Below are 286,148 nucleotides of genomic sequence, written 5' to 3'. Positions count from 1 at the left end.
CAATTTATCATAACCGCCCCATAAATAGTGTAAATTCATGCCAGCAAATAATGATACGTTACAGAATTACAAATCCTACTTCAATCATATAAACTTTTGCCAATATCTCATATCCATATAAACAGTCTGTCACGCGCGCTTCTTGGCATAAAGAGTATTGAATTCCAACTCCTGTCTTCGATTAATGATTTGAACAGGCTGCTAAATCGAAAATTTTATTTTCAACTTTATTTTCAAAAAAGGCAGTCTTATATAGGGTTGATATATACAAATTGTCAGACCCATATTACAAGCCAACATATAGATCAGTTTAGATGAAAGTTGACCGTCACTGGTTTGCAATATGTATATATACGAGATTTTATTTTGATGGCTTTTGTATTAATATAGTGCAACCTACCAAAACGGAGTTAACACATGTACTTATACAGACAAACACACCAAAACAACGTATGTGTATAGAGTCAAGTTGTAAACTTATACTACTTAAAAAGGGTTATCTTGAAATCAAAAGTTAATTTGTTTATCTTCTTCTAACGAGAACAAGTTAAGCGGCCCATGAGTTACTACACTTTTCCCGCCCTCATAAAAAGATTGGAGGGGATTATCAGGATCCGGCACCACTCTCATGTTTTGCACAATTCCCACTTTCAAGATGAAAATCTGCATTCTGACAATGTGATCTCGAAGACAGCGACGAGGGCCAACAGAAAACGGGACCACGTGATTTAATTTCATGAATTTTCCGTCACGGACGAGAAATCTCTCAAATCGTAATTTATTTGGATTTTCAAAATACTGCGAGTCACGATTAGCTGACATAATTCGGGCAAACCTAAGCTGAAGTATATTTAAAGAACGTAAATTAACTTCATGCTATTTTTTTTATTTCAATTAAGCTATCTAGTTTGATCAATGTACAAACAATGTGCATGTACTTGGAGCATGACAATTCTAGTTTGAACATGCATTCAATTGTACTTTAAACATTCATTTACGACTAACTTGTATAAAACAGTATTCTGCGACTAGACACCCAATTTCTTTTTTTTGCGAGGATAAATTGTAACACAATTTGGAATATCCTGGAGTTATCCTAGCACAAACTCAGGACAAAAGTAAAGTAGTAATTAATAGCAAAACTATTTAGCGATGATTAAATGATTGTTGGATTAGAAGAAAAAATTTCGATGAAATGCAATTTAACATGTTTATTGATTATGTGCCAGCTAATGCCAAAAATGACTAGATACTTCCATTTCTACTATTCTTGTGAATAAATTGTAATACAATTTAAATAGGAGGTATACTGACACAAAATCAAAACAAAAGTAAAAGAGTTATTAAAAGCTAACGTATTTCGCGATGATTGAATGAATCATAAATTTAAAAAAAAAAATTTTGATGATTATGTGTCAGCTTATTGCCAAAATGCCTAGACACTTCAAGTTCTATTATTCTTCTGAATAAATTCTAATACAATTTGAAAAGGAGGTATCATAAGTCTGACACAAACTCAAAACAAATGTGAAGAATATATTAATATCAAAACCCTTTTGCGATGATTAATTGAGTATTGTATTAAAAAAAAAACATTTTCCAATGAGATGCAATTTAACATGTTTATTAATGACGTGCCAGCTAACGCCAAAATGATAGGCACTTCCATTCCTATTATTCGTGTGAATAAATTGTAATACAATTTGAAATGGAGGTATCCTGAGTCTGACACAAACTCAAAACAAAAGTAAAGGCGATATTAATAGCAAAACTATTTCGCCATGATTAAATGAGAATTGAATTAAAAAAAAATAATTTCCGATGAGATGCAATTTAACATGTTTATTAATGATGTGCTAGATTATTGCCACATTGACTCGAAATATGAAATTAATTTCCATGATGAATCCATGGTGGATTTTTTAAATTTGATTGCCGTGGTTACATTTACATACAAAATTTATCCTACCTAATTTATCATTTTTTAATCGTTCATAATAACCCAAAGTTCACGCCAAATGGAACAGACAATACAGATACATATTTGTTTTCATTTTCTGCAAATGTACCGCTGGATTTCACCCCATAAACGGAACCTATCCAACGGTAAGGAGACCATGAGGACCCGATGAAAAATTATTGCGTCTTTTCAGAATGTAGCAGAAAAATTAGAGAGTTAAAATCCTAATGAAAATACTTGCAAAAATGAGGCCTAAAACCCAGAACATGCTTTATTTGTCATTCTGAAAAGCAATTCAATCACATTCTCAAGCGAAAAAACAAAATTAATAAAACATTGAGGGTCAGAAAGAATAGATATATTCTTGGATCGAATGGGAAGGTTTCGGGTCTTTTTGTAATAAATAATACCAAAATAAAAATTTTCTATAATCCCATCAATATAAGTTGCATAATCGCTGCTGTAAACCCATAACATAATTTAGTCTTCTGTCTTTCAGGAAATGTTCCAGCATCTTATACATATATATCACCTGGAAGGCTATTATGCAAAATAATATAAGTTTTGAAATTAACGGAAATGAAGAAATCAATATTCTATATGTATATTTTACGCATAGTGATTCGTAGATTTTTAATTCAGCTGATGAATTTCAAAACTTCTTGGGCAATGGCCAAGTGGGTAGAGCAGTTGTTATCAACCATTTTGGTAAAGTACCCCAATGACACTTAATAGTGTATAACGATTCAACCTCCGACTCAACTATATTACCAGTAATGGAGAAGTCAATGCAAAACGGATAAATCCCGTAACTTTAAGAAAAACTTATAATGCATTATTGTGGCTTTGCATGTACAGTCATAAATTTTAAATTTTGGATTTAGTATGGGAAAACTGAGTCCGATAAATGTGTACCAATTCACGAACTCAGGTGCAAAGATAAAGTTCAAGGGAGTATCTCAGCATAGTGATTTCATACGATAGGTAAGCAGTTACAATTCTCTTGGAAGACATCAGGCGCCAACGCCAGGCGTTGGACATTTTAACTAGCTACATATATAGTTTGCGATATCACTCCTCGACAAATAAAACGGCGCTATTAGTTTGGTAGTCGATCCCATTTAACAACTGTTCATTAATATAAATTCACTTCAGATTTTAACTCAAAACATCAAAAGCATTGTATCATCAAACTTATAATATCTTGAAGTCGCTCAACAGGTATTTTTGTTTTGCAGTAATACTGGAGGTATAAACTAATTCCTGACCAGCTCGGAAATCGAATTCTCCAAATACTCATCAAATAATGAAAATGGATTCTACGATAATATTCTTTTCATTTCATCAATTACATAGTAATCACAATCACATTGAAGTCGCTAAACGTCTTTTTCGGTGTGCAGTACTACTGGAGCTATAAACTATTTACTGATAAGCTCTGAAATCGAATTCTCCAAATACTCATCAAATATCAGAAATGGATTGTACCATAATATTATTTTCATTTCATCAATCACATTGTAATATTCAAACAACTGTCACGCGCAATTATGAAACGGAAGTATTGACAGAATAAACGGAAATATTGACAGAGTATTATATTGAATATTACAGCATGTATGATGCCAAGTTCACACGAACAAAATCCATCAATCAAGGGAATGTTTGAAGGAGCGGCTCCTTTCTTATACGAAAATAATTTTTTCAGAAATTTCTTCTGCTACCCTATCATAAGTCATAATGACTTGAAAGTTAGGAATCTAAACCGAATACAGTATTCATATAATGATTTTCAATATTCAGAACGTCAAAACATATTTCGTACCGCTATGTAATGGGGCAAATAACCAATTTTACCTAAAGTGTGGGTCTTCATTGCTGGGGAGTTTTTCACAGATTACAAATTTGAAAATTGTTATATCAACTCGAATTTCAAATATACTCGTAATAATACACAAAAAAAAGTTCATTTGAAACAAATCCAGAGCAAAGAAAAACTTTTAATTGTCTTAACAGACTTCCAAGCATCTTGGATCATTGAAACTTTTCCCATACACAAACAGAAATATAATTGTTGTAAAATATTTTTTTTTTGTAGCGGTAATCAGGAAAATTACGAGTTCTTTTTTTTTCGAGTCACCCTATGCTTGAAGGACATAATATGAATCAATGAGGCAAAATAAACGTAATTTAAAAATGAAGGGTATAAATTTAAGAATCATGAAATAATGTGTAAATCAATTTCACAGAGTTTAACTATAATGTGATGGAAGCAAGGTGAACTAAACATTTGTGATGTTAATGCAACGTATAGTCAGCTTCGTTCAAAAACGACCTCAAACTCAAAATATGGAGGCGGTCGAGCAATTCTGAACAAAAAAGTGTTCTCCTCAAATTATAAAATGCAGCAAAAATTTTGTTCTACTATCGGCTCTCATGGAAATTTAAAAAAAGTAATATCACTCTAGCGACACCCCTCAATATTTTGGTAATATAACTTATGAACTGATGGGATCATTATTATCGAATAAAAACGTTATTTGTCAAGAACATCACCACGACAAGAATAATTCAAATAAAGATGTATATGTAGACTTCGTGTAAATAAAAATAAGGAATATTAATTATGTAATTAAGGGATTATAATTAATTACATTTATGAAGAACAACAGATCATGTAACATTTTGGTATGTGTCAAATCATATTAATACACCATAGAGATACATCAGACTCGTACGGTGTCAAGCGTTTTTGTAGCATTGTAATTTCAACAATGCGTATTGTATATTGCGCACATAAGGGGTAAACAAATGTTAAATAATAAGCATTAATATATTTTTATTTAGTAGAGTGAATAATACGATGTAAAGTCAACTTTTCGTGATGCGTTTTATTTTTTCGTTTCATTTTAAAACTCCATGTACCACGTACAAAGACACAACCAATTCCAAAGGAAATCAATCATAGAATAAAATTAATTAAAATAAAAATTTCGAAAGGGACTTCAATGAATTACCGTTTCGTAGAACTGAGAATCATTTATTTTTATTTTTTTGTGCTGAATCATAATAATATTCTTTAGGGATACGCCATACTGGAATTGGCGTATAGTTTATACATATAGTTTAACATATAGTTTATATGTTAATTTTGATAATATTCATCTCTTATTTCAATTAAGTCTGAACATGCCGGTTAGCGAACGAGCCAAACTTTGCCCGATATTTCACTTACTATTTCTATATATTATTAATCTCCAACACATATATGCACTTAAAGACCCACACAAAGCATCAATATGATACTGGAGATGTGAGACTCAGGAAATTAAGACAAAAATTCAACAATGCAGAAGTTTAATAAGATAAAAAGAAAATGAATTTTAACCAGCTTTTAATATTTGCAGATTTTGGTTCCTCTGAAATTTGAAATGGGAATTCATCACACATTAGATAATAAATTGAAATTAGTATCTCAGGTTATATTAACAAATACCAGGAACGGACCCCTTTTTACTAAATAGATCACTGGTCATGGGTCACAGATTTGGCTAATACCTATATGGGTTTTATTTATAACGTTACTTTCTCCCGAGCGTTATGGGTAAAATTCACGTAGTCCTCAATCTAATCATTTCTGGATAGTTCTCGTGTGGAAGTCGCTAGTCAAGTCGAGTACCGGATAATTCGAGTCTCAGATCAAGCACGTCGCATTATGCGTAACAACTTCAACACTTCAAGTTCCACACAGCGTATTGTAAAATGCAGTTCGTGTCGCGCGTTGTTGCATTGGCGGGAACGGCTGGTTCGAAATGTCAGCAGGGACACAACGTCAAAAGAAAAAACGAAAAAACATCCGTTCAAAGTCTATATTATGAAAAGCTACATGCAAAATAATGAAAAATAATACAGTTGAAGGGATAAAGATTGAGGGCCAATTTAATTTAATACTAAACCCCCTTAAATATGTACTTTACTAAATTAATCCCATCTAAGGTTTTTTATGACTCGAATCGCCGCAATAGTTTACGACAAGTGTTCAGTCCTTCTCAAACTTGTTTTGCCTGCCGCACACTAATAAAATGAAATCAATTTTGCTTCACACTTTTAAAAAATATAGTTAACTGTAAAAAAGTTAATTATGCAAATGTTAATTCGATGGGTGTGACTGTTTTGAGGAACAAATAAGAATAAAACGAGGTTCCGCTGTTGCCAAGAACACCAGCATTTCATCGTCAATTCTGAGAAGTGGCTCACTTTTTTGCTTTTAATTTCTGTCAAAGCCGAACATTCGTGTTAACAGAGCCATGAAGATGTAAATGGCAAGGTTAATTTGATGGCTTCCGCAACGATGATTGAATGGGACTTATAACCAGACAGCCAAAACTCGTCTAAAGTTGCTCCTCTGGTAGCATATCTAAGCGCGCAAATCGACATGGTGGAAAGTGAACGTCCTGATTACAAATACATTATAACATAACAATCCAATACGATTTTAACGTAACATTCCCATTTACTACTTTTATAAGACAAACGCAATAATATTATCAGTTATCCAATAAATATTGCTAACGCAAGACCCATAAGCTTGCTCGTTGTATGCATGTGTAATACAAATAGATTATTTTCTGAAATTCCAAAAAGATCCGCAGAACATTTAAGAATCTCTCGCGGCAGACTAATTTGCAACGGCATATAGTACGCTGAATTGAATGTTTTCAAATCACACAATTAAAAGTTGAAAATTTGGTTATAGGAGTTACTTGAAACAAGGCTGTCACGGAATAAGGTATTTTAACTCTAACTTGATTATCACAAATGTTTATAATTTGGCATACGAATTTTGATTCAGTTTGCAGCTTAAAGCGCGCCTTTTTATGCTAAAAATGTATGCTCACACTTCTAAGATATAAACACAAATGGAAAACTCCGAAAGTTCCAAAAGTTAAGTCAACGTTCAAAAACGACTTCAAATTGTGGAGTCTCATATGTTGCCACACAATTTCCACAAATATAAAAAGATGGGAGCGGCTTCTCAGGGTCAGGAACTACTTTCAACTTTTGCACTATCTCTGTTAGAATAATGAATATTTCCATTTTTGCCAGCTGTTGTCCTAGGTAACCTCTTTGGCCGACTGAAAACGGGATCACGTGATTTGATTTGATGAATTTTCCGTCACCGTCGAGAAATCTTCCTGGTCGAAATTCTTCTGGGTTTTCAAAGTGTTCTGGGTCAAAATGAACAGCCCATAGATTTGGATGAACCTGAATGAAAATGAAGATTTATTCAGCGCGTCAACGTACTATTGAAATATGAGTGATATTTGTTATATAATATAACTTCCAAATATTGCTAGATGCTATGTTAGATATAAATAAGGTAAGCGCATTATGAAAATTGATCACTTTATGCATTTCAAATTACCAACGCCTACCGTGATATTTTTCGGGATAGAATATCCGTGTAATACCGCCTCTTCGTTCGTTTTATGAAATATGCTCAGATGCACCAAAGTACTAAGCGTCATTAGTTATTGTATGAGAGCTCTAGTGTAAGACATTTCTCCTCGATATTTCATACTAGGTATTTCGTCTTCTCCTAATATAATATCAAAATTGAATTATAATTTTTGGAAAATTGTCGTGATCACCAGAGTGGAATGAATGGAAATATACCGAACATGTCCATATTTGCTTTTTGACCTTTGAATGTTTATAAGTACAAAATTACTTTAGAAACCATTAGTATAACCCCAACTTGCAAGTTTTCAGTCATTCATTATTTAAAAAAAGAAAGAATCAAATGTTCGATAACAAAAAAAAACATTTATGAACTATAAACATTCTTCTCTTCGCCTATTTTGAACTTTTTTCCATACCTTACGGGCACTACGCGTACTTTGTTCATTCAGTCGTTAAAGAATTTTTAGCCCGTGTTAACGCCAAATTCCGCTTAATTTCCGATTTGGTATAATTTGCGTGGATTATAATATGTGCATAAACAAGTATTATAACACTAATAAAGAACTAAAGATTATCAGTACTACTGAACCAAATACAAAGCAAAATCCACCCATGTGAGTAATTTTTTGTATACTCTTAAGACTTCACTCAATGTTTCATAAGTTTCTTTAGCCATTTCTCCTGGCATTTCAAAAAATGGGCAAGCGCAAGTAATGCCCAAGATGAAGTACTGTTGGATGTGAGTGATCCGCGTCGAAAAGATCAACAACGTATTGAATTAATTGTTGTTTCTGAATGAAAAATACCAAAACCGGTTTTATGATGTAATAGTTAGAAGTATAATCATATTTTATTATTCAGACACGAAGTGGGCCTATGGTTTGTTTAGCTAAATTACTGCTGTTGTTGATGTTGTTGTGAAAAAATTTCTTTTCTATGTCGCTAGAAGGATACTACTTATTCTTTCTTGGTGGTTTATCATGATCAGCTTTGAGTAAATATTCCTAAAAAAGTATGATACAAATATCAACTAACATTAAAAGCTGGATCATCTTTTGAACCTTTCTTTATTTCAAGAAGAAATGCATCAATAAAGTCCCGGATGTTGTTTTCATCAAAGGGTATTTCGTGTTCTTCCACGAAATCGTGTAAGTATTATGTAAAATTAAAAAAATATTGAAATACAAGAGGGGGGTGAGGGCACGTAACATGATATGCGACGCTTTAACCGATTTAACAGCTAGGCCATAGGGCCTCTCAAAAATAGGGAAATCCGAAAATTTTTATCAATTTCGATCTGAATTAGCGTCGTTTTAAACTAATTCACACCAATAACATTAATACCATTAATAACATTGCTTGACAAATGTCAAGCAAAACTTCAAAACATAACCAACTCAGTATAGATTATTACATTTTATTACTGGAGAGTTTACCCGGCCTAAAATGGAAAAAAATAAACAAAATTTTAAACACAAATCAATTGTTAAGGATTCAAGATTTTGTTTCTGTAACATTATGTCTGACCAATTTTGGACTTATGTAGTAACTCCGCAGAAACTCAATAGATAGCGCATTTAATGGTTGAAGAAAAATTGATATTGCGTATTGCGTCTATTAGCATAGACTTTTGATAGAAGACAACAAACTGACATATTAAATGCTTGCATTGTTAATAGATTGCACTGCATGGAAATGCAATTAACGAGATTGATCAATTTTTAAACTTTGATTTCCGCATTTTGTCGTGATCTGTAGTCAAGGTCTTGCTTGACGAGTGGCGTACAAAACATGACGCAAAGTGCCAGTTATATAAATTGCATCGATTTGAAAATGATTTGTCAGACCTTTGTGAGGGTGGTGAAAACCACTTATATTTAAATGAGAAATGACAAGATATACTCCTTCTTAATGGGCTGTATATATTTCTAGCATCGTGCTTGTTCATATAATGGTATCACAAATTTTTTTTTCAACACCCGGCCAGGCTTGGTGGTGGTAAAATTGTAAACAATAATATAACGTAAAATTCATCGGAAATTCCATTGAAACGACTCACATTGGCTTATTTACGTTTCCTTACGCGTTTTATCGTTGAAAAAAGTAACATATGTTGCATCAGGAAGCCTTGGTGCAGTAATAATTAGGGTGTGACGTCATTAAAAATGCCAACTGAGGTAGGAGTTGAAGTCGTAATACAAATGTGAATTTCAAAGTAACTATTTAGTCATGATACTGGTTGCGATGGGGATTTTGTTGTAAAATAGCAGAAGAAATCGTTGGAATGAAAATTAATTAGTTACAAAAATTTATGATTAGAGGAGTGGTTTTTAAAGTTATATAGCCGAATAGAACTCTAGAATACGCTTGTAAAAAGCCATGAGTGGATTTTAAGGGTCTGATAGTTGATAGAAAAACAACACTCGAAAGTGACCCATGCAAAATGACCCATAGGAAAAAAGGTGAAGAAGAGTTAAGGTTTCTACTATTACTTCTTCTACTTTTTATTATTTACTGCGAGATTTAATCACGGGTTTCATTGGCCTGGAGCAATAATGTCTTTTCGCGCCTCTCATCAACATGAAAAACGAAATTTAATTTTCTTTTTTCATCTGTTTGTACAAATATTATACTACTGATGAGATTACTATTTACGTCAGGCACTGTACTCGATTATTAATGTTCTTTTTTGTTTTATTATTACTAGTGTATAAAACTTATGCATGAATGCATAACAACACTTGCAAAGTATCCAAAGATTGTAGTAGTTTTATGCATAAAGAGAGAGAGAGGAATATACATTTCAAAAATAGGCAAAGGAAGGCATTCAACAAAAAAGATTGGTAATATTGTATATCGTATGTGATGTTTTTGCAAGATGAGAAAAGAAGCAAATTTTTGTGATATTTCAAAATATATATCACCATGAAAGCTGTCTGTATTATCGGAAATGATCTTCACAACATTTCTGAACGGTGGAAAAAATCTTAATATTGAGAAAAACAATACAATGTGAATGAGAAATCATTTCTAAAATATTATACCATTTGAAAATTTCGATATTAAATTTGGGACTTGGAGGTTTCCTATATTTTTGCAAAGAGCCTTGTCCGCAATAGTTGATCAATTAAACGTTTTAGCATATAACAAAATGTTTGAAATGTATATATAATACCAGTAAGAATCGATTTATACTGGAGGTCCATGTGGTATGGATAACAACTTAACATTTGTTTAGATTTTATTACCAATTTAATAAATTTTGTCATTCCGGAAACCAAATTAGAATCTAAATCTGTAACAAATTTTAGTCCAGTTTAGTTCATTCTTTATATCGGAGTTTAATAAACTATTTCCATAGGATGGATTGTATATTTGTACTTTGTGGCATTTTTACTAAAATTTTACTATATAATAAATAAGTAGGCAAATTAATTCAGCATGGTACAATGAAAATACAATACATATGACGAATTGAACAAAATAAAAAAACTTTGTCAAAACTTCAAAATATTTTTAATACAAAAGACCTAAAACTAAAACACGGTCAAGTCGACATCATTTTTGTCATCGATACATGCCAAGTCAGAGACCTAATAATTAATACAAAAAATACAAAAATATCACCAAGATGAACACAATACAGTAGATGTTGAATAGAATTTATTCGTTTCAAAACTACAAAAAACTTACAATTTCGAAATAATTTCGATTATATGAAGGAATTTTTTATCGTCGTATTCAAATCTCGATCCCAACACTACTCGAGATATAATATTTGATGCTGCAAAAGTAAGTTTCCTCTAAAAATAAATAATAATAAGAGTTAAGTTTGAGTATCATAAGTCATTTAGTTTAGTGTGAAAACATTTTTTTTATAAAATGCATATTCATCCCGGGAGGTAGAAATGGTAATATGACGGCACAATCATGCATTAGGATAGTTAACCAGTTATTTGTGGCAGATTTGCGGACTTGGTAGTGGGGGAAGGCCATGACCGACCAGCGTTTACACGTCATTTCATGCAAGGAGATTCAAACACTCATAGGAGCCCGGAGCTTCGTAGATTGTATTAGCCTAAAGTTTAATATAAAGCTCAAATAATTCACTAGACAAATAGTATTCAATACCACAAAGGAAGTTACATGAATCACAGAGTCCATTACTATTGTATCCTATCTAATAATTCAAACACGTTATATTTCCACTGACAAAATATTTGATAAACATGCAACTAATTTGCAACTAATGAGCATGGACTTACAAAATTTAATAGGTAAATGTATATAAACTGGGAGAAGGCCACCTTGGAAACTTGGTGACTCCACGTTTGTTCAGACATTTTTTATTACAGTTTTATTACACATCACTATACTATATCATAATTGTCTCACATCAATATTGGCGCCATAATCGTTAAAAATGACCCAATATTCCCGTCCAATTTGAACAGACATAACAGATCCATATTTTTCTTTCAATTGAAGCAAAGATTCTGCGGCGTTGGTTTTCAAGGAGGGAATGTATCCTATTAAAGGCAGGCCATGATGACGTGGTGGAAATTTTTTTTTTTTTTTTAATAAATAGCAGAGTAGACATGTTAAAATCCAAACGATAAAATTTGGATAGTCAATTCTTTGAACCCACAACATATTTGGGTACATTGTTTAGAAAAAATTCTGCATCTACTCCGTATTACCTGCGAATCACTTATGCAAGAAATTATTATTTAATAAAATTAACGAAAAGAAGGAAATCAGAAATGTATATATAGATTGCATTACATTGTTCCTTAGTATGAATCCACAACAAATATATACTCAAAACGTTGAATCAACATCATCTAAGAATATCCACAGATCTCGGAACAGATCTTTTTTTTTTTGCATTATTCCGGCAACAATAAACTTTTCTTTGACTAGATCTGAAAAACCCAAAGCTAACAACAATCTCTAAATGGTCTACTCATTAACATTAATTTTCAGTTTTCAATTTTTTTTTTAATTTTACTTGAACGCCAAATTGAAACGTTCAATTCAAGGCAACATTCTATGACTTTTAAACATTTGCAACTTCAACATTTTTCAGATAAACTCTATTCAATACTATTGCCAATGTCTCGTAACCATATAAATTATGACACGGGCGCGCCACACGACCTGAAAATTATTGCATTCGAACCATTGTCATTGCATTACTTTGTAAGAATTAGTAATAATTGGAGCAGACTGTTCAATTAAAAAGGACAGTTTCAACTCATATTTACAGGGTTACTTTATAAACAAATGTAAAGTTGTGTATCTTCTTTCGAAAAGAACCTCAAAGTTATGTGGCTAATAAGTTACCATACTATTCAGACCCTCACAAAAAGGGGCAAGATGGCACAAAAAATGTCAGGCTTAGTCACCACTCTCAACTTCCGTCCAATTCCTGTTAATTTGCATTCTTGCAATCTGTTCTCCAATACAGCGATGAGGGCCCGACAGGAAACGGGATCACTTAATTTGATTGGATGAATTTTACGTCACCGTCGAGAAATCTCTTATGATTTCCAAATGATGCTATTTGTGATTGGTGGGCCATAAGTTAATTAATTAAGGCAGACCTGAAATGCAGTGTGTTCAATTATGGCATAACTAACGCTTAAAACCCTTTATTTCCGCTGGTCAGAATTGAATTTTCTATACCCCTTTTATAATATGACATAAATAGTTAACCAAACACGCTAGTACATTTCCCAATATCTCTTTAAAAAGCTTATTTTTTCTTCACACTCAAACCAGACCAATTTACGTAGCGCAAACGCGTCCGACCATACGCCAGTAAGAAGAGAGAAATTTCAAAATTTTTGAGAAAAAGTTTCTCTCTTTTAACGCTCTGGTCAACACGTGATCGATATGCGAGAGAAAGAGCTCTCATTCGGACGAGTTTTACGTCACCTTCAAAACAAGAGTAGGCTTTTGAAGTGAAGTGATATTCGTTTTATCGAAGAGTATTTGATCGCGTGCTGTCTGGTATCTTTTTTTGTTTATAATTAACCGGAGAACGTTGCTCGCGCGTTCAAAATACCTCGTTTTCAACTAACAACAGATTCTGTGTTTATTTTTGGGCTTCGAAATACTCATACAAATAAAATTTACGTCGCAGTAAAATAAAAATTATACATAAAAAAATATGATGACGTCACCGTGGTTAAGAACACTCGGATTATGCATGGATTATAATTGGATGCCTAAAATGATTACATTTGTTAGTGCCGACAAAATTGAAATACTTTAGACATAGCATGAGCCTGAAAATAACATATAACTGACAAATCATAACCAAAATTAATAAATTTCCTAAGATCCTGGAGTTTAGGAGAAAAGGGGATCTAAGGCTGAAAATCTTATTTCACTTCAGTTCAGGTTCATGTAAAGTTTCTCGATATGCCTCAGTGACTGACCAGTGGTGAAGATTTAGAGTATTTAATATTTATGTCCGAGAAAATAGTAAAAAGATAAAAAAAAATTCAATTCATTTAACCGAACTTAAGAAATTAGGACCACCAAAGTATTAAACATTGTTAAATATTTTTCAAAATCTTGAACAATATAATATAACTTGAAAATTAAAAAAAATCTCTGTGTTTATGATGTGAAAACAACTTTAACCTAATTCATCTTAAACATTCAATAGAATATAATGATTGTAATCAAAAATTGGTAAATGGTATTGATTGTTTCGATGACATACACTAAGTACATACTACATAGCTTCAAAAAAAAATCAGCGTTTTGATAGTTTATGTTTATTAACAAATATCGAATGACGAAAGTTCAGTTGAATACGATCAGGAAAATGAATACGTGAAAATTCCCTATTCGTTCATTTTATGGAATACACCAAAACGGACCAGGGTTTTTGGCCTCATCAGTTCTTGTGTGAAAGCGTAAGTGAACGGCCTTTCATCTCGATGTTTTATTGATGGAATTTCGTCTTCGACTGTTTAAATGAACAAAAACTAATTAACATAATATGAAACTAACTCAATATAAATGGACATCAAACCACTAGCAAAAATTTGTGCGATAAAGTCGGGCATAAGAAGAATTGTTAAATTTTCTACTCGACAAACTCAACGGATATTCTAAGATATGATCGAAATCCTAAATTACCACAGAATAAAAATCAAGAGTAATAGAAATTCAAAATTGAGAGAATATTAGAAAATATATTTGACTATTTAGTTATTGAAAACCGTACATAGCTACGGTTTGTTAAGTGAGATTGCTGCTGCTGTTGATATTGTTCTTTTTGTTACAAAAAAAATCTGTAATTATTTCAACTATTCAGTTTTAGTAATAAGAGATGAGAACGTCCCCAGAAATGATTTCATGACAGTATGATGAAGTTTTACTTCTACATTAAGAATTTTTTACCTTATTCTCGAATAAGCCACAAACAGATCTTCAAACAGAAATTAATAAATATTTGTTTAAATTTATTGAATGTTTTTGTATATTACATGTATTTTGCTTCTAAACATTTTTGATGGTATGCATGTTATACTAGGATGACGTAGCATGGGTAAAAATACCTATATATACTATACTTTAGAAAAATATTTATGTTAGGTACCGCAAGACTCTTGAATCGCTTGAAATAGGTATACATATAGTTTACATTACATGGAACGTAAAAAATTGTGATTGCTTCACATATTAATTATTTTTCTGACTTATTGTTTTGAAAATTTCCTCCGCTATTTTTTCTTGGAATTCTGAATGGTGAGCAAAACATAGCATAGCCCAACTCATAGTGCTGCTGGCAGTAGATGAACCAACTTCAAAAAGATCTCGCACGAAATGGACGAATTGCAATTTCTGAATAAAATGAAATATATTTAGAAATTTTATATACAAAAACATAACTTTGAGCCTTTCCGATTTTCTGAATAACTATTTTTATTTTTGACTAAAGATGAAGCCAAACCGTTTAATCACAATTATCGTGATATCAATTTTAGACGATTGTCTCTCACGATTACATATTTTGCAAATTTATAGGGAGACTATCAATAAAAATTTGGAAGTGGACTCAGAATGTCAATTGACTATTGCTGGGGAGACTCGAGTTCTCGATTCAATTCGATTAAGATTCGAGTTCCCAGTTATGAAAGACTCGAAGTAACTTATCTCAGTGACAAACTCGGTTATGGTCTTAACTCGAGACTTAGATAGACCTTATTAACTCGAGACCTCAGATAGGCCCGATTACTTTTGCGACCCCGGGATTGGGAAATTCTAATCATCACCGACGATGACAATCAAACATCTGTCTTACTTCAAATTCAGCAAATTACGTTTTCCAGTTACTTGTTAGACGTTTTGACATCGGGGCGTAATGCTGAATCTAAAGTTAATCCCGGACGGGACATAACCGGTGGAATATCAATTATTAATACTGTATTTCCAAGAATACTAAAAATGAGTTATTTTGCATATTATTTCATCAAAGGAAGTTGAAAACTGCTTGGACGACTTAATAAGAAACCATGCCCTCGTAGCGCACTCTAAATCAATCATGTTGTTGGTTTCAAACCACTCCAATAATAGAAAACTAATTTTATACCAAAGTGTAGAAATAGAAATGAATATGTATAACCCATCATAATTTTTCTTTCCGAGGAAATTAATTTGACAACACCACTGAATGGAGGAATGAATGCTCAACAAAAACAACACCAAAGAACCCAATATATCACTTATTGTGGATTTATAAATATAATAATTATTTAATAAAATAATCAGGCCTTCATTTTTCGTTTATACAGAAGGGCGAATTTATTTTAGAGCAAAACTTCCGCCTCGGCAGAAGTTGAGTTATGCTCATTTTGGGGAAATATCGTTCTGATGTATTTTTGGAGAATATCATTCTCGACGACGTTAAATTAGCCAGCTATATTCCAGAGCAGTGGTTCCCAAACTTTTTTTTTCGCTACCATAATTTTTATAAAATCAAAGCCTACAGATACTCGCGACCCCACAACTAAAAACGTTCAGCAACTTCAAAAATTAGTATATAAGTTTAATTACAACGTACCTGTTTAACGACTGAAAATAGACGTTGGCGGCGGTGAACATTGGCTCAAAAAAATATACGAACGAGTTCGGCAATGCGTCGGAAAAATGGGGAATTTTCAGAAGATTTGACAACACATGACATTTTATGAAAACCACGGTGTAATAATCTCTTAGATCAGAATTATACCGGTTCTTTGGCGAAACATAGATGTACTTGATAAAATGTGGTAGATTGCAAGGACGCGTACCATATTCGGAAATAGTAAGACTGTTTCTAAATATATATTAATTCAAAATCTTATTTAGTAGGCTATATTCCAATAGCGTGTTTGTTATTTTTAGTCCTATATTAACATATTACAGATTGCTCCATTTTTAATTCGAAAGTAAAACATAGCATGAATGTAAAATAGGAAAAAGCGTGTACGGAATCACATCTTTTAAGTGGCTTTATTATGCTAGAACTTGTTGTGGTTTTGTGTTTGACTACTCGGAACGCTTCGAAATTTTGTGTGAAACGTCTAAATACGTAATATTGCAATACGAAAATTTCCACTTTTATGTTGAGGCGGTGTGGACAAAACACGTAGCCTACTAGTCGAATTAACAAAGCGCCTGCGCAACTGATCGAAACCTATATGAAGGGTAATAATTATTCGGTCAAGACCCCGCCTGTCAATCAATACCATCCTTATCAAACATCTGATTAAGGTCCAATCGCCCAATAAAGCAACTTCGCTCTGTATTTTCGAAAGACAAAATCACAAACCAACATAATTTCACGCAATCTGGCAAAAATCCGATTCGCGTACCATCGGGTCAACTACTCATTGGGATGTAATATGATCAAAAAAGCTATAAAAAAGGGAAATGATATTGGCGTTCGTATACCATTGTTACTCAATTACATTGAATAATACCGGTACCTGCCGACCAGCTGGAAAGATATCGCGCAACTTTACCGAGCAATTTTGGCGCCGTTTTGACAATAAATGGTTGAGTTATTGCTGAAGGAAGGAAATCGTAAGTGAGGCACTTTTATGGTACCTGCCGACCAGAACCAACTTCACTTCCCAACTTTCAAATCCTTGTCACCTATGTGCGCATGTTTGAAAAAAATTAGGCGACCCCGGAAAATCTTCACCCGATCCCATCGGGAGTCGCGACCCACAGTTTGGGAACCGCTGTTCTAGAGCATAATCATATGACCGCAAGGAGCTTTATTTGTATGTATTGTATTGTCTAAACCAGGGGTCGCCAAACTTTTTTGATCGCGGGCCGGGTATGACTCAAACAGTGTTGAGACGGGCCGGTTGATTATTTTTGTCAATGCAATACAATAAATTTACAAAAGTTGGGAAATCCATTCAATTTATTCAACAATAATATATATTCTACATTTCTGAAGACTTTAATATTAAATTCTATCTATATCGCAGAATATAGATCGAGAACATCCCAGGAAAACAAATATACAAGATTTCTATATCTAGACAATTATCGTGAGTTTAGCTGTTATCAAAACGTAGCTGCCATGAATTATGAATGTTACAAATTCCGCTTTTTTGCGCCAAAAATGTACGCATCACGTTTGCTATGTACCGTTACGTCGTGTTGGAATGGAATTCCGCTCATAAAAACGACTACGAACTGCGTGCTTTTGCTTGGAATTTCATGAAATTTTAACATAATTTAGATAAAATAAACAACTATTATCTGGATTTGATTTTTTTTTGTAGCGCATAAATTTCCTAACATTCGACGCAGTTATACGTAGTGCAAATTAATGATAGTATACCGACGATCGCCCGTAATTACGCCTTCGACAACGAACTCACAAAATGCAAGCTATCTTTCTCTTATTGAAGTATGATTGTGACGACGCAGTGACATAATTTTTGGATGACGTGGCAAGGTATGTCTAGAATATGCAAATTGTAACACCTCGCCCACAAGAAGTACCTTTGTCAGTATACGGTTCTTTATCTACTGAAATGGCTAAGCAATTGTTCAAGTAATTGAAACAACAAAAACGACATGAAAAAGAATTCTGGTTATACGTAGTGCAAAATGATGATATTGATTTTATGGACACCAATAAATTTATATGGACGTGTGTATTTCTTTCCTAACTTGATACTTACCAATTTTTAGGAAGTTGTACAATCAGAGCATCGTTAATTATTACCCACAATGAACCACTGTCAAACGATCATGCACTTCAGCGTTTATTTGAGACCATCTTTCGGCGGTGTCAATGACCGTTGCCAAAATAAAATCCTGAAATAGTCTCAATATTTCAAAAATGGGATGCACATGGAAAGACTAGTGATTGGTATTTGTTCTTTTTTCATATTTATTAGAGTTCTTATCAAAAAAGTGATACAAATATTATAACAAAAAGTGACCTGACGGGCGGTACTGAAATTCCGATATCTCCGTTATTTCTTGACCGTTTATTATAAACTTGGTATTGTTTTCTATTTTCACTCAGATCTATCCTATGCCGCAGTTTTTATTTAAATCGGATGAACCTCAATTTTTTGGAAATATACTTACATGAATATCCGCATTTAGACAGTACAAAAGTTATTGTGACTTGTGAAATTTGTGGAGTACGCGAGAGTACAGTTACAGTACTGTTAGCGCAAAATGCACATTGGACGTTTATTTTAGCACAAAAAACGTAAACTGTTTCGTAGAAAGCACGCGCCACGAATGTACAAGTACATCTTTCGCAGAAAACGTTGTGTACCGGTAGAGAATTTTAGCCTATTTTGTCACAGCTATATTTTTAGACTAATTTATCATTACTACTATTAAAACTACAACTCCTAAGGAGGCAAATGATAATTGACTTATTTGATTCATAAGTAAATTTACGATACGCAACCAAAAACTAACGAATAGCATTCAAAGTCGCGAAAACGAAATATTGTTTACAACCACGACTGAAAATATGTCAAGTTGACAAAAGTGTCTGAGCGGATGCGAAAATGCCTATTATTACGTCACTTTTTTTTTGCAACTTGCTGATCGGCCAATGTTACGAAATAAACAAGGAAGACGATGATCGGGAAAATCTCCCTTTGAAAAACATGTAGCCATTTTTGCGTGTTATTGCAGGCCGGATAAAATGACGTCGCGGGCCGGATCCGGCGCGCGGACCGAAATTTGGTAACCCCTGGTCTAAACCAATAGAAAACACTTGAGTGAACTTCCTCAACTTAGAATGACAAACTAGTTAATTGCACACAGCACTGAGTCCCTCGCTCTCACAAATAAGCAAAATAAATACCCACTGGGCGTTGGAAATATATTCCTGTATTTCAGATGGTTCCATACATCTGGACAGTTCATTACGACCCTAAATATTCTGAAAATCCGAGAGAATATCGACCTGAAAGATTTCTCGACAGTGACGAAAAATGCTGCAGATCAAATCACGTGATTCTGTTTTCGATCGGCTTCGACATTGCATGGGTAAACTTGCAAGCTATTAGTATTTCTAATGGGAATTATACAAAAGGTAAAAGTGATGCCAGATCCTGTCAAGCCACTTCCTTCATTCTATGACGGTTATATTGTATGGTACCATACGATTCACCTCAGTTTGTTGTTGTTTTTGAACGAGGATAAAGTGTTTATCTTTGTAAATAAAAAACATTTCAGCTTTTTATATGTGGAAGAAATAGCATATAAATAACGAGACTTAGTTAGGAATTTATTTCTCAAAAAGAAATTTGGAAAAACGGTTGAAATATAGTGCGGCATATTGATAGGCTATTCGGGTAAATTTCATTTTGTTCTGATTTTATTAATCAAAAAATATTCGAATCGATCAAAGTAACATGTTCTCACTATTGACTAACAAATATACCTATGTATTTAAACTTTGGCTGCTTAGAGTTAAACAACAATATTCACAAAATACTATAACTAAGTGTGAACCAAATATAATCTTAATATAGACGTAATAGCGTCACATCATTATAATCAATACGTCAAAAAATCAACGTAGTGAAATATGCCAGCGATAAATATCATAATATACATCGTTACTCGGCGCGTAAATAACTGCAACGTCACGCGTCTGGTGATATCATTTTCATGAAATCAAATCACGTGATCCCGTTTTTTTGTTGGTCCTTTGTAAGGATGAATATTTTCATGTTGATAGTGGGAATTGTGCTAAAGTTGAGAGTGGTGCCGGATCCTGGTAATCCACTCAAATCTTTTGATGAGGGTAGTAATAGTGTTGTTACTTATGAGCCACCCAACTCTGAAGGCATTTTAAACAAATTAACTTTTGGATATAAAGTAACCCCTTTTAGTTAATATTTGTTTACAACTTGACTCTTCTACACATAAGATGTTGTATTCGTCTGTATGTGTACATGTGCTGACTCCGTTTGAATAAGCAGCATTATATTAATACAGACACTACCAAAATAAAATCTCGCATATAGACATATAATTTGCAAACATGTGACGGCCAACTTTCATCTAAACTGATCTATATGTTGGCTTGAAATATTGGTGGCAGACGTTTCATATATCATCAACATTTTAAAAGTCTGTCTTTTTTAAACTTATTTTAATTATTAATCAAAGACAGGAGTTGGAATTCAATATTTTTAGGCCGCGGAGCGAGCGCGTCAGACAGTTTATATATATGGTTATGAGACATTGGCAAAAGTGGTTTGATTGAAATTAGATTTGCAACGCTGTAAATTAATAAATTGATAAACAAATGATAAATTAAAAATAAATTATTTTGAACCTAACCATTATATAACGTGACAGGAGTAGTTCCTTCCATCAGACAATTACATGATTAATGTGTTTGGTGAATGTGAAATTGGCTACATGCTGCCTTAATGAATACAATAACCTTTCAATATTGAATTTGGACTGCCGTCGCATTGCTAAAAGGTCAAAAGAATATTAGTATCATAGGGGATTCAACTTTTGGCCTTTAGAGAGTATCCGGAAGAGGATTCATAGCGAATGTTTCATAACTAGTTAAAAATAAACCAAATTTAACTTAAACATTTGATGAAATGTGATGACGTTGGAATAAAATTTTGGTGAAAATTATGTTACAAAATTTTTCATAATTTCAAACAGTTTTTAATATTTTCTAATATATATAATGGAAGAACATACACCATGAGTATTCATTGCAGCTTAAGGAAGATGAATTCAAGTATTATACTTATATTTTATGTTAGGGTTTGCACGAACTGATGGGCAGTTCGTCACGACTCTGAATATTTTGTAAATCCGGACGAAATTCGACCTAAAAGATATCCCGTCCGTGGCGATCGGACTATTTTTTATGTATAGTACTATAAATTGTTTAGAACATTAAGATTTAAAAAAAAATGAATTATAGAATTAATCATCTTCTGTGTTTTCAAAATCTGCAACTATAGTATTTTAGAAAGGGTATTTATGTAAATAGGAGATATAGTATTGATTAAAGATCTAGTATTGACACGCTATTAAATATGTATATGTTTTAACAAGTCAAAGAGGAAGTAGATATGTAATTAATGAGGAATACTTGTGAGAAATGTCGGCAATGTTACCGAATAGTTTTATCTTTGCGAAAAACCCACTGATATTATATTTCCGATAGCTGGAAAAATATTTAATGTTTCGTTAATGATTTCCTTCTATCTATCTTTCAGATATACTATTATTATTATTCAACCTTTTAAATTTTGCAGATATTAATCATCTACTCTAAAAACAAAGGAATTTCTGAAAAGTAGTAAGACAAGATGTGGATTGAAATATTTGATTATACAAATTTTTTAGCTGGCCTAACAGCCTTGATATTTTGGTTTTATTTGCAAAGAAAACCCAAAAACTTTCCTCCTGGTCCCCGAGGTCTGCCGATTGTTGGATACATTCCGTTCATATCAAAGAATCCCGCAAAAACTTTCTTGAAATTGAAAGAGAAATTCGGATCAGTTGTCTCTGTTCAATTTGGACAAGAAGATTGGGTCATTCTAAATGATTATGACACCATTAGCGAGGTTCGCTAGGAATGTTTTAAATGTAGTATTATTCAATAAAAGATGAAATAGGGTCGTAGCCGTAGTTGTTTTGTAATTTTTCTAGGTAATTCTAATTTTGAAATTTAAAAATAAGGACGATATGAGGTTCATGTCAATATCAACATTGCCAATTACCTTAAAATGCATATTATTGCAAACTTATTTGTTATTTTTGTATACGGCCTATCTATACCTATTTTAGTTCAATCAAGACTTTGTATAGAAACTGTTAGGTTAATAGCTACTGTAGTTTGGAAAGAACAAAATCTAGCCCACCACACATGCACATTTACGAAAATTATATTTAACAAATAGTTACATGTATTTTTCAGGCATTTGTTAAACAAGGACAAAAGTTTTCCGGGCGGCCCTACAATCTTTATTTCGATCTGATAACCAAAGGCGGCGGGTTCTTGACATTGGATTATGGATCAACATGGAAAGCTTTGAGCCAATTTGGCCATGCCACATTGAAAGAGTAAAATTTCATATCTAATTTTCTATGCTGAAAAAGTATTCAATTTTATGAAATATACGCAAAATTGTATTTTCTTAATTGGATGCTTTTATACCCATTTACTTCGAAGAAAGCTTTACACAATATGCCACTACCAAATAAGTTCAACTATATTATGGTAAAACTTGGATCTTTCACGATTGATATCGTCTACGCAAACGTTGGTGACGTGGATTTCATTCATTAGGCGCTCATGAAACGAGAACCGGTTAATTAAAAAACACTTTTCATTTAAATAAGAAATAAACTCTTAATGAGTGAAACGGTTTAAGCTACAGCTGATCATCTGGTCGATAGACATATACATATAGCATGTTTACACATAAGAGTAATTGTTAAATGTTTTATAGTTTTTTGTCATTATGTTGCACTCGTTTATTTGTTTAGTTTTTACTAATTTAATAGTTGTAGGTATTTTTTATGCATTTTTTCAGAATGGGCATGGGCAAGAAAAGTATGGAAACAAATGTTATTGAAGAATTGAAATTCTTGATTGAGAGTTTGACATCGAGCAACGGAGAGAGCATTCGCGTAAGGGTATTTAATACTTTGACATCTTAAAAGCTATGATACAATCGTTGGAACATAATTTGTATTTTACCAACGCGCACTTAGCCATATTTGTGTATAGCGGTGTCACGTGACCCTAAAAACGATTGGGCACAAAGTGAACCAATAGATTGTTGTTTTGTCTTAATGTTGTTGTTGGGTTATAATTGGGGTTGTATAATAAACTTTGATGTTTAATTCAATTCATGACAACACTTGCTATTTTAATAATCATTCCAGAAAACTCGGTTTTCGACTACCGTGAAAATTTTATTGATGTGGCGCCTTTGATGCCATAGTATTTTAGCATTGTTATTTTGATTCTTCAGATCAAATTGAATCTCGCGGTATCCAATATGGTGTGTCGGATAGTGTTGGGTTCGAGACTTGAATACCACGAAAGCAAATTTAAGCATATGATCGAAATGTTTATGAAACAGTAAGTTTATATCTTACTAACTGATCTTTTTCTGTTGTTGTATATATTTGATTTATAAAAACCCTTTTTATACGCTGGTTCAAATCGTCGTTTTATACCCCTTTTTCAATATGACAAAAATAGTTACCCAAACACGCCAGTACATTAAAATTTTGAAAAACCACGGGTAGCTCATACGTATTCAAGTCGTCAAAAGAAGTTAAATTTGTTCCATCTCATAGGACGTCTATGGACAAAACAATATTGAATTTTTGCGGTTAAAAAAACCTTTTTGAATATCAAATTACATGGCGTAGCCAGGAATTGTCAAGAGGGGGGGGGGGGTATTTTCAGATAGCTTGATAGACAAAAGCGTTTCAAGCTATAAGTGTGTTAATACAAAAAATGCTTTTTCACATTTTAAAACCAACCCTTTGTTTACCCCACTCGTTGAATGACTATATATTAATTAATTTTACAATTTCGTAATCTTCATTCTACGAGTTTAAGGTACTAGAGAAAATTTATTTGACTGATTACAAATTTATATTTGGGTTTGAAAATATTTAGGTATGTTTGTTTAATTAAAAAAAACTTACCATTCGATTACTAACTTTAATCAACCATTATATTAACAAATCCTGAGTAGGGTCCAAATCCGTTGCAAAACATCCGATAAATTCCGTTCTTCAATGAATTAGTTTCACTGAAAAGTTAACCACTGACTAACAAATTTTATCTCAATTAGTGGCTGTTTCATTTTATTTTGTTTAAAGATCTGAAGCCACTTCTTATTCACATATGTTATTTGCTGTTTCAATGGCTCCCTTTTTACGTTTTATCCCTCCGTTCAGCAATGTTGTGAAAGTTACATCTGACGAAGCCGAGTGTCTTATGGGTAAAATATGTTAATATTTCTCCTTTTTTTTTCATCCATGGTTTTATATTTATAGGTTGGAATGGAACATATATTTGAACCAAATCAAGAGTTCTGCTGTACCATAACACAAATGTATTTCGTAACATTCCGTCCGTTTATTGTAAACTGCTTGTCTGAGGAAGTCTGACTTTGGTTAGACGAAACGTTACAAAAATACATTTGTGTCAGGGTGCAGCAGGACTTCAGATTTTGCTGGGGACACTGAGGATATCGTTTAGCCTTACGCTCTTACAGTAATAAATGCACCAGGCAAAACGGCAAAACATTTATCGCAGCGACAAGAGTAAAACAAATAATGTATTTTTATCAATGTCCATGAGTGCCTTTTCAAACATGAACTGTCTGATTGGAATTTTATGCTTGATGTGGATAAATTTGAGTGTTGACAGGGCTACACTAAATGGCTTGTCCGGGCTGTGCCCACGTGTGTACTTTTTTTTATTTCAAAATTTTCTGCTAGCTCTAATAGATTTGTTATTTGTGTGCGATGACGTCATCATAATCAAAAATTGCTCTCCTTGTGGCGGTTTCACCTTGGAATAATCGATCTTGTGGTCCGACAAAGTCGTGAACATTCCGTACCGGTAGGCTACTGTGACAGACTGTTTTTTTTTTCTTATACCTATTTATTTATCCCACAAGTAAAGAAAGCAAGGGAAAATATTAATCTCATATTTTTAGCATATCCACGTGAATTTGTAGAAGAACACGAATCTAACTTTGACGACTTAGACATCCGGGACTTTATTGACGCTTTTCTGAATGAAATGAAGAAACGAGAAAAAGATGATGATGCTTTTAATGTAAAATATCCTATTTCTCCAACTCCCATAGGCTAGTTTAATATGATTTATATAATTTATTCCAGTCGGCTAAAACGGTAAGAACATGTTTCTATTCATATTTTTATTTTTCATGCAGAAATCGGAACTCATCAGATACGTTCGTGATCTTTTCCATGCTGGATCAGTCACAACAAGCGCAACGTTGACTTGGGCTTTGCTGGCTCTGGTCTGCTACCCAATATGCCATGAAAAAATCGAAGGCGAAGTATTGGCAACCTTGGGTAATTTTATATTGTTGATAATGTTACTTAGTGATACATTCTCTTGTTTAACTAAGATTTTTATAGTAGTCGATAGTATATGTCACGAATAGCAAGAATTCAAAAGCACACAGCAAAAACTTAATTTGCCGTGCAGTTCTAAAATGGGTGTTTGTTGTAGAAACTCCGAAAACCAAATGACTTTGAATTTCTTCATTTATTTGTTTTCATGAGAAAAATTTTCTAATCGTTAATCACCCTCATTCGAGTGCACTGGGCAGTAAAAGCGCAACTCACAGAGTGTGTACTGTGACTGTAAACTTTTTTTTTAATTACTATGTGTTCTACAATGGAAATAAAAATTACGTGGCCTGTATGTTAAAACTTAGATTTCACTCAAAATTCATACTATTACGATTTGACAATGAGAAATTAGCTTTTGACATAACTCTACGAGCAACATAGTTTTTTAAATATTAAGTCGAAAACAAGATTTTAATACAATGAAACAATAATTTATATTAACATACAAATCATTTTAATAACATTATTGTATATATATTGTATATTGTATATATTATTGTACTGAATGGCTGACTAATGCGCGAATCTTCCTTTTATATCGAGTACTGATCTTTCTTTTTAACTTAGTTTCATTGATTTGTGATTCAATTTTGAACATTCATAACTTTTTTGTTTTCTAACAGGTGAGGATGGTGTTCCTTCAATGAAGCATAGAGATAAAATGCCTTACACCTGTGCTTTCATACAAGAACTAATTAGACATAAAACTATGGCGCCTTTAGGTGTATTCCATAAAAACAACGAAGAAGCCAATATCTATGGATACACTATTCCGATAAATACAACGGTAAGTAATTCCCATGGATTGTTCAATATTTTTAGATCGTGAGAATGCTCAATAACAACAGTGAACAACCCAATATATCATGTATTCTAGATTTTATCTATAATAATAAAATCAATTGGGTTTACTTCGTTTGTTTATTCCGTCGGATGTATTTGTTTTATAGCAAAACGAGGCCTCAGGCAGAAGTTGAGTTATGCTGATTTTGGGAAATATCTTCTAGATGCGTTCTTGGAGAAACAGATTTGCGACGATTTTGACCTAGTCAGCTATTCTAGAGCATAATTATTACAACCAAATGAAGCTATGGGTGCGCAAGGAGATATATTTATATTGTATTGTCTAATCTAATTGAAAACACTTTAAGCGGGCCTATAATCTCTCGTCAACTTAGAACTACTTAGAATTACATTCAGTCCCTCGCTCTTACTATTAAGCAAGATAATCAAAATAGCTACCCATTTGGCGTTGGAAATGTATTTTTGTATTTCAGATTGTTCCAAACATCTGGGCAGTTCATAACGACCCGAAATATTTTGAAAATCCGAGAGAATTTCGACCTGAGAGATTTCTCGACCGTGACGAAAAATTCTGCAGTTCAAGGCATGTCATCCCTTTCTCGATCGGCCTTCGACATTGCATGGGAGAACAACTTGCACGAATGGAGCTATTTGTATTTCTAACGGGAATTATACAAAAGTTAAAAGTGTTTCCAGATCCTGTCAAACCACTTCCTTCATTCTATGAGGGTATATATTGTATGGGCACATACGAACCACCTCAGTTTAATGTTGTTTTTGAACGACGATAATGTTTTTTCTTTCGTAAATGAAAACAATCACCTTTTCACATCAGGGAGATATAGCATATAAATAACGTGATCTAGTTATGAATTTATTTGTCAAACAAAATGATGATTTGGAAAAACAGTTGAAATATTGTGTGGCATAGTTATAAGCTAATTGGATTTGTGATCAAGTGCAAGTCATATTTCCTATTTTAAAATCAATCAAATACTCATTAAAATACCAATCAACACAAAGCATTGCTGTCATGGTTTAATAAAATAGGCAATGCAACACCGGAATGATTCCTATTCCTTCTAGAAAGTACCCAGGTACTCGTAGACTCTTGTATTAACTGTGAATGTAGGAAAGGTAAAACTGACGGATTAAATAAATTGTCAAAAATATATTACCAAATGGTTTCTATCAGATGACTATTACATGGACATAATATTCAAATTTAATTTTATATATCCAGTGAAAGCAAGATATTATATTGCTGTTTAGAAATTATGAAATAACAAAATTCAATAAATTTTCTAATTAATTATAACTGTATGTTAAAAATAATCATCATACCATAATCAGCATAATCATTCCATAGTTTTTTACTGTTATAATCGGTGTCACATACCATGTTCTTTTTTTTGGTGTTTTGTAATTTCGATATACGACTTTTGTGGTACAGGTATTGTTCAAAATGAGTGTGAGATTCTCAATATGTTACACTTGTTTAGTTTAATCCAGTGATTACTATATATTTTGTTAAATTCCTAACTTCGCTTTTTTGGAACACTTCATTATATCCAAGTACACAAGGAAATTCGCCCCGGTTGAATCATTTGAGAAATTCTACAATTTTTAGAAGCAATTTACAGTGAAAATCGATGTCTGACTTATTTTCAACAATAAGTTAAGAAGAATACTTGTTTCTAATGTTTAAACTTGATTATTTTAAATAAACTTCAATACCACGGAAGGATAAGAATATTTTTATGGAATTTCGGTGGGATCGCCGAACTAACTATTAGAAACTACTAGAGTTTCTTGATTTGGTTAGTATTTTTGAGTAAATTGGCCCCACTGCTCTTATGAGTATGTCAACGGCATGTATGCACCGGCATCGGTAATTCTCACCCTAAAACCTTTTAGTGTGATTAGCTTTAATTAGCTTACTTGCTGCAAGGCGAGATTGCCTATATTGTAGATTTCTGAATCATTATTCAAACCATATTTTGCAAGTTTTGTTTGACTTCATTGCCAAAACTATTTATAGTTTGACATATGAAACTAGAATTAATTCGGTTTGCAGCATATAAAAAGATGGAAACGGATTGTTTAGAGTCAGGAACTATTTTCAACTTTTGCAATATACCTGTTAGAATAATGAATATTTCCATTTTGACCAACTGTGGTCCTAGGCCATTTCAAAGTGTTTCAAAGGGTCAAAATGCGCCACCCAAAGATTTGGACAAATTTGAAGAATCATAAATATTTATTTGACGCCTAAACAAATAATTAACAAATAAGTGTTATTTATTATTACATTTAACGTCAAACTCTTTCTACTATATTAACTATTTCCAGACGTTTTGCTCAGTGTAGAAGCGAGAAACGCATTATAAAAATTTATCACTCAAGATTATTCAAATTAACAAAGCCTACCGTGATATTTTTCGGGATAGAATATCCAAACAAAATTGCCTCTTCGTTCGTTTCATGGAAAACACTCAGTGGTACCAATGTTCGGTGCCTCATTAGTTCTTGTACAAAAGCGCAAGTGTAATGCATCTCCGCCCGATGATTCATACTAGGTACTCCATCTTCCCCTATCATAAGATAACAATGAAATTGTAATTTTTGAAAACCAACATAATCAGCATTCATTGTTTATCTTTAACAACACAGTGAAATGAAGGATACTATACCGTACATATCCATATTTGCCTTTTTACGTCCGGAGAATTACAAAAATACTAGAAACAATTAGTACAAACACTATGCAAATTTTAAATAATTCAGACGTTTTACATTTGAAAGTTGTGAAGTGCAAGAACAAATACATTTTTGAACTATAAACATTTCTCCGTATGAATTTAGTCTCAGTTTTCCTAAACTAGTAATTTTCAATATTATTCGTTCAGTTTATGCCTTCGCCTATTCATAACTCTTTATTCCTACCTCGCGATGCACTATGTACTGGCCGTACATTACTTAATCAATCGGTAATGAATCGTTAGCTCGTGGTATAAAAGTATTATAATATTATTGAAGAAATAAGGTTTATTAGTAATTCCAATCCAAATAATATTACTCATTACCCAATGGTTCGAAAATTTCTTCAGCTATTGCATTTTTGAAAATGAGCAAGCGCAAGTAATGCCCAAGATAAAGTATTACTGGTTGATGATCCAGCATCGAACAGATCCAGTATGTATTGAATTAACTGTAGTTTCTAAAAATAAAAAAATAAAAACCGATGTTATGATTTATTAGCGATTATGATAGTCTTTCTTTTTCAAAAATGAAATGGAATCAGTTTGCTAAATTGCTGTTGTTGTTTTGCTGTTGTTGATGGTGTCAAAAATCGTTTTTTACTTATGTAATTTTATTTTTGCAATTTGTTGAGTTTTAAACAATGAAAGTTTAGGTTTAATAATAGAAGATTGATTTTATACCAAAAAATAAAATTAAAAAGAAATTGTCTCACCCATCATAAATTTTCTTTCCGAGAAAATTTATTTGACAACACCACTAAATGGAGTAATAAACCACAATGATTAAAGCCAAGGTTTTGGCCTCATTGAAATCTTAGGAACTGTATAATGTAAATAAAATATAAAAAAGGAAACGATCTCTTGCAATTGCAATCAAAAAATATTTTATTCTACATTTTTATATGCATTTTACTTTAAATTTCTATTAAGCTGTCAGGATCAAGAGTCGAAGGAGATTTTTAAATTTGTTAAAGCCACATAGGGGAATCATAGAGTCTTAGAAAATTTTATAAATTTCCAAACATAAACTAACGATTTTCGAAATTTATCTATCATATAAAGAAATCTTTAGTTGTCGTAATCCAACCTTGAACACAGCTAATATTGTTTGACACAGCAAGGAGAAGTTTTATCAAAAATTCAAAAGGAAGTAGGGATAAAAATAATGGTCAACAATAATTTTAATATTCTAGAAAGTTTTTTAGATCACTAGAAACTTATTCGATAGTGGTGATAAAAATTTCAAAAACTTCTCATTTTAACTGTAAGATTGTGATAAGCTTTATAAAAGGCTGAATACTCTGCGTTGCTCAATTGTCAATTAATATTTATTTCTGAGCTGAGGAAAGCCGATAAGGCAATCGAATGATATATCGAATCATTATATGTCTATAGGTAAATTCAATTTTTTTCATTTTCAAATTATTTATTTAGTTTAATACATGTGCGGTATAAATATTTTGCATTACATCTGTAAATATTATGTAAATACAAATACGACGTTCACGTGTCCATTTGTTAGAAACTTATAAAGGCTTTTAGAAATAATGAATTAGACCGCCGTTTCACCGCAATATTGAAAATTAGACATTTCATTAGCATCTGGTATAGCTTGCTAGATTGTTTGGAGTCTTGTTCAGTTAAAAGTTATGAAATAATTACCTCAATAACTATATTACCCTAATTCGCCTCATTTTTATTTTAAAGTGTCATCCCTGGTTGTTACACATTGTGGCGATATAATCTCGTGGGGAAATCAACAGATGGGAGTTGGAACCAAATTGGATAAAACATACTATAGTGAAATTATAGCATCAGACAATCATTCATTGTCCATGAAGAAATGATTATATAAAGTGAAGTTTATATATAGAATAAAACAAATTGTTTGAAAGTATGTTATGTTTCTCCCCTGCAAATCTTGGGAGTTCTTTGTTGTTAGATTTTTAATCAAAAAATGATTTTCTTCTTTGATTTTTTCTTTCATGCCTTTCTTGCCTACACCATATCTTCTAGAAGGATATAACTATTAAAAACACTTTTGCATATGTCTTGCCAAACCTGGGGAATCAGAGAATATGTACATTCAACCTCGACTTCCCAATCTGATTGAAAATAAGTTTGTCCATTTATATGTGTTCCAATGTTTGCATTTGAACTCTTTGTTTGCTTTGTTGTTGTTGTGTTCGTTTTGAAGTCTTTTTATTTGAGTTTCATTATTTTATGTTGATTCCTTGTGGTTGCCGGGTTCCTAGTTTGTTGATCCAAAAGTGTTCTTCGTTTTTCCTGCATAACTCCCAGATGTTTGCGGACATAAAATACACGATAAACTACCCGATTAAAAAAGGATTGGATTTGAATTTTCGCGACTCTGGGATTTGTCAACTTTGAGTTATTTTTTCAAAACTAACTGCCACGTAAGATTATTTTTGAGTCATCGCTGTTGGAAATCCCGGTGAGTACATTTCATTATGGCGCAAAGTAATCAATCCAAGACCGACACGAGCATATTTGAAATTTCTTGCTTTATTAGTTTAATGTGACCCGCTATTGCGTAATGACTAAAAATATACATTTTAAAGCATTATTATTCATAGAAGCCGCGGCCATAAAAAATGCGAGGCATTGTGTCCGATCATATATTATTTCAATTCGTAATTCCTGATAAACGGTAAAATTGGTAAAGACAACCTAATACAATTTGTGCCGTAGGCACACCAAATTTTGCGACTAACAAAGTCTAAAATACATGTTATTATTGTCGAGGGCCTTCAAATACATAACTCGGGGTGTTTCCTTTCGGATTAATGTTAGCATTTTACAAGCTGTTTTCCAATAAAAAAAAATGAATTGTGGATTCACTTCTTTATTATCTTTAGTATCTCGTCGTCGTACCTCGTTTTTCACAATAAACTCACAATACTATGGGAGAACCGAGAAGTAATTAACATCGTACTCGTAAACGAGACATGTATATGTTGATGGAAATTTGTATTTATTTAGGGAGAATAAATACCAACGTGAAAAGGTTTACGGCCTAATGTCACTTGCCCATGTCTCGTCAGCATAGAAACTGTGTTACGGTCGAGCTTCAGTTTAAAGATGAATGAATTCAAATTTATGTCAATGTTCCACTTGGGATATTAAATATTGCAAGCCATTGAATCTAAAAGGCATACTTTATTAATGATGATATACGCAACCCCTACTAACAATATTCCATGCCTACATATAGTTTAAACGCCGTTACTGCCACCGTCAAAATTTTTTATAACATTTATGAATTCATCTCATCAATAAACAAAATATCAAATCTCTAAAAGAAAAAAAAAGTTCGCTAATTAATTAATATTTTTGTTTTTTAAAGATGAAATATTTTACAGTTGGAATAACAAAATATTCAATTAGGAAAAAAGTCAGGGAAAGCGTGATGATTATAAACAAAGGAGCAATGCGCTGCTGTGGTTGCTTAAATACTATAGTGTCCTAGAAGCTAAACTGACATGTATGCGGGGATTACTATGTTGATTTGTGTCCGTGGCAATGTTTGAATAAAGTTCCTAACCAAAATACGCAATCTTAAAAATTTACCAAATGAAAAAGCGATTGCTTTGATAACAGTCGTTAACGATAGAAACCATCATGAAAAAATTGAACATATTGCAATTTTGGTGACATTATTTGTTTCACAATTTAAAATAGAACATTTGACTTCTTTACTGATAATTAAAATAGTTTTTCAGTACAATAAAAAAAAAATGCTAAAATATTGACAATTGTCCGAGAGAATGTAAATTGTGTTCAGTGTATGAATAATCTAAATGAGAAAAAAAATTTAAATTACGAAATGCTAACATAAGAGTAAACCATTTGCGATAAATAATTTTTAAATAAAAGAAAATAAATTTTAATTATATGTCAAAATTAAATGAACGATACTGATATCTGACAAAGAATATAGTAACAATCACAAAATATACATTTGTACTTATTTAATTGATTCGATATAACATGGCGCCCAACAGAATTTATTGAAAAAATTTATGAATCATTCTTATTTGTTTTGTAAAAATTATAATATAAAAAAACAAAAATAACAATTTTAAATATAGCCTTCAGTATAAGTTTCGATTTGTAACAATTTTTCTTGCTTTAAAATATATTTTCTAATAGTACCATTTTAATTTTGAGCGACGCGGAGATAAGATGGCCCCAAATTGTTTTGTAACCAGTGTGGTGCAACATGCTAAAATTATAAATTATTATGTCAAACGTCACGCTGCGGTTAGCAGGTCAACTGGTTAGTTTTAGCCTGTTAACGGTTAAAGTGTTTTCCCTGAAATTCCCAGCACTGCTATGTATAGATCAATTTATACGCTGATGTCGAGACAGTTTAAAACAATATTTATCACATTTATTATCTGTCAATACTTCCGTTTCGTAATTGCGCGTGACAGTTGTTTAAATATTACTATGTGATTGATGAAATTAAAATCATATTATTGTACTATCCATTTTTTATGTTTGATGAGTATTCGGAAAAATGGAATTCAGAGCTGGTCAGGAATTAATGATTAGTGATTCGTTATTTTGTATGTAAATGTTGCCACGGCATTATAACTAAAAAAATCCATCATGGAAATTAACAAACATGTTAGATTGCATCTCATCAAAATGCTCACATACAAAATTTTCATCATATTGAACAGTTTTTAATTTTTTCTAATATATATATAATAGAAGAACATACACCATGAGTATTCATTGCAGCTCAAGGAAGATGAATTCAAGTATTATACTTATATCTTATTTTAGGTTTGCACGAACTGATGGGCAGTTCATCACGACTCTGAATATTTTGTAAATCACGACGCAATCGACCTTAAATGTATCTCGTCCGTGACTATTTTTATGTATAGTACTATAAATGGTTATCAAACATTAAGGTTTAGAAGGAAAATGGTTTATAGAATAAATCATATTCTATGTATCTTAAAATCTAGAACAAAAGTATTTTGTGAAGGGAATTTATATAAATAGGAGATCTAGTATTGATTAAAGACACTCTAAGAGTTATGTAAAATTTTGACCAATGGATAGAGAAAGTAGATATATAATTAATGAGTCAATATAATTAATGAGTCAATACTTGTGAGAAATGTCGGGGGTCACAGAACTGCTTTTATCTTAACAAAAAAGCCACTGATATTAGATTTTAGATAGCTAGAAAAATATCTATTGTTTCGCTAATGATTTTCTCCTATCTATCTTTCAGATATACTATTATAAATATCCCACCTTAAAAATTTTAGTCATTCTAATAACAAAATTATATTTCTGAAAAGTAGTAAGACAAAATGTGGATTAAAATATTTGAATATACAAATGTTTTAGCTGGCCTAACGGTCTTCATATTTTGGTTTTATTTGCAAAGAAAACCCAAAAGCTTTCCTCCTGGTCCTCGAGGTCTGCCGCTCGTCGGTTACATTCCGTTCATGGCTAACAACCCCGCAAAAACTTTTATGAAATTGAAAGAGAAATACGGATCAGTTGTCTCTGTTCAATTTGGACAAGAAGATTGGGTCATTCTAAATGATTATGACACCATTAACGAGGTTCGCTAGAAATGTTTTCAATGTAGTATTATTCAATAAAAGATGGAATAAGATCGTAGCCGTAGTTGTTTTATAATTTTCCTAGGCAATTCTAAATTTTAATCTTAAAAATAAGCACGTTATGAGGTTCATGTCAATAACAACATTGCCATTAATTATAAAATGTCTATTAATGCAAACCGATCTTTCTTTTTTTTATGAGGCGTATTTATACGTATTTCACTTCAATCAAGACTTTGTACTGCAACTGTTAGATAAATAGCTACTCTAGTTTGGAGAGAACAAAATCTAGCCCACTACACGCGCACATTTACGCAAATTATATTTAACAAATAGTTACAAATGTATTCTTCAGGCATTTGTAAAACAAGGACAAAAGTTTTCCGGGAGGCCCTACAATCTTTATTTCGAGCTGATAACCAAAGGCCGCGAGTTCTTGACAATGGATTATGGACCAACATGGAAATCTTTGAGCAAAATTGGCCATGCCACATTGAAAGAGTACTATTTTATATCAAATTTTATATGCCGAAAACAAGTATTCAATTTTTATAAAATATATGCAAAATTGTATTATCCTAATTTAATGCTTTTATACTCATTTACTCTAAAGAAGGCTTTGCACAACATGTCACTACTAAATAAGAATCTACTATATTGTGGGAAGACCAGGTTTTTTCACGATTGACATCGTCTATGCAAATTATTAAACCGTGGATGACGTGGTTCTCATTCAATAAACGCTCATGAAATGGATGATTTTCTTTATATAAGGAGTGTAACGGTTTAAAATGTTAGAAGATAAATTAAAGCTTCGCTTACCACCTGGTCGAGTGTTATATACATATTGCATCTTACACGTAAAAATAATTGTAAAATCTTCAGCAGTTTTGTGTCATTATGAAACACTTGTTTTATTTGTTTAGTATTAACTAATTTGGTAGTTTTTTTTCTGAATTTTTTCAGAATGGGCGTGGGCAAGAAAAATATGGAAACAAGAGCTGTTGAAGAAACGAGATTCTTGATTGAGAGTTTGACATCGAGCAACGGAGAGAGCATTCGTGTAATAATATATAATACTTCGACACCCTAAAATCTATGATACAAATCTTTATAACATTATTTGTATTTTACCAACGCGCACTTTCTCATATTTTCATTTTAAATTAATTCAAGACAACACTTTCTTATATAATATAGGAACATTCTTTGGGTGATCATTTCGGAAAACTCGGTTCTCTGCTACCGCTAATATTTTACCGCACCGGTACCGATGCAAAGCCTCTGATTCGATAGTATTTTAGCATTTCTATATTGTTTCTTTAGATGAAATTGAATCTCGCGTTATCCAATATGGTTTGTCGGATAGTGTTGGGTTCCAGGTTCGATTATCACGAATACAAATTCAGGCATATTGTCGAGATAATTATGAAACAGTAAGTTTATATCTAAGTATATATTCTTTCCTGCTTATTGTAGGTATTTCAGGTAGGGTTGTATATTTTCTTCATTAATATTTCATGTAGGCATGACCACGTGCATAAGAAATCAATGTAACTAATTCATAGTCTTGTCCATTAGACACAATTTTCCGTCCCATCCCATCCAATAGCATATTATGCTTGTTCTCTATCACCCCATCGAACATCCCATTAAAATGACAATTCCATGCTCAATATTGGTAACTAATTTTAAATAATAATAAAAAAGGTAGTTGTATATATTTAATTATTAATTAATGCAAAATTTGAAAAACCAAGGGTAGCTCATACGTAATCAGGTTTTTATCGGAATTGAAATCTGTGCCAGCTAGTATCCCGTCTATGGACAAAACTATATGTGATTTTAATGGTTAAACAAGCGTTTTTAAGTACCAAAAAAAAGTGGCGAACCCAGTAATTTCCAAGGTTTTCAAGATTTATAATTTCCAAGTTAGATTGTAACAGCTAGCGTGTGTTTTCAGATGTATTTAGGTCCTAAATTGCGTTTCAATTGCAAATGGGTAATTTCTGATACAGAAAAATGCTATTTTTACATTTCAAAGGAGGGGGGGGGGGGTCAGACCGCGATACTCCCCTGACGAACGACTTGAGACTTGAAGACACAATATTTTGAAAAAAATGCATTTTTACTTCAAAAACTGTCCAGAAACTGTTCGTTTTCTACATTGAAGTTTATTCCCGCATTTTGATGTATCCAAAGTCTCAACCAGTTTTGCTTTGTTACCACGATTATTGTTCCCTGAATGGTGCCATGATTCGTATCATGAATTTTACTTTAAATGTTTGTCGATGGATGACTACATAATTGAACGAATTCGTAACCTCTAATCTGCGAGTTTAAGGTACTGGAGAAAAAATAATTGGCTGAGCACAAATTTGTATTTGAGTTTGAAACTATTCACGTATGTATGTTCAAAAAATAGCTTGCCATTAGATTACTAACGTTAATCAAACCATTACATTAGAACAATCACGAGTGCGAACCGAATCCGATGTAAAACATTAAATAAATCCCAATCTTCAATGAATTAGTCTCAATGTAAACCTAAGTAATAATTCACAAATTCTATCTCACTTGAGGGTTATTTAATTTTATTTTATTTAAAGGTCTGGAGTCAACTCTCATACACATATGTTATTTGCTGTTTCCATAGCACCCTTTTTGCGTTTTATCCCTCCGTTCAGCAAATTTGTGAAAATTACATCTGACGAAACAGAGTGTCTTATGGGTAAGATTTTTTGATAATTTTTAAGTTCATACTAATATGAAATGTATGTGACTCTTTTTTTCCGTATGACGAATATATTCGTACTACCATCCTTGGTCATAATAGTTATTTTTGGACTATATTACGTTTATGTTCATGTTTTGTGAATTATTCCCGCACTAACTAAAATCATTTTAGGCATTCAACTATGATCCGTGCTTGATCCGTCAACATTTTTTTTTTGTAAATTTTTTATTTTACTACTAAGTGATTTTTATTTGTGTAGGTATTTCAAAGCTTAGAGATACACGAAAGTATTTGTCATTACTTCAAAGATAAGTCATTTGAACGAGCGGGAAACAATTTCGCGCACATAATAAACAAACAAAGATTCCAGACAACTATCGTGAACATGCTCTCACATATCTTAAAGATCTCTAGTTTGAATTGAAACATATATTTGAATCAATTCAAGAGTCCTGCTGCACACTAACACAAATGTATTTCTGTAACATGTTTTTCCGTTTATTGTAAACTGCTTGTCTGAGAAAGTCTGACTTTGGTCAGACGGAACGTTACAGAAATACATTTGTGTTAGTGTGCAGCAAGACTCTTGAATTAAATAGAATAGTCATATGATTTATTGCTTCAGCATTCTTGCAGTATACGCATACAGATCAAATAGCATGAAGGCATAGAGAGGTTAGTCCCGCGCACCCCAACTCAAAGTCCTTTTTGAACATTTCATATTTCATGAAGTAGAACATAGTGAATAAATTGAACAAAACTATGTTGCAATTTAGCGGAGTAAGCAAGAGAAGAGAATGCGGCTATTGCGGATCCTTACACTCTTGCAGTAATAAAAGCACTGGAAGAATCGGCGAAATATTTAATGGGACGACAATAGAAAAAAATTATGTAATTTTATCCATGTGAACGCCCTTTTCGAACATAAACTGTATGATTAGGATTTTATGCTTGATGGGGACAAATATGAGTGTGGACAAGGGCCACGGTAAATAGATTGGCGGGCCGGGTTGTGACAGGCGGGCAGCCCGTTGTAGAGCCCTAAACCAAATGTCAATATCAAGTGGCTCCAATCGGGTAGCCAAACATTGAACAAACAAGATTTTGCTAAAACTATAAAGAATTGCTTCTTCCATTTCAGCGAAGGCTTGTAACAGAATTTGCCCAGGGTCGTCGTAAAAGTTGGGGCGGGGCATTAAATAATGCATCGTGCAAGAAATGTTTTCTACTGGACGTTAATTTATCGGAATTGCGTTATGCAAATATAATACCAATTACATATATAATTCAGTTTCTTGTCAGTTTTTGTTAGCAAAAGACTCATTTTTATCGTTTTTTTTTTGTGTTCGGTGACTTCACCAAAATCAAGTATTTCGCTTCCTGTGACGGCTGCGCCTTCGCATTAGAGGTCTTATGGTCCGACGAAGTCGTGATTAATGAGTACCGGTTGGCTACTGTGACAGACTGTATACCCTTACTATTGCGCGTCCATATATTTGAGCATCGTTTTCTTGTTATTTATATTATACATATTTATTGATTCCACAAGTAAATACTGCAAAGAAAAATAGTATTCTATTTTTAGCATATCTACGTGATTTTGTAGAAGAACACGAATCTAACTTTGATGATTCAGACATCCGGGACTTTATCGATGCTTTTATGAATGAAATGAAGAAACGAGGAAAAGATGATGATGCTTTCAACGTAAAAAATTGTATTGCTCCGACTCCCACAGCCCTGTTTTATATGAATTATATAATTTATTCTAGCTAAAACGGCAATAACAAGTTTTTGTTTATATTTTTATTTTTTTTGCAGAAAATTCCACTCATTAGATACGTTCGTGACCTTATCCATGCTGGATCAGTTATACCCAGCGTTACGTTGACTTGGGCTTTGCTCGCTCTGGTCTGCTACCCGAAATGCCAAGAAAAAATAGCAGCGGAAGTATTCGCAACCTTGGGTAATTTGATATTGTTGATAATGTTACTTAGTGATACAGTCTTTTGATTAACTAAGCTTTTATATTAGTCGATAGTTTATGTCATGAATAACAAGAGATCTAAAGCACACAGGAGGAAGTTAAATTGTCGTGATGTTATAAATGGATGTTTGTTGTAGAAACTCCGAAAACAAAATTACTTTGGTCTTTTTCGTTTATTTTTTTAATTAGAAGTTTTCATGAAGCATTATCAAGCGCACTCATTCGGGTGCACTGGGCAGTAAACTAAAGGCGCGCAACTCCCAGGGTGTGTACGGTGGATTACATTATTATTTTTTTATTACTTTGTGTTCTACAATAGTAAATATAAAAGACGTAACCTATGGGTTATGACTTGGATTGCACTCAAAACACAGAAATAAGCTTTGTGCATCAGTACATAACATACCAATTTGACAAGGAAAAATTAGGTTTTGACATGACGCTATGCGGTACTTGGTTGTTTAATATTAATTTGAAGACAAGGTGTACAAATTTTTAATTACAAGGAAACTAATGTAATTCCTATTGTCATACATATCATTTCTATAACCTCACTGAAAAGGAATTGTATATAAGATTCGTTTTGCTGAATTACCGTTGTCGCTGTTGTTGTCGTTAAAAAAATTCCAATGGTAAAACATTTATATTCGTCCTGCTTTACCGCCTTTTGGAGGGTTTCCGTACAAATAATATCAATATCATTCAATAGGTGAAACTTGAACATTCCCATTTTTTCTACTTCTAATAGGTGAGGACGGTGTTCCTTCAATGGATCATAGAGATAAAATGCCTTACACCTGTGCCTTTATACAAGAACTAATTAGACATAAAATTTTGGCGCCTTTAAGTATATTCCATAGGAACAACGAAGAAGCGAATATCAATGGATACACTATCCCGATAAATACAACGGTACGTATTTACCATGGATTGATGACTATTTAAGATTTTTAGAATGCTCAACAAATACAAAACTAAACAACCCAATATTAGAACATAATTATGTATTTTAGACTTTATTCTTCATTGTTTGTTTATACAGTAAGACGTATTTATTTTATAGCAAAACGCCGCCTCAGGCAGAAGTTGAGTTATGCTCATTTTGGGGAATTTTCTTTAGAGGAATTATTAGAGAAACCCATTCTCGACGACGTTAAATCAGCCATCTATATTCTAGAGCTGAACATGGGCAAACTACGGGCCAAATTCGGCCTGCTGGGTATCAATCACGCCCGCCTGATGCTGACACAACCACACTAAAACCAAATTTTGTTGTTTTAGCTAAATATTAGTTCGATTACGATTAAATTTTGTTTTTGCACGAGGCTTATTGCTTTCCACTTTTGTTTTTGCAACACTGAAGTTATTATACCTAAATATAAAATTTTACGTCACACTTACATGGCCCGCCAGTCTAGGTGGGCAAAATTTTTGGCCCCCAGGTCCAACAACCTGACCCACTCTTGTTCTACAGCATAATTATTATCGGAGATACAGGAGCGCAAAAACCTATATTTATACTGTATTGTTTAATCCAGTGGTTTCCAACCTTTTTTGGCTCGCGACCCCTTTTGATGGTTTACAAATATCCACGAACACCTGCCTCACTTTCTATACTATCAATAAAATAGGCGGTAAAAGGAGGCGAGGTTCTTACCACTTCATGACAGCTGCTGCCACGAACGTAGCGATGGCAGCTCTTGTCGTGGTTATGGCGCTTTACAGGTATATTCACAAAGTCGTGTACCAGATTTCAGTGCATCATGCGGAATTATATCTACTTAAACCAGAAACCTAACCCCAAACTTATCAAAACTGTATCCATAAGAAAAATGTTTCAACCCAACCCATATTTATTGCCATCAGGACAGCCCTGCCATTGAAGCCGACATGCCATGTCAGCCGCGTTTAGTTTTCAATTTGCTGCGTGGTAACGACATCTCGCCATTGATTTGTACAGCTAAAAAGTCAGTCGCCTTGGGTTTGGCCATAGCGGCCATAGTTTCAAAATCCCGCCATTGCTTCGAAGCCCGCGTGGTTTCCGCATTGTGACGCGCGGAATAGCAGACGAGTTCGTGTGACGGCACAATGGTTAACATGCCATTGACACCTCGCGCCGCTTGCTTGGTTTCCAAGCAATAAGCGGCATTCTGGGGTCTCACGACAGCTAGTGAAAATCTCTCGGAGGCAGACGAGAGACCATTCCAGACTTCTTCGCGTTATATTGCCAATATTTAACTGAAGTTTTGTATTGTTTTCTACTGTTTTGTCAGACCTTCGCGACCCCCCTGGAGGTCGCGACACCCAGGTTGGGAACCACTGGTTTAATTCAATTGAAAACACTTTTATCGGGCCTGGAATCTTTCGTCAACTTGTAACGACAAAAATAGTTAATCACACTGCAGTCAGTCGCTCGCTCTCACAATTGAACTGGATAAGCAAAATCGATACCCATCGAGCGTTGAAAATATGTTTCTGTATTTCAGATTGTTCCAAACATTTGGGCAGTTCATAACGACCCCAAATACTTTGAGAATCCGAGAGAATTTCGACCTGAGAGATTTCTCGACCGCGACGGAAAATTCTGCAGATCATATCACGTGATTCCGTTTTCGATCGGCCTTCGACGTTGTATGGGAGAACCACTTGCAAGGATGACGCTATTTGTATTTCTAACGGGAATTATACAAAAGTTGCAAGTGTTGCCAGATCCTGTCAAGCCCCTTCCTCCATTCGATGGCGATGTAAATCCTATTATCACATACGAGCCACCTCAGTTCGATGTTGTTTTTGAACGACGATAAAGTGTTTTTTGTTTATAAATGAAAAAAATCAGCTTTTTATATGTGGGGTAAATAGCATATAAATAACGTGACCTAGTTATGAATTTATTTCTCAAAAACAATAATAATTTGGAAAAACAGTTGAAATATAGTGCGCATATTTATAGGCTAATTGGGTTTGTGATTAAGTGCAAGTCATATTTCCTCTTTTAAAATCAATCAAATACTCTTTAAAATAGCAATCAAAACATAGCAATTGATGTCATGGTTCAATAAAATGGACAAGCAATGCAAAACCGGAATGAGTTATATTTCTTCCAGATGGAATAGCTCAGGTACTCGTAGCCTTGTGTAGCCTTGAACACAGCGCGTTTCACTTGGATGATAAGACTAATATGTAAGAAGTTGGCATTATTTTAAATTTTGAAATTGTTTCTGTTCGACGTGAAAACACTTCAGAGAACAGATCCTCAGTTTTTTAGGTCAGGTTGTTGAACAAGTTGCCGCATTCAAGATTTTGCAGCGACTAAAAAAGGATCGTTAACTACATACGAGAACAATGTAATAGCAATATAATTTTTTGGATTATCATTACAAAAGTGTTTAGTGGAATATAAACTATAGAATAATTAATCTTTTGGCCAAAACAAAGGAAAATTAACATAGATGGTGTCCTGGTGGAGCATTAACGGTTATTGGTACAAATACTATTGAAGAACTCGTGAATTGGTCACCATCAATGAACTAGCTTTGGATTTTATAACAATATTTTACTATATTCAAGCAGCTTATGTCGTTGAAGTACAGCACACTTATAAAAATGGAACCAATTAAAGTCCTGATTATTTCTACAAAACTTATACATTTACTAAATTACTTGTACACTTGAAATTATGTTTGTGTGTGATTGTGGCTAAATAGTTCAGTATTCTAAGACTCTTTGCACAAAAAATAGGGTGTCTGTGATGGTACTAAATGGTTCTGTGTTTCGGGTTACCAGTTTAAATAAGTTAATGTACGAATATTGAGAATCTATTAGTATTTTTTTGTGTCGTACGAAAGATAGGTAAGAAAGTTCTAGATGTAATTGGATATACGACTATATGATGGGTGACTAAATGTAATTAAAATTAAGATTATGGGCACTTGAGAACAATGAGGAAGTAAACCAATATTTAAACGTAAATCAATGCTTAGTTTGGTGAGGACCAATTTTAAATTTAAATAAGATAAAAGTTATTGCTGAATTTTGATCTTAAATAACGTTGAAATATAATAATAATTATTAATAATAAATGAATGAATGAACCATCTATTCGAAATATGCTAGATGGTTCACTATATAATACATTTGAAATTTACATAAGAATGGCTCGTCTAACAGGTGACAGAATGAGAGAGGTGAAAATATTTTTGTTATTTTTGGACGTTTCGAGAGACCCCTATCAACATGGGTTTGAGTTTACAGTCCTCCAGTAACATCTAGTGCAGAGGGTTGCCAAGTTTTTTTCATGGCGACTCCAAAAACAACTTTCAAGTCTCCAGTGCGACCCCAGGTAAATAAATATATTTTTGATGGAACTTTGGAGCTTCTCTCATTGGACATATGAGATTGTATTGAGTAAAATAAGCTAAAACCAAAAAGTGATGTCACAATATTCACCTATATTTTCTATAGCATAAGCATAGAGCGATGCCCATGGGCCTGTTTTACAGTAAGCCATGGTACGAACTGCAAAATTTAACATGGTATGTCAAATCTCAGATGTTTTGTACATCCTTCCTCTGCCATAACTCAACGACCCCGCCGCCCTAATGACCTGTTTGCAACCCTAACTATTTATCACTCCGACCCATTTTGGGGTCGCGACCCCTGGTTTGGGAACCGCTGATTTAGCGTATAGTACTCAAAAAGACCTTTCCAATGATATATAATTATTGATGTATTGGGTGAATCTTGGGGGTCGTATGACATGAATAAAAATAGGTATACAAAGTTGGACCGGAATGGACGTCTGAAGCAGGAGTATTTGGCTAGTTTAGTTTTATTTTATGGCTCCGGTAGTACTGCGTAAAAGAAACGAGCTGTTTTGCACTTTCAGAAAGTTATAAGTTTGATGGTTCAATGTTTTTCAGGTCTTGAGTAAAACTCTAGAAAGTAACTACCCAGGTTCTCGTAGAATCTTGTATTAACTGTGAATGTAGGAAAGGTAAAACTGACGGTATAAACAATTTGAACAGATATTACCAAATGTTTTCTGTCAGATGACTATATATGGAAATAATATTCAAATTTTATTTTATATATCAAGTGAAAGCAAGATATTAGATTGGTATTTAGAAATTATGAAATAACAAAATTAAATAAATTTCCTAATTAATTATCACTGTATATGAAACATAATCATCATACCATAATCATTGTTTTTTACTGTTATAATCGGTGTCACATACCATGTTCTTTTTTTGTGTTTTGTAATTTCGATAAACGACTTTTGTGATACAGGTATTGTTCAAAATGAGTGTGAGATTCTCAATGTATTACACTTTTTTAGTTTAATCCAGTGATTACTATCTTTTCGTTAAATTCCTAACTTCGCTTTTTTGGAACACTTCATTATATCCAAGTACACAAGGGAATTCGCCGCGGTCGAATCATTTGGAAAATTCTACAATTTGTAGAAGTAATCTACAAAGAAAATCGATGTCTGACTTATTTTCAACAATAAGTTAAGAATTATACTTGTTTCTAATGTTTAAACTTGCATATTTTAAATATACTTCAATACCACGGAAGAATAAGAATATTTTTATGGAATTTCGGTGGGATCGCCGAACTAACTACTAGAAACTACTAGAGTTTCTTGCTTCGGTTAGTATGTTTGAGTAAATTAGCCCCACTGCTCTTATGAGTATGTCAACGGCATGTATGCACCGGCATCGGTAATTCTCACCCTAAAATCTTATTAGTGAGATTAGCTTTAATTAGATTACTTGCTGCAAAGCGAGATTGCCTATATTGTAGATTTCTGAATCATTATTCAAACCATATTTTGCATGACTTGAATCGCGGAAATAGTTTGCAACAAGTGTTGCATTTAATTGAAAGTTTTGAAAATCACACAATCAAAACTTAAAAGTTTTAGGTAATGTGGCTGCTTAAAAAGTGTCTGTCATGAAATATGGTAAGTTTTGTTTGACTTCATTGCCAAAACTATTTATAGTTTGACATATGAAACTAGAATTAATTCGGTTGGCATCATTAAACCGAAAAAATAAGCTAAAAAACTATGTTACCCAATTTATGATATAGGAATAAATTGAGTCTTCCAAAAGTTCTAAAGTTAAGTTAACGTTGCTCAAAAATGACATCAAATTTTGGAGGCTCGTATGTTGCTATGCAATTCCCACCGATATAAAAATATGGAAACGGATTTTTTAGAGTCAGGAACTATTTACAACTTTTGCAATATTCCTGTTAGGATAATGAATATTTCCATTTTGACCAACTGTGGTCCTAGGCCTTTTCAAAGTGTTTCAAAGGGTCAAAATGCGCCGCCCAAAGATTTGGACAAATTTGAAGAATCATAAATATTTATTTGACGCTTAAACAAATAATTAACAAATAAGTGTTATTTATTATTACATTTAACGTCAAACTATTTCTACTATATTAACTATTTCCAGACGTTTTGCTCAGTGTAGAAGCGAGAAACGCATTATAAAAATTTATCACTCAAGATTATTCAAATTAACAAAGCCTACCGTGATAGAATATCCAAACAAAATTGCCTCTTCGTTCGTTTCATGGAAAACACTCAGTGGTACCAATGTTCGGTGCCTCATTAGTTCTTGTACAAAAGCGCAAGTGTAATGCATCTCCGCCCGATGATTCATACTAGGTACTCCATCTTCCCCTATCATAAGATAACAATGAAATTGTAATTTTTGAAAACCAACATAATCAGCATTCATTGTTTATCTTTAACAACACAGTGAAATGAAGGATACTATACCGTACATATCCATATTTGCCTTTTTACGTCCGGAGAATTACAAAAATACTTAGAAACAATTGGTAACAACACAATGCAAATTTCAAATAATTCTGACGTTTTACATTTGAAAGTTGTAAAGTGCAGGAACAAAAACATTTTTGAACTATAAACATTTCTACGTATGAATTTAGTCTCAGTTTTCATAAACCAGTAATTTTTAATATTATTCGTTCAATTCATGCCTTCGCATATTAATAACTCTTTATTCCTACCTCGCGATGCACTATGCACTGGCCGTACATTACTTAATCAATCGGTAATGGATCGTTAGCTCGTGGTATAAAAGTATTATAATATTATTGAAGAAATAAGGTTTATTAGTAATTCCAATCCAAATAATATTTCTCATTTCCCAATGGTTCGAAAATTTCTTCAGCAATTGCATTTTTAAAAATGAGCAAGCGCAAGTAATGCCCAAGATAAAGTATTACTGGTTGATGATCCAGCATCGAACATATCCAGTATGTATTGAGTTAAATGTAGTTTCTAAAAAAAAAAAATAAAACCGATGTTATGATTTATTAGCGATTATGATCGTCTTTCTTTTTCAAAAATGAAATGGAATCAGTTTGTTAAATTGCTGTTGTTGTTTTGCTGATGGTGTAAAAAATCGTTTTTTACTTATGTAATTTTATTTTTGCAATTTGTCGAGTTTTAAACAATGAAAGTTTAGGTTTAATAATAGAAGATTAACTTTATACCAAAAAATAAAATTAAAAAGAAATTGTCTCACCCATCATAATTTTTCTTTCCGAGAAAATTTATTTGACAACACCACTAAATGGAGTAATAAACCACAATATCGGTGCTAGCGTGATTAAAGCCAAGGTTTTGGCCTCATAGAAATCTTAGGAACTGTATAATGTAAAAAAATATAAAAAAAAAAAAAACGTTCTTTTGCAATTGCAATCAAAAAATATTTTATCCTACATTTTTATATGCATTTTACTTTAAATTTCTATTAAGCTGTCAGGGTCAAGAGTCGAAGGAGATTTTCAAATTTGTTGAAGCCACATAGGGGAATCATAGAGTCTTAGAAAATTTTATAAATTCCCAAACATAAACTAACAATTTTCGAGGTTTATCGATCATCTAAAGAAGTCTTTGGTTGTCGTAATCCAACCTTAAACACAGCTAATATTGTTTGACACAGCAAGGAGAAGTTTTATCTAAAAATCAAAAGGAAGTAGGGATAAAAATAATGGTCAACAATAATTTTAATATTCTAGATACTTTTTTAGATCACTAGAAACATAATCGATAGTGATGATAAAAATTTCAAAAACTTCTCATTTTAACTGTAAGATTGTGATAAGCTTTATAAAAGGCTGAATACTCTGCGTTGCTCAATTGTCAATTGATATTTATTCCGGAGAAGAGGAAAGCCGATAAGGCAATCGAATGATATAATGAATCATTATATGTCTATAGGTAAATTCAATTTTTTTCATTTTTAAAATATTTATTTAGTTTAATACATGTGCGGTATAAATATTTTGCATTACATCTGTAAATATTATGTAAATACAAATACGACGTTCACGTGTCCATTTGTTAGAAACTTATAAAGGCTTTTAGAAATAATAAATTAGACCGCCGTTTCACCGCAATATTGAAAAATAGGCATTTCATTAGCATCTTGTATAGCTTGCTAGATTGTATGGAGTCTTGTTCAGTTAAAAGTTATGAAATAATTATCTCAATAACTATATTACCCTAATTCGCCTCATTTTTATTTTAAAGTGTCATCCCTGGTTGTTACACATTGTGGCGATATAATCTCGTGGGGAAATCAACAGATGGGAGTTGGAACCAAATTGGATAAAACATACTATAGTGAAATTATAGCATCAGACAATCATTCATTGTCCATGAAGAAATGATTATATAAAGTGAAGTTTATATATAGAATAAAACAAATTGTTTGAAAGTATGTTATGTTTCACCCCTGCAAATCTTGGGAGTTCTTTGTTGTTAGATTTTTGATCAACAAATGAGATTCTTATTTAATTGTTTTCTTTCATGCCTTTCTGGCCTACACCATATCTTATAGAAGAATATAATTAATAAAAACAATGTTGCATATGTCTTGCCAAAGCTGAGGAATTAGAGAATATGTACATTCAACTTCGACTTCCCAATCTGATTAAAAATAACATAATCTCTTTCCATGAAATATCAAGTATATTTATTAGCTTTTGTTAGATCATAGTCTTCAGATAAACACGATAAGGCAGCAAATAATAAAGATCAGTAATTAGTTGAAAATTGAAGGATCAAAATTACAGAAATACATTATACATTGGTCGATTAGATCTATCTCTACTGTGCCGATTCAGAAATTGATACTGGGGGTTTCCAGGTTTGTCCATTTATATGTGTTCCAATGTTTGCATTTGAACTTTTTGTTTGCTTTGTTGTTGTTTGTGTTTGTTTTGAAGTCTTTTTATTTGAGTTTCAGTATTTTATGTTGATTCCTTGTGGTTGCCGGGTTTCTAGTTTGTTGATCAAAAAGTTGTCTTTGTTTTTCGTGTATAACTCAGAGATGTCTGCTGACATAAAATACACGATAATCTACCCGGTTAACAAAGGATTTGGTTTGAATTTTCGCGATTCTGGGATTTGTCAACTTTGAGCTATTCTTTCAAAATTAACTGCCACGTAAGATAATTTTAAATGGAAAAAATTAATTGTGGATTCACACATTCTTTAGTATCTCGTCGTCGTACCTCGTTTTTCACAATAAACTCACAATTCCATGAGTGAACCGAAAAGTAATTACCATCGTACTCGTAAACAAAACATGTATATGTTGATGGAACCTTGTATTTACTTAGGGAGAATAAATACCAAGGTGACGAGGTTTACGGCCTAATATCACTTGCCCATGTCTCGTCACCATAGAAACTGTGTTACGGTCGAGCTTCAGTTTAAAGATGAATGAATTCAAATTTATGTCAATGTTCCACTTGGGATATTAAATATGGCAAGCCATTGAATCTAAAAGGCAAACTTTATTAATGATGATATACGCAACCCCTACTAACAATATTCCATGCCTACATATAGTTTAGACGCCGTTGCTGCCACCGTCTAAATTTTTTATATATTTGTGAATTCATCTCATCAATAAACAAAATATTAAATCTCTAAAAGAAAAAAAAAGTTCGCTAATATATTAATATTTTTGTTTTTTAAAGATGAAATATTTTACAGTTGGAATAACAAAATATTCAATTAGGAAAAAAGTCAGGGAAAGCGTGATGATTATAAACAAAGGAGCAATGCGCTGCAGTGGTTGCTTAAATACTATGGTGTCCTAGAAGCTAAACTGACATGTATGCGGGGATTAATATGTTGATTTGTGTCCGTGGCAATGTTTGAAAAAAGTTCCTAACCAAAATACGCAATCTTAAAAGAAACCATTATAAACAAAATCGAACATATCGCAATTTTGGTGACTCTATTCGTTTCACAATTTAAAATAGAGTATTTGACTTCTTTACTGATGATTAAAATAGTATTCCAGTACAATCAAAAAAAATTGCTAAAGTATAGAGAATTTTTTGAGAAAATGTAAATTGTGTTCAGTATATGAATAATCTAAATAAAAAAAATTTAAATTACGAAATGCTAACCTAAGAGTAAACCATTTGAGATAAATGATTTTTTAGAAAATGAAAATAAATTATAATTTTATGTCAAAATCTAATTGAACGACACTGATATCTGACAAAGAATATAATAGCAATCACAAATCCTACAATCGTATACTTATTCAATCCATTCGATATAACATGGTGCCCAACAGAATTTATTGAAAGAATTCATAGATCATGCTTATTTATTTTGTAAAATTTATGATTTAAAAAAACCAAAATAACAATTTTAAATATAGCATTCAATATAAGTTTCGATTTGTAACAATTTTTCTTGCTTTAAAATATATTTTCTAATTGTAATATTTTAATTTAGAGCGACGCGGAGATAAGATCGCACCAAATTGCTCTGTAACCATTGTGGCGTAACACGCTAAAATTATAAATTATTATGTCAAACGTTACGCTGCGGTTAACAGGTCAACTGGTTAATTTTAGCCGGTTAACTGTTAAATGTTTTCCCTGAAATTCCCAACACTGCTATATATAGATCAGTTTATACGTTGATGTCGAGACAGTTTAAAACAATATTTATCACATTTCTTATTGTGCTATATTAATCAATATAATAATCTGTCAATACTACCGTTTCATAATTGCGCGTGACAGTTGTTTAAATATTACAATGTGGTTGATGAAATGCGGCAATGCGACCGATTTTGTAAAGTTTATGTACATTGAACTATATATATATATATTCCAAGCGATCCAGAAGCCTTTCTGAACCGGTCATAAGTATTTGTCTAAAGAAGTTTAGAACTTTTCTCAGACTACACGTTACAAAATAAATTTCTATACGTAAATTACCAAGAATAGGTATTTTTAATCCTTGCTAAGTCATCCTAGCATAACATGAATGCCATCGAGTCATAAAATTAATAAAACTGAAAAGTTTGAATAGAGATGAAAAAAACAATTCTTTTGAACGTTGATAAAAAATTAGGACAACCATAGTATTATGGAAAGTATTGTAGTAGTAGTATTGTAACTGCCGTCGCATTGCTAAAATGTCAGAAAGAAAAGTATATTAGTATACATTGGGGATTCAATTTTTGGCGTCTGGAGAGTATCCGGAAAAGGTTTTATAGCCGATTTAACCTAATTTAACTTAAACATTTGATGAAATGTGATGATTTTGGAGTAAGATTTTGGTGGAAATTACGATGCAAAATTTTTCATCATATTGAACAGTTTTTAATTTTTTCTAATATAGCCTATATATATAATAGAAGAACATACGCCATGAGTATTCTTTGCAGCTTAAGGAAGATGAATTCAAGTATTATACTTTTATTTTATTTTAGGTTTGCGCGAACTGATGGGAAGTTCATCACGATTCTGAATATTTTGTACATCACGTCATTATATTCATTACGTCAAAAAATCCACGTAGTGAAATATGCCAGCATTAAATATTATATTAATATACGTCGTTACTCGGCGCGTAAATAACTGCAACGTCACGCGTCTGGTGATATTATTTTCATGAAATCAAATCACGTGATCCTGTTTTTTGTTGTTCCTCGTCGATGTTTTCGAAAAAAAAACGTAAAGATGAATATTTTCATGTTGATAGTGGAAATTGTGCTTAAGTTTAGAGTGGTGTTGGATCCTGGGAATCCACTCCAATCTTTTTATGAGGGTAGTAATAGAGTTGTTACTTATGAGCCATCTAACTTTTAAGGCCTTTTTTAACGAATTAAATTTTGGATATAAAGTAACCCTTTTTAGTTACTATTTGTTTACAACTTGACTCTTCTACACATAAGTTCTATTCATTTGTATGTGTACGTGTGCTGACTCCGTTTAAATAAGCTGCATTATATTAATACAAACACTACCAAAATAAAATATCGCATATAGACATATAATTTGCAAACGTGTGACGGCCAACTTTCATCTAAACTGATCTATATGTTGGCTTGGAATATTGGTGGCAGACGTTTCATATATCAACATTATAAAAGTCTGCCTTTTTTAAATTTATTTGACATATTATTCAAAGACAGGAGTTGGAATTTGATATTTTTAGGCTTCGGAGCGCGCGCGTCAGACAGTTTACATGATTATGAGACATTGGCAAAAGTTGTTTGATTGAAATTAGATTTGCAATGTAAAAAATTAATTATTTGATAAACAAATGATCAATTGAAAATACAATATTTTGAACCCAACCATCATTTAACGTGACAGGAGTAGTTCCTTCCATCAGACAATTACATGATTAATGTGTCTGGTGAATGTGAAATTGGCTACATGCTGTCTTAATGAATACAATAATTTTTCAATATTGAATTTGGACAGCCGTCACATTGCTAAAAGGTCAGAAAGAAAAGAATATTAGTATACATTAGGGATTCAATTTTTCGCCTTCCGGGAGTATCCGGAAGAGATTTATAACGTACTTTTTTGAGCTAGCTAAAAATAAACCTAATTTAATTCAAACATTTGATGAAATGTGATGATTATGAAAAAAAATTTTGGTGAAAATCATGTTACAAAATTTTTGATCATTCCAAACAGTTTCTAATGTTTTCCAATATATATAATGGAAGAACATACACATTAGTATTCATTGCAGCTTAAGGTAGATGAATTTAAGTATTATACTTTATTTTAATTTAGGTTTGCACGAACTGATGGGCACTTGGGCAAAAAATATTTTATATTATATTTTTATATGCATTTTACTTCAAATTTTTATTAAGCTGTCAGAGTCAAGAGTCGAAGGAGATTTTTAAATTTGTTAAAGCCATATAAGGGAAACAAAGAGTCTTAGAAAAATTTATAAATTTCCAAACATAAACTAACAATTTTCGAAGTATATCGATCATATAAAGAAGTCTTTGGTTGTCGTAATCAAACCTTGAACCGAAAACAACACAGCTAATATTGTTTGACACTACAAGGAGAAGTTTTATATGAAATTAAACAAAAAAGTAAAGTAAAAATATTGTCCAACAATAATTTTAATATTCATGTTATTTTTTTAGATCGCTAGGAACTTAATCGATAGTGGTGATAAAAATTTTGATAACTTCTCCTTCGATGTTATGTTTCTTCCCTGCAAATCTTGGGAGTTCTTTGTTGTTAGATTTTCAATCAACAATGAGTTTCTTCTTTGATTTTTTCTTTCATGTCTTTCTTGCCTACACCATATCTTATAGAAGAATATAACTATTGAAAACACCTTTGCATATGTCTTGCCAAACCTGGGGAATCAGAGAATATGTACATTCAACTTCGACTCCCTAATCTGATTTAAAATAACATAATCTCTTTCCATGAAATATCAAGTATATTTATGAGCTTTCGTTAGATCATAGTCTTCAGAAAAAAACGATAAGGCTGCAAATAATAAAGATCAGTATTTAGTTGAAAATGGAAGGATCAAAATTACAGAAATACATTATACATTGGTCGTTAGAGTCTATCTCTACTGTGTCAATTCAAAAATTGATACTGGGGGGTTTCCAAGTTTGTCCATTTGTATGTGTTCCAATGTTTGCATTTGAACTTTTTGTTTGTTGTGGTTTGTGTTTGTTTTGAAGTCTTTCTTTTGTTTTGTGCTTTATTAGTTTAATGTGACCCGCTGATGCGTAATGACTAAAAATATACATTTTAAAGCATTATTATTCATAAAAGCCGCGGCCATAAAAAATGCGAGGCATTGTGTACGATCATATATTATTTCAATTCGTAATTCCTGTTAAACGGTAAAATTGGTAAAGAGAACCTAACACAATTTGTGCAGTAGCCACACCAAATTTTGCGACTAACAAAGTCTAAAATACATGTTATTATTGTCGAGGGTCTTCAAATACATAACTCGTGGTGTTTCCTTTCGGATTAATTTTAGCATTTTACAATGCTGTTTTCCAATAAAAAAAAAATGAATTGTGGATTCACTTCTTTATTATCTTTAGTATCTCGTCGTCGTACCTCGTTTTTCACAATAAACTCACAATTCCATGGGAGAACCGAGAAGTAATTAACATCGTACTCGTAAACAAGACATGTATATGTTGATGGAAATTTGTATTTATTTAGGGAGAATAAATACCAACGTGAAAAGGTTTACGGCCTAATGTCACTTGCCCATGTCTCGTCACCATAGAAACTGTGTTACGGTCGAGCTTCAGTTTAAAAATGAATGAATTCAAATTTATGTCAACGTTCCACGTGGGATATTAATTATAGCAAGCCATTGAATCTAATAGACATCCTTTATTAATGATGATATACGCCACCCCTACCAACAATATTCCATTCCTACATATAGTTTAGACGCTGTTGCTGCCACCGTCTAAATTTATTTATAACATTTATGAATTCATCTCATCAATCAACAAAATATTAAAATTACATATTAAAAGAAAAAAAGTTTGCTAATTAATTAATATTTTTTTTTTCAAGTTGAAATATTTTACGGTTGGAATAGCAAAATATTCAATTAGGAAAAAAGTCACAGAGGAAGCGTGTTGAATATAAACAAAGGAGCAATGCGGTGCAGTGGTTGCTTAAATACGTATTATATAAATAATAATAATATATAAATAAGTATTATAAATATATTTTATTTTAGGTTTGCACAAACTGATGGGAAGTTCATCACGACTCTGAATATTTTGTAAATCACGATTAATTTCGACCTAAATGCATCTCGTCCGTGACTATTTTTATGTATAGTACTATACATGGTTAAGGACATTAGGATTTAAAAAAAAAGACTTCATAAAATGAATCATCTTCTATGTATCTTAAAATATAAAACTATAGTATTTTGGGAAGGGAATTTATATAAATAGGTGATCTAGTATTGATTAAAGACACTCTAAGAATTATGTAAAAGTTTGACCAATGGAAAGAAAAAGTAGATATATAATTTATTCGTCAATATTAGATTTTAGATAGCTAGAAAAATATTTATCGTTTTGCTAATGATTTTTCTTCTATCTATCTTCAGATATACTATTATAAATATCCCACATTATAAATTTTGCAGATTTTATTCATTCTAATAACAAAATTATATTACTGAAAAGTAGAAAGACAAGATGTGGATTGAAATATTTGAATATACAAATGTTTTAGCTGGCCTAACGGTCTTCATATTTTGGTTTTATTTGCAAAGAAAACCCAAAAACTTTCCTCCTGGTCCTCGAGGTCTGCCGCTCGTCGGTTACATTCCGTTCATGGCAAAGAATCCCGCAAAAACTTTTATGAAATTGAAAGAGAAATTCGGATCAGTTGTCTCTGTTCAATTTGGACAAGAAGATTGGGTCATTCTAAATGATTTTGACACCATTAACGAGGTTCGTTAGAAATGTTTTGAAAGTAGTATTATTCAATAAAAGATGAAATAGGGTCGTAGCCGTAGTTGTTTTGTAATTTTTCTAGGTAATTCTAATTTTTAATTCTAAAAATAAGCACGTTATGAGGTTTATGTCAATAACAACATTGCCATTAATTATAAAATATCAACTAATGCAAACCGATCTGTTTTTTTATGAGGCGTATTTATACATATTTCACTTCTATCAAGACTTTGTACAGCAGCTGTTAGGTAAATAGCTACTCTAGTTTGGAGAGAGAAAAATCTAGCCTACCACACACGCACATTTTCGCAAATTTCATTTAACAAAGAGTTACAAATGTATTCTTCAGGCATTTGTAAAACAAGGACACAAGTTTTCCGGGCGGCCCTACAATCTTTATTTCGAGCTGATAACCGAAGGCCGCGGGTTCTTTACAATGGATTATGGACCAACATGGAAAGCTTTGAGCAAATTTGGCCATGCCACATTGAAAGAGTAATATTTTATATCAAATTTTCTATGCCGAAAACAATTATTCAATTTTTATTAAATATATGCAAAATTGTATTATCTTAATTTAATGCTTTTATACCCATTTACTCTAAAGAAGGCTTCGCACAACATGTCACTACTAAATAAGAATCTACTATATTGTGGAAAGACCAGGTTTTTTCACGATTGACATCGTCTATGCAAATTATTACAACGTGGGTGACGTGGTTTTCATTCAGTAAACGCTTAGGAAACGAATGATTTGAAAGACACATTCTTTATATAAGCAATAAATTCTAAAGGAGTGAAACGGTTTAAAATGTGAAAAGATAAATTAAAGTTTCGCTTATCACCTGGTCGAGTGGTATATACATATTGCATCTTACACATAAGAATAATTGTAAAATCTTCAGCAGTTTTATGTCATTATGATACACTTTTATTTGTTTAATATTAACTAATTTGGCAGTTTTTTTTCTGAATTATTTCAGTATGGGCGTGGGCAAGAAAAATATAGAAACAGGAGCTGTTGAAGAAACGAGATTCTTGATTGAGAGTTTGACATCGAGCAACGGAGAGAGCATTCGTGTAATAATATATAATACTTCGACACCCTAAAAGCTATGATACAAATCTTTAGAACAATATGTATTTGTATTTTACCAACGCGCACTTTTTCATATTTTTGTATCGCAGTATCTTGTAACCTTGAAAATGATTGGGCGCAATGTGGATCAATAGATTGTTGTTGTTGTTCATATTAATGTTGGGTTATAACAATTTTTCTGATACCCATGGATTCCCATATTTGACTCAAAACTTCGATGCTATTTTTTAATTCATGACAACACTTTCTTATATAATATAGGAACATTCTTTGGGTGATCATTTCGGAAAACTTGGTGATCTGCTACCGCTAATATTTTACCGCACCGTTACCGATGCAAAGCCTCTGATTCCATGGTATTTTAGCATTTCTATATTGTTTCTTTAGATGAAATTGAATCTCGCGTTATCCAATATGGTTTGTCGGATAGTGTTGGGTTCCAGGTTCGATTATCACGAACACAAATTCAGGCATATTGTCGAGATGTTTATGAAACAGTAAGTATATATCTTAGTATATGCTTATTCCTGCTTATTGTCTTCAGGTAGGGTTGTATATTTTTTTCATTAATATTTCATCTAAGCAGGACCACGTGCATAAGAACCCAATGTAACTAATTTATAGTCTTGTCCATGGGAAACATTTTTCCGTCCCATCTCTGCCAATAGCATATTATGATTGTTCCCTCTCACCCCATCGAACATCCCATTAAAATGACAATTCCATGGCCAATCTTGGTCACTAATTTTAAATAAGTAAAAGGTAGTTGCATATATTTAATTATTAATTAATGCAAAATTTGACAAACCAAGGGTAGCTCATACGTAATCAAGTTTTTACCGGAAATGAAATCTGTGCCAGCTAGTAGTCCGTCTATGGACAAAATTATATGTGATTTTAATGGTTAAACAAGCGTTCTTAAACCGGCGTACCCAAGAATTTCCAAGGTTTTTAAGATTTCTAATTTTTCTAATTTCCAAATTAGATTGTAACAGCTAGCGTGTGTTTTCATATGTAATTAGGTCCTAAAAAGCGTTTCAAGCTATATGAAAAATTTCTGATACAGAAAAATGCTTTTTTACATTTCAAAGGGGGGGGGGGTTGAGACTTGAATACACAATATTTTGAAAAAAATGCATTTTTGCTTCAAAAACTGTCTAGAAACTGTTTGTTTCTATATTGAAGTATATTACCGCATTTTGATGTATCCAAAGTCTCACCAGTTTTGCATTGTTAACACGAATATTATTTTCTGAATGATTTGTATCATGGATTTTACTTTAAATGTTTGTCGATTAATGACTACATAATTGAACGAATTCGTAACTTCTAATCTGCGAGTTTAAGGTACTGGTGAAAAAATAATTGGCTGAGCACAAATTTGTATTTGAGTTTGAAACTATTTACGTATGTATGTTTAAAAAATCCTGCCATTAAGATTACTAACGTTAATCAAACCATTGTATTAGAAAAATCTCGAGTGCGAATCGAATCCGATGTAAAATATTAAAAAAATCCCGATCTTCAATGAATTAGTCTCAATGTAAAGCTAAGTAATGATTCACAAATTCTATCTCACTTAGGGGTTATTTCTTTTTTTTTTATTTAAAGGTCTCGAGTCACTTCTCATTCACATATGCTATTTGCTGTTTCCTTGGCTCCCTTTTTGCGTTTTATCCCTCCGTTCAGCAATGTTGTGAAAATTACATCTGACCAAGCAGAGTGTCTTATGGGTGAGATTTTTTGAAGTTTGTAACGATATGAAATTTATGGGTTTAATGTTTTTCTAGTTTGAATTGAAACATATACTTGAACCAATTCAATAGGTCCTGCTGCACACTAACACAAATATATTTCTGTAACGTTTTATCTAATTATTGTAAACTTTTTGTCTTAAAGTCTGACTTTGGGCAGACGGAACGTTACAGAAATACATTCGTGTTAGTGTGCAGCAAGAATCTTGAATTGAGTAGAATAGTCATATTATTAAATGTTACAGCATCCTTGCAGTATACTCAAACAGATCCAATAGCATAAAAACTTATAGGGTGGAATGAAAATTAGTCTCGCGCACCCCAACTCAAAGTCATTTTCGAACATTTCAGATTTAATAAAGTAGAATATAGTAAATAAATTGTTTTACAAAACTATGTTGAAATCTAGCAAAGAAAGCAAGAGGAGAGAATTCGGCTATTGCGGATCCTTAAATTCTTGCAGTAATAAATGCACAGGAAGAATAGGAGGAATATTTAATGGGGCGACAATAAAAAAAAAATTATCTATTTTCATGTACGTTAACGCCGTTATGAACATAAACTGTCTGATTAGGATTTTATGCTTAATGGGGAAAAATACGGGTGTTGACCACGGTAAATAGATTGGCGGGCCGGGTTGTGACGGGCGGGCAGCCCGTTGCAGAGCCCTAAACCAATTGTCAACATCAAGTGGCTCCAATCGGGTTGCCAAACATTGAACAAACAAGATTCTGCTAAACCTATAAAGAATTGCTTCTTCCATTTCAGCGGAAGCTTGTACCGGAATTTGCCCAGGGTCGTCGTAAAAGTTGGGCGGGGCATTAAACAATGGCTCGTGCAAGGAATGTTTTCTACTGGACGTTAATTTATCGGAATTGCGTTATGCAAAAATAATACCAATTACATATATAATACAGTTTCCTGTTAGTTCTTGTTAGCAAAAGACGCATTTTTATCGTTTTTTTGTGTGTGTTTGATGACGTCACTAAAATCAAGTATTTTGCTTCCTGTGACGGCTTCGCCTTCGCATCAGAAGTCCTATGGTCCAACGAAGTCATGATTAATGGGTCCTGGTTGGCTACTGTGACAGACTTAGTACCCTTACTATTGCGTGTCCATATATTTGAGCATCGTTTTCTTGTTATTTATATTATACTTATTTATTGATTCCACCAGTAAATAAAGCAAAGAAAAATAGTATTCTATTTTTAGCATATCTACGTGATTTTGTAGAAGAACACGAATCTAACTTTGATGATTCAGACATCCGGGACTTTATCGATGCTTTTCTGAATGAAATGAAGAAACAAGGAAAAGATGATGATGCTTTCAACGTAAAAATTGTATTGCTCCGAATCCCACAGCCCTGTTTTATATGAATTATATAATTTTTTCTAGCCAGCTAAAACGGCAATAACAAGTTTTTCTTCATATTTTTATTATTCTTGCAGAAAATTCAACTCATTAGATACGTTCGTGACCTTCTCCATGCGGGAACAGTTACAACTAGCGTTACCTTGACTTGGGCTTTGCTCGCTCTGGTCTGCTACCCGAAATGCCAAGAAAAAATAGTAAACGAAGTATTCGCAACTTTGGGTAATTTGATATTGTTGATAATGTTACTTAGTGATACAGTATTTTGATTAACTAAGCTTTCATAGTAGTCGATAATATATGTCATGAATAACAAGAGATCTTAAGCACACAGGAAAAAGTTAAATTGCCGTGATGTTATAAAATGAATGTTTGTTGTAGAAACTCCGAAAACAAAATTACTTTGGTCTTTTTAATTTATTTTTTTAATTAGAAGTTTTCCTGGAGCATTATCAAGCGCACTCATGCGGGTGCACTGGGCAGTAAACGAATTAGCGCAACTCACAGGGTGTGTACGGTGGATAAATTATATATATATATATTTTTTGATTACTTTGTGTTCTACAATAGTAAATATAAAAGACGTAACCTATAGGTTAGGACTTGGATTTCACTCAAAACACAGAAACAAGCTTTGTGCATCAGTACATACCATACCGATTTGACAAGGAAAAATTAGGTTTTGACATGACGCTACGCGATACTTAGTTGTTTAATATTAATTTAAAGACAAGGTGTACAAATTTTTAATTACAAGGAAACTAATATAATTCATATTGTCATACATATCATTTCTATAACCTCATTGAAAAGGAATTGTATATAAGATTCGTTTTGCTGAATTACTGTTGTCGCTGTTGTTGTCGTTAAAAAAATTCCAATGGTAAGACATTTGTATTCATCTTGCTTTACCGCCTTTGTCACGTGTTTCCGAACAAATAATATCAATACCATTCAATAGGTGAAACTTGAACATTCCCAATTTTTTCTTCTAACAGGTGAAGACGGTGTTCCTTCAATGGATCACAGAGATAAAATGCCTTACACCTGTGCTTTTATACAAGAACTAATTAGACATAAAATTTTGGCGCCTTTAAGTATATACCATAGGAACAACGAAGAAGCGAATATCAATGGATACACTATCCCGATAAATACAACGGTACGTATTTACCGTGGATTGATAATATTTTAGATTTTTAGAATGCTCAACAAATACAAAACTAAACAACCCAATGATAATACATAGTTATGTATTTTAGACTTTATTCTTCATTGTTAGTTTATACAGTAGGATTTTATAGCAAAACGTCGCCTTTGGCGGAAGTTGAGTTAATCTCATTTTGGGAAATTTTCTTTAGAAGTGTTTTTGGAGAAACCCATTCTCGACGACGTTAAATTAGCCATCTATATTCTAGAGCTGAACATAGGCAAACTACGGGCCAAATTCGGCCTGCTGGGTATCAATCACGCCCGCCTGATGCTGACAAAACCACACTAAAACCAAATTTTGTTGTTTTAGCTAAATATTAGTTCGATTACGATTAAATTTTTTTTTGCACAAGGCTTATTGCTTTCCACTTTTGTTTTTGCAACACTGAAGTTAAATATACCTAAATATAAAATTTTACGTCACACTTACATGGCCCGCCAGTCTAGGTGGGCAAAATTTTTGACCACCAGGTCCAAAATCCTGACCCACTCCTGTTCTACAGCATAATTATTATCGGAGATACAGGAGCGCAAGAACCTATATTTGTACTGTATTGTTTAATCCGGTGGTTCCCAACCTTTTTTGGCTCGCTACCTCCTTTGGTGGTTTACAAATATCGACGACCCCCTGCCTCACTTCCTATACTTATCAATAAAATAAGCGGAAAAAGGAGGCGAGGTTCTTACCACTTCATGACAGCTGCTGCCACGAACGTAGCGATGGCAGCTCTTGTCGTGGTTATGGCGCTTTTACCTGTATATTCACAAAGTCGTGTACCAGATTTCAGTGCATCATGCTGAATTATATCTACTTCTACCTATATCTATCTATATCTACTCTACCTGAAACCTAACACCAAACCCATCAAAACTGTATTCATAAGAAAAAATGTTCCAACCCAACCCATATTTATTGCCACCAGGGACAGCCCTGCCATTGCAGCCGAAATGCCATGGATACGGCAGCAAAATTTCAGCCGCCTTCGGTTTTCAATTTGCTGCCGTGGTAACGACATCTCGCCATTGATTTGTACAGCTAAAAAGTCAGTCGCCTTGGGTTTGGCCATAGCGGCCATGGTTTCAAAATCCCGCCATTGCTTCGAAGCCCGCGTGTTTCCGCATTGTGACGCGCGGAAATGCAGACGAGTTCGTGTGACGTCACAATGGTTAACATGCCATTAACACCTCGCGCCACTTGCTTGGTTTCCAAGCAATAACCGAATTCTGGGGTCTCACGACAGCTAGTGAAAATCTCTCGGAGGCAGACGAGAAACCATTCCAGACTTCGTCGCGTTATATTGCCAATATTTAACTAAAGTTTTGTATTGTTTTCTACTGTTTTGTCAGACCTTCGCGAATTCTCTGGAGGTCGCGACCCCCAGGTTGGGAACCACTGGTTTAATCCAATTGGAAACGCCTTTAGCGGGTCTGGAATCTTTCGTCAACTTGTAACGACAAAATATTTAATCACACTGCAGTCAGTCGCACGCTCTCACAATTGAACTAGATAAGCAAAATCGAAACCCATCGATCGTTGAAAATATGTTTCTGTATTTCAGATTGTTCCAAACATTTGGGCAGTTCATAACGACCCCAAATACTTTGAGAATCCGAGAGAATTTCGACCTGAGAGATTTCTCGACCACGACGGAAAATTCTGCAGATCATATCACGTGATTCCGTTTTCGATCGGCCTTCGACGTTGTATGGGAGAACCACTTGCAAGGATGACGCTATTTGTATTTCTAACGGGAATTATACAAAAGTTAAAAGTGTTGCCAGATCCTGTCAAGCCCCTTCCTCCATTCGATGGCGATGTAAATTTTATTATCTCATACGAGCCACCTCAGTTCGATGTTGTTTTTGAACGACGATAAAGTGTTTTTTGTTTATAAATGAAATATAAATATCGTGATCTAGTTATGAATTTATATCTCAAAAACAATAATAATTTGGAAAAACAGTTGAAATATTGTGCGCATATTTATAGGCTAATTGGTTTGTGATTGAGTGCAAGTCATATTTCCTCTTTTAAAATCAATCAAATACTCTTTAAAATAACAATCAAAACATAGCAATTGATGTCATGGTTTAATAAAATGGACAAGCAATGCAAAACAGGAATGGTTTATATTTCTTCCAGATGTAATAGCTCAGATACTCGTAGCCTTGTGTATTATTCGATGAACACAGCGCGTTTCCCTTGGATGATAAGATTAATATGTAAGAAGTTGGCATTATTTTAAATTTTGAAATATTTTCTTTTCGAGGTGAAAACACTTCAGAGTACAGATACTCAGTTTTTTAGGTCAGGTTTTTGAACAAGTTGCCGCATTCAAGATTTTGCAGCGACTAAAAAAACATCGTTAGCTACATACGAAACCAATGTAATAGCAATTATTAATCGTATAAGCAATAATTTTTTCGATTATAATTACAAAAGTGTTTAGTGGAATATAAACTATAGAATAATTAATCTTTTGGCCATAACAAAGGGGAAATTAACATATGATGGTGTCCTGGTGGAGCATTGAGGGTTATTGGTACAAATACTATTGGAGAACTCGCGAATTCGTTACCCTCAATGAACTAGCTTTCGATTTTATAACGTTATTTTACTATATTGAAGCAGCTTATGTCGTTGAAGTACAGTACACTTACAAAAAAAGGAACCAATAAAAGTTCTGATTACTTCTACAAAACTTATACATTCACTGAATTACTTATACGCTTGAAATTATGTTTTTGTATGATTGTGGCCAAATAGTTCAGTATTCTAAGAAGCTTTGCACAAAAAATATGGTGTCTGTGATGTTACTAAATGGTTCTGTGTTTTGTGTTACCTGTTAATATAAGTTAATGTACGAATATTGAGAATCTATTAGTATTTTTTTGTGTCGTACGAAAGATAGGTAAGAAAGTTCTAGATGTAATTGGATATAAAACTAAATGTCAACTCCTTATAATCTATCTAATTAAAGAGTCCAGCTGCACACTAACACAAATTTATTTCTGTAACGTTCCGTCCGACCAGAGTCAGACTTCCTCAGACAAGCAGTTTACAACAATGGCAAGAAATAAATTTGATAAATAAATTTGAAATCTCAAATCAAGTATGACGTAACAATGCATAAACATTTAATTTGCATTTAGCCGTAGAAGTAATGATGGAAAAATTAGAACCACAAATATCAGTGAGGCTCATTTAGATGTGATTCAAAAAATTATTATTGCTTTCACGAAAATGTTGGGTAACTAAATGTAATTAAAATTAAGATTATGGGCACTTAGAGAACAATGAAGAAGTAAACCAACATTTAAACGTGAATCAATGCTTAGTTTGGTGAGGACCAATTTTAAATTAAAATAAGATAAAAGTTATTGCAGAATTTCGATCTTAAATAGCGTTGAAATAAGTTAATAATTCATATTAATAAACGAATGAATGAACCATCTACTCGAAATATGCTGAATTGCATATCATATGCTACACAACATAAATGAAGTGGGCTTTTCACAACTTCAGGAAGATATGATAATAACGAGTCGTTTTATCACAGCTGCCTTACAGAGAAAAAGTAAGTTTACATAAGCGTTTTATTGATCAAATACTCAATGTCACACGATTATATGCTTTTATGATTCATAATAAAGGTTTTATTATGACTCACAAAGGCTTTCTATGCGATAACGAACAAACAAACAACAGAACGATCGACCAATCATAGCCTGGCCTGAATCGATGCGGTGACTTTTCCAAGAAAAATTCTTCTATCACGCACGAATGACTGGCGTTATCGGCACAGTCTTGGAATTGAAAAAGAGAAAACCATTACGCAGTCAACTGTATGGTCACATTTGAGCTTTACATAAGAATGGCTCGTCCAACAGCTGACAGAATGAGAGAGGTGAAAATATTTTTGTTATTTTTTGACGTTTCGAGAGACCTCATCAACACGGGTTTGAGTTTACGGTCATCTAGTAACATCTAGCGCAGGGCTTCCCAAGCTTTTTTCAGGACGACCCCAAAGACAACTTTCAAGTGTCCAGTGCGACTCCGGGTCAATGAATATGTTTTTCATGGAACTTGGAGCTTCTCTCATTGGACATATGAGATTATATTAAGTAAAATAAGCTGAATCCAAACACCTATGTCACAATATTCAACTATATTTTCTATAGCATAAGCATGGAGCGATGCATATGGGCCTGTTTTACACTAAGCCATGGTACAAACTGCTAAATTTAACATGACATGTCAAATCTCGGATGTTTTGTACATCCATCCTCTGCCATAACTCAGCGACCCCGGCGCCCCCATGACCTGTTTGCGACCCTACCTATTTATCACTCGGACCCAATTTGGGGTCGCGACCCCTGGTTTGGGAACCCCTGATCTAGCGTATAATACTCAAAAAGACCTTTCCAATGATATATAATTATTGATATATTGGGTGAGTCTTGGGGGTCGTATGACATGAATAAAAATAGGTATAAAAAGTTGAGCTGGATTGGTCGTCTGAAGCTGGAGTATTTGGCTAGTTTAGTTTTATTTTATGGCTCCGGTAGTACTGCGTAAAAGAAACAAGCTGTTTTGCGATTTCAGAATTTTATAAGTTTGATGGTTCAATGTTTTTCATGCCTTGAGTAAAACTTGAATTGGATTCATATTAATAAACAGTTGGTAAATCGGATTTAATACCAAGCAAATTCGGTTTTATTTTTTCGAGGGTGATATCGCAGACTATATATCGCTGCTAGTTTTAATATCCAGCTCTTGGCGTTTTTCCAAATACATTGTAGCTTCTTACACATTGATAGAAATTACCCAATTGAGCCAAGATACTCAACTTGAACGTTGTACTTTGTAATTCGGAAGAGTCAGCTTTGTAAATTGGTACACGATTTTTTGGACAAAGATGTACCCTATTTATTTCGTAAAATCAAAAATTTAAGAAATTCATGACTGTACGAGCAAAGCCGCAATAATGCACAATATATTTTTATTCCCGAGATTTATTCGGTTCTCCGTGTATTGTAGTTGAGCCGGAGAATGAATTAAACTCCTAATTCTCATTTGTAACTCTAACAGTAAATTCGACACTCGGATTTTAGGCCTCAATTACGCAACTTTTTTAGTTGGATTGCAACAATCTTATTATTATACTACATTCTGAAAAGCTCCAAAATTTTTCCACCGGGTCCTCGTGGTCTCCCTATCGTTGGATACGTTCCGTTTATGGAGAGAATTCCAGCGGTACATTTGCAGAAAATGAAGAATAAATATGGATCTGTAATGTCTGTTTATTTTGGACGTGGATTTTGGGTTATTTTGAACAATTACAAAACAATAATTTTATTGTCGTTGTATGCAAACAGGTAAGAGACTTGTTAATTTAAAATTATTATTGACTGACGTAGAAACGCATAATATAACGCTCACATAGACGAGCTACACCGCAACGCTGCACATTATAGTTGACAATTTTGGAGTAACGCAGAAATATATTCTGATGACAAAACATTTAGTTACGAACAGTTTGATTTTTCTGCAAGATATCATTAAGAACATGAATTCACATTTGACGAGCATCACCTCCGAGACTTCACTAATGCATTTCTCAAAGAAATAAAGAATGGCCAAAATAATGATTCTAGTTTTAACGTGATATTGTTGTTAAATTTTCGAAATAACAATCATAATGTCAAACCGAAGTCGTTGTTTGCCATTTTATTATTTTGTCCAAGCAATTTTCACTACCCACGGAAACAATATGCAAAATATTCGTTTTTCCTGTTCTTAGAAATATTATATGGTCTACCATCGGCTATGCCCGTCCAAAAATAACTCTAAATGTAACATTACGCTCCGATGTCAAGACTTTTATAACAAGTAAGTGACAAACGTGACTGAGATAAGTCACCTAGCTTTGCTTTATTGAAAAAAATTCTGGAAAATCAGAAATCGGAAAAAGCTCATAATCATACTTTTGTATCTGAAATTTCAAATTTTTTTCAATTTTATTCAGAAAATTGAACTCGGTCATTTCATACGAGATCTTTTTCAAGCTGGATTAGCTACTACCAGCAGCACTATTAGTTGGGCTATGCTATGTTTTGGTCACTATCCAGAATTCCGAGAAAAAATAGCAGAGGAAATTTCAGAAACAATAGATCAGACATATAATTCAGCCAATTATTGGGTGAAGACATCCCAATTTTGCACAGTTAACATAATGTAAATCATATATTTATCTGTCAAGCGATTGAAGAGTCTTCCTGTATCCATCATAGATGTATTTCTAAAAAAGTTCAAAACTTTTTCACCCTTGCGCATGTCATCAAAAACAATTAGACGTAGAATAAGTGTTACTATACGGTTGTTCAATCAAATTAAACAAATAGTTCGTAATTCCAGTTTGAAGTGCTGTGTTTGGCTTATGCGGGATTGAATATAATAAATACTTACTCCAAAGGTAAATTTAAAAATCCTACTGGCATGAAATCTTCTATGGAGACGTTCTCATATTCTATTACCAAAACTGAATAGGTTATATATATGGAAAATACAAATCCCATAGATAATACCGTTTACAGTAGCAGCAATCTCATTAAACGTACTGTAGTTTTGTACGGTTTAACTGACGTTCAATCTTAATCAAATTTAATTTAAATTTTTTCTCAACTAATAATCTTTCGCCTTAAAATGTTTGTTACTTGATGATAAATAAAGATACTCTTCTATTGCTCTTTTGTTTTTATGTACTTTTATTTTAGAATTTTAATCATAGCTTAGATTGTCTCTTGTTAAATTTTGTCGAGTGGGCGTTTAACAAGCTGTTGGCGTTCGTCAATTGCACAAACGTTTGCTAGAATTTTGATATACATTTATATTTAAATACTTTATCGTTCTATTTATTATTTTTTGTTTCTTAAACAGGTGAAGATGGAATTCTATCAATGAAACATCGAGATGAAATGCCGTTCACTTGTGCTTTTATATAAGAACTGATGAGGCACAGTACTCTGGCACCTTTAAGCGGATTACGTAAAACGAACGAAGAAGCAATTTTAGATGGATATAACGTTTCGAAAAATACAACTGTAAGTTTCAGTACACTTGTTGCAGAAGCATTTGCAAATGTGTGAATTCACGAATTCGCTATCACGTAATTGGTATCATGATTGTCTATAACTGAACCGCATCAATTCTGGCGTCATCCGATATATGTAATGTTAAACGTAAATTATCACTGCGTCAATTGAATTTCTGTCGAAATTTTAGATTACATTTATTATATTCTATCTAATGTTTTAAAAAAATTAGGTTAAGGTATTTTTACATAATAAAGATCAAGTTTATTTTTGAAGAAATTTTCATGTCATAATATATTATTCAAGGTTTTGGAAAGTGTTTGGCAAATTTTCAATAATGGTGATATGAATTTTGACATTAGGTCAATTAGGTTGAATTTTTTTACCTATTTTAATTTTCGTTTAGACATTAATTAAATATATCAAATCTTCACCATCGGTATTCGTCTAAGCAAACACACTTTATTTTTTCAGTTTTATGCAATTTGAACAAACACGGTTAAGCAAAGTCATCAGATATACTGAGAAACTATACATGAACCGCCGAAGTACAAAGAGTTATTCAGACGTAATTGATAGCCTAGGATTCCACATTAACTGTACCATAATTAAATGAACTTCATTTCAGGTTTGCACGAACTTATGGGCAGTTCATCACGATTCTGATTATTTTAAAAACCCCGACGGTTTTCGACCTGAGAGATTTCTCGACAGTGACGGTAAATTCATCCACTTAAATCACGTGATAGCGTTTTCTGTCGGCTCTCGTCGCTGTATTAGAGAAAAGCTTGCAAGGATGCCAATTTTCTAGTTGATAGCAGGAATTGTACAGAAGTTGAGAGTTGTGCTGGATCCTGACAATCCATCTCCCATCTTTTTACAAGGGTCGAAACAGTTTTGTAACCTATGAGCTTCCTAATTTTGAGGGACTTTTTTAAAGAACGTGAACATTTTTACTTTCGGAATGAAGTAACATAAATAAATATAAATTTATGTAGATGTGTCCTGAACCCGTTTCAATTTTTTTTTCAAACAGTAACAACCATCGCGTTGTAAATTTTGATCCAAACTTATTTATATGTAGACATGGAATATTAGTTGGCGTTGCATATATCAACATTTTATAAGGCTGTTTTTTTTTTAAAAAAAATTGAAACTGTAAATTCCGAATAAACCTTCTGCTCTAATTATTATTAACTATAACAAAGTGATGCAGTGACAATAATTAGGATTCAATGATCTTCATGGCGTGAAGAGCGCTCGTGACAGAATTTATATGCTTATATTAGCAATAGTATTCCATAGAGTGTACTTGGATAATTTTGAGGTTGCAAATGTTTAAAAAGCCAAACAATGTTGCCTTGAATTGAATGTTTTAATTTAAAGTTCAAGTAAATTGGGAAGAATCGAAATCAAAGTTTGGAACTCGGGCAATACTTATCTCAACAGGAGCCGCACCTCTAAACAATTTCAAGAATTGTGCATCTTGTTTGTGTCTTGGCAACATGCGGCAATAATCAATATAATACTCTGTCATACCTAACTTGATCTGTTGTCGCTTTGCTGAGCGTTAAAGTTACACAAGCATGACTACGCGGTTGAGAATTAAATTTATTGTACAATTTTATGGATTCATGAAATGAATGTTGATGAGTATTCAGGTTCAGTATGAGATTGTTGTTAGCTTTGGGTGTTTCAGATCTAGTCAAAGAAAAGTTTGTATTACGCTAAAAATGCAAAAAAAAGACATGATCTGTTCGGAGACTAGTGGATAATAAATAAATTTATTTTGATTTTTATAATATAGGAGTGGGAATTTTTTTTCCTGTGGAATAGGAGATGCCAAATCAGCGTCGCAGTTATTTAGGGTTTTAATAAAAAACGTCATTACAGAACGTGTCATTCTAAATAGGAATTTGGTCCCGAGACTCCAGGTTGCGCCACTGCGAAACGTGTAATGTTCCCGTCACATACATCAATTTGCCGATCACTGTTTTACATGATAATATTTAAACATTTGTCATTTGCAACAATGCGAGGGAAGTCAAAGTGTCTGAGTATTATATTGATTAAAAGGTATGTTGTCAAGTTCACATTTTTCTGTTGCGTAAAATATTAAATCCTGGTCCGATGCCAACATTTTGAATGTTTCGTCATATTAATTTAACTGTGTTCATCGTAACTCGCCATTGCGTCGACTGGGGGGGGGGGGGGGGGGATAAAACATGACTACTACTCTAAAAACCTACGGCAATCTGCGGACATAAAATACACGATGAACTACCCGATTGAAAATTGATTAGATTTGAATTTTTGCGACCCTGGTATTTGCCAACTTTGAGTTATTTATTCAAAACCGACTGCCATGTAAAATTATTTTTGAGTTATGGCTGTTAAAAAATACCAGGGTATGCGTTTAAATCCCCGTGAGTACAAGTCAAAATTGCGCAAAGTAATCAATCCACGACCAATACGAGCATATTCAAGATTTCTTGCTTTATTCGTTCAATGTAACCCGCTGTTGCGTGATGACTAAAAATATGCATTAAAAGCATTATTACTCATAAATGCCGCGGCCATAAAAATGTAAGGCATTGTGTCCGATCATATATTATTTCGATTCGTATTTCCTGATAAACGGTAAAACTGGTAAAGAAAATCTAACACAATTTGTGCCGTCGGCACACCTAATTTTGCGACTAACAAAGTCTAAAATACATTTTATTATTGTCGAGGGCCTTCAAATACAAAACTCGTGGTGTTGCCATTCGGATTAGTTTTAGTATTTACAATGCTGTTTTCCAATAAAAAAAAAATAGATTGTGGATTCACCTCTTTATTATCTTCAGTATCTCGTCGTCGTACCTCGTTTTTCAAAATAAACTCACAATTTCATGGGAGAACGGAAAAGTAATTAACATCGGCATATGTTGATGGAAACTTGTGAATATTTAGGGAGAATAAATACCGACGTGAAGGTGTTTACGGCCTGATGTCACTTACCCATGTCTCGTCACCATATAAACTGTGACGGTCTCAGTTCAAAGATGAATGAATTCAAATTTATGTCATTGTTCCACTTGGGATATTAAATATAGCAAGCCATTGAATCTAAAATGCATCCTCTATTAATGATGATATACGCAATCCCGACCAACAACATTCCATGCCTACATATAGTTTAGACGTTGTTGCTGCTACCGTCTAAATGTATTTATACCATTTATGAATTCATCTCATCGAGTAACAGAATATTAAATCTCTAAAAAAACAAAAAACGTTCGCTAATTAATAATATTTTTTGAATGAAATATTTCACAGCAAAATATTCAATTAGGAAAAAAGCCAGGGAAAGCGGGATGATCATAAACAAAAGAGCAATGCGCTGCAGTGGTTGCTTAAATACTATGTTGTCCTAGAAGATAAACTGGCATGTATGCGGGGATTACTATGTTAATTTGTGTCCGTGGCAATGTTCGAATAAAGTTCCCTGATCAAATATAATTTAAAAATTGATCAAATGAAAAAAGCGATTGCTCTGATAACAGTCGTTAAAGATAAAATTATAAAAAAATTAAAACATACCACAATTTTAGTGACATTATTTGTTTCACAATTTAAAATAGAGCATTTGACCTCTTTACTGTTTTTTTTGAGAGAATTTTTGAGAGAATGTAAATTGTGTTCAGTATATGAATAATCTGAATAAAAAAAATCTAAATTACGAATTTTAACTTAAGAGTAAATACTTTGAGATAAATAACTTGTTAAAAGTGGAAATAAAATTTAATTTTATGTCAGAATCCAATTGAAAGACACTGATATCTGATAAAGAAATATAATAGTAATCACAAATTCTACATTCGTACTTATTTAATCGATTCGATATAACATGGCTCCCAACTGAATTTATTGAAAAATTCATGAATTATGCTTATTTATTTTGTAAAATTTATGATTTAAGAAAAATAAAAATTTTAAATATAGCATTTAAGATAAGTTTCGATTTGTAACAGTTTTTCTTGCTTTAAAATATATTTTCTAATAGTTATTTTTTATTTTGAGCGAACCGGAGATAAGATCGCCCCAAATTGCTTTGTAACCATTGATGCGTAACAAGCTGAAATTATAAATTATGATGTCAAACGTCACGCTGCGGTTAACAGGTTAACCGATTAATTTTATCCGGTTAACGGTTAAAGTGTTTTTCTTGAAATTCCCAGCCCAACTATATATAGATCAGTTTATTCGCTGATGTCGACACAGTTTAAAGCAGTGGTCGGCAAACTTTGATAAATACCAGAGTCGCAAATATTCAAATCTGATTCATTTTTAATCGAGTTGTTTATCATGTATTTTATGTAAGCAGATTGCCGTAGGTTTCTAGAGTAGTAGTCATTTTTATCCCATTTTTATCCCCTCCCCCCTTAAGTCGACGCAGTGGCGAGTTACGATGAACACAGTTAAATTATTATGACGAAACATTTAAAATGCTAGCATCGGACCTGGATTTAATATTTTACGCAACAAAAAAATGTGAACTTGGCAACATACCTGCTAATCAATATAATACTCAAATACTTTGACTTCCGTCGCATTGTTGCGTATGACAAATGTGAACTTGGCAACATACCTATCAATCAATATAATACTCAGACACTTTGACTTTGACTTCTGTCGCATTGTTGCGTATGACAAATGTGAACTTGGCAACATACCTATTAATCAATATAATACTCAGACACTTGACACGCGTATGACAAATGTTTAAATATTATCATGTAAATCAGTGGTCGGCAAACTTTATGTACTTGCGGGCCGCATATAAACATTTCCTGTAGCGTACGGGTCGCATTAATTTCTGCTTGCGAACAATCGCCACATTAAATTAAAATTATCCGCACCCGCACTTTTTATTGCTGTGTTACAATGAGACGTTTATGTTGCCCTTTCCAAACAATACATTGTTTTTATTTACTTGATGGTTTTTCTGTACCAAGACCAAGGAGTTGAAATTAAATGACAATCTTGTTGCCACGCAGTACGTCGTTCAAATGACAATCTGACAAGCGAATACGAAATTTATTGTGAGATTACGAGATCATACACCATGAGTATTCATTGCAGCTTAAGAAAGATGAATTCGAGTATTAAACTTACATTTTATTTTAAGTTTGCCCGAATTGATCAGCAGTTCGTCACAACTCTGAATATTTTGAAAATCCGGACGAATTTTGTCCTAAAAGATATCCCGTCCGTGACGATCGAACTATTTTCTATGTATAGCATCTTAAAATCTGCAACTATAGTATTTTACAAAGGGTATTTATTTAAATAGGAGATCTAGTATTGATTAAAGACAATCCAAGAGTTATGTAAAAGTTTGACCAAGTGAAAGAGAAAGTAGATATATAATTAATGAGTCAATACTTGTGTGAATTGTATGACGGTCACAGAACTACTTATATCTTAGCAAACACGCCACTGATATTAGATTTTAGTTAGTTAGAAAAATATTTATTGTTTCGCTAATAATTTTCTCCTATCTATATTTCAGTTATACTATTATAAATATCCCACCTTATAAATTTTGCAGATTTCAATTATTATAATAACAAAATTATATTACTGAAAAGTAGTAAGACAAGATGTGGATTGAAATATTTGAATATATAAATGTTTTGGCTGGCCTGACAGTCTTGATATTTTGGTTTTATGTGCAAAGAAAACCCAAAAGCTTTCCTCCTGGTCCTCGAGGTCTGCCGCTCGTTGGTTACATTCCGTTCATTTCAAGGAACCCCGCAGAAACTTTCATGAAATTGAAAGAGAAATACGGATCAGTTGTCTCTGTTCAATTTGGACAACAAGATTGGGTTATTCTTAATGATTATGACACCATTAACGAGGTTCGTTAGAAATGTTTTCAATGTAGTATTATTCAATAAAAAATGAAATAGCGTCGTAGCCGTAGTTGATTTGTATTTTTCTAGGCAATTCTAATTTTGAATTTTTAAAATAAGGACGTCATGAGGTTCATGTCAGTAACAACATTGCCAATTATCTCAAAATGAATATTAATGCAAACATATCTTTTTTTTTTCTTATGATGCGTATTTATACGAATTTTACATCAATCAAGACTTTGTACAGCAATTGTTAGGTAAATAGTTTGGAGAGAGAAAAATCTAGCCTACCACACACGCACATTTACGCAAATCATATTCACTAAATAATTTAATGTATTCTTCAGGCATTTGTAAAACAAGGACAAAAGTTTTCCGGGCGGCCATACAATCTTTATTTCGAGCTGATAACCAAAGGCCGCGGGTTCTTGACAATGGATTATGGATCAACATGGAAAGCTTTAACCAAATTTGGCCATGCCACATTAAAAGAGTAATATTTTATATCAAATTTCTATGCCGAAAAAAGTATTCAGTTTTTATAAAATATATTTAAAATTGTATTATCTTAATTTGATACTTTTATACCCATTTACGCCAAAGATGGCTTTGCCCAATAGTCCGCTATACTAAATAAGGATCTACTTACTATATTAAGACTAGGATCTTTCACGATTGATTTCGTCTGCGCCAGTGGTCGGCAACCACTGGGCCGCGGCCCATCGCCGGTCCGCGGAAAGGTTACAGCCAGTCCGCATAAAGGTGACACAAAAAAGTTCACGGCCGTAATAAAATCTCTACAATCTAACCACAAACATACGACTAAAAATCAGCACCCAGCAGCAAACCAGACAAACACAACGCATTTGAGCAGCATGTGTGACTTCACAAACAATTGAAATGTCAGTATGTCGTGATATTGCTGGGTCAATTGTTTCCACTACGCCCGTATAAGAATGTTTCTCATCAGTCCGTATAAGACAGTGGTTCTCAAACTTTTCAATCCGCGCCCTTTTTTTATTATTTTGTCGTGTCCCGCGCCCCACCTCAAATAATAACTAGCTGACAATAAGCTACAAATAAGAAATAGTAAGGCGAAAGTATGTTTTATTCAAAAATCACGTTGAAAATACGTGAATGGAACGTAAACATCCTTTATAAAGAAATGTAGATATCCGAAATGAGGCGGACAAGATGGAATCTAACAAATTTTTTTTTCATTTCTAAATAGCTTCACGCCCCCTCAAATAATGGTCTACGCCTCCCTTGTGGGGCGCGCCCCACTGTTTAAGAACCACTGGTATAAGATATCTCCAACAAAATATTTCTCGCTAAGAACGTAACTACTACGAGCTACTTGCTCATAGCTAACCGGTCACACCTAGTCCGTGCTAATTCTATACTTCAGAATCCGGATAATTATAAAGCTAGCACATCGGAAAAAAAAATAATTTTGGCAAAAAAAACATTAATCAATACGAATACTATAGAGTCAGAAGGTTCACAGGCATTGTTACCTTTCCCGAAATCTTATTAACGTGAGGCCTGGTTTCCAATATTGATAACTACATATCGAAGTAGTCTGGATGCAATAAACACGTTACGTGTGTCAAGGTAGACCATAGCTCCAATATGGGAACAGTTAATGGCCAGCAAACAAATAGAGAGATCGCATTAAATAGCATCAATTTCGTTTTTTAGTATATTTTCAACATAAATTTCCTAATGCGTATCATTTATTGCATAGGCTTAGTCCGTTTGTATGGAGGTGGTCCGCCACAATTTTGGTCAGGCTTTACCGGTCCGTCACTTCAAAAAGGTTGCCGATCACTCGTCTACGCAAATTAATACACCCTGGGTGACGAGGTTTTCATGTAATAGGCGCTCATGAAATAAGAACTGGATGATTTAAAAAACACTTTTCTTTATATAAGCAATGAGCTCCAAATGAGTGAAACGATTTAAAATGATAAACGATAAGTTAAAGCTTCGGCTGATCACTGGTCGAGTGCTATTTACATATAGCATCTTACACATAAGAATAATTGTGAAATCATAAGCAGTTTTGTGTCATTATGAAACACTTGTTTTATTTGTTTAGTATTAACTAATTTGGTAGTTTTTTCTTCTGAATTTTTCATTTTTTTAGTATGGGTATGGGCAAGAAAGAAATGGAAACAAGTGCTGTTGAAGAATCGAGATTCTTGATTGAGAGTTTGACATCGAGCAACGGAGAGAGCATTCGTGTAAAAATTTTTAATACTTGCCGTATATTTGTATAGTCGTATTTTGTAACCTTGACAACAATTGGACACAAAGTGGATCAATAGATTGTTGTTGTTGTTGTTGTTGTTGTTGTCGTATTGTTGTTGTTGGGTTATAACAATTTTCCTGAGACCCATGAATTCCCATATTTTACTCAAAACTTTGATGTTTATTTTAATTCATGACAATACTTTCTTATATAATATATGAACATTTTTCGGGTGTTCATTTCGGAAAACTCTTTACCCTACTGCCGCTAAAATTTTATTATACTGGAACCGATGCAACGCCTTTGATTTCCTAGTATTTGAGCATTGTTACATTGTTTCTTTAGATGAAATTGAATCTCGCGTTATCCAATATGGTTTGTCGGATAGTATTGGGTTCCAGGTTCGATTATCACGAAAACAAATTGAGGAATATTGTCAAGATGTTTATGAAACAGTAAGTTTATATCTTAATATATGCTCTTTCTTGCTTACTGTCTTCAGGTAGGGTTGTATATTTTTTCATTCTTATTTCATCAAAGCATTACCACGTGCATAAGAAATCAAGGTAACGAATTTATAGCCTTGTCCATGAGACATATTTTTTCGTCCCATCCCATTTCAATAGCAAGTTATGCCTGTTCCCTCTTACCCCATCGGACTTTCCATTAAAATGACAATTCCATGGCCAATGCTGGTAACTAATTTTAAATAATAAAAAAAGGTAAGTTGTATATATTTAAATTATTTTAATGTAAAATTTGACGAACCAAGGGTAGCTAATACGTAATCAAATTAATTTTTATAAGAAATGAAATCTGTGCCATCTAGTAGGCCGTCTATGGACAAAACTATATGTAATTTTAATGGGTAAACAAACGTTTGTAAGTACCAAATAAGATTGGCAAATCCAGGAATTTCATAAGGTTTCAAAGATTTCTAATTTCCAAGTTAGATCGTAAAAGATAGCAATACCGGGAAACGTGTGTTTTCAGATGTAATTAGGTCCTGAATTGCGTTTCAAGCTATATGGAAAATTTCTCATACGGAAAAATGCTTTTTTTACATTCCAAAGGAGGGGGGGGTCCGACCGGCAAACTACCCCTCTGGGTACGCCCTTGCCAAACGACTTGAAACTTGAAGACAAAATATTCCAAAAAAAAAAAAATTCACCAAAGACTGTCCAGAAACTGTTTGTTTCTACATTAAAGTATGATACCGCATTTTGATGTATTAAAAGTCTCACCAGTTTTGCATTGTTACCACGATTATTGTTCCCTGAATTCCTTTGAATTTTTGTCAATGGATGACCGCTTAATAATAGAACAAAACCGTAACCTCTAATCTGGGAGTTTAAGATACTGGAGAAAAAATATTTGGCTGGGCACAAATTTATATTTGAGTTTGAAACTATTTACGTATGTATGTTTAAAAAAAAAAGCTTGCCATTAGATTACTGACATTAATCAAACCATTGCATTAGAATAATCACGAGTGCGGACCGAATCCGATGTAAAACATTTAATAAATCCCGATCTTCGATGAATTAGTCTCGATGTAAAGCGAGGCACTGACTCACAAATTCTATCTCATTTAGTGGCTGTTTCATTTTTTTTTATTTAAAGGTCTCAAGTCACTTCCCATTCACATATGTTATTTGCTGTTTACATCGCTCCCTTTTTACGTTTTATCCCTCCGTTCAGCAAATTTGTGAAAATTACATCTGACGAAACAGAGTGTCTTATGGGTAAGATTTTTTGATATTTTTCAAGTTCACACTATTATGAAATGTATGTGTTAAATATTTCTAGTTTGAATTGAAACATATATTTGAACCTTTTCAAGAGTCCTCACTTACACAAATGTATTTCCGTAACGTTTTGTCCGTTTATTGTGAACTTTTGTCTGAGGAAGTCTGACTTTGGGCAGACGGAACGTTACAGAAATACATTTGTGTTAGTGTGCAGCAGGACTCTTGAATTGGATAGAATAGTCATATTAATAAATGCTACAGCATCCTTGCAGTATACTCATACAGATACAATAGCATAAAGGCATAGAGGAAGGAAAGGGAGTTAGTCTCGCGCAACCCAACGCAAATATATATTTGAACATTTCATATTTCATAAAGTAGAACATAGTGAGTAAATTGTTGTACAAAACTATGTTGAAATGTTTTTCACTGGACGTTAATTTATCGGAATTGCGTTATGCAAATATAATACCAATTACAAATATAATACAGTTTTCTGTCAGTTCTTGTTAGCAAAGACGCATTTTCATCGTTTTTTTTGTGTTCGATGACGTAAACAAAATCAAGTATTTCGCTTCCTGTGACGGCTTCGCCTTCGCATCAGAGGTCTTATGGTCCGACGAAGTCGTGATTAATGGGTACCGGTTGGCTACTGTGACAGACTGTATACCCTTACTATTGCGTGTCCCTATATTTGAGCATCGTTCTCTTGTTATTATTCACAATATACTTATTTATTGAACCTACAAGTAAATACAGCAAAGAAAAATAGTATTCTATTTTTAGCCTATCTACGTGATTTTGTAGAAGAACACGAATGTAACTTTGAGGATTCACACATCCGGGACTTTATTGATGCTTTTCTGAATGAAATGAAGAAACGAGGAAAAGATGATGATGCTTTCAACGTAAAAAAATTTATTGCTCCAACTCCCACAACCCTGTTTTGTATGAATTATATAATTCATTCTAGTCAGCTAAAACGGCAATAACAAGTTTTTATTTATATTTTTATTTTTCATGCAAGAAATATCAACTCATTAGATACGTTCGTGACCTTCTCCATGCGGGATCAGTTACAACCAGCGTTACGTTGATTTGGGCTTTGCTCGCTCTGGTCTGCTACCCAAAATGCCAAGAAAAAATAGCAGACGAAGTATTCGCAACCTTGGGTAATTTGATATTGTTGATAATGTTACTTAGTGATACAGTCTCTAGATTAACTAAGCTTTTATAATAGTCGATAGTTTATGTCATGAATAAAAAGAGATCTAAAGCACACAGGAAGAAGTTAAATTGCCGTGATGTTATATTATGGATGTTTGTTGTAGAAACTCCGAAAACAAAATTACTTTAGTCTTTTTCATTTATTTTTTTAATTAGAAGTTTTCCTGAAGCATTATCAAGCGCACTTATTCGGGTGCACTGTGCAGTAAACGAATGAGCGCGCAACGTCATAGAGTCCGTCACGTTTTTCCGTACAAACAATATCAATATCAATCAATAGGTGAAATTTAAACATTCCCATTTTTTCGTCTTCTAACAGGTGAGGACGGTGTTCCCTCAATGGATCATAGAGATAAAATGCCTTACACCTGTGCCTTTATACAGGAACTAATTAGACATAAAATTTTGGCGCCTTTAAGTATATTCCATATGAACAACGAAGAAGCGAGTATCAATGGCTACACTATCCCGATAAATACAACGGTACGTATTTACCATGAATTGATCAATATTTTAAGATGATTAGAATGCTCAACAAATACAAAACTAAACCACCAAATAATAATACATAATAATGTATTTTACACGTTATTCTTCATTGTTTGTTTATACAGTAAGATGTATTTAGGATGTAGGATGTAAAACCAAATTTTGTTGTTTTAGATAAATATTAGTTCGAGAAATTTGTTAAAATCATGATTAAATTTCGTTTTTGCACGAGGCTTATTGCTTTCCACTTTTGTTTTTGCAACACTGAAGATATTATTCCTAAAATATAAAATTTTACGTCAGTGACCCACCCCTGTTCTAGAGCATAATTATTATCGGGGCTACTACTTTTTACTGTATTGTTTGATCCAATTGAAAACACTTTTAGCGGGCCTGGAATCTTTCGTCAACTTCTAACGACAAAATAGATAATTACACACTGCAGTCAGTCGCTCGCTCTCAAAATTGAAAAAGATAAGCAAAATCGAAACCCATCGAGCGTTTAAAATATGTTTCTGTATTTCAGATTGTTCCGAACATCTGGGCAGTTCATAACGACCCCAAATACTTTGAAAATCCGAGAGAATTTCGTCCTGAGAGATTTCTCGACCGCGACGGAAAATTCTGCAAATCAAATCACGTGATTCCGTTTTCGATCGGCCTTCGACGTTGTATGGGAGAACCACTTGCAAGAATGGCGCTATTTGTATTTCTAACGGGAATTATACAAAAGTTGAAAGTGTTGCCAGATCCTGTCAAGCCCCTTCCTTCATTCGATGGCGATGTAAAATTTATTATCACATACGAGCCACCTCAGTTCGATGTTGTTTTTGAACGACGATAAAGTGTTTTTGTTTATAAATGAAAAAATTCAGCTTCTATATATGTGGGGTAAAAAGCATATAAATAACGTGACCTAGTTATGAATTTATTTCTCAAAAACAATAATAATTTGGAAAAACAGTTGAAATATTGTGCGCATATTTATAGGCTAATTGGGTTTGTGAACAAGTGCAAGTCATATTTCCTATTTTAAAATCAATCAAATTCCTATTAAAATACCAATCAAAACATAGCATTTCATGTCATGGTTTAATAAAATGGGCAAGCAATTCAAAACAGGAATGATTTATATTTCTTCCAGATGGGATAGCTCAGGTACTCGTAGCCTTGTGTATTATTCGATGACCACAGCGCGTTTCACTTGGATGATAAGACTAATATGTAAGAAGTTGGCATTATTTTAAATGTTTAAATCTTTTCTGTTCGACGTGAAAACACTTCAGAGAACAGATACTCAGTTTTTTAGATCAGGTTGTTGAACAAGTTGTCGCATTCAAGATTTTAATTACAAAAGAGTTTAGTGGAATATAAACTATAGAAAAATTAATCTTTTGGCCATAACAAAGGGGAAATTAACATATGATGGTGTCCTGGTGGAGCATTGACGGTTATTGGTACAAATAGTCAAATACTATTGGAGAACTCGCGAATTCGTTACCCTCAATGAACTAGCTTTCAATTTTATAACGTTATTTCACTATATTTAATCAGCTTATCTCGTTGAAGAACAGTACACTTACAAAAAATAGAACCAATAAAAGTCCTGATTACTTCTACAAAACTTATACATTTACTAAATTATTTATACACTTGAACACATTATGTTTGTGTATGATTGTGGCCAAATAGTTCAGTATTCTAAGAAGCTTTGCACAAAAACATGGTGTCTGTGATGTTACTAAATGGTTCTGTGTTTTGTGTTACCTGTTGATATAAGTTAATGTACGAATATTGAGAATCTATTAGTATTTTTTTGTGTCGTACGAAAGATAGGTAAGAAAGTTCTAGATGTAATTGGATATAAGACTAAATGTCAACTACTTATAATCTATCCAATTAAAGAGTCCAGCTGCACACTAACACAAATTTATTTCTGTAACGTTCCGTCCGACCAGAGTCAGACTTCCTCAGACAAGCAGTTTACAACAATGGCAAAAAATAAATTTGATAAATAAATTTGAAATCTCAAATCAAGTATGACGTAACAATGCTTAAACATTTAATTTGCATTTAGCCGTAGAAGTAATGATGGAAAAATTAGAACCACAAATATCAGTGAGGCTCATTTAGATGTGATTCGAAAAATTATTATTGCATTTACGAAAATGATGCTTAACTAAATGTAATTAAAATTTAAGAGCACTTAGAGAACAATGAAGAAGTAAACCAACATTTAAACGTAAATCAATGCTCAGTTTGGCGAGGACCAATTTTAAATTAAAATAAGATAAAAGTTATGCTGAATTTTGATCTTAAATTGCGTTGAAGTATGATAATAATTCATAATAATAAATGAATGAATGAACCATCTACTCGAAATATGCTGGATGGTTCATTCATTAATTTACATTTTATTGTCCTATTACTTGGTCAAATTCATCCTAATAAAAGCGAATAGAATGTAATATATCTTTTTATTCATTTTGATATTATTACCCTCCGAATATATGAATCAATCAAAATAGCGTGACTTCACTATTGACGACTAAATTTAAATATGCATTCGGACTTTAGCCGCTCATAGCTAGACAACAATATTCACAAAATACTATATCTAAGTGTAACCGAAAAATAATCTTAATATGGACGTAATAGCGTTACGTCATTATAATCAACGCGTCATAAGCTCCACATAGTTAAATATGCCGGCGACAAATATTACATCGATAATACGTCACTGCCCGACTCGTAAAATACTGCAACGTCACTCGTCTCGTGATATCATTTTGAGCTCTGCCTTTACCGGTATCGCTATAAATATGGGTGAGTGACCACACGAACGCCAGTACGATTAACAACATCTCGAGTATTTCTTATTTGTTTATGACGGCGATATGCTCTGCGCAGCTTGAGAAAATTTATATCGTATCAAACTTTACTTAGCAGCTGATGGTCCGAGTTATATTTTGAGATGAATTCGTGGATTGAGTGATTGTGGAATTTATGTATCTCTAATTTAAGTGAATTTTGTAATCGTGGTGAAAATTGTATCACCGCACTTAGCAGTAGCCGATTTCACAGAGCATTGTTAGGTGTAGTAAAATAAAAACCTTGTGTAAAAAATGAAAGGTATCCATTGTAATGGAGAAAATATTAATTTGTCTTCATTTGTATTGGTTAGATACACATAAGCGAAACAATTTATATACAACACCGTTGATATCAGGAAATAGACATGTCGTGGACTGATTGCTGTGACTGCACAACATCTATATTTGGCGTAGCTGTGATTGCTTTATGCTGGTATTTTTTCAAGAGACCGAAGAACTTTCCACCAGGCCCACACGGACTTCCTTTAGTTGGTTACGCTCCGTTTTTCAACAACAACATGGCAGATGATTTCATGGAAATGAAGAAAAAATATGGCTCTGTTATGTCTGTGCAAATGGGACGTGAAGATTGGGTGATTTTGAATGACTACGACACCATAAACGAGGTAAGAAAAGCTTTGGCCTGGTTGCTTTCGCAGTTAGAAATATTATTCAAGTTCTCATTGTGTACAATGGTATCATATATGGCTCATCATATCGCTATACATGCAACAGCTTTAGAAAGTTACGCATATTCAGAAAATTTGGCCATTTCAGCCAAGAAGTGTCTCAATATTACATATTAATAATTGGGTTTCTTACATAGTATAAAAATTACACAAGGCAAGCACATAAGACAAAAAAAAAATCACTTTTTAAAACCTCGAATAGGCTACGGTTTAAAGCAGGAGACAGCGGGAAAACTCGTAAACATGAAATCATATGAAATACTTTATTTTCGAAGATGTAGGACCTGAAGTTATTTATCACCATATATATATGAAGTTTTCTAGCTTCTGGCACTTCAGTGACCAATCGTTACCGCCCGTCCGTGGCCATGCGTGATCTTGCTTCGAGTAAAATCACCAAAAATTGAGATTCAAAATGGAAACCAACCTACCCGCTTCTGAAAAAATAATAAGATTTCGACAAATTGGTAGACAGCTTCGATTAGAGAGTTTATAATCAGAAATGGAATTTTTATCTGTGTGCTTCAATTAATTTAACATACTGTATGTTATTAGTAATGATTGCTGAACGATATATTTTTTCCTTGAGCATTTCTTACTTCAAGGCGTTAGTAAAACAAGGAGAAAAGTTTTCTGGCCGGCCAAGCAACTTTCTATTTGATCTAGTTGCAAAAGGCCGAGGCGTCGCTGTTGTTGATTATGGACAAACATGGAAAACTCTGAGAAAATTCGGCCTAATGACATTACGAGGGTAATTACAGTTTTTTTGTTTGCAGTAAAGTATTCTTATATTTTCAAAGAATTTCTAAACGCTTGTGAGATAATTATTGGCGTGTGTGAGGATTTTTCAATGAATGAATTGCTTGGGACGTTTTGTATACTTAATGCGTTTGAGATTTTGTACAAAATTTTGACGTCATCTGTCGCCATTGTACGTCTGGACTTCGGAGAGTTGATTAATACGACTACGACTTCAGAAAAAACAAGCAAATCTCCGACTCCCGAACCCGACTTCTTTGCCTTCATTGGCATACGAAATGTCCACAAGATTGCAAATAAAACCGCAAACTCAATGCAAGACCGCACCCCCATATGTATAAATTTTATTTAATATCAAAAATTCACTCACGTTTTTTTGTTTAGATTTGGCGTTGGTAAGAAAGGAATGGAAGAAAATGTCATCGAGGAAACTCCACTTCTGATCGAAAAATTGACATCGACGGACAAGCAGTCTTTACATGTATGTATATTTTCTTATTGAAATGAACTGTTTATGAATTGTAAACTGAAAGCTCACTTTTTGCCGCCGACTCAAATAATTCAGAAAGCTTTCTACTGAAATTATTTTTTAGAATTGAAAGAAACTGTTTTTTTTTATTATTTTATTTTCAATCTAAGGGTCCAGATTTTGTGGGCGCGTTAATTCGTTGTTAAATCATTGTATTTAACTATGTTAACACCGCAGATTACAAATATTGGGTTTAAATCTCACGGCCGTCACATTAGCTATGGATTATTTAATTGCATATTAATTGTCAATCCGGGAAAGTTTCCTCCATTGCATATAAATGGCCGATACATGACCCGCACTGATAGAATAGTTGACCCATTTTTTACGTCGGGTTCCGTATGATGATCACGTAAGCCGGAATGCCATTTGACAAACTTCGACTTACGAAAATGGATTCGTAGCGCGAGAAGAAGCTTAAGAAATAGCTTATGAGATTAACGTGTCTGTGAATTTGCTAGCACCGTACGCGCACTCACTGCGAAAAAGATTCGTCTCAGTGCAAAGTTACGAATATCTCCAATTCAAATCTCATGCCCCATAACCTTTTCATAAAAAACAGTGGCCCAATGTACAGAATTTTGTCCGGTGTTGGAGAAGTATAAAATGTCGTATAAAAATGTTTTTATCTGACTTTTTAGAAGCTTTAAAATACAGTGTCCACAGAAAACCAGAACATTTGTCACACGAAGAATAACTTTTGCCAAGTTTTTTTTATGTTGTTATCCACTCATACATGCTTGAAATGTCCCCCGTGCACTTCAGAAAGTGTTTTACCTCGAAATCCAAGCTCGTGCCGCGTTTGAGAGTTAAAACATGTTCTGAACTTTAAATTTTCTGCTTTTCTAGTCTGTATCTGCAATTCAATACATTTTGTTTCTGATATCAGGTCGACAACAAACGTTTCCAATTGTGATTGTAATCGCTGAAGATATTCTTTATGGATTATTGCAATGCATGCTTAGTCGGCATTTAATTTTCTCTCGTATTTAGCATAAATAAAAAATTCTTTATTATATAAAATCCTATATTATATTATACAGTTGAAACTTACGTTGGGAATATCTAACATCATCTGTCGAATAACCGTTGGGACGAGATTTGAATATACTGACAAGAGGTTCCTACGGCTGATTGAGATCTTAAGAAGTTTGTGAGTTTATTTTAATATTTATTATAGAAGTTTACCACCTTTCCCCACCGGAAATTTCCTTCAAACAGTAAATATTACTTTTTATATGATGTAGTATTTCTAATATTCTCAATAGGAAAAGTACTTTTTATATATAGTAAGGAATTGAATGTAACAAAAAATAGGCGAAGAAAGAAATTTAACGAGAAATGTTGAGAACCAATGAGCTAGCATATAATTTTTGATTTAGAATCTTGAATTTGACAGAATAATAGGCTATTCCCATATAGATAGGCATGAGTTGATGCCCGTGTTATTCGGATTTGGCGTTTGAAATTAAACGTCGAGTTCGAGTTGAGTCGTTTTGCTCAAATGACTGGAGTCACAAAATGGGCCTCGAGTTCGATTCTAGCCGAGTCAATGTCTTCAGTCTTGTTGGTGAATTCCGAGTTTTTAGTTTAAATACCTTTAATAATTATTTCTTTTTCATTTAATCGATAAAATTATGGCATTATAATTTTAATTTTCATTCCCAGCTTTGCTGACAACGCTGATGCAAAGATGTTGGGTCTGATAGCGGCTGCTCCTATCGTTAGATTTGTTCCACCATTTAGCGGATCAATGAAACGTGCTCAGAAAGAAATTGATGATTTTATCGGTATGGTTATTTAAAATTCCATTCAAGTAATTAGTCTTTGAGTTCCATGTCCTACAAACGGTGCTTCCTATGGTTATTTTAAATTCCATTCAAGTAATTAGTCTAAGTTAGTTCTACAAACGGTGCTTCCGAAATTTGTGAACCAAGATGGTGGACACCGGAACGTGGTATGTGTACCAGGTTATGGTGAGGCCATAATTTCAGGTACAAATTCTACGGGTGTCACTTGGCTAGTCCCAGAACTTGTAGTAGAACTAAAATAAGGAAAATTGAGATAAAATTATGACCTAACCCCAACCCGGTACATATACTATGTTCCGTTGTATGCCATCTTGGTTTACATACTTCGGGAGTACTCTACAAACGGTATCTATCACAAAGAGTCATTCTCTATATATTTAAATTTTGAAAACTGTTTTACGATCTCTATTCTCGCCATTTGCTTGAAACATCGCCATGTACAATGAGGCACTGATATTTCACGATACGTAAGGAGCTAATCCATTTGGAAGAATCAAACTTTTTCCGATTTGGCTTGCCTACCCAATTTATTACACCCTAGGTGAGTAAGGGGAATGTGATATAAATCGAGGTATGTCCTTTGAAATGCTAACACAGTATATTTAACGTTTTAATTGCTATAAGTGAAAATAAAACTGGAATTTTCATGATAATTTTTTTCTGTCAACGAATACCTCCGCGCCTCCAAATTTCTTAACTGCAAATTGACTCGATTCAAAGTTATTTTGAAATTCGTTACATGCAAGTTCAGCTTGACATCAGAGAATAAATGAATGTATAAAAATTAAAACATAATCCGGCTTATTTGGATCATATTCTGAAGATCTTAAAACTTTTCTTGTGAAGCGTTCTTTTGGGTAGAATCGTATACAAAAGGAAATTCAATTAACATTTAATTTTTGCTCTTTTTCGTAAAAGTAATTAAGGCATGTATAGGTTCTGTTTTTTTAGTCATCGTGTAAATCTTTCAATATAACTACCGTTGTGACAATTCATCAACCTCAATTTCTAAGTTCTTTCATTTTTGTTAGAAATTTTTCGCACTATCATTGAGGAACACGAATCAGAATTCGACGAAAATGATACTCGAGATTTCATTGACGCTTTTCTCAAAGAGATGAAATCTAAAGGCAAGAAAGATCCATGTTTCAACGTAAGTTTAAACATTAATACAAATGTAAGAAGTAAGAATGCGAACAATGGTCTTAAAGCGGAAGATATGTAATGGTATAGTTGCAATTAACTTATGACGATAAGAACTATATATTAGGTATTGCGCAAAACAAAAATGACAGTAAATAGCGGTTGACAACTTGATAGTGTCATTAGGTTTTGACAATGCACAGTTTTGTATATATTCCCGTGACGTTTATCGTTAAAACTGTTGTTTCTGATCTTGCTATAAAAAATCAAAAAAGGTTTCGCGCGTTAAAACCTATGAATAGCTACAAAAGGGAATATTACCGAACTCCATACCAATACAACCGTAAAACAATGTCGTTGGCTGTGTGTTGTTCGACAAACCCTTTTTATTAGAATTTACTTTCCTCGTGCTTTGTTCAAATGCTACTTGACAGCTCAAGCTTTAAACAACAATGACGGAGAATAATTAGTCTTATAAGAAGTATACAAAGTAAATAGCACGAGTACTTCCACGCGCCAGCAATCCAGCAACTTTATAGGTCAATAGCAAATATATTAAACCGTTATTATATAGGACCTACACATATAATTTGTATCTTTATATGGAATGTCGGTCAATTTATAACCATCCTTTACAAACCTCTTAATAACGTCATGTACGGTACTCCACTTTTCTTAAAACAAACACTCAAATGACAGAGCTTGTCTGTTTTTTGTTTATAATATAATACGTTAAGTTGTAAATTTTCAAATTATTCTAATTGTGAATTGTGTCCTTGATAATTTAAAATGAGTAAGATGCTTGTTTCCACCAACGAGAGCTAATCATGTTGAACACTTCATCCTACATTAGATTTCCTTGTCAAAAACTGTTTATAATTTACTACTTGTTTATATTTAGAAACTTCAACTCATTCAATACATCAGAGATTTATTTGAAGCTGGAACCGGAACAACAAGCAGCACTTTGTGTTGGGCGATTCTGTGCTTCGCACATTACCCAGAATGTCAAGAAAAAATTGCGAGAGAAATTGAGAAAACCTTAGGTAAAAGATACTACTAAATGTAACACAATATAGTTCAGTAAAAATTATCATTTTAGTATACGGTATACCTACAATATTTGAAGCAAAGTTGCGCTATGAATGGCCCGTTTTAAATTATTATATAATGGTTAAAACGTAGATTTCAAATCCCATTTCCATCTCTTCTCCAAGGGTTTAATTAATTAGTGTATGCAATGCCTAACCGCAAATATTCTGATATTTTCGAAATATAGGAGCTAATTACATTATCAAATAATATTAAAGCTTTTTATCTACAAGTGGTCTTTCTCTCTCTCTCTATATATATATGCGTAAGGTAACTTCACCTTCAATTTAACAGGTGAAGATGGAATACCTACAATGAAACATCGAGATGAAATGCCATACACTTGTGCTTTCATACAAGAACTAATGAGACATAGAACCCTACTACCACTAAGTGTATTCCACAAAACAAACGAGGAAGCGACACTGAATGGATACACTATTCCTAAAAATACCACGGTAAGTGTTACAGAATTTTTATCGATGTTTGCTCAAAACAACGCTACTAACTCTTTAAGTTAAAGTTGAACTTTTGAAAATTGGTTAGGGAATGAAAAACCGGGAAGAGTACACCCTTACAATTTCATGCCATGACAGTGGCTGGTTCTAAAGAAGGAAACGGGCGAATAAGCGTCGTTTAAAATCTATTCACGCGCCAGCTGTTATATTCATTTATTCTTTTGACCAAATGTCAGTTGCAAATGGAAGGTAGTGAATCAAAAGTGTTAGGTTGACACGTAGTGCAATATTTAAATCCCATATCGATATTAACCAGGAAGTTATTAAATATCATGTAACAAGTTAGAATCGCATTCTGTTCGTTAATTTTGTACCGCTCATACAGGAGGATATACGAGCACTAATATGAATAGGCTCGTTCGTTTAGTATCCAGTGTTATAAAGTATAAATTTTTTGTTTACTTTAGATCTGCCCGAACATCTGGTCTGTTCACTTCGATGCAAATATTTTTGAAAATCCGACAGAATTTCGACCTGAGAGATTTCTCGACCGTGACGGAAAATTCGTTAAATCGAATCACGTGATCCCGTTCTCCGTTGGACCTCGACACTGCCTGGGGGAACAGCTTGCCAGGATGGAAGTGTTTATCTTTCTAACCGGAATTGTACAGAAGCTGAGAGTTGTACCTAACCCAGACAAACCCCTCCCTCCCTTTGACGTCGGTGGATTTAACATCTTAACTTACGAGGCGCCAGACTTTGACGTGATTTTTGAGAAACGTTAATTAGTTTGAGGAAATCTCAACAAATTTCCATATTATTTCATAATTTTTTTCATCATAACTGGAAATTCCTTGTAACATTTTAATAAATATAAGGTGTATTATCTGGAGTGTAATTTATATGACGACATCAAACTGCAGTCCCAGACAGAATCATATGTCCAATCCCAACTCGAGAAACGGACATGATCAAAATGAGAAACTGCTCGTTCAAAATAATTGTTAGCCGAAAGCGTATGCAAACTTTTTTCAACTTCAAAAGTTCGGATCTCCAATGAATCGAAATTTCATATTGCTGTAGTCCATTAATTCTATGCTAAATGCAAACAAAGGAATACATCAAGATTTGGTTTGAATTTCTGTATGATGAAAATATCTTAAAGCTATCAAAACGATATAACTGACTACCAAATCATTAAGTATAGTTCAAATTTTCCGACAGCCGCCTTCTATGAATTTTTGCTGAATGCAAGTCAAATGTTACATTAATACTTTTGAAAATCCACAGAAATTTCTGTTTTTTAAAAAATACATATACCCGATTAAATTTAACACTATAACTTTCAAAATTTCATAACTATCAAAAAAATGATTTAATCTATAAATCGCCTAATACTACTCAAGTTAAAGAAGAAAATAATTTTACATCTTAGAAATGACACTGACAGCTGTACATCAACTTTGACGGCATCAACGTCTGAGGGTGTCAGTGCAGTTGTGGTAATTATCGAGGAAATAACTGTATTTTTACACAATATTCTCCCTGTCAGTCTATTATGCAAAGTAATTTCAGGAAACACTCATAAACGTCAAAATTTGAACATACGCACATCCGTAAAGATTAATAAATATTGTGATTAAATATTATGAATTGCTTATCCCACACTTATGCAATTTCAATGTCGGGTATTGATTGAAAATTTCCCCGCATGTGAGGGCAATTCAGGTTTAAGGTTTCAACCTTTAAGCATTGCATTCAATTATGTCCAACTTTTATAAAATTTATTAGAATGCAAGAAAGTATTACCATCAGTATGCAAAATGCAAAGATTCGCATTACAATTTTAAATATAGCCACGATTTACTTATGTAACGTATAATAAAAATAAATCTTTTTTATTGGCATTGGCCTTTTACGAATACAGGCATCGTTTTTGTGCAAAAAAAACATTCATATTAAATTTATTGAATCGAGGAGTACCACGTCCCCGTATTAAATTATTACGATCTACTTATGTAACGTACAATCAGAGTATATCTTTTTCATTGACATTGGCTTTTCACGATTATAGTCAGCGGTTCTTGTAAAAATACATACATCATAGGTTGATGGATAGGATAGTACCACGTCTCATATTAAAAATCACATATATTTGCTGTAAATCATAGATTTGTCATTCACGTTGGCCTTTTCGCGATTTTAGACATTAGTCCTTGAAAAAATACTTCTTCCTACTGTAGCACAATATGGGATGGTTCTTGAAATAAATTAGATATACAATTATAACCACCGTAAGGCAAAAATAATCTTAATTACGCAGTGTATCACCTAGAAAGAATTCAAAAGAGATTTATTTAAACAGGTTAAAAGTTGAGGACAGTATTGGCGTTTCGTGTAAGGTGGGATCGATAAATGACTCCAAATCGAAGCATAGATAGAATCAAATTTGTCTAATATTCTCTGTATATTTAGAAATAATTGAAAAATATATCAAAATTGATTGAAGACAGATTAAAACAAAGTGCAAACCTTAGACCAATATTGTTGTTTCAGGATTCGAAAATTACGGGTGTATTTAAAGTGGAATTCTGATGTGTAACATGGAATGTAAAAAATACTGTACGGCTGTTTGTTTTAAATTTTACCAAATTATTATCTCAGCACGAGAACCAACAAAATATCTTCACATAGTCTTCAGAAGCCGTCGAAGGTTTGAAGCATATCTCACAAGTTTACGATCTCTCGGCATTTTCAATATTATGAAAGCCCACGGCTATTTTTCGAATAAATTAAAAAAATAAGTTTTTTTTTCATTTAGGAAAATTACTGTCAAATAATTAGTTTAATATGGAATTCAAAAATTCACTTTTTTTGCAAACTATGAGTATGTTTAAAATTCGATAAACTCGCATGTATTAAAGTAAAAGTTAGACCTCATAGAATTAGGCTAAAATAGATTGATCACTTTTTTTCCTCTTTCGGTATATTCTAATTATGCAACAAGAAAGGTATTATCTTCCTTGAACCTTTTTTTGAAATTTTGTCTGCCTATTCAACACTGGAGCCTATTGAATATTCAACAAAAACAAAGATTGAAGAGTTTACATTCAAATTGTGCAATCATACACATTAGATAAACTTTCTGTAATTTTATAGTTTCATTCATTTAATTTTTACTTTTAGATAAATCATGGTTTGGATAACTTTCTTCGATTATACAACGGTTATTTTTGCATTATTTGCTTTTGCTTTATGCTGGTACATATTCAAGAGACCGAAAAACTTTCCGCCAGGTCCACACGGGCTTCCTTTAGTTGGTTACGCCCCGTTTTTGAACAACAATATGGCGGATGATTTCATGAAAATGAAAACAAAATATGGCTCCGTTATGTCTGTGCAAATTGGCCTCTGGGATTGTGTGATTCTAAATGATTACGATGCAATTTATGAGGTGAGAATTTGTAACATTATTATGTCATAATACTATTAAGTTAATTTTTTTTTATCATATCAAAATCAATATGTCTTCATTCTCCTCGCAGGCATGCAAATCCCACATTCGAACATGGGAGATCTTGTAATTCAAAGAGCTAAACCATACAAAAGTTATTTAGTAATGAAAAGTATAAAGTGCGATGGCCCCGGGAAATCCCGTGTTACATCGAAATTTGCTATATTAACATTGTGAACATTGTTTCCTTAATTTCACTACCTCGTGCCTCTATATGGGAACAAACTCATTAAATATATATTTTTCAATTCTGATATTTTTATTATATTCACGTTACCAATTTATATTTTATGAGTGAACACCTGAGTTCCCATTCTGCTAATGATGGAATAAACATTAATTATGCGGCCCTCGTGACAAATTTATCATTTTAAGGCATTGGTAAAGCAAGGCAAAAAGTTTTCCGGTCGTCCGAACAACGTTTTGTTTGATTTGATTACACAAGGCTGCGGTATCGTATTTATCGACTATGGTCAATTATGGGGATCTTCAAGAAGGTTTGGATCGAGAGCACTGAAAGGGTGATTCTTATTTTGTATTTAACATAATGTATATATATACATTTCATAATCAGCTGCTTGCCTAAATTAATGTTTCTTTTAACTGTGAGTCCCTATACGCCTATGTGGAAAAAGAAAAAATTTTAAGATAGTGGCAAACTATGATTTATCACTTTTGAACTTGAAATCATCAAATCAATCTGAATTAACTCTGACAAATATTTTTAACGTGCTGTCCTAAGATTTATGATCACTTTTTCATATTGTGTAAAAATTTTTGCTTGTCACAAGATCACATTAAAATTATGTAACTTATCTTAGCAATGTATCGTGACGTAACCCAAGCAAAACGTGTTAACTTGGTGTAACCAAAGACAATTCTTGGAACACAAAATTTTCAAGGCCATTCAATTTCTAAATTCCACTGTTTTTTCTGTTCATAGATTCGGCGTTGGTAAAAAAGAGATGGAAAGAAATGTAAGGGAAGAAACTTTCTTTTTAATTGAGAGTCTAACGAGGAAAGAAGACAGGCGCAGTTTGCTTGTATGTATAAGACGTTTTTAGTGGCGGATACGGCGGATTATAGGATTTAAGTGTTTGACTTAAAAGATTGGGTCGCCCGAAGTATTTTAGAAAATTAAATTTTAATACTTACAAATGTTTCCAAAAACTTTTTTAACAACTCTATTATTCTTGATGATAATAATCAGAATTGCCAATCAATTAACGACGTTGGAATAGAGAAATTAAATAAAAAACTACTACGATCGGCCCATTCTCATTGAAATAAGTATTTTCATCATGTATATTTTTTTGAATTTTTCTAATATTTTCTGGGAAAAACATCTGCTTACAACTTTTATATATTATACAGTTGAAACTAACATCGGCAACCTCGAATATCATTTGTAGATTAGTTCTCGGGACAAGATTTGATGATAATGACAAGAGAATTATGCGAATGACTGAGCTCTTACACGATTTGTAAGTTTTTTACAGTATTCATTGCGTAATGATTTGACTTATTGAACAACAAATCATTGTTTTGCCTAATTCAGGCAGTAGATGTTGTTAGAAAAAAATGAACTGATCGGTTTTAAATTTTCGAAAAATTTAGGATGAAAGAGATTAGAACCTATTCCTTTTACTTTCTTATCTCCAATGAGTCATACATTACTCGATTATTGACAATTTTTGTTGTTTTATTTTAATCGGAAAAGAACTACTTTTATTACGTGTGGGTTGTCTACAGAGCATTTCATTAAATTTGGTGCTCTCAAAACGTTAAGGTACAGAAATGGAAAGTTCTTTTTTATGAATTTGGGCCTTGCTCTCTTGTTGAATAATTTGAATTTATTTCCATTTTATGGATTCTTTAAATTCCATCCTCTTTCATTAACGCAACCATTAACCTATTTGGAAGCGAGGTTAATTCAATAAATATTCAATTTCATGCATTTTTGAAATATGACTTAACCCTATTGGTGTTTAAAATATTTAGAATGACACATTGAATATGATTTTTATGAATAAAATAATTTGCAAAAATTCCTAATGACGCCGAGGCACTGTTATTATTTGCACTTACTAGAAATTGGGTTCGTTCCGACGTGTAAAAAATGAAAATTAGAAAAAAAGTTACCAGTCAAAATAAAAATACTGGACAAAATTTAAAATTGAATAAATTAAAATTTAATAAATACCGATTCAATTTTGTGATTAAAGTTCACTGATAAACATATTGCTGACGACTTAACGAATGGAATATGGAAGAATACAAGATACTAGCCGATTATATAATGTAGAAAACCACGAGAAGTTACGGAATAAAACTAATTATAAAGATACCGTATATATTTTCAGTTTTGCAGTCACTACAGATTCAAAACTCTGCGGCCTGGTAGCGATTGCTTCGTTTCTCCGATTCATTCCTCCATTCAGCGGATCTATAAAACGTGCTTGGGATGATACCGTCGAATTTTCTGGTAGGATTTTGTTAAAGTTTATACGACGTTATTTCACTTCTATATTTTCGATCAAGGCTCTTTAAAAGCAGTGATGATGGAACAAAAACTCATCCTACTCTGGTGAAGTGAATAATTCCACGCAAGATTTTTATTCACCCATTCACACAGTATTGATTTTTTCGTTTTAAATGTATGGCAATTGTTTTCATTTGTACAAGCCTTGTTAAATGAAACGAAATGTTCCTTATCGCTCAAAGCGGTTTTCTTCATCGTATTTACATAAATTTGCCTTTCCTGGCAATCTTGGGATTGGACTTGATCGGCGATCTTAACACAGTTAATTCTAAAGCTTAATCGCTGAGCCATTGGACCACGCCAAATTTACCAAGAAGGCCCGATAATTCCCCCAAAATTTGGCTGTTTCATTATAATTAAAAGTGAGTACTTTATTCCAACTTGCCTGAGCTATGCCGCCTCCGCTTTTTCACTCTCGTGCGCGAATCTTTTCAGCAAAGCTCGCTTGATGACATAAGTACTTACCGTACCGGTACGTACTGGTACCAATATGCTGGGATTTGAGTTTCGATTTGAATTTAAAGTTTTCCAATCTTTAGATACCTGACTTCAGTGAACCGGTAGTGTGGTTAGTCATTAGACTTTCATGTCCATATGTTCGAGCATTTTATTCATGCTATCTTTTAGAATATATACGTGACATTATTGACGAAAAAGCATTAAATTTCAATAACAACGATATCAGAAATGTCAGTGATGAATATGTTGGAGAAAGGATATCTAATAGGCCGAATGATCTTGCACTTAATGTGAGTTTAATTTAGAAAGGATCTTCACGTTCTCGTCATTAAATAGATTTAAAAAGATCAAAATATTTTCTATACATACATATGTCCGTTTTATTACTTACAAGTCAATTTATTAAAATAAACTTAAAAAAATTTTGAAATGGAACGAATCCATTCTGGGTTTGTTCATTTGTACATTGTCCATATATTGTTTTTGAGCTTGTTCTGTTGTTTGTTTGCATTCAAATTAGAACTTTTTTTTAGTTTCGTTCATTCACGTTGAATCCTTTCAAAGTTTTGCAAAATAGGAATATGAATTAGAAAATAAACCAAGATAAAGCACCTAAATACAGTTCAAAACACATAATCCTTATTCTCTTGTATTAGTACCTTTGCTTCATGTCTATCTTGTTTTTAATTTAAAAACAGCAGATCATACAGCTGATTCGAGATTTATTCGAAGCTGGGACGGGAACTACAACCAATTCGTTATATTGGGCAATACTTTGCTTTGCACATTACACTGAATGCCAAGATAAAATCGCGGAGGAAATTGAGAGAACTGTTGGTGCGGAACTGTAATTGAGGCTAAACACAATATCTTTCTATAAAAACATTGTACAGTTTACAGTGAATTCACGTGATTGGAAGGGTTCACTTATGTTATCGTCGACAGCGTCGTGTAAAAATCGTATAGCATAATCGCCCAATCACTAATGAAAAATGCCAACTACTGGCTAAAATTAAATACAAACCTAATTTTGTAAATTGTTTCACTTTTAACTGTATTTAAGAATTATTTAAAATAGAATCGAAAAATGATGAAAAAGTCTTAAAAAATTAAAGTGATAGTTTATTTGTACCAGCCAGAAAGGACAAACAAAAAATACGGAAACACAAAATGAATATTAAATATAATATAATGAATGGATTTATAATATGCTACAACTTCTTTATCGTTCAATTTTAACTTCGAAAACTTCAAATATATATTTTAATTGAGCAGGCGAAGACGGAGTACCCACTATGAAACATCGAGATGAAATGCCTTATACTTGCGCTTTCATACAAGAACTAATGAGACATAGGACATTGTTGCCTTTGAGTGTATTTCACAAGACGATTGAAGAAGCGACACTAAACGGATATACTATCCAGAAAAACGCCACGGTCAGTTTACCCAACAATTGAAATTAAATGGCCCATTAGTGGTGTGATAAATTCACAAACACACCCATAATAGGAATTTAAAAGAAAGAATTTTACCATGAAAAAACTTACCAAACATTTCAAAACTGCATTTGTATTTAAATTTCAAATCTATATTTTGCTTTCAGGTCTTCCCAAATATATGGTCGGTTCACTTTGATCCAAAATATTTTGAAAATCCGAGAGAATTTCGACCTGAGCGATTTCTCGACAACGATGGCAAATTCATCAAATCAACTCATGTGATACCGTTCTGCATTGGACCTCGACATTGCCTGGGCGAACAGCTGGCCAGAATGGAAATGTTCATCTTCCTAACAGGAATTGTACAAAAACTGAAAGTTGTACCTGACCAATGTTTACCTGTCCCTCCTTTCGACGTCGGTAGATTTAATATTCTAGCATACGAGGCTCGAGACTTTGATGTGATTTTTGAGAGACGTTAAATTTTTAATATAGCAACTTTTGAGATATTATTTTCTTGTACATATGAAGCCTATTTTAGCCCGTGTTTCCTCATCTCTAACCAGACTTTATTCATAGTATATTATATTTATACAAGTCGATAATTTGTTTTTCTATTAATAAATTAATTTATCGTTAATCAATAATTCCTACATCGCTAACTTGGAGAGGTTTAAATAAACAAATCAATTTTAATTAAATAGCGCACAAAGACAAAATATACATATATGAGATAGGATTAGTCGTAAGTTCTCAAAGTGCTCCATACAGAACTTCAGGGCTCCGTGAGAGAAACCTAGGAACTCCGCGAGCTATTCGATTACTTATCAAATTAATGACTTGGCTAATTTTGTAACTGTCCAAAGAAGCAAGACCATCATTGAGAAATATCATCATAACATTTGACAATAGTAGCATCGAAATATGGCAACGAGGCAGAAATTAAAATATGACATTATCTATAAGCAGTAGCACAGCCATGATTTTTAAAAAGGAGGAGGGTTCAAAATCGGAAGTTTACCTGCAACATCCTTTGCATATAGATCATTCGTTTAAACTTTGACAGTGAATAACGACTTTTCTGTTGCGTAAAACATTCAATTCATGGCGGACGAGAGCATTTAATATGTCTTGCATAATAATTTAATAGTTTACATCGTTTCTCAGATACGATTATTGAAATGAAAGATTACTATTCTAAAATAAGGGCTAAACTGCCAACTATAAATGGATTGGAATCGTATTTTGTAATCTTGGGATTTGTCAAATTTGAGTTGTTCCTTCAGCACTCAAGAATATTTTGAAGCAAGATATGGCCCCGCAAAAATACCAAGGTGGCGTTAAAATCTCAATGAGTACAATATACAATTGCGCAATCCGTGACCGATGCGGGCATATTTAAAATGCCTTGTTCATTATCTCAATTGTGTTCTGAATAAACGTTTAAAAACTATTTTCGCGTTAGCCGCAATATATGCTGATTTAGCATAATGTTAGTTGCGAAATTGTGGATTTAGTAAATCAAAAGGGTTGTGTTAGCATGTAATTCAATATTTAAACCTATCGTCGATATAAACCAGGAAATTATTAAATATCATGTAACAAGTTTGAATCGCATTCTAGCGGTTAGTTTGAATTTCTCCCCGCTCATACAGGAAGAAATGCGAGTACTAATATGAATAGGCTCCCTCGTTTTGTATTCAGTGTTATGTCGTAAGAACATTTTATTTACTTTAGGTATGTCCAAACATCTGATATTTTCAAAATCTTTTTAAAAATCCGAGAGAATTTCGATCTGAGAGATTTCTCGACCGTGACGGAAAATTCATTAAATCAAACCACGAAAAGAAAAGAAAAAAAAAAGAAGAAAATAATTTTACGCTTTTAGGAATTGGCAGTGACAGCTGTACATCAGCTTTGACGGCAACAACGTCTGAGGGTGTCAGGGCACTTGTGGTAGTTATCCAGGTAATAACTGTATTTTCACATAATATTCGCCTTATCAGTCTATTGTGAAAAGTATTTTTAGTAAACACTCACAAAAATCGAAATTTGAACGCACGCACATTGCTGACTTGTGCTGACTTGTGCTTTGCTGGCTCTGGTCTGCTACCCAAAATGCCAAGACAAAAAGTTGGAGAAGTATTCACAACCTTGGGTAATTTGATATTGTTGATAATGTTACTTAGTGATACATTCTCTTGTTTAATTAGGATTTTTATAGTAGTCAATAGATTATGCCATAAATAACAAGAACTTTAATGAACACATACAAAACTTAGATTGCCATGAAATTTTAAAATGGGTGTTTGTTGTAGAGACTCCGAAAACAACACAGTACTTTTGTCTTCATTTATTTTGTTTAATTGGAATATTTTCTTAGAGCATTACCAAGCTCACTCCTTCTTGTGCACTGGCAGTAAACAATTGAGTGCGCAGCTCACGGGGTGTGTACGGTGACTAAAAACTATTATTTTATTGTTACGATTACTATGTGTTCAACAATAGTAAAAAAAAATGGGTAGCCTGTATGGTAAGACTTCACTCAAAATACAGAAGAAATCTTTGTGCATCAATACAATCTATAACGGTTTTACAATTAGAAATCGGTTTTTGACATGACGCTACGCGCTACTTAGTTGTTTGATATCAATTGGAAGACGAGATGTACAAGTTTTTTATTAAAAGGAAACTTATGTAATTCCTATTAACATACAAATCTTTTTGATAACCTTATTGGAAAGGAATTGTATATATGATTCGTTTTGCTGAATTATCGTTGTCATTACTTATAATTTTATTGATATCGCTATAAAAATTCATAAGTGAACAGACTTTATTTCGTCCTGCTTTACCGCCCCACCCGCGCTTGTCCGTATCAATACCAATTTCAATAGGTGAAAAAAAAAAACTACTGACTGCCTGAACAATGCGCGAATCTTTATATTTATGAAGTATTGATCTCTCATTTCAACTTGGTTTTAGTAATCAGTGATTTCATCTTTAACATTCCCAACTTTAAGCGAAATAGACACCCATTGAGCGTTGAAAATATATTGCTGTATTTCAGATTTTTCCAAACATTTGGCAGTTCATTACGACCTTTTATGACCTTTGACCGATGCTGCCAACTATATTTTTGTGCTCTTTGAGGGGACGCTCGTTGCGGAGAACAGTGCGTCAGTTTTATACTTACCTTGTTTAAATAGCTTGTTTAAATAGCTCGCTGTGTGTTAGCGTTTTTCAACAGTCTTTTTCTCACTCATGGATTGGATACATGCTAGCTTGTATATCTGTTATGCATTTGAGCTGCTTCGTTACACAGTAGGCCACTTCCACATAATACAGACGGAGCTACTTCAAAAGTGGGGTCTCGTGTAGTTTCTTACGAGACTGTACCTAATCTAGTACACTCCCGGTGCAACATTGGCACTTAAAGAAGCAACAGCTCAAACTTGCGAATGAAATACAAAACCGGCGCGTCCCTCCAAAGTAAGATAAAGGTAATGTCTGGCAGCAGCCGCCACGCTCTGATGGTTCGTATGAAAGCTGGTAATAGACCTCAGTCATTAAAAACCCATCTTACGCGCAAAAAGGAAAGTGATGTAAACAAAACTATTTTAACAACAGCTCTTATGGGGAATGTGATCACCAGAGCAGAAATTTTCATTTTTTTTTAATTTTCTAGATATCTTCCATTGTATACGTGTGCAGTTTTGAGGATAGAATATTTTTTACACATTTTCTGATATTTATATCATGATAAACATGGCCAAAATCTTTGATAATCGTTCAATGAAATTTTAATGTGCGCGGTGTTTCCGATGACGTCAATCTCCGACCATTTTCTAATTTCTTTTAGGCAATTTAGCATTAGAGGTTGAAAAAGCACCTACCTTGTCGGTGTATTCAGCAGGCGGTGCGTCATTTTGGCTCGTTTCTGTTGTTTCATCAGGTTGCACTTCATTCTCGTTCTGTTGTTAGGAGTCTTTTCGCAGGGTTTTTCTTCTATGTGGAGGCATGTTCCATCCGGTTACAAGGTTGGTGAGAACTGGATAGTGATGCTTTCATTGTTGACATTCATTTAGCATGTGGGCCTGTGCTTTGCAGTACTTACAGACAGCCTCGCACTGGCAACCGCTGTATACATGGACGGTGTTAAGGCACTTCCCACATGTTGAAATGTATAAATCACGTGGCAGGAAAGTTTTACAGCTGACGCCATTCACTACCACGTATTCTGGCAGACGATATTTGTTTATGGCGGCGATATGCTCTGCGGCAACTCGAGCAAATTCGTATCGTATCAAACTTTACTTAGCGCCCGATGGTTCGAGTTATATTTTGAGATGAATTCATGGATATAGTGATTGTGGAATTTGATTTCTAATAAGTTTAGTATTGTGGTTAGTTATTGTATAATTATGTTCTTATCAATATTACCCTATAACAGTAGAACAGAATTTTCGTTCAGCCGTTTTGTTTCGGGTTGAATCATTTTTAAAACGTTAGCAGCCGAGCTATTGAATAGTTAGGTGATGGGTGGAAATACTTTTTCGCAAAAGCTTACTTGTGTCAAAGTCCTTATGGGAAATTAGATTTAATATATATTATCAGAGCTACGATAGATATAAATTTTTGAAAAATTGTTTAAATGTAGATTTTTCGACAAGAAACAAAACCGGAAACTTTAGCTTCACAAACGTGCCATGAATTGTGTAATCGTGGAGAAAATTGTATCCCCTCAATTAGCAATATCCGCTTATACAGATCCTTGTAAGGAGTAAAAACGTACAAAATCTTGTTGTAAAAATGATATTAATTGTATTTGAGAAGGTATTTTATTTCATTTGTATTCCTTAGATTACACGTAAGCGAAACAATTTTTAAACAACACCTTCGATATCAGGAAATGAACATGTCGTGGACTGATTGCTGTGATTGCACTACAGCTATATTTTGCGTAGCTGTGATTGCTTTATGTTGGTATATTTTCAAGAGACCGGAGAACTTTCCGCCAGGTCCACACGGGCTGCCTTTAGTTGGCTACGCTCCGTTTATCAAGAACAACATGGCAGATGATTTCATGAAAATGAAGAAAAAATATGGCTCTGTTATGTCTGTGCAAATGGGTCGTGAAGATTGGGTGGTTTTGAATGACTACGACACCATAAACGAGGTACGAAAAGTGGTGGCTTGGTTGCTTTTGCAGATAAACCTATTATTCAAATCCACACTGTTAATATTGATCGATCAAGCTCATCATCTCGCTACATGTGCAACAGATTTCGAATGTTACGCATAGTTAGGGGATTTTTCCATTCCAGCCAGCCAAGAAATATTTAAATATTCTCTAAAATTAATTACAAAAACACATAACAAAAATCCAGTTTTTAAAACGTCAAAAACGGTTTATTTTTATTTATCATCATAACCATATATATGTAATTTTTGTTAGCTCCTACCTCTTCAGTGACGCCCGTTCGCGGCCATGCACGATCTTGCTTTAAGTAAAATATCTCAAATTTGATATTCGAAAGATAAAAGGGAACCAACTTCTACACTTCTGAAAAAAAAAACTCCGACAAATTGGTAGACAGCTTCGATCGGAGAGTTTATAATCAGAAATGGAATTTTTATCTGTGTGCTTTAATTTAACATACTGTATGTTATTAATAATAATTGCTGAACGATATATGGGCATTTCTTACTTTAAGGCGTTAGTGAAACAAGGAGAAAAGTTTTCTGGCCGACCAAGCAACTTTCTATTTGAACTAGTTGCACAAGGACGAGGCATCGCTGTTGTTGATTATGGACAAACATGGAAAACTCTAAGAAAATTCGGCCTCAAGACACTGCGAGGGTAACTAAAGTTTTTTGTTTGCAGCCAAGTAATTTTTATATTTTCAAATAACTTCAAAACGCTTGTGAGATAAAAATTGGCTCATGTGAGGGTTTTTCAATGAATAAACTGCTGGGAACGTTTTGTAAACTTAATGCGCTTGAGTTTTTGGACACAATTTTGACGTCTTTTGTCGCCATTTTACATCTGGTCTTCGGAGAGTTTAAAAATACGACTACGACTTCAGAAAAGACATGCTAATATCCGACTCCCGAATCCGACATACGTCATCGTTGGCATACGTCATAGTTGGCATAAGGAATGTCCAAGAGATTATAATCTGCGAATAAAACGCAAGCTCACTGCAAGACCGCACCCCTATAAGTTTGAATTAAATAATTTTCTTTTGAAATCAAAATTATCTATTCACTCGCGTTTCTTTTTAGATTTGGCGTTGGTAAGAAGGGAATGGAGGAAAATGTCATCGAGGAAACTCCACTTTTGATCGAAAAATTGACATCGATGGACAAGCAATCTTTACATGTATGTATCTTTTCTTTTTGAAATGAACTGGTTATAAATTTCAAACTGTTTTATTACTGAAATAAACTGTTTATTAATTTTAAACTGAAGGCTCAGGTTTTGCTGGCACGTTAATTAGTTGTTAACTGTGATTACATGGCAGCTTACAAATATTGGGTTTAAATATCATGGCCGTCACATTAGCTAGGAATTAATAATTGGGTGGGCAATGTAAAACCGGAAAAGTCCCTCCACTGCATGCTGTAGTTTTTCATCATAAACAATGCCCCATGCACATAGCTTTGTCCGATGACGAATGAGTATAGAAAGTCGTATAAAAGTCTTTGTATCTCAAAATTCATATTTTTTAGAAGCTTTAAAATATATGCAATTCAATACATTTTGTTTGTGATATCAGGCCGACAACAAATGTTTCCAATTGTGATTGTAATCGCTGAAGATATTCTTTATGGATTATTGCAATGCATGCGTAGTCGTCATTTAATTTTCTCTCGTATTTAGCATAAATAAAAATTTCTTTATTATATACAATCCCACATTATATACAGTTGAAACTTATGTTGGGAATATCTAACATCATCTGTCGAATAACCATTGGGGCCAGATTTGAATATACTGACAAGAGGTTCCTACGGCTGATTGAGATCTTAGGAAGTTTGTAAGTTTATTCTAATTTCTAATATATATGTTAGACCAACGTTTCCCGACCGAAAATGAATTCTATCCAAAGGGGAAATATTACTTTATATTTGCTGTAGTTTCATTAATATCCTTAGGGAATAAGAAAGTACTTTATATGGATAGGAAAGAATAAATAGTTACAAAATATAGGCGAAGGAAGAAATTTAACGAGAAATGTTCACAACCACTGGGCTAGCAAATAATTTTTGATTTCAGAATCTTGAATTTTACAGAATAATATTCTATTCTCATATAGATAGGCATGTGTTGCTTCCCGTGTTATTCGGTCTCGGAGATCGGAATGAAACTTCGAGTTCGATTTGAGATGTTTCGTTCAAATTACGAGAGTCACAAAATGATTTCGACTCTAGTCAATGACTCGAGTGTCCCATCACTGTTGGTGACTTCAAATTTCTAAGTTTAAATACTCATAACGATGTTTTTCATTTTCATCACTCGTTAAAAATATTTGCACTAAAATTTTTAACTTTTATTCACAGCTTTGGCGATAACTCCGATGCAAAGATGTTGGGTCTGATAGTGGCTGCTCCCATGGTTAGATTTGTTCCACCATTTAGCGGATCAATGAAACGAGTTTTGAAAGAAATCGATGATTTCATCGGTATGGTTATTTTAAATTCAATTCAGGTAATTCGTCTGGTTTATCATGTTCTACAAACAGTATCTATCACAAAGCGTCCTTCTCTATTTTTTTATCCTTTGGAAATTGTTTCAAACGATGTCTACTCTCGCCTTTCGCGCCAAACATGGCCATGTACAATAAGACACTGATATTTCACGATATGTAAGGAGCTATTTATTATTCATTTCAAATAACCAAAATTTTTCCGATTCGGCGGTATACCTATCCAATTTATTACCAATTAATAAGAAGTATATAAGACATTCATAGGTTCTGTTTTATTGTTTTTTTTTTAGTCATCGTGTGAATCTTACAATATAATTTATGCTTTGACAATCCATTCATCCCATTTTCTAAGTTGTTCTCTTCTTGTTTAGAAATTTTTCGCACCATCATTGAGGAACACGAATCAGAGTTTGACGAAAATGATACTCGAGATTTCATTGACGCTTTCCTCAAAGAGATGAAATCTAAAGGCAAGAACGATCCATGCTTCAACGTAAGTTTAAAAATTCATGCAAAAGTAAGAAGTAAGAACGCGAACAATCTTCTTATAACGGAAATATAGGTATAGTTGGAATTAACTCATGACGATAAGAACTATATACTAGATATTGCGCAAGACAAAAATGTCAGTAAATAGCGGTTGACAATTTGATTATGAAACTAGTTTTGAAACTAGATTTATAGCCAAGTTTAAGGGAATTCTTCAAGACTTTGGAAGGTAATTGTTAGTCTAAGTATTTTGATGTATGTTCAATGTATGAAAAGTTTATTCTTCTGTCGGATTTATTGGTCAATGCACGGATTTGTAGGAATTTCCGTGACTAAATCCAACGTTTATCCTTAAACTGTTGTCTAATCATACTATAAAACAAAATCGAAAAGACTTCGCATTGAACACCTGTAAGAATAGTCCAAAAATGCGTAGTGACAAACGGCAATATTACTATATCCCACACCAATACATAATGTCGTTGGCTGTGTGTTGCTCGACAAGTCCATTTTTATTTGAATTTACTTTTCTCCTACTTTGTTCAAATGCTACTTGACAGTTTTAGCTTAAAAGCAACAATGCCGGAGACCGAATAAAATTCAATATTATCAGCAGTAGACAAAATAAATAATGACTTAGCACGAGTATTTCCAAACGTCAGCAATTCTTTCGCTATTGGCTAAGTGGATCATTTACACTAACCGCCTTCTTGCGTGACACTTATACATTTGTACGACCTAGCATGATGTAAAGGTGATATAGGGCTAAACGCAAGTTTCTTGCGAGTAGATCAACCATTACTAGTTAAATAGTTGCTCGATAGGAATAGGGTATGTATGGGAGGTCATATTTTGCCATGTGAATGAGCCCATACTTATTGACTTTTATATCGTGATGATGACATGGTTACACATTCAGTGGTGTATCAAGCCAATACAGATATATTTTATATGTATGCACTTCTTCTGTTCATGAGTTAAGATGACCGACTAGGTCAATAGCAAATACATCAATCCGGAATTATATGAAACCTTTATTTTCATATGAAATGTCGTACAATTTATAACCGTCCCTTGCAAACCGTTTAAATGGAATTATGCTCAATATTCAGATCTACTTAAAACCAACACTTAAATGAATGAGCTTGTCAATATTTTGTTTGTAATATAATAAGTTGTAAATTCACAAATTAGTTTAGTTGTGAATTGTGTCCTTGATAGTTTAAAATGAATAAGATGCTTGTTACGACCAACGAGAGCTAATAATGTTGAACACTTCACCCTACATCAGATTTCCTTGTCAAATACTATTTATAGTTAAATACTTGTTTATATTTAGAAACTTCAACTTCTTCACTACATCAGGGATTTATTTGAAGCTGGAACCGGAACTACAAGCAGCACTTTATGCTGGGCGATTCTTTGCTTTGCACATTACCCAGAATGTCAAGAAAAAATTGCAAAAGAAATTGAGATAACTTTAGGTAAGGAATAATACCAAATGTAACACAATATGGTATGGTTAAAATTCTCATTCAAGTATATGATATGCTTCCAATATTGGAACACAGTTGCACTATGAATGGCCCGTATCAATATATTATATTGTGTTTAGAACGTGGGTTTCCCATCTCTTTACCAAGGGTTCAATTAACTTGGTATGCAATGCTTAACCGCATTACCATTACGATATTTCCGAAATATAGTTGGTAATTACATCATCAAATAATATTGTAGCTTTTTAACTAGGAGTGACCTCTCATTCAGAGAATAATATATATATATATATGAATAAGCGAAATTCCCCTTTCATTTAACAGGCGAAGATGGTATACCGTCAATGAAACATCAAGATGAAATGCCTTATACTTGTGCTTTCATACAAGAACTAATGAGACATAGAACATTGGTGCCTCTAGGTGTATTTCATAAGACGAACGAGGAAGCGACACTGAATGGATACACTATTCCTAAAAATACCACGGTAAGTGTTACAGAATTTGTTTCGAAGTTTGCTCAAAGCAACGTTACAAACCCTTTGAGTTGAAGTGAAACATGTAATAATTTGGGTAGTCAATGAAAAACCGGGAAGGCTCCATCCTTACAAATCCATACTATGACAGTGGCTGATTTGACAGAAGAAAAGGCGTGACTAAGCGTCGTATAAAATCTATTGACTCGCCAGCAGTTATATGCAGATTTATCCTTTCGACCAAATGTTAGTTGCGAAATTGAGTGTAGTTAATCAAAAAAGTTATGCTGGCATGTAATTCAATATTTTTAAGCTATGTCAATATTGAACAGGAAATTATCAAATATCATGTAACAAGTTTAAATCGCATTCTAGCAAATACTTTAAATTCATTTTCGCTTATACTGGAAGAAATACATGTACTAATAGGCACGGTCGTTTGTATCCAGTGTAATGTAGTAAAACCATTTTGTTTACTTTAGGTCTGCCCGAACATCTGGTCTGTTCACTTCGATCCAAATCTTTTTGAAAATCCGAGAGTATTTCGGCCTGAGAGATTTCTCGACCGTGACGGAAAATTTGTTAAATCAAATCACGTGATACCGTTCTCCATTGGACCTCGATACTGCCTGGGCGAACAGCTGGCTAGGATGGAAGTTTTTATCTTTCTGACAGGAATTGTACAGAAACTGAGAGTTGTACTTAACCCAGACAAACCAGTCCCTCCTTTCGACGTCGGTGTATTTAATATCTTATCATATGAGGCCCCAAACTTTGACGTGATTTTTGAAAAACGTTGATTACTAAAGACATATCAACGAACTTACATATAATTTTTAAAAAAATTTTCCTTATAATTAGAAACGTTTTGTAAAATTATAATAAATATAAGGTGTATGTCCTCGAGTTGTTATTGATTTGACAACTTAAAATTGCCGTCGCAGAACTGTACTAGAATCACTGGTCCAAACCCAACTTGGGAAACGGACATGATCAATAAGAGAAACTGCTCGTTTAAATTAATTGTCAGGCGAAAGCATTGGCAAACTTTCAACTTCAAAGGTTCGAATCGCGAATGAATCGGGTTTGCATATTGCTGTTGTCCATTAGTTTAATGCTACATGTAAAAAAAATGAATACATTAATATTTGGTTTGAATTTCTGTGTCATAAAATAACTTAAATTTATCGTAACGCTAGAACTAACTACCAAATCATTTGTTATAGTTCAAATTTTCCGACAGCTGCCTTCCATATTATTTTTGCTGAATGCAATCCAAATGCTACAATAATACTTTTGAAAATCCCTAGAAATTTCTGTTTTTTGAGAAATACATATACCCAACTAAATTTAATGCTATAACTTTAAAAATTGTATAGCTATCAAAGGAATAATTTAATCTATATGGCCCTAAACTAGAACACGTAATAACGTAGTAATAATACGCTTTGCGAGAGTTGATGGTAGCGCTATTTAAATTTGACTTTATCTATCGTGAATAAAGTTCAGATCACATGTGACAGCTGTACATCAGCTGTGACGTCAACAACGTCTAGGGATGTCCTGGCACTTGTGGTACTTATTTGACAACTCCAGTATTTGAATATAATATTCACCGTGTCAGTCTAATGTGACAATTGTTTTTAGGAAACACCTATAAAAATCAAAATTTGCACACACGCACATTCGTGAATGTGAATATTTTGTGAATTCTTTTTTTGGATTGCTTATATCATACTTATGCGAGATCCTGCATTGATTAAAAATCCTTCCACACGCTAGGGCAAACAAATTCAACCTAATGTGATGTTTAAACTTTCAGCTTTGCATTCAATAAAGTTCAACTTTTGTAAAAAGTTTATAAGGATGAAAGTAGTTATTACAATCAGTATGCAAAACGAATATATTCGCATTACAAATTTGAATATATAGCTGCAATCTATTGATGTAAGATGCAATAAAAATATTTACTTGTCACTGTCCTCCGTCTTTCACGATTACAGGCATCGGTTATTTCAAAAAATGCATGCATCATAAATTGATTGAATCGGGGAGTACCACGTCCCCGTATTAAAAATCATATATATTTGTCGTACTTCGTTTCAACGATAGTTTTAGAAAATATAATTGCGAGCTGAAACAATCTAAACTGATGTTTTATAAAGTTGCTGAATTGAATGAAAAGACAGGCCTTGATAATAATGTTGCTTATTTTTGTAGCATACATATGGAGTGGTTTTATAAATAAAATAAAGAAACCGTATTATCTACCATACGGCATCAAATACCCTTAACCATGGAATTTATCTTCAAGATAGGGATTTATAGGGTTTTAAGGGGTTTATATAAACAGGTTAAAATTGCTAAATCTAGAGGACAAAATTGGCGTTTCGTGTAAGATAGGATCTATAAATGACTTTAAATCTAAGCACAAATAGAATCAAATTTTCCAACCATTCACTCCATAGTATAGAAAGAATTGAAAAACATTTCAAGATTTATAAAAGGCAGATTTAAATAAATTCAAACCTTAGGCCAATCTTCTTGTTTCAATATAGATATGATATGATTCGAGAAATGACACCAATTCTAAGATTGGATTTTTCTAAACGTTCCGTGCTATTTTGGTAGAATTCAGAGATATGTAAAAAAAATTACGGCTTTTTGTTTTATATGAATATTACCAAATTCTTAGTCCAGCACGAGAACCAACTAATTTTCTTTACCTAGTCTTCAAATTTTAACAAATTTTAAAAAAATATTTTCTTACAAAATATGAAATTCAAAAAATTAAAAAGAATATTCAATCTAATAAGAATCAGATAAAAATTAAGAATCGAATTATGCAATTATCCGCACTGAGTAAATTATATAGTTTATATTTAGGGTGATAAAGAACCAAAATAATTCGTTTTCTTTTTACGTTTAAAAAATAAATCATGGCTTCGATAACTTCCTGCGATTATATAACGGCTATTTTCGCTTCAGTTGCTTTTGCTTTATGCTGGTATATTTTCAAAAAACCGAAAAACTTTTCGCCAGGTCCACACGGACTTCCTTTAGTTGGTTACGCTCCGTTTTTAAACAACAACATGGCAGATGATTTTATAAAAATGAAGAGAAAATACGACTCCGTTATATTTGTGCGAATAGACAAAGAGATTGGTTGATTTTAAATAATTACGACACAATTTATGAGGTGAGAATACCCCCGATAAATGGAACCATTACAATTATTTTTCTCCAAATCATTTCACGTGATTTTCTTTGCTAGAAGCAAACAAAACTCTTATTCAACTAAATTAGACGGCGATCAGTGAAATGAAAAAAGCTATGAAAGTCATATTTATACATATATATCAATAACAGTGGCCAAAAAATATCGATTGAATTACAAAGTTAAAACAGATAAAAGTAATACGATTTGGGAAAGAGTATAATACCCACCATAAATCATACATTCTCGTTACTTTGGTACTCATTCTTGTTAGACATTTCATGCAAATTGAATTGCTCATAAATATTCTTCGGTAAAGCCCTAGTGAAAAAAAGTTATCATTAATTAAGGCATTCGTGAAGCAAGGCCGAAAGATTTCTGGTCGTCCAAACAACTTTTTATTCGACTTGCTCACACAAGACTGCGGTATCATTTACCGACTATGGTAAGTTATGGAAATCTTCTAGAAGATTTGGATCGAGAGCACTGAAAGGGTGATTAATATTTTGTGTTCAACATAGATATATTTCAGGATCAGCTGCTTGCCTAAAATATAAGTTTTCGTATAACTGTGAGTCCTTCTATGATAAAAAATAATTTCACGTGGACAGGGAAATTTCACTTATGTCTTTCGAAATTAAAATTATAAAATTATCTAACTAATTATAATTACCTGTGAAATATAATTATGACGTGTTGTATAGGATATTTATATATGTAAAAAAGCAAACGCAATTTTCGTATGGATTCAATTTGCATATATCATATAACTCGATATTTATGACAGAAAGAAAACGTGTCGTGAGGTTGAAAAGTTGGGGAATCTCAGAGTTAATCTGACCTTTCCTAATCTAAGTGAAACGTGTTAACTTGGCTTGGCATAATTTGGCTATATTTGTATTGATCTGCGTATTGAAACATGATTTATAAAGGTTTGCTATCTTTTGCTGTCAGACCAAAGACAACTCGAACACATATTTTTAAAAACCAGTCAATTTCTAACTTCTTATATTTTAAATGTCTTCAAATTTTACAATACGTTCCATCATTTTCTATACGGTTTATAGATTTGGCGCTTGTAAAAAAAGGGATTGAAATAAATATAAATGAAGAAACTTCCTTTTTGATTGAAAGTCTGTCGAGGAAAGAGGACAGGCGCAGTTTGCATGTATGAATGAGACGTTTTTATAGTTGGTTTTGTTATTTAATCGGATCTAAGGTTTCGACTTCAAAGATTGAGATTCTTGACGGTGATCTATATTTTGGTGTTTAAAAATATTTCCATAAAAATTTAAAAGAAATCTTATAGTCTTGGGGATATTGGGCAGCATTACCAAACAATTACTGACATTGGAATAGGGAAGTTAAAATACAATTACTTGATACTAAATCGCTATATTTCTGCTCAAATAAGTATTTCCTTTGTGTTTATTTTCTAAATTTTTGTGAAATTTTTGGCAATACATCATCTTAGACGTTTTGTTCAATACGCAGTTGAAACTAACATCGGCAACATCGAATATCATCTGTCGATTGGTGTTTGGTTTGATGATAATAACAAGAGATTTCTGTGTAAGACTGAGCTGTTACATGATTTGTATAGGTTTGATACCTTATTCATTGCGTAATAATCAAATTGTTGAACAACAAGTGTACCTACAGATTGTTACAGAATGTTTTTTTGTAATTATATTACTCCGTATAGCTTGTGATATTAGCGTTTAAGTAATAAAACAAGTTGACAACTTTTGAATATATGTGCACGAAGGACAATTAATTAACGTGAACACCATTGTAACAAATGTCTTATGTAGGTGAATTATAAATTCAGACAAATATAGCGTGAAATATCGGTACCCCTAGGACTCGGAGAATATATCAAAAATAGGTGCGATCACGTCACACATTGATCATTACCACTCCACTCTCTTTGAGTACTAAAAATTGAATTTATTTGTCTATTTGTTGCGTACAAAATTCAAGATCACACTCAGAACGAAAATCCCCAAAAATAACCCAAAAAAAAATTAGCGAACTATTCAAAGGTGCGAGACATGATCAATAACTATCGGCATTTGTATTACAGTTTCAAAAGTATTATTTGCGTTCAGGTCTGGCTAAATATCTGGTCTGTTGAACTCTGTTCACTTCGATCCAAAATATTTTGAAAATCTGAGAGAATTTCGACCTGAGAGATTCCGCGACCGTGACGGAATATTCTTAAAATCAAATCACGTGATCCCATTCTCCGTTGGACCTCGACACTGCCTGGGCGAACAGTTGGCCAGGATGGAAGTTTTTATCTTCTTGACAGGAATTATACAGAAACTGAGAGTCGTACCTAACCCAGACAAACCCGTGCCTCCTTTCGACGTCCGAAATGTCGGATTTTTTAACGAGGCGTTTCTACACACTCGCCTCAGAAACATGCCATCCAATGTTACGTTCAAAGCTGGTGATACATGATATACCAGTGGGAAGCGGTTTAGTATCGTATGCAACAAATTAGTTTCAACACTAAGTCTAAACGACTTAGTTGTGAGCAGTAATAGGTCAACTTTTAACCATGATTACAACGGCTTTAGGTCGGGTTTTCCGATTTTCAAAATTCCAAACATAGAAATTTTGTAATGTATAAATAAATTTCAATCCGTCGTATTGACAACTTTGAATATCATTAAATTTCGTTGTTTAAACTAGCTCAAAAGAGAAACTTTGCATTTGATCTTTACATCGATATTACTTATTGCTTCCGGGCAATGCGGTTTTGCCGATAAAATTACTGAGCACAAAATAAACAATGACTTAATAAATCTCTTTTATAAATTTGGCAATTTATTTGGCAAATCCAAAGTAATTCAAGTTAATCTCCCTAATTAAGACCTTACCTTTTTATTTGGTATGCTTTATCATAATATTTTAAACCTAATACTGACAAATATATCACTAAAAATATTTTAAAATAGGGTAATCGAAAATGCCAATGAATACATTTAATAAAAATCCAATTACGTTGAAAAGCGAGTAAAATTATGAAAATTGTTAGAATACGAAACAAATTTGAGGATTAACAAAGAGACACAATTATAAATCTTTTCGCTCGGATGTAGTAATGAGTCAGTTAGCACGTTCAATTTGTTTTGTTATTAATTCTTGCGTCACAAATAAACGAAAAACACATGATTTAATATTAGCATAAATGAGTTGAACTTTATTTAGCTGAGCAAGCATAGCTTAAGACAGACGAAACTGTACAAAAATAATATTTGTCAGCCCGAAGCAAGAATCTGTAAATAAGTCGAAGAAAATACTTTATGTAAATAAATCTTAATTTAAAATGTAATATATAAGACCGTTTCCCGGAATTGAAGTTGCATTCGAATTCCCGTGATTCGTTCATTACGTCTGATTGGCATATAATTTTCACGATATTTGAGAACAGTTGAATTACGTCAAAAAGATTGATTTTGAGTACGCTTTCACGTAAAGGAACAAATCGATTAGTAATATGTTTGACAGGTAAGAGCTGGTACCTGATAATGCTAATTAATACCAATATTCTTCCGCAATTTAGGAATGAATCGAAAAAAGAAAATATACCTCTATAACTGATTGATATGCAACAACAGAGAATTAATTTTATTTATTTTTTCTCAGAATGACCAAATTTATCGTGTTAATATTTGAACTAAAATTGAAACTTAACATTATTAGAATTTTTATCGGAGTGTATAATTTCGTTACTCCTTTGTTAGGTCTGTTTTTGTCGGGATTGCATAGAGTAACCACATCTCACTATAACGAATTCAGAACTTTACTTCTATCAACTACAACGTTTTGGACGTAATCATAATTTGTTTTTGATTTTCCGCGACCGTTTTTATACTTTCACGCTGATGAATGCCCCCGGAGATTAAATAATTTCTGTTAAATAATTAGATACTGTTTTGTAGCACATGGAACGTTTTAGTTTTAGCATATACTATCAATTTAATGGGGATAAAAACGAGGTTGACCATTGACCCCCTCCACAATCCCAGTACTGTTCAAAATATGTATTCCAATGTTACCACTTATATGCAAATGATCTTACAGGGAATGGTCAATTTTCGTTTTCCTTCTATGTTTGAAAATTATCATTGCATCGGAAGAAGGCTCAGGTGGGAACATTTTACCCATTTTTCTTTTTTCTCTAATTTTCGTGATAAAATATCACCAAATATGGTACCTCAAATTTGAATATTGACTTCTCGGTTCCCTTCGTGGGCATCTGCTCTACGAACATTAGTTTATTCACTTCAAATAAGGCTTTTTAAAAACGATCACTTAAAATTATATGACTATGGATCTATCTTTAAAAATTTTCCAGTCAGCGTACGCCTGACGAGAAGTATTTAAATTGTATTAATGAATGCATACCGCCAAATTAGGGATTATTTCACAGAATCCACTCTTGTATATCACGTGATAAAATTTTCAATGGGGCACATTCATGTTACATGTTATAAGCCTCGTTCAAAGTTTTCGCAACAGTCTCGAATTTCCGTCCTGAGCGTTTGTCTGGTGCATACTAATATATTTGTACCACTGCATAATTTAATCAAATATTCAAATGATCATTCGAGGTTTTACCAAATCTCGTTTTACTTTAGCGTGAGGTCTGCCGCACTTTAGCATGAAATCTACCTCGCGTTAGCACTTTAGAGTGAGGACTACCGCTGTATTAGTCATCCCTCATGAACATCACACATTTCCATACATTTATTTTTATGTCAAACACTTTATTTGTTGCACCTGGGCAGGCTACATATGGCGGTAGACTTCACGCTAAAGTAGCATCGAATTTCTTTTGTGTCTTGTTTTTCGTAATTTTTGTACTATGGAGTTCAAATTGAATTATCTATCTTATCTACTTTAAACCGTGGTCACGTTTTTCGCCATGCAAATATAGATGAGACAAAAAGTTTATCACTCAACAAATCTCAAATTTTCAGTCATTTTAAATTGTTGACTTTATAACTTTATTTTAGAGCAATGTTCGGACAAACCAAAAGTTTGTGAATCATATGCAATGATTGATAAGGATTTTTGCGATGACAAAAATTTGGAAAAATTTGTCCGTGAAAATTGTCAGAAGTACTGCAACAAATGTACTAAAGGTACTTTCATAATCATATTAGTTTTTCACATGTTTGAAAATGTAACAACAAATTTCATGGACTAGTATGAGTTTTGCATGTAAGAAGTATGAAAATATGCACGTGATTACATGTATATGTAATCTTTAGTTGCACGTTGAACAAAATCTAATTTTTGTCGACTTTACAATATCAAACTGTATGTTTCGTTATAATTTCTGTCTAAAATATACAGTGATAAATTAGTGAAAATATTGGCATTATGTCCCCTTTCATGGTGATAAAAGATGAATGTTTATTGGTACCTTCATATATTGCACGCTTCGAATATATTGTATAAAATTTAACTGCAATTAACTATTCACCTATTAACGATCAACCACACAATTATATTAATAATTCACATTTTTATACTAAATATATAATGTATCTTTTTATCTAACAGAGAATATTCCAAAAGTTGAATGCAAAAAGAATGAATTACGTAGATATAAAGATTTGGGTTGCTGCAACGCAATTTCTGGTAAGTCGGTAGTACATTTCATCGCTTCTGGGAAACTGATTTAGTATTAGCGTAATGTAATGGCCATATATGCGTGTAGCATTGTTAGCCATTCCATTCTCTCCCTCGAACTTTCGATGTCGATCAACAAATATAGAGAAAATAGCCATGGCGAGTTAACCCTAGGCCAACTAATAAAAGTACATGTTGCACGCATTGCAAGCGGACATTTCGTTAGAGATTGAATAACAAATGCAAATAAAGTGTTTATGCGTAGTGAGGGAGAAATGGAGAGCTTATAAGTAGGACGAGGGAGGTATGCATTCAAAAAGGCTGAAAAACACTATTATAGACAATAATATTTTAAAACTCAGCTATTTATATGATTACTTTCTTCCATTGACTGAATTATAATGATTTGATTCCCTTCAATCGAGTATATTAATTTTAGGGTTCGAGTTAGACTGGGCCCACCATTACCAAAGATAAAGTCAGTTCAAGTGGAAGTATGAATTATATCGTTAGATTTCCGTTAGATATTTTAATAAACGTATATAGAGATAATTCTGCTCAATTGAGTTTGCGACCGAGCAAGTAGTATCATATTTTTTCATACGAGGTTGGAAAGGTTTAACTTTTCCTTTTTCGGAATATGGAGAGCCCATACCCTGCAAATGAAATTCAAGAACCACAGAGTTTTACTTATCAAATTTAATATCAAATGTTATCATTTCAGGTGAACAACATTGCGGGCGTGATTCCTGGTCTCAGTCGCGAGGTATACCAGTGAACAGACCTTGGCCGTGGCAGGTTTGCTTTCGTTTTTACTTGTCGCAAAGTTAAAACAAATAAATCGAATTTGTTGAGCTATGTTGTTTCAACTAGTTTTACGTACTACAGTGATTTTGGTATATGATGTCGCATTCGTCTAGGAGAATAATTTTGTCTCTAGGGCTTTTAATTGAATACTACTTTATTTTACTCTATTGATTTTAGCCATATGCGAAACCAAGCCTCAGATGTGCATACCACGATCGATTTATCCAAAATTTAACTGTGACTGCCGCTCTTCAGTTCGCAATAAATATGGAAACTTGAAATCAGACCCCAAATTCTAATTAACCCTGATCAGGATACACAGAAATATTATATGTGTAATGCTTTGCAGGTTATATTTTTGGTGGATCCTAATACGTTTTGCGCAGGTGCACTGTTAACTAAAAATTGGATCATAACAGCTGGAGAATGTTACAAGTAAGAAAATAAATAACTACTTGAGAAAGGTTTTAGCATATTCAATCTGTTTCTATAAAGCGCGATAGAAATTATGAGAAAGTTATATCAAAAATATAAAAAATTTTAACTGTCATCTGTCACTTAAATACCTGATTTTTTACGCTGGGCTAACAATTGAAAAAGTTTTGATTTTTTCTTGCCATGAAACTAATAAAAGAAAATTTGATCAATCTGACGAAACAAATTTATAACAATTGGCATAGTTTTTGATGCATTGATAAAATATAATACGAGGGTGATATTATTTGGAAAATAACTTGAAACATATTGCATGGTTCAATATTTTATTTTCCATCACTTGCATGATATAAAAATCAGAATTTACTTTCTGTAATATTGATTTGTAAATTGGTAAAATATCTTTTCTATTTTAGAGGCTATACTAATGAAAGCGGGGTCACTGTATTTGCTGGACCTCGCCATTTCGATAATATAAATCCAGGTACCGCGCAAATAAGACCAGGAAAAAGGGTGAGCTATTTATTACTAGAATACGTGGAATAGAAGCCTTTATTTAATGAAGTAATGTTCTTTAGCGTGGTGCCTTTTTTGTGAAAGTATTTTGCAGTTTTTGTGGTAACAAGCAATATGGAATGTTATAAGTTGAGAAAACGCAAAATCTCAATGTACCATCTATTTCAATGTATTATTCATCCAATTATAGTTAGACAAATATAAGCGGTATTTCCGAAGTATGTGAACCAATATGGCGGACACCGGAACGTAGAATGTGTACCAGGTTAGGGTTAGGCAATAATTTCATTCCAATTTTCCTTATTTTAGTTCTATTACGAGTTCGGGCTAAGTGACTCCCGTAATATTTGTACTTGAAATTATGGCCCGACCTTAACCTGGTACACATATTGCGTTCTTTTGTCCGCCATCCTGGTTCCCATACTCTAGGAGTATCGTATAAGCTTCATAATTCACTCGGACTGAAAAGAAAAAACTGGTGAAATATAGATTTTAATGAAATGTGTTCCCACTTTTACCATGTACAAAGCCTGGCAACTAAACATAGAATCCATATTTGATATGTATAAACTTGCAAAAGTAGCATCAATTTTCATATGAGTAATAAGCTTATCTACTTTTTAATGTACATTTGTCTGACTATAATATAATACTTTATTGTTTAGCACATACTATCTGATGGAACATATTCAAAGAGTATTACAAATATGCTTGCCCTGACACATATAAACTCAGTTGAGATTGAAAAACATAGAGTGCCTGTTTTCCCAATCTGTCTTCCAAATGGAGAAAAACCAGAAACCGGAATGAAGTGTTTTTTCACGGGATGGGGAGTGGGTGAGTAGAGTTTAAAACTTTATACAGACTTACTAATGATGAAAAAACAAAATTTTAAAAGAGCCACAAAATGACCATTATTAAAAGTCACTATCGAATCGTAAGCAGCAGAGTTTGCCACTTTTTGACAAGCCTTCTGCGTTTTTGCTTCTAAAACGAAGTATTGGTTTTCTATCTCCTTTTCTTACCTGAACTAATATAAACGGTCGAGGATGTATCGGATTCCACATGTATACATAAATATAAAAATAATATCAATCATTCTCTTATGAGAAACTACTTTTTTGAGAATTTTAATTACGGATTAGTGTGCTAAATATTGCATTTTGAAAGTGTCACTCGATAGCCATAACCTGCTTACGATGGCTGTTTCAACGATACCAGTATATAGAATACTTCATATGCTCGTATTCACTTGTGAGTTTCACTTGTGGGGAGGGGGAGGGGAGTAAAATATCCTAGAAGTAATTCTATTACAACTGAGAGTTGGCGTGCAAAGACGGAATTTGGAAATGAACTGAAAAAGTCACGTGGTGAATTCCAATACGGTTTTACCTATTTCAACACCTGCTGTCCAATTTTAGGTTCGGAATCGTCAATTTTGAAAGAGGTTGACCTGACGATAATGAATCAACAAAACTGTATTACTGCATTTGGAGATGATTTTGCATTCAATCAAACAAATATGTTATGTGGATCTACAAATCAGAACATCTCCGATGCCTGCAAAGGTAAGATTGGCCGTTGGAGATCTAGATAATTACAAACATTTCTGTATCATGAGAATAAAATCTTTGCTACTCAGCAATTATACAATACAACCCTGCAAAACTTGGAATTTTATCAATATACAACAGGATTTTGCTGTTAAGGTAAATGTTGTTGTCGGAATATTTCTTTTATCCAAAAATCGATTTGAATTTTCAGTGATTGAAGATGGTTGGAGCGGCTTTAGGGCAATTAATTTCATATTTCATTTTCGGAATCGATTGGTCATGATATTCCACCTCAAATTTAGCTATTGTACAGTTAATTTATTCCGTCATACTTGTCTAACAATATTTTAGCAACCTGTGTGCTCAACTAAGATCTTACCTATTCCGGCAAGAATGTTTCGTGTTTATATATTTGAGAATGATTTTGATACTTGTGAATGCTTTTTCTCAATAATTCTGTCAAATATTATATTTTCATTTACTATCCCAAACATAATCAAGTATTCACTTTAAACTGTAAAACATTTCCTATGACACCTTTTGTTGTATAGTCAATACAGGTGGACCCCTGGTTTGTCAGCGTTGTGACACATGTCAGTGGTATTTGGCTGGAATTCATATATACAAAAGCGGATGCTTTGAAAATCAATACTATGCTGCTTTCGCTGATATTCAATATTTTGAAGATTGGATTTCCGAGTCAATATCTACTTCGCTGAACAAAACCGGTTCTTGTGTAAAACCTTGTAAGTTACTTTACTTTAAACCGTACGCACATTTGGACTTGGACTCTTTTAATCGCCGTCTCCTCATTGGGCTTCATTCCACCAAAAAGTTTTGAAATCCGCCGATTTAGAGCAGGGGTGTGCAACCTTTAGTACAGAAGGTCCAAACACAAATAACTGGGTAAAACCGCGGTCCGCACATTTATTTAACGTATGCTTTCTAGTAGTTGCAGACACGAAAATTTTGATAATTATTCTTATAACATCCGTTGTTCGCTTCCCACAAGCTGGCTGTTGGGGCATTGTAACGATATATGCATATATAATAAAGTGAACTCAGTTATAGGCTTTAAAAGACAAGAGAATTTAAATTACTCCCACATACCAGATTAAACTCGCAGGCCGCCCATCATTTAAATTTGGCACTTCTTAGCGGGCTGCACAATTATTCCTTCTGCGCCGCATTTGGCCCGTGAGCCGCAGGTTGCGCACTCATGATTTAGAGATAGACTATTGATGCTAACTGTTCACAGTAAAAATTACAACCTAGTTAATAGTATAATTAGTTGATTAATACTGAAAATTAATCTATAACTACTTTTTGTTCATCTTTCAGTTTTAGGTAAATTTAGCGAATGGTCCGAATGCTCAGTATCATGTGGGGGTGGAGTAAGGTTCAGAGAAAGGAAATGTATCAATGGAAGGATAGGACAGGAGGAGTGTCCAACAGATCAATCTGTTGAACTAGGGGTATGTATATATATGCTAAAGCTGTTCCTAACAATTAGTGATGAACAAAATGAACGACCGATATCGAAAGCCTTTTCTATATAGAGACTGAATCAGAAAATTTCAACTAATAATTATATGTGCGAATCTGTAACATTTATAGTAGTTGAGAGTAAATGCAGGTTCCGCCCAAACTTCGTCAATTTGTGATGCTAAACTTAGGACAACGTTGTAATTTTGTTGGTTGTACAGCCTTTTTTTCTGTTGATAACGGATTATGCGGAGTGGTGGATTTAGAATTCTAAGAACGGGTTCTTATTTGCATCGAACTCACTACAGAATCTCTCATTTAAGAAAATAAATATACTACAATAACATACCAAGCTTTACATAAATTAATGTTATAACTTTTGAAATGACAAATACAACGCTCTCTGTCCGGTGCAGTGGGCTTATAAGTAAACCATTCCCCTGCGGTTGTCTAACTAATTAAACAAAACAACACGGGATCGCGGAATTGCACGACATTCTAAGAACTGAATAGGGGATGGGCAAATTACAGCCCGCGATGGACATGCATTGAGATAATAAATCAATTACATTATATTGTCAGAATATTGAGTGAATGCATCCATAAGTAATGCAACTTCGTAATCCATTATTTGACAAGAAAGCAATGCTGATGAACTAGCTGTTGTAGATAAACTGTTTTTATTCATAAATTTTCCTCCTAAATTTTGAGCTTCCGCCCCAACACCCAAGTATATTATCTGTAATTGGCCCACTCAAAGTATTTATCCACTTTTTAACCAACCACTCTGATCATTACCCAGAAATGCAATGTAAATCGTAGTTGTGCTTTTTTCACCGATTGGTCACCCTGGGGAGAGTGTAGCCAAACATGTGGGAAAGGAGAACAAAAATCAGCAAGAACATGTAAGCATGGAGAAGTCGGTGACAATGGATGTATTGGAGAAACAGAAAGAACGCAAGAATGTGTTGAGGCGGAGTGCGCAGGTATTTATTTGATTAAGTATATATATAGTTAAGTTAAATAACTTTAAACGTTTAAAAATTCCATTTGTTCATATCGATATACCATGCTGTTATTATAGGCTCTATGCTGTGAAGACTATCATTGCGAGTATTGCACGTTACGCACAGTTTTGTTGCTTTGGTGATAAGAGCTACAGATATGGCATTTTGGTGCTACTGTACGCCACATGTAGCCTAACCTGAGGTCTAACGCGGAATAATAATACAACGGTAGACCTCATGCTAAAGTGCTAACGGTAGGTACATCTCAGGTTAAAGTGCAATGAACCACACGCTAAAAATAGCAACGAAATTTTGATGAACTTTCTAAATCGTTGCTGTTGTTCATGTTGTTGTTGTTGTTGTTGTTGTACTTAAACACCTGCCAATCAATTTCACCAGCAAGCGGGGGCGCAACCTCTTTTATTATTTTCTATTTATCATTTGTTTATATAAAATTGCAGGTTGGGGTGAATTCAACGAATGGACTAAATGCTCGCAAACATGCGGACATGGATCGCGTATTAGAGCTAGGAAATGTATAAATGGAAAGATTGGTCAGGACGGCTGTCCACCCCGACAAGCTGTTGAACTTGAAGTAGGTATTAATAACATAAGACAATATCCAATGATTTAATAAACGAGAATATCGGTCGGAGACCTAAGACTTAAGGATCGAAGGTTAGGGAATCCACCAAAAGAGCTCTTACTCCATAGTGACACCGTGTGTCCCATCACTAATTAATTATTAACTCGCTAATTATACGACATAATTTATCGAACTTCTGAACCGAGCTATGATAAATGCACATGTAAAATTTGGAGCAGATTCAACCTCGCTTTCGTGAGATATCGTGTGTATCAAACAGACAGACAAACAAACAAACAAACAAACAGACAAATACATTGATACTTATCGATCTTAAGGTCGATAAGTAATAACTCAGCTTCAACATCCAGCAATTTTGCTCAAGTTATCGTGAATACATTTATTTTTCTATCCATGACTGCAAATTTATCATTCATCAGTTCACAACCATACTATAACCGATTGAATAAAATAAAGCTGATATTTATTTAAATAATTTTCTGAAATTGTCATCCGTATTACAGAGTTGCTTTGAACCAAAATGTCCTACATTTACTGAATGGTCACTCTGGGGAAAATGTAGCCGAACATGCGGGGAAGGAGAGCAAATATCAACACGAACATGTAAGCATGGAAAAATCGGCGAAAACGGATGCATAGGAGAAAGGCAAAAAACGCAGGAATGTCTACAGGCGGAGTGTGGTGGTATAAATAGAATTCAATATATTTGAAGTCATCCGAAGTTTAAATTTGTTCAATTATTGGTACTCCAGAAGTATGCGTACCAGCTTAGGGTTTAGTTATAATCTTATTCCAATTTTTATTGTTGTTGTTCTATTACGAGCTCGGGGACTGTCAGTGATAGCCAAGTGAATACTCCGCTGCCCAGAGATTTCCTTCTAAATAAACAAATTGATGTAAAATAAACGAACAAAATCAGTTACCTCCATATTGGTACTCGTACTTCAAGAGCTGAATTTTAGTATAACGTGGTGTTTTAGTTATTCTCTTTGGTAACGCATCGTACATATATTTTGACCCTAAGATATTGGACATAGATATAATATTCTATGCATTATTGCTAATCCCGGTGCTGTGTCCCATGTGGTTATAATGTTGTTATTGTGATTGTTAGGCCAAAGTAAATCTTATGGATTTAATTGCTTTCAAATCAATTTCAAAATTTTATAAGTCACAGATGTGGATGTCTTTTAGGAAATAATGTTATTATAAATTTTCCAGTAATACTGGTATTTCCTTTTATTTTGTAAACTTGTCGTTTTCCTATTATTCTTCCTATTATTAATCGTTTGTTCCAATAAAATGTCAGGTTGGACTGAGTTTAATGAATGGTCTGAATGCTCTAAAACATGTGGAGCTGGAAGCCGTGTCAGAAAAAGGGAATGTATAAATGGAAAACTTGGAGATAGAGATTGTCCACATCCTTTAGCATTTAAATATCAAGTAAGTCTTGTATGATTATGTACATCTACAATTTATTAGGAAAAAATATTTGCGAAGGTAAACATTAGCTTACAAAAATGTGTAATATTTTTAACTCATGAATGCAAATTGTCTTGGGTATATGCACATTAGCAGGGGTGGGCACGGTTAGACTCGCGGGCCATGTAAGTGTGACGTGAAAGTAAAATTTTATGAACAATATTTACAGTGTTACAAAAGCAAAAGGGTAAAACATTGAGTCTCGTGCCCAAACTAAATTTAATCCCAATCTCAACAAATTCCTTGAGCTATTTTGTTGTTGAAACATCAAAATTTAATTTGATTGTGGCAGCATCAGGCAGGCCAGATTGAACTACCCAACGGGCCGGATTTCGCCCGCGGGTCGTAGTTTGGCCATGTCTGTTCTTTAGACTCAATCTAGTTGGATATAAAAAGCTCTAATGTTTTTTATAAATTTTTAAATATTAATATATCTATAAAATAACTAAGGAACATTACAATAATATTTGAATAAACTAAATTGATTAACTGCCCGCCAGGACTGCAATATTAAAAAGTGTCCAGTTTTCGCTGAATGGTCACCTTGGGGAGAATGTAGCCAAACGTGCGGCGCAGGAGTGTCAAAAGCAATTAGAACTTGTAATCATGGAAAAATCGGGGACGAAGGATGTATTGGAGAAACAGAGAGAACTATGGAATGTCTTGAGACAGAATGCGCAAGTATTTAATATTTTCAATTTGTAAAGTCTTTGAACGTTGAACCATTTATCATTGATTTAGTTATCATAGTACTTACTATTGCTATATAGCCTAATTATTGCTCACAGATATTCGGCACAGATATATATTTTTAAATTATCTTATCTAACTACCGCGATTTCTTATGCAGTTTTTGTGTAATTTGTATTGTTAGTTCAAAATAATGCTTATAGATTTGATTGAAACGCATTTAAACAATTTCACACGCCGCATATGTAAATAAATTCAGAATGATATTTTCATAAATTTTTCAAGGATACTGGAGAGTAATCTGTCCTTATTTTGTTGAATTGAAAAATCCAAGTGCAATTTGAGTCTGCCAAATCTCGCCACAGATCGCCTAGAAATAGTGTAACGTTATGTTATTATTTGTTTTGGTAATCTATTTATTATTTATCACTTGCTTATATAATATTCCAGGTTGGGGTGAATACAATGAATGGTCTGAATGCTCCCTCACATGTGGAAGGGGAAGGCGGGTAAGAAGCAGGGAATGTACAAATGGAGAAATTGGAGATGCAGGTTGTCCGCCTGATCAAGAGAATGAGTTGGGAGTAAGCAGCAATACTTTTATTCATATGAGTGAAAAACGTTTTCAATTTGTATTACATTGTATTGGAATTTTGAAATTCTAGGCTCGAACTCTCAGTAACGGTATAGAACAATTTAGTATGAGCTTTGAAGTCATTTTGTTACTCCAGTAGTATGTGTACCAGGTTAGGGTTAGGCCATAATTTTATTTCAATTTACCTTATTTTAGATTTATAACGAGTTTGTGAACTGTCTGAGTTACCAAATTGAATATACACCCGCCAATAGGTTTCAGTTCGTTAACACAAATTGAGGTGAAGTTGGCGAACAAAAATAGTTATCTCTTTATCGGTACACAGATTTTTGGAGTGCCGCAATTTTATCTTTTCTCACTAACATTGTCTCCTTTAAAGGAATGCAATAAACAAAATTGTCCTACTTTCACTGAATGGTCTCCATGGGGTGAATGCAGTCAATTATGTGGGAAAGGCGAACAAAAAGCGATACGAACATGTAACCATGGACAGATGGGTGACGATGGATGCACTGGACCGACAGAAAAAACTCGAGATTGTTTAATAAAAGATTGCGAATGTGAGTCAAAACATTGATTTGTTGTTGTACGACACTGTCACACATTTTCCCTGTAACACATTTTCTCACAAATATCTTCTACCGACAAGCAGTTTGCAATGGTCATTGTTGAAAATAGTTTAATTATCAATTATCATTACCGTAAACTTACTATGTGAAAAAGTCGTTCGTCACATTTACCCAGGGTTTTCAAAAGGGGACGAATTTACTACATGGGGGTAAATTTCCCAAATTAATTTGCCCTGGGAGTGAATTTTACTTGGGTATAAATATAACCCTTGGTGCATGCTTTTAGCTGTAGTTATGAACTCAACGAAATTAATTTAGTTCATATACACCCACAATTCTATATTAAAATTCCATCTTCCAAAGTCCTTGTCACACCTTGATTCATAATAGACATTTGTGGAAGAGAAAATATATAAAAATAAATGCCAAAATCACTATCAAAATATTTAAAATTGTAATTGAGAGAATAAAGATGAAAAAACTCCAACGTGACAGAATTATTTTTTTGAGACGTTTAATGAATTACTCTACTGACTACAAAATATTCATTGTGTAAGATTATTTTTCGAATGTAGAAAAATAAAATAGGTTATTGAAGCAAAAATTGTTCAGAGTTCGCTAAAAACAATTTGAATGTAATGAACAAAAATAGTTTATCTTTTCAAGAATTAACTCTTGATTATCCTTTTAATATCAGCTAATATGTGTCTCCAAGAATGGATGGAGGACAAGAAATGTTTGTCTATCGATAGAAATAGATGTAGTGACAACGAGGTTTCTCAGACATGTCCGAATACATGCTGTACGGGTAAGAACAAAAAGTTGCGGTACTCGAATATTTGCAGTACAATAAGTTGCAGTACTTACAATATTTAACCTACACTTGAATACTACTGAATTAATAGTATCCAAATATAGTTTGAATTGAAGACTATCTATTAGTTCAAGACAAAATTAGCCAAAAATTGAAATTTGCAAACAGGGGTGTAAAAATAGGAACTTAAGGGCGATACTGATATCGCTCTACTTCCAAGTGATAATTACTAATAGATTCTTTAAAATCAGGTCAGAATAAATTTCCCGAGCACATCACTACGTTGTTAAAATGGTTATTTAATACAATTGATACTTCTGAATTGGACTACATATCAAATTATTTTTTATAACGTAAAGAATTTTTCGGGTGTAGTAGAACTGGTATGATAGTCAAAATACTTTTGAATTATATATATGTATCATGCTCAAGTTATTCTAAACTTTTGTACTCTTTTTTCCAGTTCTAGATTTCATACCATGCATTGATGATCCTAAATATTTGGACTACTGCAACTATTATAAGAGTTTATGTACTGATTCATCACAATCGTCTATTATGTTAGCTTATTGTAAGAAAACTTGTGGATATTGCAGCTTTGAATCGGACAAGAAATGAAAAAATGAAGATATGCGACTCAATATTAAAATCGTACTGATTTAAAAAAAACTATTCTGAATTTCTGATTTGAAATTGCTTGTGAATGAATAAAAATTAAACTCTCTTAGATCAGACACTTTGTTCATTCATTTTCTGTGAATATGTACAAATAATAAAATGAAATAGTATGAAAAAAAGTAAGTTCTGAGACCATTTCGAAAAGTTTTTTGAGCAACGTTTGGCTTAGCCTGCTTGAGTTATTTTAAAACAATTCAATTTTTTTTTAATCTTTTTATTGTATTTTTGTTTATACATCGAGGAAATGCTAAATATTTTAGGCAGAGAAAGGTCGTTTTTTCTTGCTGACTCACTATCATAATTTATCACAATTATTGAACAGCATAATCGAATAGTAATAGTAAGGGACCATTCACATCTGTTCACACCACTGCGTTGACGCACCTTCAAATCTTGTTTGTTTAACTTAATTGTGCGTTGCTGCGTTAACGCATCATTTTCACGCACTGCGTCAACGCAACGAATTCTCGAGGACACATTCTTTTGCGTTGACGCGCTGCGTTAGACGAGATTTGAGTTTTATTCAGGTGCTTTTTTCTGTGGTTTGGCGATGACTTTAAGCAAAAATCGCCGATTGGGTTTACTGTTGTGGTTGAGAAAACGGCAGGATAAAAAAAAAAGATGGAAAATAAGAAGGTGGTGGGTGCATCCTGTTTTGCAGAGATGAGAAACTAGAGGTAGTTACCGCTTACCGGTACCGATGCAGTACCGGTACTGTCTGTACCGGTACGCGCACGGTACACTGGTACGGCAGCACTCTGCAGCCCTGGCATTAGTGCCGGCACCGTTATGCCTGTGTCATGCCGTATTTGCAGTGGTTTGTAACCAAAATGAAATTGCTACTTGCATGGTTATAGGTTTATCTGTTATGATAACAATGCAGGTGCCCTGTACTATAATTACAAAAAAACATATAACATTGTGCTCCCGGCTATTGTTGATGCTTGGTAAATATTAAACCTAGTTTTGTATCACTCTAGTTAGTATTTATAAAATGAATTTTGTTACTTACCACTCGTGGTTGCTTTATATGAATGAATAAATTGAAAACACATTATCTTCCATTATGATTGTGTGGATTCTACATAGGCATTCAATCCAAACAGTGCCATCAAAAACCCAATGAAATTCATATTTTTCAGTTATAAATTCCTTACAGTGGACATTGGCGCTTACGGAAGAGCAAGTGATGGGGGAATATTTGCAAACTCCTGGTTTGGGCATCGCCTGCAGAATGAAACCTTGAGTCTACCCTCACTAAGTTGGGTTATTTAAGCTAATACTTCGCTTAGACTTAATGACTGTTGATGTTTTTTTCTATAACGGAACAGGCTTTAATTTTCCTTTACACCCAGTTAATATCCAGTTTGATCTGCTTTATTAATAATGTAAAACAGGCTGATCATTTTAACAGCCTATTAATAACCCATAACAATAAAGCTTGTTTATGCAGAAAAACCTCCTACCTATACCCTAATTTTGCATTTCCGTCTAACTGGGTGGGGCATATCTATTTTCAGGCCATTGCCATTAACGAATGGGGCAACCGTTACCTTTGTTTTCCTTGGTGATGAAGCGCTTCCACTGAAAGAATATTTGATGAGACCATTTCCTGACAATGGTCTTTCGCAAGAGAAGAAATTATCGCTTATCACGCGCAAGACGAATGGCGGAAAGCACATTTGGAATATTAGCCAATCAGTAGAGAGTTTATCACCGACCAATACCTTTGAAGCCCAGCAATATTGACTCTGTTATAAAAGCAACATGCTGCCTCCACAATTTTTTGAAGATGTGAGAGTGGTCACTCAACTGCTGCATGACATACCCGGAAGTCGTGGCCTTGCAACACAGAACGCTCGCTCGGTTCGCAACTACTTTTCGGGGGAAGGTGCTGTGCCCTGGCAGGGGCACCATTGCTGGTCTTTGAATTTATGTATGGACGATTAATGAAATAGAGAGGTGTCACAAGTCTTATACGCTAGTAGTACAATTAGTTCAAACAAATGTTTTCAAATATTTTTATATTTCCCCAAATTCAATATTATACAATAGCTCGTAGATTCTAACTTTCGCCAGTTGAAACCGTTGTACTGGTAGCCTGCACAGAGTATCTAACGGGCTTATTGCAAACTTTTCAGCATCAACACTTTCTGTATGTAAATAAAGGCATGATTATTACATTGAAAATCTTTTGTGTGACACAAAAAGGTTTAAGGGCCTTAGAATTAAATACCTTTGTTGACAACACTCATTATAGTTTCTTCAAGGTCCGGTTGTTTTGTAAATGGACCTTTACCAGATGCTGATGCCATCCAACTGGTGTCCAACTAGGTCTTCGGCTTCGCCATTTATTTGCATGTTATCTGCATCTTCAAGCACCACGAGGGTGACGTCTTCGTCAACATTTGAAGACGTTCTTTGAAACAAAGGAAGTTTCATTCCGTAGGCTAGAGATTAGCAATATTGTTGCATCTGTTGCATAAACAAATAATACATATGTTCTAAAGTCAACTTGTTCATCCAAGAACTTCAGCATCTCCATAAACTTCCACGTCCTGTATCCCCGCGCTGCTGCCCCACTCCTCGTAGCCACTATTTATTTCCTTTCGCTTCTCTTTTCTAAATCTATCCTTCGTTGCCTCCATCTGGTCTTACACTCTGTCACTGCAAAACACGTAAGTTTAGTCTGCGGATAGTTTTGCATCGTTCATTTACATAATTTTCCTTTTATATACCGGTACTGTATATTAACTGCTTACAATTCTTATCACTGACTCATTTAAAAATAAAGGAATAACTCAATTTTCGAATCTCCTGTGAATAGTTCACAAAAGTCGACTATCTCGAATGTAGCTAGCTAAGTTGTAATTTTCCATATCGCTCAAATCACGACAGCCGGTCGAATCTTTGACTCGATTTCTGCATGGCTACTCAAATTCTTACCGCTTCTTCCCAGTGCCTCTGCTACCTCTTCCCACGCCTTTCCTTTTGCAACTGCATCTCTGTAAGATGCTGCTCTTACAGCATAAAGACACCCCCGTGCACGAACCTCAATTATAAACTGCTCTAAATCAATTTTTTCTCAATCTGTAATAATCATTTTAACGTTAAATTAGTAGCGTATTGAAAAATAATAACTCGTACTAGTGTATTATACAACAACATTATACATTCGCCAAAAAGTCTCAAATTTCCGATCAAAATAACAGTGTGTCTTACCAACCCACTGCAGTTACTCAGTGCCTATGGAGTTGCTGAACTAGCGGGAGTACTACACCCGGAAAGTATGATCTTTTGACTCAAAATGCGTTGACGCATTGCAGTGTGAACAAGTTCAACGCAAGAAAACTAACGCAACGAATTGCGTTGGTGTGAACGGGCCCTAACGAAGTATGTCTGATAATTGAGAGAAGGCCAAAACTTTGCGGTTTCATACCGCCAAATCGACATTTGTGTAAATATTAAACTCGCAGGCAATCTATGCTTATATAAATTGTTTCACATTAGTCGAAGTAGATGATATTTAGCATATATGGGCAGAAAATTGCATCGATTTACCGAAATACAACTGACCTAAGCAATTTGAACTGAAATTTGTCTCAAAAACTTCAAATTAGAATAACAAATCCAGTTCATTTCACACCGCTGTCGGTAAGGCAGTTAATGGGCAATAAGCACCAAATGTTATCGAAAGGATGCCGGACTGGTTCGGCGTAATGTCATATGATGGTGCAATGTTTGTAAAAAAAAAGATTACAAAAGAAACCGGGTTTTCGCGGGTGATCGCCACATCTCGAGTAGTCGATCGCGTCTGATGTTGGGTGAATTTAAGAACATACCCCTAAATATTGATTTGAACCAGTTTCATGCAGCGCCTATTTTTTGAAGCATGAATAATACAGTATTGTAAACTATATAAGCAGAATATGATATACACTTACAGTATTTGAGTTTGGTAAAGTTACATAAAGCATACCATTACGTAACAAACGATTTCATTAAGAATGAGCACACCGAGTCGAGCTTTATGGCAGCGGTAGAATTTTTGTATGTATGTGTGTAGGTATCTGCACATTCAATTCTCCATTCGTTTACGGGTATGATCTTATTGAACACGTAGTGGACATAAAGTCGTTTCAAAATTTTTTTGTTATTGTTATTATTATTTGTCTCCATCAACACGTTTTGAAGAAATCGCTTTTCTCTTCGAATACTGGACCAATTGCTTTGAAATTTTCAGTGGTTAAAGATAAAAATTTTCTCCAAAAGGCTATTACTTTTTTGTTGTTGCTATGACGTCATCAAAATTTTGTGAAACCACGTGTCCATATATTTGAGCATAGCTCTCTTGTTACCGATCAATCGATCGCGAGCAACATTGAAGATTCTAGTCGATCGCGTTCGAAAGCAGGTATGCCATCCCTGATATAAAGAGACTCAATTTATACATAAACATTGCGTTCAATATTAAGAATCTTACCGCAAAATATTTCACTTTCTGTATTTAATTTCAAAGTATACAATTCTCTGTCTAAGCTATCGACATCACAATAGCTGACAAATATTGTAATGATGATAATGTCTTTCAGACATGCAATGACGTTGTTTGAAAGTAGAATCAATACACTACAAATTTATATGTTAATAGTGTTGTAATATAAATATAAATTCTTCCCAGAACGGGTAAAATAGCGTATAAATCTTACTTAGCACATTTCAATATTTACTAACTCAATAATATAATATAATTTTGCTACCTGAATAAAAATATTAGCTAATGCAGTATGCTGTATATGTTGCGTTGTGTAGCTAGGTTTTGAATATAAAAATCGATTGTTACCGCAAGTAAAGAAAAGTAAGGTATCATTTGTAGGAATAGGAGGCGCATTTTGCTCTAAATCTGCATATTATGCCGCATGCAAATTTAATCGTGAATGAAATCGTGGGATGTAGTACTTTTTGGAGTAATTTTCGAATATATAAAAATTGGATAAAATTATTTGAAGTATTTGTATTCTTCGAAAATATATTTTACTGTCATTAATGTATGCAAAATAACGCAATTAGTTTCTTTCTAATTGAACGTTATGTTGACAATTACAAATGTAATTATTCTTTGATTAGTAGATTATACTCATGCCTTTATATTTCGGCTGCACGTAACTATGAACAATGTTATAAGTATTTTGGTTCTTGTTATTATAAAGATGAAAAAGAACATTTTCTTTTTGACATGGTTATTTGATGTATGGATCGAGTTTGACATATTGCTTCCTATATTTTTTACGGATATATCCATAAAATCCATAAACAATGTAAGCTTTATTGCAGGAAGTAATTGGCGTTGATTAATCGTATGAAATAAGTTTGCATACTATTTTGTAAATCATAGCTTTCAGTGTTGAAAGAAGCGCTAGAGTTAATAACCAATTAACTAGTATTTTAAATGGGTTTTTATAAATTGAAAAAATAATATAAGAATAATTTTCATAACTTCAGAACATGAATTTATTTGTTTATAGACCTCATTAAACAATTTAGTTGCACTTCATGACCCTCGCTAGTACCCTTGACCTTTTTTCCACACATATCCCACAGGTATCCCAGCTGTTAAAAACGTTTAGCACTTGTATAACACTTGTCTCCCTTTGCTGACATTTTTCTAACCTGTTCTACTCTTCTGATTTGTATATATATATATATTGTGGAACAAATTTCAAAAGTAAGCCGATGAAAATAATACTTTGACAGATGTTCGGAGTATTCATACACAATTAGATTTGTATAATTCCAAAAAGTAAGAAAGATACGATAAAATGTGCAACGTGTGGGAAAAGTATGGAACAAAAAGAACAGATGTGGCGCAAGTGGGACACAAAATAATCTATTATCATATCTGATAAAATTCCAAATAAAAGCGCACTGCTTTGATAGCAAATTAAATTGATTTCATTCATTTTAAAATTACTGATCCAAAATTCGAGCTTCTTTCAGTATTCTAATTCTGCAGTGTATTTGTTGGCTGGTGCGTTTTACCAGAAAATCAGTTTTAGCTATATCACCTTCAATCGCGCTGCATTTGTAAACAATTCAATTTTTTTTTCATCTTTTCACGGTATTTTTGTTCTTAGTCAAAGGAAAAATAAAAATATCTTTTTTTATATTGAGCGTTACAGCAGTCACTAATATGCACGGGTATGTTCACACTGTTGCTCTGAAAAAGGCTCTGGAGAATCAGTCAATGATATGTAGAAATTTACTATGTCCACATTTTTGCTCCGAAAAATGCTCGAAACAATAATGTATATATGTATATATAATATGTGGACTGTTTTAAATCTCCTCATTTCGTCAAAAAGCAAAACCAATGGTCTCCAGAATGGAATAAAAATCGATAATATATTCTATAGAATCTGATTTGAGTGATATCAGAGCTAACTATGTTAATTTTAAACTTAAACTTATATTATATAAACATGTATATATATAATATACCGTATATGTATATGTATTTCTGGTTAATATTTTTGAATTTACAATTTGATAAATATCTGCAATTACACAAACACAATTAAGTTATCACCAATCCAGACCAGAGTATCAAGACAAAATGGCAAATGAGGAAATTTGGAAAATGAAATGAATAAAAAAAAATATTAAAATGAATTATGAAGAGAAAGCTGTTTATAGCTTGTTTTCCAATCAAAATTGTAAGCTATGTTAACCGAGTATTTGAATAAAGAGTGGGAAATGTTCAAAAATCACAATTATTTATTTTTCTTATTTTCTTTAAATAATTTCCCCAAAGTTTCTCTCTGAGGTTGAAGCCAACAAGATCAAAAATTTAATTCTAATTTTCTTATTGAACAAACCATTATAATAATATAATTCACAACTAAACTACCCAAACCTAATCTGGACTTTAGGTGGAAAAGGAATAAAAAAGAAGATAGAATTTTGTTGGAAAAAATCATAAAATGATGTATTTTGAGTCATTGAGAAGGCATAAAAGTTTAATCATCAAGAATAATTTAGTATCGATAATCATATACACAACTGTCCAGCGATTTGAATCTCTCTTCAGAAAATGCTTCAAATTATCAAGAAATAACGTTAAAATTATTAAAATTTAGAAATAGCCTTCTGAGATCATAATAAGTTGAGTGATAATTTTTTAATTGGTAATTCATGATTGACCAGACAGATTGATCCATCAGTATCAAAGGAGGTGATATATTGCAAGTCTGTGGTACGTTTAATAAAAACGAAACTTTTCGAACCTTCTTTTATTCCGTAATATACGAATATTTACAGCACAGCTGCAAGTTCATTAGACATTGTAAGTTTCGTATGCTGCTTCCACTTGTGTTTGAACTATTGTTGTGGGTAATGGTTGTAAGTACCCATCAGTTACTTGCAGCACATTTGTTTATTGTGTTTGAAGAGCTGTGTTGTTGCATGCAGTTGAATTCTATGATTATTCAAAAAAAAAATTGAATTAATAACTTCAAAAACAATATGGTTCAAATTTAAAATATTGGTAGTGATAAAAAATCAGCTTAATAAAACTTGAGATATGAAATGAATTCCAATTTCATCCATTGATTAGGATTCGTATAAGCAAACATTCTAAAATAGCTTAATGATGCTAAAAATTCTAAACCATATAACAAATTGTATTACAAAACTTTGATGGATAGAATAGAGACCTAGTGGCTCTTCTTATTTATATATTTTTAGAGTTCTAAAGCATTAAAATATATCACATCTCTGGTAAAAACTATTCAATAATTATGAAAGTTAACAAACAAGATTGTGACATTTCTTCAGCTTAAAATTACTACAAATGGAAGTAAAAATAAAAAAGGAGCTCACGGTGATATGATTTTGCATACGATTGTAGTAATGACTTGGTTGACAATAATAACCATTTCAATTTTAAATTGAGGATTCTTAGTACTGTACCTCTTTTCTGAATAGTATCGTAATTATATTTCTTTTCTTCTGCCCTTTTTTTCATATTTTTCATATTGTTGTTCATTTTGCATATAATCCCGATACAAATTATCAGGAAGATCGCAGGGATAAGAAAACCAATCAAAAAACTGACGATGTTGAATTCGAACAAAATTTTTTTCCAAAAAAATCATTAATCTTTGGTACAAATTTAAATATTGCAAATATTTTGAACATCAGTAACGAATTTCTGGTTTATATGCAAAAAATGTTGTTGACCAGATGATGTTGATAAATTGGCAAATTTACAATAGCTAGTCGCATGATCCTTTCCCTAATAGAAAAGGTTTAAAAAAACGTTTAAGAATATTAAATAAACATTGGATCTGTCATTATTTTTTACCTTGAAGTTCACAATGATCTTTGGCGTAGCGTCTCGGTTTGAAGTTTCTCGTCACTTCAGTAAATTCATAAACAAGGTTTTGATTTGAATTTTATGTAGTTCCAATGAAAAAAGTGTCTAATTTTTCTGACCATTTAATTAAGTCCTGAATAACGTAACGCGGCTTTAGGTGAATTTTGGGACAAAGTGGGTATTTCCTTAACATATTTATAACATATTATTACATATACATATATTTATGCTTTTCAAAAATTTTTCGATCAAAGGTTAGAAAATAACTAAGATTTTTAAAGCAGAATATTTTACACAATTTATTCTATCCTGCCTAACAAACAAAATAAATTTTCCAACTTGCAATCCTATACAATTTAGATTATGCATCAACGACTCGTTGTAACTGATAATGGAGTAAAGAAATTCACCTTTTTGAACTGGACATTATATAACAAATTTCTAGTGCACATTTCAATTTATAAATCAATACCAACAAAATTGAACAAAGAAAACAATATTTTGTAATTAAAGAATATATAATTTAATCATTGTCACGCTAATAAACGAATTGCGTAAGTCATTTTTAGCAGTTTTGAGAAAAACGTAAGAAACTTCCTAATGATTTTGTTATGCAATTGAGAGTCAATTTGCAACTTCACTATACGAGGTGTGGCTAAAAAGAAACGAGACTGACGTCACAGATTGCGCAACACGATTAACCATTGGTAATCAACACTTTTACAGTGTGGTGTAATATGTGTTCTTTGTTCAACAGCTTTTTTGACACAATATCGCAATTATTTTTGCTCTTTAGGAGCCATAGGTGAATGTGATTAATTGCTTGTTGAAAAAAAAATTGCCGTGCGAGATCTGATTGAGTTTTTTGGCGATAGGGGGTTCAATTGCAGAATGACGATTGAGCAATGAATTAACATTAAATTTTGTGTCAAACTTGGAAAAATGCATGTCAACTGGGCAACATTTAATCGTTGAGCTTTCTGCTCCTCAGTCAACAGCCTTGGCACCATTTTGGCACTCACCTTTCACAAGCCAAAAGTGTCAACCAAACTGGTGCGAACCGTTTTTTTTTTGTCTTTTCCAACTTCGCAATGACGCGAATTGTTGAGCGACGGTCGCTGCGAATCAACTGCCTTTCACAACTGAACTCACAACTGATACCTTTTCGATGTTGGTATCAGTTGTGGAAGTGCAAGGCCTTCCTGACTACGAATCACCCTCCACATCCTCCCTGCATCCCACAAATCGCTTGTGCCATTCAAAAACTCTTGTTCTGGACATGGAAGAATCTCCATAAACATCACACAATTTCTTCAAAGTCGCAGTCGCCGTTTTTCCAAGTTTGACACAAAATTTAATGTTAATTCATTGCTCAATCGTCATTCTGCAATTGAACCCTCTATCGCCAAAAAACTCAATCAGATCTCGCACGGCAATTATTTTTTCAACAAGCAATTAATCACATTCACCTATGGCTCCTAAAGAGCAAAAATAATTGCGATATTGTGTCAAAAAAGCTGTTGAACAAAGAACACATATTACACCACACTGTAAAAGTGTTGATTACCAATGGTTAATCGTGTTGCGCAATCTGTGACGTCAGTCTCGTTTCTTTTTAGCCACACCTCGTATGCACCAGTCCTGAAAACTAAACATTCCAAAAACGAATGTAATTCTCAGTATGTACAATGTCTAATCCCCAAAATAGCTAATCAGTTTCACTTAAATCATTTTTTATGTTTAAAAATATATATTTCATCAATATAACACGTTCTGCACACCCACCGAAATAGGACTAAGATTAAATATAAAGAATAAAACAGCAATGCACCCAATATAAAAGCCAACCAAGGTAAATTTGACTCGGACAGTGAATATCACAAGTGTACGTCTTCCTATACTGTAGTAAAAATTCAAATTAATACGAGCTAAGCTAGAATCCGAGATGCAAAAACTCGAAAATACTTCGCCTAGGTTATTTTGCCTCTGTGACGTCACAATAGTACTGCGGTAACAAGGATAATTGATTATGACGAAACAATTGCACAAATGTGCATGACATACTAATTCTCCATTTTTATGGGTTTCGGAATTCCTAAAATAAAATCTGAGTTAACAGATAAGTGCGCAGCATTACATAAATACCTATTTTATAAAAAACTCAAAATCGCCAAAAATGACTTAGACAATTCGATTATTAGCGTGACGATATATATCTACCTGTCGCGTTTGCATCTGTTACTGCTTCATTTGATCATTTCAATGTAATTTCCGAACTCCGTTTATAGTATATTTGATCACCGGATGGTGCTGAAGTCACAACAGAAGCTCTGTGAAAAATTGACTTCTTTATATGAAATGATAAACTTTATGATACTTTACCGTGAATTCTTTAAAAATCTAAAAATAAATATGGAAATTGAGTTTTTTTTTTCATTTTTTAATGGTGTGTTTTTGCCAATCATTTATATTTTCCATTGTATTTTACTAGAAGTTTTTGCAGATAACTTACGTTCTATTTATTCATATTTTATTTTTATATATTCTATTCACGATGAAATATATTAAACATGTCAAAAAAATTTGTTGATTAGCCATGAAAATTAACACGAAAAATTTATCGCCAGAGGTACTTTTTATCGTTGAACAGGTTCCGGCTTGTCGATTGCAATTTTTTCTTGTTACACACGCAGTAACCCGGCATAAAAAAATTATGTCAGAATTCAACTAAAGCAACATAAGAAGTTATCTTTGCCCGGTTGTGTGATGCTGAGAAAATTATTTTTGATGAATATATCTTCCACCTCCTGATATAATAGGAACATGCAAGGAAGAGGGTTTGTATTATGGTTACCTTTTAAAATTGGATTATAATTAAAAAAAAAATCAGGACATTTTAGAGATAGATCATTATTGCTTACTTTGATTTGATAGGTTTTGGTAGGAGACAAACCGGTTAGTGTGGATGATTGCTTTTCATATTTCGGTGAATTCACCCATATTGTTGATCCTGCTGCGAATGGACTCACTTCAATTCTTTAAAACAGAAGTGACATAAAACAGAACATGATATGGATGATCAAATATATCGGAATGGAAATTGCAAGTCGGTAACAATACGGTAAAGTCTGACTAAGCACGAATTATTGTGGAAAATATCGACTAAAATGCGGGAAAATGCAGGCATGCAGATAATTAATTAAAAAATAAATGAATTAAAATAAAAGCAAAGTTTTGGATAAATTAAGCGCTGAACAAGAATTGGTAGCACGATGTTAATCATCACATGTTCTTAACTAATTGTCGCAGTTTCTTGGATGGAATTATTATAGTAATGTATGGATACCCGTATAGTTGACATTGAAATATTCGAGAGGAATTGTTTGTAACAAATTCAAACACAGTATTTGTACAATGGTGCAATAATATGACAACGTAAACCGTGTAGCTCCAGTCATCTTATAAAGTATCAATGGCTTGTTCATAGTCTTGAAACATAAATACTATTAATAAAAATTGTTAAAATTTTATCATATATATATTTTCTTTACTCAAGGTAGATTATTTCGCTACAAGACTACTTTTTTATTTTCTCAAATTTAAACAAGTTGAAGGTAGATTGATATTTCAGCCAAAATTCATTTCACGAATATTGCGCCGACACACGGCATTTCGTCAGACCTGTTCGCCATATTTTTCAACAAAGCCATGTTCACTGCCCAGCCGTGGCCTGCGTGTAATTTTCAATATTGATTGAAGCATCTCATCGTTGAGGTATATAACATATGTCAGTGTCAGTCACACAGGATAATGCTGCTGCTGTTAGTCATTGTCCGTATGTGTTCATATAATAGATCACTGCTGTCTGTTTTTCTTTCAATTCATCGTACCTTCCAATGTATCTGTTGTAGTTTTCCATGTTTGACCAATTCCAATTTGCAACCAAAGATATTTGCATTCTGAACATCCAACGTTGCTGATCCTGTTTGTATGGTTTGATAGACTGTACTTAATGTTGGAATAAATACTTTGGTAGATCCTTTATACCATTTAACTTGTGTTGCATTGCGGCAGTCAGTCACGTCTTTTACGTTTTGTATTCCTAAATCAGGCCCATGAAATCCTGTTTAAAATTTGCAATCCATAAATGGCATAAAAACGAAACGTCTATGAACGTCTTGGATAGATGATAATATCAATGTAAGTACAAATGCTGTATTTTTATAAAACAAATGATTGCTGACAAACAAAACTGTGTACCGAGAGTTTTATTATTGTATTCTAAATAATATTTTTCATTTGGATACACTTCGAAACAACAAAAAAATATATTTTTTTCATTTTTTTCCCTGAAAATGTTATTTCCAAAAATCGGGTTTTGTGAGTGATTATCACATAACAGTTTCATTTGGTAAGCTGCATTTTTCAATGTTTTTGAAATATTGAAATCTGGGTAACAAGTATTTTTATTAAACAACAAAATTGACGATTTTCCTTTAGGCGCTCATTTAAACAAAAAAAATCAAAGGCTATGAAAAGTCAAATTCACATGGTGTTTATATATCAGCTCATCTGACTTACGTTAATGTTTCTAATTTGAAAACACACTTTGACATGATGAGTGCATACGTGCATAAGTAATTTGTTATGCATTACTTAATCATATTCTAGCTACCATATACTTCAGTGAATAATATTTATAAGTGGGACATTGGAATATGTTTTCTTCATTACCTACGTATCGGTTTCATTTGTTTTCCAAGAACAAACTTTTCTGTATACATGCATTTTCTTCTGTCATTTCAAGTTATATGTTTTCGTCTTTGCTTCGAGTAAGCTTTCATCGTAACAACTTTTGCATACTATTAGATTGAATAAACTTAATGACAAATGTCAATTCCTCATTAAACAAATGGATGGATTATACAATTCGTTGTTCAAATTATCGCTACCAATTACACTAATATAAGAATTCAAATTTACTTTTTTGGCAAATGTAATAAAAGTATTTTTCACAAGATGACGCAGTCCACTGATACGTTTCTTTGCCAACTGTCAAACAGTCTTCGTTAGAAAGCCAGTTGTTGGGTATCAAAACATTCAACGAACTAAACCTGATACAACAGACACTTAGTAAACTCTGTTTTATGAATTATCAGAGTAATTTTTGTACATGCAATCAATTTTTAAATTTAGTAAAACAAATGGTATAGCCTAGAATTTAGGCAGTACACCTCAATTTTAAATATTTAATGGCCAAAGAATAAATCTTGATAAATTGATTAATTTTAGTGAAATAACCATACAAAAATATTTAACATTTGCTAGTCAATAGGTTTACATTGCTCACAGATACAATAACGAAACCGGTTAATCCCAGACAATTAACTCTTGTTTTGGGTAAAAGTCTGTTAACACGAGTAACGAGTAAAGTCGAGTCGTGAGTCACCCGTGTTTCGAGTTATGTCCAAGCCCGAAGTCGAGTAAATCTCTAAGGTATATGTAATTGGTGGTTAGATTTATTAATTAGATTACTCGAGTAATTCCGAACTATTGATGAATGGTGACTCAAATCCAAATTGGGTCAATTCTCTTCAGCACTGATATAGCTTCTCCAGAACTGAAATAGCGTTGATGTAATAGATCACTGATAAAAACTAAGAGCGCTGTTCTCATTTTTTTAATTGCGCAAGATAACTTAAACTAATGAACAAACCAGTTTTGATATCCCGTTTCTCCTTCCAATATTAAATCCGTACCATCGTGCCATTCCCATCTTCCTTTATTAGCTAAGTCGTTTCCACCGATATAAAGCCCGTTTCATTCTCTTTTATGATAAGAATATAATATTCCTAAAACTCGGGATTGTAATGAATCGTGTATAAGTAATATCAATGAAAATATCAGAAAACACTTTTTTGAACAGTCGAGTATGGGGTAAAAACCGCTATTCGAAAAGAAATCAGAAATAGTTAATAAATATATATTTAGATGTATATTGTAATTCGAAACATTACTTTTACTCCTCAATTTATTATAGGATATTGATCAGGCTATTCTGCGTGCCATGAGGTATATTTATAACATATACCAACGGTGCAAACCGCCGCTCGCCGGAGTTTTGTTGTTGCTCTTCCCGCTGGCTATAATATTGTATTATCCAAATTCAACCAAGAGAAACCGTATCGAAGCATTTTTTTTAAATTCATTAAGCGATTGAAAAGTATATACTTTGCAATATTGTTAATATACGTTTGTGTGAAGTTTTTTTTTTCAGTCCACGGTATTCTAATATTATTAATTTCAAAAATTATGAAACTCTCACATATTTCTGACTTGCTCCATGCAGCTCTTGTACTAATAAATTTTGCCCACCCCTGACATTATGAAAACAAAATAATTTGGGGACCATAGTGATTTTGTTAGGTTTCTGTTTTTACAAAATTCATAAGATAATTAAAAAAATATAAATACAATATTTAAATAAATTAATAAAATTCAATTTTATTTTCATCAACTCATTCGAATGCTGAGTTAATAGCTTTCGTTATTCCTGGATTATCAACCTTAGCAAAGTAACCTCCCAATTCCTCACAGGGATATTTCGCTTCGATGAAAGTTCCACGTAGTTTAATTAAAGAAAAGCAGTTCAAACCCATCAACACATCTTTCCTTCTCAGAATCTGAAAATTCGAAACAGTTGTCAATTGCTTTTGAAATAGTTTTACATATTCATTTTAAAAGGTATTCGGCAACAATTTAGCACGGCAGTGCAAAAACTAATTAAATACAATAAAAAGTAGCTATTTAGCTACATTTCCTGATTGGGACATTCATACAATGTCTTGCAGATTAAAATAAAAATTTCCTGACTTCCTGTCATTGTCTGTATTTAAAAATAATCACTATTACCTTAGATAGAAAAGTGTTGCTAACACAGAAAAAGACAAATCAGAATTTTATCGCTTTTTTAGTTGAATAATGGACCAAATACTTTGAAAATTTCAGTGTTATTTCCTCGGTAGACAGCTCTCAAATATTTCTGTGATTTTTTGGGATTTATTTTTTGTGTGCTATGTCGTCATCAAACTTTCCGTACCCTGTGGCGCTTCCACGATCGCAAATCAGCAAATCTCGTTCTTAACGTAACTTGGAAGTTTTTATTGGGGAACGGTTGACTGTGGTACCTAAACTAGTAATAATGAATTGAATTGGGTCAGTTGCTATTTTTATTCACGTTGAAATTGAATCATGATGAATTATTCATCGTCAAAGCACCTGGAAAACCTATGACAGTCTCAGCACCGTTACCGGTACCATTGGTGGTCGTGTTGTCTCTGATGAATTGCCCGTGTGGTCGAGTTGTCATCCTCTCGATACGGATACTGGTTAATTACCGCATGCGATTTTCGAGAAATTGATGCTAAAATATTTAGTTTTGCTCTCTGTGTTCACATATTTGAGCATAGCTCTCCTATTTTACATTCAGATAAGATCTATCAAAACAAGCTTTCGCTCATCTCCGCAGTTATAAATTATATGAAAAGTGGGGAATAGGCATAATAGAGTCAAAAAGATGATTGATGAACTTCTTACATAACCGAAACAAATTATCATACAGTAAAATTCTATAATATCGATGAACCAATGTCCTAATCCTATTTTTAAAGTCCAAATATTTGGTCGATACACAACGACACGCAATATTTTGTAAATCTGAGAGAATTCCAACAAAAACAAAGATTTATAGACCGCGAAGGAAATTTCATTAAATAAAATCGCGTCATTCCTTACTCTGCCAGTCTTCGAAAATGTTGAGAAACAACCAGCGAGTTATTAGACACAAAATGTAAATATGAATCGTTTTTATTTTTATTATTATTTTGTTTTGTTAGAATTGTTTTTCTTGTTGTTATGCACAAATTGCATTTCTTTTCAACAACTAGATCAATTTCTTTGAAATTTTCATTTTTGAAAGATTTATGTTATGCTAGGAGGCAATTACTTTTATTTATTTAAAAAATTTCTGCGGACTATGTGTTATTCATATTTTTGGTTTGACATGATGTCATCAAAATTTAAAATTGCATCTCGTGCCTGTTTTATGTTCACGTTAGCAATGGCGGCCATGCGCGAAAACTGCGGTACCCGAAATTTACTGTGACAGATTGCATAACCGTAATACTTCATTTTGAATTTTGTGTCAATATATTTAAGCATTGTGCTCTTTTTTCTTTTCTTGCGTTGTATTGTGCAATAGTTTAGAGTAAAGCCTGTCTCAGATAAGCCTTTGAAAATACCTATTTCCCCGAAAACTAGATCTAGCCTTAAAATGAAACCTAGCCTGAATTTTAAAAATGATTTTAATATAAGACCTTTTTTTATTTTTGGAAAACACGGTATTTGTCAATGTGACGCTATTCAACGTGCCACACGAGCCTCACATAATTAAAGGCCATTTTAAAAGTCGACACAATTGAATATTAATTCTTGCATTTGACCTAAATATCGCAAAAAATACAAATATTGTATACTTTATTTGATAATTGTGGCTATTATATACATCGCTAAATTGTGGGCTTTCTTACACTATATATTTTACCTCAAATCTTTCCAAATTGAATGAATTGCCGTAAAAACGGTTTAATTAATTTGGTTGGAATTTTTCGTGGATTGGAAAGGCGATGAGAATTCTGAATATCTGACAAATTCTAATCTATCAGATTCTTTCATGTCACTCGTGCCTGCCAATTCCAACTGAGGGCGCCAGAATAGATACGTCATACCGTTTATAGAGTCCACGATTTCTGAACTACTTTATAAGCAGGGAAATGTTCCGAAATTCGAGACAATCCTGAATGCCTGTACCTAAATTTCAGCTCAAAGCCCTATGAGAGTTACACCTATATTAATAAATTACAATAATTGTGACCAATGCAATATTATTTATTATATTTACACAAATTATTACACAAAAAAGGAATAGCCATAATTTACAAAATAAGAGCCTATTTGCAAATATTCAATGCAATAATATATTTTCTCCGTATTTTATTGCCCTATATTTAAACAATCACCAAAAAAACAAGAAAAACTATTATTTAAACCAAGCTTCGTCATTATGATAATAGTGGGACATTGGAGAAATGTTCTCAATCATTTAGTAGAATTAATATATTTCGTCTGAGCTAGGACATTTGCCAATAAATAAATAGGCATGTTAAATAACTTTACTTTTATGTTTTTATATTTTAGGGGACATTGCAAGACAAAAAAATTATATTGTCGCCTTTCATTTTACCGAGCTCAGTTCTATTTTAACGATGCAGCTGGGTTGCAAAATTCAAATTTTTGGTTACAAAAAAATAAGAAAGAAAAAGAATAATTTGAATACGTAGTAGAAAAAGATGAAGTTATGATAATATAAATAACCATATAAACTATAACAGTTAGAATAGTTAGACGGTTATATAATTGAAGCATTGTTATTGTTGTTCTTACGGCAGATTGAGGAATAATAAAAATAGGCTTTTTCATATTAATGTTTTATGTTAAACAACTATAAATCTAACAACTATATTTGGTTAAGGGGATTGGCAGAGAGACCCTGCAGCCTCATTATGTGCTGCATAATTTAACAGTCCTTCTTCAGCTTCGGGATTTTTATCAAATGTAACCACTATGTTTGTATTTTCAGAAACTTTTACAGGATAATTTTCGGGCCATTCAAGGGCGAGATTGTGACTGGTGTTTCCATAAGTAAGCTTTATTTGATCATTCTGTAAAAAAATTAATTTGTAAATAATTTTTTTTGTTTTAAATTTTTTGGTGTTCGGTTGCAACATTGTGTACGCTCAACGTACCAAACAAAGGCTTTTTTATTACTTCTCGTGAGATTTACAGAGAATATTCTTTTACACGTTTGTTTGCCTAATCAGCTTATGGTGTCTCCCAAAATCAGGTTCATGCATATGGACATATTACCTGGCTAACGATTGCAATATATGTATAAAATAAATAGTGGTCGTGGTTTCTTCATATTTTAATCTTTTTATTTGTCTCTTTGTAAATCTTCTGATATTTCTAATGGACATATATTATTTTATTTCTCACTTCATACGTCATTCCAGTCCAAAGATGTATGTTAACTTGGTCATGATTTGGAAGTATGTTTTGGAGTACATATTGTTTAGTTTCATTATAGTGAAGTTCATCATAAATATTTGCCAAATGCATTCCATTATTCTCGCAAAGCCCTTTTCCTGCTGCAAACGCAATGTTTGACGAAAGAATCACTCGAAACCTTTTTTCTTTGTAGGTAAAATAACAATCTGAATGAAAGTATAAACCGTAGTGAATCAAATTTTATAAATTAATGAAAAAATGAATAAAATCAATTGTAACTAGTATACTAATATCAGGCCCAAAAGTTTTGTTTTTGTTTCTATGTTTTAAGCTTGAAAAAATTGGTTAGGTATCTGCCAAATGAAGAGGCCCAAGATTTTTTAAATCTCACCCAACACAGCCGTTTGTCATATATATAGTATGGTTATGCTTAGTCCAATTCTAAAAGGTATTATTGGTATTTTACAGTTTATGTTCTATAGTAGAGTCATATATTTCACGAAAAAGGGATGACTGTTCTATAAATAGCATCGATTTCAAAATCACCAGTCAGACATCTAAAATCGGTGACGTGACTCAGACGGGATATGAAATACAATTACCTCCCTTATAATGGCTTAGTATTGGTTTATCATGTATTTTCATTCATACATTCCATCCATGGCTTAGTGATGTTTTGACAAATATGATTTCGACTGCACCATACTTGGTGTGGGTATAGAGAATTTTCAACGGTGAAAAAAACGTAAAATTAATGGCAATTTAGACGCGTAACGGCGCGCATTAGGATGTTTACGTCTTTCTACGCGCATTTCCGTCGAAAAAAGTAACATTTTTTGCATTGAGGGTGGCCTGTGCAGTTATATTTAGAGGTGTGACGTGATCAAAATTGTCAATTGAAGCGTTGAACTTGATAATTCTGTAAATACAATCATGAATTTTAGAGTAACCATTTTTGCTATAATAGTGGTTTTGGTGTTGTTCTGTTGGAAAATAACACGAGAAAATGTTGAAATAACAATTAATTAATTACAAATAATTATTAACCCTCTACTAGACACTAAATCTCGCAAGTTCAAGATTGTTCAATAGAAATTTTGAAATTTTTGTTATAAAAAAAAATATTATTAGAGGAGTGTGTTTTAAACATACATTGCTGAATAGAACTCCAGCACACGCTATTAAAAAGTCATGAGTGAAGCTTTAGGGCTTAATGGTTGAAAAACAATATTTTAAAAATAACCCATGTAAAATGGCCCCGAGCGACCGGTTGGCAAGGGATTTATCAGTAAACTCGAAACTCATATAGAACATAGGCGTGGTACATATTACATACAAGATAATTCAGAACCATAACAAACACAATGCATGAAATTGCTAACCTGGTAACGTTGTAAGGTTAACTGTGGTTTGGGTTGAATCAGTTGATGTTTCCATAGTTGATGTTCCCCGGGATAGAGTGGTCGTGACAAATTTTTCAGTTGTTATAGGGAAAGTCATAACACTAGAGTTTGTTTGTTTGTAGGCTTTGGTTAAAGGTTTAGTAGAGTGAGCAGTGGATTGACGGTGTCGTTTGGTTGTCGTCTTGATTGGAGCATTTGTTGGAGTGACCAATCTCTTAGTCACATGTGGTTTTATCAATGTAGATTGAACGTTCACCTCACTTTGTAACAAGTTCGGATACTTCTTCAAAAGAGAAGTGAACTTTTCTTCGAGTTGCATTTTCAAATCTCAAAAATAATAATTTATTTTGGTTTTTAAGCTCAAATATGAAAAGCAGGAGAATGGGACTAGCATAAAAATAGAGGTAAAGTTAAAGTTAAAGCTCAATTCACAGACAACAAATCAAATTGAAGATTTCAACATTTCTAATGTATACAACTTTTGATTTTGTGAGAAAATAGATACCCAATTTTGAATTTACAATCCTAGATAGTTAGAGAGGTGATAATACAAGAATGGCTAATTCAATAAATATCAAACATACAAACAACACGAAAAATAGTCAGCGGTGCTGCAGCATTATTTTTCCAATTAATTAATTTTAATTTTTATGATATATTGGTAAATTTTTTGTTCATTGCGTTAGTTTTGAGAAACGTTAACAGTTGTCCATGTAAATAAAAATTAATGAAACAAAACCATACAGAGCTAGATAGCCTACATATACCACACATATTTTACTGTTTTATTATCTTCGAAATGTAAACAGCACAAAAGAACGAAACAGTAATTAAAGTTTTATAGCTCACCAACTTTGCTTTCAAACTGAAATAAAAGGTTTCAAATGTTGAATGTTGATAAATTGTTCAAATACTTGAATAATAATACATTCACCACTTTTTCAGTATGAAGTTATGTTTAAAGAGAGCAGCCTAAATATTTATATATTGGTAATACTAAGCTGTTTTAAGTGACTAGTATTGTTCAATTTTCAATTCAATTTTTGTTGATAAATGAATAATTTAAACGAGCTGTAGCTATCGATGTGTAACGAATTGATCTTTACATTCCTATAAGTAAACTAAGTTTGTTTTAGTTTGTTGCAAACAAATTAACAACTTAACAAATTAGATATCAGTATTTACCACAATTTCGAACTCTGCACTATGCCCGTCGCATGACTCATCCAAATTGGTTACGGCTGTGAAAACAATAATAATTTGTCAACACAAGGTAGTTTTATCAGTACACTAACTATATCAGTGGTTCTCAACCGCCGGTCCGCGGACCGGTGCCGGTCCGCGGCAACCTTGCTCCCGGTCCGCCAAATATATTCCAATATTAATATATTATAAGCAAATGGCAAAATACAGAGTATTGACGGCATGTCCGTTAATTTTGTGATTTTTTAATTCTTAATAATTCGTCTTAAGTTATTCGTCTAACTGTTATTAGAGTCTCAGACTCTAACAACCAAACTTGGTGAGCTGTCCTTTGCCCATTTCAAGTCCTGAACGGCTGTATGTTCGTTGATTCTATGTCCTCATAACGGCGACTAGCGTCATAACGGAGGAGTTTGATAGCACATATATATCGTGTTTCCCCGAAAATAAGACGGGGGATGTCTTATATTTTTATTTATCAAAAACAAAATTCAAAAGTAGAGAATTACGAGAATTTCAAAATATATATATCAAAATATGAAAACCGATATCCATTTACCAATAAATACCACGTTTTTATTCAAAACAACTGCGAAACATAGTTTATCAATCACTTAAAACGTGTAGGAGATATTTCTTGCTATCGACTAGGTCAAAAACAAAATCTCGCGTTATTGACTAGGTCTTATTTTTAGGAGAGGGTTTATATTAAAATCATTTTTAAAATTCAAAATTTTAGAAATACTCTTATTTTCATGGTATGTCTCATTTTCGGGGAAACACTGTAGTACGGTAACTGATCGAGAACTTCGCAGTTCGCACGTTTTGTAATTTGACAGTAGGCTTGTAATTTAGCGAGGTTTGATGGTAAAACGGAAGCAAACAAACAACAAAGTATTATTCAGTTCTTTCAAAAGGAATCCATCGGTGAAAACCAAGTTAGTGGTGTTGACAGGAAGAAGAAGATACTGCTAATTCAACATTACAACATACCCCGAAACGACCTTGCAGCAAAATTGATATGGATCTCGCGGAAACAAGCAAAAAACGAAGGAAATATTTTATTGGGCACTATGATAAGTATTTGGAGCTAAGTTTCACTATTGCTCCCGGCAGCAAAAAAGTACCTATGTGCCTATAGTCTGCGTCAAAATTCTTTCAAACGACGCAATGAAACCCGCAAAGCTAACGGAATCGCGTGGAAGTCAACGCTTTACTTTGCCTTGCAGAAAGTTCATTAGAACCACCAACACGTATAATAACAAAAAGACAGCAGCGAATAATTTGCATTAAAATTATGCAAAAGTTATAAGCGGTTCAGATTATTATCTTGAAACTCACCCACATATGTCCAATGAAGTAGAAATAGTACAAAGAAGATGAATGTACCCATTCGTACTCTCTCTGGCTTAAAAAACGGCCTAGATCTGTCGTTTGCAGCGCGAAGCCCCAATGCTGTACTGACGAAGTAAAAACCAATGCACAAATGACTTTTTACCATACCCATCAGAACTAATAAACGACAGGATGCGTCAGAGAGTTCTTTGAACTAAATGCCTACGCGTGTTTTCAATCGATTCACATTAAAGCCGGGGATAATGGTACGACAAATATTGTGAGATTTTATTAGTGAATGCATGGCCTAACTTGACCAAGGAAATGCGTGTGCTATCAATGAATCATTAGTAATTTCCTCATGTGGTGCACAACATTATGGATGCTTCCGAAGTTAACAGGTTGACATTTGACACCAAAAGCATTTATTTTGAATATATGAATGCGTCACTGTTAACTGTCATGTTAACAATGTCCAACTTTACATAATACTTCATTTATACAAAATATAATCATGGTATAGCAATCATTACTTTACATTTTCAATGAAATGATTACCGATAAAATCGTGAAAGTAATCGAAGCTAATTATTATGTTATAGCTAAGTATTTCCCCCGGTGCTCTGTTAGGCTTAGAAGAAGAATGGCTTGGATTATGGATGAATTATATACAAAAGAAAGTTGCACCTACGTGTAATTAATTAATAGGTAGATAGAAAAACACTACTACCAGAATATTTGAATCGGGTCATGTTTCCATACGATATCAAAACGTAATATCAAAACGAATTATTACAAGGCTATTTTCTCCATCACAAATGAATCAGAATGTAGTCAATTAATAAAAAACTAGATTATTTTAAATATTCAATTTCTGATAGTGCACTTAATTTTTTTCCCCGTTATTTCATTTCTCATGAAATTAATAAACTAAAGATTTCCATAACTAAATTTGAATGCAGTACCGAACATATTTTTGTATTATTGAAGTATGATTGAAAAAGGTTCGGATTCCCTAAACCCAATGAGCCTACACATATTAAACTCAAACATCAATTTACCAAATGCTACATTATCGCAACCTATACCTCTAGAGCAGAGGTCGGCAACCTACGGCCCGCGGGATAACGTAATCCGCAACGCTTCACTGATTTACAGCGACAAAACGACGGTTTTGACGATGAATTAATTTAATATTCCACGCTCGAGAAATTGATTATATTCTTTACGTAACAGAAGTAATCGTAAGATTGTGGATGTGTAGATTAAATTATATTATAATCTAACAATTTAGTGAACAGCTAGCTACTCGTTTAACGAGCCTAAAAATTAATTATAACTACAGAAATAGCAACACGCAAAAAAGTTAATGATGAGTGCATAGGTTTTGATGGCCCAAAAAAGATTGGAATAGAGTTTCTTGAGATGCAATGCAAGGAGGAAATATAATCTATATTTTATTCTAGAAATATATCATTGCCTGATTTTTGTATCTTCTTGAAGGAAATCTCTATCCAAATTTTACCATTGATGCGAAATGTCACATCGATGTTTGGAAGTACCGAACAATTATATTCGAAAATGAATTTTACTAAGAACAATCTGGGAACTCGGATGAGGGATGCGTACTTAGAACATTATCTAATATTGGCTTCATCCAGTGTGCCGCCTGATGTTGAAAAGCAATCAAGCGCGATGCAACAACATGTGTAAAATGTGTATTGAATTCATCCAAACATGAACCAATATGTGCTGGCACCCTACAGGTAAAACTTGAAAAAAACAATGTCAAAAATTTATCTTTCCTTGACGAAAAAACTGAATTAGTTACCCCACGACTTATTAAAAGGGTAATCACAACAATTTATCAATGATTAACTTCACAATTGAGGCATTCTTGATTTAGGATTATTAAGTTTATTAAGTTGATTTAATTTGTTTTACAAGGAAATAATGGAAAATCTATGTAAACAAAAGTGTAAAAAGGGCAGTTAATAACAAAAGAAGCAAAGAGTAAAAATGATAACAGTAAAAATACCACTACCTTTCAATTAAAAAAAAGAAGGCAATACTTTTTCATTATTACAGATAATCTGTTCTAAAATTTAGCAGTAAATAGTTGGAGTGTTCATAACTATGGTGGCCATTTGATTTCTAAGTCAAAACAGTATAATCTCAAGGCACAGTCAGAATTCATGGTGTTGATATACCTATCTGAACAAAGGTGTTTTTGAATGTTTGCTTAAAGATTAAGTCTGTTTGTTAACCCTACAATCTTTAAAGTACGGTCAATTTGTCTAAAAACATTTGTGAAAATCGGTCTATGTTTGTCGTTTGCAGCGTGATTTCGCAATGCTGTATTGACAAAGTATGTACCAAAGAACCCTTTTTTCATACCTATTAGAATTATTAAGCGACAGAATGCGTCAGAGAGTTCTTTGAACTAAATGCCTATGTGTGTGGTTTTATTTGTTCCACATTAAAGCCAGGGATAATATTACGATAAATATTGTTAACTTTTAATAGTAAATGCATGGCCTAACGTGATCAAGAAAATGTGTATGCAATCAATGCATGAATAGTAATTTCCTCATGTGGTGCACAAAATTTAATGTTTCCGAAGATAACAGGTTGACATTTGACACTAAAAGCATTTATTCTGAATATGTGAATGCGTCAATTTTACCCGTTAGATTGATGATTCGATGAGCAGTCATCACCAGGAGGCTATTTTCACCATTTCAAATAAATCAGAAATTAGCCAACGAATGAAAAACCGAGTTCTTTTGAATATTCAATTTTTAATACTGCACTTTATTTTTCTCTCCGTTTATTACATCTTTTGAAAATTTATACAATATGAAGGAACTATTTGACTAAGCAGGAACATGGATATAGTTACGTTTCTCGTGAAATTGATAACCTAATAATTTTCATAACCAAATTTCAATTTTGCACAGAACACAGTTTGTACAAGTATGATCAGAGAAATGTCCAAATTACCAAAACCTCATTAGCTTACAAATAGAAAACTCAAACATAATCTTACCAAACTCTACTTTATCACATCTCATACCTATAAAAGCATGTTGAGACGGTACGCAGGTAGACTCGCGCAAAATCTGTATCTTTTAATAAATTCATCTTAACACAGACAATTGCAGCACCTTGCACGTAAAATTTAAAAAAACGTTGTCGAAAAATGACTTAAAAAGTCTTAAAGATCAAACTGAATTAGGTACTCCACGACTTTTTAAAAATACCCACAACTTTTACACCAATGTTTAATTCTAAAATTGAAACGAGACTTGATTTAAGTTTATATTTGGTTTACAAATATAGAACACATAAAGGAAACGATCGAAAAGTTATGTAAACCATAGTGTAGAAAGTGCAATTCTAAACAAAAGATGAAAAGTTTAAAATTATTAAAAAATTATGGTAATTGCAAAAAATACTTTGAATTCGTATTTGGAATCCTTATATTGAAAGTCTTAATACGAAGGATGTTCATCAGCATATGTACAACAGTTTTTAGGTGGTTCCAACCACAGCGTATACTAAACTAAGAGTACAGGATACCACAAGATATTCAAACTAAATAGGTCAATACCGCTAAAGATACAGATTTATCTCAATCATGTGGTTGATATTAACACTATTATATATGTATACTATCACTTTGAGATTTTAATTTCAGAAATTTTATTTTAAATCCATATTTAAAGTACAAGATTGTTCGCTTCTTATCATTTTTTAAATCTACTTGTTTGAGAAAGTCAGACAACTTAACAGAAATACCTTAGTGTTAGTATGCAGCAGTCTATAATTATATATGTTTAAACAGTATATCGAAATAGAATGTTGTGAGTTGCACAAGAGCTTTTTGCAGTCTGTGGAATGTAGAATAATCCTTTCAAGACATTGCACACAGAGACCCGTACCACGATTGAGAAGCTTCATAGTTCATAAGTCCTTGTGTAGTCGAGGATGAATCTGATTCAACGCGGATAACTATGTGTAACCTTAAATCAGTGTCTCGGGGAAAACCAGGGTACCATAGTACAGCAGGTATCGAAATTGTCTCGCGAGAATCAAGAAACACCTGATTGTCCTGTAAAAACAATGAAAAGGGGAGATTTTGAAACTCATCATGTGATTTTTCACATATATCCAATAAAATCAAGAGAAACAATAATTTATACGAGAAATTGACTGTTTTGGAATATTTTGGAAATACCATTTATATGACAAATAAAATAGATTGGAAAAATAATTACTATCTGGGTGGAGTCGATTACGCTTCAATTACATAATTTTAAATAATACTAATATGGGCATAATGCGCTAACTGCTATATTATTTGCGTCAATTTTTATTTATGGCAATTAGTCAAATTTTTTTTGCAATATATCCAATTGCGTGTATATGACACATGATACGAATACTCGTAATGAAACATAGTTTGAATTAGTTCAATTAGCTAAATTGTTAGTTCCATGCATTTTAACAATTTTTAAATAGAATATAATTTTCCATTGCATTGATAACATTTTCGATTCAATATTTGATCAATACAAATACCCAAAATGGATTTTCTCATCCAATTTTAAAAAACTTAAATAAATCACGTAGTAGAATATTCTCTTGCCTCATATTTCATTCCTGTCCACAAATAAATATAGTCCATTTTCTGAGGAGACAAAATTGTTTGTCGTATGTAACTGACAATCATGTCGTAGTGATCAGCACTGTAGATGTTTGCCATAGTCCAATTTTCAACTTGACATAACTCCACGGCCTTTTGAAAGTCTCCGAGTTTAACGATCGCACTGTAGCATGTGTTGTTGTATATGACTTCACATTCATCTTAAATAAAATATGATGAAATACATTTAGGTACGGTCTGCCAAACGAAGAAGACCAAGTTTTTGTTTTAAATCTGATTATTATCTGTAAAAACGAATCTCATATAGAGCAAAGGCGTGGTACATATTACATACAACTTCAGCCTGCAAAGGTGAGATTTAAAACAAGCACAATGAATGACATTGCTAACCTGATAAAGTTGTAAGGTTAACTGTGGTTTCGGTTGAATCTGGTTATGTTTCCATAGTCGATGTTCCCATGGATGCAGTGGTCGTGTCAATAATATATCCAGTTGTTATAGGGAAAGTCATAACGCCAGAGGTTGTTTCGTTGTAGGCTTTAGTTGAAGGTTTAGTAGAGTGAGTATTTGCAGTGGATTGACGGGGTAGCTTGGTTGTCGCTTTGAATGGAGCAGAGGTTGTTTTGTTGTAGGTCGATTTGAATGGAGCAGAGATTGTTTTGTTGTAGGTCGCTTTGAATGGAGCAGAGGTTGTTTGGTTGTAGGTCGCTTTGAATGTGGCAATGGTTGTTTGGTTGTAGGTCGCTTTGAATGGAGCGGTGGTTGATTTGTTGTAAGTCGCTTTGAATGGAGCGGAGGTTGATTTGTTATAGTTCGCTTTGAATGGGGCGGGGGTTGTTTTGTTGTAGTTCGCTTTGAATGGAGCGGAGGTTGATTTGTTTAAGGTCGCTTTGAATAGAGCATAGGTTGTTTTGTTGTATGCCGCTTTGAATGGAGCAGTGGTTGTTTTGTTGTAGGTCGCTTTAAAGGGAGCAGAGGTTGTTTTGTTGTAAGTCGCTTTGAATGAAGCAGTGGTTGTTTTATTGTAGTTCGCTTCTAATGGAGCAGAGGTTGTTTTGTTGTAGGTCGCTTTGAATGGAGCAGAGGTTGTTTTGTTGTAAGTCGCTTTGAATGAAGCAGTGGTTGTTTTATTGTAGTTCGCTTCTAATGGAGCAGAGGTTGTTTTGTTGTAAGTCGCTTTGAATGGAGCAGAGGTTGTTTTGTTGTAGGTCGCTTTAAAGGGAGCAGAGGTTGTTTTGTTGTAAGTCGCTTTGAATGAAGCAGTGGTTGTTTTATTGTAGTTCGCTTCTAATGGAGCAGAGGTTGTTTTGTTGTAAGTCGCTTTGAATGGAGCAGAGGTTGTTTTGTTGTAGGTCGCTTTAAAGGGAGCAGAGGTTGTTTTGTTGTAAGTCGCTTTGAATGAAGCAGTGGTTGTTTTATTGTAGTTCGCTTCTAATGGAGCAGAGGTTGTTTTGTTGTAGGTCGCTTTGAATGGAGCAGAGGTTGTTTTGTTGTAAGTCGCTTTGAATGAAGCAGTGGTTGTTTTATTGTAGTTCGCTTCTAATGGAGCAGAGGTTGTTTTGTTGTAAGTCGCTTTAAAGGGAGCAGAGGTTGTTTTGTTGTAAGTCGCTTTGAATGAAGCAGTGGTTGTTTTATTGTAGTTCGCTTCTAATGGAGCAGAGGTTGTTTTGTTGTAGGTCGCTTTAAAGGGAGCAGAGGTTGTTTTGTTGTAAGTCGCTTTGAATGAAGCAGTGGTTGTTTTATTGTAGTTCGCTTCTAATGGAGCAGAGGTTGTTTTGTTGTAGGTCGCTTTAAAGGGAGCAGAGGTTGTTTTGTTGTAAGTCGCTTTGAATGAAGCAGTGGTTGTTTTATTGTAGTTCGCTTCTAATGGAGCTGAGGTTGTTTTGTTGTAAGTCGCTTTGAATGGAGCAGAGGTTGTTTTGTTGTAGGTCGCTTTAAAGGGAGCAGAGGTTGTTTTGTTGTAAGTCGCTTTGAATGAAGCAGTGGTTGTTTTATTGTAGTTCGCTTCTAATGGAGCAGAGGTTGTTTTGTTGTAGGTCGCTTTGAATGGAGCAGAGGTTGTTTTGTTGTAAGTCGCTTTGAATGAAGCAGTGGTTGTTTTATTGTAGTTCGCTTCTAATGGAGCAGAGGTTGTTTTGTTGTAGGTCGCTTTGAATGGAGCAGAGGTTGTTTCGTTGTAAGTCGCTTTGAATGAAGCAGTGGTTGTTTTATTGTAGTTCGCTTCTAATGGAGAAGAGGTTGTTTTGTTGTAGGTCGCTTTGAATGGAGCAGAGTTGTTTTGTTGTAAGTCGCTTTGAATGAAGCAGTGGTTGTTTTATTGTAGTTCGCTTCTAATGGAGCCGAGGTTGTTTTGTTGTAGGTCGCTTTGAATGGAGCAGAGGTTGTTTTGTTGTAAGTCGCTTTGAATGAAGCAGTGGTTGTTTTGTTGTAAGTCGCTTTGAATGAAGCAGTGGTTGTTTTATTGTAGTTCGCTTCTAATGGAGCAGAGGTTGTTTTGTTGTAGGTCGCTTTGAATGGAGCAGAGGTTGTTTTGTTGTAAGTCGCTTTGAATGAAGCAGTGGTTGTTTTATTGTAGTTCGCTTCTAATGGAGCAGAGGTTGTTTTGTTGTAGGTCGCTTTGAATGAAGCAGTGGTTGTTTTATTGTAGTTCGCTTCTAATGGAGCAGAGGTTGTTTTGTTGTAGGTCGCTTTGAATGGAGCAGAGGTTGTTTTGTTGTAAGTCGCTTTGAATGAAGCAGTGGTTGTTTTATTGTAGTTCGCTTCTAATGGAGCAGAGGTTGTTTTGTTGTAGGTCGCTTTGAATGGAGCAGAGGTTGTTTTGTTGTAAGTCGCTTTGAATGAAGCAGTGGTTGTTTTATTGTAGTTCGCTTCTAATGGAGCAGAGGTTGTTTTGTTGTAAGTCGCTTTGAATGGAGCAGAGGTTGTTTTGTTGTAGGTCGCTTTGAATGGAACAGAGGTTGTTTTGTTATAAGTCGCTTCTAATGGAGCAGAGGTTGTTTTGTTGTAGGTCGCTTTGAATGGAGCAGAGGTTGTTTTGTTGTAAGTCGCTTTGAATGGAGCGGAGGTTGATTTGTTGTAGGTCGCTTTGAATGGAGCAGAGGTTGTTTTGTTGTAAGTCGCTTTGAATGGAGCGGAGGTTGATTTATTGTAGATCGCTTCTAATGGAGCAGAGGTTGTTTTGTTGTAAGTCGCTTTGAATGGAGCAGAGGTTGATTTATTGTACGTCGCTTTGAATGGATGAGTGGTTGTTTTATTGTAGTTCGCTTCTAATGGAGCAGAGGTTGTTTTGTTGTAGGTCGCTTTGAATGGAGCAGAGGTTGTTTTGTTGTAAGTCGCTTTGAATGAAGCAGTGGTTGTTTTATTGTAGTTCGCTTCTAATGGAGCAGAGGTTGTTTTGTTGTAGGTCGCTTTGAATGGAGCAGAGGTTGTTTCGTTGTAAGTCGCTTTGAATGAAGCAGTGGTTGTTTTATTGTAGTTCGCTTCTAATGGAGCAGAGGTTGTTTTGTTGTAGGTCGCTTTGAATGGAGCAGAGTTGTTTTGTTGTAAGTCGCTTTGAATGAAGCAGTGGTTGTTTTATTGTAGTTCGCTTCTAATGGAGCCGAGGTTGTTTTGTTGTAGGTCGCTTTGAATGGAGCAGAGGTTGTTTTGTTGTAAGTCGCTTTGAATGAAGCAGTGGTTGTTTTGTTGTAAGTCGCTTTGAATGAAGCAGTGGTTGTTTTATTGTAGTTCGCTTCTAATGGAGCAGAGGTTGTTTTGTTGTAGGTCGCTTTGAATGGAGCAGAGGTTGTTTTGTTGTAGGTCGCTTTGAATGAAGCAGTGGTTGTTTTATTGTAGTTCGCTTCTAATGGAGCAGAGGTTGTTTTGTTGTAGGTCGCTTTGAATGGAGCAGAGGTTGTTTTGTTGTAAGTCGCTTTGAATGAAGCAGTGGTTGTTTTATTGTAGTTCGCTTCTAATGGAGCAGAGGTTGTTTTGTTGTAGGTCGCTTTGAATGGAGCAGAGGTTGTTTTGTTGTAAGTCGCTTTGAATGAAGCAGTGGTTGTTTTATTGTAGTTCGCTTCTAATGGAGCAGAGGTTGTTTTGTTGTAGGACGCTTTGAATGGAGCAGAGGTTGTTTTGTTGTAGGACGCTTTGAATGGAACAGAGGTTGTTTTGTTATAAGTCGCTTCTAATGGAGCAGAGGTTGTTTTGTTGTAAGTCGCTTTGAATGGAGCGGAGGTTGATTTGTTGTAAGTCGCTTTGAATGGAGCAGAGGTTGTTTTGTTGTAGGTCGCTTTGAATGGAGCAGAGGTTGTTTTGTTGTAAGTCGCTTTGAATGGAGCGGAGGTTGATTTATTATAGTTTGCTTCTAATGGAGCAGAGGTTGTTTTGTTGTAAGTCGCTTTGAATGGAGCGGAGGTTGATTTATTGTTGATCGCTTCTAATGGAGCAGAGGTTGTTTTGTTGTAAGTCGCTTTGAATGGAGCAGAGGTTGTTTTATTGTAGTTCGCTTCTAATGGAGCAGAGGTTGTTTTGTTGTAAGTCGCTTTGAATGGAGCGGAGGTTGATTTGTTGTAAGTCGCTTTGAATGGAGCAAGGTTGTTTTGTTGTAGGTCGCTTTGAATGGAGCAGAGGTTGTTTTGTTGTAAGTCGCTTTGAATGAAGCAGTGGTTGTTTTATTGTAGTTCGCTTCTAATGGAGCAGAGGTTGTTTTGTTGTAAGTCGCTTTGAATGGAGCGGAGGTTGATTTGTTGTAAGTCGCTTTGAATGGAGCAGAGGTTGTTTTGTTGTAGGTCGCTTTGAATGGGGCAGAGGTTGTTTTGTTGTAAGTCGCTTTGAATGAAGCAGTGGTTGTTTTATTGTAGTTCGCTTCTAATGGAGCAGAGGTTGTTTTGTTGTAAGTCGCTTTGAATGGAGCGGAGGTTGATTTGTTGTAAGTCGCTTTGAATGGAGCAGAGGTTGTTTTGTTGTAGGTCGCTTTGAATGGAGCAGAGGTTGTTTTGTTGTAAGTCGCTTTGAATGAAGCAGTGGTTGTTTTATTGTAGTTCGCTTCTAATGGAGCAGAGGTTGTTTTGTTGTAGGTCACTTTGAATGGAGCGGAGGTTGATTTGTTGTAAGTCGCTTTGAATGGATGAGTGGTTGTTTTGTTGTAGGTTTTAGTTGGAGGTTTAGTAAGGTGAGTATTTGTAGTGGATTGACGGGGGCGCTTGGTTGTCGCTTCGAATATAGTGTTTGTTGAAAATTTTGGAAATGTTTTGACAGATTTCTTTGTCGCATGTTTTTTTTTTAATGTTGCTTGTATGTTGACTTCACTTTTTAACAAGTCCGGATGCTTCGCCAAAAGTGACGTGGATTTTTTTCCAGTTGCCTTCTCAAATCTGAAAACACAAATATTCTAATTTATATGTTCAAATTTTAAATTTCTAAAGAAAACGTGCGATAATAAGAAATACAATTGGAAATTCTTCAAATTTATTTTAGCAGAGGTTAAGCTAAAATGACAGACAACAAATTAAATTCATTATCGCATAATATCCACAGATTACAACTCCTGATTTTGTAAGGGAATAGTTACTAAGATTTAAATGCTCAGGCCTGGATAGTTATGTTTATCATTCACTGTATTATAATATGTACGTAGATATAAGGAAGACATATTTTAACAATTATCAAACACACAAACACCATTAAATCCCGCTACATATGTTAACCAGCGGTGCTACAACAAGTGTGTTCCTTACACTTATCAAACACTTTATACATATCTTTCATTGTCTCAATTTTAAATTCTCCAATTGTATAAATGTTAGTTTTAAAATAAATTATGTTGTGGTTGTTTATGGGTGGACTGAAATAAAAAATAAAATCAGAAAAGTACCATACCGAGATGATTATCACAGTTTTTTTAATGTTTTATATATCTTTGAGCAGAAAACATTAGTTATAATAGAATATCTCACCATGTTCGCTTTTAAACTGAAAATAAAAGGTTTTTAATATTTAATGTTGATGAATCTTTGAAGTACCTAAAACATAGAACATTAGCCAAATCGCCTGAAGGAAGTTATGTTCGGAGAGACCAGCTCTAAATTCTTATATATTGTAATAACCAAGCAATTTTATTTGTCTAGACTCTAGAGGTTTTAATTCATTTTTTATAGTTTTCTGTGTGTAACGAATTTTATTTCACTCTTCTATATTTGAACTTAGTTTGTTTTAGTTTATTGCTCCAATTTTGATGTTAAATAAATTAAATATAAGTATTCACCACAATTTCGAACTCTGCACTTTGCCCGTCACATGACTCATCCAACTGGTTTGCGGCTGTGAATACAGTAATAATTTGTCAACGAAAAGTAGTTTTATAAGTACACTATATAACGTAAACAATTTTATTACGTATTGATTGTAGTAGCAACTAGAAATTCAATATTATATCTTTAAGTGCATTCTTTCGCCACATACGATTTAATTTCATTTAAACAAAAAATATATTTAATATAAAATCTGCAGCACATTAACCTTAAGACGATGGTGCCAACAAAAATTAATACCTAAAATGTTATAAAATAAAATATATGTTTTAATTAAATTACTCAATCCTAAAAACGATTATTTGTATTCGGTTACATGATGTTTTCCACGCCTCAACTCCGCACAAAGTTTTCGATAAACAGCTTCTAATATGAACATGGCTATTTTGTTTATAAACACCTTCCTTTTAGCTGTTCGCCATTCAAATTGCCACGATAACAAGAGGAACCAATAATAACATAACTAACAGACATTGGATTTATATTAATATCCGGAATTTTGATCAACTCAAAATTGGCATTCAATTGGATCTTGCCTACATTTTAAAACTTGAAAGATAATTTTCATGCAAATATGCTAATTTCATTAGCGGTTCAAATTATAATTTTGTAACTCACCCAAATATGTCCAATGAAATAGAAACAGTACAAAAATGGTGAAGGTTGTACCCATTTCTACTATTCCTGGCTTAAAAATACGGCCTAAATATGTCGTTTGTAGCGTGATGCCCTAATGCTGTACTGAATAAGTAGAACCCAATGCACAAATGCCCATTAAGCGACTGGATACGTCAGAGTTTTCATCGAACTAAATGCCTATGTGTGTGTTATCATTTGCACCGCATTAAAGCCAGGGATAATATTACTACGAATATTGTGACTTTTAATAGTACATATATGGCCTAATTTGACCTATGGAATGCGTATACAAGCAATGAATCAATGGTAGTTTCATTATGTGGTGCCCAAAATTTAACTAATGTTAATAGGTTGACATTTTACACTAAAAGATTTTATTTTGAATATATGAATGCGTCACTGTTATCTGCCAGGTTAAATATATCTTATGTATATAATACTACATTTATGCAAAATTAATTAATTACATCTATTACTTTACATTTTCAATGAAATGAATATCGATAAAATCGTGAATGTAATCGGTGGCTAATTATCCTGTTTTTGCAAACTTTTTCCTCCGATTGTCTGTAACGATTAGAAGAAGAATGGATTGGATTATGGATGAATAATATGCAAATGAAATGTTGCATTTACGTGTAATTATGTAATAGCTGGATAAAACTATACCGCTACAAAAACCATTGAATCGGGCTTTGTTTCCATCCGCTTCGAGTTTTTTTTCTCATGAAATTAATAACCTAATAATTTTCATGACCAAATTTAAATGATGCACTCAACAGATTTTTGTACAAGTATGATAGAAGCAATGTCCAGTTTACCTAAACCTCATTAGCTTACAAATAGAAAACTCAAAATTACCAAACGCTACATTATAACTTCTTATACCTTTTGTTGCATGCTGAGACGAGACTCAGGTAGACTCATGCAAAAAACTGTGTATTTTATTATTCTCTCAACACAGATCAATATATGCTAGCACCCTAAACATAAAAAAAACCGTACTCCAGGACCTATTAAAATGTCACCACAACTGTTACACCAATGTTGAATTCTAAAAGTCAAACGAGTCTTGATTTAGGAATATATTTGTTTTTCAAATATAGAACAAAGGAAATATTTGAATAGACATGTAAACAGAAGTGTAGAAAGTGCAATTCTAAACAAAAGATGAAAAGAGTAAAAATGATAGCAGTAAAAATATTATTACCTTGTGAAAAAAATAAGCAATAATTTTTCATTATTACGAATAATTTGTTGTAAAATTTAGCAGTCAATAATTTGAATTTTTGACTTTTATTTCAGTGTTCAAAGACATGACAGCCATTCAATTTCTAAGTCAAAACAGTATAATCTCAAAGGAACATAAAAACCACGTGCACAAACAGAGTTGATGATGTTGGTATATTTATTTGAAACAAAGTTGTTTTTGAATACTTGCTTGAAGTGTGAGTCTGTTTGTTAATCCTACAATCTTATAGGTACGATCAATTTGTCACAAAACAAATGTAAAAAACGCTATACACTTCTCGTTCGCTGCGTGATGTCCCAGGATGTACTGACAAAGTAGAAACCAATGCACAAATGACTTTTTATCATACCTATCAGAACTATTAGGCGACAAGATGAGTCAAAGGATTCTTCGAACTAAATGCCTATGTGAGTGGTTTCATTTGTCACATTAAAGCCGGGGATAATTTTAAGATAAATATAGTGAACTTTTATTAGTAAATGCATGGCCTAACCTGATCAAGAAAATTTGTATGCAATCAGTGCATCAATAGTAATTTCCTCAAGTGGTGCACAACGTTTAATGTTTCCGAAGTCAACCGGTTGACATTTGACACTAAAAACATTTATTTTAAATATAGGAATGCTTTAAATGTTACCAGTTTGGTTAACAATATCCAGAGTAATTGTATTACTATATTTATCAGAACTTTGATTCGGGTCCTGTTACCATTAGTTGAATATCAAAATCGAAATATTCAATGAGCAGTCATTACAAGGTTATTTTCTTTATTACAGTAATTACAGTAAACTTAATTTTCCTCGAATATTTAATTTTTAATATTGCACTTTATTTTTCCCTCCGTTTATTACATCTTTTAAAATGTATACAATGTGGAGGAACTATTTGCCTAAGCAGTAACATTGGTATAGTTAAGTTCCCCATTAAATCAATAACCTAATATTTTTAATGACCAAATTTAAATGATGCACTCAACACAATTCTGTACAAGTATGATGGAGGCAATGTCCAAATTACCTAAACCTCATTAGCTACAAATAGAAAACTCAAACATAAATTCACCAAACGCCACATAATGACAGGTTGAATTTCAAAATTGAAACGAGTCTTCATTTAAGTTTTGCTTTACATACATAGAATACGTATAGGAAATAACTGAAAAGCTATTTGAACAAAATGGTAGAAAGTGCAATTAAAAACAAAAGAAGAAAAGAGTGAAACTAATAGCAGTAAAAAATACCATTAACTTTTAAAATGTTTTTAGCAATACTTTTTGAAGCAATACTTTTTTATTATTACAAATAATTCGTTATAAAATTCAGCATTCAGTAGTTGGAATTTTCGAATTTTTTGTCGGTGTTCAGAGCTATGTGGGTCATTTGATTTCTAGATCAAAACATATAATGAGCATGGGCACAGTCAGAATTCATAGTATTAATAGTTTTATTTGAGACAAATGTGTTTTCTGATTGGTTGCTAAGATTAAGTTTGTTAAGCCCTAAAAGCTCCAAATTACCGTAAAATTATTCTCTCAGTAATTAGTCGTTTTTCATTAACATTTGTTAATATTTTTACGTTTATTATTTCTGTAAAATCATTACAACCATATCTTAAGTTTATATAAGTTACAATTCCAAGTACAGAACGTTTCGATGAAATTTATTTGCGCTCCGACTTTTTAACAAAAATTAATAATTTAAGAGTGTTCGATTTCATGCAAGTTCACATACATCATTTAAATTAAAAGTTTATCTGAAGCAACCATAAAAAGTAAAAATTAACATTAGAAATTTTATAAATTCAAAAAATATATTTATTGCATTTGAATAATACTTTGGATTCATAACTGGAATCCTCAAATCTCACTACGTATGCTCGTCGACATAAGTACAATCATTTTTAGACGATTCCACCAACAGAAACTAAACTAAAAGTACCGAATAATATAAGATATGCATACTAAAAAATTAAATATGAATGCCTTTAAAGATTTAGAGGTTTGTCTTTATCATGTGGTTGTTAACAATATTATATCCAAATTGTATACAATCTCTTTAAGATTTTAATTTCAAGTTTATTTATCTCTACATTTAAACTACAGGATTGTGAATTTCTTGTCATTTTTGAAGTCTAATTGTCTGAAGAAGTCTGACAATCTCACAGAAATACATTTGAGTTAAAATGCAGCATTAAATATGCATAGACAGTATATCAAAACGGATTGTTGTGTTAACACATGAGCTCTTAGCAGTTTGTGGAATGTAGAATAAACCTTTCAAGGCATTACACACAAAGCCCCGTACCAGGGTTGAGAAGCTTCATAGTTCATAAGTCCCTGTCTAATCGAATCTGAATCTGATACAATGCGAATAACTATGTGCGAGCTTAAAGCAGTGTCTTGAGGAAAAGAAGGGTACCATATTTCAGCAGGTAAAGAAATTGTCTCGCCAGAATCAAGATACACTTGATTGTTCTGTAAAAAACAACAAAGAAGAGGTTTTCAAACTTCTTATTTGAATTTTCACATATTCACATAAATCAAGGAAAGCAATAATTTATACGGGAAATTTACTGTTTTGCAATATTTTAAATGCACTAATTATATTATGTAGATTGGCAAAATTATTACTATGTGGGTGAAATGAAAGTAGCTCAAATTACAGATTTTTGACTAACAAGATAAAATTGGCATAATGAGATAATTGCTATATTTTTTGCGTTGTTTTCTTAATGACAATTAGTCGAACTTTATTTTATCATTATATCCAATTATATGTATATTACGCATGATACGAATAGTCGTAATGGAACAAAGTTATTAGGCTTTAAATTAGTACACCTTGACTAGCTTATTTTTAGTTTATCGCATTTAACAAGTTTCAAATAGAATATAATTTCCCATTGCATAAATTAACATTTTTGATTCAATATTTAGTCAATACAAATACCCAAAACGGATTTTCTCCTCCTGTTTTTATATCGAGTAAATTCTATCACAAAGTAAAAAAAGTTCACTTACTTTATATTCCATTCCTGTCCACAAGTAAATATACTCCATATTCCAAAAAGGCAAAATTGTTTGTCGTATGTAGTTGACAATCATGTCATAGTGATCAGCACTGTAGATGTTTGCCATAGTCCAATTTTCAGCTTGGCATAACTCCACAGCCTTTTGGAAGTCTCCAAGCCTAAGGATCGCAATGTAGCAAGTGTTGTTGTATATGGCTCCACATATATCTTAAATCAAATATGAGGAAATACAATTTAATACTGTCTGCCAAACGAAAGAAGAAGTTTTTTTTTTAAATCGCATTAGTTTCTGTAAACACAAATCTCATATAGAGCAAAGGCATGGTGCATATTACATACAACTTCAGCCTGCAAAGGTGAGTTACATAACAAACACAATGCATAGAATAGCTAACCTGGTAAAGTTGTGAGAATAACTGTGGTTTCGGTTGAATCAGTTAGTGTTTCCATAGTTGATGCAGCAGTGGAGATAAAGTTTCTAGTTGTTATAGGGAAAGTCGTAACACTGGAGGTTGTTTTGTTGTAGGCTTCAGTTAAAGGTTTAATAGAGTGAGTATTTGCGGTAGATTGGCAGGGTCGTTTGTTTGTCGCATTGAATGAAGCATTTGTTGAAAAATTTGGTAATGTTGTGAAAGATGTCTTTGTCGCATGTGGGTTTCTTAATGTTGCTTGAATGTTGACTTCACTTTGAAACAAGTTTGGATACTTCCTCAAAAGTGACGTGAACTTTTCCTCCAGTTGCCTTTTCAAATCTGAAAACACAGTAATAGTGATTTAGATTTTTAAATTTTCAAAGAAGTAAGTGCGAGAATAAGAAATAGAATTAGAACTTCTTCATATTTATTTTAGCAGAGATAAAGCTAAGGTGACAGACAACAAATTAAATTCAAGATCACATTGTATTAACAGCTTACAACTCCTGATTTGGTGATCACTTTATACATATCTCTCATTGACTCAATTTACAATCCTCCAAATAAATAAATGTTAGTTTTAAATACTTTATGTTGAAGTGTGTGTGAATTGTAATGAAAAAAAAATAGGAAAGTACCATACCGAGCTAAATATCAAAATTTTTCACTGTTTTATTTATCTTTGAGCGGTTTATTGAGCATTTATCATAGAGTCAAATCTCACCATGTTCACTTTCAGACTGAAAATAAAAGTTTTTAAATATTTAATGATGATAAATCGTTGAAGTACCTAAAACATATTACATTAGCCAATTTGCCAGTACGAAGTTATGTTCGGATAGAGCAGCTGTAAATATTTATATATTGTAATATTCAAGTAATTTTAATTGTCTAGAGCAGGCATGTCCAACCTTGTTAGTGTCGCGGGCCACTTTCACATGAAGAAATTCATTGCGGGCCGCAAACGTTTTGGCGCTCCGGAAGTATTTTTATACGAAGATGACGCACAACCTGAACTATAACCTGGTACACATACTATGTTCAGGTTGTGCGCCATCTTTATACGGATACTTCAGGAGCACAAACGTTTTTACCCAACTAGAATACCAGCCCAGTGCCGATTTACGTTAGAATTTGAGCGTCGCTAAATCAAACGCCTGGATTCTTTTGCGGATTTCACCCTTTCACAACTTGCACCCGGACAACACGAAGTCAGCAATTCTTTTTTTTTTCAACTAGTGCAAAACTTGCTTTTGAATGTTATTGCTCAACTGTCCAATATTAACGGCTAGCTTTGGGCTTTGGTACCTCACAACGTAACTAACTAGCTTGTCAAGTTGTCGTTCGACAGCTTACTCCTATGCTCCGATTTCATAACTTTCAATTTCGAAAAGAAAGATTTGCACATATACGTTGTTTCCATTGCCGCTGCAATACGCATTACCATTTGTCTCATTATTATTGATACACTCACTGTAGAGTATAAGTTTTCTATCTTCTTTGCGTATATTCTGGGGCCTCTTCTACCCGAATGTCAACGGGAGGCATACAAAATTTTAAAGAGACCGTCGAATTTTGCAATTAATCGAAACTCTCTTTAAATGCTTTCAACAACTTTGCTCCCGCGGGCCGCAGGTTGGACATCTATGTTCTAGAGTTTTTAATTCATTTTTTGTAGTTTTCTGTGTTTCCAATTTTTAATATTTGAAGTTAGTTTGTTTTAGTTTAGCAAATTAAATATAAGTATTTACCACAATTTCAAACGCTGCACTATGCCCATCGCATGACTCATCTGAATTGGTTGCGGCTGTAACTATAGTAATAATTTGTCAACAAAAAGTAATTTTATGAGTACACTCTAAAACGTCAACAATTTTATCACCTATAGATTGTACTAGCTACTTGAAAATTCAATATGATATCTTTAAGTTCATATCTTCCCCATATAAGATGTCATTTGTATGAACTATTTAATATACAATCTGCAGCAGACTCGTTAACCACCAGACAATAACGTATAATATAATATAATAACGTATAGCGCAATTATCCTAATGCGAAAAAAAGATCTATTACCTAATTTCATAAAATATAATATAGATTTTGATTCAATTACTCAACGATTGCAAAAACGATTGCGTGTACTTCGTTATATGACGTCGCTTTCACGCTTCAACACCGACCCAAATAATTGTCATACAAATATGCTAATTTCATCTTGTAACTCACCCAAACATTTCCAATTGAATAGAAATAATACAAAAAGAAAGAAGGTTGTTTCCATTTTTACTCTTTCTGGCCTGAAAGTACAACCTAAATCTTTTGTTTGTAGCGTGATGCCTCCAATGCTGTACTGACAAAGTAGAACACAATGCACAAATGTCTTTTTATCGTACCTATCAGAACTATTAAGCGACAGGATGCGTCAGAGTGTTCATTGAACTAAATGCCTATGTGTGTTTTCATTTGCACCACATTGAAGCCAGAGGTAATATTACTACAAATATTGTGACCTTTCAATAATATATGCATGGCCTAATTTGACCAATGAAATGCGTATACAAACAATGAATCAATGGTAGTTTCATTATGTGGTGCCCAAAATTTAACTAATGTTAATAGGTTGACATTTTACACTAAAAGATTTATTTTGAATATATGAATGCGTCACTGTTATCTGCCAGGTTAAATATATCTAATGTATATAATACTACCTTTATGCAAAATTTATTAATTACATATATTACTTTACATTTTCAATGAAATGAATACCGATAAAAACGTGAATGTAATCGGTGGCTAATTATTCTGTTTTTGCCAACTATTTCCTCCGATGCTCTGTAACGATAAGAAGAAGAATGGATTGGATTATGGATGAATCGTGTCCAAAATAAATATTGCAACTACGTGTAATTATGTAATAGTTGGGTAAAACAACACTACTATCATATTCTTCGAATCGGGCCCCGTCTCCATCCGCTTTGAAACGTTATAACGAAATTAAAATATTCGATGAGCAGGCATCAAAAGGCCATTTTCACAATTCTAAGCAAATCAGAAAACTAGATTTTATTAGATTGTTTTAAATATTCAATTTACAAGTTATTTTTCCTCTTCGTATGTTAGATCTTTTAAACATTTTACAATGTAGAGGAGAATCATTCGCTTAAGCAGGTGATATTGTTTCATTTCTCGTAAAATTAATAAACTAAAGATTCCTTAGTTTAATTATAGATGAAGTTCTCAACACATTTTTGTTTTAAGTATGGCCGAAACAAGGTCCAGATTACCTGAACCCGATAAGCATACACATACAAAAAAACTCGCTACATTATCACAACCCGATAACTCTAGAACATGGCTGGCCAACCCGCGGTTAGCGAGTGGCATGCGATTATTGCTCCTGTTTCATGCAGCTCTTTCCTTGGTTGTTTTAAGAAAAAAATAACTGCAAACTACGTTTTATCATGTTTCAAATAAACATATATTTTGTGTGTACGTGGAGGCAGTATCATATTATTATAGGGCACAAATGAGCTAACTGAATAGATTATTCGAAAGCAATTTGGGCCAGTTCCATAAGGAAAAGACAGAAGAAAATATTGATACCAATAAAAAAACATTCCAGCAAATGATAAACAACTCCACTTCGTATCTGATAGTACTGCCTTCCCCAATAATATAGACCACGGGATATCTGAACTGTATAACTACTAATACAAAAAATAAGTTTTCTATTTTTTATTATGATTCACACAAAATTTAATCTGGTATGAAAAAAGAATGTATGCATATTTAAAATAAAAAATCTCACATCCCGACATCTCGCACTTTTTATGTTACATTTAAAACTTTTTGCCTGCCTCTTATACCATTAAGAAAATTGAATTTAAAAAAAAAGAAAAAAAAACAGAATATCTTAATATCGTCAAATCATAGAAAATTGATTGAACTCCTGTGCGATTCGGGCACAGTGGCATAGTGTTTATTTACCGTCCATAAAATAAAGAAAGCACGCACAATATATATATGAAAAAGATTGTTAGAGTTTATGCAGCGATAGACATGCTAGCAAGACCACCTCCACCATTCGAAGGGCGTCCTTCAGGAATTCCCTCAACGCAAAGTGGATGAAAATGACATCTTAAATAGCATCTAGCGGTAATTTGTAGATACAACAGTGGGAATGGTTTTCTGCAATAAATCATTCGTTCATGATGTACTTATAATCACTATTGACCTTAGCTTAAAGTTAATCGTCGTCTTTAAGAAGTATATTGTAAATCCACCATATAGTGTTTTTCGAAGTTATTGTTAGAGTGCTTACTATAGTTCGTATCAAATGTTTTTAAGTTTTTCATTCGACATCATCTCCGACCATGGACCGTTCGCATAGTGCTCCATTAACAGAAGTTTTAGTCGGCAAGTAGTTCAAAATCCCTTGTTTTTCCTCATTTGCATTCCTGTCCACACAGATCACAATATTTTCGTAATGTTTTTCTGTATTGGGCCAGTTTATATGCCAATTTGACAATTTGCTTTTTGTCCCAGATGTCTGAAGTATTTCTTTGTTCTGAGATATTGAAATGAACAAATATTAATATGAATCGCATTTATAGCTCAGTTTTTCAGACTACTTTCTGGTTATGGGACAATGCACTTGCACACACATCTACGCACAGAATAGGGATCAGAGCAAGCAGCAAATTGACTGTTGACAAATATCATTTGTTGAACGCAGATGACAAACATATATTCTAACTAATCGTATGTATAGTGGAACCATTAGACCAGGTGTCGGCAACCTTTTGTCGTTCGCGGGCCAAAATTAAAGGATGCAAGTCATTGCCGGGCCGCACAAATTTTTAGAAACTTGAAAACCGAACAGATGATACCTTCTATAATGAAAATCAACAGTGATACATCTCACGAATAGAATATAGATTTATTTCCTCATTGAATTGCATCTCAAAAAATACAATCTGCCATTTGTTATAATTAAAATACAGGCTCAATGACCGAGAATTTTATACTTGTTAGATTATAATACACTTTTGTCTACACGTGTCTCACAATTAAATTCTCTTACGTAAAGAATTTATTCGCCAAAACAGCTGTTTTGTTATTATATTCCAGTCAATATTTCCACCTCCAAACATTATGAATACCTCATAGGAAAGGCCTCTTTCAAATTGAATTTCGATGTCAAAATTAACGCAATACAATACTTCACATTACAGATCATCGAACATATACCTGTAAATTATATCTCTATGCATTTTGGAAAAAATACTGAATTGTAACTACTAACCCTGTATCGCATTCCCGTCCACAGAAATAGGTTTCCGATTGATCCGGAGTTCAAAATATAATCTCTTATGTATTTCTGAATTTTGTTGTAATGTTCAAGGCTGTAGATATTTCCCATGGACATGGAACATGATTTACATAAACTTTTCGCTTTGTCAAAGTTTGATTTATAATTCGGTTCCGGGTTGACTATCTTGAAGCATTTTCCATCGAAAGTGAAATCGCATTCTGTTAATTTCATAGTTACATATTTATAGTATTCATTAATATACCTCATAAGCTATTGGTGAATATTTAGATTTAATGATCCAAATATTAGAAAAGTTGTGGTCGCGATAGCTTCGTGGTGAAAGAGTTAGATTTAACTGTCTTGCGAACGCAGGTCTCACATCTCGATTTCAAATTCCAAACGCCACAGATTAGATATGTTGTCCTAGAATATTATAATCTTTAACTTTTAATATATAAACTTTTCTTGCTACAGAATTATTAAATTACGGTATACGAGATCATCAGCACAATGGTTGAAATAAAAACGCTAGCAGAATACAACATTTATTTGGTAAACAAAACTATTGTTAAAGACTGACTTATCTGTTAGTTACTTCATATATTTTGTCATGTGACAGTCATTAACGAATTTTGATTAAAATAATGTTGTATAAAAGTATCAACTGATATTAGAAATTACTCATTTTGGAAGGATCGGAATATTCATTGGATTGTTTTCATTTACTACATTTTCATTGAAGTTACGCAGAAATACACAAAAATAATTCGATCAGTATGCGCCAATATTCTTGCTACAGCACTATTGCATTGCATGCATACGAATCCACCAGTGAAAAGAAAGGAAAAGAAATAAGAAGTTAAATTACGTAACCTCTCATGATAGTTAAGTGCTTAAAATACCTGACAAAGTAGTCAAAGCTACACTTGTGGTGGTGAAGTACGTCGATGTTTCGAAGTTGGAAGTTACGCCAGAGGTCACAAATTTGGTTTCTGTATCATCTACAGCAGAGAATAAAGGTGAAACTGTAAGTTTGTCAGAGGTCGGTAAGATTTTAGAGGAATCTGCAGTCTCTACTTTTCCAGTGGATCCGACGTGTTTTGGTGTCGTTGTCAAATTACCAGTTGTAGAGTTATGTGGACTTTCTGTTTTGGATTCAGTATTTCCTAGAATGTGTGCCAGTTCTGTCTGAATTGTTACTTCACTATGTAATAATCTTGGATTCCTAGTCAGAAGTGAAATGAAGTGCTCTGTCAGTTGATTTCTTAAATCTGAAAAAATAAAATTAAAAAAATAAAGACAATGAAAAATAGGAACTCCTGAAGTATGCGCACCAAGATGGCGCACAACCTGAATTCAGGTTGTGTACCAGGTTAGGGTTCAGTTATGCGACATCTTGGTGCGCATACTTCAGGAGTACAGAAAAATATCTATGTAAACTTTTTATGAAAATTTGTCATGGGCATGCGTTCACTTATTAAGTCTGCGAATTTCGAGGTAAATTTACGTATATGCTCATTACTCAATAGAAGAAAGCTTCAAAGTAAAGTCACAAGCCTGCCCTGAAACACCAGGAAATACTAAGTATACAGAGATACGTCCTTAGCATAGATACCGAAAAACAATGTTTGACGTAATACAGGGAACAATTGAAGTCCGACTTATAATGGAGCTGTAAAATTGCTAAAAGACTCAGCAGTGCACTGAAAACTAAGTCACGAGCGAACCCAGAATTACCCAGAACTGAGAGATAAATTGTGAACATAGGCCAACTATCCACAGAATACGATTAATGTGTGTTTAATGTGTGGTGGGATTTAAATTTTGGAACTAGTTCTCTATTGTATCGAACTCATCAACAACAGATTCCCTCATTTCAGAATATATGTATGCCACTGTGTAAGATGCATTATCACGACACTCTTTACCTGGATCTAATAGCAAACTATAGAAACGCCAAATATGAAGTTTGTCCAATATTGTGCAGTAATCAAACGTACAAAACAAAAAAATCAAGGACGGGTTCCTTGATTATCACGACATTCCAAGACTGGGTTTGCGCGAACTGTGCAAGCCCTCTAAATCCCACTACTTTATATATATACCAGAATATTTAAGCAATAAAAATAGGTTGAGCTTACCTTCTTCGCTTTCAAACTAAAACAAAGAAATTAGATTTTTGAAATTATATTCATACAAATTTAACAGAAGCAAGGCGATGAGCGCTTAAGTAGCCTTCAGTAGCAAAATGGCGTGCAATATGTTTATGTTGACACAAATATATTTAAGTAAACGTACCGAGAATAAATGGTAACAGTTTTCTCAGAAAATAGTCTCGACAAGCTTATCATGACAAATTAAATGAATCATATTATAATTGTTTACTATGCGGCTCCTCATAATCTGAATCATTTTTACGTTTGATTATTAGTATAGGGACCTTACATAACAATCATTTCTATACGCAAACAATGAACTTTATTTACTAATACTTACTGAAATATCAACATTTGTAATTTGTCCATCACATGTTTCAACTAAGCTGGTTGCGACTAAAAAAAAGTGTAAGAAGATTGTCGTGATACATATATATTCCAACTTTATACATGAAATCCCCTTTGTACTTATTTATTTGATCGATGTCGTTTTGCAAAACTTTTTCAACAAGGCTAGACAATGATTTGAATTAAGGAAACTATTTCAATCATTTTATTAATATTTTTAAAGAAAAATCACGGTTTTATAATTTGAAGGAATGTAACTACACATTACACTATTCATAACACATTTTTGAATATGATTTGTAAAGTATTTGAAACGGGTTACCATCTGCTTTTCTTCGGTATTTTAGGAACAAAAATTGTCACCTCTTGTCTAATAGCATCAATGGATTTGTGTACTAGAGCTAGTTGCGTAAAGGCAATAAAGCATTATGAAAATTATCGTCAGATTAACCGTTTTGACCACAGACCAGAAGCTCATTAAAATGCATCACATAAGGAAGTCACTGATGAGTTTTTTATTAAATTCGAAAAAGTGGAATTACACCAAAACAGAGGTGCGGAACTTACCTGAAGTCGATCCAGCTAACAAAAACAAAAAGATAAAATAAACACTTGCCATTTTTCTATTAGACTTTTTTGTATGCCACTTCACAATTACATCTACCTATATAAGCTATCAAGCCCACAGAACAAATAATTTATTAAAAGTTTCCACACGTTTAAAAGAGTCATATTACGTCACAAATTTTCATATATTGAAACCTTTTCACGGCAGCATAACAACGCAACTATAATGTTTATTATAATTCTATCACTCATGCGTGGGCAGAATAAAATTTGTAATTATTTAAATCATAATAAAAACAGCGTTTCATCTTGACTATGCTCGATTTAAGATGTCTTATTCATTCGGTGAATAACACATATCAATCTTACTTGAACGCAGATGAGATACGGGCTCAGACACTACTTTTATTATACACGAGTAAGCATGGTCTATACATGATCATATGAGTAATATTGTCAGTGACTTCCTTGTGTGGTGCATTTTAATGAGCGATAACGTCCGTAGGCAAAACGGGTCATCTGACGATCCTTTTCATAATGCTATATTGCCTTTACGCAACTAGCTCTAGTACACAAATCCATTGATGATTTTTAGGCAAAAAGTGAAAATTATTATCCTCAAAATACCGTGGAAAAGCAGATTGAAAAACTATAAATTTTTAAAATGATTTGACACCAATTGCAAATTTTTACCACTAATATATGTCATAATTCCAATTCAACCACGCTTCAAATGTTTGTTTGGCTTAATTACGCTCCAACTTGTGTTAAATGTGGCTTATATCATTCTAGGTGACTGCGCTTGGCCTTGCGTTGAGCAAGGTAAAAATTAACTAATGAATTGGTAACAATTAACATATAATTGGATGATTGTAAATAGCCTTGTTCTGAGTGAAAATGTATCACACGAAAAAGTGCTCACAGGGTGATTCAAACCTAGCGTAAAGCATTTCTCTATTATTTTTGATGTTTAATTGGTCGCATACAAATTTGAAAATGAAAGAAAACATGATTTTGACTTTTTTCCCTTTTTTTAAATTTCTTTAGGCCTATCCGGCATGATTTGGAAAAACAGACTGCTTTAATACAGTTTTTGTTCAGTTTTATTAATTCATTAGAAAATTCAAACAAAACATTTTGAAGTATAAGATAAAAAGATTTCTTTCACAGGTATGGTATGCATCCAAAAAATAGCGCGGTGGATTTCAACCAGTCAACCAATTTCAACAACGGCCCGATTGTAAACCATGGTGCTCTTTCAAGCATGTAACACCTCTTGACATAAATAAAAACCGTCTAACAATAACATACTAATCAAAATATAAAAAAAATCGAAATGTAGATCAATTTACACCAACATATAAAAGGAAAGTAGGAAGTCTTGTATCCTGAAACATTCTGGTCTTTCCAAACAACATTTATTTTGAGATATATGTAGCTTTTTGCACAGGGACTTTTACATAGCGGAAAGCGTGTGTATGTCGCGTATAAAATAGAAATGAATCAATATCGATATCTCTTCGAGATTAACGGGTCTTAGGAAGAAGATATTTACTTCCCCATATCACATAGATAGGGCCCGGAATCGAAACTTCAAAAAATTATAAAGTATGATTGCTTTATATCGTTCACATTAAAATGTTTTGCTGATTATTATTCAACAGTCAGTTGTGTGTCGTTGACCCAGGAAATAAATATAGTGTTAAAATAGAATTTAACGAACTAACATAAAAACTATTATCTTTATTATAGATAGCAACTTAAGAATGAACAAATAAATTATATAGTTTTCAGAAAAAATGAGCGAGAAAAATTAAAATTTATTTTTAAAAAATATTCGATAGAAATCTAGACATAGATCTATTGACATCTATTTTTCTGTAAGCAGCATTGATGTTTAAACACGAGCAAGGTTTTTCAAAAAAGATCTTTCGGCTTTTCACAAAGCGCCCCGCTTAGTAATCCACTTGGAGGTTTGTTGAAAATGCCACTATTTGTAGATCCAGCATTTTTATTAATTCGGAGTGCTATATTTTTGTATGTCGAAGCCGCGGACGGATTTTCAAGCCAATGTGGAAGTCCAATTTCTTTTCCGGTTGTGAGAATAATTTTTCTTCCGCTAACCTTCAATAAAATAATGATCAATTAGACGAATAAATTTATTTCCGATATTTTAGCTACGAAATTGAAATTTTTATTTATTTAAACTTAATTAGTACAGCTTAGCTGATTTGTTTTACTCACACCCTTTCCCCAGCCATTTTTTCCCGAAATAATTAAATTGACGTGTAAATTATGGTATCTACCGGCTTTTACCTAAAATTTGTGGATTACTTTGATTTTTAGCTATCCGCGCTTGTTTGTAACTATAATTTATTTTTATTATTCCTTGCAACTTTTTTTGAATACCCAATAAAATACTTGCATTATTGATAGTCATTCCAGTCCAAATGTCAATGTAATTATATGTAATGCCAGTCAAGAAGTTCGTACGAAAGTAGTTTACAACCGAGTTGAAGTGAGCAGTATCGTAGATATTCCCCAATTTCATACCATTGGCTGTGCATTGCTGCGTGGCCATGTCGAAATTTATTTCATTATTAACAACAATTACATGGAGGCAGCTATTCTCATAGATCAAATTGCAGTTATCTAAAAAAAGTCGAAAAGATCAATATTGTCATCATTTATATTGTTAAATTATTTTAGCTAGGTAATCATAATAACATTATTATCAAACGTAACCTGCGTTTCATTAAGTATGTAATTTAAGGTATTTAGAACTTTTATAGGGCTCTGTACGTGAACCCACTTTTAGTTCTGTAGCTACTATTACAAAAATCTATCCGATTCATCATTAGCTACCCAATTTAGTTGTGATTTAGTTATTTGTTTACCAGGTGAAGTAGGATTCATTGTCTCTCCTGTTGGGTCAGTAGTTCTATCTGTGATTTCAGGTGGTGTGGTAGGATGCTTTGTTGTAGATTCACTCAATGTCTTGCTAGGGACGGTTTTACTTGACCGAATAGGAAAAATCTCAGTTGGCTGGGTGATGTATTCGTCGTCGATAAAAGTCGAAATTTTCAATTCAGCATTCGGATTGTTCATCAAAATTGGAGTCAAGATTTCTTCCAACTTATTTCGAAGTTCTTAAAGTGAACAAAAAAAGAAGACTTACATTTACAGTATAACTATGCTGAAAGTTTTATTAAATGAATTTTGAACTATAATATTCCATATTTGAAAAATATACATTGTCGCGCATTAGCAAAATAATCGTTGATTTGTTTTTATTATTGTCTAACTCATGTCCTCTTTACCTCATATTGAATGCGCGTTTACTTGATTCAAAGCAATTCCCACTAAACGATAGTTGCAAATTTGAGTTAAAGCGGATGTGCAGCCAGCCAATGCATCTTATTCAGGTTTACAGGTTGCCATTAAGGTTTACAAAAAAATATGTGCATCTATGATCTTTTCAATCAATCCATACAACCCTGGGTAAGATAAATAGATAAATAAATATTCCAATACGTGATACGACAACGTAGAAGATGTACTCTTTCTGTCCCCATGGCCTATTGCATCCTCACTGTTACTATCTATATTGTATAAATTATTTAATAATTTTTGAATTTTATAAGGTATTCAGTGGTTTGAGCTATTTCAGATACTCTAAACTTTTATAACTTTAAAGTGCATTTACCTTCTCCACCGAAGCCCTGAAAAGACAAAATAAATCTTTAAGTTAAGATTAACTTGAAATTTAAGAAATTTACCATAAAATTGATTGCACAAATCATAATATTTGAGAAAAACATTACAAATGCTTGCTTATAAATAAAATCTCAGAAATATAGATAATAGTTTTATTGTTTTAGGATATTTTCAGATTTAGATTTATTTTTACCAAATTTGATCATGCAAAGTAAACCAGAAAAAAATTTGTTTATATCTGTGATGTTAGCCTATGGTTTCAACTTGATGTAATATATATTCGACTTGCCTCAATAATTTTTTCATGAGTTGTTTCTATATCGCATTTTTCTTCATCTGGAGTAGGTTCAGCTATAATTATAAAAAAATATATGTAAGATTGACATGATGTAATATCAATATATTTCCACCGTCGTGCATTCTTAATTAAGAAAACAAGAGATTAATGCTCAAATATATGAACGCTAAGACCAAATCAAAGAATTATCACAAAATCTTCTACAGCACCGATACCCTTATTCTTTTTTTATCAAACAACTCTCCACTCCGTTGACCTCCAAATTGCTAAAATGCAATTGCGAATCAGTCACACAGTCGGACAATTATAGATCTTGATGACATAATCACACAAATATTCAGAGCAAGAGGAATTCCATGAAGCCCACAGAATTTTTTTTAATAAATAATAGTCTTCTATCGACAACAACAATTTTCAACAAATCGAAATTTCAAGTAATAACGAAAACATTAATTCCACTTCGTGTTTAATTAACAAAATTGATATTTTCAACGCCATATGAGAAAAATTTGTTTTATAATCCTTGTTGTTCATAAATTAGATTATTTTTAAAATATTTATCTAACATTAACTCCAATTTGTTAAGAAAGTTGTTTTTAAGCAAGATGTGCGAGAAAATATCGATATTAGGAATAAAATGACTAACCCGCAATATAAAATGAGCATTTTTGTTTCGAAAGTCTTGATAACAATCCTACATGCTTCTACATATTATAAGCAAGTAAACATATTCACTTACCAATGACTAGTGCTAGTAGTGCAAGCCAAATAGGAAAGATCAATCTCATCTTCGTATTGAGACTTTCAACTAGGAATTGCAACACACTATTATGCTTTGTGCTGGTACTTAGATGCTACCAGCTATCCCGGTTTGTTAGATTAGCAATCCACTGCTATACAGGTTCATCTCTACTGTTTTGACTGTCAACCGTTGTATAATTCTAAAGTAGGTTGCTGCTAAAAATACTACACATAATTAAATGAATCACAAGGTAATAAAACATAAAGTAAATAACAAGAGTCATGTCTACACTGTTTACTGTACTAGACCCATGTTTTACATAAGCGTATAAGAGTGCCTGTATGGATGGATTGTATCGCGTGTCATCTTCTTAAAATATTGTCCAAGAAAGCGAGCTATCTGTTACTAGTTTTCTGAGTTTTTTGCATTTTGTGAGTAATTCTATGATTAAAATTCCACTAATGAGATGAACCGAAATTCAATTAAAATTTGACACCCGAATGCAAGCGGAAGTGGCCTTTATACACACTCAAACTATGTAACTTGCATTCGATTGAACTCACTAATTACCACATTCCAAAAATCCCTTGGGGTTGACCAGGTGTGAATTCACAGAGTAAACGTGTAAACGCATAGGCATGAGTAAAATATTAAAAACATTTTGAAATGATCTTCGGCTATGATAGTCATAAACTACAAGTTATATAATGAGCTATAAAATGTGCTAAATCATGGATGCCAAAGGAAATGTTTATGTAATCAATAGGAGAATAAAACTCAAATATAAAGACACGTAGGCCGCACGTCGATATCGATGAAGTGAGAATTTTGCTGAAAAGATCGGTGAAAAGGCTTAGCGGAATGAAAATATGTTCTACTGTAATTAATATAAAACACTATATTTTTGGGTGAACCATCATGTTCCAGGGGAAATGTGAAATATTTAAAAAACAACAGTCATAACAACAAGAATAATAATGAAAAGTATTTTTGAATTCAACGACATGTACCTTTCAATAGCAGGTCGATTTCGGTTAGGTGTAATATAAACGCTAACAAAACCCCCATTCATTTAGCATGAGACTCGCTGTTTTTTTGCTATTATAATGCGTTATTATATTTGTATGAGTTGAATGCGCAATTTATAAATTTCAGATTTTGGCGACAATGACCCAATTCCCACATTAATTCTACTATGCCACTATATCAGACTGTACCTTTTAAAAGATATTAAAAAAATAAATTAGATATAAAAACTCACAAAGAGTATTATACTCGCCATCTCGCATGAGAAAGCATTGAACTTCCTATTTAAATTCGATGCGCGAATATACAATATAATGTAGTGAACTAACTCGCATCATGTAACTTTTAATGCGTATATACGTAGATTTTGGCAGATTCATCCCTCTTTAAGTACTACAATTTTGAAGTTGACGGGGCAATATTGACGGAGAAAGGTTATTCTCACAACAACAACAACAACAAAAATTTAGCAAAACGATTCACTTCGTGTCGATCAAAATGCTGCAAATATTCACTATACATGTTTTAAAATCGTCAACATTTTCTATACTATGGAAATCTCAAGTTCAGCTTTCAACACGTCTTGATCGCTTCCAACACTTATATCGCGGGTCTACTTATAATTACTCTGCTTTTGCAATAGTTAATGAGTATACTTAAATACCAGCAACCAGAGGTGATGACGTTCAGTATTCCATCTTACATCAATAGCTGGTTAAATGAAACTTTAATCACAATTCCCGATGTTATTAGACCAGTGTTGCAATTTAGGAAGTTCGTGAAAATGGTGTGATAATCTGCGAATCTTTTTTTGTCTATTTTGTTACAGTTTATAAAGGTTGGAGCCAAAAAAGGTTACATGCACCGCCAGAGGAGTAGCCAGAAATTTTCAAGGGGGGAAGGTCCGAAATTTATAATTGCCAAGTTAGACCGTAACAGCTAGCGGATCCCCCTGTGCACCGCAGATGACAACTGGCGTTCTATGCAGAGTTTTATATATTAGATTTATGATACGCGTGTCATGTTGAAGAAGCTCGCATAGTAAAAAACATATATTTTTTCGGAAATGCGAGAACCTGTTGTTAGTGTCGATACAAAATAGAACCCGTTCTAGAATTCCGACCACCACTGGGCCAGTCACTATTCTTGTCAAATTTCTATGTTGCGTTTTTATAAATATTACAAAATTTTGTATTATTAAATTAAGGTCTTATCTTTGTTACATTATACCAAATGCAGTACTGCATTCAAATATGTTTTCAATCTTAGTTATTTCTAATATTAACGCAATTGAAGCGTGATGAACTCATTTAACATTTTAATCGTTAATTCCAACATTCAGCTTGCATAAACCAGAGTTTCCCAAACTAGGCTCATTGCCTCCCATTGTGCCATGGAGCATTCTCCGGGGGACGCGGGCAAAAGTTTTTCATAAGCGATGACAATATTGATTTAAAATAATTTAACTGTGAAAAGTTTAGTTTTTAATTGTAATGTATTTAATTTCTTCAGTTTTATATCGTTACATTATTAAAACGAATATAGTTCAACACAGGGTGGTCCAAGGTTGCGAGGTTGAAGGGCCGCAAAAACTTTTGAGGCGGTCTCGCGGGCCTCAGTCGGAAAAACCCAAAAGTGATCAAAACATTTAAAAACATTTAAGTTTGTTGTTCTAATCAGTTTTTCAAGGTAAATATATAAAGCCTTTCGTTATTTTAGAATTGCTTCCTGAAAAAAAAACATGGTTTTTTGGGGATCTTTTCTCGTGTTTGGTTTGGTGATGTCGCTCAAAATTATATTCTTCCGTGACAGATATTACTTGGAAACACACCAGACACTGTGGTGTAACGTTGTTGTGGGTAAGAAAATACGTTCACTTTAATCACTTTTTTCATACACTCATTGTATGATGAATTTATTACTTGTAGCGTGAGCAGCAGGCCTACGTCAAAAAACAACCAAGTCCGTCGACCTCGGACCCAGATATAAATAAAAACTGGATCGCACTGCGCTAAGTCAGCCCTGCGGTTCGTCATTGCTGTCACATGGCAAATGCTTGAAAATATAGGAGTTTTCTGACTAAAATAAAGGCACAAAACGTCTCTTCAAATGAGGAGGTACTTGACGCGAGCTCATCTCATCGGCTTGGTCCTGTCTGCACAAAACAATTCATTCTCCTTTTACCAATCACAGGACATCATCCCCATATACCCACCGTTTTGACGTGTGTAGATACAACAATGAAATTCCGTGATTTTAACAAACATTAGTTCCGACATCGGGATTAAGAAAAGGACTATTACCAGTTGGAATAGTTTAAAAATAAATCAAAATTGTTCTGCTAATAAATACAAATATCTGCCAATGGTTTATTAGTGCACGTTAAAATTGTTCTGCGGGCGCACGGAATGTGTCAGCAGGCCGCTGTTTGGACCACCTTGGTTTAATTGATAAAAACTTGTTAAAACTAAAACTAGTTATTTTTAATAAATGGCGAAAGGTCACAAGTCATAGTCTTTGTGAAAGACTTTGTGAATAGGCGATTGATCATGAAAGTCTAAGAACGACTTCGTTATACTATATACAGTATTTTCAAATTCACTTCATGGGTATTGTAATTTGAACTATTATATGAACTATTTATATTTTACTCTAATTCTGCACAAGTAAAGAGCATTCGAATAACGTAGGCTGATCTCGTGGAATAGTAAAACCGACAACATTAGATAAGCACTACTTTAATTAAGCCCTTCTTTATTCGTTCATAATGCCATGCCTTCAAGGTAAAAAAGCACAAACAAAAATAAAATTACTAAATATAAATAAAATTAAAAAATAAGTATTGCGTTTGGTTTGCTACATATATCAATATAAAAGCGAGCAAAATAAAAGATGTTTATTTAATATGGAAATTGATGTTTCTGCATTCAAACGCCTTTGTCTTAGTTTCAAAATATGACGATACCTATTCTAATGGATTAACGTTCTATCAATTGTTTTGTCAGTTTGATTACTAATAAACAAGATCATTTGTTTTTTATTAAACTATGTCTAATATTTACTATTATTTAATTTCACGCTATTTTCTTTATTAATATATAAAGAATTTGCTCACGCCCATCACTCAGAAAGGAGACTAATCTCTGTGCAAAGTTACAGACCACCACCAGAGCGTCATGAGCTCCTGATACTATGAAGAATTAAAGCGCAGAATTACACATCAATAAATACGAACTGACTTGGTACTTGAAGAAGACCAAGTTGATAGGGTCGAACAAAATGAGTTTCTTTTACTTTTATGCGCGTTCCAGTGACCTTTCTTTGAAATACTTTCTATGAAAACACATTAACATTTAAAGTATTCCCACCTTTTAAATATTTACAAGTTTATTGCAGTCTGTGCAACTCAAAAGATAATAGGAAAACAAAAAACTATATAAAATTATAAAATTCCAAAATACAATTATCTCATTCACATTGTATGAAATAATCTCTTTGGTTTTGCAAAATTAAAACCGGTAAAATATGGAATATTTTTTTTATTCAGCCTGAACAAAGGTTTTAAGGAATGATTGATAAACATTGAGATTTACTATATTTTCACTTGTTAACCGGTAATAAAATGGTAATTATTACTATTAAATTGAAAATATTCTTGAATTTGATTGTGCAGAATAGCAAACTTGGAGTTGCACAATTAACACGATATACACTAGATATCACTATATGAGAAGTGACGGTAAAGAATATTAAACAAGCAAAAAAATAAGTCAAGTCATAAATAAAAACAGAATAAATTAACAGAAATTTAATTCATACATACAAAGAGTATCAAGCTGTTGCTTTTTTAAAATTGGAACCAATAAAAAATTATTGTGTTTAGATAGAAATAAGTTAATTGAAGCCAATTTATTGAAAAAAATTGGTTTAGTGATCTATTAGGTAACCACCACGGATTTTAACTATTTGCTGAATCAAAACAGGTGTGATTGCTTACATGTACATTCATTGATTTGTTTTTTACGTTTTCGATATCAAATCAATAACAAAAGGTAAATGAGGAAATTAGTTTATATCAACTCTTTTATAGGCTTCGGGAGAAGTTCAAGTGTAGCTAGATGGTAACTCAGGGTATTCGACAAAGAACTCCGCGAATACGGACATCCCGCCAGTTTTGAAGACCTCCAAATGCTATTACCGGGCTGTAATCAACCCAAATTCGTATGTGAAAAAATGAAGCGTCATTTTTATGAGGACAATCCGAGCACCATACTCGATCCGGTAGGGTGATATTTCGACCTGTAGAAAGCACGACTTGATTTTCCTAAATATAAGTAATTGAGCACTATAAGTAATATGCAGATTAGATCGTAAATAGAGCACATTCCATTTCTGCAGAAGAATGTTGGTCTCCTAGGTAACAAAACTTACCCTATTTATATTAAATAATGTTGAATAACAAGTGTAATAGTTCTTATAAAATATAAAGCTTGATAGTTATATAGGGCAGGGGTTCTCAAACTTTTGGTGTTGCGGAGCCCTTGAAAAGGTTGATTATTATTCACGGAACGCCTCAAAAAATGTTAAAATTGTTACTTTCCGATTAATTAACATTTTGGGGTAAGGTAAAATTTTTTACTTAATTTAAATGCTTAACCTTTTTAATAGAGGTAATACAAGTCATAAATAAATCTAAATTTCAAAGATACTATATATATACTAAAACTGTAAATTTGACACTTGACAAACATTTTGATAAATTAGGGGTCGAATCTTTTAAATCAGCAATCTTGTAAATCCGCAGCTCAAATTTATTGATTGAAAAACGGCATTCTAAAATATTATAACTTGAAATGGTAGATCACATCATAAGTTGGGTTTCAGCAGACTCACGTCAGATTAAAAACGCTTTTATCACAAAATTTGGTGTTATGTTAGGTTTTCTTGGGTTATTCATTGTAGTAACTGCGAAATCGAAACACAGTCAATTGTGCGCGCGATGTACTTTTTTTTTCATTCTGAAACTACCGACGGAGCCGCATGCAATGAAATAAATTTCAATCGTTTGCCCAAACCTTGTGATTTTTCAAACGGCGATATCTTGCTTAAAAATAATCTCGAGTGCAAAAAATCAAATCAAGTTTGACAATTCCCAAAATCGCAAAATACGACTCCAATTTATTTATAGTTGACAGTTTACCACGTATTTTATGTTTTTTTAGAATAGTATTCTATTCTATGGTATTACCCAATAATAATGGCTATAGCTTACCCAAGCGATTGGTTGCAGCATGGCCCAACTCAATACGAGGGTATAGCAAAAGTAAAAATAAATACAAATAGCTTACTTTATATGTCATCCCGGTCCACAGGTAGATTTTTGTAAAAAAAGGGGGAACCAAAATCTCTTCCAGTATGTAATTCACAATAATATCGTAATGTGAGGCATCATAAATATCAGCTATCTCCCATCCCTTAGCTTTGCACGCCGATTTGGCTCCACTTGGATAATAGACGCTCCGGTCACGAATAATTGCTTCATAGCAGGTTTGGTTGTATATGACACCACCGCATGCTTCTAAAAGGCATATATGAAAAAAAATGGTCAGTCCTGCCAGACTGAAATATACAACCTATTATTTCTGAATTTGGTACCTTGGTTCTTTATAGTACCTTTTAACTTTTTAACAACAACAACAACCGTTTTGTATAATTATATTGACCTAGCTGGTTTTCCAGACACGGTAGATTAAACTTTTCCAAGTCTTGTGTCAACACCCACTTTTCAGTACTCCACAAAATAAAATATAATTTGTACATATAGTATGTAGTGCATTAGTGATCGCAAGTATCTTCTGTCAGTATATTTGTAGGCTTAGGTAGAAAATAGCGACGTTACTTGTCATAAATTTATAAAGATTTGTATATTCAACCGGAAACAGTTTAATTGCAACAAAGCTCCCAACCTAACCCAGGGTAACACAAATTATGCTGGAAATTTTGAACCGAAGCGACAAGGGGGGGGGGGGGGGCTATTCTTTAAAAATAATATCTCTTTAAGTATCTTTGAGTTCTTGTTTTTATATATTTATTCAGGAACAATTTTTACTGCAGCATTCCTCCCAACCTAACCCGGGGTACAATAAATTGGGTGAGGAATTTTGAGCCGAAGCCATTACGGTCTTTTTTGGAAAAGAATATACATGTATCTGCGGTTGCGCGTACGGGGCTTTCTTTGAATGAGCATGATATTTGTAAAATTGTAAAATAGAAAGAAGGGGGGTATATATCTTAATACAAGTTTTGTTACAAGCGTAACTAGATTTGCTAACGTCATTAAAGATGGAGTTTCGACTAACCCGATTTATTTTTATGAATATCTTACCTGGTAAATCTGCTGTTGATAGGGTATCCTCGCCAATTACAGTTGAAGGGTCGACTGTGGCGGTGGCGAGACTTGTGTTTGCACTAGTTGCATTCGAAAAGTCAGAGGGGCTTTCCTGGTTCTCGGTAGTTATCGGGTCAGTTGTAGCGATATCGGTTGCTTCGTTTTCTGTAGAAAAACTAACTGAGGGATTATTTGCACCATTTCGATCAAATCCCGAAGAAATTGACAATTCAGCATTTGGGTTGTTGATTAAAATTGGTGTAAAGATGTCTTCAAGCTTTTTTCTCAATTCTGAACATAACATAAATAATAACTATTAATTACATATTATTTTTAGTTATTGTAAGATGTTGTGAAAAACCATAAATTTACTTTGACCTATTGTAACTGTTAAAATAATTTCATATTTATTCCGAGATTCATTTTGTTGAATTTTTCAACAAGAGCAGTATATTTGACAAAAGTATGATTTTACTTCAGGACATTATAAATCTTTCCGGTTCCGGATAACATTTTTCGACTCCTGACGTTCACTTAAGGTTTCGACTCTAGACGCCTAATCTAAGATTCGACTCTAGACGCCTAATCTAAGATTCGACTCAAGGCGCCTAATCCAGGATTCGACTTCAGACATTCCACTCCAAATTTTGACTCGGGTCTCAAACTACAAGATTGGATTCTGGGCTCGTACTTTGAGTTTTCATCATTTCACTTTCAATCTATGCTCTCGACTCTAGACTCTCTCACACTAAGTTTTGACTGCGGACTCTGAATCCACATTTGATTTGGCTCCCTATTCCCAAACCTTAACTGCTAATACAGTTAGTACAATACAATCAAGTATACAATACCACACACTATACAATCAAACAACGTATTATGACAATGGAGTGCTAATCCATTATTTGTAAGCCTTTTTTTGTGAGTAAAATGAAAAACATTCAGTGTAGTAATTAACAGAACAAGCCTAAAAATTCGATGCCCCTTCATGTGTTTTAGAATATTAGTTTTAGAATATGAGAGGTTTACTCACCTTCTTCGTTGTATGCCTGAAAAAATTATAAATATTGTTTTAATACAAGGTTGATCTAAGCTCTAGGCAGTAAATCAGTAGTCGCCCTAACATTTCTCCTTTGCTTCTGAGGTGGTTCGTGTCCTTGCTTTGAGCTAATATTTGGAAGAATATGTTTATCTGCCATTGGAATGTATGTAGCTGTAGATTTAGCATTTGTTTGAACAAGTATATTGCAAATGAGATCATACCTCAAAAGTTATTTCATGGCTTTCACCAGTGCATTGTTCATTATTTTCTGTTGCTTGAGCTTTGTATATAGAAAATACATGCATTTATATTTTTAGAGGCACAATAAATAACAAAGTGAGAGGGCCTATTTTTAACGTATTTTTGAATTTTGAAATATTTTTTTATGCTATCAGCATGAAAATATTTGGTTTTTTATTGCTTGATAACTGTAATAATCACAATATTAGCCACGCTATTACATAACGGTGATTTTTCGCCTCATTTCACACGATAATCTATTTCAATAATATCTTTGAATTGAGGCACAAAAATGCCAACAAGAATGCGCAGTTGATACTTTATTACTACACATTACATTGTTTTTGATTCTTGATTCAAAACCATATTGGTGTAAATATTTAGCCAAGAGGTACTTACCCTTAACAGATGTTGTCGCGGCAAGCAAAATTACTGCTACAAAGCAGATTTTCGCCATTATACCTTCCTGCTCCATTCCCCAGAAATCTTTACACTAAAGTGCGGGTTGCGCATACTCAACAAGTACCTAAAGGTGAATATTATAACAGAGTGCGCTACGCCAATACATTTAAAAATTATGGAAAAAATAGTTGGTAGAGTTTGTGTCAGTAAATATTTCCAATGGCCGTTAAAATGAATATCTGGTTACTACAGTCGACTTTATACGCATACATGTGGAGAAAATACTGTTCTCATCACGGCACAAGTTACATTAGACCTTGATTGATATAAAAATTACATAAATTTTGTGGCTATATTCAACAATGTATGAGTAATTTCATGAGGCAAATTTGTGTCAGCGGATTGCCTAATTAGTTTCAACTCCAACGCAATTTGATACGAGGTCACTGGGCTAATACTCGAATAGTGCTATTTTGCTACCGAAAATGTCATACTTCCTTTTATTGCTCAAAATCAGAATCGTATATTATATTGCGTGAATGTTTAACTATGCTTTGTACGTATTTCAATGTAAAGTTGTATCATAAAATGATATATAAAGTGATTGGATTCATATATATATATATATTTTCCAATCTATATCTTTTTTTTAATTTGGAAATGTTTATCCCTCTCTAATTATGCATAAAAATACCTAATTTGTTCAGTCCCACCCCAAACAGCCCCGGTTGGGGAATTTCAATTTAAAACCTAATAAACAGGGGGTCTGAACTTTCTAATTGACAAATAAGATCGTAATAACCATCGGGTACGGTCGAGGCCAAAGATTGAGTTTTTCATAGTCTTGAGAGTAAACAAAGCGTTCCAGCTACCTAAAAAAGCTATGATTGATCTAGAATGATGTTTTTTTACGTTCAAAATGGAGCGCGATCCGCAAAAAAGCATCTGTCCATCTGGGTTCGTTCCTGGTTGACACTCGAAAAAAAAAATGAAAGTAGTAGCCTTTCCGCCACATCGTTTTATCTTCAAGTACTGAAAAGTTGTTCACAATAACTGCAGATCAAATCGTAAGTTTTTATTTCAGTTGATATTATATAGTAAAGGTTTTTGGGACTTCCTGAAGTATTTGCACCAAGATGACGCACAACCTGAACTCAGGTTGTGTACCAGGTTAGGGTTCAGGTTATGCGACATCTTGGTGCGCATATTTCAGGAGTACAGGTTTTTGTTCGTCTCAGATCTTCTGTTTAACTTGATAGAGTGATAACTTATCTGTAATTTCAGATTGTTGCGAACACAATAACATAATTTGAAAATTGTCATCAATTTTATTAACTATGACTTCTTATTGCCCTAATTTAGGTTACGCATGTGAATTACACACTGGGCAATTCAATCTAGGATTAAATAAGATTAATCAACCATATTTCTGAAATCTGAATAACGACTATTGTTTCCAAACGACTTGATGAGTTTACCATTCGCTGCCTCCTTTAATAATTTTTTTTTAATTTTGTGGAAAAAGTATAACAGTAGTATAACTTGTATTGGAATGTTTCAATGTTGAATTGTTCGTTAGAACCAGTGTTCGTAATATATAATATATCATAGAATTTGCTGTTTGGCTATCATGGCTATGAGAATTATATACAAAAAATCATTTAAAAAACAGAATTGAGTAATAATTCAGCATTACAAATTTTATTTATATTTATTTCTATTCTAAGATCTATTTGTTTGTATATCTGATAGTGACACCACATTTAGGACAAAAAATGAATTTCAATTGTACGATAATTTGAAAAATTAAGAAGAATTAGGTTTAGTAGTTTCTTTATATTTCTTCATCTCCGTATCCATAAGAATGATTGATCACGTATCTTGCTTCATGACTGAAAATAAACATAAAAATATTTAGTTTAATACTGTCGGTATTATAATGACGGTCAACTCGATTAAATTGCATTTTCAAGAAATCTTGCCCATACCAGGGTCACGTAAACTTACTCTAAAGCGGTTGTTCTCAAACTTTTTAAACCGCGCCCCTTTTTAAAAATTTTCAAGTCTCCTTTGAGAACCACTGCTTTAAAGTGAAAAAGACGTAATTTCATGCAAAGGCCGATCAACCATTTGCGAACCCCAAATGTAATCAGAAACACATATATTAGGTGGTAAATTTCACATAAATATTGTATTTGGAAAAAAAATAGTGAAAATGTTCTTTGCATGTAGTGTTGCATCTCACAAACAGTTGTGTACAACGGATGGCAAAAGCAATTTTGGGAGAGAGCAGTTTTAGCGCATATAGGTCAACAGTTTAAATTCTTTCTGTCATTAGAAAATTTCGTGAATAAGACCAATTGATCTATCTAATTCAAGAAATTTCCAAAGGTCAGCAAATGTGTTATTCGATATTATTTCAAAAATTTTAAAATTCCTGATATTTTTTTTTGAAAATAAGATTATTTAAAAACAATGTCCTAATCATATTTATTTTTCAAAAACAATTTACCTGATATTATTTTGAACAGTCGGAACCTGTTTCATTTTATTGCTATTGGAGGACGCCACGGCGCAAATGAGGAAAGCCATGAATAAGAATATCATGGACGATAATGTTACAACAATGATAACAGTGGTTTTGACTGTGATCATTCCATCGTTGTTGTTGTTGTTGTTGGTTTCTTCCATGAAATTTTCTGCGTCCGATTCCTTCTCCATGGGTTCCTGATCGGAAGTTTCGTAGACTTCCGGGGTCAGGAGAGGTTGAAGGTCACGGGCGTTTCTGATAACGGGATTACGAAGTTGAGCCGAAATCTCGTTGCTTCCATTTTCAAATGGACGCATATCTGTAAAAAATAAGGATAAGGGTTATAGTGTACTTTTTGATATGAATGGAATATAGAAAAAATACTCCCTTATATGATATTGCCTCATGGGCTTACTTGTTATTTATACGATACATTATGATATTTACTATACATTTATTCCAAGTCAGGGATAGTTAATAAAAAAAATCCATCATAAATGTAAAAAGAATAGTAATCTTACAATATATATAAAATATACATAACTAAATTTACGTCATAAATAATGACGTCATCAAGTCCATTTTCTTGTCCTGGCGCAAGCAAACTCCCGCTCGTCGGCCCCTAGCCAGAAATAGCTCATGGAATTTGCAGGGATTGCGATTAAATTCAGTCTTGGCGCGGAACATATTGTTTTTAAGTTTTACTTTTGTAACAAAATAAATATTGGTAATAAAATGTGAACTTTACGTCACTCTTACATTGCCCGCCAGTCTATATCGGCAAATATTTTGACCCCAGGTTTAAAAACCTTGGCCACCCTCAGTCCAATTAATAAAATTGCCCATATTTTATACCATAGTTCTTTTATACATACCGGTAACTTGTACAGAGAGATATAGTACGTCATGTTTGAGATATCTTCTTCCAACACTTGTTGTTAGTCTTGTATTCGATATGTAGTGACTGTATCCAACAGGATTATTAAATGACTGAAATAAATTAGTAAAAAAGTTAGTTACATTGATTTTATCAGCTGCAATGATCCCGCATAATTTTTTATACTTGTATTTGTTTTTTTATTATTTTCACAACGCATATTAATTTTACATGACGGAATTAAATATATGAATCTGGTAAAAAAGTTTATCCCACTCTACCCGTATGTTGTAGTATATTGGATAGGCATTAACGAACCAGAAACATTTTTTCTGTCCAAAATTAGGATTTTACGAAGTGGGGGTTGCTTGTAAAGCAGATTCTATTTAAACATGCTTCTATATTTCCTACATTTTTGTGCAAAGATTTTTCAAAACGATTATTTCCTATTAACGCTTTTGAAAGCATTTTCAATCTTTATTTGTATGTTCTTCGTGTCACGTCTGCCTTGTTTAAAAATATATAAATACCGATTGTATATGAAAAATTAACGTGTTTAATTTGATCATCACAACGTAATTCAAAGATTGTGCATTTCAACTTACTCCTAAGCCACCCGGCTTTCTGAAAGCAGCAAAATCAAGTGATGTAGCATCCGTCAGGAAGTTGAGGTAATAGTTCATTCTAGTCAATGGATTTGGTCCCTGGTCTGTCACCACAATTCGGACAAATTGCTTGTCAAATGGCCATTCTAACTCATTGTCATATTTCCCACCCACAAGACGGAAATAGATTGCCATGTAGTCTTCGTATCCTTCATCGATTGCTGATTGTTGACCGTTGGGGTAGATCTAAAAGTTTCAGAAATGAGGTTGAAACTGTACAATTATTAGTAAATATAGTCACATTCACTTAATTTTTTTTATATTTTTATAACGGCTATACAAACAATGCGAATCGTCCGTTTTTGATTGTTCACCATTGCGATAAATATTTAATATCGAAATTCACTACATTTAAATATTTTCTATTTATTTACTTTAATTCATTGTATAAAAATATTTTTATTTTCCATTATGATATATTCAAAAACCTTGAATGTTTTTTTTTCAAATTTAGTTTAAATATTTTTCTGTTATTAAAAAAGCCTTCAATAACTAAATTTCCTTGCCAATATCACTGGGTGACCCAAAAACGGAAACTAAGTTATTTGGAACCTATACTGAAAAGAATATAAATTTTCTGCAACTTGTCTTACACTACTGAAACTTTGTAGTGCAATCATATTTAAACAGAAGTTCAAGGTTTTTGTTGAATTGAGGAAGAAATGTATGTTCTGTGTTCTCTTGGTCACCCTGTATATTTAAATATTTCATCAAATGCATTTTACCAGAAGTTGAAATGCGTATCCAGGATTTCCTGTATACATAATGTGACTCGCTGAATATTCGTCGACTGAATACGATTCGAGCAGCCTTGAATATTGAGGAATCATAAAATAAGAAGAGTCGCATTCTTTGTCAACGATGCTTACGTCATCAATGGCGATGATGTCAGTGTAATACCCTCCTGTAGTGAAAATATTAAATGTAGATAAAATTCAAGGACTTGTTTTTTTTAATATTTATCATAAAAAGAAAGTTTAAAAGGCCAATAAATACTGTGCCGATTTATACCGGATAATATTTGCATTTTTAAATGTGGGGACTAGTGATGTCAAGTTCTCATGATTTTGCTGGAGTCCGAGCCGGAATCGTATTTTCAAAAATCTCAGAGTCAGGAGTGAAATTCTGTTTTCCCTGGAGATGTTATTCCGAGGCAGAAGGCAAAGCTCTCAAGGGGATCAAAGAGGTCAAATTTTCACGATTTGTTTAGAGTGGAAGTGATAAAGCGCCTTATAATAAATGATGATGTCTGATCTCAATACAGTGAGAAATTAGGGTAACTTTCTATGTTTATCAGTCTACATTTAAATAGTCGATTTATGCTAAGCTTTGAAAAAATATTTAACAAAAAGAATATTTACTGTGAAAATATTATATTCGGTTGTTTAAATAAGTATACAATAACTGTTGGCTGCTTGTCTGAAGAAATCTAATTTTCGATTTTCGCAGTCGGTGCATTAGGAACCCACTAACACAAAGTTTAAGAGAATGGAGCAGTTCTTAGAAACAATCTCCAAACTTTATCGAGTATTACCTGTTTTTGCCCAGAATACCAATCTGAACACTTCAGGTGCTGAAATTGTCATTCGTTCCACATTCCATTCTGATTCATGAGTACCGAGGTATTTGCCGCCAAATGTCTTCAACGGATCACCGTAAGATGTTATTTCGCCAGTTATAGGATCTATCGATGCCAAATATAGCCTGAGGAGAAGAAAGGTTAAATATTAAAGAGGAGTTTTTCAAAGCTATCATGACTAAGTATATGTTGTAGAACGAAAATTTAAAATTTGTCTGTTGTGTTTGCAGGATTTACCAAGCCAAGTTTTAGAAAAATACCGAATTTTAACAACGGGTTTATCAGAATAATTATCTCAAAAAGTAAGATGCATGCTCGTCATTACATATAAGCTCAGCCGTGAAGCAATTTAAAACGGTCATTTTTAACTGAGCTTCTTTTAGTTTACCCCGATATATACTTACGCCATAGATGCACCGCTTTCATCGTTCAAGTTGATGTAATGTGAGAACTCCAGACATTGGCGAGCTACTGTTGTTGCGTAGCGCATGGACTTCATTTGTCCCGTGAGGCCTGGAAACTTCGAAGACGTATCCAAGTACATAAAACTGCCTGCAAATAGGAAAATGTTTCCGTTTATAAAAGACATTCTACCTTAAATTTACCCTGAAATGCAATTCTAATCTCAAATACTAATTCCTTCAACTATACCTTTAACTATATATTGATAAAGTTAAATTTACAGATTTTATGCATGCCCATTAAAACCCTCCCACAGCCGGTAAGCCCATATGGGCTTTTCAACGCTATTAAGGCTAGCGCATGGTAACCTACTGTTACTATCGCTCTTAGCTGTTTATTGACGTAATGCCCTGGTATGAGAGAAGCGATACAACCTTCCAGCCGTGACGCAAAGTGCGAATCGTATAAATAGCGTGGATTTCAAAATTGCCTGTCAGACGTCTGAAAATGTCGACTCAGCTCAGACAGGAAATACTCCTTTATAACGACTTATTATTGTTTTAGCATGTATTTTCAGTCATACTAACTATCCCTGACCATCCCTGGCGCTGTGTTGTTTTGATAAATATGATTTTGACTGCTCCATAGTTGGCAGAGGTATGGAGATTTTTTGTATGTAAAAAAAACGTAAATTTAATGGTAATTTTAACGCGTAAATGTGCGTATGGGATTGTTTACGTCGTTCTACGCGCATTTCCGTCGAAAAAATTTAATTTTTTTGCATTGGGGGTGGTCTTTGCAGTAATAATAAGAGCTGTGACGTCATCAATATCGGTAATTTGACCTTGAACTTGACAATACTGTAAATACAATTGTGAATTTCAGAGTAATAACCATTTATGCTATAATAGTCGTTTTGGTATTGTTATGTTAGGAAAAACTTGACGAAAACGTTGAAGAAAAAATTAATTAATTAGGAATTAATTATTAACCCTCTACTGTACACAGAATATCTCAAAGTTCAATTTTTTTTTAGAAATTTATGAAATTTTTTTGCAAAAATTTTTTTTCGATGAGTGTGTTTTAAAGATATATTGCTGAATAGAACTCTAGCAGACGCTTTCAAAAAGCCATGAGTTAAGATTTAGGGCTTAATGGTTGACAAAAAAAATAAGTTTAAAAATACCCATAAAATGGTCAGGGATTTGAGCTGTCCGAAGGTTAAGGCACGAAACGATTATCTTGTTAAGTGACTCTATATTCGACATGAACTAGTAACCGGACGAGAGGCGTCACAAGAATAATGTGGTGTATGCTGATGAGTATAAGGAGTATATGCCCGAATGCAACAGTACGATTTTATGCTGGTATTTGTTTTAACTGTAAGTAATTAAATCTAAATATTGCCAAAATGTTCAAAATAAATATATTACCAAATTCCTAATATTATATTTACCGGTGCCTTCTTGACCAAATGACGAATCAAACTTTGGGAGATATTTGGTTGTTGGACCAGAGGCGTCTGAAGTGGCGATGTTATGTCTCAGCCACATGGTGTCGCTGTCTTCCATTGCGTAACCACCGGCGTTTGTTTCTTCGAAATTAACACTGTTCGTAATTCGTACTGTATCACCTAAAAATAAAACGAATATTTATTGTACAAGTTTATTCATAAATAGACAGAATTTGCAGAATTTCATCATTTATAAAGAAAAAATTTATAAATGGACTCTGAGTTATATTGAGTCCGATTTCACTGAAAAGTTGGCTACTTTATTTTCATTCATAACACTTTTTTATCACATTAAGCATGTCCGTCGTTGCTCGACCTTATGAGTTATTGATGTCGGTTTAGACAAACAATTTTATACATATTTTTACATACTAAGGTCCCAGAGGTAACATTCTGATATTTATTTGAGTTGCTTCCTGCTTATTTTTTCTGTTTTTCTGTTAATCGTGATACTTACTGCAGTCGTACATTCGGTTGATCTTGATGACGTCACCGGGACTGAATGTGCTTTGTTGACCAATCACATCTTGGAATTTTGGATCACGTGTTCGAATCGTGTTGTTGCCGTTTTTGCTGAAATAGAAATAACGTCGCAATTCTTATTAATTCTGAATTCTGCATTGATAAGATATGATCAAATATATCATAACCCATAAATTTCGATGCCATCCTTAATTAGCCACATAGACTAAGGGTATGAAAATAAAGTCGCAATCTTGTCGAGTATGATGCAAGCAAATATTTTCAAAACTTTTAGTTTTGGCGATGTCTTTAGTTAACCACATGTTGTAACTACATAATCATCAACTTCGATCTGATAGGAAATTTTTAAATAACATTGATACGTTTGCGCAACAACCCTTTCTTTCACTTTATTATAGGCAAATACGTAAAATGTTTCGTTACTGGTCAGTTTTAATATATTAAATCAAAACATATTTTCAAGATATTTACTATTAAAAACTATTACTTAGATTAATTGCTATCTTTTAAACTTACGTGAACGCTGTTTTTCCATAATGCATCACAGAATCAAAATCATATGCGATTCTCCTATTGTCGATTTCAGTGTAGTCATAATTGTTGAAGTTGTTTACAGTATCTGCAAAATAATTGGCCTCTTTAGCAGTTGTGGGTATAGGAATCACCAAGAACTGATTCCCTCATTTTATAAAAAGTATGTGTGTTACTACGTTAGATACGTTTACATAAAACACGCTTCATAGCTCTAATACATAACATTAGAAACGCTAAATGTAATGCGAGTCGTCAGCGGCGGTGCACTTTACCCATGTGCTACAGTCATTAAACGTCATATGAAGTTTCTGTTGAAGGCATAAGTGGTCTAGCAGGTTTCTACCTTATTTATGATATTTTAACATTTTTAGACAAGGAATTTTGTCGCCGCTAGAAATCTAATGATTATATAAATTCTGTGGGATCTCTGGAATTCGTTTTTATTTTTTAGTTTAGGATGATTACGTCATCAAAATTAAAAATTGCGCACCCTGTGGCAGTTCCTCGATTGCATTTCAGCGATCCGGTGGTCTGCCAGTATGAGTAATTTTGATTTATGTTAACTGTCTGTCTGTACTGTAAACATTTTGATAACAATTCGTTTCGGACTCCGTGTCAAAATATTTGAGCATTGCTCTTTTGTTTACTTACTGGGGGTGATGTCTCCCCACATAATCTGTACATATTCGTCCCTATCGGCTCGTGATTGTTCATGCCAAATTCCAATCGCATGCATCATCTCATGTTGCACTGTGTACATTTCTTCGCATCTATCTCCAATTGAAATTACCTGACCGCCTCCTTGCATTCCAATGCTCGAGAAGCACCTGTATAAAGAACGCAAATATAATGACACACAAATGCATTATCTTTTCTGGTCTTGGTTTATTGGTTGACAAACTACATTACCACGAAGTTAAATCGCCTATTAAATATATATAGGATAGGATATGATTTACGAATTTATCACGGGGAAAGTGAAAGCCGATGAAACGGTACTCCCGTAGTGTGTGTACCAGGTTAGGGTTAGGCTATAATTTTATTCCGATTCTGGAGCGCCAACAAACTGGCTTAAGGTGAACTACGGCATCTCGTGCGGTTACCTGTCGATGTTTGGATATGGAATTAGTTAGCCAGTTTTTTGTTTTCGTAAGCATGGACTTGATGGTGGAGGAAGCCATAACTAATCAGCGGATACGTGAACCATCCTACGATGGCGAGGACACCCTATATATAACATAACAGTAGGTAAGTTAGCTCTAGATCAGAGCCTTGTGCAAAACAAAAAAATATCGTTAAACTTATCCCCGAGTGTGATGAATTCAGTAGGCAGTGCTTGACCTGAAATATTCTGGTTCATCCGTAAATAGTAACCTTTTTACCCTTAGTGGAAGCTTAGACAAAGATTTGATTGTTAAAAAGGTTAAAGTGTAGGAAAGGTGGTATAAAATGGTCACAAACGTACCCATTTAAACGTCGAAACGTTATATAGTTTGTCTCATTGGTTCTTGCAGGAAAACTCAGACATGTTCTCAATTCGTATTCTCTTCTGGCTTCGTCAATCGCTGCTCTTCCCTGAAAACAAAAGATTGTGATGAAATATATAAAAATGACATCAATCTTTAATAGAAAATTGAATTAACATAATAATCAAAATCAAATAAATACTTAAATTTGATTAATGTGAGATTTAATGTATTTTGGAAGAGAAACATACGACAGGAAATTTTGTAGCATAGTATGGGCTAAGCAAAATTATTTGGGTATAGACATATCGAGGTGCCAAGTAATTGGTCTTTTCGAAACCGTACGAGATCTCCGACCTTTGGACTGTTTTCACTGGAATCGGAGCCGGAGTCGACTTTTCAAAATCCGGTGTCGGAGATGGAGTCGAAATTAGGAATTGAAGTTGCAGTGAGATTTCAGATTTTTGATAGTGAAGAATGTGTTAAAATTTACCAAGCAACTCAATTGAAAAGTCTGGTGTCTTACACTAACATTTTGTTATTAAAAATTGATTTTATCGAATTTTGGATCTAAAGTTGAAGCTGAAATTTTTATACAATTGGAATCGTCAGATTGTGACAAACTTTTTTTCGAGGAAATGGTAAATTATCCACAACGCCACAATCATGTTCCGTAGAAACTAATGATCAAGATTTGCATTCAACAAAAGTGAAGAAAGAACATCACATAAAACATAACGTTTTTTGAAAACGAGGAAATCCTATGTTTCAAAATATTTCAAAAAAATGTCATAAAAAAACGACGAAGAATGGATGAAAAGCTCCAACCACTAGAGCTCTTTATCAACTAAAACAAATGAGTAGCTTTTCCTTTGTGGATTTAAACTTTGTGTTTTGGAATGCAAAATATTCCTAAAATCTTACAAATAAGTTAGTTCCGTTTGCAAATGCCACTGGAATGAATTTAGTTGGCCAGAACAATTCAGTAAATTCGTCTAGTATCGTGTTGCGTGTTTCTTTCTTTGGTTTGATAATGTCGCCTTCTAAAAGTCCATCGAGGACTCCTGATTCTGTAAAAATCAGACAGGATAGTTGGAATATTTTGTGCAAGTTCTCTCAAAACTAACGCTGGCGAACTCAACGAAAAATAGCTAACTGAGACTGATAGTAGAGTTACAAGTACCCGCTATAACTAACATACTTAGTTTTAAGTTTGTCATGAACAGAACTCAAAAAAAACAACTTCAAGAGTAATCTGTAAATTAATGATGATGGAAGAGAATTCAACAAGTTAAGTTATTCTTCCTTTATTAGCACTTTTCAACATTGTATAAATGAGTAAAATTAATAACTAATTCCTTTGAACATTTACAAACGATTTGAACAATAACATACGGAAAGACGTTAATAAAAATTTTAAAATTTTGATATGGTCTCATTTTGAAGCAGCTTCGAGTCGCGCTTCACTGAAATTTCAAAAATACAAATGCTATTGAAATCTTCAAAATCGTTTCATTTTTTGATTAAAAAAAACTCTTTATTTCGCCCTTTTCTGAATAATACTATCATATTAATTTAACAATCAAGCACAATGTGCTATACTCAAGCGAAGTGCTTAACAACTATAATAACTTTGAAAAATGCCATTTATTCAAATTTTAGTTTTTCAAAAAGATTACAATGATACGTAAAAAAGCAAACCTTCATTCACTTTAAGAATTCCTGGGTGAACACCAACGTCAATTGTTGACAATTTTTCTGTTTGTTTTTCAACTAAAAATGAACAAGGTATAATATATTTGTTACATTTCACCCGAAAGTCTCGCTGCGTACTAGCACAAATATTGTTCCCCAACATTTGCATTATACGCATATGGATCCATTAGCGCAAATGTTCATAACAACGATAGCGAGTTATAACTACGTCGGATATACCACCTAAAATTTTTTTTTCAAATCACAAGCGCTTCTGTGGAGGACGCGTACCCTGATCATGTTTGTCTAAAAAAAAAGGTGGGATTCCAGTAAAATGTACCATACACATGGGTTCTATACTGCACAGAGCAGATCGAAAAATTTAATATTTGCTTGAACAAAGTCTTGTTAGGAGAGAATACTTTCAAAAACGTAACGCCATAATTAGTTACATTCATCGCTGCCTTCAGCTGATGAAGGAGCATAAAGAATGGAATTTTTATTTTACTCGCAAAGGTAATTCAATCGGTATTCGTCAATACGCACTTACTGGTTGGTTTGCAGGCGGCCGCACTGTTAGCATTCGTGCAGGTCCAAATAACCTTTTTATTAGTGTCTGGTTTCGTGATATGATACTTTTTAACAAATACTATGCTTTTACTTCTGTACTGGTAATACATTACTTACTTGTGTATTCATTTTGCACCCCTTGCTCTGCATAACTTTTTTTTTCCCCAGCAGAAGCAATATATTTGCAATTCGCCTAAAAATAATATTTTTTAATATGTTAAATACAACAAAATTCATTTCAAATTTTTGCGAAGGCAATTTGATGAACAATCACCAATATCAAGTAAATTCATATGAAAAGAATAATAGTAATCGGTCACTAAAGGAAATTTTCACTAATGGTAATTTGCCTTAGTGCTAAATACTCAGTGTCAAAATTAACTCAATTTCTATGGAAAGCTTTATGCATTTCTAAAATAAACACTAAATCGTAGATTTTTTCATGAATCAGATTATTATTATGGGTGAGATAAACAATCGCTGCATTTGTTGAAATAGTCAATACGAAAAATGTTTCAAACAAAGTTGAACATTCACACCCTATGCCTATACTATAAATTACACAGAACGTGTTGATACCCAAGAACCTAAACCCAGATCGGGGAAACATATCTAGAGACAACATAACTTTTAACTAACTTTTAGGTATTAGGTAACAAATAGGTACTTTTCATATATACAGCAAAATAAGATAGATATTTAACTCACCCCGATGATGAACGTCAACAACAATAGAATAATAAACCTCATCACGAAGGTGAATGGCAGTAGAAATTAGCTTTATTATCTGACACAAAACAAATTAATTTTTTTTTAAATGGTTTATGCTACAAAAAAATATCTTTACGTAAGTGACCTTGCTAAATATAAAGTATACTGCTATTCGAATATGTAAGGGTTAAAATCAAACGTGAAAAAGAGTAGCTCTGAAAATGTTATATACCTTAACACAAAACAAAATATTTCATTTTTTTCATAAGTTTGCATTAAGTTCGAGTCGTTAGCTCTCAACCACAACGCCCTACTCTTCAAAAAGTTGGAGAAGGCACTCCAAAAAGTACGGTATGTTAGAAATCTAGAACAAATTTCGAGATGGACTGCAAATTCTCTTTGCTATAGGTTATTTATTACCTATAGGAACGAAATGAAACTCTAATCCATGGATTTATGAATATCTAAACTCTTCTTATAACGTTTTCCTAAGTTAAATATTTCTTATTTTTACAGATAATATAAAATCAAAACGTATGCTTATATTCGAGATCGAAGTTTTCCTAAACTATTTAAAATCAATTGTTATTTCACAAATGATAAAATAAATAACTTATGCAATTCTCTTTCTATAAACTCTTGAATTTCTCATGTTTCTAAATTCTCCTGAACGAAGCCGCATATGGATATAGCATAACGTAGAACAAAGTGAATTAACCACGTATTAGCCTGTATCGCAATGAACAAGGTTTTAAATGTTATCAGCGCATTATTTTACGATGTAGACTTCGACCAGCTTTAAAAATTGCATGCGTAATGTCCACAAACAGTTGTTGGAGCAATTAATCATTTTTCAATAAAACAATATACTTGTATAGGGCAAACTTTTATTAAAAATGCTATCAAAATTGATTTGCGACTTCATCAATGTTCCAATAATCATACTGTTAGGAATTTAACATTAACACTATAATTAGCATTAAAATTGATTTTCAAGATTTAACTTTTAGTTTTGTTGGGATGTATAAGCTCGTTAATAATATAGTAAGGTTAGACATTTGTCCGCTTTAGAACTTGATTTCGTCGAAAATATGGTAAATTTGCGGTTCTCTAAACAGTGTTGTGGTCGTGTTAACAAAGTAAACAACGATTATTTAACCAATGTTCTGCATCGTGAAGGTCCAAGCTTTTACTCGAACTTATATTGTCCGGTATATATATCCTCCTGGCTCCTGGTTATTCTTTCGAGATTTAGATAAAAACTCGTGAATGTGAAAAAATTTCAAATTTTTTTTAAATTAAATTGTAAGTTTTAGAATGCTGTTCAAGGTTAACTGGGTTGTTAAAAATATCTTGGGCTTTCAATGAAAATACTTTTGATAACTATCACCCAACAACACCTATGCACACGAAAAATAAAGAATACACGCACGGTCGAATACATAAAAAATTATTAAACTAGAACATGTGATAAATGTGTAATACAATGCAAATTGCAAATTAGTGAAAAACCTAAGTTGCTTTACTTAATAATACAGTAATACTGAGTAATACAGTCATGTTTGAGGTAGCCACAAATTTCATGTTGTACTATTTTAATAGCATTTAATGTTTCTATATTAACAAAACCAAGCTTTATTAGGACTAAAGGTGCAACTAAGAAAGAAATTGAAGCGCTTGGTTCTATTTCATGGTATGTTAGTAAAATCTCTTCTACAACAATTTCAAATTGGATATATTTGTGTTGTAAATGTTCATCAAGCTGATCTTTGTCAGCACATACCATACTCTACAAATATTTGTTTTGTAATATATTAAGTTAATCAGTTGATAAACAAAAGCGGAGTCTTCTATGACAGTCTCGTGGTTTTTGACTTAACAATCTTTGATTATACATGGGGCACCAAATATCAGTGTATAATAGACCGTATTTGAATAAGATCATGATAACACAACATATATTAATATAAGATTTTTTTATGCATACATGCTTGATCGACTCTGAAAGAATTTTAAGTTCTTTCTGAGAGAGGACCACTTATAGACAAAACTTCTGTATTAAAATTTATGTATTGGTTTGCTTGATCTCATAGCTGAATATTTGTATTTCTCTCGATTAGGAAACAATCGCAATTTGAGGTTTTACCTGTAACTATAAGTTGAGACTCTTGTGTTAGCGGAGCTTATCTTAGTTTCTATTTCTGATTTGGTATAAATCAGATTGACCGTTCTCGAAAGTAATTTCAGATAGTCGTGATCTCTTAATTTCGGTAGTGGTGCGTAGTGCAGTCCCTAAAATTATTCAAATTAAAGAACAACAACGGTCGTTTCAATTCGAAGTATGATGAGTTACCTAGATAAGTAAAACGGTAGGAAATGAAATGATTTCAATAAATTTAGTTTATGGTTTTGTTGATTTTTATCTTCAGAAACAGTGGCGTAGCATACACCCCCGCAACCCCCGCGGTCGCGGGAGGGCCCACAGCGCAAAGGGGCCCAAGCGGTTAGAATTTAGAAATGTAAGTCGCAAAATCAAAAGTTGCATTGCAAAACCAGTAATGAACATCTAACGTTGATGTTAGTTCTGTTCAAATCGTTTTGTTACGTAACAATGCCAGGGAGTCGTGGATTTTGGATGTCTTGTGCTTTGATCGCACCGGCAAAATTACGAAGGCTGTCAGAATGATGTCGAAAGCAAAACCTCTCAGTGGCGCACAGAAACGCAAAAAAAGGACTGAAGAAGAAGCACGTATGAAAAAAACTAAAGTAACCAAGATAAACGGAAAATTTTATGTTACCATTGCCTTTTTATAGCGACATGTTATGCTTTTTGACGAAATAAAAGAGCGTTGTTTTAGCTTATGTCCGAGGGTTTTTAGGGTCGTTTCCATGAAATAATTTTGCGAGGAGGCCCACGAGAGTCTTGCTACGCCACTGTTCAGAAATATAGTTGCAAAACTAAGGATAGGTGAAATTAGGAAGTAATATTGACTGCACGCAATCATAGATGGATATTTTCTTATAACCACCATATACACATGAGTTACACTAGCTTTGTTGAATACTAGCTGGTGATATCATGACTTCAAGTCATCACAGTAGGGGTTTGGACTGAGATTTTCATACTAGTCAACACATGGATACCTGAAAACAGGCAGGCTTTTTAAATTACCTGATTACTCTATCATTCGAAATAAACAGTTAACATGGAATATTCACTCAAATATATTATTTCTTATTTTGCAAATTTTCCAGTTTCTCCACAATTGTCAGTGGGTTTTAAAGATCAGTTTTCATCTAAACTTTCTAGTTGGAAAATAGAAAGAAACAAGTATTTTTTTCACATGATACCCGATTTTTCTCTGAACATTCAGCTCGTGTGTAATATGTACCAGGTGTATTACTTTGTTCAGCCTTTTTCCGAACATTGTTGTTCAACAAATCTAATATTTGTATTTGGTTCTAGAAAAAAAAATTATTTTCCGAAAAAAATTAGCTTACATAAACACCCGGGATATTTCTGACAGAATGGATGTCAGAATATTCACCTATTTAGCAGCGATGCTGGCTTTATCTCAGGTAGGTCGCTTTATTATGATTTCTTGCAAATAAAAAAAATAATTCTCATGTACGTACTTCTACTTACTGAGTCTTGTTATATCTAAAAACAGTTTTGTTCAAAATGTAATAATTAGTCGTAAGGTTTATGAAAACAAATAACACATGCTGTCAAAGATAGTGAAAATAAAATAAAATTACTCAAGATGGGTTAGAAAGCTAGCAATAAAACTAAAATTACTTTAACTTGTTGTTTTATTTCAAACTCTTATTGTATTTTTAATTGAAGGTCCAAACAAGTTTCTAGATTACTTTGTTTTTTAATTTTGGAGTTTTTTAATATTTTTTTATTTTTTATTTTTTCTACAGGCGGGAATTCCAAGAGCCGGCTTGATGGGCCTCGACCAAAAAGGTCCTATTGCGCGAGTGAGAAAAACATGTAAGGTTCATAGTATATTATATTAAATGATAAAATAAGCCAATGAACTTGCAGATGACGCGTTGACCAAATAAAAAATGAAAGCCCATAATAGGAGATATGAAAGTTTCCCTTTATATAATATCACTCTCTTATATTACAGTGCGCAAAGACACTTCAACAGAACCGAAGGCTTTTTATCTCGATGAACAAGCTGAAATAACAGACATAAACAAAGGTAAAAAATAATAGTGGCATGTTTATGTCTTTATAGAATTATATCAGTAAACGGATTTCTTTGGAATTGTTTTATGATCATTTCAATTGCCAGAGCAAATTCACTGATAGGCGATATTGAATTAAAACACATCCTTAAAGTGGGAAACAATGTGTTCGAATTGACTGCATTGAATCTTTTACATTGACAAAATGTTTTAAAATTGTCCCTTTAAAAAGGTTTTCAGTCGACATACCCTGTCAATTATATGAAATTCAATACATTATTGATTATCTGATTATATGAACTCGCTAGTCCGTACCTTATTTGCTTTTCAGAGAGAGCGCGTTATCTTTTTGTATTCAATTTTCTTGTTAAAAAAACATTCTATTAATGAGAATCATGATTTAATCTTATTTAATTTGATCTCGTAACATAAATTTTAACAGTACATGTCAACACGGTCAGAAAAGCATTTTAAGTTCTAGTGCAAATTACAAAAAGCATTTTTTTCGACTGTTTCAATGGAAATTTCAATCTATCACCTAGTTTCAACTTTTGCTATTTTATTTGAATATTGACTAAAACTTTATGAAAAAAATTGGGAAAATTTACAATCATCATCTGTTCCCAATAAAATACAATGTTAATTCCCATTTTCTAAAAAAGAATTCACATAATTTATTATATATAAACTTCAATTTTTTATTTCAGATCTTAGCTTACAAGAAGGCGATATCATGCAACTGAAACAACGTAATACATTGTTGAGTCCAACATACGAAGAATATCTGTGGCCGAAAGAAATACCAGTTATATACGATGGCACCATTAGTTTATTGGTATGTTTTCTTATGCAGAACTTTACTATATAAGCAAGGTATACATTCAGTTATACGAGTAGATAACTTCTAGATTAGGGACTCGTAATCAATGGTGTGATTCAGAATTGTATAAGTAAAGGTTTTCTTTTGTATCTTATTCATCATCGAGGATTCCATCATTTCAGAAAATATATGTATGTCGCTGCTTAATATAAAGTAATATGACGTTCTTTACTTAAATCTAATGCATTTTTCTCCCAAATTGCCAAATATAACAATATCCGTCAGCTGTGATGCAATTAACCCATTTTCTGCAGTCGTCCAAGGTTTAAAACAAAAACAATTACAAGTTAGCTTATTATCACGACACTTCAAATAACGGGTTCCCTACCACCTGATTCTCACGACTGTTTAGACCTTGTTTAGTTCTAACGCATTTAAGTGTTTCCGATACTCGTTACATGTTGCTTTATGTTGGAAATATACGTTTTTAACATACATTTTTATTTCAATATAAAACAATGTAACAATACGTCAGAGAAATTAGAAATTAAAAATCGAAATAAATGCCATCTGTCTGAAGTCATCAATGAGGTAAATCAAGTTATTAATTAGGTAAATCTCATTGGCGGTTAGTTTAGTACTATTTTGAGTAATTATATGTAGATGACTCGAGTGACTTCAAGACTTTGATAATTTGTGACTTGAGTCTGTCTCAGGTCTCCCCTATACTGAGTAGAAACCGATCGGTATTGGTGAAAATTTAGTATTTTTTCTAAAGTTGACATAAGTAACAACAGTGGCACGCACAACTGACATGACATACAGATTATTTGTTTTGTTCATGCGTAAGCGCTTGTTTACAGCCACCCAAAGCGAGGTCATGCAAACAGATTGCGACTCGTATCTTTTGTTTGCATGGAAGTTACGAAATTTTGATTGCATTTAAACGAACTGTAAAATAACGTATGATTCATGGTAGTTATAAGTACTTGCACTGAATTCCACGAAGAAAGTGATAAGCTTCAAAAGTTTATTTTCATGTGCTTCTCAAAATTTCATGATCCGTGTTCTCCCTCTCCAAACTTGAAACAATTAACATTTATGGCCCCTTACTTTTCCATAAAAAATATATAAATATTTTAAAAATGATAAGCCAACGATCGAAACCAAAAAAATAAATTCAGTGTAGTAAGTAAATTGAACTAATTGCAGTCAATCAACTTCAAATGAATGTAGTCATTCCGAATGGTACAAATGGATCTTTTTTGTGAACTCCGGAAACTCGTTCCGAGGCCTCCTGGGAACCCATCATAATAAACCTGGTCAACACAGATACGCGTCATTCATATAAAAATGAATTACATACTGTTGCCAGTACCAGGATTTCTATTTCCTCACCTCTTTATTTTATTATATATAATCGTTATATTGATAGACGGCCGCTCACTTTTTTCTACATTTTATTTGTAATATTCAATATTCACATATATTTCTTGTGTTTTACAGGCAAAAGCAGCGATCGACGAAACCAGGAGAGAATATGAACTGCGAACATGTTTGTCATTGCCTGAAAGAACCGACGAGGAAAACTTCATTCAATTTACAACATTATCAGGGTAATGGAATAGGAATTTTAATATTTATCTTGGGGAGAAGAAAGTGATGGGACTTCTTACGGTCTCTCGTCCGGTTAGCAGTCTAGGTCGAATATGGGAATAGTTATCCGCTTATTTGTTTGAGAAGCGTGGACCTAATCTCATTAATTGAGTGTTGAAGTTATGCTTCGGGACACGTATTGCTTAGCTAAACTGTTGTTGTTGCTATTGTTGGCGTGATTGTTGTTATATGCTAAAAATAGTTTTCTTCGTCACCTACTTATACTCCCTCGCCTTCTACTCTCTCCATGTTGCGTGACACCACTTGTAAAATATTTATTATTTGTATTATTACATTGATTATTTTTCATTTTGTGATATAGATGTTGGTCCTACGTCGGAATGAATGGAGGATCTCAGAACATTTCTATCGGACGAGGATGTGAAAAGATGGCTACGATTGAGCACGAGATTATGCATGCACTAGGAATATGGCACGAGCAATCGAGGGCAGATAGAGATGATTATGTTGAAATCGTATGGGACTATGTTGGGGAAGGTAATATTCAGTAAAATTCAAACCTAACCACCACTTTTTTCTTCCTAAATGATGGTAATACATTTTCACGGCTCCCATGCACTATTTCCTACATTTTGCTAGTTATCAAAATATAATTGTGTTCAAATATCCAGATAGTGGCGTATATACAAGTGCAGGCGGTCAGTCAAATATTTAAAACATTTTATGATTTACAAACAGTTTCATTGTCAATAGCAAAATATCTAATACTCCATCCTCACTATGAACGAAAAACTGGGGAGCATAAAGTCTCGGAGTAAGCATGGCCAATATTCGGATATACGGTACACGTCTGACATTTTCGGATTTTCTGCGCGCCATCCAAAATATATTTTGTGGCTACATTGTGATGAACTGTCTATTCCTCGTGTCACGTTTTTTGGCTACTTGGTTGCATATTAATCTAATATAAAACGAGAAACGTAAAACAAGATGTAGGCACTCCGCCACAGAAACCCGCCAGATATACTCCGTAAATTAAAGAAATGATCTTGATTGATATTGATTCTTTTTTATACTCAAATAATTGACCAAACTCTTGTTTCAATCTAGGTCGTGAACACAACTTCAATAACTACCCGTTCAATGAAACAGATGACAGAAGAGTGCCTTACGATTTTAACTCCGTCATGCACTACAGCAAGACCGCATTCACGTGAGTAATTAAATAAATAATTTATTTTGAATATTTCATGGTATAATAAAAGTTTAGAATACACAAGACAAGTAGAGAAAATTGCGATCTACAATACAATCACATAGAACGGCAATTCTGATAGCTTGCCAAAACTTTATGCGTTGAACTTTTTTTTTTTTTAATTAGCTTTATGTTGCGACTAATCTCTTTTCGATGTTCAGAATGCCGAAATTTTGACCAACGTTTTTTTTTAATTCACGGTAGAACTTTTCTATGAATATGGCAACACTATTATGCCATTCTTATTCGCCCTTATATTTCGCAAAGTCATTGCTTTGCCAAGGCCTACTGTTATCGGTGCGCGACTTTTGGTCTGCCACTTTCATATTTGAGCTTTGTCCTCTTACTGTTATCATGACACGCTTTTCATATTAATTTCAAGAATTAGAAATGAACATATGCATCTTGCATGTAACATACTAAATCAATGTCACGTCATTAATCATTGATTATTAATTTAAAATCCAAGTTACGGTAAAAGGCCTATTAGCTATGCTTTTGTTTCTTTTTAAATGAAAAGTATCTCTCTTAGTAGAATCGTAATATTTACAAACTCTCACTTACAGAATCGATGGAAATACAACAATTCAAACGCGAGATCCAACATTTGAAGACGTCATTGGTCAACGCAGCACCTTCAGTCCTGGTGACATAACGAAAATTAACAGAATGTATGACTGCAGTGAGTAAAGGCTTTTTCATTTGAGTAACAAATTTATCTGGAGACTTCATTATCAAAATGTTCAATTCTAAATAAACAATGAATAATAATTAAAATGAAAATTTCAATGTTGTCACCAGAACTGCATACATTTGATCGCATTTTGCAACTTGCACAAAAACCGCGTCAAAATTAGCTTTCTTAGTCTTTGACTGGTACAGAAAGTTTTGTGTGGACATTGATTCTGGTTTTTTATTATTATTATAATACCTTGAAAGTAGCGTAGTACTTTGGTCACAGCTGAATCATATATTTCTTATTGAATTATTGATTGAATTATACAAACAATGTTCACCTATTAACTTGCATACACTATTTGGGCGACAACGGGTACCCATTTTTCCAATTATATTTAGGCGACACCTTAAGAGTCAGCAATCATGTGAACTTCGATGAACAAAATATTGGCGGATTTTCACAACAGGGTTTGCAAAGCGACGCCAAATGGTTGAAACATGATCTGGCGACATCGGATACTTCAGGAGCTACAACTCGATATTTGCCCACATTCGATGCAACGCTCGGCATAGAAGGAGAAGGTGGGTCAACTTTTAATCATAGAAGACTTCAACTATTCCGTGGGCCTATATGTGTATTGTTTGCTCTAGATTTAGACGGCATGGTTAGGGATAAAAGGTAATATCAAGTCTCACATTCGTATTCGTATTTATTTTAACAAAGTACAAAATCACGGTGAAGTAACTTTACTTCACGATTCATGCGTATACCAAATAAATACGACGGCATAGGCCTAAGGATTACCCTAAACAACAAATTGTCAATATATTCAAATTCACATATCACAAAAATAGAACGTTATAAGAAGCTGAACAGAATTTGATCTGATGTCATATGCACTGAAGTGTGCTCTATAGGTATAAAAAAAATTGAAGAGAATAAAAGTTGAAATAAAAATTTGATCCCCTTGGAACTCATATGAAATTTGAAGAAAACTAAAAAAATAAATTCGGTTCGGTTGTCAAAATTTTAAACTGACTGTTTTCACTGTGGTATAGCACAAGCTGGTTTCAAACTACTACAGCGACAACGACCCCAACAACGACAATTCATAAAAACGATCCATATATACACTTCGCGTCCAGTACCATGAAATATTCCATACATATTTATGAGAACATATTTGCATTCAGATATAAGCACAAGATTAACAAGGTAAATTAACTTTGACAGGCAGCTTTATGTATTTGGACACTGGCAACAGATTCCCAGGACAAGCAGGATTAATCAAATCAATGCGTTATACAAGCACCGTCGCTCATCAGTGTCTGGAATTCTGGTATTACATGAATGTGGGTTCTTCTAGCCAAGCTGCTATGACGTGAGTACAAATTTTATGTTCATTTGAAACAGCAATATACTTTAAATAACTATGATGAACTTTCAAGAGTGCGATGCTCAAATATATGGACGCGAAGCCCCAAGTAGAGCAATGGTCTACCTTACCTTCGACAAGGCCTTTACCGTCATAAAACTTCCGACTTTCGCGAATTAAGAAATTAAGTAGCACGAGAGAAGTCGAAGAGCCTCTACAAATAATCGGTATTAATTTTCGAGAAGTTATCCCATAGTCTACAGAAAGTTTTGAAATAAATAAAAGTTATTGAAATTAAAATGCAATCTTTAATCATTGAAAATTTCAAGCAATTGGTCCCTTTAGTTAATAATAGAAGGTATATTTTTACTAACAACAAGAAGACAATAAGAATGATAATAATACAATATTATAATAATAAAACGTTTCGTAGGTTCATTTCGTGTCCAAAAAAGGGGGTCGTGTCCATTTAAAAGTTTCTTCTTAAATTCATCTTTTTTGAGTCAGTTATGCTCTTTCTTCTTCTTTTTGAAGAATATTGCAAAGAATATAAGTTTTTCTGTCATTTATTATCTTGTGGCCCATTTTTCGTGTCACAAACATTCAAGACACCAAAAAACCTCTACTAAAACTCTATTTTAATAAAAAAATGTTTTCTTGTTTAAATAAAAACAGAAGCCTACAGTAAAATTGTCAATGACCAAACTAATCCTTACGTCTATTTATCAACTTGTCGACTTGAACTTCCAACTCTTGGATCAATCTCAGGCGTAGTACTTCCTTTTCAGTAAGTAATCAACTGCTATAGGCTCAATGAAAATTTTAGGCCCATTTCACAAATCACATTGAGAAAAACTGGTTTCGAAGTGGGCAAGTTTAAGAGCGCAAAATATGGCAAGTAAAACGCTCGATTTATGTGGTATTGGAATTTTCAATTTTTTTCAGGGTTTACATCGCTGCTTTGGATCCGGTAACCGGCGAAATTACTTCTTACGGTTCACCGTTGCAAACGTTTCAAGGACAATACGGTGACGAGTGGAATGTGCAAAGAATGACGATATCTGCTCAGAGCAGCTATAGGATTGTGTTCTACGCAAAAACAGGTAATGCTTTGAGAATGATAGTGATATGCTTCTTATCATTTTTTTTCAATCCCATAACAAGCAGTAGGATATATGTACAAACAGCCCTTTGAGTTTTGAAGAAACAGTATCTTCTCACTCGGAATTGCCTAGCAACCTATCTGAGGTAATGAGAATAAATGCGTGCAAATCCGCAATCTTTAAATTACGGCCTCATAATAACTCAAGCAAAAATTTAAAAAAATTTCAAATTGTAATCAGCAACTGATAAGGAAACATTTAAAAGAACGGTGCTTGATACGTTTATACAAGACGTATATCAACTCTCAACGCGGTTAGGAAAGGAGATCAGCAGTGAAGAATTTAGCAGACCAATAAAGAATATTTTTTACCACGTTCTTATATACATTTCGTTTCACAAGTACAAGCACCCAATTCAATTTTAGATAAACATTAATCTTTCCGGCTCAGCATTTACTACTTAATTGATCACGCCATGGTAGAGTGATCAAAGGTTCGTTTAAAAACGCTACCTAGCCCAGGGTTAAATTATGTACACTGGGCTAAGGGTTCTCAAACTTTTGGTGTTATGGAGGCCGTGAACAGATTGACTATTATTTACGGAGCCCCAAAATAAATTTATGAAAATAAAAAATAAAACATTGTTGCTTACCGATTAGTATTGCTGAGTAAATGAAAATACTTTATTCAATAACTCTGATGTATTCGTTGCTTTTCATTTAATACAAGCTAGAAAGAAATCTAAATTTTACAGATAAATTATATTAAAGCGAAAATTTTGCCATTTGACTAACATATCACTAAAGTTGTGTCGGATTATGTGGCAACATGGCAGAAATTGAAGTATGGCGTTATCTACTGGAACTTATAGATAATGCCATATTTGAATTACCGCTTTGTTGTCACATTTTGATACTATACCATTATCTAATTTTATCAATGCCGTTGTTGATTCTTTGGTCAGTTACAAAATTAGCCAAGACAGTATTTCAATAAGTAAACAAATAGCTCGCCCCACTAGGTTTTTCTTACTTTGCACGTTGAGAGCACTTCTGAGCACTCTGAGAACCTATGCTGTAAGCCGTACAAGTGTTACAGTACAGGCCTTGTTTTTTGGTAATATATGATATCGTCTCATGAAATAATCTATGACTAAAATAAACATGTATTTTACAGGAGGATATCCGAGTGACGTCATAGCCATTGATGACGTGAGCGTTCAAGACAGAGAATGTGACACTGCCTATTTTACTGTCAACGACTACACAGAGAAAGCTAACACTTATGGGGTCAACGAGGCCATTATTAGTGACACCATGTATACTGGAACTCCGGGATATGCATTTCAAGCTGTAGTATGTTTCGAAATTTGATTGTAATTGAGAAAACTGACAATTTTTGTTGGGGATTTTCAAAGGAAAAATGTTTGGTTTTGGGTCTATCGTACGACGTAATGTTGGTATATGTTTCAGGTGGTATTCGTCCATGTAAGGTGGTATTGTCCCACATGTAAATGTTAGGTTTGATTCGGTTATGACAGGGATCAGCAACCTGCGGCCCGCGGGCTGGATCCGGCCCGCGACGCTTCACTGAATTGTAGTAACAAAACGGCTGTTTTGTCGATTATATTCTTTACGCAAAAGAACTTACGTGTAGACTAAATCATATTATAACGTTACAAGTATATAAGTCACAATTACTCGTTTAATGAGCCTATAATTTAATTATAATTTAGACAAATGGCAACAAAACGCCGAAAAGTTGATGCTAAGTGCAAATGGTTTAATGGCGCAAAAAAATATTCAAATGCTCAGTCTTTGGGCGCTGCTTAAAATTTAACCACTGATCTGTGTGAAAAAATGTGATTCATCGATCATCCGTTCGGTTTTCAACTTTCTAAAAATATGTGCGGCCCGCCAATGACTTGCAACCTTTAATTTTGGCCTGCGAGCGACAACAGGTTGCCGACCCCTGGGTTATGGATTCACCTTTCTCTGTTTGTATTAGCAAATGAGTGTTAGCAAAAACCAAACTTATACTAGGCTAATGTGATTATGACAAAGCGACAAATGTCTTACATTCTTATCCTTAAAAAATTTCAACCTATGAATCGTTTCTCGGTGCATACATTGGCCAGGGGGGCCGGACCCCCTCCCCCCTCCAAAAAAGTAAAAAGCATTTTTCTGTATCATAAACAACAATTTTACGTAGCTTGGGAGGCTTTTCGTACCCTCGAGACTCTTGAAAATAACCAGACCCGCTATCAGTTTTGTTTTAACTTGGTAATTGGAAAATTGAGTACCACCATAATTCAAACATTCCTGGCTGTGCCTCTGTCCGGGTAATCAATTGCAAGCATACTCCCAATGCCCAAATTTGAAACTAATTCGCGACACAAAATCTCAATTTAACGCTTTCCAGGAGCTAAAAATGACATGATAATAAACAAGAGAACTGTGCTCGAATATATGGACACGTCACAAGGTGTCGCTATTTTTTATTCTGACCACAGAAAAGTCCACAGAAATTTTTGAAATAAGTAAAAGTAATACCCAACTGAAAATTTCAAAGCAATTGGTTCATTATTCAAAGAGAAAAGCGATTTCATCATGACAAAAAAGAAGAATAACAAGAACAACAACATAATATTGAAACGATCGTTATGTACACTGACGTGTCCAAAAACATCTTGATTGTTGAAAATGAAATTATTTTTTGTAGATTTATCCAAATGGAAGCCAGAGTGCTGTTGACGCAGGGTACACGGATTACCTCGGGTTTTCGTTCCAACTTGTTGGAGGAAAATACGACGATGAATTAGAATGGCCTTTTGACAAGCAATACATTAGGCTTCTAATTACCGACCAAGATCCCAACCCTCAAACACGAATGAATTGGTATTATAACTTTCTAACGAGCAAAGATTCGTCACTTAATGCATCCTGGGAAAAACCAACTGGACTCGGCGTAAGTATAATTGTAATAAGATGATGTTTGTAGGTACAACGGATCATTTAAACAAGATTTTAAATATATTTATTGTAGTTTAGCTTTTGAGTGAACCAGACACGGTTGAACCACGAATTGTTATCAATGCAGATTCACACCGACTTTTTATACCTTCTTGAAACGTTAAATGCAGCCCTTAGAGTTTAATTAACATGGCCATGTACATAAAAAATTCTATAAGAATTAAGTCAAATATTTCTTGTTATCTAATTTATATTAAGTCATGACAAATTATTTTAAAAAAATCCTAAAACTTCCTAAAACTAAAACTAAAACTTTTCAAAACTTATATTGCCCGATGAAAAATTTGGTTGTTTTAAACGGACAAGGTTTTACAACGGGCGTTGTTTAATGATTCTGTCGGAAAAAATCCCAATTTTTTTATTTAATTTGGATGAAAAGAAACGCGTTTTGCACCTTTTTTGTATACTATTATTAAATTTGGTAAAAATCGCCAATTTTCCCTAAAATTGTAATGATAATAATGTGTTTTTTGCACTTTTACATTTTGGTGTTTAGTTATTATGAAGCCACAAAAAATTACGTAAAAGCATAATTTACCCAACTGCTTCAGGTAGTTCTATAACGTGAACAGTACGTCAATTATTCATCGCTGAAATTATTCTAATACAAGTACATTTTCCGCGTATTTGAAATAAATTTGTTTTTGTTCTTGTTATTGCAGGTTGCCAACACGCCAGTTGGTTACAGAACTTTTATGCCGAAGTGGCGAATGAACACTAGATCGTATTTAAGACATGATACTGCGTATTACTCCATCCAGGTTACAGGTAAACTTTTCCAAAATATCCGAATATAACTTTCTGGTATCATCGACCATTCAAACACATGATTTCTTACATAATGCAAAGCTATGTAACATCGTCTTGGCGTATACCCTGTTTCCTGCTCCTCACATTACTTCTCGCAGTATCCATAGCAACTAGTACAATGATACTCGCGAGCTCCAGCGTGCGGTTGGGGAATATTGCTTTATCTTTAGTAGGACCTGATTTTTATATTTATGCCGAATGAAAAGAACGCTGATAAAATTGCTTAATCATATGGTGTGCCACGGCGTCTTCTACGGTTACTAGTTCATGTCGAGTATGAGTTTAGAACGAACGAAGGAACTCTCCTAGGGTAACCAAAGCTGCGGTGGCACGCTCAGCTTGATGCGCCATTTCGCCCAGCCAGAAGATTATTTCAGATGAATTAAAACGAAACGCTCATTATACAAATAACCAAAAGCCTGAATACCTGCAGATAGACAAAAAATGAAATTGCAAACCCAAATCAATCAATCGCAGATGCTAATATCGCAAACACTAGTGGCGTTTTAACTCATTTACTCATAACGAAGCTCAAAAGTGTGGAAACATTCGACCACTGATACATAACACTATTAATGCTGTTTTTGTTTTCTTGTTGTCGGGCCCCTGAATACTATAGGAGCCGATATTTTACCAAAAACTTAGTCTTCTGTCACGTACGCATGTTTTATAGGACCGTGCCCGTATCGATACAAGACCTCCGTGTCCATATATTTAAACATTGTTATATATTTTTTTCTTACAGACATGAGACCTTACGAGGGAAGCACAGAAATATCAGCAAAAATGTCAAACCCAGTTCTACGTAAACGAGATAGTATTCTTGCCATTCCTGAACAAAATGTCTTATCTGTCGAAAGCACTCCCGATGGCGATGACGAATTAATTGATTACCGCCCAGATGACAACGAGCAGGACATGATTTCCGTTAAGTCTGCTTCAATCATTGTCACGGTGACATCTGGAATTGTGTTCCTGATCATGGCATTCGCGATCTGCGCCGTGGCAAAGGCTAATCGCAACCGTCTACAGATGGAATACACCATCATGAATAATATTAGGTAAGCATGTGGTTCTCAATTTTTATTTTTCTCGTGAAACTAACTCTTCCTTTTGTCTACCTCATTGGGAATATAGGTAAATTTAAAAATATCCCCAGAGTGTTCTCGTTATTCGGGTTAGATATAGCAATTTAGAAAACAATTTATTTTTTTAATTTTTTGGGTGATTATCTGCCAGTATAGCTTCCAACTTTTTCATGTCGATTCCTAATAACTCCCACTATGAAGTTTCAGTGTCATCAAAAAATATTATCACGCATTTATTAGGAAGAATACAATTGTCAAAATTTTGCAAGAGTTTTTAGGAAAAGACCAATTCAAGATGTTGAGACTCTCTTTATGAATTTCAAACTAGAAACTAATATTAATAAAAAAAAATGCATAATAAATTCTAGGTTTATATATTTAATATTTCAATCATTTTCTTTTGTATTGGTACATACTAGATACATCGGCCCAGAGCCAGGGGAAACGATGAAGTACAAGTGCATGAAAGGAAAAGTGTAAATAAAGTATAAATGATCAAATAAGCATTTATTTTGTCAATCAAAAATAGAATCATCAAATCGTCTTAGAAAAAATTTACTACAGTAGGGTGATCCCCAAAAACAGGACAGATATTTTGTATGAAACATAACGTTTGTGCAAATCGTCCATGATTACTAAATCCTTTGAGTATAATCATACATTAGGAAAATTTTAATTCATAAATAAATTTATTCATTTTCGTAATAGTAATCAAAAAATTTATGTTCTCTTTTTTGGTCATTTGGTGACATATACGGGTGATTATAAGTGACTTCACCACTTTGCAGTTTGTGTTTACAGTATATGATTTTAACTAATTTTTTAGTTTCTAATGATACAAATTTAAACTTGATTGAAAAAATGATTTAAAAAAAACTTTGGTTCATTTCATTTAGTAATATAAGAAGTGGAAAACTTGGCAAAATGGTAGCAATAGCGTAAGATTAGGATCCAAATTTTAAATATTTATTCAAAATGTTGGATTTTATTAGGGAATTTACTTTTTCACTCCGAACGCGACCTTATACAGAGAGCATACAGGCAAATTGTAAGAACGTCATGGTACCAAAAACATGACGTCCTAATATCCATTTCTAGTAACAGGGAGATGGGCATGACCCCGTGCCCCCTTAGTACGCTACTGTTTGAAAATATTACTCTTCAAAAATACTCTAATCGGCCCGATTGATAATGTCTACTTATTTTAAAATAGTATTAAAATAATATACTAAAGTTGATTGCGTGAAAATATCAGTTTATTGTGAGGTCTACCAAGATAGTACTATGTCATGCGGTCTAGAACACTGTGAGAACTACTTTAAGCTTGCACTACAGCGTGAGAGCTACACAAGCCAGTACTGCAGCGCAATGTAGTAGTACGTGTACCAGGTTAGGATTAGGCCATCATTTTATTCCTATTTTCCATACTTTAGTTCTATTGCGAGTTCGGGGACTGACCAAGTGACTCCCATTGTATTTGTACCTAAAATTATTGCCTAACCCTAACGTGGTACACATACTACGATCCGTTGTCCGACATATTGGCTCCCATATTTCGATAGTACCGTTTTTTTTTAAGTAAATATCAATTATTTCTAACTCTAACTCCAGCTTTTGTAGGTCGTATATTGACGTAGACCTCGTACTCTAGCAGCACCTGTGATGAAATTGAAATAGTTTTGCCTGATGTGAGCACCGTGCCACCATCACCAAGCGATCTGATTTTTAAGCCACGCGGCAAAACAAGTATTGGGTGTTATTTTATTTGCGTGCATCTTGCTACATCTTGTAAATTATAGTTCTATATCATTTTAGTATAGTAGTAATGTTTAGGTTGATAACAGCCAAGAAAACGGTCCAACTTCCTCTTCGGTTCCACTCCTGGGTTTCACTACAGCATCCAAAGTTAAAATTCGGACACAGAATTGTTAGTGTAAGACTCGTAAGGACTATCTATCATATTTGGAGTTTTCCCTATAGGTATTTCGTATCTGACGACGTTTTCATATTCAGCCTTGCTTTGGGCATTCGCATTTGATTCTTCGTTCTCTTTTTCTGAAAAATAAAAAATCATTCTGTAAAATAAAAAAATACTTATGCTCGAATGTCTAAATGGTACTCCAGTAGTATACCAGGTTTGGGTTAGGGTATAATTTTATTCCGATTTTTCATATTTTGGTTCTATTACGAGTCCCTCCATAATAGTACACATACTTCTAGAACGCCTGGAAATTAGTTATTCAGTGACAGACGTATTTTGACAGTAAAAGACTTAAAGATCTCGAGATTTGAAGAAAAAGATTGTGTATGAGAAGGATTGAATTTGCTGATTTTTATTGATTACACAATAAAGGAAGGGTGAATTACCAAAATAATAAGATAGGCTCATTTACCGGGCATCATGTCCGGAATATCTTCATATCTTCTCATCTCTACCGGGTCGTCCTCCTCAATTTCAATACTGAAATGTGGAACAATAAAATAACATAGTATTCACACTGTATTTCGAGGGAATATTTATTAAGAACCCACTTTGCCATTATCCGGTAAATTAAAAACGAAAAAACAGACGAGAAACAGATATATTGACAATCCAATATATTAAAAACAGAGAAAACATGAATAGTAGGTGAAGAAACATTCCATCCCAAAAAGGCATACCAAAATGACCGAACACATCAAAATATACAAACTTATCCTTAGAAAAACATCAAACTAAGTTAGGTTTTTGACTGGTCTTAATATAACAATAATAAATACTTACTTCATTGCCTGTTTTCGGTATAATAGCAGTTTCCATATCACCATGGCCAACGGTACCATCATAATAATTAAACCAATAAGAAAACTGACGCCGTCGAATTGCCACCCATCATAAACATTGGGGAAAGATGAAGAAGTAAGAATATGCAGCGTAGTGTTGTTTGCTGCAAAAAGTACATTAAATTTTCTCAATGCTAAAAATTGTAAAATATCAGGTTCCTGAAATTTGTACAACTTGTCTCATTTGCCGCACAGATGTCCCCAATCAGTGCACTTGCCTATTTTAGAGCATTAGTCCTAATTGTCCCACAAGTGTTTATAAAAGAATATCGTATCAATGTCGTACGTTTAAACTTTTAAAACGTTCTGCGTGTATTTATATATATATATATATTGTTGTAATTCACCGAAAGAAAACTTTATCATAACATGAATCTCACTTCATAAGCTTACTAGCCATAGACCAAAAGTTTTGTTTTTACTTCTAGTACAGTGGTTCTCATGGGGCGTAGACAGTTTTTTGAGGGGACGTGAAGCTAATTAAAAATAAAAATATTTGTCAGATTCGATCTTCCCCGCCTTATTTTGGTTACTTATGTTTCAAAACTTTACATTCATTTCATTATTTGCGTTCCATCCATCTATTGCCAACGTTTTTTTTTTTTTAATAAAACATATTTTCATCTTACTATCTGTTATTTGTAGTTTATTATAGCTTAGCCAGTTATTTTTAAGATGGGGCACGAAACTTCACAAATTCTAAAAACTGAGCACGGCTTAACAAGTTTGCGAAGCATTGTTCTTCTACAATATACTATCAAAATTTAAATACCATGATCATGACTGGCAACCGCTAAAATGACAAAACTGGAATTCTACCGAAATCAGTAAGTAAATCGCGTCAATAAATTGCAAATTGCAAACATTGTATCACTAATAAAAACAAGTTGTATTTCTCTTCGTATAATCATTTTCCTGGCGTTTATCATTTATAAAGCGGTAAATGGAGTTACCTTCTGCTGTTGTAGGGTCATCCCCATCTCCTGAATATTGACTTGTCGTTATATCCAAGATCCCGGACATTGTTAAAGACGACCTGGCGTTAGAACTGCCCTTTTATTTTTGAAAATCAAATACTCAGTTCAAATATGATTTTTGTATATAATATGTGAGATTATATATCAAAGATTTGAAAACCTAGAATAAAATATAATATTAGAGTACATCGACGTTGAGATTTGATCGACATATGTACGTGCTGTATGTACGCGTATGTGCGTACTGTGTGTGTGTGTGTATGTAGTATCTCGAGAACATATCAATCGTAGTCGCCGAAATATCATAAATGCATCAATATAGCATTAGCTTTATATTTCAGCTGCATTGAAATAGCTTGTTAGGCGGAAACTAAAAATGAATATTAGGCTAAAATCTACGTTAATAAGTTTTCTAATGATGCTTCTAGCTATTGTCACTATTCCCATCACACATGTTTCTTTTCAGGAAATTCAAGTTGCGATATCAAGTCAAGTTTTTAGATATCAGCGGCCTCCTAATTAAATAGAGACTTCTTTGGAGCGGAAGGCGTGATTAAGAAAAAAAATACCTTCGAACCTGCATTTAATTAAAGCTGCTCTCGAAATACTATATACTTGTCTTTTATAAGTTTTTTCTAAATCTCTAGAATTTCTATGATTTGGCTAATCTAAAATCTGGAATGCCAGTGTATTTCTACATAACATATACACGGTGACAGATTCAAATTACCAACGTACATATCCTTGAAGCAACACTTTTAACGAAATCTAGCAAATTAACAAATATTTTAGGTTGTTACAACACAAATAAAATATTCGACACAAATCCAAGACTACATTCTCAAAAATCATTTTTTTTTTATCATCTAACTTTATAGAGTTTAATTGTAATTATAATTATTTGCAATAATAGGGAATTTCAAAGCTTCCTTTACTACAAAATATCTGTAATTTTGCTGAGTCTGTTTTAAAGTCAAGTAGGCGAGCGTTATTGCTGAAATCACGAGCTATCCTACGCGTTCTTCCGCTCAAATATAATGTTTTTATTGTACGTCACTAAAATGGTGTCCGAGTCAATATATACCAAATTTCTTTTGGTTAGTCGTTTGCCAAGATTGAAATGAGTATGACTTAGAATTACTTATTATTTTCGATACCATCGCATGCTTGTTCCAGTAGATAAAATAGAGTGACTCTGCCACCATCAGGTAAAAAAATTACTATGTGTTTTGCATGCTACTAAGACTAGTTTTTTTGTGTAGGTTTATTAGTTCAGTGTCAGGAAATTTCAAATAATACAAAATGATGATAAGATCCACATCTTTGTGCATATGCCATGGCTTAGAGCAGTGTTACCCAACCTGTGGATCGTAAAACCTAAAATTTAACAATTATTTTCCAGTAAATTTTATTGTTTATTATGTATTTGTTATCGAAGTGTTGCTCAATAACAATTGTACATGTGGAAAGTATCAATGCGTGAAAAGTTAGCAGTCATCATTTTACTAAGTAAAGCCACATCACCATATCAGAAACTTGCTGATGGCAAACAATCACTGCCTTTTTACTTTGGGGTAGGGAATAAATGTTATGTAAAAATTAATATTTTATATTAGACATTAGGTTTGAGGCAATAAAAGTAATACAAGCTGTTTAATATTTGAACATGTCCTTGGATTGCGAAAGTTTACAAAATTTATTTAAAAAATAAATTTGGGTCTCTCAAAAAAGGTTAGTAACCACTGACTTAGAGCACCGCTTCCCGAAGAGGGAAAAATAATTTTTCATATTATGTACATATACGCCCCGAACAGGCCTCCTCACGTCAATAAACCACTTCTAAGTGAGGAACTTTGTAGTTTGAAAAGACAACAATCTTTCTGATTTGGCATCAATCATTCAACATGCGACCTCATGAAGCTAAGTGTAACGTTGGACACTACGCTCAAGCGATCGCTAACAATCTATTAGAAAATTGTGTTAATGTTTCCATTGTCAAATCAACTCTTGCTAAAAGGCTGATTCTACTATTATCATATCAAAATTTCACTGTGGCGCACCCTTCAAAGCGAATAGTACTCATGAGTAGGTACAACGTCACAAAATTCCAAATGTTAGAATACGATGCAAGTAAAAAATGGATAAGGGTTAAAGATAAAAGGGCGACATAAGTCGATTAACAATTCTTAGCTAAAAATATACAATAGCATGATGAAACGATACGGGCTAAGTTTTGCAGCAGTTGCAAAATTGTAGATAAACTACATTGGAAAGATAAATTAATCAAAGATATCAGGTTGACTAGTATTTACCTATGACAGCTATATCAGTTCTCAGCAACAAACCCATTTTTTATAATGTAATAAGTTACACTCATATACATATAAATATTCGGTGTCTAAAATTGTCGTATCGCTTTTGTCTGTAACACAAAACACAAGGTCAAATATTCAAATTTCGAAAAAAGATTACAAAAATTTTACAAAGAAATATTTGCTTTTCAATAGCATGATAGGAAAATAGTCACATATTCACAAAAGTCGCTTTATTTATATCTCGCAAACGACGCCATGAATCTTCCATGTTGGAGTAGTATTTCCCATTCCTTGGTAAGTAATAGGTGTTGCTTCGAAAAACACGTCGAGGTAGACGGCATACCCTCCTGGTCCAGGAAAACCTGAGCTCCACCATTTCACATAAGGTGCTGGTTTTCCGTCATTTAAAAACACCTCGCCAGTCTGAAAAATAAAAATATTCAATTAAATTTAATAAATAAGAAATTTTATGACGAGAAGACATCCAAAAATAGAAGAAATTTTAAAATATAAATTTTTTATATTACATTTTCACCCTTAAAAAATTTTTTGGCCTGCAAACTAGACTCTTAGCATTATTTACTCATTATTGTTTGATCATATTTGAAACCGACTTAATCTTCAAGGTGATTTTAATTCAAAGAAAACATTCACATAAACATTTGAATACAAAGATCTGCTGTATTTGGAAAGGTCGTATTTTTTCCGGTGTCGCATTGCTCACAATTATATTCAAAAGCAAAAAGCAATCTCAGCACAGTCAAGTAAGTTTGTCACATACAGAGGTATTATAGTTTCTTCATAATATACAAGGAGTTCGTAAAGCCGTGAATTTTTTAAACGATGGTTTGTATAGTTTGTGTGCAACTACAACTACAAAATCAAGTAAAAAAAAAACAATGATCAAAATAAAACAAACCTGGTAAATATATATTGAGTACTGACTTCATAGATTGAAATTGTAATGGAAAGTTATAAACACTCTCACACATATCTCACAAATTAAACCTATAGTATGTAAATTGCGAACTACCTTATTGTAAGCTTGCAATCCTGTCCATACGTAAGTAGAAGCGGGAGTTTTGGGGCGAACGTCGGCCATCACATCGATAAGATGTTGCTTGGAGTATATATTTGCAGCTTTCGCTCCATCGGCTTCGCATAATGCTCTTCCGTCGTCAAAATCCACATCTCTCTCCAAATGAACATGGGAGTAGAAACAACGGCCCAGGTATTCAACTGCACATTTTCCTATAAGCTCCAAAATAAAAAATGAAGAGCGATTTTTTTTTCATTTTGAAATCTCTATTCTGTGAGCGCGTTGTCTTAGAGGTTAGAATTTCATATTTAACCATGCTAACATCGCAGATTAGAATTCTACAAAATACCTTACCCGAGTTGTAGCCAATTGGGTAGACGATGCTGAGCCGGAATGATCTCGGCTCTCTCTGAATGTAATAAGATTCGTACCTGACAGTGGTGCTTTTGAAGAGCCTTTGTCGGAAATTTCTTTTGAGTGACATAAAGACCACTACATTACCCATGAAATGCCGACCCCAATAAATTAGTGCATTTATTAATGTAGAACTACATGTTTACAAACATTTCATGGTAAATAACGACTAGATGGCTTTGTGTATTCCCCTCAAATAATGCTTGGTAAAAGATCTCAAACAATTCAAGTCCACTCGATTACAGAAAAGTCTCAGGTAATAAGAGATATAATTTAAGAGACAATTTCCCACAAAAAAAAATCATTCTTGTGAAACATCGCTTTTTTATCAAAAATAAAATTTGAAAAAGAATAATTGATTTTCTCAATGTTCATATTAAAAGCTTACAGAACATTTTTAAGTAAGAAGTCAAAATCAAAACAAAAAACAAAGTGGTTTGTATCTTTATTACGAACCTACGGCTTTAAGTATTTCCATTCTCATTTGATCGTATTTGAAGGCGAGAGTTAGAATTCTCTCATTCATTTGATTCATCTTTTTCTCTATTCCAAAGTATTTGTCGTTTACGTCCATTCTTATTTCCCAGTGAACTAAAAGTAAAGTAAAGTAAATATAATTCCACATTTTTTATCTAAGCCATATTTTTACAATGCAGTTGGAACAGATTTTATGTCTTTAGTAATTTATGCGACTGAAAGACACATCACAAAGAAATAGTCACAATTAAATATCTTTCAAGTATTCAATATTCGATTCGATTTGAAAAAATATTCGATTCGATTCTGATATCATTGAGTATTTAAAAATTTCTAGTCAGTCCTAATTGTAACACAGCCAGTCCTTTTAACACTGTTCTAGACTAGAAGTACATTGTAGCTATATATTCTCAAGTGAATAATACTATCAGAAGATTAAATGAACGAATGGAATTTACTGGAAATTATAAATTAAAATTCTCACGTTTCAGGCAGAAAATGAATATGAGAAAATAATAAGTGATCTTCAATCACCTTCGGGAATGTTTCACTAGATTAATAGTCTCCCGTTGTTCTTTTTCCAGTACTCGGATAAAAGCCATAAACTAATATCAGTGCATTTTTAAATGACATTTTAACACTTACAACCACGAACAAGGCTCTGTCAAGCAGTCACTGGTTTGTAAGTAGTTAATATTTTTCCCTACTCAAGATTAATAAAAAAATATTATTTTTTACATCAAATATAGTGCGCTGGAAAAAATATTTTAAACTTCAGAAATATTGGATATTAAATGAATTCCTCACTTTTTTCCACTCTTTCTTCGAAACGTTTTAGTCGATCATTAAGAAGTCGAATTTCTTCGTTTCTTTCGTTTCGATTTCTCCCCCTTTTTCCTTTACCAACAGTCCGGTTAGGTTCACTTTTAACAAGTTAGGATTTTTATTTTAAAAAAATAAAAGGAATTCTAAGTTATTCAAGAGTCTTGCTGCACAATAACACAAATTAATTTTTGTGACGTTTCGTTTGATCGAAGTCAGAATAGTTATAATCAATCTAGCTAGAGCATTATACATATCCTCGAGTGCAAAAGCTTAGAAGAAAGATAATTAGTCCAGCAGAAACAAATAGAAGGCACAAATAAATAGAAGTCTTGTTCCCTTTTAGGTGAAATAAAACAGCAAAACTAATAAACAAGATGAGACAAAAGTAGGGTAACCGTTAAAAATAATAAAATAAATTAGGAATTATAACCCTATATTTGACCCAACAGGTATAAACAACAAGCATCACAGAAATTAGCATATATAAATTTGGTGTTCAATAAACATACTTTAATGTTTCTAGAAGCTCCAACTCTACATTTTCTTCAATTTCGACACTTTCAACTGCAGAGTTCAGCCGCATACAAATCTTTCTTGGTCTACTTCCACCATAGACATTTCCCAATAAAATAGCAGCAACAAAAAATGACGTAATAATCAATGACGTCATTATAACGTAATAAGTTTTTTTCTGTAAAAAAAATGTCAACAAAATTAGATAAAAATTGAAGTAATGTCTGCGATGGATTGCGGCCACCGAATTATTGAAATTATGTTACAATTACTAGTTAAACAATCACGGCTTCGAACACTTCTGCCCATTTAAACAAAAACAAAATTCGGCCAGCAATGCTTAACCAATAAGCTCTTACTGTGTGCGAAACCTACGATCGTTTCTGATATTCTCATACATTCTTTTCTTCTCAAATGCAAACATTCTCAAACATACTTTTGTATTTGAACGCAAAGGGCTGTTAATCGTGCGTTCGTATTATTACAAAGATTGGACGCTAACTTTAATGCCTACAACACCATTATGAAAAAACCAAACATATAATACAAAAGGCTATCAATTTAATTACAACGCTTTGCCTTCGCTCCACTTTCAAGAAAACTGGACATACTCCAAGGCAATTTATGAAAAAATTTGCTGTACACGCTTATGAATGACCTTCATTATTTAAATATTTTGGTGTCGTTTCTAAGATGGATGGGATGATAATTATGCGCTCAATCATTCGTTTTGCCATAAAAATTACCTCAATAAATTAATTGATAGGGAAGTACAAAATTAGCATAATTTTTATATGACAATAGAAGAATGTGAGCTCGCCCGAAACATGACATTATTTTTATCCAGGCACTGACTTTCATTTTGAATATAATGGCTTTTTACATTTGGATATAGTTAGAATATTTATCGTTTGGTTACGTCTTTTACCAAAGTATAGCTCTTTTGCATGAATCGAACTCGAAGCCGACATAAAAAATTGACAGACATCTGGAGTACGACAAATGTAGTTGATGTCGTATAGCATTTTCCTCAAGCTCAGCTGTCCAATTTCACATGCAACCCGCTTATTTAGCAAAGGATTATTATTACCTCAGACTTAGTTTGACTGCGAGATCTCTCTACAAAATTATCAATCAATCATCTTAGGGTAAGAACATTGTTTACACTATAAACATCGTTACCCTGAACTTTCTCGTAGGCTACCTATAAATTTATTTGATCGACTTCAAAAATGCAAATTTTGCTGTAATTTCATACAACAGTATAGATATTATTTATCTCTACCAGCTAGTTAATTAACTGGTTGCATTTAAATTAGGAATAAACTTTATTTAAAGTTCGTAACCATCATTGCGCTCACACAACCACAGCCTCTTTTCTGCCAAGTTTCATCTAAAATATAATCAAAGATTACAGGTCGTCATTCTTTGTTAATTCAAATAACTGGCAACATAAGAATGCAACATAACATTTTTTAAATCATTTGAGTACACATACTAACGTTTACGCAAAATGTCACATATTTATATCATTTCTAAAAGTTCAATTTTGCTATTTTTCATTACTGTATTATTATTTATAGAACCCATGATCATGACTCAAGTTAGATGAATGTCAGATAGACCTTTGCCTAAGAGTTTAGCCCTAACACGCTATTCACGTTACACATTACAGGTTATTGGGAGAAACGCCCTATGGTAATATGCTACGGTAATCGGTCATATGATGAGAGTCATATGATTTTTTCTTCTCTTGCGTAAAAAATTGATGAAACATTAAAAACTTTTCTAAAATTTTGAGAACATTTTTATATCATATTTTTGTGAAATAAAATTTTGTTATTCTTGGGGCAAACGACAATTTTTGCTATCTTGCTTGCACTCTAAGTGTTAAAAATTGAATAACAGTATTTTCTAAATTTATGAAAATATTTTTGTATCATATTTTTGTTGAATAAACTTTGATATCCTAGTCCAGTGGTTCTTGAACTTTTTTGATCGCGCCGCAGATTCAGAATTTGTCAAGTCTCGTGTCTCACCTCAAATATAACTAGCTTACCATAAGCTACAAATACGAAATAGTAAGGCGAAAATTGAAGATACGTGGATGATACAGAAATAACAAAATGAATGTTAATGTAAATATCATAAATAAAGCGGACAAGATCTAACCTAACAAATATTTTCATTTTTAGTTAGCTTCACGTCCATTAAAAAATTGTCTGCGCCCCAACGTTCGAGAACCACTGTTCTTGGCATAAACGCTCTCTGGTATTATGTAACGGTTATCAATCATATAAGAGTCATAGAAAGCATAGTTTTGTTATAATGCGTGACTATGCGCAATAAATATGAAAAACTTCATGAAATATTAAAAAAGTTTGAGTATTTCCCAAAATTTTGAGAATATATTAATATTATATTTATGTTGAATATACTTTACTAGTATAGGCATAAACTTTCTATGGTAATATGCATCGGTAATAGATCATATGAGAGTCATATGATGGATGGTTTTGGTATCTTGTGTGACTGTGCGCATTAAATATGAAAAACTTCATGAAATATTAGGAATTTTGAGTTATTTTGAAATTATATACATAATTTTTTCAAAATTAATTTTCTTATACTTGAGAAAAACGTCTCTATGCAGCGGTAATCGATCACATGTGTTTCATAAGACTCGTCATCTGACTAGTGCGACTGTAAGCATGACTATGATCATGATTTTAAATAATCAAAAATGCGTGAAACAAAAGTGGGTTCATCCCCCAAAATGTGGTTTTAGTATTATTTTGTGTCCTAAAAAATGTTTATTGATATTTAGTGCTGAAGAGCGAACGATAACTATTTCACGATGTTCACTTACGCCTTTCGAATCTTCCAATATAACCTTGGCACTGATGACTCGTAAAATGTATGATGCTACTCTATTTGACATTTCATCTTATAATTTTCAGACTCAATTGTCAAGCCACCTTAACCTGTAAAGATACCATAACTACAAATAGCACGGAAAACTCACGTATCAATTGTTTATATGTACATTTACTTGTCAACGGGACATCTCGAGGGAAATCGCCAACAACATTCAATATACTAATAAAAGTCTTCAGTCTTTGGGTTCATATTTAACAAATCCGGGATTTTAAGCCAGCATCATTTCAAAAATACATAATTTTATTGGACACGAAATATGTGAAGAGTACGCCCGCTAAAGTGTTGTCATGGCAGGCAGATTGCATATGTATGCAACCTGTTAAAATAACTAGTCGATTTCAAATTATTTTTAGATACACTTGAAGATGTAAGCAGTTACACAAACGATATCACTATAACATTATACTCGTATTTGTTTTGTAATCCGATAGTTAATCAAAATAATTTCCGTTTTCCTTTAATTTACATCTTCAGCACAAATTCTTTTTGGGTCCACAAATTTCATTTCAGTTTTACCGCGGGTCGCACATTGATAGATATGTCATAAATAACAGTTTAAATTTGTTGAAATATGATGAGTATGAAGAATAATTGGTGGTTTCAGCAGTATTAGGATTTAGAGAGTATAAAAGATTCTTTCTCCAGCTTTAGCAAAACCCTATTTAGAATGTCATTTCCTCGCTTTTTATTATTGCCTGGAATCTTTGTTGTTGTTCCGAAGTGAACTATAGTTGTTGTAGTTGCAAACAACGAGGTCTGTTGACGTTCTCCAACCACGAGATCCGCTGATATGCTGCGCCGCCGTTTGGTAAACCGCCACAATGTGCGCAATTTTGAATACGTCATAGCACTCAAAAACTAATCTCACACAGCTTACAGAAATATTAGAAATAAGTGAAAGTAAGACCTTCCAAGCGAAACATACAATCTTTAACATCTGAAAATTTCGAAGCAAATGGTCAAATAATTAAAAATAATAGCGATTTTTTCATAACGATGATAAAAAAAAAATTGAAAACGTAATAACAAAACAATCCATAGGTCCACTCCGTATCCAATAACCATCGATAAAATACATTAACTCTAACATCAGCTTTGTCAAGGCGGTGTCACAAGATAAAGAATTGCTGGACTCAATGACAAAAACTTTAAATACCGCCGCATGAATCGTTTCGGCCGCGAGTTAGACATCCCTGGACTAATCGATTTCAAATTTTCAGGTTAGATTTTTGATAACGACATGACGTCCGCTGTAAAACTTGCAGCATAAATTTGAATGAATATTTAAACGCCATATCGTCACGCTAAAAACCGAATTGCGTAAGTCATTTTTGGCGTTTTCAAGTTTTTTATAAAATAGGTATCTATGTAATGCTGCGCACTTGTCTGTTAACTCAGATTTTATTTTAGGAATTCCGAAACCCATAAAAATGGAGATTTAGTATGACATGCGCATTTGTGCAATTGTTCCGTCATAATGAATTATAATTGTTACCGCAGGACTATTGTGACGTCACAAAAGTAAAATAACCTCGGCGAAGTATTTTCGAGTTTTTGCATCTCGGATTCTAGCTTAGCGGGTAATGAATTTATACTACAGTATAAGAAGGCGTGCACTTGTGATATTCAGTGTCCGAGTCCAATTCACCTTGGTTGGCTTTTATATTGGGTGCATTGCTGTTTTATTCTTTATATTTAATCTTAGTGTTATTTCGGTGGGTGCAGAACGTGTTATATTGATGAAATATATATTTTTAAACATAAAAAATAATGTAATTATAACTGATTAGCTATTTTGGGTTTATACATTGTAGATACTGAGAATTACATTCGTTTTTGGAATGTTTAGTTTTCAGGACTGGTGCATATAGTAAAGTTGCAAAATTGCGTATGTCCCCAAGTCATAGACAATGTTCTGCCTAAGTCACAGTGCGCCATTATGACGTCACTTAACTGCGTCATACGAATTAACATAAATCCGGCTACGATCAAAAAATTGAACCATGGCAAATTATTGACTCTCAATGGCTTAACAATATCATTAGTAAGTTTTTTACGTTTTTCTCAAAACTGCTAAAAATGACTTACGCAATTCGGTTATTAGCGTGACGATATGTTGCTAGAGTACTGCTGCAATTACACGTGGTGTTTACATTTCGCTAAACCGTGTGAAAAATCGCATTAAAAGGTGACTTCCAATCAGATTGAAAAACCGGAACCCTTCAAATGCTCATCTTAAATCTGTTTCTACAACAATCTACTTATTTCACCAGTAAACCTAGCGATAGAAGTTTGCTGCAAAAATTTAAATATTTTTTGTCTCATCGACATGCGCAAGCCTCGCTACAGATTAGTCCAATAGAATTAGCGTGCCGTGACCTTGTTGATTCAAGTGTTTGATCCAACAATGCCGGTATTGCAGATATGTTCATTCATAGAAGCCTCATTATTATCGGTGGCTGATATGAAGGATTGAAAATTATACCAGGTGCACTTGCCGGTTTCTGAAATAATTTTCGTTGGGCTTTAGAAAATGCCTTTTACAAGTCCATTAACAGTGGGTTGATATAGGATTAACCTTCTATGAATCGGTGTATCTATTTGCTCCAGATATGTATTGCTTGCAGAGGGCTGGATGTTTAAGCCGCTGTTCAGCTTATAAACTACATTTGAATGACTGTTCAGACGCTGAATGTCGCTAGAGAACTGATACGATAACACATGCTGTTTATAAAAAAAAAACTATAAAATTCTTTATTTGAAAAACTTTTGAATGCCCAATGAGACGCCCTAATAACCGTACGAGAAAGTATGGGTTTTTGGCAGAAAATTTGATGGAGAACAATGAACTTTTTGGTTGTTTGTCATATATGGCCCAACAGTCGTAAATATATATATATATTTTATTTGACATTTTTTACTCGGCTTGACTTCATACTCTAATGTTACTAAAGAAAAATATTCACTTTTATATTGCTTGCAGATGGCCAGATGTTTCCTAACCGATATGACTTTTACATCCAACGGCCTTTGTTCAACTTTGAAAAAAATTTTGAATAAATATTCAGACGCTAGATGTTGCTAGAGCACTACTGGAATCCCACATACTGTTTATAAAATGACTGAAAAAATCATTTAGCGTATCTGTGAGCAAAAGATTAAAAAAAAAGTCCGATTCAAAACAAAATTAAATGACTTAGATAGAGGAATCATAATACCCGTACAAAAAGTATGATTTTGAGCCCAAAATTTGATGGAGAACAATAAGTTTTTCAGTAGTTGCGCTATATATGGCCCAGCGGTCGTAAATGTTTTCCATGTAACCTTGCGATAGTAAAAATATATCTATAATAAACCCTACTCTATATTGTAATGTAACTGAATAAAATATAGATTCACTTTTATAGGAAATTGTGAAAACTGTTTCTCATTTTCTATGCTTGGGCTTGTAACTCTATTTTAACATCCTCCAAACTTGTATGGCATCATCAGTGTAAAAAAAAATTTGAAACATATTTGACGCCCAATTCAAAAGCAGAGTACTGCCCCCTTATTGTGTACAGTGGAAACGTGAGAACATCAATTCATAGAAACATAATTTGTCTTTTGTTTCTACAGCGTTTCTACACCAGATAAATAAGAAATCATATTCGATATCGATTACACCACATACAATATTAGGAATATAAATAATAACATGAGAGCTATGCTCAAATACACAAGGGCAAAACTAAATATTTTATCATCTACTCCCCGATAATCATAAGCGGTAAGTTACAAGTAGCCGATCGGAATCCGATCAACTCGGCTACATCATACGAAAAACTCGACTCGAAACGGACAAATATTAGAGACAACTTGATTACAAAGGGTACCGGTGGGGGTGCTACTGATATGCATTCTCGGAACCGCCACACGGTGGCACACTTTCGGGACGTAATAGCACATAATGAAACAAAGCCAGTAGAACTCACAAACATATTTGAAAAAAAAAAATAGAAGTAATAGCCTTCTAGGAAAAAATTCAATTTTTAACCATTGAAAATTTCAATGGTATAGTAATCAGAATCGATATGATCAAATTTTATGCCCATTCCATTCGGGAAAAACAAAATGTGACTCAAACTCAGCCGTATGCCAAATATCATAATTATTTTTACTCACTTCCGACAGTATAAATTGAATTGATTTTTTTTTATGGAACAAACTTGAAAAAGGGGAGGGTCCATTCATGCCCATCATTTTTTCGTCTCAATATCCCCGCGAGCCATAGTTTGACTTGTTTTCAAAAAAATAAAGTTGGTACGCATTTGTCGGTTGTTTGACGTACAGTAAAGCTATTATAGACATCATTGCACATGTGCTTTATATTTTCGCGGGCGTAGAAAAAGTAAAACGTCTAAATCAATTGCCATTTCAAAAAGGTCCCTGTGCTAATTGTCTTATACTCAATACCATAAATTCCATATTGGCTAGACGGCAACGAAATTTTTGGTGGTAAAAGACAATTGTAGTCACTATACCTTGCATTTATTTCAAAAATAGCTGTGGGGTCTATGGCATTCTTTTTTTACTCTAAAGTCTTGTGCGATTACATCATAAAAAAAATTAAATTAAATTGCAGACTTTATGGTCTGGTGATCTGGTGGTCAGCAAAGTAAGTTTTTTTTTATAAGATACTGTAAAAGATTTGATACTACTTCGTTACTAGCCTTCATGTTCCTATATTTGAGTGTCGCTCTCTTGTTTAAATTTTAATGGTTTACAGCCCTCATAGTAAAAGTTATGCTGGAAATAAAATACAATTAGCGGCCTTTCTCATTTCATTAAACAACAACAAGGACAAAAGAGCTCATTTAAAGGGCAACCCTATTCTCAAGTATAGTCGATGCTAAATAGTTGTGAAAAATGATAGGAATGAAAAAATAAATAAAAATTTGACCCCATATCAAATGGCGGTTTATTTCCTGGCATCCCCACAGTCAGTCGCATAAATATTAAAACAATAATATCCTGAATTAGCTGTTTAACTTTTATGTCTGACACAGTAGTTTAATTCAAAGTTTCCCAACCGGAAGAGAATTTTGCTTTTTTTTGGGGGGGGGGGAGTCTATCTTTGTATTCGCTGTAGGATTACTAATATTCTTTAGTTTTATTATTATAAAATTACTTTGTTATGAAGTCTTAAATTGGACAAAAACGGACTGCGACTTGTGCAAAACATTATCTAAGGATTCATTAAAGAGTACCGTGGTTTTATGCATAGTGAAGGGTTACCAAAAAAGGCAAAGAGATGAATTTAGTGATTGAAAATCACTGAATCAGTCCCACTCTCTGTGGATATATTTTGTTTAATTTTACAAATCGACAATAATATTGAATAAACACAAACAACTTTCACGACGTCCGAACAAACTAACCTAAATACGATTTCTGTATGCAATATGTATTGCAACAATCTGAGATAACACTGCAAAATCTATATAATGTATCAGACATAAATAAGCTTATTAGCTAGTTTGAAAGTTATAAAGTACAAAAAATATGGTAAGTTTATTTTATCGTTCTTTGCAAACTAATTCCTAATTCTTTACATGTTTATTTCCAAGTTAATATTTTTTATTAATTTACATCGTTTGTCCCTTTTTAGATTCTTTTCTGTTACTTAAATTTTTCCCATTCCCAGCACATTTCTGCCTGTTTTTTATTCTTCTTTTTCACATTTTCGATATTTTTTTTGACATTTTTTAGTCAGATGAGCCAGGACCAAGCTGTGCATCTATGCGCGGGCTTTATCCAGCTTCAACGAGTACTCTCAGTTACGTGGATTCAAATGATATCAGCAGGTTTAAGGTGAGTTGATTTTCATTATAAATAACCGCGATGCATCATAAAGTTATAGTACACGAACTGGACCTACAGATCGTTTTGAGATTATTTTTATTTTTTATTTTTTTCCTGTTGTCTTGAAGCGTTAGAAAAAAATCGTCTTTCTCTTTAATTACTGTACCAATGGCTTAAAAACTTCCAGTGCTAAAAGATTGTATTTTTATTCATTTCAAAACATAATGTGGGCTCTATAAGATTCGTTTTTTGTTCGCAAAGAGGTCATTAAAAAGGGCGCACCTTGTGGCGGTTACTGTTTTGCCTTAGTCGTGAAGTTTGATCAATTAGAATTCGGATTTAGAACAGATTCAGATTCAGATTTTATTTTCGTCATGCAAAACCAATATACGATATGAAAAAATAAAAAAAGACATATAACAAATTACGAAGACGGATATCGGCTTGTTGCAATAGACGAGGGATCGCGAAAGACTCAAAGAGTCATCCAGTCAGCGACACCTTGTAGCTGCATTGAAGCAGCAAATATAGCAACCGAACAACTCATTATTAAATAGTCACTAAATTTGACACAATCATATATATATAAGGGACAACAAAAAGAATGCCACAATGACCACGAAAATTTACCTAAACATTCACTTAATTAGACTCAATCTAATTCAATCTAATTCAAGAACAACAAGTCTTTGTTTTAAAACAGAATATCGTGACTAAGCAAGAGGAACTAATCAACCAGCTTCTAAAAGATCGCAAAGGTAAGCAAACGATTGAATGGCTGGAAAAAGTACTCGCTATAGCAAAAACTGCTTTGGAGTTTTCAAATAAACAATCAGATAGCGCAACCAATGGCGGCAAAGATGCCAATCCAATGGTGACAGATAAACTCAAGAAAATTCAAGCAATGTCAGTAGCTCTAGTATTTCTTTTAGCAATGACCGTGTACAACTTTTACGAAATTGCATAGGAGACCGTTAAAATTAATTCAAATACGACGATGTAATACAACAATCTGAAGCACATTAGGCAATCATTGCTTGTATTTTTTAATTTTTAGTTATAACAGTGTAACATTTTTTTTTCAAAAATATGCGTAGTTTCTAAAATTCACTTTCTGTAATAAATTGCAGATAATCTACAAGGAATGGTTGAAGCTTTAGGAACACGATTGGACCATATTGAAGCCAAGCTGGCAGAAATTGATTTACAAAATCAGGTTTGTTGAAATAAACAATAGTGTTGTTGAAAAAAGTTAAAATACCATATTAACAATACCATTCTGGTTTAATATTTGGAAAATTTTTGCATGCCTTGCAAGCTTGTAGCCTGCTTGTAGCTTGTTTTTACTCGGCTTGACTTCATACTCTAATGTTACTAAAGAAAAATATTCACTTTTATATTGCTTGCAGATGGCCAGATGTTTCCTAACCGGTATGACTTTTACATCTAACGGCCTTTGTCCAACTTTGAAAAAACTTTTGAATAAATGTTCAGACGCTAGATGTTGCTAGAGCACTACTGGAATCCCACATACTGTTTATAAAATGACTGAAAAAATCATTTAGCGTATCTGTGAGCAAAAGATTAAAAAAAAAAGTCCGATTCAAAACAAATTTAAATGACTTAGATAGAGGAATCATAATACCCGTACAAAAAGTATGATTTTGAGCCCAAAATTTGATGGAGAACAATAAGTTTTTCAGTAGTTGCGCTATATATGGCCCAGCGGCCGTAAATGTTTTCCATTTAACCTTGCGATAGTAAAAATATATCTATAATAAACCCTACTCTATATTGTAATGTAACTGAATAAAATATAGATTCACTTTTATAGGAAATTGTGAAAACTGTTTCTCATTTTCTATGCTTGGGCTTGTAACTCTATTTTAACATCCTCCAAACTTGTATGGCTCATCAGTGTAAAAAAAAATTTGAAACATATTTGACGCCCAATTCAAAAGCAGTGTACTGCCCCCTTATTGTGTACAGTGGAAACGTGAGAACATCAATTCATAGAAACATAATTTGTCTTTTGTTTCTACAGCGTTTCTACACCAGATAAATAAGAAATCATATTCGATATCGATTACACCACATACAATATTAGGAATATAAATAATAACATGAGAGCTATGCTCAAATACACAAGGGCAAAACTAAATATTTTATCATCTACTCCCCGATAATCATAAGCGGTAAGTTACAAGTAGCCGATCGGAATCCGATCAACTCGGCTACATCATAAGAAAAACTCGACTCGAAACGGACAAATCTCAGAGACAACTTGATTACAAAGGGTACCGGTGAGGGTGCTACTGATATGCGTTCTCGGAACCGCCACACGGTGGCAAACTTTCGGGACGTAATAGCACATAATGAAACGAAGCAGTAGAACTCACAAACATATTTGAAAAAAAATGGAAGTAATAGCCTTCTAGGAAAAAGTTCAATTTTTAACCATTGAAAATTTCATGCCCATTCCATTCGGGAAAAACAAAATGTGACTCAAACTCAGCCGTATGCCAAATATCATATTTATTTTTACTCACTTCCGACAGTATAAATTGAATTGATTTTTTTTATGGAACAAACTTGAAAAAGGGGAGGGTCCATTCATGCCCATCATTTTTTCGTCTCAATATCCCCGCGAGCCATAGTTTTACCCTAATTGCGAAATTCAATTTTGCAACCTGATCTCAAGTGACGTGTTTTCACGTGATTATGATTATCCAATCAGAACTACACACATCATACGGGCCTACTCGTGAGCAGAGCTCTTAGTTTTTCAGCTGTAAAGAATATAATGGTAAAAATTCGGAGAGAGCAATTTAACTGTATGAAGTATTTGCCAAAGTTTTATTTATCTTTGGTATCTCTGCACATAAACAGCTGAAACAGATAATACCTGCAAATTTGACAGTTTTGAAAAGCGTGTCTTTGTTCTCTGTCTGCAAAATACAATGGTGATCTGTAGTATGAAAAACAAGATGGCGGACATCGGAACGTAGTATGTGTACCAGGCTAGAGTTAGGACATAGTTTCTTTCCAGTTTTATTATTTTAGTTCTTTTACGAGTTTGTGGACTACCCAAGTGACCACCGTAGTATTTGTACCTAAATTCGTGACCTTACTCTAACCTGGTACGCATACTACGTTTCTGAGCCCGTCATCTTGGTTATATACTACATGAGTACTCATGCAACATACATTCAGTCAGCTTTCATCAAACAAAAAACATTATCTTCAGGGCAGGAGGTCAGTTACAAAACTTCAATTCAACTTCAACACAGAAACAGAAATGTTACTACGTCATTTAAATGCTAATGTTGAAAAAAAGTAGCACAATAAACTGTGAAAAAAATATAAGAAACAGCAGGAAGGCATATTCAACGAATGCAATATTAGTCATCATTAAATTTAACCCGATTACAAATAAACAATGTTGCACGTCACATGAAGTACCTGTATCGGTTAAATTAAAAGGATATGTACAGCAGAAACATATAAAAATCGCTCTGAAGCAACTGTAGCACCAATTTCAGCTTCGAATAATTTTCGAAATCTACTATACTGTAATATAATGAACTATTTGTACCTCATTGTCTTGGTTATTTTCATTAAATTAAGTAATTAGATATATTTTTTGCATGTTTTGTTTAACAACAGAGGAGGAGTTCTACAACTGGGAGAAGTTTTATCTTTGTTAGGGATTTCACATTAATTAAAAAAAACATTATTACAGCCATGACAGATATTTGATAAGAACTAAGATATTCATCTCGCTTATTTGCCCGGTGCAATATGATTAGCCATTTCATGCATGGCTATAATTGAAAAGTTATTATCCGGAGAAACATTCAAAATGACTTTATCGAGAGAGAGTACACAATGAGAAAAAGTCAAATTTTGCAGAGACAGAAACTGCTAGTTTTATAAATAGAATCGATTTGAAGCTGTTAAGTTAATAACGAGATTGCGATCTGAGACCGCCGACTTATCGATCCTCAACAAAAAATCAGTTAATTAATTAATAACTCGCTATTTATTAAAAAAATATGAAAACAAAATGAAATGAAGAAAACAATTTGGAGCAGATTCAACCTCGCTTTTGTGAGATTTGCAATGCAAATGCAATTTTGAATTTCCGGGGCAACAGTTTTATCTATATTAATGATTGTTTATCATTTTGCTGAGAATTACAAAAGAAAAAAAAAAAAAAACTGAAACCATTATACCGGTAATTGACTTATATATTATATTAATTTATAAGTTTCTGATACCCATAACATATGCCCACAGTTATATCTAAGTATGTCAGGTTAACATTTCTTGTTCCTGAAAAGGAAGACTGATATTGAAGTAACAGGAAATTTGTTCAAGCATTAACTGGAGTTAGTTGGTTTAATAAAGTGTGACTGCAATGAAAATAAATACCAAAATTAAGCTACAGACAATATATCTCAAAAATGCCCATTTTGTGGTTCACAATATGATTTATATTAATATCGGTTATTGGTATCAGTTATTAGCCACAAGTTGGCCGATGTAGCGATATCGGTGATATCGGTCGAGCTCTATTCAGGAGTACCCATTTTTGCACACTAAAACCATAAATTGCAAGTTATATCAATAGAGCTGTGAAATATTGTTTGAACGGTCATATAACCACGCTATGGCCATTTCAAAGATTGAAATCAGTTTCAAAGGCTAACTATTAATCCAAACTATTAAATATGACAGAAAGAAATTCCCAATAAACTACGATTTTGTAAAAACCATTGTGTCACAAGTCACAAGGTTCAAGTGAATTATTATTCATGGATATTGGACTTACTCAGGGTTGTAATTCTAGGTTCCAGGGGAATATATTTGGGTACCCCAATTCAACATTAATCTTCCAATTCATTTTTCGTTCAGAAGGCAGTTAGTTCGTTTTGTGAAAATTAGAAAATGTCTATAAAATTGTATATTTTGCTCAGCTGATTCAGCCATGAATCATTTACCCAGTGGTAAAGACGTATCTCTGATTTGCTTAATGCCGAAGCGGTATGGCCAGTAACAAAAGGCTTCATTCATTGTTTATTTCGTAAATCTTCATCTGAATATTGAGACCTTCACATTCCTTGCTGAATACTGTCGAACAAAAAGTATTGGTATTTAAACGCTCGATTTATCTTTGTGTCATGTATGACAACAGCTAACAAGCTTTTAGAGAAAAAAATAAAGTTGGTACGCATTTGTCGGTTGTTTGACGTACAGTAAAGCTATTATAGACATCATTGCACATGTGCTTTATATATTCGCGGGCGTAGAAAAAGTAAAACGTCTAAATCAATTGCCATTTCAAAAAGGTCCCTGTGCTAATTGTCTTATACTCAATACCATAAATTCCATATTGGCTAGACGGCAACGAAATTTTTGGTGGTAAAAGACAATTGTAGTCACTATACCTTGCATTTATTTCAAAAATAGCTGTGGAGTCTATGGCATTCTTTTTTTACTCTAAAGTCTTGTGCGATTACATCATAAAAAAAATTAAATTAAATTGCAGACTTTATGGCGGTTCCGTGATCGCATTTCAGCGATCTGGTGGTCAGCAAAGTGAGTTTGTTTTATGAGATACTGTAAAATATTTGATACTACTTCGTTACTAGCCTTCATGTTCCTATATTTGAGTGTCGCTCTCTTGTTTAAATTTTAATGGTTTACAGCCCTCATAGTAAAAGTTATGCTGGAAATAAAATACAATTAGGGGCCTTTCTCACTTCATTAAACAACAACAAGGACAAAAGAGCTCATTTGAAGGGCAACCCTACTCTCAAGTATGGTCGATGCTAAATAGTTGTGAAAAAATGATAGGAATGAAAAAATAAATAAAAATTTGACCCCATATCAAATGGCGGTTTATTTCCTGGCATCCCCACAGTCAGTCGCATAAATATTAAAACAATAATATCATGAATTAGCTGTTTAACTTTTATGTCTGACACGGTAGTTTAGTTCAAAGTTTCCCAACCGGAGAGAATTTTGCTTTTTTTTTTTGGGGGGGGGAGTCTTTCTTTGTATTCGCTGTAGGATTACTAATGTTCTTTAGTTTTATTATTATAAAATTACTTTGTTATAAACATCTTAAATTGGACAAAAACGGGACTGCGACTTGTGCAAAACATTATCTAAGGATTCATTAAAGAGTACCGTGGTTTTATGCATAGTGAAGGGTTACCAAAAAAGGCAAAGAGATGAATTTAGTGATTGAAAATCACTGAATCAGTCCCACTCTCTGTGGATATATTTTGTTTAATTTTACAAATCGACAATAATATTGAATAAACACAAACAACTTTCACGACGTCCGAACAAACTAACCTAAATACGATTTCTGTATGCACTATGTATTGCTACAATCTGAGATAACACTGCAAAATCTATCTAATGTTTCAGACATAAATAAGCTTATTAGCTAGTTTGAAAGTTATAAAGTACAAAAAATATGGTAAGTTTATTTTATCGTTCTTTGGAAACTAATTCCTACAATTATAATTACATTCTTTAGATGTTTATTTCCAAGTTAATATTTTTAATTAATTTACATCGTTTGTTCCTTTTTAGATTCTTTTCTGTTACTTAAATTTTTCCCATTCCCAGCACATTTCTGCCTGTTTTTTGTTCTTCTTTTTCACATTTTAGATATTTTTTTTTTTTATATTTCTAGTCAGATGAGCCAGGACCAAGCTGTGCATCTATGCGCGGGCTTTATCCAGCTTCAACGAGTACTCTTAGTTACGTGGATTCAAATGATATCAGCAGGTTTAAGGTTAGTTGATTTTCATTATATATAACCGCGATGCATCATAAAGTTATAGTACACGAACTGGACCTACAGGTCGTTTTGTGATTATTTTTATTTTTTATGTTTTTCCAGTTGTCTTAAAGCGTTAGAAAAAAATCGTCTTTCTCATTAATTACTGTACCAATGGCTTAAAAATTTCCAGTGATAAAAGATTGTATTTTCATTCATTTCAAAACATAATGTGGGCTCTATAGGATTCGTTTTTTGTTCGCAAAGAGGTCATCAAAAAGGGCGCACCTTGTGGCGGTTACTGTTTTGCCTTAGTCGTGAAGTTTGATCAATTAGAATTCGGATTTAGAACAACAAGTCTTTGTTTTAAAACAGAATATCGTGACTAAGCAAGAGGAACTAATCAACCAGCTTCTAAAAGATTGCAAAGGTAAGCAAACGATTGAATGGCTTGAAAAAGTACTCGCTACAGCAAAAACTGCTTTGGAGTTTTCAAATAAACAATCAGATAGCGCAACCAATGGCGGCAAAGATGCCAATCCAATGGTGACAGATAAACTCAAGAAAATTCGAGCAATGTCAGTAGTTCTAGTATTTCTTTTAGCAATGACCGCGTACAACTTTTACGAAATTGCATAGGAGACCGTTAAAATTAATTCAAATACGACGATGTAATACAACAATCTGAAGCACATTAGGCAATCATTGCTTGTATTTTTTAATTTTTAGTTATAACAGTGTAACATTTTTTTTTTTCAAAAATATGCGTAGTTTCTAAAATTCACTTTCTGTAATAAATTGCAGATAATCTACAAAGAATGGTTGAAGCTTTAGGAACACGATTGGACCATATTGACGCCAAGCTGGCAGAAATTGATTTACAAAATCAGGTTTGTTGAAATAAACAATAGTGTTGTTGAAAAGAGTTAAAATACCATATTAACAATATCATTCTGCTTTAATATTTGGAAAATTTTTGCATGCCTTGCAAGCTTGTAGCCTGGGATAAGATCATTTTAGTAAAAACCAATTCTATATCTATTTTTAACTTAAATTCACTAGAATAAGAATATTTTGACAGTTACTTTTCAAATGCGTAAATATTGCAGCTATGAAATGTTAATATGTCACATCAAGTATAGATTACGTAGTTGATTTTGCTTCTCAAAACTGCAGTATTTGTCAGTGTATTACCGTCCCTAAACGGAAAATATAAATATTACGGCCAGTACCTTTATACTTCATGCTATTATTATACTGTCCCTACCACCACCAAAAGATGGGTTAGATTATATGATAAAGCAAATAAATGGGCGAGCGCTAACCTATGATATTCAGCTTTAAATAATAAATTGAAAATTTATCTCAACGGAAATGGAAAAGGTAATTTAAATATGCATAATAAAACGTTAATTACTATGTATACCGCACATATAATACACATATATAAAAATATTTCATGATTTACTTTCTTTCAATTTATCGTGTTTTTACTGAAGGGCTAATAAAGCAGATTTAATTGTTCGAAATAAGGCTAATACGGGTGCTATACACGTGTGCTCATTTCCATTTTTCAGTAAGAGATACTATAGTTATTTTTGAATTCTACTCGTGTTTACTTTGATTTTACTTTCGTAGTCCACTGTTTGAATTTAGGCTTTGTATTTATTTATTTTAACATTAGCGCAGGGGTGTGCAAACTGCGGCCCGCGGGCCAAATGCGCCCACGCGGAAAAATTGTGCGGCCCCCGTAGAAGTGCAAATTTTGAATTACGTGCGGTCCATGAAACGAGTTTTTAATTCAGTTTAATCTGGCACGTGTAAGTAATTCTAATCCCATTGTCTTGAAAAGACTATACCCGAGCCCATTTCATTATCTGTGACTTTGGTGTTACAATGCCCTAACAGCCAGCTTGTGCGAATCGAACAACGCATGTCATAAGATAAATAACCAAAATTTTTGTGTCTGCAACTACTGGAAAACCTATGAGGTGCGGCCCGCGGGCTCACCTAGCTATTTGTATTTGGCACTCCTTTAATAAAAGTTGCACGCCTTTGCATTAGGGTATTAATGCAGTAAAAGTATAGGCTCCAGTATCCAAAATTCCACTCCGTTTAAAAACTTTGAAGTGATGGACAAAAATATCAGCAAAAATAGGAGAGAGAATACATAGAATTACCGAAATTTTTATCTGCAGGGTTAAAGACTCACATCTCATTCTTTTTCGTTTTAATGCAAGGAGACTACGACAATTTGCTACCATTTCCGTTTCGCCAAAATGTATGTATTGAAGTTATAGAATAAAGCATTTAGTTTTCTAAAAAAAAATACTCAATCTATAGAACCCACTTTAAGTTGTCATGTGTGTAATTATATACACATTGCGTCGTTATGATGAGTCCAGCCTCTGCATAATAATCTTTCTCATGGTAACTCAGGCATGAGACAAATATCAGACAAACCACGGATATCAGAATTACAATGTGTGGAACCTTTTTAATGTCATCGTAAGTGTAATTAAATATACATTGCCATCGTTATGTCAATTTCAGCTTCGAAATAATAATGTTCCTTTTGGTATCTCAGAGTTGACACGAAACCAAGAATATAAGAATTGCAATATGCGATACCATATATAAAACCATCATTTTTCTGTATTTCAGGTTACCCTCATGCTCTTTGATCCCAACCAACCTGATGCCGGGACCAACCGTCAGCATTTGTCTTATGTAGTCCAACCAAATTCGACGTCGAGTTCGTTCAAAAAGCCTATTTCAGATAAGAATATAGGCAATGGAGACCACGAGTTCGTGGCCCACAAAGCTCTCGGACCATATGTGAAGGACGACTCCATTTTTATTGGTGCAATCGTCGATACCACAGGGTTGGAAAATTATTGAATAGAACGCTGTAATGACCTAGTGGTCGGGGCGTTAACAGCTGGTGTTTTAAAGAAATATTCAATGATGAACCGGAAAAACTATGGTTCTGTTCCCGCTTATTTGTGATTTTTAGTAGTAGTAGTATTCGTAGCTGCTTGCACAAACCGCTGCATATTTTATTATTTTTCATTGAATCATATTGGGTCATACTTGGGCCGGTAGATCTTTCGTTGGAATATATCAATAAATTAGTGTAATAATGTTAAAACTGTGGAATGGACGAAATTTTCTCTACCCTCCAAATTCTAAAAAATACACTCCGAACATCATATTGGCAAAATATTTTCCGATTCAAGGAATTGATTTAATTCGACTTCAGTATTGGAAAAACAATTGACCATCAAATTTGACAAGTGCTTCTGATCCTTTTAATGCTGCTTTAACTCACATTAGCTTATGTAAAAAAGTTTGTTACACGGACTCCCATATTCAGATATATTAACTATCAGAAGTTTAAAAATTCAATCCCGTATCCGAATTCTGTCACTATCCGATTCAGAAATTCAACTTCACAGTGCTGATTAGTGCTAGCGTGGTTTTTTAATTCTTTAAAATTATCCTACCCTGCTCCATTAAAATTTGAAATAAATTGCAATTTATGATTTTTATGTGTAAAATAATCATTTCCCCTGCAATAATGTTCACAAATTATTTTTAATGAATATCTTCATTGTTGGTTTATCTTTATAAATAATTGTCAAGGTTCAACTCATTTTTATTGAAATTTATGTGCACTGCATTGAAATAAAGCTTCACACGACCGTTTCTATATTTTGTGCATTTCAAAAAAGTGTTGTAAAGGTCTTGTCAAAATAACATTTTGTAATGGTTTACAATTAGATTTAATTTCGCGTACCGTCATCTCAACTTGTAAATTTATTCATGTAGATAATGAGACGTTTATCATGAATGAAACATAATTTTATCTATTTTTAACATAAATCCAACTCCGACGTACACATCTACTCGTCATTATTTTGTCCGATGTACGCCAGTGGCAATTGCCCAAATCACAATCGCCTGGGTGCTTGACTAACTGAATAGTACCGAAACAGACCAAACCTAATACTTTTGTGGTCAATTTTATTTTATACAAATTTTTAAGATTTTTGTTTCAACCGCTTATTTAAGATGTTCTTCGTTTGCAAGAATAAAATTTTTAAAATTAAACCCTACAGAAAACGACCAAAAATAATGGACTGTCGATGACGCGCAATTTTGCAATATGGTAATATCATACAATACCCACCACTCGAAATGCCAAATAAAGCACTAGTGGTCAGCTGCGCATGTTACCTACTTGCTGCTTTTTGTCTAAAACAGGGGTTCCAAAACTTTATTGGCTGCGGGCCTAAATTAGAATTGGAAGGATGTTCGCGAGCCGAAAGTGCGCAATGGTTTAGTTGGGGTTCTATAGATTCACTTTCATTTGACATTTTTTTGAAACATGTTTGTTTGCCTCATAATGACGCTAGGTGTCGTATTCCGTCAGAACTAGAATTGTTCGTTGCCAAAGAAGGCAAATCGCTGGAGTTTGATTCTTTTCATTGCAGAAATACGAACGCTGATACAACGTCTGTTTTCAGCGTTTAGAAAAGTTTGCTATGTAATCCTAATGCCGGTAGGTATAATTGAGATACCGGTATAATTGAATTATTACTATAAACACTTGCTTAAACTGTGATAATGACATGGCAACTCGCGGTATCTAGATAGCAAAAAGGTAGAAACAAAATCTGTTGAACACCGTTTCACTTGATCTCGGCGGGCCATTCAAAATCGTTATGCGGACCAGATTCGACCCGCGAGACGCGGTTTGGGAGCCCCTGGTTTGAAAAAATACAAGAACGGGTTTGATTTTATCACAACATTTCAGGAACGAGCGAATTCGCGGATTCGCGCAAACCGGTGTGAACCTCCGGAATTAATTGGAAAAACGGGCAAAGTTTAGAAAATTATATCAAAATTAAAAAATCCACTAAGGCCCTTTTTTACGCCCTATCTGTGATGAACAATTTACGTCAAGGCCTAGTTTGTAAAAAGCATATGTTTCTGTACATGCATGATGAAAATCATTATGGAACCGAAGATTTTAAAGAATAGGCAACTAACAACACTATATCGTCTCTTCCAATACATTTTTCCTATTTCTAAAATTCCATCATAACTGCAATGTTGGCTTGGCTTATCAAGCAAATGTTTTTTTTCAAGCAAATAATGTTCAAACAAAAAAAATTCCTCTTTCAAGCAATTTAGAATGTTCGACTCTCGTCGTCAACTTTTCTACGTTTGTCAGGCATTTTAATGTCAAATCCAGAGAATCATGTTAAACTAAGCTGATACCACTAACCGTAGGCAGCTTCGGAAAGTAAACGACATATAGGTCGCAGTTTGCCGACCACTGGTTTTAACGGATCGTTAAGAAGACATTTTTTATCATCCACTGTAAAATGTACATTTATGAAAACGGTTATATGTTATGTCACCAGGTGAGATTGACCATTGATTACTTGTTTCTCCCAAATTTAATTTCTGTACTGTGTTTGCTTGATATGGTCATTTTACCAGGACGGAGTTCAACACAAATTAGGTGTCTTTTTTTTATCTATTCCCGGTAAGACCAAAATAAGATATGAGGGGGGTTTTTTAACATGAATTTGTAAGCTGCATAGCCAGTGGTTCCCAACCATTTTTTCGAGAGACCCAAATTTTTAGAAAATAAATTAATCTAACGACCCAGGAATATGCTCAAATACTAAATGGCAGTTTTTCATGGTCGCAAAATGACTAATATGAAATAATCAGTTTTACATAACATTTCTTTTCCCAGCAATTACCTCAAGGTGAGAAATCGTCGATTTTTTGCCATCAGGGAGTTTGTTAAATTGTGGCGTTGTTTTACTTATAGCACAATCGATGCTGTTTTTACGCTGTAGTATTTTCCACATATACTATCCGACAGTAATTATTGAGCAACACTTCAATATCAACAATAAAATAAATATTCCTAAAAATAAAATCAGTAACTTCTGAGTTTTTATTCAAAAAGAAGCGACCCATGAGGATTTTCGGACGACCCAATTTTCGGACGCAACACATAGGTTGGGAATCACTGGCATAAATTTTTGTTGTAAAAGGTATCATGAACCAACAAGAATACACGATAATTTTTGATAACTGATAAATAAGTATAATTTGTCTTGGGCCAAAAAATTATAATAGGAAGTCAAATAGACCATCGTATCTGAAACATATAAATGGTTTCTGCCCGTTTTTTACTGGCCGTTTGTGGCGCCATCGTACCTCACTCACCGAAAGATGCACATGCCCAATTCTGGGTAAAGTATAAGTGTGAGAGTTGATTTTTCATTCTGCCCCATGTCCAACCTTCCCCTATATTAATACTTCCGTCGTTCCGTTTAGCTATAAATCTGATAAATGCCATAAAAATTCTTACATAATGGTCGCCAAACTTGCACAATTAATAATAAAATATTATATTCACTGTTGTTTTATATCCGCTTTGTCAACTCTTTGTCGAAAAAATGTCCAAACACTATTTTAGTCAAAAAAAAATTCAAGTTGTTTTACTACTAACTGTAACATATTTATTCAAACCAAGATTTTAGTCTATTCGATCAGATATATGTGCCCAAAATTTTCGATAGCATTGGATGTAAGTTCATAAATGGAAACAAGCAAAATAACCAGGACTTGATTCACTATAGGATTATTAATTAACTCAAGCTGAATTGGCCCACCGCCATATAGTAGCTTATGGGTCACTTATATAATGATGACCGTATATTTTCGCGTCACCCTAGTGGGAATATCAACCAAGTTGTGAAAGTCTTGGATCTAAAGCTCTCGGGTTCGAAACCTACGCTCGCTACTTAGCTAAGCATATAATGAAATGAGCAGTTTATATTCCATTCTTCTCAACAATGTTCAAGTTTCCTACACATCAATGGCTCTTTTTCAGGAACTTTCTGGAGAGATCAGGTTAACACTTAAACTACTAAACTTATCACTATAGTTTTCTAGAAAACAAATTACACAAAACATAATTTTAATTGATTACAAATAAAACCAAAATAAACTAATAAATACCTTACTTTGAGATAACTCAACATCGAAATCCACGCCGAGGATTGCTAAAATTATTACAGCCTCAAATATCTATATTTCTAGAGAGCAAAATATTTACCTTAATAACCACAACAAACTACTAATACTTTGAATGACTAATTATTAAAAATGTAAATGCGTGCTATATTACACTTTATTTCTCATCAATCAGAAAAATGTCAATATGTCATTACTTCACATTGAAACACATTACACAAGGAATTAATAAATGAGTAACACCAAAAACTAAACAAATTTTTGAGTCACGAGTGTAAAACAAAATATAGAAATTTACAGCGAAAATACCAACTAAAACTCTTGAGCAATGCTGAAAGTTATAACTTCTGGGTAAAACTGAACAGGTTGAGCAAAAGCATTTCTCAAAAGGTTTATTCAGAGTTTTCACAAAATTGTTGAAAAATTAAACATTAAACACAATTAATTAATGTGAAACCCCATCAAATTTATCTGAATCCTATCACCAACACCAAATCCAGGTCAATAATTCTTTTATAGTTATGTTTATGACATGCCAAGGATTAATAAAAATTTCAAGTTTATACATAAGCAAATAGTTTATATACAAAACATATTTCAAATTTGCGACCAGAAATGTTGTGAATAGACATTTGTATACACAATGGTATGCAGTTAACCCGTGCATTGATATATTTGCTGAAGCCATTATATTATAATCGTTTGATAAAGGTAATTCAGTAAGAATAAAAGTGGATATTGGATCAGATTTTATGCAATCATGATTCTTGTTTATTATTATTTCACTGTGAGAACTTTCAAATGAGAATACACAATTAAAAAATTTCAATATACAATGTCTCTCATTTAAAAATTTTCCAAATCCGTGGTTTCCACGACCACACGGATAAAAATTGTGTCTTCCTTCACATACGAGCTTCGATTTATAGTGTCGTGAGCAACGAACATGGGGCATCCACTGGCTATATTCATATCTGAAGTGGGTTTTTTGAAAGAACTTGACGTAGGGTCGGGTCGGAAAACATCCGACAAATGGCGACGATCGGGTCCCTGATCCAGGAGCATCAGCGTTACCTGAAAATACAGAATAAATTTGATATTTTAGATTGCATTATATAGTGTAATTAAGAACTTAGTGCTGTCTCTTTCACGCTTGGTTAATCATTATCGTAGATGTTTCATTGTAAGTACAGACTCATGATAAAGCATCGGGCATACAGAATAAATTGATATCTTTTATTGAATTAAATAAAGTGATATAGATATTTATGTATATTCTGTATTTGTAAGCCTAATTGTAATTAAAACCTTCTGTTTCCAAATTAAAACGTAGTAGCTTACAATAGGAATATGGCGCTAGGTATTATAATTATACAATTCATATAATATATTGAAATTATTTCCATGGTACGCATTGACATTTTTATACAAAATCATATAGGCTTGATATTATGGGACTTGGTGTTAGTTTTTTGATACGAGAGACCTCATGACGCTTCTTTCGAGCATTGATACAAGGTAAAAACACAAATTCACCGAAACTAGGCAATTTTACTTGACACTTGGCATTCTGTTTATTCTGTTTCAGTAAATCTAGAACGTTTTGCTTTAAACTGAAATGCGACTTTACGGTCCCATATTATATTTGTTGCTATACATACCTTCTGACGAAATGGAAATTGTAAAATCGCGTCGTATTCCCCCTTCATCAAAACGAAGAATAACGAGATGTGGGTGTTTTTTCCTAAAACAATAAAAATTCTCAGTTCAATAATTTATTCTGCAAGGATTATTTACACAGGTTTTGAGGTAAAAAGGCTGTGGGTTCAAATCCCGTTAATACGAGTCTGCGAGGTATTGAGTGAATATTTTTGATAAGAAATAGTGGTAATCCTATAGGAAAAGCTATTTTGTAGAGAAGTGAGCGACAGGTGTTTAAAAGTGACCAAAGTGTTGTTTATACCACGTTGGAATGGCATATCAGGCATCCCAGGTTTAAACTCACTATCTCACTCAGTGTGTAATAGCTTCGGTATGCAATGCCGAAACGAAAAGGCTAGGGGCTTTTAAATATGTAGTGGCACCTTATGTATCTGTGGAGCAGTTTTAAAATGCCGTATAGGAAAATTTGGATTTTTTAATGATACTTCGGAGTCAGTACTGTATTATAAATTGAAGCATTATAAAAGTAATGCATTTGGAGCATAGAGATGGATATTCATAATATATACTACGAAATACGAATGACAAAACATAGCCAAAATAAATTAGTAAAATAAAAATGGTACAAACATCATGCACAAACGTACAAACGATAAAAAATGTTATATAAAACGAAATTGATAAATAGAAAACATTTTTTCTTTCAAAATTTAGCCTATGTAAAGATGACAGCACTGTCATATTTCCAGTTTCTCTTCATTGATAGAATACCTATCAAATAATATGAGCCACTCCAGTGCCAATTCTGTTTTCTATCAAAGAGCTGTTTGATTCTTTATTCAATTTGTTTGGACTGAATAGCGAAGGTGTAGGGTTCATCATGCACCTTGGGCTTCAACGTTAGGACATATCGTCAAATCTTAGGTCAAGATTTGAATTTTGTATACTATCCAATTGGCAACAGCTTTCAATTGATACTTAAAAATATTTAGACGATTTATCTCAGAGCTGGAACGTAGCAGATAGGTCGGGACCACTTTCATTTGATAGTATAAGTCGTTTTTATAGACCAGGGGAGTGCAGCAAGACAGCCGGCAAACGGGGAAAGATTTCACGCGTCGGCAGGAGCAAAATAATTATGTATTTTTACCCATGTATGCGAATTTTAAAACATAAGTTGTCGGATTATGACAATTCACAAGAGCTACAATGAATGACTTTACTGGCCGGGTTGTGGCCCGCGAGCTGTCTGCTGCACATCTATGGTATAGACTCTCTTCTCTCTGCAAGTGCTATTTAGCCGGATCTTCAATCAAGATGTTGTCGATTCATTTATTTGTGTGGTTCGTCATAACATTGACAATTGACAGATGATTCGACTCACTTTCACTTGATATATCAAATATTTTAGATGGTTCTGGATTTCGCCTCACTATTCGTTAGTAACAGACAAATCGATTGCTATTGCAAATTGCTATTGCAAACAGAATAACTCGGCCATGCGTCTTGCGTTGAGTCTTATCTAAATTGTTGCCTTCAGGTAAATTCACAGGCATAAGCAGCCATGTCTAATATTATTCAACAAAATAGTTGATGTGCGCTGTCCGATAGGTAGCTTTGATGCTTCGAAAGTTCTTGCAAAAATTACTTTGATATGTCAGTGAGACACCGAATCGAATCAATAATACTATCAGTGTCAACTGCAGAGACGTTTATTCGTTTATTCGAGACGTAGCTCGATATCCATCCTTTTTCATATCGTTAATATGCAACATTCCACATGCCAAACAAGGATTCTTTCAATGTCGATTGCAAAACATCTTCATAAATATTCAGTTGAATTCAAGTAATATTTTCCATTGTATTGAGTTAAGTATCCAATATCCATTTTAGTGATGTATATAGTCTCCATTATTTTTATAGCTCAAAAAATTCTCTAATTCCTAGGTTATCTATTTGTAAACAATCTTCGATGTCATTATTTCGGCTAGGTGCGGAATAATCTACTCTTTACCTGGGCAGAAGAAAAGGCAATAAATTATATTTAATCTTTGAAAATTTTGAACTTAGTTGGCTTATGTTAGATAATTCTTCTAGCGATTTGCTTTTTATCGGCTCCGGGTCATAATAAAAGAAGTATATCCATAAGATTCGTATAGTTTTGAAAATTTTTAAAATAGCGAAAAGGAATTTATCCCTACCATAATTGTTTTAGATTCACATATGTATTAAATGAAATAAAAAAAACTTGAACAATTACTGATTAAAATGCAACAAAGTTGGTTAAAATATTCTGAGAACTGACTCCAAAACGAAATTGAAAGGAACTTCTTTTATAACACGTACTTATTTATTGTCATACAATTGAAATCCGTAGCAAAGATGAATCTGCTCGTTTCTCTTTAACCAGCTGCGCCTGCAAACAATAAAAAAAAATTAGGCACCCCACCAGTTATGTGATACAGATAACAGTATGTATGGGGTGGTAGATATTTTTCTATTAGCGATAAAACTATTAAAAAAACTTTTATGGCTATTCACCGGTATAAACGCCAACTTCTGAATATCTAATTACATTTACATCTCAGTTAATATTTAAACTGCAAACAAAAAATACTCACAAGGATAGTTCAGGAAATCTATAAGTCATGTTTATTATTGCACCCAAAACTTTGTGCTATAGCATTTAAAATGGATTTTAAATAATTATACCAATTAATCTTTCATCAAGCATAAATTAGAACATACCTCTTTATTGGAACATTAATTAGAACATACTTATTATTACATAAAGATTTCTTGACAAGATTTTAAACAAGTAACCACATACGCATCAAAAAATACATAATAAGTCTTGAAGATATTGATCTCGGTGTCTTTTGTCGGTTATCATTTTCATTCTGGAGTCTGTTGAGAACATAAATAAAACATCGTATATTGAAACTCAAGAAATCCCCCAGCCCATAAATTTATGTTCCAACATATTCCACATCGATATGGTTTTTATTTGCAATAAGCAGGCATAATTTACTTATGAAAAAATTTAATTAGATAATACTCTATTGCACAGGTATAATAATTTTTGGGCTTTCTATGCATTCGCTCAGAACAAGGTTTAAATATATTATCAAATTACACGTATTGGAAATACCAACAAAATTTCACTGCTATGTTGAATTTTGAAAATCATATTTAATCTTTGAAAATTTTGAACTTAGTTGGCTTATGTTAGATAATTCTTCTAGCGATTTGCTTTTTATCGGCTCCGGGTCATAATAAAAGAAGTATATCCATAAGATTCGTATAGTTTTGAAAATTTTTAAAATAGCGAAAAGGAATTTATCCATACCATAATTGTTTTGGTTTCACATATGTATTAAATGAAATAAAAAAAACTTGAACAATTACTGATTAAAATGCAACAAAGTTGGTTAAAATATTCTGAGAACTGACTCCATAACGAAATTGAAAGGGACTTCTTTTATAACACGTACTTATTTATTGTCATACAATTGAAATCCGTAGCAAAGATTAATCTGCTCGTTTCTCTTTAACCAGCTGCGCCTGCAAACAATAAAGAAAAATTAAGCACCCCACCAATTATGTGATACAGATAACAGTATGTATCACGTTCCCACATGTTTCACATTTGATTGGTTTTCGATAAATAGTGCAAGAAAAAATAGCTTTTATTTTATGCAATACATGTAAAAAATTTCCCGAAGGCAGCTGCATACATGGTAACGCCTCAACACAACAGGTTTTCAGGATTATTTCATTCAAATCCTTTCTGCGAACCAGTATTCTCCCGAGCGCATGGGTTATTTTCAAATTCAGGGGGTGTTAGATATTTTTCTATTAGCGATAAAACTATTAAAAAAAACTTTTATGGCTATGCACTGGTATAAACGCCAACTTCTGCATATCTAATTGCATTTACATCTAAGTTAATATTTAAACTGCGTTGTAACATCTCAAAATTAGGAGGAGGTAAATTTAGTGTAGTGTTCACCCCTGTAAGGGGACCATGGGGAAATCACCGCTTCGAACTCAAGGCGCGTTTTATATTTTAAAGTTGTAGACAATTTTATTGTTGAAATTATTGACTTGAATTGTCAGTCATCATTTTTCATGTGCCTGCGAAAACACAAACAAAAAATACTCACAAGGATAGTTCAGGAAATCTATAAGTCATGTTTAATATTGCACCCAGAACTTTGTGCTATAGCATTGAAATGGATCTTAAATAATTATACCAATTAATCTTTCATCAAGCATAAATTAGAACATACTTATTTATTGGAACATTAATTAGAACATACTTATTATTACATAAAGATTTCTTGACAAGATTTTAAACAAGTAACCACATATGCACCAAAAAATACATAAGTCTTGAAGATATTGATCTCGGTGTCTTTTGTCGGTTATCATTTTCATTCTGGAGTCTGTTGAGAACATAAATAAAACATCGTATATTGAAACTCAAAAATCCCCCAGCCCCTAAATTTATGTTCCAACATATTCCACATCGATATGGTTTTTATTTGCAATAAGCAGGCATAATTTACTTATGAAAAAATTTAATTAGATAATACTCTATTGCACAGGTATAATAATTTTTGGGCTTTCTATGCATTCGCTCAGAACAAGGTTTAAATATATTATCAAATTACACGTATTGGAAATACCAACAAAATTTCACTGCTATGTTGAATTTTGAAAATCATATTTAATCTTTGAAAATTTTGAACTTAGTTGGCTTATGTTAGATAATTCTTCTAGCGATTTGCTTTTTATCGGATCCGGGTCATAATAAAAGAAGTATATCCATAAGATTCGTAAAGTTTTGAAAATTTTTAAAATAGCGAAAAGGAATTTATCCATACCATAATTGTTTTAGATTCACATATGTATTAAATGAAATAAAAAAAACTTGAACAATTACTGATTAAAATGCAACAAAGTTGGTTAAAATATTCTGAGAACTGACTCCAAAACGAAATTGAAAGGAACTTCTTTTATAACACGTACTTATTTATTGTCATACAATTGAAATCCGTAGCAAAGATGAATCTGCTCGTTTCTCTTTAACCAGCTGCGCCTGCAAACAATAAAGAAAAATTAGGCACCCCACCAGTTATGTGATACAGATAACAGTATGTATGGGGTGGTAGATATTTTTCTATTAGCGATAAAACTATTAAAAAAACTTTTATGGCTATTCACCGGTATAAACGCCAACTTCTGAATATCTAATTACATTTACATCTAAGTTAATATTTAAACTGCAAACAAAAAATACTCACAAGGATAGTTCAGGAAATCTATAAGTCATGTTTATTATTGCACCCAAAACTTTGTGCTATAGCATTTAAAATGGATTTTAAATAATTAATTTTTCACCAAGCATCAATTAGAACATACCTCTATACATTACTTACCCAGATTTCTTGACAAGATTTTAAACAAGTAACTACATATGCACCAAAAAATACATAAGTCTTGAAGATACTGATCTCGGTGTTTTCTGTCAGTTATCATTTTCATTCTGAAGTCTGTTGAGAGCATAAATAAATTAAAACTCAAGAAATCCTCTAGCCCATAAATTTATGTTCCAACATATTTCATATCGGTATGGTTTTTATTTGCAATGGGCAGGAATAATTTACTTATGAGAAAATTTATTTAGATAATACTTTATTGTGCAGATTCATAATAATTACTGGTCTTGATGACTTCAGTTTAAATTCTTTTTCTAGTGAGAAGAGCAAGACTTGAAAAATTCATTAAAAATAATAATTTAAATATCGAGTGATAACAGTATGTATCACGTTCCCACATGTTTCACATTTGATTGGTTTTCGATAAATAGTGCAAGAAAAAATAGCTTTTATTTTATGCAATACTTGTATAAAATTTCCCGGAGGCAGCTGCATACATGGCAACGCCTCAACACAACAGGTTTTCAGGTTTATTTCATTCAAATCCTTTCTGCGAACCAGTATTCTCCGAGCGCATGGGTTATTTTCAAATTCAGGGGGTGGTAGATATTTTTCTATTAGCGATAAAACTTTTAAAAAAACTTTTATGGCTATGCACTGGTATAAACGCCAACTTCTGAATATCTAATTACATTTACATCTAAGTTAACATTTAAACTGCGTTGTAACATCTCAAAATAAGGGGGGGGGGGTAAGTTTAGTGTAGTGTTCACCCCTGTAAGGGTACCATAGGAAAATCACCGCTTTGAATTCAAGGCGCGTTTTATATTTAAAGTTGTAGACAATTTTACTGTTGAAATTATTGACTTGAATTGTCAGTCATCATTTTTCATGTGTCTGCGAAAACAAAAACAAAAAATACTCACAAGGATAGTTCAGAAAATCTATAAGTCATGTTTATTATTGCACCCAAAACTTTGTGCTATAGCATTTATAATGGATTTTAAATAATTAATTTTTCACCAAGCACCAATTAGAACATACCTCTATACATTACTTACTCAGATTTCTTGGCAAGATTTTAAACAAGTAACCACATATGCACCAAAAAATACATAAGTCTTGAAGATACTGATCTCGGTGTCTTCTGTCAGTTATCATTTTCATTCTGAAGTCTGTTGAGAGCATAAATAAATTAAAACTAAAGAAATCCCCTAGCCCATAAATTTATGTTCCAACATATTTCACATCGGTATGGTTTTTATTTGCAATGGGCAGGAATAATTTACTCATGAATAAATTTATTTAGATAATACTTTATTGAACAGATTCATAATAATTACCGGTCTTGATGACTTCAGTTTAAATTCTTTTCCTAGTGAGAAGAGCAAGACTTGAAAAATTCATTAAAAATAATAATTGAAATATCGAGTGCATCTTCCATTTCGAACACTTCACAATTTCCTGATAAATTTTGACGTTTCTAAGAGTCTATGTATCTGAACAAAGATAAGTATATAGGGCCCTATATTATTGCCTTGAAAATAATAGACATAATTAGTCTAAAACAAAATAACAAAAAAACTGCTTTATAGTATTTTTATATTAAACTTATTTTTTAATCATGTTCGAAATCACAACACATTTTTTCAATCAAAAAGGGAAGTAAAAACATTAAAGTGTGTTTATAAAGTCATGTTACAATCAAAATATTGGTATAAAGTCAGTTCACAATATATCTCAAGCAGGTTTGTTTCATTTTATTTATTGTTTATTCAAATTATACTTTTATTTTTTCCACGCCATACGTTACACCAGGGCTTCCCAAACTTTTGAGCTCGCGGCCCCTTTTAATATATTAAAATTTTTTGCTGCCCTTGTCCACGTTAAATAATGCCAAACAGTTCGAATTATGGATTTTTGATGTTTTTGTTGGCACAGCTAATTCTCAACTTTAACATGTCTACTCATTAACAATTATTCAGTGTAATGGGTACGAATGCTTTTTTTCTGCATAGCAAGGCTGTTTAGTTTATACAGGCCTAAATGATGAATTACGATGTCTGGCTACCGACGGCATGGTTCTTATCTCGAATTGTTCACTCTTATTGATCAAACTTAGCACAAGGCAGCATTTTGTGCGACGCCAATGTATCAGGGAAAAAACTTATGGCGCACCTACACAAAAAATATACTACCTCGAAACAAAACACAATTTTGTCATCGTTAATATGTACTAAATGTCTTTTGAGGATTTTTATTATGTAGGCCCGAGGAATAAAGGCAAAAAAAAGTTTCTTTTTTTTTATCTGCCTGGTTTTTCTTTAAATGGCTAAAAAAATTACTCAAGTTTGATGAAATTGGTTCAGCAAATGAATAAACTGCAGCCTATACGAAATTGCAGCATGTAGGGTTTATCTCTTATATTACGTAACAATAGACCCTACGTACAGAAAGTAAACACATAGAACGGCAAAATGACCTTGATTCATAACACGTCATTTGAAAACAATAAAACATTTAGAATAAGTATGATGTGTAATAATTATGTTTCGAGGCGCTCTCAGCAAATCGTCTTCGGAAACCGCTAGCCTAATGATTAAAGCCGTCATTGTTATGCAAACCGCAAATAGGGTTTCACGATCAGAATATGCATTGTTATGCAAGCGCGATCATTCTACCATGTTTCCCCGAATATAAGACCAAGCCTGAATTTTAAAAAAGATTTCAATATAAGCGCTCGCTTTTAAAAAAGACTTAGTCGATAAAGCCTTTTTTTTTGACTCAATCTCGTGAAAGTGCGTCGTTTCAATTTTGCTAGGATGTCGCAAAATTTCGTGATTCGTGAACCTTTCAAACAACCCATATCTTCCACTTTCACTGGACAAAAGAAAGATTAAATCGATCTTACCTGTGATGTTGCTATAATAGAAAAGTTTAATTCTGAAAATTCGGTTTTCTGTACATAAAAATTATTTGTCCTTCAAAAAGCGTTGTGCACTCCCATCTTCTTTGAGATTTATTATTTATATGAAGCAGGCTTTTCTACCAAGGCCCATTAATTGCGATTTCACTGACTGTCGTTAAGTTTTGTTTATTCGTTTCGAGAAAGGTCTTTTAAAAGGTATCAATACGTATTTTCACGGGTCGCAACTTGAGCATATTTTCGAAGGGCGTCACAATACGATGATGTTCGAGAACTACTGCGTCCCAGTCGATAGCAAGAAATATTTTGTACTTTTTTTAAATGGTTAATAGTCTAAATGTAGCATTTATTTTAAATAAAAACGTGCTATTTATAAGTAAACGGAAATCGGTATTCATATTTTGTATAATAAAAAATCTCATTATTCTCTATTCCAAAAATAAGCCCTATAGTGTTATTTTCGCAAAGAAAATTGAAGACAGTGTCTTATTTTTGGGAAAACACGGTATTATGATGATGTATTCACTCGGAATCTTGAAATCTTTGTTTTACCTATGGTTATTTGTATAATAATTGTATTTCGAATCGGAAGTCTGAAAAAAGTACAATATATATGGTACTTTGTGTAAAATTGGTGTTCTCTTTGCGGCCCCTAAAATTCGTTTCGCGGCCCCTTCCAGGTTCGCGACCCCTAGTTTGGGAAGCCCTGCGTTACACGATGAAGATCAAAAATTGTATACCTAATTTAATGCAGGACCTATGTATTACTACGAACCTTATTAATATTCGGATTTGATTCCCATGGGCACATACAACACTATTCATTCTCCTTTCGTCACGCCACACCTTCAACTTCAAGAAAATTAACGACCAGGACCATTGCTGAAAAAATGTTACAGGAACTCGTCCCTTAACGTTATACTCCGTTGCTTTTATAAGTTAAATTGAAACGTTTAAACGTCATACACCTGAGTGCGCATCAGCCATTCATGGCAATCAAACACCTGCAATATATAAATTCACGGACTAAAGATATGAAAATTGTATAAATAACAACATATGGGCTAGAATGATATTATGCTTTTAAGTATAGCTATCTTATAATTTTGGCAACAGATTTCCGATAAAATATATATATTATTGCATTACAGTAGTCGTTAGAGAAAGCCTAGTCGTTGATATATTTAATAGGAACAGGATAGGATTTGCATATTTAGTCTGGGCAAAGTAAAGCCGCTAAACGGGCTTAAATATATGACAAACCGCGGTCTCTCGTGCGGTTACAATATCATATCAAAATCAATTTGTTGGCTTAAGTTTATTTATTCTACTCTGAAGACCATGGCAAAAAATGACCTTAAAAAAGAATAAAATTTATTTCTGTTATACACAAATCATGGTATTCCTAACAGAAGGAAAAACGTTAAAATGGCCCGTAAGCTGGTGGTGGGTGCTACACGTTTGAATCATATTATTAGGACTGATTTGAACATACTATGTTTATCGGAACATCAATAATGTCATCCAAATTGTGAATCCCTCTATTCAATTCATTCTTCCGATTCCATAATTTATAACTGTACTGTGTCTTCATCTTGAAATTATTGAGTTGAATTGCGCTCGTCATTTCTTCATTTTGTCATTTTTATTCTGAAATATGTATAAACCTTGATAAAAAATAATGTACGTGTACTTAGGGAATTATAAAACTATTTATTTACTTCGAAATTCAATTTTTGCTAATGCATAGTATATTTTCTAATGTGTGTCATATCTGGAAGGTTTTTGATTGGGATCAACAGGAAAATATACGTTCACAAATTGCAACCGAAAATTGTTAAATTACTATTTTTGACGTATTACATCTCCGCTTCTTACAAGGTCAAGTAGTCATTCACTATTAGACGCATAACGGAAGATTAACAAAATTTTGTTATCTTTCATTCACCAAATCGATGTTCAAACGTTTTGATGTCTCAGTCCTTTACTAAGAACACAAAGAACGCCATACAACGAAGTAATTTTTTGTTCAGTCAGTTCGTTCAGTCAAAAAACATAGTAGGACTAGTAGGTACTTACTTGCTCGTCAAAAGTTGCCCTTATCGAGTTATTGCTAGCGACTCGAACTGTGCTCAAATCGTGAATATTTTATCCAAATTGTAAACACCTTCAAACTACTTTGGCTTCACATGCGGTTTTAACAATTTCAATTTGCTAAGAAGACCTTCCTCTCTAAACCTATAAAAATTAATATGCATAAGTTTAAAAGTTACAAAATCCTTGTAAAACTACAAACTAAACATAGAAATAATGTGAGTCGAATATATATTGAAGAGAGAAAATAGTTACTTAGAAGCGGCATTCAAATAATACCATTGAACCGCCTCATACAGACTTCCTCTATTTTTGTGAAAACAAAATATCATCTTCCTATCAAAACAAATAAAGGATCCACCAATCCCCCCTCGTCCATTTTTACACAAATTTTCAGTTTGGCAAAAAATTACTGTTATGCGAATTCAAATGCAAGTCATTTAGATTCGTTTAAAAGTCTCCCTCCACCTGACACGATAAATGCCTCGAAATAAGAAAAAAGTTGGCTCTCCATATGTATATACTAATACGGATATAATTAATATTGTTCGCCTATTTTACATCAAGTTGTGTAAAGGGACAGAAACCTATGGGCAGAAGAATATTCACTTGGCTAACAAAGACAGTCTCGAACTTCTAATAGAACTAAAAAAAGGAAAATCGAAATGAAATTTCGGCCTAACCATCACCTGGTACACATACTACAGGAGTACCAAAAAGTTTTTTTGCATAGTCTTTTTAAAAATTTATTTTTTAGTTAAGGTTGATTTTTCAGTAGGTATGAATGTAGTTGTTCTAAATTTATTAAATCAATTTGGAGTCAGAAAATAAATATCATTTATTATTCAAAATTTATTACTCGCAAGATCGAGATTTATATATTTATTTGCATTTTATTAACTTACATAAGCTCACTTATAAACAGCTGGACTTACCACAGGGCTAACTTAAATGTTTAAATATTTTTGGAAAGCTTTTACAATTATCATCAAACCGTCCAGAAATACGGTTCTGAAGTTGTATGTGATCGTTCATCATCATTTGCTGAGTGATACTGATAAGGCTGATGGCTTGGCAACAAAATATTAAATAGTTGAGCTGTTTGACTGTGACGTCAAGAAATTTTTTATACCAATCTCTCATTGTTCTGAAAATATATTAGATAATAGATATAAATTTTCGCTGTATTGGATGAATAAATATTTAGGATAAATAAGAGGGCGGTTTAAAATAAAATGCGAAGTCAACTCAAGCGATAGTTCGTGGAACAGAGTTGTTCGTTTTTACAGAGTCTACTTTATATAAATAATTTCATGGCTGAATAAATGATTGAAAAAAAATGTTTACCACAAAATTAATAGGGGTGACAAAAAAGTCTTCTGTTTCCTAAAAGTTCATTGACACCCACCAATTGCACGAATTCATTGTTCGGTCAAGTTGGAAATCTGTACTTTTTCGCGTTTTTCCTCTATATTCATTGTATGTAGTATTGAACGTAAATTTTATTTTACATCAGTCGAAGTTTTCTCAATAAATTTTGACTTTTCAAGAATTGGTTGAACTGCAAAAAATAACAAAACAGTAACATATCATTATCTAGAAATAGGTACGTTTATATGCTTAGGATCAATTAGAAAATGTATTTAAAGTATGATAAAAAATTGAATAAAAAGACCTGTCAAATAGAGATTGGATGATTGCTTATTAGCATAAAAAATACCAATTCTAAAATCAATAAATCAATCAATAAATGTTATATAATTGACTGAAAGCCTAACAGAAATAGCATGTTGCAAGCAAAGTTACCGGAAGCTTTGGGTGCTAGTTGAGTCCAAATTGAAATACGTACCCCAGTGAATTGCGTAAGGTCATTATATTTTCTTGTGTACGTCTTTCTTCTTTTGTAGAGTCAAGTTCATCTTTTGTTTTGCTAAGTTGATAAAATTCGTCGTTTTTGGTGCTGGTTAAACTGCGAAAAGGAAAAGTTAGTAAGTTACACGGCATATATCAGTAGACCACTATTGCAATAATTTGGGACAGATTTCTATGGCACATGCAAAACAAAAAGTCGACATAAAAGTAGGTATATAAAAGCATGGAAATTGTTATGTTCCAGAGTTTGTTATATCATTTAGTGGCCTGTAGAGAAGAGGCTTCCAATACATTGCACATAGTCTGTCTCGGAACACTGAACAAAAGAATCACTCGAGCTTATCTAAAATCCGTGAATTAAATAACGATACGTTAGGGTCAGATCATAAATTTTGATAGGATCGATTAAATTTTACTTATCAGACTGAAAAAATTCCCTTATTTAATGCATTTTTCTTGCACGACATACCTGAAGCAATGAGATATTCTTATCTTATGAAGTCCATTTGTTAGGTTAGATTTAACTGTAATAGCATAGGTTTGTCTTACTTATTACTTTATTGACGGTTTTTCGTTCAACACATGATGTTCTAATGGGGGCAACGACTATTATGAAATTTCTTTAGGTTACTCTGACACCAAGCGCAGCTGCAATCGCTTTCCAGATAAATATTAGATTCTTGGAAGTCCGAGAGCTAAAAATAAAATAAATTGTTATCGCTTGTTTTTATGCAGGTTTATATAATTAATGCGTCAAATCATCAATAAACAGAGAACACATTTCTGAATTTACTGGAGGCAACAAAATAAACCTTTCTAGTAAAAAAAACATCTTATCCTCGCCTGCTGTTCCGAACAACGCCTGTACAACCAGTCACTGATATCTAACAATATGTATGGGGTTAATAACTCAAAAGGAATCAAAATAAAATATTGACTCCACACACATGTATTTAATAATAGTAAAAAATTATTATTTAGCGCACTTAATGTGCGACTACAACAGTGTTTCCACACCCGAGCGTTTGAATGAGTCCGCAACGAGCCAAGGCTTGGCATATATTCGAATATTCAATTATTAGAATAGCAATTTAAGGTCACTTGCGCGTCGTTTAATCAAACGATTGAATTTAGTCGTTGTTGTTCGAGGAATAATTTTTCTGGTAGGTGTCAATGGTGGCAATCTAAATTTTCCAAATTGAAAAGCTGCAATACAAAATATTTAGTTCGCGACAAGTTTAGACTAAATTATATCATAACCTAACAAGTATATGATTCACGATTACACGTTGAATGAGTCTATAATTTAATTGTAATTAGGCATTCAATGCCAACAAAACGCAGAAAAGTTGAACGCTAAGTGCAATTGATTCAATATTCAAATGGTCAATCTTCTTATTTATTAACTTCTGCTCTGTATGAAAAAATGTGATTCATTGGCCATACGCACGTCTTTTAACTTTCTAAAAATATGCGCGGCTCACCAATGACTTGCAACCTTCAATTTTGGCCTGCGAGCGACAAAATGTTGCCGACTCCTGGCTTTACTGTTGTACGAACAGCTAGCTCATATTTGTCGAATTCACAAAAATACGAATCGCAGAATAAAATGAACACAATTAAATTAATATTAAATCAAGGCGATGAATATTTTTTATTTTTATTTACTAATATTCTAATTATATTTTTAATAAGTACTAAATCAAGTTGTACGTTCTAGGAATTTATAGCAGATAGTAGGATTTTTCTAACGGCGATAACAAATTCGCAAGATCGCAAATAATTTAAATCAAAACTAAATATAACCGGGCAATATATTCTCACATTATTATGTTCGCAGATGGCCGTGGCATTTATAAGAAGTAATGCTTTCATCTAGTCATAAGTCAACGCAACCGCGAGTGATCATGAACACAATTAAATTAAAATGGGAAAACATTTTAAATTCTTGTCGTTGTCAAGGATTGTATATTGTGCGACAGAAAAGGCCATTTAACGAAGGCGTAATTGCGTAGCATTTCCGATTTTGAAATTCGGATAAAAAATTCTATTGTGTTTGGTTTTATTACTTCTCCACACAGAGTACGGTTGCAAAAAACTCAGTTTGAGTCCGCAAAGATTTTCGCCAGTGAGAAAATAGTCCGCGACCAAAAAAGGTTAGGGAACGCTGGGCTACAGTATAACTTTTCGCAATCACACGATTCATGCTATTACTAACCGACAATGGGCTCTCGGATATTACCTTTATTCTAATGATTTTTGTTCTTGAACAAAAACAATAAAGCAATATTACCTGTACTCATAATCCAGTATACCTCTTATATTGCATTTTCGATTGTCAACATATTTCGATTCCGTTCTGAATTTATGATTTTCATTGCACTTCGCGAGTCTGTAAAAACAATTTAGATTTGTTAAGAAGACATTATTCCTGCCCATTCTGTTACAGGATTTGTTCGCGTTCACACAGATTGGGTGCATTGTTGTAGTGATAAAATATTTTTAGAGCTATGGGATTTAAAACTCAGCTTAGTTGCTTGAATAATCAAAAATCATTCCCAACCAATAAAAAGTGTTATGCAGCGCTCATTCGAGTCTCTCACTAATAACATAAAAAGCTCCATAAAATAGGCACTGTTATCTAACTATATGTAGGGGGCGTATATGTACTAATTTGGGCGGAATCAAAATGAAATAATGATTTCACACAGATATATTTTATTATAGCGAAAAATTATCATTTTGCGCTCCTAATGTGCGGCTTCAGAGGCTGTTTAGAGACACACGGTTCATGTTATTACTAATCCATAATGGTCCCTAATGGCTATTACCTTTATTCTAATGGCTCAAGTCCTTTAACAAAAAAATGTCAAGCATTCTCATCTATACTTCGAATTTAAGATACCAATTGGGTTGTATTTTTTTCATTATCTATCATTGATTTTTTCTTTTTTATAATTTCATTAACAGTCAAGCATATTTTGATCTTGTTCTGATTTAAAGCTTTGATTTTTCGGGTCTGTAAAACAAGTTGTATTTGTTAAAAAGCAGTATTCCTTTCCAATCTATAAAATCTTTTCCCCTGCACTAAGAGTTGGTGCAATGTCATACTGATAAAAGTATTTTCAGAGTTTTGAGAATTAGAACTCAAACTCAGAGTCAGAGTAGTTAACTGAATAAGCAAAAACTCTCCGCAAACAACAATATGTATTATACGGCTTTTTTTCGCGCTTTTCATTAAGAATAACGTTCTGTAAAAATATTCACTGATGAATAACTATGTAAGGGGCTAATAATTTGAGAGGAATCAATATAAATTATAACTTCCCATATATATCTCATATTATATTGTAAAAGATTATTATTTTACCAACCTAGTGTGCTGTTTAGAGTCGCGCAATTCATGAGATTACGAACCGACTTTTAATTTTCTTCTCTTGAACAAAAAATGTCAAGCGTCCTTATCTATAATTAGAAGTTATGATACGCCTTAGTTCGTATTTCTTTGATTATCCATCTTTGTTGGTTATCAAAAGACAAATTATTTCGATTCTGTATTAAACTAATGACTTTTTAATACCGTTTTCGGTTGTTAAAACAAATTTAAATAAAAAAAGCCGTATTATAAGTTCCTTTAGCCTTGAATAAAAAATTGTATTCGTAAAAGTATATGAAAATAATTTGGAATTCAATGTCTAGCACTATTTGACGGTATTTATGCATATCGATTTTATTACGACACAAAAGTCAAGGAACAATATCATATTTCCACTAACCTGCTGATATTGGCGATCATACCTTATTACATCTTCGATAAAATTGCAACAAGAATTTTAACTTCTTTTATTTGTCACATCGCAGCTCCCGGTTGAATCATCGCTAAAAATGTTGCATAAAACTCGCCAATAATGTTATATAGAGACAGAATCAAAAAAATAAAAATAAACAATAAAAAAACGTAAATTGTACTCACTGTATTTGAGACATACATAGTTAAGTGCATGCGCTTTTTTTCTAAAAAACCACAAGAATAATGGCTAAAAGTTACATACATGTGACTAAATAATAGCGAGTCATAATCACCATAATTGCAAAAGATGAAAACACGATTTTTGAAAAGTAATAGTTAAATAAAAATACAATGACTGGTGTATATAATTACACCAAAATTACTAAATAAAATAATTTTAAAAATAAACGAACAAAATAAAAAATACATATATATTTACATACAGAAACGACAAAACAGTTACAGTGATACAAATAAACATACAAATTTACAAACAAGTTAAGAAAAAAGGTATTGAAATGGACTAAAAAGCACATAAATGGTGCCATACTTACTTTACACATAATCTCTATATGCAAATTAATCTTTTAATATGCAAATTAAACTCACCCATCCCATCTCCGTTCAAATAGACTCTCAAGCACATTTTATATCCGTATCTTGATGTATAAAACGGTTGGCTGTATATAGAAAGAGCTCGACCTCGTTTGGCATCTTCTCGCCTTCGGTCAAAGTCACGAATCTTCCACACTAGTTTACCGTCGTAATTTGTAGTCTCTAGGACCTTAAATATAAACAAAAATTGAATTTAAGTTATGCTTAAAATATTTAAAATTCAAATTTAAAAGAAAGATAATCGAAATCAGTACGCAATTTGGACGAGTGGCTCGATAACTATAAAGTAAATGACTATTTTGTTCTTTCCGCTAGGTGGCATTAATGTACTGTGAATTACGCGTTGTCAAAGAGCAATCTGATACACAGATTTTCCTACTTCAAAAGTGGTTTAAAAATGCAAATTTTTAGCCAGTTACAAAGCACAAAAAAAAACATTCTTATTTAAAATTAAACTGTCAAATTGTTTACTTTTATTTCACAGGAATGAACTTTGAGCTACTCACGGAAAAATTGAAAATTAAGTATTCATTAAAGAATGAACTATGTTTTGTTAAAAAAAATCCCAAATATCTAAAATAATTCCGATAAATTTAAGAGTCTTGATGCATAATAGCATAAATGTAAATGAAATACATTTGTGTTATTGTACAGCAAGACTCTTAAATTAAATATAATAATCATCTTTATTCTTCTAAAGGCATCCTTGCCTTATAGGCATAGGGATTTACCAGAGCAAAGACAAAGAGCTAGGAAAGTAGTAAAGTAGTATCTAAAATAATTTCAAAACTTTTTCCACCGGCGCATTTATTTTCGTATTGTCGTAGTGTGTTTACCAGGTTCGGGTTAGACCAAAATTTTATTCCGAATTTCCTTACTTTAGTTCTATTATCTATCTGTGACTATCTGTGTAAGCCAGGTGAATATACCCCCTGCCCATGGGTTTCAGTTCCTTTACACAACTCTATGTAAAATAGACGAACAAAACTATATACAACCATATTTGTACACACACTTCTGGAGTACCTTCAGTTTTTTATTTCAACTTACCTGGAATCGTAAGTCCATTTCTGCGAGCTTAACATCATAGGTTCCTAATTGCCGCTCTAATGCTTCAAACATTTCGTTTAAGTTATCTAAAAATAATAATTAATTATTATAATTCGTTCTTCTTCAAGGTTTCAATAATTTTCCACAAAAACAAATAATATGTATCGGTATATTTGCTTATGAATATGAATACTTTTATTTTTCGTCATTTATTTTACATATACAGAGTGTCTATAAAGTCTATAAAATTTCAAATTTTGCTATGTGGTCAGTTCTCAATATATCCTAACCAGGTTTGTTTCTTTCTAATCAGTAATTGTTCAAGTATTTTTATCTCATTTAATACATCTGTGAGGGCCAAAACAATATATGGTATCGATAAAGTTCTTTTGCAATTTTCAAAAACTTAAAAACTTTATTGACGTCCTATATATATATAGTTGCCAATATTTAGTATAAGCTCATCGACACTTATTAGACACGAAGTCCATATAAGGGTCATTTTGCCGATTCGTTGTTGTTGCTTTCCTGCGACTAATGGGTATATCGATTCCAGATTTCCAGTACCTAAAGATGCAATAAGTCACTAAAAGTCTGTTACTTTTTTTTTTTTTTCGAATTTTTCCTTTGTGATATTGAGGTCCGATATTTCACCAAACAATTTTGATGTTTCATTTTGATAGGAGCGTATTATCATATTTATCCCGGCTTGGGGTCCAGTCAATATAAGACGGCTCAATAATATGACGAACCATTCATGGCCCCTCGTCCGATTATCTATCCATTATGGGTGTAGGCATAATTAACCAGTTATTTGTTTTGAATTCAATTGCTTGTTCGAAGCGTAACGCGTTTCTATAACGCACTTTTTGTCTACCTTTTTCTACAAACTTTGTGCTACGAAACCAAGTTGTATAGTAACCGAAAACCATGATTAGTTTCCAGAAATTTGAGTACTGCTTGCCTGGCAAACTTATAGTAGCTAAGGAATGACTATTTTTCTCCGATCTTTCCATAAAACTTAGTGTTATCATACTTTACATAACTTAACGATTGTCTATACATGCGAGCATCGCACTCTTCCTTACCCGGCAAACTGATATTCGCACTTCCACTTCCACCACCTCCAGAACGTCTAAGTTCTTCCACTTGTCTCATCAAATTCTCCATGGTTGTTTTCACTGCAGCAAGATCTACTCCCATTGCCTCAATTAGAACATGAGTTGTTGCATTCTTATCCGTAGTTTCTTTTTGTAATTTCTTATTAGTGTCGGCTTGTACAGCAACTATTTTCTGATTATAAAGAAATGTATATTTATGAAAAAGGGAAATCGCAAAATCCACTAAGAATGAGAGGTTTATAATGCGAGCAAAGTTCTATCTCACTTGTGATTACAACCATTCAAAAACTGAAATTTCACATCTGCTAAAAATAATCTGTATCCAATAAGTGAATGTCTATAACCTTTAATGGTTTAGATTGGAATGTTTACATTTTTACGAACGTAATTTCGGATATACTGGAGTCGAAGATGATACCCCTCAAATTAATCAGCCCTTGCCACCTATAAACTTGGGTAAAACGATTTGGATATGCGGACCCAGTAGAGTGCCGTATATTGTAAACCTAAGTGCTTCTTTGAAGTTTTATTCTTTCTTTATTAAATTTTCCTATTTATTTATTACTTTATTAATTATAACCTGGGTCAAACGAATTGAAGTGTATATCCTAAACTTAACTAAACTTATTAGCTCTTTTCATATCAGGAGTTTGAATTTTCATTCTCACTTTACTAATTATTTTCATTTTCAAAGTATTCAATACGAATGTGACAAAGGAAAAAACAAGTTTGTTTCAATGCATAAAAATATTGTGTTGCTCATTATCCTATGTTTCTGTAAGTCTAAATTATATAAACATCAAATCATATTTTAAGTCTTGCCTGTAAATTTGCAAGTCTTGTTTCCATTGCTTTTGCTTGGTTCTTTGATAGATTGAGGGTTTGTGCAAACGACGCCGTGTTCGCCTTCTCCAAAGTCTGGTTGTTCTGGAGATCTTTTAGCCATCTTTGAACTTGCATGATTTGGTATTGCATTTGATTCTTGATATAAAATAACATATAGTTAAAGGGTATTCTCATGGGAGATGAGAGGCCTACATACAGACTTACTTATACTTACTATTCCGTCTGTTTTTGAACAATCATAATATTCAGTTAGGCCTTTACCTGTGTAAGACAGCTCTCTTTCTTTAGCGGCGGTCATTCAACTAGTTAATTCGTCTCTATTCCCAAATTTAGATATATCTCAGTTAATGGGGAACAAGTTGTACATATATATCGTATACTAACAAACTACATGGTCGATTTTTATTTTCAGTAGTTAAGAATGGAACCCGTCACTAGAAGACTTTTATATCATTTTCAAATTATTAAGTCCTATGGTGCCCGATATTTCACCAAAAGTTTGATATATTGCGCAATTGCGCCACCATGTGGTATTGTCCGTAGATTGCCTGTTAGTTTTCAACAAATCATGTACCCAGCTTCAGTGTATCTATGTTAAACGCGGCTGTGGTGGAGACATGGCCTCATAGACAGATGTAGTTAGTCCATTATGTCTATTTTTAAGAACAAAATAGAAATGTTGATTGTTTTTTCCAAATTGTTTTTGTTATTTACAACACAATAAAAAAAGTATCTCTAACCTTAAAATGGTCCAATTCCGCAATGCCTACGGAGCTGAAAGTACCCGTTGAAGGTGGGGATAACCCTGGCATGGAAGAAACATGACTCGGGCCTGGTTCATCCGACTAAAAAAAAGCTAAACTATTTAGTAAAAGAAAGAAAGGGCGTTGGGAATGAAAACAATGGATAAAAGAAAATAAATAGAATAGAATGAAAGATCTTGTAGGGATGGATATAATTTAAACGCAAATGGAGAATTTGAATAGCAAAGGAAAAATGGACAAAAAAATAAATAGCCTAAAAAAGCGATTAAAACTTCTTCCTAGGCCGCTTTCCTGGGGCAATTTTGCATAAGTTAAATTTTATTTTTTTCTAACCATCAGGCCCTACAGCTCACATATGGCTTTTTATATTCTAAAGTACACTTTGGCTATATTTCTTTCAAACCCACTTCAGTAGACATATTTGATAACGTCCAACCATAAAAAAAAATTTTTTCTCTTCTCTTACGACGGCATAATACGACAATAAAAAGCTAAAAGCGATATTAACACCACAAGTCCTTGATATGGACAGCTAAGGGTACCAGCGTCTCATATGGGAGCGCGGACATGGAAAGGGTTTTAAGCAAACTTTAATTCCCAGAAAATGGTTGAATAACGAATAAAAAATGGTTAAAGATTATTTAAGAGATTGGCACGAATGAGATTTCAAATAATATAACAGAATTAAACTAAATATTGGGAATATTATCATAAAAATTGTGAAATAATTATGAGAAATTGAGCATTTTAAGAAGATGTTGGGTGGAATAAAATGAAATTATGATAAGGCACGGAAAAAGAGGAATATCGCTGGGCGATTCAAGGCAAAGAATGAAAAAAACGAAATGAAATAAAAAAAAGAATGAAATAAAAAAAAAGCCGGTAGGCGCTCAGGATTCCCCAGTTGATGGAGTATCAAGGAAAATGACGACTTGTTTGAAAAAGTATTTTCTTCTGTGGAAGGTAGGTTTTTTGGAATTTTAATTTTTGACTCGGTTGACGAGAAATCAGCGATAAATTGTGAGTAAAGTCGGTGCGGTTTTTTGTTGTTGCCGTGGAAACGAAACTACAATCTGAACTTTTTATGAAACGCACATTACTGGGGTGACAAGATAACTCACGTGTGATATTTCATCCAAATCGGTCCGGTCATTAAGACGCTACAGCTTCGACGTACAGACAGACAGAAATACCGAGAATAAGGGTCTTCTATATATATACTAGCGTACATCCAATAAATATAGATTATAAAGAATGATTGTGAAAAAACAAAAATGAGTGCAAGTTGGAATAATGAGCTTAAAATAAAGTAAAAAATTGTTATGAAATTAGAATAATACCTAAATATAGGAAAGATTGGCATAGGAAAGGACAAAACAATGGTAGTGGATTGAAAAGAATGGAATGTCAGAAAAGTGATATTGAAATGGAATAAAGTTGAAAAATAAAGGAAAGGATTAATGTCGTAGAATTGATATTGGAAAAATATTAATTTTCATTTTAAATTAAAGTATTCTTACCATGTCATATACGTCTGTATTTTTCAACAATATCACTACTATGCATTAATAAAAAATCTGAAAAAATAAAACAATGCGAAAAGTCAATTTCGTACCTCTTTCTCTTACGTTTTCTTTAGTACTTACAATAAAACTAGAGAACGTTACCGCAAGGTGTGCTTGAATATTAACGCTATAGAAGTTGTTTGTTGCAATGGGACTGTTATTATTTATGGTCGCACATTATAACTATAATTAATATTATTTGTAATTGACAAAACAGGTGATAATATGCAGCTCTGGGGACAGGAGTAAGATTTTCTCATAAAATAAAACTTGCACAAGTTTTAAAGTATTCAATATAAATGACATGGAAATTATTATTGTGTAACAATTATGCAGCCCTAGAGTGGAGAATTATTAAATCATTTTAATTTTTGGATAAAATATCAAAAAAATTGTGTTTGATGGAAAAATTAAGGAAAAATGGTATTTAATTTGAGTTGTTATTTTTATCTTACATTTCTTACGTTTGATGATTTAGGCCTTAGGAAATAATTTGGAATTATTTCTCAATTCTCGTATCGGGGTTAATTTTATACTGTGTCAATATGATAAAATTTTAGCACAAAAGAAAGGGCGTATAAAGACTCTTGCGTCATTCAGTGTTGAGAAAATAAAACAGACATATTGATTAAATATCCATCCCCAATGAAGCACCCTGTACCTAGTCAAAACCTCTACCGGGACTTATATAACAGGAAAATGTTTTTTTCTATGTGAATCTATTGTTGTCGAATGTTAGAACAACACTACAAGGTTTTATTGAATGTATAGTAAAATAATATTGGTATCAACGTACAAGGGGAGTTAATAACAAGAAGGTAACAGATAAATTTTGCCTTTTATCCCGTTAAAAAAATTGTTATTTTAAAAACTATTTGCTTCAAATCAAAAATATATAAAAAGCAAATCCTAGTTTAAAACCAAATTTATACTTTGTATGAGAATGTTTCTAAAGCAACGTAACGCGTAAACGCTCAGAAACAAACTCATCTCAGAGTAAAGTTACCGCCGACCACTGAAATTCTAAGAGCTATGAGTACTCAATCAAATTATGGACAATCATCTTTGAACAAAATTACGGGGAAAATGATCGAATCGAAAAACTACTGAAATTCTATAGAAGATTAGGAGGAAGCATTACGCAACAGCAAATGCTAACCGGTGCATCTTGAAAAAGTTCAAGACAATGCGAGGAAAAACCATCTGTGAAGGAAAATTTTCACACACACGAAGTTTTTCGAACAATTCCATTTCTCTTAAGCGCAGTAGCTATTTCAGTCTTGTTAAAGCCCAGATCTAAGAAATAAGCTAACATTGTGTGGGGCCTTGTTTCTGACGAAGACGTGGAAACTCATGCAAATATTGGTTTAATGTTTATTTTGTTTTATCAACTTTTTAACGTAATAAGGACAAAAATTCATCGCATATTGGAATATCTGAACCGAAAAAAGTTTGTTTGCGAATATCTTTTTCACAAGCAAGATTCAGCAGCCTTTAGCCGATAAAGGTCTGATTTAGTAATTGAAACTATGGTATAAAAACTAAATTACTTAATAACGCCAAATAAGAGCGAGAAAAAAAAAAGTCCAGCTTGAGAAACATTGAAATAAATGACTTTCCAAAAGTTTTAGAAGAAAACAATGTCATAGAATAATATAACATAATTCAGGGGTCGGCGACCTACGGCCCGCGGGTCGGATCCGGCCCGCGGAGTAATATAATCCGGCCCGCTATATTCACTGAATTATAGTAAAAAAAACAGCTGTTAACGATTATATTTTTACATAGCAGAATTTATTGCGAGACACGCGTATACTAAATTATATCATAATCTAACAAGTATAAATTCACAATTAAACGTTTAATGAGCCTATAGTTCAATTATAATTAGACAAATGGCAACAAAACGCAGAAAAGTTGATGCTAAGTGCAAAGGGTTCAATGGCGCCGAAAGTATTATAATGGAATTTTTTGAGATGCATTGTAATGAGGAAATAAATCTATATTCTATTCGAGAGATTTATCACTGCTTCATTTTTATTATGAACAGTATCATCCGTTCGTTTTTCAACTTTCTAAAAATATGTGCGGCCCGCCAATGACTTGCAACCCCTTATTTTGGCCCGCGAGTGATAAAAGGTTACCGACCCTTGACATAATTGGAATAAAAGAGTGAAAAAGGCGAAGTAAAACTATGGTATCGGTATCATGACGCTATCGTGAAGAACGATTTCACAACTGCGAGGATTGCGCAACACTTGCGCAAGAAGTACCGCATACAGAGATACTAGAGCATGGTTTAACTAACCACCAATGGTGTGGTGAGACGTCACACAAAAAGTGAGTAATTAAATTGACTGAGTACCGACACGACACATAGCAAATGCTTGAAAGCAGGCTTATTCTTGGTAAAACATGAGCAACTATTATAAGCCAAAAGAGGATATATTTCAGTTAACATTTTGAATGTCTACAATTATCTAAAAAATGACAGTGGTTTCCATTTATTTTTGTTCAATTCCTCGAGCTCTGTCGTACTCTGGTTTTAATGCAATTTGAAAATAGTTGAATTAAGATAATAAAAATTCAAATTTGGGTCATTTTTAGGCATTAAAGACTAAATATATATACTACTTTGGTAACTAATGTGTTTATATCCAGAATATACAATTGAGTTCATTTACGTATTTCAATCCCCCAGGGCTCACAAGACACCAACGAGAAATCCGTGGGAATAGACGTAGGCAAAATCCTATTGACAGATAACGTTACAGCAATGCAACTGAAAAGCAACCAGGGGGTTCTCTAAAGAAAAACTGAGCAATATACCGATAAAAAAGAAAGAATTGAATGTTTGTATAGAAATTCGAAACTTTTTTAAACCAGTGTTACTTGAAAGGTGGGTGTAAGCCCACTAGGGGGCGTAGACAGTTTTTAAAGGGCGTGAAGCTTATTAAAAACATTTGTTAGAATTGGTTTTGCCCGCGTTATTTTGAATATTTACGTTCCGTCCACGTATATGTTTTTTGAATAGAACATATTTTCGCCTTACTATCTGTTATTTTTAGCTATTGTTAGCTAGGTATTTTTGATGTGGCACGCGAGACTCAACAAACTCCCAAATGGGGATTGGCTTAAGAACCACTAGTATAAACGCTTCTAGTTGTGCATACATTAAATTGACACGTTTCTGCTCATTCGTTGAGTTTTAAATTACAATTGTTGATGCGGCACACCGTTTGAAATGGTACTATAAATTAATTTGGCATAGATAAAAACTATTCAGACTAAGAATAGTAAATTTCCTATTCAACTGGCAAAAACTTAAATTAAACGTGTCATTAAATGATATATCATAGAGATGGCACGAAAATATGAAATGTTTTCAACCATGTAACAATATAAAAATGTGTATTATTTTTATTCATTGAAATCCACATAACGGTTGTTATGCTGAGTTATTTAATTTCCAGAGTTTGTGCGCATTAATGAAAACATAACAAAAGACGAATATAATATGATTTTTACATCTTAATATTTAGCAATTCAACGTAATTGAATCATGAGTATGTTGGAATTAAAATTTCAACGCATATTGACTGGTTCAAAATCCTTCCTCCATGAAATCAATAATCGGAAATGAAGCAATAGGCCGGCCGTAATTCGGGAAAATTTTAAACTCTGATCGCGGAAATTTCGATTAAAAAAGTATTCAAATTTGCAAACTGTTTTTGTTGTGAAAAAATTCTTAGAGATATTTGAATTTGCGTGATATTTTTTGACAAAATTCGTGTAAAATAATCCCGTGTAAACCGAAACAATTGATATTTAGAAAATAGTGTATTTGATGACACACAGTGTTGAATTATCATAAATAATGAAAGCGATGTTACACGATTTCTATTCTTATGCCACAAGTACAGACTATCCAATTTTTCACGTTCAGTGCAGTCACACTTAGTCATAAGTAAAGAAGTCTCTGGGCGAAGTCACGAGCGAATACTCAAATACGGAAAATACAAAAGATATCTATATATGAAAGTCACGAAAACACGAAACGAAGTTCAATTCGAGACGGTCAAGAAATTTGCTACGGGGAGAAGGCTATAATATATGATTAAAAATGAACAGAACAATTTTGATATTTCCATTTTTTTCTAAATTTTACTCAAAGCAGGATCATCTGTATGTATCATGATGATGGAAATGCTGTCAATTTCATTTCACTTATGCATGAAATATATAATATCTATTGATCAGTTGCTATGATCTTTAATGTTTTTTTTTAATTGTTCTATAATGAAAAATTTTTTAAAAAAAACATAATTCATTTTTCATCCATAATCAATAAACAATTTAAATAATCCTTGGTTTTAAACATTTTTGTCAATTGAGTTGCAAGACCAAAGGTTTAGAATTTACAGTTTTCAAAAGTTTTATTTTCAAAGTAATTCAACATGAAATAAACATGCGCAATGGGACTGTACTGTGTGATGAATAAAGTTGTCGGAATCTGTTTTAAATGTCCTTTATATTATTTTAAGTTGTAGATCATGAAACATACTAAATAAATGGAATGGTATATTTGTCTTCGAATGCGCGCTTAGCTTCTAAACCAAGGTGAACATCAGGTTTTTCAAAAAAATAATACCCACGTGTTTACGGAATAATTTAATTCAAACAGAAATATGTTTACGTATATTCACACATGTTACTAATCAAACAGAGAGAAACGTGAGAATGCTACAGTGTTTCTCTGTTATACCCAAACTCATCCCATGGGGTAGTACCATATGGAGCCCTTCATCAAAAGAAAAATATTATTATAGGATATTATTATCGATATAAATATTGCTATTTATCACAAATCATAGAACAGCATTGAAAAATATGTTTTTAAAATATGTTCCAGTTTGTTCACTGAACTGAAAGATTGCGAAAGTCTGTAACACATAAAGATATTTCACAAATCGCAACAAACAGGTGGATATATATTTAAAAAAATACAGGGTGTCCTTAAAGTCACAAATTCAATTTTGTTACGAATTCAGTTCTCGATATATCTTAACCATATTTGTTGTTTTTATTCAGTAATTATATAAGTATATTTACTTCATTTAATACGTCTGTGAAGGCCAAAGCAATATATGGTATTGATAAATTACCTTTGCAGTTTGTGAACTTCCTAAAGGTAAGAGTCGATATCGAAATTTCCTGTTCTCGGGAGTCGTAATTATTCGAGTTTCGATGGACTTGGAATAAGTCAAAATTATCCACTAAAACGCAAAAATCATCAATTTTACTCTGCGGTTTTAACAGTCTATTCAAAAAAGTCTTCCTAGTGATTTCGGTATCAAAATTTAATTTAATTTTCGCGGTGTTCATATCTGAAATCGGAGTAGATATGTTAACAACCCGATTCGGAAGTCGAAATTAAAATTTTTCTAGCCTGAAGTTGTAGTCAAAATCCTATTCAACCCGGAGTCTGGTGATGGAGTATGTAGGAATCAGTAGATTATAAATTTTTTCTAGGTTGATGTGATGGAAAGGATAACCAGCTATTTCTCGTTAGCGACATCTAGCGATCAACGCTGTTTAAATTGCTCTTCTATGTCTGCTTTTCATCGTAATTTGTTCAAGCAATGTTAACAAAACGAGACAAACTTACCAGAAATAGGTATATAACGTATTTCAGTATAACGAAATTGACTTAAAATTTGTTTTCAAATTGCCATACAATTTATTACACCAGAATATTAAAAATAGGAATAAGTTAGCTACGCTAGAACGAGTCACATTAGGTTATTACCACGCCCGTGCTTCGATATATTTGAACGATTACTGAATAAAATACAAGGAACCTGGTTAAGATATTAAGAACGCACTCCATAACAAAATTAAATCTTTAAAGGGACTTTATGAACACTCTTTATATATGTATATATTCATATTATATCACGTGATATCTGTCATTACAAAACATTACATTGCGCCACCATTATGACTCATAATGTAATAAACAAAAACAAACTAAATTGACCCCTCGCGAATTATTTGCTAAGACTGTAATCCGAGAGATAAGAATGGGTGTGACTAGGGTGTGGTATTATGACCAACATAATGAGTGGACAACCACAAGACAATGATGGAAACCGACTTTGATATCGACGCCTTACAATATTAGATCTTACGCAGATGGTAGATGGGTGCATTACGTCACATATTCAATTTGCTCATTCGTTATATACCGCCAGCTTGCGAATCGAATATTTTGGAAAAATCTACGAAATAGTCTTATGACAAACAGATACATTATTCATTAGTTATTTGATGGAGGGTGAAAATTGATTATTTTGCAAGCAAACCTATGTAAGTCAAACAGTTTTTGTTTTAATTTTTGTATGATTATAAACAAGTAATTCGAAAAGTTCATATAATTTTCATCGTCATAGGCCATAGGGTATATATCATATTGACATTAATGGTTGCCAGTGATTTCGCTAATCAATATCTCTTATTTTCTGAGCTACTGCGCGTTCAACAAATATGTATATATATATATATATATATATATATATATATATATATATATATATATATATATATAAAGAGGCTTCTGGGATATTATGGAATGAACTTCAACTTGCAAATTCAAATAACATTACTATCTACTAATTGGGAAAATACTCGTTAAAGTATTGATGTACATATGTGTTGCCATGATGTTCCAAGCAACATATTGTTCGACAACATAATGCCATACAACTATCGCAATATGATTAATACAATGTATGACCAAACTCATAAAAATGCCAACAATGAATAATTATTAGGCTGTTGCAATTACAAGCTATTGCGGTATAGTTTGGGTTTAACGAGTTCAATTGATCAGATTATCATACATGAGCGATAAGGCCGTAATTCAAAAGAAAAAGTCTTACTTCATACCAAGAGAGCAGGGCCCAAATAAAGACATCAATTTTACGCATCGTGCAAATATAAATAATTGTTTTCTTGTATTATTATTTTTTTTTTTTGCATTTTAAACGCTAAACACTTAAAATCGAAGTCTTTTGGGTCGGAAGAAAATTATTTTTTTAAACAACAATAAAAAAAAGCTTGATACCAACAGGCTTGCGGGCATACTTCTGATTGGAACCGATTTCAACGTAGATATACGTTCGGTAGCACGGAAGACATCTTTAGAGAAGGTCGACAGTGTGTGTAACCAACTTTACAGAAAATTTGTTTTATCATAGCTTTTTGTGCCAAGATTTTGTTACTTATTCCAATACAGCCAGGCCGTTGAGCCTAACCCGAAACTTATCTTTGTACATAGCATATCTTCAGAAATGGTATTAAGCAGAAACTATGGTGGGTGATATTCGTTTTAAAGCGAACATTGTTGCCAGTAAAATATCCGGATATAGGCTTTGAATGGTTTCAGCACTAACATGAAACTGTGTTTGTTGGTGGTATTCATATTACAGATGGGCATTGTTAATACTGAAACTGGTTTAGACAAATATGTACATGTATAGTTTCCCCCAAAACGGAGCTTTTATTCATGCTGGAATTACCCTTATCCATTCAAATCTCAGTTCTCAATATATCCTAACCAGGTTTGTAGATTTTTAAACAATAATTGCTTGAATATTTTTACTTCATTTATTACATCTGTGAGAGCCCAAACAATATATGGTAACGATAAATTCTTTTTGTAATTTAAAACAAAATGATAAGACTATAAGTTTATGGACACCCTATATATTCTTGATTCTTTTTTGCGAATAGGCTATAGACAAGGCATATAGGCATACCCTAATGCATAGTTAGTTGATGGGTTTTTAAATGCATATTGGTCGTTCGCCTTACTTAGGGCTCGTGCAGTTTATTTTCAAAAGGCAAATACTTATTACTCACTCACTCCTATATATTTAGGTTATTTTAGTCGATTATTCTCTGTACATGAAGTCCCCTATGCATACGGGGGTACAAGATTTTTGAATATTCTCCATTTCTTCGGTTTGGGCAGAGCCTAGAGAGCTTATTTATAATGGACAATACCTGGACCGCATGGAATTCTACAATTCTATCCAACTGTTCAAAAATCATTACCGATAAGAGTCAGAAATACCATCGTTTGCCAACTGAGATATAATTTTGCTGTCTGTCACGCTTGATTGGTTTAATCTTAAGTAATCTTTTACTTGCTTTGCCAGAATAGTCATGCGGGTGATTCATGTGATTCACGTATTTAAAAGTTGCTTCAATAATAAAGTTATAGCATTTAACAACTTCTGATTATGATTCATTCCTTAGGTAATGTTTATATTTAGATTTCAAATTTACAGTTAGGTTACGACATACAAAATGGCGACAAAGCACATAGTTAACGCGCTTACGAAGAGAAGTTGGGATATAATTACGTAATAGTGACAAGGCATAATAAAAATAGTTCTGGAAAATCCTAAATTCGAGAGAGGAGTAGAACATATCGTTTGTATACAAAATTGTTTTTGTCACATACCACAGCAAATAGAGTACATACTAGAAGTCAGGGGAAAACAACCAACTAAATATAGTATAACCAGTTCGACTACACTCCCTTCGTTGCATACAAAATATAACGTTACTTTTTTTAAGAAATAGTGGAATCAAAATTTCAAGAACAGAATCTCTTGTGTGTCGAAATCACTAAAACAGTTCCCCATTTCAGAAAATGTAATCTGTACATTTACGTGCATCAACACTCAAGTTACGTGACACGCTTTACATAAATCCACTAAAATTGTCGTCAGCTGTGTGGTACATTACTCATTTGCCTCGGCCATCTGACTTTTTAAACAGAACTATATATTATAACACGGCTTGTTATACGTACAGCCTTTGCTAAATCGAAAACTTTACTCGTAATTAGATTAATCAGTCAAAAACAATACTGAAGTACAAGCAACATATATATGGTAAATATCTAGCACGACCAAATTCGCCGAAACTCTTGTTATCACTTAATATAACTTACCGAGTGTCATATAAATGTGTGCCCGTAAACTATCAAAAACAGCAATAAGTTCAGAGTAGAAGATCATTGTGTATTTTATTCATGTGAGCGCCTTTTCAAACATAACCTGTCGGATTACAATTTTTTGTGCTTGATGGGGAAAAATCTGAGTGTTGAGTAAGGCTGCACTAAATGGCTTGACGGGCCGCCCCGCTGCCCACCTGTCTCACAATTCTGTTCAAGCCGGATAATAGGGGATTGTGTATGAGAAGATTGCTACTCGTATTTTATACTAAATAGACTAGAACAGACATTCGTAATTAACCGAAGTGTTGCCTTGTCTATCTTGAGGGATTATTATGAAATTCTTTTCTAATAAATATCACTCGATCATCGGAAAAAACATCCACATAAAAGTGAGCCCCACTGCTATAAAAATGTCCCCGCTATATATCATATATAGACATATTTTAGTGGTTGCCAAAAACAGATATATATTGATCCACTATCTGTTACAGGTTTAGTATCTGTAGATTAGGTATTCAGATATGGATAGATAGATACAATATTCAGATACAATATTCACTCAAACAATCTTTTTACTAAACTCGCCTATAATCTTAGATGCTTTCGATCCACGTTACTTTTTCCTTACTGTTACGATTTCTTACACGGCCGTGTACAATTTGGGACGCATTATAACACTTCCAAATGGAATATCGTCAGAAAATCGACTGAAGTCAAGTTTAAATAAGAATAATGAAATGCATTAAGAAATATAAACATCAATCATTTTTGGGCAAAATATCAATAAACACCGAATATACCAAACACGACGCAGCCATGTTGTAATATAAATCGTTGATTTTTCAGGTAAACTACTATTTCCTGTTTTTTTTCTCTTGTCCTCAAATAACTAACACGTGATACATCTATATATATATCAGTATTTCGTAGATTTTTTGCAAGTAAATTTTAAAAAGAGGAATACTGCGGAAAAGCACAGAATATCATATTCCACCAAAATGAATGTTTTAAAATTTTAACCTACAATTTCGCGATTGATTTCTTTAACTCACAACTTATATTCAGTGTTTCTCATTTATCAATGGCAGATTCTTATTCGGAAAGAACTAACAAATCCTAATAAAAATTGCATTGATTGCAAATTGCAAAAAGGTAAACCACGCCCCGCGCAATCTCTACCTTATTATAAAAATGAGGAACTTTTATCAGACTTTGGCGTCAAAATGGTCAAAATTTCGCTTGAAAATATTTTATGGTGTTCTTTACGCAAGGTCCATGCAGGCAGCCGTTAATAATTTGGAAATAAAAAATATAACTTTAAACACCTCAAACTCGAATAAATAAAGTAAACAACTATGGGCTATAAAGTAAACAACTATATTAAATGCAAATACTTATAAATTCACAAAATTTGATCTTATATGACATATTCTTTATTGTGACTTTAGATAGAATAATAATTTGGAGCCACGTTTCCAAACCAGGAAATATTTTCACTTCTAGAAGAAATTTTGACGCTTTTGAAGAGGAATTATTGTATTTATTGTAGTATTACTTATATTCAAACGTCATTTATTAATAATATTTATTTATGCACATATTATAAAGTTGGAAGCTCGAATTGCACAGAACACCAGCTAAGGCAGAAGCATGGCCGGAAATTCTGAATGGGTCGTCTGAAATTTCTGAATGCCAAGTTAGACCGTAACAGCTATCGGGTTCGACTGGTGGCCGGAAAATGTAGGTCTATTAAGTTCAGTTTACGAAGAATTTGTATGTATGGGAATTGCTCATATTTTGGTTGGGGCGGACTTCCAAGCCAAATCTCAGGTTACGCCTCTGAGCTGAAGATCCTAAAAGATTGGAAGGTATAAGTACATTTTATCCGTAGTGACGGACAAATGAAGAGTTCCGAAAAGGCAAATTATAAAAAAAAAATTGAAAAGCGCTTTGCTTGAATTCATATAAACAAAATCAGAAATTACTTTTTTTTTAAATTTATAAATAAACTTTTTTTAAATAATATTAAAATTCTATTTTTCTAAAGATATTTTAATTCAACATTTTGACTCGCTATTATAACCGTACCTCAAGCACTTGTAAGGTAATTTACAGTTAATCAATAATTACCAATGTATTTGAAAAATACAGATAATAATATTAAAAAATATCGGATAACGGTCGCGAGATCGTAAGGAATGAATTAGATTAGATATAGAGTATTAAGGTGGTTTTTATAGTCGATATACAGTACGTATGCTAGGTACACACGCAGCCGGTTAGCGGCAATTTATCCGACGAAATTTTCGTTTAGATCGCATTGTCAAACAGTACAGACATTTGATACCAACGCAAAGCCTAATCATTTCTTTCCAACTATATCGCTTCCATTTAGCACTCATAACCCTGGCGACTATAATTCTACGCTCTACGCTCATTCTACGCTTCATTTTACATGTACGCGTCGATAAAATATATCGCGAGAAATACTGCTGGCCAGATGAGTCGCTGAAAACAGATATCCATTCTGATGAATACACCTATGTATTTTTATGTGCGCTATATAACCTAATAAACAGAGGAGACAAAATGGGTATAACTTTCCTAAAACTTCAGACATCGGTAACGATATAATCCATACATACTCATTCAGCTTGAGCCATACTTTGGGCAAATTGAACGCAACCGAATGCGGTGGTGATACCGAGATACGAAATCTATAACACCACGGGGAATCCCCTGGTAAACGTCGAGTAAAATCACCAAGTGTTTCGAGACTCGATTATATAAAACATTGTGGACCTCATGAAACATGAAACTGCGACTTGTCCACGTGACATATCATTTCAATACAACGTTATGTAAAAGCGTTACATAAACCGCTAAATTACTTTTTTTTTTATTCCTAATCAAAATACAACTCTAAATACAACTCAGTGGAACCAGCCTGTCGAAAACAGGATATATATCCAATTAAAGTTATTACACTATTTGCACTGCCGACAGTATGGATAAAATCTAATAAGATTATGTCATCCATTTCCATATGCTTCAATTGGCAATCATGTAGATTGTGAACCAAGATGGCGGACACCGGAACGTAGTATGTGTATCAGGTTAGGGCTAAACCGTAATTTCAGGTACAAATAATACACTTGGCTTGTCACCGAACTCTGATTAGAACTAAAATAAGAAAAATTGGAATAAAATTATGTCCTAACCCTGGCGTGGTACACATACTACGTTTAGGTGTCCGCCATCGTGGTTCACATACTACGAAAGCGCCCTTTATTTTAGTAAATTGGAACAGTGCGAGTGCGCATTTAAATTTTACACCCATCTGATTTAAGCTCAGCTTCAATTTATTAGTAAATTGCCTTTATTTGATTTAACAGTTGAATAAAATTTCATATAAGCTCAGTTGATTTTTAATTTGGTTTAAACAAATCTAACTTTAACTCTCAAAGGACGATAATAGCCCTTAGACGTGGTGTTATACGTGGAAAAATGAGTATAACATTGAGTTTTACATGGTTAATTGTCTATTTCTGATATGATATTGAAAATTTTTATTTCTTTTGTAACGAGAGTACAATCCAAGATTATACACTTCGAACGACTGGACAAAAACGAAGCGCATGTCGCAATATATATTTTTTCGTCTTATGGGATTCCTCCCATCCCTTGGGATGGATGCGCAAAATCTTGAATTAAATACTTTTCAAGTGTGATGGTCGAATCGAATTTGATTTTTAGCCTTCAATAA

The 286,148-nt window shown here is 33.2% G+C and overlaps 18 protein-coding genes and 2 long non-coding RNA genes across 22 annotated transcripts; 10 read left to right on the top strand and 10 right to left on the bottom strand.

The window, feature by feature from the left end:
• The first annotated feature begins 20,647 nt into the window (after window positions 1–20,647).
• On the top strand, window positions 20,648–27,705 carry LOC144426108 (cytochrome P450 2B19-like). Its single transcript, XM_078115745.1, has 10 exons — window positions 20,648–20,777; window positions 22,316–22,536; window positions 22,890–23,035; window positions 23,509–23,611; window positions 23,953–24,062; window positions 24,818–24,939; window positions 25,663–25,784; window positions 25,903–26,047; window positions 26,734–26,897; window positions 27,388–27,705. The coding sequence occupies exons 1-10, from the start codon at window positions 20,648–20,650 to the stop codon at window positions 27,703–27,705; spliced, it is 1,581 nt and encodes a 526-aa protein (XP_077971871.1).
• A 7,270-nt stretch (window positions 27,706–34,975) lies between these two features.
• On the top strand, window positions 34,976–43,087 carry LOC120335124 (cytochrome P450 2B19-like). The gene is made up of 9 exons (XM_039402619.2): window positions 34,976–35,291; window positions 35,647–35,792; window positions 36,258–36,354; window positions 36,618–36,727; window positions 37,901–38,022; window positions 39,614–39,735; window positions 39,850–39,994; window positions 40,764–40,927; window positions 42,502–43,087. The coding sequence occupies exons 1-9, from the start codon at window positions 35,034–35,036 to the stop codon at window positions 42,817–42,819; spliced, it is 1,482 nt and encodes a 493-aa protein (XP_039258553.2). The 5' UTR covers window positions 34,976–35,033; the 3' UTR covers window positions 42,820–43,087.
• Window positions 43,088–55,572: 12,485 nt separating this feature from the next.
• On the top strand, window positions 55,573–68,277 carry LOC120335033 (cytochrome P450 2B19-like). The gene is made up of 12 exons (XM_039402540.2): window positions 55,573–55,830; window positions 56,183–56,328; window positions 56,817–56,913; window positions 57,320–57,429; window positions 58,544–58,665; window positions 59,899–60,020; window positions 60,138–60,282; window positions 61,059–61,222; window positions 62,832–63,089; window positions 67,302–67,475; window positions 67,691–67,748; window positions 68,213–68,277. Exons 1-12 carry the CDS (start codon window positions 55,573–55,575, stop codon window positions 68,275–68,277), a joined length of 1,719 nt encoding a protein of 572 aa, XP_039258474.2.
• Window positions 68,278–74,015: 5,738 nt separating this feature from the next.
• On the top strand, window positions 74,016–81,044 carry LOC120335013 (cytochrome P450 2B2-like). Its single transcript, XM_039402521.2, has 9 exons — window positions 74,016–74,273; window positions 74,618–74,763; window positions 76,420–76,516; window positions 76,870–76,979; window positions 78,148–78,269; window positions 79,062–79,183; window positions 79,303–79,447; window positions 79,822–79,985; window positions 80,518–81,044. The coding sequence occupies exons 1-9, from the start codon at window positions 74,016–74,018 to the stop codon at window positions 80,833–80,835; spliced, it is 1,482 nt and encodes a 493-aa protein (XP_039258455.2). The 3' UTR covers window positions 80,836–81,044.
• Window positions 81,045–83,151: 2,107 nt separating this feature from the next.
• On the top strand, window positions 83,152–90,225 carry LOC120334880 (cytochrome P450 2H2-like). The gene is made up of 9 exons (XM_039402394.2): window positions 83,152–83,490; window positions 84,159–84,304; window positions 84,697–84,793; window positions 85,885–85,994; window positions 86,510–86,631; window positions 87,684–87,805; window positions 88,697–88,841; window positions 89,182–89,345; window positions 89,813–90,225. Exons 1-9 carry the CDS (start codon window positions 83,230–83,232, stop codon window positions 90,128–90,130), a joined length of 1,485 nt encoding a protein of 494 aa, XP_039258328.2. The 5' UTR covers window positions 83,152–83,229; the 3' UTR covers window positions 90,131–90,225.
• A 2,326-nt stretch (window positions 90,226–92,551) lies between these two features.
• Window positions 92,552–97,784, top strand: LOC120335005 (cytochrome P450 2U1-like). Its single transcript, XM_078115674.1, has 9 exons — window positions 92,552–92,799; window positions 93,235–93,380; window positions 93,803–93,902; window positions 94,234–94,343; window positions 95,223–95,344; window positions 96,029–96,150; window positions 96,559–96,697; window positions 97,136–97,299; window positions 97,467–97,784. The coding sequence occupies exons 1-9, from the start codon at window positions 92,692–92,694 to the stop codon at window positions 97,782–97,784; spliced, it is 1,329 nt and encodes a 442-aa protein (XP_077971800.1). The 5' UTR covers window positions 92,552–92,691.
• A 4,385-nt stretch (window positions 97,785–102,169) lies between these two features.
• Window positions 102,170–108,806, top strand: LOC120335036 (cytochrome P450 2B1-like). The gene is made up of 9 exons (XM_039402542.2): window positions 102,170–102,481; window positions 103,020–103,165; window positions 103,591–103,687; window positions 104,236–104,345; window positions 104,869–104,990; window positions 105,389–105,510; window positions 106,846–106,990; window positions 107,327–107,490; window positions 107,961–108,806. The coding sequence occupies exons 1-9, from the start codon at window positions 102,215–102,217 to the stop codon at window positions 108,276–108,278; spliced, it is 1,491 nt and encodes a 496-aa protein (XP_039258476.2). The 5' UTR covers window positions 102,170–102,214; the 3' UTR covers window positions 108,279–108,806.
• Window positions 108,807–113,872: 5,066 nt separating this feature from the next.
• LOC120334891 (SCO-spondin-like) lies at window positions 113,873–127,698 on the top strand. Its single transcript, XM_039402407.2, has 20 exons — window positions 113,873–114,214; window positions 114,791–114,855; window positions 115,726–115,854; window positions 116,279–116,356; window positions 117,072–117,145; window positions 117,504–117,589; window positions 118,006–118,102; window positions 118,771–118,942; window positions 119,527–119,673; window positions 120,210–120,404; window positions 121,000–121,133; window positions 121,946–122,129; window positions 122,612–122,745; window positions 123,261–123,441; window positions 124,067–124,200; window positions 124,740–124,920; window positions 125,380–125,513; window positions 125,904–126,084; window positions 126,791–126,901; window positions 127,371–127,698. Exons 1-20 carry the CDS (start codon window positions 114,204–114,206, stop codon window positions 127,523–127,525), a joined length of 2,583 nt encoding a protein of 860 aa, XP_039258341.2. The 5' UTR covers window positions 113,873–114,203; the 3' UTR covers window positions 127,526–127,698.
• A 17,229-nt stretch (window positions 127,699–144,927) lies between these two features.
• LOC120334969 (uncharacterized) lies at window positions 144,928–150,191 on the bottom strand. The gene is made up of 6 exons (XM_039402488.2): window positions 150,032–150,191; window positions 148,673–148,728; window positions 148,337–148,352; window positions 147,467–147,814; window positions 146,073–146,290; window positions 144,928–145,738 (listed from the first exon to the last, which is right to left on the bottom strand). Exons 1-6 carry the CDS (start codon window positions 150,189–150,191, stop codon window positions 145,544–145,546), a joined length of 993 nt encoding a protein of 330 aa, XP_039258422.2. The 3' UTR covers window positions 144,928–145,543.
• A 14,959-nt stretch (window positions 150,192–165,150) lies between these two features.
• LOC144425838 (uncharacterized) lies at window positions 165,151–166,025 on the bottom strand. The gene is made up of 2 exons (XM_078115567.1): window positions 165,895–166,025; window positions 165,151–165,348 (listed from the first exon to the last, which is right to left on the bottom strand). Exons 1-2 carry the CDS (start codon window positions 166,009–166,011, stop codon window positions 165,151–165,153), a joined length of 315 nt encoding a protein of 104 aa, XP_077971693.1. The 5' UTR covers window positions 166,012–166,025.
• A 3,910-nt stretch (window positions 166,026–169,935) lies between these two features.
• On the bottom strand, window positions 169,936–174,826 carry LOC144425732 (uncharacterized). The gene is made up of 6 exons (XM_078115288.1): window positions 174,710–174,826; window positions 174,135–174,190; window positions 173,780–173,795; window positions 172,541–172,909; window positions 171,630–171,856; window positions 169,936–170,891 (listed from the first exon to the last, which is right to left on the bottom strand). The coding sequence occupies exons 1-6, from the start codon at window positions 174,759–174,761 to the stop codon at window positions 170,676–170,678; spliced, it is 936 nt and encodes a 311-aa protein (XP_077971414.1). The 5' UTR covers window positions 174,762–174,826; the 3' UTR covers window positions 169,936–170,675.
• Window positions 174,827–175,789: 963 nt separating this feature from the next.
• LOC120334948 (uncharacterized) lies at window positions 175,790–179,675 on the bottom strand. The gene is made up of 6 exons (XM_039402465.2): window positions 179,464–179,675; window positions 178,716–178,777; window positions 178,416–178,431; window positions 177,607–177,858; window positions 177,135–177,361; window positions 175,790–176,833 (listed from the first exon to the last, which is right to left on the bottom strand). Exons 1-6 carry the CDS (start codon window positions 179,510–179,512, stop codon window positions 176,627–176,629), a joined length of 813 nt encoding a protein of 270 aa, XP_039258399.2. The 5' UTR covers window positions 179,513–179,675; the 3' UTR covers window positions 175,790–176,626.
• Window positions 179,676–183,380: 3,705 nt separating this feature from the next.
• Window positions 183,381–188,680, bottom strand: LOC120334972 (uncharacterized). The gene is made up of 6 exons (XM_078115329.1): window positions 188,562–188,680; window positions 188,144–188,202; window positions 187,914–187,929; window positions 186,878–187,171; window positions 185,841–186,070; window positions 183,381–184,816 (listed from the first exon to the last, which is right to left on the bottom strand). Exons 1-6 carry the CDS (start codon window positions 188,635–188,637, stop codon window positions 184,619–184,621), a joined length of 873 nt encoding a protein of 290 aa, XP_077971455.1. The 5' UTR covers window positions 188,638–188,680; the 3' UTR covers window positions 183,381–184,618.
• Window positions 188,681–189,736: 1,056 nt separating this feature from the next.
• On the bottom strand, window positions 189,737–201,695 carry LOC120335037 (meprin A subunit beta-like). Its single transcript, XM_039402543.2, has 16 exons — window positions 201,587–201,695; window positions 200,996–201,071; window positions 200,315–200,386; window positions 199,538–199,683; window positions 198,613–198,722; window positions 197,799–197,974; window positions 197,130–197,232; window positions 196,588–196,703; window positions 196,074–196,250; window positions 194,620–194,767; window positions 194,171–194,340; window positions 193,362–193,540; window positions 192,577–192,822; window positions 191,970–192,084; window positions 191,077–191,413; window positions 189,737–190,456 (listed from the first exon to the last, which is right to left on the bottom strand). Exons 1-16 carry the CDS (start codon window positions 201,626–201,628, stop codon window positions 190,399–190,401), a joined length of 2,271 nt encoding a protein of 756 aa, XP_039258477.2. The 5' UTR covers window positions 201,629–201,695; the 3' UTR covers window positions 189,737–190,398.
• Window positions 201,696–205,059: 3,364 nt separating this feature from the next.
• LOC120334903 (meprin A subunit alpha-like) lies at window positions 205,060–218,124 on the top strand. The gene is made up of 16 exons (XM_039402423.2): window positions 205,060–205,168; window positions 205,517–205,586; window positions 205,729–205,803; window positions 206,497–206,624; window positions 208,116–208,225; window positions 208,588–208,763; window positions 209,337–209,439; window positions 210,048–210,163; window positions 210,559–210,741; window positions 211,394–211,541; window positions 212,481–212,638; window positions 213,815–213,993; window positions 215,360–215,605; window positions 216,333–216,438; window positions 217,226–217,541; window positions 217,988–218,124. Exons 1-16 carry the CDS (start codon window positions 205,118–205,120, stop codon window positions 218,046–218,048), a joined length of 2,226 nt encoding a protein of 741 aa, XP_039258357.2. The 5' UTR covers window positions 205,060–205,117; the 3' UTR covers window positions 218,049–218,124.
• A 1,186-nt stretch (window positions 218,125–219,310) lies between these two features.
• On the bottom strand, window positions 219,311–221,524 carry LOC120334904 (uncharacterized). The gene is made up of 4 exons (XM_039402424.2): window positions 221,345–221,524; window positions 220,333–220,495; window positions 219,962–220,029; window positions 219,311–219,623 (listed from the first exon to the last, which is right to left on the bottom strand). The coding sequence occupies exons 1-4, from the start codon at window positions 221,412–221,414 to the stop codon at window positions 219,475–219,477; spliced, it is 450 nt and encodes a 149-aa protein (XP_039258358.2). The 5' UTR covers window positions 221,415–221,524; the 3' UTR covers window positions 219,311–219,474.
• Window positions 221,525–222,475: 951 nt separating this feature from the next.
• LOC120334944 (uncharacterized) lies at window positions 222,476–227,125 on the bottom strand. Its single transcript, XM_039402461.2, has 5 exons — window positions 226,948–227,125; window positions 226,421–226,536; window positions 225,593–225,727; window positions 224,717–224,934; window positions 222,476–224,106 (listed from the first exon to the last, which is right to left on the bottom strand). The coding sequence occupies exons 1-5, from the start codon at window positions 227,106–227,108 to the stop codon at window positions 223,918–223,920; spliced, it is 819 nt and encodes a 272-aa protein (XP_039258395.2). The 5' UTR covers window positions 227,109–227,125; the 3' UTR covers window positions 222,476–223,917.
• A 15,050-nt stretch (window positions 227,126–242,175) lies between these two features.
• Window positions 242,176–243,433, top strand: LOC120335038 (uncharacterized). Its single transcript, XR_013477682.1, has 4 exons — window positions 242,176–242,228; window positions 242,448–242,549; window positions 242,910–242,964; window positions 243,339–243,433. It is a non-coding gene; the product is annotated as an uncharacterized LOC120335038 (long non-coding RNA).
• Window positions 243,434–249,741: 6,308 nt separating this feature from the next.
• Window positions 249,742–273,368, bottom strand: LOC120335171 (TNF receptor-associated factor 3-like). The gene is made up of 8 exons (XM_078113258.1): window positions 273,307–273,368; window positions 271,763–271,867; window positions 270,999–271,157; window positions 270,144–270,348; window positions 269,056–269,141; window positions 268,000–268,174; window positions 251,264–251,346; window positions 249,742–250,676 (listed from the first exon to the last, which is right to left on the bottom strand). Exons 1-8 carry the CDS (start codon window positions 273,307–273,309, stop codon window positions 250,449–250,451), a joined length of 1,044 nt encoding a protein of 347 aa, XP_077969384.1. The 5' UTR covers window positions 273,310–273,368; the 3' UTR covers window positions 249,742–250,448.
• On the bottom strand, window positions 251,353–267,989 carry LOC120335172 (uncharacterized). 3 transcript variants are annotated; one of them, XR_013475559.1, is made up of 18 exons: window positions 266,975–267,989; window positions 266,432–266,619; window positions 265,894–265,992; window positions 264,150–264,295; window positions 263,578–263,697; window positions 263,137–263,289; window positions 261,714–262,875; window positions 261,130–261,284; window positions 260,410–260,638; window positions 258,052–258,207; window positions 257,770–257,883; window positions 256,709–256,822; window positions 256,299–256,368; window positions 255,587–255,712; window positions 254,759–254,828; window positions 254,095–254,171; window positions 253,611–253,680; window positions 251,353–253,278 (listed from the first exon to the last, which is right to left on the bottom strand). It is a non-coding gene; the product is annotated as an uncharacterized LOC120335172 (long non-coding RNA). The 3 variants fall into 3 exon arrangements; XR_013475558.1 differs by lacking the exons at window positions 254,095–254,171; window positions 254,759–254,828; window positions 255,587–255,712; window positions 256,299–256,368 and having other exon boundaries at window positions 266,975–267,988; XR_013475556.1 differs by lacking the exons at window positions 251,353–253,278; window positions 253,611–253,680; window positions 254,095–254,171; window positions 254,759–254,828; window positions 255,587–255,712 and having other exon boundaries at window positions 256,298–256,368; window positions 266,975–267,983.
• Window positions 273,369–286,148: the final 12,780 nt, after the last annotated feature.

Source organism: Styela clava, chromosome 1 (assembly GCF_964204865.1).
Source record: "Styela clava chromosome 1, kaStyClav1.hap1.2, whole genome shotgun sequence".
Taxonomy (NCBI): domain Eukaryota; kingdom Metazoa; phylum Chordata; class Ascidiacea; order Stolidobranchia; family Styelidae; genus Styela; species Styela clava.
Note: the sequence above shows the minus strand (reverse complement) of the source record. Positions and strands in the feature narration are given on the sequence as shown.

Coding starts and splice junctions, on each gene's coding strand:
- LOC120335036 (XM_039402542.2), top strand. CDS start 102,215: ATGAACATGTCGTGGACTGATTGCTGTGATTGCACTACAGCTATATTT. Junction 102,482..103,019: donor ACTACGACACCATAAACGAG/GTACGAAAAGTG, acceptor TCTTACTTTAAG/GCGTTAGTGAAACAAGGAGA. Junction 103,166..103,590: donor GGCCTCAAGACACTGCGAGG/GTAACTAAAGTT, acceptor GTTTCTTTTTAG/ATTTGGCGTTGGTAAGAAGG.
- LOC120334944 (XM_039402461.2), bottom strand. CDS start 227,108: ATGACGTCATTGATTATTACGTCATTTTTTGTTGCTGCTATTTTATTG. Junction 225,728..226,420: donor CGAAGAAAGAGTGGAAAAAA/GTGAGGAATTCA, acceptor CTTTACTTTTAG/TTCACTGGGAAATAAGAATG. Junction 224,935..225,592: donor GGAAATACTTAAAGCCGTAG/GTTCGTAATAAA, acceptor TGGAGCTTATAG/GAAAATGTGCAGTTGAATAC.
- LOC120335037 (XM_039402543.2), bottom strand. CDS start 201,628: ATGAGGTTTATTATTCTATTGTTGTTGACGTTCATCATCGGG. Junction 194,341..194,619: donor GAAAGCGGTGCATCTATGGC/GTAAGTATATAT, acceptor TCTTCTCCTCAG/GCTATATTTGGCATCGATAG. Junction 193,541..194,170: donor GGTATTCTGGGCAAAAACAG/GTAATACTCGAT, acceptor TTTTCACTACAG/GAGGGTATTACACTGACATC.
- LOC120334880 (XM_039402394.2), top strand. CDS start 83,230: ATGTCGTGGACTGATTGCTGTGACTGCACAACATCTATATTTGGCGTA. Junction 88,842..89,181: donor AGAAATTGAGAAAACCTTAG/GTAAAAGATACT, acceptor TCAATTTAACAG/GTGAAGATGGAATACCTACA. Junction 89,346..89,812: donor CTATTCCTAAAAATACCACG/GTAAGTGTTACA, acceptor TGTTTACTTTAG/ATCTGCCCGAACATCTGGTC.
- LOC120334891 (XM_039402407.2), top strand. Junction 119,674..120,209: donor CATCTCCGATGCCTGCAAAG/GTAAGATTGGCC, acceptor TTTGTTGTATAG/TCAATACAGGTGGACCCCTG. Junction 120,405..120,999: donor CGGTTCTTGTGTAAAACCTT/GTAAGTTACTTT, acceptor TTCATCTTTCAG/TTTTAGGTAAATTTAGCGAA.
- LOC120334972 (XM_078115329.1), bottom strand. CDS start 188,637: ATGGAGCAGGAAGGTATAATGGCGAAAATCTGCTTTGTAGCAGTAATT. Junction 188,203..188,561: donor CGCGACAACATCTGTTAAGG/GTAAGTACCTCT, acceptor CTATATACAAAG/CTCAAGCAACAGAAAATAAT. Junction 186,071..186,877: donor ATCAACAGCAGATTTACCAG/GTAAGATATTCA, acceptor TATGCCTTTTAG/AAGCATGCGGTGGTGTCATA.
- LOC144426108 (XM_078115745.1), top strand. CDS start 20,648: ATGAATATTTTCATGTTGATAGTGGGAATTGTGCTAAAGTTGAGAGTG. Junction 23,036..23,508: donor GGCCATGCCACATTGAAAGA/GTAAAATTTCAT, acceptor GCATTTTTTCAG/AATGGGCATGGGCAAGAAAA. Junction 23,612..23,952: donor GAGAGAGCATTCGCGTAAGG/GTATTTAATACT, acceptor TTGATTCTTCAG/ATCAAATTGAATCTCGCGGT.
- LOC120335124 (XM_039402619.2), top strand. CDS start 35,034: ATGTGGATTAAAATATTTGAATATACAAATGTTTTAGCTGGCCTAACG. Junction 36,355..36,617: donor GCAACGGAGAGAGCATTCGT/GTAATAATATAT, acceptor TTGTTTCTTTAG/ATGAAATTGAATCTCGCGTT. Junction 40,928..42,501: donor CTATCCCGATAAATACAACG/GTACGTATTTAC, acceptor TCTGTATTTCAG/ATTGTTCCAAACATTTGGGC.
- LOC144425838 (XM_078115567.1), bottom strand. CDS start 166,011: ATGGCAAACATCTACAGTGCTGATCACTATGACATGATTGTCAACTAC. Junction 165,349..165,894: donor GGACAGGAATGGAATATAAA/GTAAGTGAACTT, acceptor TGTTTTTTACAG/AACAATCAAGTGTATCTTGA.
- LOC120334903 (XM_039402423.2), top strand. CDS start 205,118: ATGGATGTCAGAATATTCACCTATTTAGCAGCGATGCTGGCTTTATCT. Junction 208,764..209,336: donor ATGGGACTATGTTGGGGAAG/GTAATATTCAGT, acceptor GTTTCAATCTAG/GTCGTGAACACAACTTCAAT. Junction 210,164..210,558: donor TAACAGAATGTATGACTGCA/GTGAGTAAAGGC, acceptor AATTATATTTAG/GCGACACCTTAAGAGTCAGC.
- LOC120335171 (XM_078113258.1), bottom strand. Junction 269,142..270,143: donor TGCGAATATCAGTTTGCCGG/GTAAGGAAGAGT, acceptor TATTATTTTTAG/ATAACTTAAACGAAATGTTT. Junction 250,677..251,263: donor AATTTCCATTTCGTCAGAAG/GTATGTATAGCA, acceptor CTGTATTTTCAG/GTAACGCTGATGCTCCTGGA.
- LOC120335013 (XM_039402521.2), top strand. CDS start 74,016: ATGTGGATTGAAATATTTGAATATATAAATGTTTTGGCTGGCCTGACA. Junction 76,517..76,869: donor GCAACGGAGAGAGCATTCGT/GTAAAAATTTTT, acceptor TTGTTTCTTTAG/ATGAAATTGAATCTCGCGTT. Junction 79,184..79,302: donor AAGATGATGATGCTTTCAAC/GTAAAAAAATTT, acceptor TTTTCATGCAAG/AAATATCAACTCATTAGATA.
- LOC120334948 (XM_039402465.2), bottom strand. CDS start 179,512: ATGAGATTGATCTTTCCTATTTGGCTTGCACTACTAGCACTAGTCATT. Junction 178,778..179,463: donor ACTACTAGCACTAGTCATTG/GTAAGTGAATAT, acceptor TTATAATTATAG/CTGAACCTACTCCAGATGAA. Junction 176,834..177,134: donor CTGGAATGACTATCAATAAT/GCAAGTATTTTA, acceptor ATTTTATTGAAG/GTTAGCGGAAGAAAAATTAT.
- LOC120334904 (XM_039402424.2), bottom strand. CDS start 221,414: ATGTCCGGGATCTTGGATATAACGACAAGTCAATATTCAGGAGATGGG. Junction 220,496..221,344: donor TGACCCTACAACAGCAGAAG/GTAACTCCATTT, acceptor TACTTTTTGCAG/CAAACAACACTACGCTGCAT. Junction 219,624..219,961: donor TATTCCGGACATGATGCCCG/GTAAATGAGCCT, acceptor TTTATTTTTCAG/AAAAAGAGAACGAAGAATCA.
- LOC120335005 (XM_078115674.1), top strand. CDS start 92,692: ATGGCGGATGATTTCATGAAAATGAAAACAAAATATGGCTCCGTTATG. Junction 92,800..93,234: donor ATTACGATGCAATTTATGAG/GTGAGAATTTGT, acceptor TATCATTTTAAG/GCATTGGTAAAGCAAGGCAA. Junction 97,300..97,466: donor CTATCCAGAAAAACGCCACG/GTCAGTTTACCC, acceptor TTTTGCTTTCAG/GTCTTCCCAAATATATGGTC.
- LOC120335033 (XM_039402540.2), top strand. CDS start 55,573: ATGTGGATTGAAATATTTGAATATACAAATGTTTTAGCTGGCCTAACG. Junction 60,021..60,137: donor AAGATGATGATGCTTTCAAC/GTAAAAATTGTA, acceptor TTATTCTTGCAG/AAAATTCAACTCATTAGATA. Junction 67,476..67,690: donor ATAATTCAGCCAATTATTGG/GTGAAGACATCC, acceptor TCGTAATTCCAG/TTTGAAGTGCTGTGTTTGGC.
- LOC120334969 (XM_039402488.2), bottom strand. CDS start 150,191: ATGGTAAAAAGTCATTTGTGCATTGGTTTTTACTTCGTCAGTACAGCA. Junction 146,291..147,466: donor TAACCTTACAACGTTACCAG/GTTAGCAATTTC, acceptor ACTTTCATTCAG/ATTGTTATTTTACCTACAAA. Junction 145,739..146,072: donor GGACTGGAATGACGTATGAA/GTGAGAAATAAA, acceptor ATTTTTTTACAG/AATGATCAAATAAAGCTTAC.
- LOC144425732 (XM_078115288.1), bottom strand. CDS start 174,761: ATGGCAAGTGTTTATTTTATCTTTTTGTTTTTGTTAGCTGGATCGACT. Junction 174,191..174,709: donor GTTAGCTGGATCGACTTCAG/GTAAGTTCCGCA, acceptor ACTTTTTTTTAG/TCGCAACCAGCTTAGTTGAA. Junction 170,892..171,629: donor GGACGGGAATGCGATACAGG/GTTAGTAGTTAC, acceptor TCAATATCTCAG/AACAAAGAAATACTTCAGAC.